Source organism: Triturus cristatus, chromosome 10 (assembly GCF_964204655.1).
Source record: "Triturus cristatus chromosome 10, aTriCri1.1, whole genome shotgun sequence".
Taxonomy (NCBI): Eukaryota; Metazoa; Chordata; class Amphibia; order Caudata; family Salamandridae; genus Triturus; species Triturus cristatus.
In genome coordinates, this window is record NC_140593.1 from 426,052,028 (window position 1) to 426,340,385 (window position 288,358).

General features: G+C 44.3%; 1 protein-coding gene across 3 annotated transcripts; it reads left to right on the forward strand.

Moving 5' to 3' along the window:
• Positions 1-114,698: 114,698 nt before the first annotated feature.
• On the forward strand, positions 114,699-242,534 carry LOC146789562 (uncharacterized). 3 transcript variants are annotated; one of them, XM_085631762.1, is made up of 7 exons: positions 114,699-114,895; positions 143,409-143,480; positions 145,790-145,943; positions 161,435-161,595; positions 200,474-200,677; positions 213,594-213,775; positions 235,964-242,534. In XM_085631762.1, exons 2-7 carry the CDS (start codon positions 143,423-143,425, stop codon positions 241,544-241,546), a joined length of 6,342 nt encoding a protein of 2,113 aa, XP_085487888.1. In that variant the 5' UTR covers positions 114,699-114,895; positions 143,409-143,422; the 3' UTR covers positions 241,547-242,534. The 3 variants fall into 3 exon arrangements, with proteins under 3 accessions (XP_085487888.1, XP_085487889.1, XP_085487890.1); XM_085631763.1 differs by lacking the exon at positions 114,699-114,895 and adding an exon at positions 125,727-125,865; XM_085631764.1 differs by lacking the exons at positions 114,699-114,895; positions 143,409-143,480; positions 145,790-145,943; ... (1 more) ...; positions 200,474-200,677; positions 213,594-213,775 and adding an exon at positions 234,610-234,650.
• The last annotated feature ends 45,824 nt before the right edge of the window (positions 242,535-288,358 follow it).

The window sequence follows — 288,358 nt, forward strand, 5'->3', positions numbered from 1 at the left end:
GAAACGCTGAGCCACCCGTGTGGCAGTAACCTTAGAGACTGGAATGCAGCTGACAGGTTTAGAGTGACGCTGTCAGAAATTCAAAGGTAAGAGCGCCACATTCGATAAGGGAGATAAGGTGGTAGCGCACTTGCGCAAAGAATGCGGAGGCGCACGTCTTGTAACAAAGCTAACTGTCAAAGCGCGTGTCGCTCCGTGTTACACAAAACGCTGAGGAGGGTGCGAACTGATGTGAGAGATCGGCTCTAACAGCGCGGATGGTGAAAGCTGCACTATGTTCGCCGGGAAATAAATGGCGAGTGAAATATGAGGCTGCAGGAAGTAGTACATCAGCAGGGGGTGTATGTGCCGGTGTACAGAAGCCGTGCAGAGCAGATGCAAAAAAAGGTGTATCATAACAATAGATTGGTATAGAGGCTAGATCGAAGATGCCCATGAAAACGGTGTGAGGCATGGGATAGATGGTGAGGAGGTACGAACAAGCCATGTGTGTTATAAAGATAGCCAAGGAATATCATCGTTCAGACCCTGAACGTGTGTCTGCAATTTGTACACCCACCTCTGCTCACGTTTGAATAGGAAAGAAGAGCTATCTGTAAGATGTGGTGGTATGTAGGGTTTATCAAGGACTGTCCAGTGTAGGTCATTGGGAGCATGATTGATCTCTAGAAAGTGGTTGGTGAGTTTGGTAGAGGAGCGACCACACCGTATCGTGCTCTTATGTTCCAAAATGCGAGTTTTAATACGGCGAGTGGTCATTCCAATATATCTCAGCCCGCAGGGGCAGGTTATCAGATAGATCAAGTGAGAGCTGTTGCAATTACTGTGGCTTCTAAGAGTCCACGGTCTGCCAGTGCCAATGTCAATTTCCTTGGTCACGGAGGTGTGGCTGCATGCCGCGCAAGAACCACATGGGTAATGGCCCACAACTGGAGGGAGACCCCACAGAGTTTGTTGGGTGCATCTTTGGTTGGTGCGTGGGCGGGTGTGTACCAACTGGTCTCTGATATTGCTGCTGCGTTTGAACGCAAAAAGGGGTCTAGGCAGCCCTACCTCTCCTATGTTCAGAATTTTCCAATTGGATAGAATGATTTTCTTGAGTTGGTTGGAAAATTGACAATAGGTGTGCACACAAGTGAGTCTGTTCTCAGATGTCTTGGGGATCTTAGGTGCCAAAAGAGCCTCCCGATTGTTATTCGCGGCTCGTTTGGACGCTCTGCGGATCAAATGTTTCGGATAGTCTCTGGCCAGTAATTGTCTAGATAGATTGCTGGCATGTTCCTTGTACTTGTCAGTTGAGGAACAGTTCCGTTTGAGGCGCAGAAACTGGCCGAAGGGCAGGTTATCACGCAGAGCTCGTGGGTGAAAGCTATCATATTTCAAAAGGGCATTCACCGCCATGGGTTTTTTGTATAGCTCAGTACTCAAGCGGCCATCCGACGGGGTTATCAAAATGTCAAGGAATGGTAGATGAGTCTTGGAGTACTCGCAGGTGAAGTTCAAGAAGGGGTCGCAGTTGTTGAGCCAGTTCTTGAAAGCCAAAAGAGAGGAAAGAGGTCCCTGCCAAAGTGCGAACACGTCGTCTATATACCTCTCCCATATTTTGATGTGATTTCTATATGGATTGTTGGTATTAAGCACATGTTGTTCCTCAAAAACATGAACGTACAAATTTGCCAGGCTGGGAGCAAAAATGCTCCCCATTGAAGTGCCTGACACTTGCAAAAACAACTGTTCCTCAAATTGAAAGAAGTTCTCTTTCATGGCGAGCTTTGCACACGACATGATAAATGAAACAGGAGTGATGGAGTCAGGTGGATCAGCCAGCAGGAGAGATTCGATGACAGCTAAAGTCTCATCCTGCGGGATGCATGAGTACAATGACTCAACATCAAATGAAACTAGGAATTCTGTTGCACAGTCAAAGGACAAGTCTTCAAGTAGGATCAGAATATCCTTGGTATCCTTAAGGTACGTGGGCATTTTGGCCACAAAAGGACGAAGGAAGTGGTCAGCAAATGCCGACAGTGGTTCCAATAGGGACCCTAGTCCTGAAATTATGGGGCGGCCAGGGGGAGGATTCACATTCTTATGTACCTTGGGAAGGATATAGAAATAGGGTACAATGGAAGTGGAGTTGACCAAATATTGTGCTTCATTAGAAGTGATCCAACCATTGGTGCTGGCTTCATTCACTAACATCCGAATGGTCTGAAGTAAGCGTGTGGTAGGATCTTCAGCAAGGGGTTGATAGAAATTGGTGTTGCCCAACTGTCTCAAGCATTCAGAGCGATAAGCAGTGGTGTCCATGATGACAGTGGCTCCACCCTTGTCAGCTGGATTGATCATTATGGAATCATCAGAGGTAAGGGAGCGCAAAGCTAGGCGCTCTAATTTGGTAAGGTTCTGGTATTGGCGGTTTACTGAGACACAGGAGGAAGATATCTGTGAGGTCACTGCTTTTTCAAACGTGAGTACCTGTGGAGGGACTTGACTGGGCAAGGGATTAAAGGTGGATTTAACACGTAGGCCCGTGTTCAAGTCATGGTCACTCAAAGAGGTGCTGGGTTCTGCACGAAAGAAGAAATTCAAGCGAATCTTTCTGAAGAAATGAGCAAGTTCATGATTTATGGAGAACATATCTCCTTTGAAGGAAGGAACAAATCCTAGTCCTTTATTCAGGAGGGACTTTTCATCCTGTGTGAGAACTCTGTTGGATAAGTTGATGACTAGGTTGTGCTCGTGCTCGGGACGGCTGGAGTGTCCCTCGAGCTCGATGATGGAGTTCCTTGTTGTTGGTCTAACCAATGGACTTGGTTCCGTCTCCTTCCCCTTGACCTTCCTCGGCCAAACCCTAAAAAAGGCTGGTTGGTATACATCTGTGGAGGAGGGGGATAGGGACAGGGTTGTCCGAAGGGAGGGGGTTGTCCAAATGGAGGAAAGGGGGGGTAGTTGTAGGCAGCAGGGGGCCACCATTGAGAAGGATACATAGGATTGGGTGCACCTCTCAGGTTTCTCCTATTGCGTCCACCTCTCCTTTTATTTCCTCTCAGTGAAGAATCTTCGCCTGAAGCAGTGTCTGACCCACTGGACCAGTCATCACTGCCTGATGTGGAGTAGTTGGACCCATACCTACGGCCCTGTCGGTTGAGTTGAGGAGGCACGTAGTCAGCACTCGTGTATGGGTACACTTTCTCTAGTGAAAAACGTGCCAAATCTTTTTTGAATTTGGTAATCTTGGTCATCAATACCGAATCCTTGAATTCTTTATTGTGTTTATTGGATTCCTCTTGCTGTTTCTTGAATAGTGCACCAGTGAGTGTCACTTTAATTTGTGATTCCAAGGCCTGGATCTCAATTAACACAGCGTCGGCAACTCGTTTGGCAGTATTTATGATAAGGATTAGCCAATCTCTGGTGCACTTCCACGCTATTAGGGACCAATCATTGAGAAAAGTTTTATCGTCCAGAAACAGTCTGGGAGCGTTTGTCACAATGAGTCCCGTGGGGGCACAATTGGCTCTCAAATATTCGGTCATAATAGCCCCGTGGATATATACTCGGGAGTGTGATTTTTTTAAGGATAGAACCTTAGTCCAATCAACCTCAGCGCTGATTGGGGGACCTTGAAAGGTATCCATGATACTTGGTGTATCAAGAATGGCTTGAGCTATTGTGTCGTCAAAAGTTAAACCAAGGCGTTCTGCCATGGTTGTAAGAGTAACTGATTAAGTGCAAACAAAGTAAAGTCAGTCTCAACCAAGGAGTCAGAAGGGAAAAACTCACAGAAAGATAAGTGTAAAGTGTGTGCAAACTGTGCACACCCGGAGAAGAAATCAACCAGCAAAAAAACTGATTTTGCAAAGCAGTTTGAGGCACTACCTATGTGCCGTGTTACAGACCCACAGCCATAAAGCTGTACATGAAATCTAGTTACAAAACGGTTGGATACCGGAGGGTCGGAGGGAGCAAGTTTAGAGACCGCACAGGATTGGAACCCCCAACAAAGTACTTATAACACAAAAAAATCCTGAGGTCTAGAAAGGCAAAGAGAAAAGGTGGTATGTAAAGTGAGGACAAGAAGCCTAATGTACGTGGTAGAAGGGCAAACCCTCGAAGACGTGGTCATTCACTCACCCTGGGTAACAAACCCCATCACATGGGATTTTCATCCCAAAGAAAGTCTCAAACTCTCAAAGGGGCAACAGGCCCCTCAACGAGAGGTAAGAGCTTAATGCTGTTAGTATTATGCACTGAGAAGTGGAATGAATCCACATATGAACTGGATGTGAGTGGGGGTTGCAGTGCTGGTGAAATAGTAGTGCAAAAAGGAGTGTATTAAAACTAGTGACGGGACGGCCAGGAGAACTCTGTTAGACAACGCTGTACCGATGCTAGATTAAAAGGAGTGAAGGCCCCACTAATCCGATGTAATCAGTGGAACAATGTATAAGATAGTGGTCAACATGTTTCAGCCGTTGCGCCTAACTAGGCTCGGCTTTCATCAGGACCTAGTAAGCTACTGCAAAAAAGAAAGTGACAAAGGATATAGAGGACACCCTCAAGTTGCTTGTAGGGTGCGCGTCTCCTCAATGATACATACATCACCTAGACAAAAAAAGAGACTTAGTGTAAGAATGTAGGACATAGTTGCTCAGTAATGACAAGTGTGAAAGTGTAAACTTAAAGCAAACTCCACTCACCCGTATAAACTGGGTGGAAAAAAGGACCTCCACCTGGCAACCGCTCAGGAAGGAACACCGCTCTGAAAAAAAGATGTAAGACTGCTGAAGGGAAAGTAGCTTACATGTCATGAGCGAGTGTGAAAAATGTGAGTGGGTCATCTAAAAACGAGGGAGACTGACAAAAGCAGTATTTACACAAATAGCTAATCAAAGCAAAGATCATCGTTTGTCAATAAAATGAGGCGGAGTTGGAAACGTGACCTGTGCTGAGTAATGGGTCAGAGCAGTGTGAAATTGCACATGTCTGTACAAAAGTAAATCAAAGTCAAGAAGTATACTTTAAAAACGTCGCTCGAAGGTGGAGGAATAGTCACCTTCATAGAAATGTGAAAGAAAATGAAAAAGGGGCAGTTGAGCCCAGCGAGCAAGAATCCTACCTCTCCGTCGGGGAACCGGGCTGGAATGAGCCTGCAGCCGAAGGTCCCACGGGGTTGGACGGAGGCGGATAAAGAAACGATGTGTCAGCAAAAAATGGACCAATCACGGGACAGGTAGTACATGCTCTCATGAGGGGGAACCAATGCGAAACGCTGAGCCACCCGTGTGGCAGTAACCTTAGAGACTGGAATGCAGCTGACAGGTTTAGAGTGACGCTGTCAGAAATTCAAAGGTAAGAGCGCCACATTCGATAAGGGAGATAAGGTGGTAGCGCACTTGCGCAAAGAATGCGGAGGCGCACGTCTTGTAACAAAGCTAACTGTCAAAGCGCGTTTCGCTCCGTGTTACACAAAACGCTGAGGAGGGTGCGAACTGATGTGAGAGATCGGCTCTAACAGCGCGGATGGTGAAAGCTGCACTATGTTCGCCGGGAAATAAATGGCGAGTGAAATATGAGGCTGCAGGAAGTAGTACATCAGCAGGGGGTGTATGTGCCGGTGTACAGAAGCCGTGCAGAGCAGATGCAAAAAAAGGTGTATCATAACGATAGATTGGTATAGAGGCTAGATCGAAGATGCCCATGAAAACGGTGTGAGGCATGGGATAGATGGTGAGGAGGTACGAACAAGCCATGTGTGTTATAAAGATAGCCAAGGAATATCATCGTTCAGACCCTGAACGTGTGTCTGCAATTTGTACACCCACCTCTGCTCACGTTTGAATAGGAAAGAAGAGCTATCTGTAAGATGTGGTGGTATGTAGGGTTTATCAAGGACTGTCCAGTGTAGGTCATTGGGAGCATGATTGACCTCTAGAAAGTGGTTGGTGAGTTTGGTAGAGGAGCGACCACACCGTATCGTGCTCTTATGTTCCAAAATGCGAGTTTTAATACGGCGAGTGGTCATTCCAATATATCTCAGCCCGCAGGGGCAGGTTATCAGATAGATCAAGTGAGAGCTGTTGCAATTACTGTGGCTTCTAAGAGTCCACGGTCTGCCAGTGCCAATGTCAATTTCCTTGGTCACGGAGGTGTGGCTGCATGCCGCGCAAGAACCACATGGGTAATGGCCCACAACTGGAGGGAGACCCCACAGAGTTTGTTGGGTGCATCTTTGGTTGGTGCGTGGGCGGGTGTGTACCAACTGGTCTCTGATATTGCTGCTGCGTTTGAACGCAAAAAGGGGTCTAGGCAGCCCTACCTCTCCTATGTTCAGAATTTTCCAATTGGATAGAATGATTTTCTTGAGTTGGTTGGAAAATTGACAATAGGTGTGCACACAAGTGAGTCTGTTCTCAGATGTCTTGGGGATCTTAGGTGCCAAAAGAGCCTCCCGATTGTTATTCGCGGCTCGTTTGGACGCTCTGCGGATCAAATGTTTCGGATAGTCTCTGGCCAGTAATTGTCTAGATAGATTGCTGGCATGTTCCTTGTACTTGTCAGTTGAGGAACAGTTCCGTTTGAGGCGCAGAAACTGGCCGAAGGGCAGGTTATCACGCAGAGCTCGTGGGTGAAAGCTATCATATTTCAAAAGGGCATTCACCGCCATGGGTTTTTTGTATAGCTCAGTACTCAAGCGGCCATCCGACGGGGTTATCAAAATGTCAAGGAATGGTAGATGAGTCTTGGAGTACTCGCAGGTGAAGTTCAAGAAGGGGTCGCAGTTGTTGAGCCAGTTCTTGAAAGCCAAAAGAGAGGAAAGAGGTCCCTGCCAAAGTGCGAACACGTCGTCTATATACCTCTTCCATATTTTGATGTGATTTCTATATGGATTGTTGGTATTAAGCACATGTTGTTCCTCAAAAACATGAACGTACAAATTTGCCAGGCTGGGAGCAAAAATGCTCCCCATTGAAGTGCCTGACACTTGCAAAAACAACTGTTCCTCAAATTGAAAGAAGTTCTCTTTCATGGCGAGCTTTGCACACGACATGATAAATGAAACAGGAGTGATGGAGTCAGGTGGATCAGCCAGCAGGAGAGATTCGATGACAGCTAAAGTCTCATCCTGCGGGATGCATGTGTACAATGACTCAACATCAAATGAAACTAGGAATTCTGTTGCACAGTCAAAGGACAAGTCTTCAAGTAGGATCAGAATATCCTTGGTATCCTTAAGGTACGTGGGCATTTTGGCCACAAAAGGACGAAGGAAGTGGTCAGCAAATGCCGACAGTGGTTCCAATAGGGACCCTAGTCCTGAAATTATGGGGCGGCCAGGGGGAGGATTCACATTCTTATGTACCTTGGGAAGGATATAGAAATAGGGTGCAATGGAAGTGGAGTTGACCAAATATTGTGCTTCATTAGAAGTGATCCAACCATTGGTGCTGGCTTCATTCACTAAGATCCGAATGGTCTGAAGTAAGCGTGTGGTAGGATCTTCAGCAAGGGGTTGATAGAAATTGGTGTTGCCCAACTGTCTCAAGCATTCAGAGCGATAAGCAGTGGTGTCCATGATGACAGTGGCTCCACCCTTGTCAGCTGGCTTGATCATTATGGAATCATCAGAGGTAAGGGAGCGCAAAGCTAGGTGCTCTAATTTGGTAAGGTTCTGGTATTGGCGGTTTACTGAGACACAGGAGGAAGATATCTGTGAGGTCACTGCTTTTTCAAACGTGAGTACCTGTGGAGGGACTTGACTGGGCAAGGGATTAAAGGTGGATTTAACACGTAGGCCCGTGTTCAAGTCATGGTCACTCAAAGAGGTGCTGGGTTCTGCACGAAAGAAGAAATTCAAGCGAATCTTTCTGAAGAAATGAGCAAGTTCATGATTTATGGAGAACATATCTCCTTTGAAGGAGGGACTTTTCATCCTGTGTGAGAACTCTGTTGGATAAGTTGATGACTAGGTTGTGCTCGTGCTCGGGACGGCTGGAGTGTCCCTCGAGCTCGATGATGGAGTTCCTTGTTGTTGGTCTAACCAATGGACTTGGTTCCGTCTCCTTCCCCTTGACCTTCCTCGGCCAAACCCTAAAAAAGGCTGGTTGGTATACATCTGTGGAGGAGGGGGATAGGGACAGGGTTGTCCGAAGGGAGGGGGTTGTCCAAATGGAGGAAAGGGGGGGTAGTTGTAGGCAGCAGGGGGCCACCATTGAGAAGGATACATAGGGTTGGGTGCACCTCTCAGGTTTCTCCTATTGCCTCCACCTCTCCTTTTATTTCCTCTCAGTGAAGAATCTTCGCCTGAAGCAGTGTCTGACCCACTGGACCAGTCATCACTGCCTGATGTGGAGTAGTTGGACCCATACCTACGGCCCAGTCGGTTGAGTTGAGGAGGCACGTAGTCAGCACTCGTGTATGGGTACACTTTCTCTAGTGAAAAACTTGCCAAATCTTTTTTGAATTTGGTAATCTTGGTCATCAATACCGAATCCTTGAATTCTTTATTGTGTTTATTGGATTCCTCTTGCTGTTTCTTGAATAGTGCACCAGTGAGTGTCACTTTAATTTGTGATTCCAAGGCCTGGATCTCAATTAACACAGCGTCGGCAACTCGTTTGGCAGTATTTATGATAAGGATTAGCCAATCTCTGGTGCACTTCCACGCTATTAGGGACCAATCATTGAGAAAAGTTTTATCGTCCAGAAACAGTCTGGGAGCGTTTGTCACAATGAGTCCCGTGGGGGCACAATTGGCTCTCAAATATTCGGTCATAATAGCCCCGTGGATATATACTCGGGAGTGTGATTTTTTTAAGGATAGAACCTTAGTCCAATCAACCTCAGCGCTGATTGGGGGACCTTGAAAGGTATCCATGATACTTGGTGTATCAAGAATGGCTTGAGCTATTGTGTCGTCAAAAGTTAAACCAAGGCGTTCTGCCATGGTTGTAAGAGTAACTGATTAAGTGCAAACAAAGTAAAGTCAGTCTCAACCAAGGAGTCAGAAGGGAAAAACTCACAGAAAGATAAGTGTAAAGTGTGTGCAAACTGTGCACACCCGGAGAAGAAATCAACCAGCAAAAAAACTGATTTTGCAAAGCAGTTTGAGGCACTACCTATGTGCCGTGTTACAGACCCACAGCCATAAAGCTGTACATGAAATCTAGTTACAAAACGGTTGGATACCGGAGGGTCGGAGGGAGCAAGTTTAGAGACCGCACAGGATTGGAACCCCCAACAAAGTACTTATAACACAAAAAAATCCTGAGGTCTAGAAAGGCAAAGAGAAAAGGTGGTATGTAAAGTGAGGACAAGAAGCCTAATGTACGTGGTAGAAGGGCAAACCCTCGAAGACGTGGTCATTCACTCACCCTGGGTAACAAACCCCATCACATGGGATTTTCATCCCAAAGAAAGTCTCAAACTCTCAAAGGGGCAACAGGCCCCTCAACGAGAGGTAAGAGCTTAATGCTGTTAGTATTATGCACTGAGAAGTGGAATGAATCCACATATGAACTGGATGTGAGTGGGGGTTGCAGTGCTGGTGAAATAGTAGTGCAAAAAGGAGTGTATTAAAACTAGTGACGGGACGGCCAGGAGAACTCTGTTAGACAACGCCGTACCGATGCTAGATTAAAAGGAGTGAAGGCCCCACTAATCCGATGTAATCAGTGGAACAATGTATAAGATAGTGGTCAACATGTTTCAGCCGTTGCGCCTAACTAGGCTCGGCTTTCATCAGGACCTAGTAAGCTACTGCAAAAAAGAAAGTGACAAAGGATATAGAGGACACCCTCAAGTTGCTTGTAGGGTGCGCGTCTCCTCAATGATACATACATCACCTAGACAAAAAAAGAGACTTAGTGTAAGAATGTAGGACATAGTTGCTCAGTAATGACAAGTGTGAAAGTGTAAACTTAAAGCAAACTCCACTCACCCGTATAAACTGGGTGGAAAAAAGGACCTCCACCTGGCAACCGCTCAGGAAGGAACACCGCTCTGAAAAAAAGATGTAAGACTGCTGAAGGGAAAGTAGCTTACATGTCATGAGCGAGTGTGAAAAATGTGAGTGGGTCATCTAAAAACGAGGGAGACTGACAAAAGCAGTATTTACACAAATAGCTAATCAAAGCAAAGATCATCGTTTGTCAATAAAATGAGGCGGAGTTGGAAACGTGACCTGTGCTGAGTAATGGGTCAGAGCAGTGTGAAATTGCACATGTCTGTACAAAAGTAAATCAAAGTCAAGAAGTATACTTTAAAAACATCGCTCGAAGGTGGAGGAATAGTCACCTTCATAGAAATGTGAAAGAAAATGAAAAAGGGGCAGTTGAGCCCAGCGAGCAAGAATCCTACCTCTCCGTCGGGGAACCGGGCTGGAATGAGCCTGCAGCCGAAGGTTCCATATAGAAATCACATCAAAATATGGAAGAGGTATATAGACGACGTGTTCGCACTTTGGCAGGGACCTCTTTCCTCTCTTTTGGCTTTCAAGAACTGGCTCAACAACTGCGACCCCTTCTTGAACTTCACCTGCGAGTACTCCAAGACTTATCTACCATTCCTTGACATTTTGATAACCCCGTCGGATGGCCGCTTGAGTACTGAGCTATACAAAAAACCCATGGCGGTGAATGCCCTTTTGAAATATGATAGCTTTCACCCAAGAGCTCTGCGTGATAACCTGCCCTTCGGCCAGTTTCTGCGCCTCAAACGGAACTGTTCCTCAACTGACAAGTACAAGGAACATGTCAGCAATCTATCTAGACAATTACTGGCCAGAGACTATCCGAAACATTTGATCCGCAGAGCGTCCAAACGAGCCGCGAATAACAATCGGGAGGCTCTTTTGGCACCTAAGATCCCCAAGACATCTGAGAACAGACTCACTTGTGTGCACACCTATTGTCAATTTTCCACCCAACTCAAGAAAATCATTCTATCCAATTGGAAAATTCTGAACATAGGAGAGGTAGGGCTGCCTAGACCCCTTTTTGCGTTCAAACGCAGCAGCGATATCAGAGACCAGTTGGTACACACCCGCCCACGCACCAACCAAAGATGCACCCAACAAACTCTGTGGGGTCTCCCTCCAGTTGTGGGCCATTACCCATGTGGTTCTTGCGCGGCATGCAGCCACACCTCCGTGACCAAGGAAATTGACATTGGCACTGGCAGACCGTGGACTCTTAGAAGCCACAGTAATTGCAACAGCTCTCACTTGATCTATCTGATAACCTGCCCCTGCGGGCTGAGATATATTGGAATGACCACTCGCCGTATTAAAACTCGCATTTTGGAACATAAGAGCACGATACGGTGTGGTCGCTCCTCTACCAAACTCACCAACCACTTTCTAGAGGTCAATCATGCTCCCAATGACCTACACTGGACAGTCCTTGATAAACCCTACATACCACCACATCTTACAGATAGCTCTTCTTTCCTATTCAAACGTGAGCAGAGGTGGGTGTACAAATTGCAGACACACGTTCAGGGTCTGAACGATGATATTCCTTGGCTATCTTTATAACACACATGGCTTGTTCGTACCTCCTCACCATCTATCCCATGCCTCACACCGTTTTCATGGGCATCTTCGATCTAGCCTCTATACCAATCTATCGTTATGATACACCTTTTTTTGCATCTGCTCTGCACGGCTTCTGTACACCGGCACATACACCCCCTGCTGATGTACTACTTCCTGCAGCCTCATATTTCACTCGCCATTTATTTCCCGGCGAACATAGTGCAGCTTTCACCATCCGCGCTGTTAGAGCCGATCTCTCACATCAGTTCGCACCCTCCTCAGCGTTTTGTGTAACACGGAGCGACACGCGCTTTGACAGTTAGCTTTGTTACAAGACGTGCGCCTCCGCATTCTTTGCGCAAGTGCGCTACCACCTTATCTCCCTTATCGAATGTGGCGCTCTTACCTTTGAATTTCTGACAGCGTCACTCTAAACCTGTCAGCTGCATTCCAGTCTCTAAGGTTACTGCCACACGGGTGGCTCAGCGTTTTGCATTGGTTCCCCCTCATGAGAGCATGTACTACCTGTCCCGTGATTGGTCCATTTTTTGCTGACACATCCTTTCTTTATCCGCCTCCGTCCAACCCCGCGGGACCTTCGGCTGCAGGCTCATTCCAGCCCGGTTCCCCGACGGAGAGGTAGGATTCTTGCTCGCTGGGCTCAACTGCCCCTTTTTCATTTTCTTTCACATTTCTATGAAGGTGACTATTCCTCCACCTTCGAGCGATGTTTTTAAAGTATACTTCTTGACTTTGATTTACTTTTGTACAGACATGTGCAATTTCACACTGCTCTGACCCATTACTCAGCACAGGTCACGTTTCCAACTCCGCCTCATTTTATTGACAAACGATGATCTTTGCTTTGATTAGCCGTTTGTGTAAATACTGCTTTTGTCAGTCTCCCTCGTTTTTAGATGACCCACTCACATTTTTCACACTCGCTCATGACATGTAAGCTACTTTCCCTTCAGCAGTCTTACATCTTTTTTTCAGAGCGGTGTTCCTTCCTGAGCGGTTGCCAGGTGGAGGTCCTTTTTTCCACCCAGTTTATACGGGTGAGTGGAGTTTGCTTTAAGTTTACACTTTCACACTTGTCATTACTGAGCAACTATGTCCTACATTCTTACACTAAGTCTCTTTTTTTGTCTAGGTGATGTATGTATCATTGAGGAGACGCGCACCCTACAAGCAACTTGAGGGTGTCCTCTATATCCTTTGTCACTTTCTTTTTTGCAGTAGCTTACTAGGTCCTGATGAAAGCCGAGCCTAGTTAGGCGCAACGGCTGAAACATGTTGACCACTATCTTATACATTGTTCCACTGATTACATCGGATTAGTGGGGCCTTCACTCCTTTTAATCTAGCATCGGTACGGCGTTGTCTAACAGAGTTCTCCTGGCCGTCCCGTCACTAGTTTTAATACACTCCTTTTTGCACTACTATTTCACCAGCACTGCAACCCCCACTCACATCCAGTTCATATGTGGATTCATTCCACTTCTCAGTGCATAATACTAACAGCATTAAGCTCTTACCTCTCGTTGAGGGGCCTGTTGCCCCTTTGAGAGTTTGAGACTTTCTTTGGGATGAAAATCCCATGTGATGGGGTTTGTTACCCAGGGTGAGTGAATGACCACGTCTTCGAGGGTTTGCCCTTCTACCACGTACATTAGGCTTCTTGTCCTCACTTTACATACCACCTTTTCTCTTTGCTCTCCATAGCTACCACTAGGATAGCTTTCAATAAAGGTTGTCTTTTACCTATAATCAATAAGGAGTTGTTTGGACTGGTACAGGGTGCCCACTATAACTAGTGGACAGCATATACCAGGGCAACTTCTCACAGCTTGCGGTTGCTGTTAAGACCCCTGACATTCCAGGACATTAAGGACAAGCTAGAGGGACCTTCAATTGTACCTAACTGTGCCATAGGAAGTACATATCAAACATAACATGGTGAAGTAGCAGACGAGAAAGAAAAATTGTGACAGTGACCATCGCCGTACATAACTGGAAACATTTAAGCAATGCGAAGCTTCCCCCCACCCAGCCTCACCCTAACCCAAGCGAAGCAGTACCATAACAAAACGCATAACTTGAAGTACCTATTGACTATACGTTAAAATGAAGAACCCCAAAAAGGGCACTTCAGAAAATACATGAACAAACCCAAGGTGTACACCTTGAGGGGTGGTGACGCCACGTCAGTCGGCCAACTAAGTGAAACAGTACAGAAGTATAATGTACATTACCCCTGGACCATTGAGCGATCAGGATAGAGAGACATTGCCACTATGCTAACCAGTACCCGAACTGGAGAATAGTTCAACACTGGCATCAGAGCCGCTGTGCGGCGAGGAGGGCCCCCTACTCCTCGACCCTGTCCTGTTATTGTTTTGTTTGTAGGTATGGCATAATTACTGTACCTCCGTAGGAGTGTCAAAGATATTAGTATGACCTCCTACATCAACCTTGAGTCTGACGGGATACAAAATACCATATTTTAAACCCAAGTTTCTGAGGGTGCGCTTTACTCCATTAAATTTCCGGGGGGGCATCTTGCACCATTACAGTAAAGTCTGGGTAGAAGGATAGTTTGGAGCCCTACCATGTGGTGTCTCCCCGTTCCCTGGCAAGGCGCAACGTCGAATCCCTGTCTCGGAAGTTCATGACTCGTGCAATGATGGGTCTTGGGGGCAGCCAGGATTAGGCCGAGGCCCTAGGGACCGATGTGCTCGTTCTATCACAAACCCAGGGGTGAAGGACTCTCTCCCAAACATGTCAGACAACATGGTCTCAACAAATAAGACACCCAACATGCGAATGTTATTGCGCCTGCTGCGCACCTCGAGGTCTTCGTTCTTTATAGCCACCTCCTTGAGGATGCGTTCAACACGCTCCAGGCGCTTCAGAGATTGCGCTGTGCCATCCTCGATGTCCGAAATGCAGGCTTCAGCAACATCCTAGCGACGGTCATGTGCTTGGATTTTGGCCCCCATGTCTGCTAGGCTCTTGTCTAATGTGTCAAACCTCCTGTCTAGGGTTTTGAAACCTGCCCTCATTTCCTGAAGCATTGACACTGATAATGCAGGGAGGTTGTCGACGTGTTCTGTGCCTTGTGCACTCTCCACCATAGTAGGGGCCTCCTCAGTAGCTCCGTCCGCAAGCTTTTCAAAGGCCAGGGTCCTCTGTTTGGGGTCTATGCGGCCCATGCCGCGGTGTGGTGGGGCAATGGAGCCACAAATTAGCCAAGTGATACTATGCGCTTTCTGCAGTCCAAGGTAGTTCCCGGAAATTGAGCCAGCTGCATGTAGCGTATCTTAAGGAGCGCAGATGCTTACGGCGCAGTCCACGGCTGGTCCATTGCAATGCAAAGGGAATGACACCAGGTGCGATGGCAAGCTTAGTGCAGCTAGGTGTCTTTGGCAGGTCCCGCAGGCAGGTCTCACCGTCTCCCCAATGTCTCTGTTACCCTGTCCCAGGCCTGGGGGTAACCTGCTGTTGATGGGGCCTCAATCCGAGGATCTCACAGCCGAGGAGCAAACAGATGTTCCCTGTGTCGTAGCGTACACCAGAGAGCCAGACCAGGCCCCACACCGTGGCGGTGATAATCGGTTGCCAAAGGAGCGCAGGTGACCAGCTGCAGTAGGAGTGGCAGGCGTGTCCGTTGTGGCGGGTGCTTGTAGTAGGGATGTAGTGCCGTTCAGGGATCCATAGGGAGAAGCAGGTTCGCCGTTAGGTGGGTAGCTGGGGAGAGGGGGAGAAGGGACCACGTCACCGGGCGGACGGTCGCAGCGCACCTGTGGTTAGCACAGGGGCGTCCCCCCCACCGTCTCTTACACCCTTGCACCCTCAGATGGAAGCCAGTTAGACACATAGCGGGCCCTATCCCCTGCGCGGCCTTAAGCAAATGGCGGGTGCGTGCGCTTCGTAATGGGCGCGGCCAGTCATCCCCGCATCTTAGCCAATTTTCGGCATATCAGGGATGAAGTCACCGCCACCACCCCGCAACTGGCACCATTACCGCAGCAACTGGCCCCCGCTCACCTCCAGCTTCGCTGGGCGCCTCCTTGCCTCTCCGTCTGTTTGTAGCAGCAGGGCCCAGGGGGCCGCGCCCCGCCTCTCCGCGCCTCAAGCTTCCAAGCGCCGCAACTCGATGACAGAGGTGCCCTCAGAACCCGGAGTCGGTTTGCCAAGACCAGGAGCTCGCCAGTAATGCAGCACCGTTCCGTTCAGGGCAAATGCTGTGGGGAATGATGGGGATACTGCAGGATATGTTGGACTGGCCGATGGAGCGTCAACTGCAAACGGCCATCTTAGACGCTTGCATGGCCACGCCCCCTATCATGCACTTTTAAACCGAGCTGCATCATGTCTGTTAGAGCATAGCTGTTGGACTACTACTTTTCCTCAAAAGGAAGGATGCACATCCATTGACAGGCATAGATGGGCAGAGAGCTCCTGCCGCCAGCAGGGGGGAAGCAGGCAGCTGGAGGACTCCTGAATGGGCAATATTTTATTCACACATGGTACGTGATAGAGCGTGTCTTTGCCCACCATCATGTCCGCACCCTCAAGGGTGTCCAGCAGAAGAGGCAATTGAAGTGAATCATCGTCAGCTGTAATTGAATGACCCACACCTGCCCTCTCAACCTTAATAAGACGATAATGTTAAGAATGTACTGTTAGTGCAATCTGCTCACTTTTGTGATTCAATTGCCTCTAGCCTCCGTGATGGTCAGTCATGATCGACAGGCGGTAGAAGGCTGTCCTGTCCTAGCGGATGGAGTCCCAGAAAAGCTTATGTTAGTGTTGACACTACCAGCCTCTGGGTTGACCTGGGGGAATTTCCGACGGCTGCAGCCTGTGATACGCTAACAGGACTTCCATGGTTTTGCTCAGGTATAAATTTACCTTAAAAATTCAAAGACAAGAGGCATTTCAATTTGAGTTAATTAAATGCAGCAGCAGGGAGATTATCGACAGAGTAGTGTCTGAAGAAAGTCTCTCATTGTACAGAAGTTTTGGGTGCCCATTTATACTGTTCATGCAGTACAATAAATCGATCTGGTATTCTTGGCCTAGTCATAAACAACAAGTACAACCATATGATAAGGGGGACACAGGTGGCTCTGGACTTCGTGGAGAGCTAGTGTGGGTCAGTGTGGATGTATCCAGATGTCTGGTGTGGGGATTGCCTGATCACTACGTGTGGTGTGTATGTCATATACTGATTTGGTGAGTGTTCCTAACTGCATATGGCATCTATCTTTGCGGTATTTTGGTAATGCAAACCTTTGGCAAACATGTTTTATTTGGGGCCAATTTCCTCATACCTGTTTGTGGTGCAGCTTTCTATCTGTGGGATCGATCAGGGATTTCCCTGGGTGTGTGTCTGTCTTTGGGCTAAGTATAACCCTACCTGTGACCTGTCAATCAGTAGCCTCAGGTTTGGGTCACCGGGCCTGTCTGACCACGTATCTCTAAATCGGGGTTGATAGGGAGGTCACCTTGGGAAAATTTGACAGAAATTATATGAGTTCCCTAAATTGTGCAATTAACATGGCAGTCATTGATATCATTTTACCGTCATCCTCAGTATTGTGCATACAGTTGTCATAGAGTACATGCATGTTGTCTTTACTGATATTAACATTGTTATGCATGTGTGGATTATGGCATACATTGACATTGTATCTACTGGTATCAACATTGTTGTGCGTGATAGATTATGGTATACACTGTCATTGTTTCTACTGGTATTGACATCTTTTTGCAAGCACATTCTATGACATGCATCGACATTAAAATTATTGATATTGCCATGGTCGAGCCTGCATATATCATGGCGTGTAATTACATCATAGTAACTGATATTAACATTCCCCCCTCTAGTTGAATTTTTAACTTCTTCATCCCCTACGTATGTCATGATAGTTACATTATTGGAGACGGTGTGTGTTCCTGTAGTGTCTGTTATCCTTTCCCTAGCGTTTTGCGCATAGTACCTAATTTGAGGACTGCATTTCTTCAGCAGGAAACCCTCATTTGTAGGAAACCATACAACAGTAGTACACCAACAAAAACCGGAAGTAGCAACAAGAACAGTTTGGGCACCCATAGGGGGATCCAAAAAAACTCTCATGCAACCAGTCCTGCTCAGGGGCACCTCCCTCCTTCTTACCCTCATCTTGTAGACGATGCAGTGCTTGGATGGTTAGAGCGAGAGTCCCATTCCTGAGATCGTTTCCTGGGATAAAAGTACAACAGGAAGCACCAATCTTGGCACACACCTCACCCTGCACCATGGACTTCTAGTCCAACAAGTACTGATGTTGCATCACCATAAGGCGGATGGCTCTCAGTTCTTCTTTGATAGCTTTTAGGCCAAGCTCACTGTCATTAATCATTTTTAACATCTCCCACCTGGTTATTGGCAACCAGCGGGCTTTAGTCTTCTTTTGCATGGTAAATAAGGGTATGGACCCTCCTGCATTTACTGGAGTCTCTGAAAACAGTCTAAATTCTTCCAGAATGTCCTTGTACTGAGCCTAGCCAAAATAATGTAAATGTAAATGTGCAGGAATTTATATAGCGCAAATCACCAAGCGGTCTCTAAGCACTTGCTTAGGGAACCCGTCCTGGTATTCCCCTGTGAGATAACCCGGCAGGGCATCCACAAGGTGAAAGCCAGGCATCCCGCCGCGAGGGGCCCATGTGGAGATTAAGCAAGCTATTGCCCAGAGTCGCAGAGTGTGAACCCATGAATCGAGTATGCGCTGGAGTGAGAATTATCGAGTCCATGGACATTTATGGACTCAAGACCCAGCCGAACCGGGAATTGAACCCTGGTCCCAGGCTGACCTCTGCTTCCAGGTCTGCCTCCTCTAACCAATGAGCCACACTTCTCCACATAATCAGCAGTTCTTCTTCTTCAACCCAGATGCAATAGAGTTGTTTTCTTCTGTAGCGGATGTTGAGACAACTCAGACAAATCTTTACCACGGATGACCAGCACTGGGATGTATGTGGTCATGAGGGTGCAGAGGCATCGTCATTCGGGGACGAGCTGGGTGTAGGCAAGCTCACCTCATTGCCAGTAGAAATCCACAACGTGGAGGTGCCACATTGCAGGTCCGGAATATGCAGCACTACTGCACAGTTCTTGTTATAACCATGCAGTATGGTTCCATTGCCTCTGAAACACAATATAGTGTAGATTTCCATACCTTTCAGGGTTGCCCCATCCCTTCTAGCAATGAATACCTATTAATCTTGGTATCCCAGATTTCATGGCACGGGTGTCTATACTGGCAATTGACCCCCTCCCATGAGACTCATTTCTCCTAGCATGTTTGAGGTCAGCGACCCTGCACTGGAATTCCAGGTCTGGGGTCCACTTGTCATTAAAAAAGGCGACCCCAAATATGTTAAGGGACACCCTGGGACCATAGACGTAGGCAGGTCAGACACGTTTGTGCACTGGTGTGATGGTCTTGCTACCTCCAAGAACCTATTTTCTACAAAGTCCGGGAGCCAAACAGTGTCCTCCCTATAGTGCCCCTTCTGGGCATCCTGTCTACCTTAATTAGGATGTCGCTAGGTTCTGTTAAAAGGTACAGTGCTGTGTGTTGGTCTTGTACCGGGTGATGTTATCTATTGCTCTATGGGGTTCTACTCTATTGGGCTAAATCTTGCCCCAGATCCTGCATAGGTACAGGTGGTATCCCCATCATTCCCCACATTTTGCTTTTTCGGGGGCTATCTCTTGGGGTAATTAAAGCCTGTATGCGCCTATGGCGTAGGGCATAAGTGAACTTATGTAACAGGACCTGTTCATGGTTTGAGTGCCCACGGCGGTCATGTATTGATATCCGGTGTTCTGTAGGAGTGCATTGTGCAGTGTGTGGGAAATGCTAGTGTTTGGTTCAGCATAGGTGTAAGTGAGGTGAGAGAGGTCCCTGTGCATGTGTTGCAAGAATGTTGAAGTAGATTTTATGAGACTAGGCACATGTCTGGCTCCTGAGGGGTGCAAGAGCACACAGGCTAAACGGAGCGTGGACAAGAATACATAAATACATAACTTAAAACACATTTGTAGGCTGTGATATGGTTGTCAGGAGATATGTCTGTTGTCTGGGCTGGTGGATGGTCTCCAAGGGAGAGGCCTGTCTTCTGGGCACCCAGGGGTGTCTTGTCTTCAAGCGGTGCAAAAAACAAGAGTCTTTTTATAAAAAAAGATTGTTTTAATGTCAATTTACAGTCTGTGTTCATGAGCGGTTGGCCTTGTTCATGTCCCTTTGGAAGCTTTGATCGAAAGGGTGGCAGACCACGCCAATGTTGGTGCACGTGTGGCTTGATCGTAGACCTGTAGGATAAGAGATGTGGGTTGTAGGTTAGCTTGGAAAGGGTGTTCCCTGGGGAAGCGTCTTTCTTTGGGCTAAGTGTAACCCCACCTATGACCTGTCAATCAGTAGGCTCGGGTTTAAGTCGAAGGGCCTGTCTGACCATATATCTCTGACTCAAGGTTGATGGGGAGGTCACCTTGGGTGAATCTGACAGAAATTATATGAGTTCACTAAATAGTGTACAATTAACATGGTGGTCATTGATATCATTTTTATCAACATTGTGCATACCGTATTGATATTGTTATGCAAGCATATTTTATGACATGCCTCGACATTGCATCTATTGTTATTGCTGTGGTTGGGCCCGCATATATCATGGTGTGTAATGAAATATTATTCATGTACATCAACAATGAATTTGGGTCCCACGCAGGATGTTGCTGCTGTCACCCGCAGTATAAATGGCCACGAGCACTGCTACACCAGCACAAGTTGAACCAAAGATAGATATAGCTAGAGAGAGAAGAAGAGGACGAGAGCTAGGGAAGAAAGGTGAGAGATATCAGGAGAGTGGAGAAGACAATCAGATTGAGTTAAAAGGAAAGAGTGAGGATGAGACAGAAAAAGCTGGGAGGAGCCGGAGATAGCAATAAAGAAAACCCCCTCCAGGCGTCTAGTCGTCCCGCTTCCTCCACTGTTACCATCGCTGCGCACCTTTACCTTAGAATCACCACTGACAACTTTCTTTGGTGCCTGAAAAGGTCGCAGTTTATTTATCACGTCAATATTTAATTTCTTACATACAATACATTTTGTTCTCCATTTCAAAGGTTAGTGGTCAGTGCGTCATTTGATGTCCATGTTGTACATGTCGTTTCTTTTCATCTATAGTCCTTTGAAATTCTTTCTCTTGCATTATGGACCCAGCTTCCTCTATTTCCTGGGAGGGGAGGGGCCCCTTTTTTCTCTGGGTTTCCGATTCGCGGGTCTAGGCTTCAGCTTGCTACCGATTTGGAGGGGGTCCGTCTGGACCTACCCGGGCTGCAAGTGCCGTCCCACTCGCCCTGTAAACCTTTTGTGGGGCCCTCCCTTTACCCAGGGATCCCTGCCGTCTAAGGCATCCCAGGGACCTTACTTGGGCATCTACTCTACCTTTCCTGAGGCTGAGTCCTTGCCATCTTCTCCCTAGGTACCCCTGCCGTGAGGCATCCCAAGGGTCCTGCGGGAGCATCACCTTTCTTCTTTTTATGGCGGCACGCCGCCCCTTGGTTTCCTGGGTGCCCCTGCCGTGAGGCATCTCAAGGACACTGGGAGAGTCTTCTATCTATCTTTTAGTACATTTCTCTTTCTACTGGCTTCCTCGTGCTTGTCCCGCTACCCATGTTCCCCTTACGGCTGCGACGCCCGTGCTCCAGGTGTGGGTGGGTGGGATTCCTTTCGTTCTTCCTGCGAGGGAGGGAAATGTGTTTTCTTCGGGCCGTTGCCCCTTCTTATCCTCCTCCTCGCATTTCCTCCCTCGCCCCCTCATTGGGGGGGGAAGGAGCTTGCCTTGTTTAAATTAGGGCCAATCCGATCCTGGCCCCCCGTCGTGTTGGCCGGTCGTGTTGGCTGGCATGTTGATGTGGGCAGAGGGCGGGGCTCCCGCCTCCGGAGGGCGTTCTACCCAGGCCCTTATTGGTCCAGCTTCGCCTTCCCGGCCTGGGTCCAAACCCCCTCCAGGTGTCTAGTCGTCCCACTTCCTCCACTGTTACCATCGCTGCGCACCTTTACCTTAGAATCACCACTGACAACTTTCTTTGGTGCCTGAAAAGGTCGCAGTTTATTTATCACGTCAATATTTAATTTCTTACATACAATACATTTTGTTCTCCATTTCAAAGGTTCGTGGTCATTGCGTCATTTGATGTCCATGTTGTACATGTCGTTTCTTTTCATCTATAGTCCTTTGAAATTCTTTCTCTTGCATTATGGACCCAGCTTCCTCTATTTCCTGGGAGGGGAGGGGCCCCTTTTTTCTCTGGGTTTCCGATTCGCGGGTCAAGGCTTCAGCTTGCTACCGATTTGGAGGGGGTCCGTCTGGACCTACCCGGGCTGCAAGTGCCGTCCCACTCGCCCTGTAAACCTTTTGTGGGGCCCTCCCTTTTCCCAGGGATCCCTGCCGTCTAAGGCATCCCAAGGACCTTACTTGGGCATCTACTCTACCTTTCCTGAGGCTGAGTCCTTGCCATCTTCTCCCTAGGTACCCCTGCCGTGAGGCGTCCCAAGGGTCCTGCGGGAGCATCACCTTTCTTCTTTTTATGGCGGCACGCCGCCCCTTGGTTCCCTCGGTGCCCCTGCCGTGAGGCATCTCAAGGACACTGGGAGAGTCTTCTATCTATCTTCTAGTACATTTCTCTTTCTACTGGCTTCCTCGTGCTTGTCCCGCCACGCTACCTACGGTTCTTCGATCGGAGGGAGCTCCCCCCCTTCGCCCTCTTCCTCGAGAGAAAACCCCCTCCTCTAGGCCTCCCACGTGTTGCGGTAGCCCATGTAGCCACGCGCTTGCTCCAGTTCGTGCCCTTGCGCCCTGCTGTGGCACTGGTCTGTCTAAGCTCAATTTCAATCTCCCCGGGGTGTGAAATAGCTACCGCCCGGTGCCCCGCATTCCTTTTCCGTGGTCAGAGCCACCGCTTTGCGTGTATTTTAACCTAGGGACATGTAGCCCTCCCCCTCATGCTTCACCATCCTTTCGGTTGTCGGGTGCCCTATTCCGGCTAGGGGGATGGGCTCTGTCTGTGTTTAAGGTCGATCATTTGTCCAAGTTTCTAAGCCCCGATCCCCCTTCCCCATTCCCTATTATTTTTTGGGGCAGTAGTGGAACTTCCCCCTTTACTCCTTCTTTTCCTTAATGAACAGCAACTGTGCAGTATATTGTTGTTATTCAAATTACCCTCAGCACTCGTCAACCTATAAGATGTCCTTTCCCTGGTCCTCCCAAATACGGGGGGGGGGGGGGGGTTCCTGGCCATCATTACTGAGTCACGATAACCTGTTGACCTTGGCGCTGCCTACTATAACTACGAAGCGCCGCCCTGAATCGTGACTCCTACTAACCAAATCCCGATCTGGGCATGGCTGAAGCTAGTCCCCGGAGTGTCCCTGATAATTTAAGTGTCTCCTGAAGTTTGCAGGCGGACGGGAAGCTTTAATGCGCCACCTAGCCTAGGGAAACCTGCGCCCCCATGCCCGGTCGGCGCTCGGTGGGGGTGCCCTGCCCTAGCGCCGGCCTGGAGCTGAAGATCGTGCAGCCAGTATATACGCTCTTAACTCGGTAACTCTTACGTATTTCTCGGTCCGGGGTGCCGCATGAGTGCGTGTCGATGTTACCGGCAACTAAAGCCCCGGACCACTTTTACCATTAAATTCAACCCTGAAAATTCTGCCTTTGCTACACCACTTAGTTGTCTGAGTGTTGCAACCTGTCTTTGTCCCTGAAAATTGGGCCTGCCCCTATGCCTATCCCTTCGAAACATGGTGTATTTCTTTTATTTGCTCTAGTCCGCGCGAACTCGATTTAAGGGTATCTGATCCGGGGTGCCTCGTGAGTGCGTGTTGATGTTACCGGCAACTAAAGCCCCGGACCCCTTTTTCCATTAGATTCGACCCTGAAAATTCTGCCTTTGTTACACACCCTAGCTGTCTGAGTATTGCAACCTGTCTTTGTCCCTGAAAATTGGGCTTGCCCCTTTGATCGCTTTGCAGAGGGACCCCAAAAAGTATATATCCATCTATACCCGCATACGTATGTATACACCTGCACACATACGCCCCCCTATCCCTACATGGGAGGCAGCGGTGCCGTAGCTACGTGCTCTAACATAAGCGACAGTGACTTGCCTTGAATGAGATAATGCAACCTTTTACCTGGTGATTCTAGTGTCGCCATGCAAAACCTTACGACAATTGCAAGCCTCAGAATCGGGCGACGTCCTCTGACCTGAAAATTAATTATACACCCCTCAATATGCCGCGAGTTTTACATTTAAGAGGGAAGCGTTCGCAGGTGTGCAGTCGAAGCACAAATCGGCCGCCCTGAACTCTATCGTCTTACAGGGCCGGCTTTCAGTGCGGTGCGGCCGGTGCCACCGCACCGGGTGCTGGCTTCCTGAGGGCACCGTGTTTTAAAGTTTATTAAGCTTTTGAAGCCCCTGCTGCAGCGTTTCTTCCCGCCGACAATTACCCGGCCTCACCTAAATGTCAAGAAAAAACTCGTGCGATTCACTATCTTCCAGGAGAGAGCTCAGTGTTTTGTAAGGTTGAGGTTTTGACTTAGTGAGGTAGTGCAGATGTTTATTGTGCCCGCTGCAAAGAACGTGTCCCAAGTAGATTACCGACTGCCTATGATGTAGCCAGATCAGCAGAACTGCATCCAAAAGAGACATCTTTTTTTTACTTGCAATTTATACGTAAAGTCCTACTATCGAATAGTGAGCTATTAACTTTCATCCCAGAAATGCATGTACACCGCAAAATATACAAGTCCCATTCCTATTTACCCGGCCTCACATGAATGTCAAGAAAAAACTTGTGTGATTAATTATCTTCCTGGAGAGAGATCATTGTTTTGTAAGGTTAAGGTTTTGCCTCAGTGAAGTTAGTGCCGGGGTTTAATGCCAATAACGCGTACAAGTAGATTACCGACTGCCTCTGATGTAAACCGCTCAGCAGATTACTGCTTTCCAAAGAGCCAACTTTTTGTTACTTGCAATTTAAAACTTAAAGTCCCAATATAGAATAGTGAGCTATTAACTTTCATCCCAGAACTGTATACACACCGCAAAATATACCAGTCCCATTCCCATTTACCCGGCCTCACATGAAAGTCAAGAAAAACTCGTGTGAGTAATTATCCTCCTGGAGAGAGATCAGTGTCTTGTAAGGTTGAGGTTTTGCCTTAGTGAAGTTAGTGCAGAGGTTTAATGTGCCCGCTGCAACGAACGCGTACCCAGTAGATTACCGCCTGCATATGATGTAAAACAGCTCAGCAGATTACTGCTTTTAAAGAGACATCTTTTGTTACTTGCAATTTATAACTTAAAGGTCCCAATATAGAATAGTGAGCTATTGACTATCGTCCCAGAACTGCCTATAAACCGCAAAATATACATTAGCACAATCATTAATGCCGCAAAAAAGGGTTACTTTGGCTAGAAATCGATCCCTATTATTAAAGAAAACTTCCAACTATGCTGTTTCTTTTCCGACTCTGCGTTCGTGCTTCTCCACGCCACTCACTCTTAAACTATACTGCCTACCACTATGGGTGACATGTGGCTTCTACACTCTCAGACCTGTGTCTCATGTATCATTTCCTATATACGGATTTACACACCTATTGTTACAGGGTGCTAGTGAGAGAATCCGTGTTGGGGGCGCCAACAAACATTGTTGCACAGGGCGCCGCCAGCACTAAAACTGGCCCTGTCTTCTTCCCAGAGCAGTTAACAGAGATTGGACCCAGGCCGCGAAGGCTCTGGACTGTTTCCCGGGCTCGAACCCTGTTCCGCCCTTTCTCGGTCGACCCCCCACCGTAAGGTTACATTCTTTCTGCGATTGAGTCGGCCGTACCCCTGTTTCGCGCAGCCCCGCTCCTTAACTTTTTCTTTTAATTTTGCTTCCGGGCTCGCTATGGGGGCACTGACGCCCGCACCAGTCTTCCTCCGTTCGGGGGCACCGCCGCCCGCACCGACCCCCGCGTGGTTCGTGTACTGACGTGATCCTACACCAGCTGCTTGCTCAATCAAAATCTGCATTTCTTCTTTCCGACCAAAGGCGCGAAATACCACATAGCGTCCTTGCGTCGTCCTCCTCTCCGGTCAGGTCGGTCAGCTTCCCCGGCATTCCTTTCTTTCTCTGCCCTCTGTGCGATGGCGTGGCCTTCCTTTTCGTCTTCTCTGCGCGAAACCCCGATGCCGTTGTTCCCTTCATACTTCCTGCCTCCGGCATGTGCGGGTAACAGGGTACTTCTCTGGAAAGCAGGCAGTGTCTGTCGCCACTTGTAGACCCCCGCTTACACCTCTCGGTTTGTGCTGCTTACGGCGGAGGCGGCTCCACACCTCCCGTACTTTTCCGGCACCCAGTCATCCGGCAGTACTTGGCGGCCGTTGGGGAGGGAAAGCCGATGCCCGGGCCCCTTTTAGTCTGCACGCTCCCCCGGTCTTCCGCCGCTCACGATCTCCCCCGTCGCTCCTGACAAGCGTGGGATGGAACGTCGCTGGAGCCTCCCGAGTCTTTGAAGCGCTGGGTTCTTGGCGCCAAAAAGGGGGGGGGGGGCGATGGTCGCCTCCAGGTATGCCCACGTCTTCATTCCTTCATTCATTCCTTTCGTTCTTCCTGCGAGGGAGGGAAATGTGTTTTCTTCGGGGCGTTGCCCCTTCTTATCCTCCTCCTCGCATTTCCTCCCTCGCCCCCTCATTGGGGGGGGAAGGAGCTTGCCTTGTTTAAATTAGGGCCAATCCGATCCTGGCCCCCCGTCGTGTTGGCCGGTCGTGTTGGCCGGCATGTTGATGTGGGCAGAGGACGGGGCTCCCGCCTCCGGAGGGCGTTCTACCCAGGCCCTTATTGGTCCAGCTTCGCCTTCCCGGCCTGGGTCCAAAAGTGAGGGAGAGCTAGACGTAAAAATGAAGACTGAGGGAGAGACACAGATAAAAAGATGGAGGGAGACAAGGGGATAGAGAGAGGAGGAAGGGAACAGATAGAGAGGAGAGAGGTAGACTGATGATAAATATAGAGGGAGAAGTTTTTGAGGCATAAAAAGGAGAGTGAGCGAGAGAGAAACTTCCAGGAAAACTGCCTGCTGCAGTCAAGAAGTGAGATATCAGCTTGACAGGATGACTAGGATAGCACCAATCACAAGACATACAGCTACTGGGTGCACACAATGTGTGACGTCACTAAATTACATATTTCACGTCAGCTTGTGCCATGAGGTGACCTGTCCATAGACACCACGAGGCCTTAGGATAATAGGAAAATTGCAAAAAAATACTGAAGCACGGTCAATTTATCCCACACTTTACAATGACAATCACACTCCTCTCTTGAATTCTCTATTCACACTCCACCAATCACCAAAATCATAATTTCATGTAGAAACCGGTGCACTCTAAAATGAATCTAATACCAGCAGCCGACGGTAGTGTGACAGGCTTTCCAGCAGATCCTGCCAGCAGAGCTATAAAATGGTCTGCAGTGCAGCCTGACCGTCAAGGGCAGCACACAAACGCTATGTATCCCGGTGGCCGCCCATCATGCACAACCCCACTGCCAAGACTCAGCCTGACTTGACTGTCACTAAACTGCATGAAATGGGTGCAGTGTCAGACGGGCTGAAAAAGGGCAAAATATGTCTGCCTCTTTGTCTTTCACCTCCAGGTAACTTATAACATAGCGCACACACCTCAAACGAAAGATAAATGCTAGTGCAAGTAATCAATGGGAAATGTACTCTATTTACATTGTGAAATATCGATTTTTCAATACAGTCTCTCTGCAGATGTTTGTCTTTGTAACCAAAAAGAAATTGAATTGGAACCTGGTGGCACAAGAGGGAAAAGTGACTTGTCTGTTAATTAGTGCTATAAGGTCTTGTCCTGCAACTGACAAAGCACTTTCGCTGTGCAAGTCAATAATTGTACTACACGCAGTAAAAGATGCATGTTGTTCAAAGTGTCACACATTTCACTGTAGAATGTCACTCTTATGCCCCCCCCTACTCTGTACACAGGATGTGCGTGATGGATTCTGCTATACACCGCACACGTGATATCCGCTTTCCAAGCTGACGAGGCTTCGTTGTGCTTGTAATGCATGGTGGATACTTGTTTGTATTCTGTGCTGATGCCATGTGCAGCAGACACTGCTGTAAGCTTGGTGCCTTAAAAAGGCTTGTTAACTAATACTAGAGACCCTGTGCCAGGTGTAGGCACATCAAACGTTGCTAGTTGCTCTCTAACCATGATACACATGTTAGACACCTATATAATATAGGCTTTGTACACGAGGTGCATACACTGGACGCTAAAAGAGTCTCTGGCCTGGCCCTTCATACCACATTGAATTGAACACCTCCATGTGCACACTGGACACAGCTAAAGACTCTGGGGCAGATTTATGAGCCCCAGTGGCGCAAGGGGCTCATAAATCTGCCCCTCTATACCCATGGGGCGCACCGTGCACAACGCAGAAGGCTCGGTGCACGTGACTCATGCATTGTGTGATGCTACAGAGTCTTCTTCCGTGGCATGTACACGGAACACTGCTATAGAGTGTGCCTCAATCATGGCCTCGTGGACGTATAGGGCCTCAGGGAGCCACTTCTGTGTTTAGTATAGCGCCACATGCTCCTACACAACTTCATGGTGCTGATATCTCCATAGTTCACTGCCACCCCCCACCTGCCTATAATGACCCGCAGCCCTGAAGGCCAAGCAGGGCAGGAGCACAATCATATCTGTGTCAGCTTTGAGTGGGGGTCCAGTCACCTCTCTCAATGCCGTTCAACAATTACAGATACTTTGACCTGCAGCTAACAGGCCTTAAAATTAGAACAACTGGATGAGTGACTGCTACAAGTGTCAATAATTTGCCCGACCAGAGAATACAATTATGTACCATATGGGCCTAGTTTAAGACACAGAGATCCCGCCAACCCTATAACAAAATGCAATAAAAACAAGCCTCCAGTGTTTTGTGATTTGGTGTGTTCTAGTTTGCATGGAATTTAAAAGTCAATTCTCATTCGTCCACGGTTTTCGGTTGCGTCACACAATGATGAATCCTTCAGCAGTCATGCATGTTACCTCTCACTATGGGGCATATCAACAAGCAGGCGATACAAAATTATCGCCGCTTTTGCGGCCGTTATCGGCCGAAAAGCGGCGATAATTTTATCGCCTAATCAGCAATGTCACGCTAACGCGTGAAACCTTGCTTTAGCGTCAGGATTCCTAACGCCCAGCTTTGCTTCTCAAATGAGATGCAAAGTGGGCGTTCCTGACCTGGCATGACAGGAGAAATGTCGCTAAGCGACATTTCTCCTATCAGCAAGCCTAACGCTATGAAGCATAGCGTCAGGAAAAGTAGCGATAACTCCTGTTATAGCTACTTTCCTTACGCCTGCTTCAGGACTGACTTAGCCATGATATCCTATGGAAGGTGGATATCATGGCTAAGTTTGTGAGGCACAGGGTCAGACTGATTTGCATATGACCATGTCTGAACTGGGGTGGCAGAGTGGGCTAAAGAACGGTGATGGATCAATCTCAGATCTGTTGACTGGGTGTGAGTGTTTGATTGGTTCTGATGCACCGTCCATCACCACCCCCTTTTGTACCGCTTTGTTCGCCATAAGTTGGCAGGGTATGCCCAGACGTGAGTCCCTTGCTCACTTTGCCACTGGATTCAAGCAAGCCTGGCTGAAGACGGCTGAAATGCCAGAAACCGGTCCTAGGAAGCTTGTTTCCGGTCCAGGGAAGGCATGGCTTGGTAGTTCGGGCTGGACTGTTCCCATGAGGCACAGGGTCAGACTGATTTGCATATGGCCATGTCTGAACTGGGGTGGCAGAGTGGGCTAAAGAACGGTGATGGATCAAACCCAGATCTGTTGACTGGGTGTGAGTGTTTGATTGGTTCTGATGCACCGTCCATCACCACCCCCTTTTGTACCGCTTTGTTCGCCATAAGTTGGCAGGGTATGCTCAGACGTGAGTCCCTTGCTCACTTTGCCACTGGATTCAAGCAAGCCTGGCTGAAGACTGTTGACTGGGTGTGAGTGTTTGATTGGTTCTGATGCTCCGTCCATCACCACCCCCTTTTGTACCGCTAAGTTTGTGAGTCCCCATCAACTAGCTAACGTGAGATTATCGCTGGAAACCCAGCGATAATCTCACGTTAGTCAGTTAGCGCTAGGATTTTTATCGCTGATGAGATAAGCGTTGCTAATAGCACGCTATCTCAGCGATAAAAATCGGCGCTAGCCGGCGATAATTATCCGAGCGCTAAGTGCGCTCAGCGATAATTATCGCCGGTTGTTGTTGATATGCCCCTAGGATCTGTGATAAACTGGGCAGACTGGATTCACAACCGATAAGTCATACACACACACTTTCCACTGACTTGTAACACAGCACTAGGGGTTTAAATGTTTTAAAGCAGAGCTACACAACTCCTGGTACGTCCAAAGGAGAAGGGTGCCTCTTGGTGTGTGGCTAGTTCACACAAGGATATCCTCGCATGTGTCCCTGGAAGTTTGCACTGGTAGTGTTTGGGGCAGTGCACTCGGGGACATCAGGAACATGGTTAAACATCTGTCTCCAGTAAGTGCAGCACATGGAGCACCCTACACCCCTGATAGGCGCAGGCGCCCCTCCCACTGGTAAATTTGGAGGCCACAGCCCACATCAGAGCCTGTCACCCATGTGGAAACAGCAGACTGACTCTGGGACCCTGGTAATCATTTGCCATCTACCAGAAGATATTGAACATACCCCTGATGCAGGGCCCCCTGAGCCCGAAATGCATTGGGATTGACAAATTGGGACCCAAATAATTTTGTCACCAAATGAATACATTTGTTCTCTTTGGGATCAATATGGAGTTTGCTTACAATAAACCAAGAAAGAATTTATGAAAGAAAAATAAATTCAATGAATGCAACCCACATATGTTAAAGCGTTTACTCCACTTCTATATGGCTGTGCTCTGAGGGGACGTCTCCCCTGGGGGGATGCTTTCACGTCATATTCACAGAGATGCTCGTGGACCGATGACGATACCCGATCTGCATGCAGAGCTGTATGAATCTGATGAACTTAGATCTTTACAAAAAGGAGTGCATGTACCACCATTTATAGTAACAGCAGAGGAAAAACACTCCATACATGGTAACCATTAACCTGCTCTACAGCAGCATCCTGAGGTGGTGCATGTGTGATGTGTGTATCGGACATTAACTTTGTAACTCAGGCCACACAGTGACATGCCAGGACCTAAGCGCTGTATACGAGATGAGGATACAATCGGGTACATTATTGACTTGAGAGGACACTGAATAACGTTAACGTTTGTGCACTGTGTATGGGATGTTTGATCACCTGTACAACTGAAAAGCGGTCACACCCAACAACAGGCACACAGACATACACATATCAGTAGCCCACAATGTCAGCTATGTTATAAGCGCGTACATGCACACACTCTGTCTATAAAATATGTACCCAGTAATAATACTGCACAATGGATGTAATCGCAGACAGGCAAGCAAACCTAAGAATATGAGGTATGTGCCCAGTCCATTGCACATTGTATGTGTTACATATGAGCTGTGTGTGCAGTAGGAGACTCCTACACACAGAAAACCTAATACTGGATGGTGTCTGCTCAAAGTCCAATGGGCCTAGCTCCAATTTTTGATGGCAATATACATTTGCATAGCACATTCTACAATCAGAAAGGTCTATAAGTGCTGAAAGCAAGTCAACCAAGTCATTGTTACTCACTTTATAATCACCAAATGAAAGAATAATGCGTCTGTGTTTGAATTTGTGAACTCCAGATCACTGCAGCAGGTGCTCTGATCCATTAAGTTACTAAGCTACTTAAAGCGAGGGAGTTGGCTGCAGGGCACTGAAGGCCATGCATGGCAACGGTTGGATTAACATATGGTAATTACATATCACTTTACTTAAAAAAAAAAAAAAAAACTAGAAATTCACTGAAAAAACAAACCAAAGGTTACAGGGACATTATAGTTAGGAAAGAGAATTGACAAAACCTTAGTAATTCACAAAAAAGACAAAGGATACAGGGAACATTATAGTTAAGTTCAGATTTTAGACACACAAAACCATAATAATTCAGCAGTTATAGTAATACTTATCTCAAGAAACTACAACTCGGGCTCTAAACAAACTAGAACTCATGCCCTTTCCATGCACTGCTAATTATCCCACATCATATCATTGTTGTAGGAGAGTAGGATTTGCTTCACATGGGTACCCCCACTTTTTGCTGGTGTTTCACTGTTTTTCGACCTTAGTCTGGCTGTGGCCCTGCTAATCAGGACACCAGCCTAGCTGCTTCCTCTCTAAAATGGTTTCCATGTACATTAGGTACATTTCTAATTGGATTCTGGAGTGCCTTATAAGCCCCTAGTATATGGTATACTATGTACCCAGGGCATAGGTACCTCAGAGGCCTACCAGGGGCTGAAGCATGTATTATGCCACCCCTGTGAAGCACTCCAAAATGACACCACAGATCTGCTACTGCAGCCTGGGTAAGGTGGTGCTTGCACCCCTTACAGTGGTATAGGCTACCTATATCCACTATATATACAGACACATATAAACCTATAAGTCACTCCTATGGCAGGCCTCACCAATCCTGAAGGCAGAGTGCTTGGTTTTGTGTGAGAGGGTGCCCAAGCATGAGCTGAGCCCCTCTGCAGCTTTCGGAAATACTTCCTTATGGCTTTTCTGTGATACAGCCACACCATATACTCTTAAGTGCATTATAACCTCGCGGTAAATGCTAACTTTGGAATGGCTGCATCAAAACATGTCATGTTTGGTGTCAAACATCTTGGAATACTACCCCCCCCCCCCCCCCCCACCAGTTCTGGTGGAGGGGGTAGCATTCCACCCTTCTAGAGGGAGAGACATGTTCACACTGGTCTACCCGGTTAAAACTTTCCAAAGCCCTGGCATCACAAAATGGATGCCACAGACACGGGTCTGGCCTCCTGCAGCTGAGGGAAACTCCGACATGGGAGGCCTGGACAATAGGTTTCCTGTCAGAGGGAGGTGTAACCACCTCCCCCAGACAGGCAGATGTGTATGGAGGCAGGGTGGGTGCATTCAGAGAATGCTTTTGAGACACTGCCTGGGGCACACAAGGTGTCCCTGTGCATAGCCCAGTTCAAATCGGTTGCAGGGGCACTCAGTCCCTGCTCTGGCGCGAAACTGGACAAAGGGGAAGGGGTGTAACCACCCCCTCCCCAGGTCCACCCATAGGTGGGGCCTTAGAGTTAGTCCATCTCCTAAACTTGGTATAAGTGTAGGAACCCAGTCCCTAGGACTTCAGATTACCCTGGACGAAACTCTGCAGCATAAATCCTGGACCTCCAATATTCTATCACGACTAGAAGACTGAAGAAATCTTCCTTGGGGTCAAGGAGTGACTCCCCTGCTTGGCAGGCACCAAAGAAGCAACTGACTGGTCTGCATCGCTGAAGATCCCGCCAGACGCCAAAGTCTTTGCATCACCAGAGGTAGATTTCCAGACTTCCTCGAGGCTACCCTGAGTCCACAGCAAAGCTGAGGCCTGCGGCTATCGTGGGTGACGTGGAACCATGACCCCTGTACAATGTGAACTTTTGCAGCAACAGCATCTTCCTGGTCTTCCTCAAAGTTGTGCTTTGGGCTCCGAGTAGCCCCAGCCTTGAGCACCTCCTGTACTGAAGATTACTGGCCTCCACCCCACGAGTGACCCGTGGGCCAGTTTCAAGTGCGACCGCTTGAGGCTCCTGTGCGATCGCTACCCTGTTGGCTAGTTGGTCCCCACAAAGGCAACTCCTCTTCTGATTGGGCTTCCCTGATTGCCCCAGATGTACCCTGACTCACCCTTGCTGGGTGAGTCCCTTAGACCTTGCTGGTCTGATCCGCAGTCTCTTCTCTATTTCCAAGAGACTTGCCGTTGCCAAGGCTTGTTGAATCCAATCTGGTCGCCGATACTGCAACACTCAACAGACTTTGTGGAACAGCTCTAATCCAGCTCCTGGTCATCATCGGCACCTCCTGGACCTCGTGGCTGAAGAGTCAAGACACCCATCAACTCACCTGAAGCACCCGACATCTGTGGGCATTGGTCCATCGTGCCCCTGGTCACTGGCAAGTGACCCAGACTCTGTCCCCTCTGCTTTCAGGTTCCTTCCATCTTCGATCCAGGCTTGGATCCATCCGGACACTTCTCCTCTTCACGACAGCAGCACTTCTTGAGCAGCTTCCATTGAAATCGACGACGCGACCCGACACCAAAAGGTACCTATGCACCCGGCTTCCCTGAGTGAGGTAACTCGAGAACTCCAGTGCTCCCGTGGGTGCTAGTCCTAGAACTGTCTAAGTCCAAAAGCGTTTGGTCCTGAGTCCATTAATCTTTAAGTTTTCAACCACGACATTGCTCATAGAAGATAACGGGAACCCGCGGCTGTGTTCTCACACTGCACATGGCCCCCATGGGTCCCCTGTGTCACTACCTTGGGTTGGTCTCAACGATTCTACAGACTCTAGGCCTTGTGTCTAGATCAGTTGTGGTTCTTATACCACTTTTTTGGTATATGGTTTGGTACGCCCCTAGGGCCCAACCGTGTATTTGTGCTATTACTGTTGATTACTGACTTGTAACTTAAGTACTTCGAACTCTAGCCTCATAAAGAGACTAGAGGGGTGTGTTTAATCTTAAATACATATATTTTAAATATATACCTGGTGTGGTTGTCCTTTCATTTGATCATTCAAGAGATTATAGACTGGTAAAACAAGCTGCTTTACATTCCTTCAAGACTTAGCCTGAAGCCTGCTATCCATAGCTACCATTAGGATAGCTTTAAATAAGTCTTTAACCTATAACAATAAGGGGTTGTTTGGACTGATATAGGGTGCCCACTAGAACTAGTGGACAGCATATATCTGGCCAACTTCTCACAATTGTAACATTTCTAATAAAATTATCGATGAGAAAACCGTGCATGGAGTGGGCGCGAGTTATAATTACCTTAGGGCACGTGTTATAGTTTCTTGAGATAAGTATAACTTTAACTACTGGATTTCTATGGTTTTGTGTGTAAAATATGAATATAACTATAAAGTCCCTGTAACTTTTTGTCATTTTTCGTGAATTACCTACTGGCGCTCGCCAGTAGGTAGTTATAGTTAGGACCTTTTTTCTATTCAAAAAGCATTTTTTCTTTTGCCAATATCTTTGACGCCATTTGACAAATCTTCGCGAAATGTTCAAAATGAATGGTTCACTCAGGTCAGCTCCTGTGCTGAAAGTTTTGTGGTGATTCGTCAAGCGGGGCCGAGAGAAAAGGGGTCCTAAAACGCATTTTCCTCATGTTAATTTCAATAGGACATTTTGGAATAGGCTACAGCCTGAACTGCTGTACGGAACTACACCAAATTTGGCAAAATGGTAGATCTTGGTTCAGAAAGCACCCTTTTTTTCAAATGGTGTAAATCTGTTCAGTAATTGCTAAGAAACATAAAAAATAAAATTAAAATAAACATTTATATATCTCAGCACCGAGGAGGAATCGCAACTCCCCCCCGAGCACGAACTTTATTCTAATTGGATGCCAACACTCCAAACCAGGAAGTGTTGGCAGCCATCTTGTGACTCGGTAACCGAGTCACAAGAAAACAGTTAAAAAAAATGTAAAAATTAAGAAAAGGGGGCAGGGTAAAAACACCCTGAACCCGTAGGCCTGCTCAGGGGGTACCACAAAAAAAGAATGATTTTTAAAAATAATTTCAGCCGAATTCGCGCTGGGTTCACGAATCCGGCCGAACTTATTAAAAAAAACGAAGCCCGGTCTCCAGCGCTTTATTTGGTTGAAGCCCCCAGAGACCCTCAGGAATTAAAGGGATTTAATACCCTAACTTAGAACGCACCAGGAGGCGCGTTTGCAGAGTGGTGGGGAAAGGGAGCGTAGCCTTTGTCCACCTCTCAGCAATCCCAATGTGTGGGGATTATTGGAGGTAAGAGGTAGGCTAGTTGGCCCCTAAAGGACCCCCAGCAGCAAAGGTGACTTCAATTCCCATCCAAGAGCACGCTAGGGAGCGCGTTTGCAGAGTGGTGGGCAAATGGGGCGTGACCTATGAGAACTTAGCAATCCTGCTGTGTGGGACTTTCTGGAGGCAATAGGAGGGGTAGTTGGCCCCCAACGATATCCTTGGGGGCAAACTACCCCTCTTGTTACCTCCAGTGGGTCCCACACTGGGATTGCTAAGACGTCTTCAGAGGCCATGCCCCCCTTTGTCCACCACTTTGCAAACACACCTCCTGGCAGACTACAGGATGGGGGATGAAGTCCAATTTACTTCTGAGGTACTTTGGTGGACAAGAAGCCCTCCTGGTGCCTCCTGTAAGTTCTACACAGCAGAATTCCTGAGCGCTAGTTGGAGGCCCAGCACCCTTTCTCCACCACTCTGCAAACGTGACTACAAGTTAAAGAAGTGTTTGCAATGTAATAGGTTTTGCATTTGCGAGAATTAGAGCTATTGGCGTTGTAAATGTGAAGGTTTTTTGCTAATGTTTTTTGAGTGGAGTGGATGTAAGTTGTGTGTAGTGGAATTATGTGGTATGTTGTGCAGTGGAATTATGTGGAAAGAAAGTATGTGGTATTTATTGTATAGGAATTATGTAGAGTGGGATTATGTGTTATGGAGAGTAATTATGTGGTATGGTAGTCTGTGTTGTGGAGTGGTAGCGTCAGGTTTAGTCTTTCTTGTTTCCATAGAAGCTCAACTATGAACTCAGTGAGACGAAAAGAGAAGGAATCACTGAGGAGCACTTGTGGACCTAGTCAGAGGTATGAACTGGGCTACTGGAATTATGCCACTGTTTGGCTGCACCGACTTTCGCACAATTGTACATTTTCTGCATTAGCCACATAATTCATCATGTGCTCCCTAAACTGCATATTTCAACACACAAAACCTTGTTTCTAGCTCAAAAGGCCCAAATGTTACCAAAAATGCAGCGAGAAGTGTCACAGCGTGGTGGAAGGCCTTTTGCAAACATAGAATGGTCACCTGTTACTTATTGCTAAATGTGGGTGTTAAATTGGTACTAATGGTGTTCAAGCCACTCTTGTTTCCTTCCGCACCACTCTTGCCTCTTTCTGCATATCTGTTGCTTCTTTTTGCACATTTCGTTCTTTTTCTTCTTTTTTGCACTTCTCTTGCCTCTTTCTGCAAATCGCTTTTACTTTCTGCACCTCTCTTCCCTCTTTCTGTATGTATGTTGCCTCTTTCTGCACCTCATTTACTTCTTTCTGTACCCCTCTTGCCTCTTTTTGCACCCTTCATCCCCCTTTCTGCACCTCTCTTGCCTTTTTCTGTACCCCCTTATGTCTTTCTGCACCCTTTTTGCCTCTTTCTGCACCATTGTTCCTTCTTTCTGCACCTGTTTGCTTCTTTCTGCACCCCTCTTGCCTCTCTCGCCACCCCTCTTTCTCCACTTCTGTTGCTTCTTTCTGTACTTATCTTATTTCTTTCGGTACCTCACTTGCCTCTTTCTGTATGTCTATTGCCTCTTTCTGCAGTTATCTTGTCTCCTTCTGCCCTTCACCTGCCTCTTTCTGTAACTCTCTTGCTTCTTTCTGCACCCCCTTGCCTCTTTCTGCACCTCACTTGCTTCTTTCTGCACCCTGCTGCCTGTTTCTGTACCCCTCTTCCCTCTTTGTGCAACTCTCTTGCCTCTTTCTACACCACTCTTTCCTCTTTCTGCACCACTCTTGCATCTTTCTGTACCTCTTTTCCTTCTTCCTTCACCTGTCTTGTCTCTTTCTGCACCCTTCGTGCCTCTTTCAGCATCTCTGTTGATTCTTTCTACAGTTCTCTTCCTCTTTCTGCACCCCTCTTGCCTCTTTGGGAACCTCTCCAACCCCTTTCTGTACCCCTCTTGCATCGTTCTGCACCTCTGTTGGTTCTTTCTGCACTGCTCTGGCTTCTTCCTGCACCTCTGTTCCATTTTTCTGCATCCCTCTTACCTTTTTCTGCACCCCTCTTCCCTCTTTCTGTACCTTTCTTGCCTCAGTCTGCCTACCTGTTCCCTCTTTCTGCACCCCTTTTGCCTATTTCTGCAACTCTCTTGCCTCTTTCTGTAGTTCTCTTACCTCCTTCTGCACCCCACTTGCCTCTTTTGCACCTCTGTTGCTTCTTTTGCACTACTCTTGCTTCTTTTTGCACCTCTCTTGAACATTTCTGCACCCCTCTTGCCTCTTTCTACACCCCTTTTAGCTGTTTCTGGACCTCTCATGCCCCTATCTGCACCTCTGTTACCACTTCTGTACCTGCTTTGCCTGTTTCTGCAACTCTCTTGCCTCTTTCTGTAGTTCTTTTGCCTCCTTCTGCACCTCACATTCCTCTTTTTGCACATCTGTTGGTTCTTTTGCACTGCTCTTGCTTCTTTTCGTACCTCTCTTGCAAATTTTTGCACCCCTCTTGCCTCTTTCTGCACCCCTTTTACCTGTTTCTGGACCTCTTTTGCCTCTGTCTGCACCTCTATTCCCTCTTTCTGTACCTCCTTTGCCTTTTTCTGCAACTCTCTAGCCTCTTTCTGCAGTTCCCTTGCCTCCTTCTGCACCTCTGTTGCTTTTTTCTGAACTTCTCTTGCTTCTTTCTGCACCCCTCCTGCCTCTTTCTGTACCTCTCTTGCCTCTCTGTGCACCTCTGTTGGTTCTTTTGGCACCTCTTTGGATTCGTTCTGCACTTCACTTCCCTCTTTCTGTATCCCTCCCCTCTTCCACTTTCTGCACCTCTGATGGTTCTTTCTGCACTGCACTGGCTTCCTCCTGCATGTTTGTTTCAAATTTCTGCATCCCTCTTGCATTTTTCTGCACCCCCTTGCCTCTTTTTCCACCTCTGTTAGTTCTTTTGGCACCTCTTTGGCTTCGTTCTGCACTTCACTTCCCTCTTTCTGTACCCCTCTTCCCTCTTTCTGCACCTCTCTTGCCTCAGTCTACCTACCTGCTCCCTCTTTCTGCACTCCTTTTGCCTGTTTCTGCAACTCTCTTGCCTCTTTCTGTAGTTCTCTTGCCTCCTTTTGCACCTCACTTGCCTCTTGTTGCACCTCTGTTGGTTCTTTTGCACTGCTCTTGCTTCTTTTTGCACCTCTCTTGCACATTTCAGCACCCCCTTGCCTCTTTCTGTACCCCTTTTATCTATTTCTGCACCTCTCTTGCCTCTGTCTGCACCTATGCTCCCTCTTTCTGTACCTCCTTTGCCTGTTTCTGCAACTCTCTTGCCTCTTTTTGCAGTTCTCTTGTGTAGGAGAGTAGGATCTGCACTTATGTTGACCCCACTTTTTTTCTGATGTGTACAGTGGTTTCTGGCTATAGTCTGGCTGGGACCCTGCTAATCAGGGCCCCAGCCTCTCTGTTCTCTCTAAACAACTTGGAGTGCATATTAGATGCACTAGTGATTGGATACTGTGGTACCTTATGAGCCCCTAGTATATGGTACCTTAGGTACCAAGGGCATAGGTACTTCACAGGTCTACCAGGGGCTGAAGCATGTATTATGCCACCCCTGGGAAGCAGACTAAATCTGACACCGCAGGCCTGCTACTGCAGCCTGGGTGGGGTGGTGTTAGCACTCCTCACTGAGGTATAGGCTCCCTATGTCTCACCTTACACACACATATAAACCTATCAGTCACCCCTAAGGCAGGCCCTATCAATCCTGAGGGCAGGGTGCTTGGTTTCCATGTGAGGGGGTGCCTCTGCCTGAGCAGGGTCCCTCTGCAGCCCTCAGAGTCTATTCTCTGTAGCTGTTTGTGGATGCGGTTAAACCATATACTCTTAAGTGCATTATAACCTAGCGGTAAATGCTAACTTTGGGATGGCTGCATCAAAACATGTCGTGTTTGGTGTCAAACGCCTTGGAATCATACCCCCACACCAGTTACTGGCGTGGGAGTATGATCCCACCCTTCTAGAGGGATAGACATGTACCCACTGTGGAAACACGGTAGAATCCTGAAGAGCCCTGGCATCACAAAATGGATGCCACCAGCACAGACACTGGGCTGCCCTCCTGCTGCTGACTGAAACTCGCAGTGGAGGAGGCCCAACAATAGGCATCCTGTCACAGGGAGGTGTAACCACCTTCCAGACAGGATTTAGTGTATTGGGACTGGAACGGTGCACTCCTACAGTGCTTTGAAGTCCTGCACTGGGGGAGCAGTAGGCTCCTCTGTGCATATGCCAGCTCAAACCGGTTCAGGGGCTACCAGCCCCTGCTCTGGCACGAAACTGGACAAAGGGAAGTGGGTGTAACCACCCACTCCGCCAGACCCTCCCAGAGGAATGGTTATAGAGCTAGTTCCTCCCTTTCATTTAGTATAAGATAGGGAACCCTTGCCATTGCAAACCAGATACCCCTGGACAACGCTCTTGAAGAAGAATCCTGGATCTTCGATGTTCCACTACCTTTGGAAGACTGAAGTATCTCCCTTGGAGTCAAGGAGTGACTCCCCTGCTTGGCAGGCACCAAAAACTTGAATCAACGGTCGCAAACATTCCCGCTCCCACCGGAGTCCAAAGTCCCTGCAGCCCTGGAAGTGGATTTCCTGACTTCTCGATGGCCATTGTGAGTTCCGAGCAATCCTGAGGCGAGTGGAACCCACGAGTGATGAGGAACAGCAATACCCGGGTACCATGCACTATTGTCAAGTGCAAACCCTTTACGACATTCTACGAACTTGTGCATTGGAACACATGTGTTCCAAGCCTCCAGCAGGATTACCCTTGAAAATCAGAGGCCTACCTCATCCCGAGTGACCGTGGGCTCCCGTGAAGCGAATCCTCACAAGGTGTCTTTGCGATCCCTTGCCGGCTGGCTTGTGGGTCCCCTGAAGACTTTTTCATCAAACCAAAGAGCTCCCCTGGTTTCTCCAGGCCTGCCCTGACTTCACCTTGCTGGGTGAGTCCCTCAGACCTTGCTGGTCTGCACCGCTGACTTTCTTCACATTCCACGAGACTTGCTGTTGCCAAGGCTTGTTGGCTCTAATCCAGTTGCAGACACATCAGTGAGCTGCAGACTTTGTGGGAAATTCCGAATCCATCTCCTGGTTGTCATCGACACCTCCTGGACCTCGTGGCTGAAGAGTCAAGACACCTGTGAATCACCTGAAATCCCCCGACTACCGTGGGCATCCATCTTCCTGGCCCCGGGTCACTGGCAAGTGACTGTGAACACTGTCCCTTCTGCTTTCAGGTCTTCCTTCTTCAGAATCCAGCCTTGGATTCCACCGGACACTTCTCCAGTCTTCACAAGCAGCAAATCTTCTTCGGCTTTCATTGAAAACGACGCCGCGACCCGACACCAAAAGACACCTATGCACTCGGCTTCCCTGGGTGAGGTAACTCGTGCACTCCAGTGCTCCTCTGTGTGTTTTCCCTCGAAGTACTTACCTTGTAAGTGGCTTGCTTGTAGACTCTTCCGAAGTACCCTAAAACTTTAAAAATCCAACCGCGACTTGCTCCATTGAAATCAATAGGGAACCCACGGCTGTGTTCTCACACTGCACGCGTCTCCCGTAGGTCCTTTACTTACCTGCCTTGGGTGGATTAGTGAGGTCCCAGCGATTCTAAAGGCCCTAGGCCTTGTCCCCTTGCAAGTCGACATTCCTAAACCTCTTTTTTAGTATATGGTCTGGTACGCCCCTAGGGCCCCAGCCATATAAGTGCTTAATTTGTTGTGAAACATTGATTTGTGCATATGTCCTTGACTTCTAATCTCATAAAGAGATTAGTGGAGTGTATCTAGTAATAAATACATATATATTTTATATATATACCTGTGTGGTGTCCTTTCATTTAGTGATTCAAGAGATTATAAGGTGAAACAAGCTGCTTTACATTCCTCTGAGACTTAGCCTGAAGGCTGCTCTCCACAGCTACCACTAGGATAGCTTTCTTTAAAAGGTTGTCTTAAACCTATCTACCATAAGAGTTGAATTGGACCGGTGCAATGTGGACACTTTAACTAGTGACCAGCATATGCCAGGTCAACATCTCACATCTTGCCTCTTTCTGCACCTCTTCTGCTTCTTTTTGCACTTCTCTTGCATATTTTTGCATCCAGGTTGCTTCATTCTGCACTTTCCATTCTTCTTTCTGCACCTGTCCTGCTTCTTTCTGCACCCCTGTTGTGTCTTTCTGCACTCAACTTCCCTCTTTTTGTACCTTTCTTGCCTGTTTCTGCATCTCATGTGCCTCTGTCTGCACTTTTCTTGCTTCTTTCTACACCTCTGTTGCTTCTTTCAGCAATTCGCTTGCCTCTTTCTGCACTTCTCTTGCCTGTTTCTGCACCTCTCTTGCCTCTTTCTTCACCTCACTTGCTTCTTTCTGCACCCTTCATGCCTCTTTCAGCACCTCTGTTGCTTCTTTCTGCAGTTCTCTTACTCTTTCTGCACCCCTCCTGCCTCTTTGTGCACCTCTCCTATCCCTTTCTGTAACCCTCTTGCCTCTTTCTGCACCTCTGTTGGTTCTTTCTGCACTGCTCTGGCTTCTTCCTGCACCGCTGTTCCAAATTTCTGCATCCCTCTTGCCTTTTTCTGCACCCCCTTCCCTCTTCCTGCTGCTCTCTTACCTCAGTCTGCCTACCTGTTCCTTCTTTCTGCACCTCTTTTGCCTGTTTCTGTAACTCTCTTGCCACTGACTGCACCTCTGTTCCCTCTTTCTGTATCTCCTTTGCCTGTTTCTGCAACTCACCTGCCTCTTTCTGCAGTTCTCTTGCATCCTTCCGCACCTCTGTTGCTTCTTTCTGCACTTCTCTTGCCTCTTTCTGCGCCCCTGTTGCTTCATTGTGCACTTTCCATGCTTCTTTCTACACCTGTCTTGCTTCTTTCTGCACCTCTGTTGTCTCTTTTTGCACTCATCTTCCCTCTTTCTGTAACTTCCTTGCCTGGTTCTGCATCTCATGTGCCTCTTTCTGCAGTTTTCTTGCTTCTTTCTACACCTCTGTTGCTTCTTTCAGCAATACTCTTGCCTCTTTCTGCACTTCTCTTGCCTGTTTCTGCAACTCTCTTGCCTCTTTCTGCACCTCACTTGCTTCTTTCTGCACCCCTTCTGCCTCTTTCTGTGCCTATCTTACTTCTTTGTGCTCCTCTCCTGCCTCTTTCTGCACCCCTCTTGCCTTTTTTGCATCTCTGTTGGTTCTTTCTGCACTGCTCTTGCTTCTTTCTGCACCTCAGTTGCCTCTTTTTGCACTTCTCTTGCTTCTTTCTAAACCTCTTTTGCTTCTTTGAGCAATTTTCTTGCCTCTTTCTTCACTTCTCGTGCATGTTTCTGCACCTCTCTTGCGCCTTTCTGCACCTCTGTTGCCTCTTTCTGCACTTCCCTTGCTTCTTTCTGCACTTCCCTTGCTTCTTTCTGCACCTCTCTTGCCTCTTTTGGCACCTTTGTTGCTTGTTTCTCAACCCCTCCTGCATCTTTCTGCACCCCTCTTCCCTGTTTGTGCAACTCTCTTACTTCTTTCTATACCTCTCTTCCCTCTTTCTGCACAACTCTTGCATCTCTTTGTACCTCTGTTGCTTCTTTTTCCACTTCTCTTGCTCTTTCTCAACCCTTCAGGCCTCTTTCAGCACCTCTGTTGCTTTTTTCTGCAGATCACTTGCCTCTTTCTGCACCTCACTTGCCTTTTTCAGCACTTCTGTTGCTTTTTTCTGCAGATCTATTGCCTCTTTCTGCACCTCTCTTTTCTCTTTCTGCACCTCTCTTGTTTTTTCTGTACCCCTGTTCCCTCTTTCGGCACCTTTCCTGCCTGTTTCTGTACCTCTGTTGCCTCTTTCTGTACCTCTGTTGCCTCTTTCTGCACTTTTCTTATACCCCTTATGCCTTTTTCTACACCTCGTTTGCTTCTTTCTGCACCTCACGTGCCTCTTCCAGCACCCTTTTTGCTTTTTTCTGCAGATCTCTTGCCCCTTTCTGCACCTCACTTGCCTCTTTCAGCACCTCTATTGCTTTTTTCTGATGATCTCTTGCCTCTTTCTGTACCTCTGTTGCCTCTTTCTGCACTTTTCTTGCTTCTTTCTGTACCCCTTTTGCCTCTTTCTGCACCTTTGTTGCTGCTTTCTGCACTTCTATTGCCTCTTTCTGCACCTCTCTTGCTTCTTTCTACACCTTACTTGTCTCTTCCAGCATCTGTTGCTTTTTTCTGCAGATCTTTTGCCCCTATCTGTACCTCACTTGCCTCTTTCAGCACCTCTGTTGCTTTTTTTGCAGATCTCTTGTCTCTTTATGCAGCCCTCTTTCCCCTTTCTGCACCTCTCTTGCCTCTTTCTGCATCCCTGTTCCCTCTTTCTGCACCTTTCCTGCCTGTTTCTGCACGTCTCTTGCCTCTTTCTGTACTTATCCTTGCTCTTTCTGCACCCTTCGCGCCTCTTTCAGCATCTCTGTTACTTCTTTCTGCACTTCTCTTCCTTCTTTCTGCACTCCTCCTGCCTCCTTCTGTACCTCTCTTGCATTTTTGTGCACCTCTCCTACCTCTTTCTGCACCCATCTTGACCCTTTTTGCACCTCTTTTGGTTCTCTCTGCACTGCTCTTGCTTCTTTCTGCACCTCACTTGCCTCTTTTTGCACTTCTTTTGGTTGTTTCTAAACCTCTGTTGGTTCTTTCAGCAATTCTCTTGCCTCTTTCTGCACTTCTCTTGCTTGTTTTTGCACCTCTTTTGCGTCTTTCTGCACCTCTGTTGTCTCTTTCTGCACTTCACTTGTTTCTTTCTGCACCTCTCTTGCCTCTTTCGGCACCTCTGTTGCTTCTTTCTGCACCCCTCCTTCCTTTTTCTGCATCCCTCTTCCCTCTTTGTGCAACTCTTTCTACACCTCTCTTTCCTCTTTCTGTACTTCTCTTGCCTCTTTCTGCACCTCTGAGTTAGAGGCAGTTGTAATCCACCTGCCCTATTATGTACTAGGGCCTTACAGGGGAGGTCATGCCAATCACTGGGGTGCCCCAACCCATAGTGTACCCTAGTGTATGTAGGTGTTTTCACTGTATTCTAAGTGTCTTTCAGCATAGCACTGGCTCCGGGCCTGGTTAGTCAGAGTCAGTTTACCACCAGTACCAGTCAGCAAAAAGTTGGGGTGTTGGACCTGGCCCTTTTTGAAGGGTCATCCCTAAACTTTTTGCCTTCCTCCTGTATTTTTTCTGACCTGGTGTTGGCTGATTTATGACTCTGGGCACCTTACCACTGCTGACCAGTGCTAAGGTGCATATGCTCTCCCTATGGTAAAATGTATACATTGATTGGTGTCCATGATTGGTTCATTTGGTTTACTGTCAGCCCCTAGTAGAGTGCACCAGGAGTGCCAGGGCTTGTAAATACAAATGCCGCTAGTGGGCTTGCAGCACTGGTTGTGCCACCCACAGAAGCGGCCTAGTAAAATGTGTCTAGGATCTGCCACTGCAGAACCTGCGTGCGGTCTGGTACCGTCGCGCTGACTGCGCAAGTGCACCCACTTGCCAGTCCCTAAACCTTCCCTTAACTACATATTAGTAACCCCTCTGGTAGGCCCAAGGGCAGGGTGCATTGTAGGCATAAGGTAGGACATGCCCTGATGTGTGTGGCATGTCTTAATAGTGAATTACAGCCATTTTCGTTTTTCACTATTGAAGGCTACCTGCTCTCCATAGGCCAGAATGGGCTGCTGGAGTCACTACACGCTGTGACCCCAGTGGACTCATAGAGCATGGTAGAAAGTCATGTTTAGTATGCCTGGACTCAGAATAATAAAATACTTCTTTTAGTAAAGTTTATTTTAATATCCTGTGTTTGTAAATACTACTTTTAGAAAGTTAGTATTTACTGATCTGGCCATTCAGTCCGCCTCTGCGCTGTGTGTGTGTGTGTTCTGCCTAGCAACAGTAAGGAGCAGGGCTGGGGAATTCCAGGAGACAGGCTGGCTGCCAGGTGGTGGGTAGAGAGATTACACCAGGATGGGTGGGAGGAGTACACCTTGACTCTTGAATAGACCTGTGCTCTGCCAGCACAAAGCCGGCGCCGCCCCCTGTGGAGCGGCTGATGTCTCTGCCCTGCTGCTGAAAGGGAAGCGCAGAGTCACCACAACAAAGTGCTCCAAAAACTGGACTGAGCCAGGCCCAGGCCCCCTGGCGCTAAAGAACAAAAGAATTGGTGTATAAAAGTAGGAGCCTGGCTCCTAAGAAATCAGATCCTGTTTGCGCCAAGAAGAAACTCTGCCTGAAGGAGAAGGACCTGGAGAAGCTGAAGGAGGAATACTATCTCTCTGCCTGAGAGACTGGCCTGCAGTGGGTGCCTGTCTGCTGGAAGGAGAGGGAAAGCCTGAAGAAAAGGACTTTGATTCAACTTGTGCCTTTAAAACAATCTCCAAGGGCTTGCGTGTGAACTTGCCCCCTGACCTGCGCCCCAGGAACAGTGGGCGCTACCATCCTGAAAGAAGAGGAGAAGTGCCTTGAAGTGATTCAGCAAGCTGACCCCGGAGAACCTGTGCATCCCCTGATCTCGCTGAGCAACGCGACTTCTGCTGCTGGCGTGGCTGCAAACAACGTAAAGGCCTGACAGCCCGAGCACCGTGAACAGTTGCCCCCTCGAGCCGTAGCTCGCAAAGTAAGGTGGAGATCTCCGCGCCTGAGCGCCGAGTCCCTGTGACCCCTGCCGGGTTGTAGAGGCTTCTGCAAAGGACTAAAGTGCCCTGGTTCGCGTCTCCGGCCGAAGCTAACAGCGCGCGGCGCTGTGATCTCACCCCGAGGCTGCCCTCCTGCTTCTGACCCCCTTCGTGGCAACCTGCATCCTGCCCGAGCGCCCCACGAAGCTCCGCCGTCCCCTGGACACTGGGGACACCAGCGCGACGTGGGACACCCCTGGACTGGACCGCGAGGCCGCCACGAACCTTCCCCGTGAAATCTGCAAGGTATTGTGCCAGCGCGTGAAAAGTACGGCCCGTACTTGCCTTTGTACGAACCGTACCTGCCCTGTAACTACGGGTGCCTGGTTCGCACCGTACTGCCTGTGAAGTGCCTTGGTTCGTACCCGCCTTGTAAATACTTGTGCCTGGTTCGCACCGTACTGCCTGTGAAGTGCCTTGGTTCGTACCCGCCTTGTAAATACTTGTGCCTGGTTCGCACCGTACTGCCAGCTGAAATAATGGCGCTTTGAAAAGTGCTCCTTTTGGCTGAGTTCGAGCCGTAACAGCCTTGGTTCGACCCGTACTTACCCTGGGAACAGCAAGGTTCGAACCGTACCTACGTTTTAACCGTACTGCATTGAAAAGCATTACCGGTGCTCACTCGAGAAGAGTGAGACTCGGCAAGCGTACTCCGGCTCACGCGAGAAGCGTGGGAAACGGCAAGGCACTGTAAAAACCTTGCCAAAGGCACCCCAAAGGCGCTACGAAGTGCCCAGAAGACCTAAGAAACCTATTTTAAAGAGAACTGTGCCATTTTTACAACTGTGGACTGCCCGTAAAGCATTTTGAGAGTAACTGGATTATTTTACCAAGAGAACTGTATTTATGCAACCTGCCTGAAAGAAAACCTTTTATATAAAGAATTATATTTTGGACATAAATACAGCCTTGTGTCTTTGTGTGGTGGGGTGGTGATTATTGTGTGGGACAACTTGAACGCTTAACCTATATGCCCTCTGGAAATTTAGCCTGACTGCTCGCGCCACGTTACCTAGAGGGTGAGCAGGGGTTATTTTTAAAGAGGTGATCCTTTGCCCTGACTTAGATGAAAAGGGTCCCTGCTTGTCGCAAGTGCATACCTGCGCCAACCAGAGACCCCGGATTCTAACATTGGTGGCAGCGGTGCGGATTTACGGATTTGCGTTCTTGGTGTCTGCGCAGTGATTACTAACCATTGCACAGTAGACGGTCCAGTAGCTTAAGCCACAGAACTTTTTATGATTTAATTTCGCTTGCCAAGTAAAGAAGATCCCTTGCGTTTGAAGCCATGCCGGGCTCAAACAGCATAGAGAAAACCGCGTCTGAAGCCTCTGAGGCTGGAGAGGTTGAATGGGATGAGTCAAAACTGAACAGCTACAAGAGAACTGAACTCAAGTACTTCTGCAGGAAGCTCAAGGTTCCACATGCAGGATGCAAGAACAGATCAGATCTCTACAAGATGCTGAAAGCCTGGATTGAATCAAGGGGTGCAACTAAGGAAGTTACACCATTGAAACCAGCGGAAAGCGTTCGCAGTTTTGGCAGAGGCCTGTTGCCAGAGGAGCTGGCAGACAGACAGGCCGCCAGGGATCACGAAGTGTTATTGGCAAAGCTGGAATTAAAAATCCAATTGGAGCTAGAAAGCAGAAAGCTGGCTCTGGAAGAAAAGAAAATGGCTCTTGAAGAAAGAAAGATTCAGATGGAGCATGACTTCCTAATGAAGAAATATGATATGGAGCTCGAGAGGCTTGAGGCCATGAGTGTCTCAGCCCAGCAGCAAGAAAGGTGCGTAGCTCAGAGATTGAGCTTTTCTGAGTGGGAGGAGGAATCCAGCTCAGATGGTGGCAGCAGTATAGAATTCTCTAGTGCTGAAAGAGTAGTACGCACACCCAGAGATGTGGCGCCTGACTTGAAGGAGGTGGTTAACACACACCAGGAGGTTCAAGGGCATGAGGTAGCTCCAGTAGTGCGCAGTATCCCTGAAGGGAATAGGGTAACTGGCGCAGGGGTTCATGGTCCTAGTGGCGGGAGGGACACTCTACTGACTCTAGATGAGAGGCGCAGGGAGAGGGGTTCCCCCAAAATCGAAGTCCTGGTAGGTGAGTGTGAAGACCGCCCAGAAGAGTGTGGGTTGTGTGACAGAGACAGTCAGATACTGTCTTGCCAGTCTCAGGAGAGTGGTGTGGAGTATGTGTCTGAGGCACTGGATGGTAAGGTGAAGGCTAGTTTGGTTAACCCTGCTAGGGGGCTGTGTGATCCAATTGTGGGAGAGCATATTTTAAGTCCCTGTTTTCCAGAGCTATGTCAACACCTGTTGGAGACCGAGTTCTCTGACCGCAGAGAGCTCACATTGGAGGTAGACCTTTTGGTGGATTCCAGAGGGTCTGGAGAGGCATTGGGGAGTGACCCTGTGGGGAGTGGCTCAGGTATCTTCCAACCCAGAGTGGTGGAAGTGGTGCAGAGTAGCCCAGCTAGGTCCCATGGTAGTGGGAGGGGTGTAGGGGCTCACGTCCTGTCTCAGTGGAGAAGGAGTGAGTGTGGGGCTGCGTGCCCCCAGGTGCCCGAAACCCAGTCTCAGAGCCTGGATGGTTCTTTAAGGGAACACCAGGCGGGGAGCCTAGGCTGTCCTGATGGGCCACCCGTTGAGGGGGATCCCCTAGTGTCTGGTGAGCTGGGAGTGTCTGTAAGCAGGCCTCCATCAGTTCTGGTGTCTGGCAGTACCGCTCCAGTTGGGAGGGTGCAGAGGTCCAGATTGAGGGGTGAGAGGGGGAAAGAGTCCCCAGTGGAAGAACCAGTGGGTCAGGGGCCAGCCAGAAGGGCTGCGTCCCCCGTGAGTGACCATGGTGACACCACTTCTGTCCTGGGGGATCTTCAGGCACTGTCAGATGGACAGGGGTCTGGAGATCAGCGCCAGGCAGACTGTCACACGACACATGAGTTATGTGTCACCCTCAGGGGGGGCATGCGTGCTCCCCGGGAAGTCCTGGTGCGCCAGGCGAGCGTTCAACCGCATGGGTTGGACCCAGGGTTGGGAAGCCAGGTTCAGGTGTTGTCTGACCTGGAGGGTGGGACTACTGTAATCAGTGTCCTGACCCATGTTGCTTCTGGGGGTACCACGCCAGTTGGGAGTGGGCAGTACTCTGGAAGGGGGTGCAGAGGGAGGGAGTCCTCGCCTCTGACCCCGGCTCAACTGAAGGGTTTAGACCCTAGGTTGAAGGGCCAGGTTCAGGGTGTCCCCCCTGACCTGGGCACCCAGTTGCAGGATAGAACCCCTGAACTGGTGGGCGAATTGCGCAGGACACCTGCCACAGGTGCCGTGGCAATTCTGGAAGGGGGTGCCACTCCAGGTGGGAGGGTACAGAGCCCCAAGGAGGAGGACCGGGTGTGGGAGAGGCCACCCCAGTCTTTGGTCCAGCCGCTGGGTACAGTCCTGGGGCTGGTGGGTCAGTGCCAGGATGTCATACCTGACCTGACAAGGGGGAGAATGGAAAAAGGGTGCCAAGCACCTGGGGCTACTGGCCCCTGCTCCCTGGCACCACAGAGGATTGAGAGCCCTGAGAGGCATACGGCCTGGGTCTCATCCCTGACTACTGTCAGTGGCCACTGTAGCATTTTGCTGTCTCTCTGGTGGGACACACCTGTGGGCCAGTTAAGGTTAGGTGCTGCACAGGTGGTGTCCACAGGTGAGGAGAAGGGTTCCCCATGGATTGGCTTGGTGGGCCCTGAGAGTATGGACAGAGGGAGTCCAATAGGTTCAGATTGGCGTAGAACTGGAGTCTGCCCCTGCAGCTGCGGGCCAGGTCCTTGTTCTATCGCCCCAAGCAGGGAAGACCATCACGGTGGTGATTGGTCTACCCTGCGTTTTGGCTGGAAGGGGGTTGTGTTGGACCTGGCCCTTTTTGAAGGGTCATCCCTAAACTTTTTGCCTTCCTCCTGTATTTTTTCTGACCTGGTGTTGGCTGATTTATGACTCTGGGCACCTTACCACTGCTGACCAGTGCTAAGGTGCATATGCTCTCCCTATGGTAAAATGTATACATTGATTGGTGTCCATGATTGGTTCATTTGGTTTACTGTCAGCCCCTAGTAGAGTGCACCAGGAGTGCCAGGGCTTGTAAATACAAATGCCGCTAGTGGGCTTGCAGCACTGGTTGTGCCACCCACAGAAGCGGCCTAGTAAAATGTGTCTAGGATCTGCCACTGCAGAACCTGCGTGCGGTCTGGTACCGTCGCGCTGACTGCGCAAGTGCACCCACTTGCCAGTCCCTAAACCTTCCCTTAACTACATATTAGTCACCCCTCTGGTAGGCCCAAGGGCAGGGTGCATTGTAGGCATAAGGTAGGACATGCCCTGATGTGTGTGGCATGTCTTAATAGTGAATTACAGCCATTTTCGTTTTTCACTATTGAAGGCTACCTGCTCTCCATAGGCCAGAATGGGCTGCTGGAGTCACTACACGCTGTGACCCCAGTGGACTCATAGAGCATGGTAGAAAGTCATGTTTAGTATGCCTGGACTCAGAATAATAAAATACTTCTTTTAGTAAAGTTTATTTTAATATCCTGTGTTTGTAAATACTACTTTTAGAAAGTTAGTATTTACTGATCTGGCCATTCAGTCCGCCTCTGCGCTGTGTGTGTGTGTGTTCTGCCTAGCAACAGTAAGGAGCAGGGCTGGGGAATTCCAGGAGACAGGCTGGCTGCCAGGTGGTGGGTAGAGAGATTACACCAGGATGGGTGGGAGGAGTACACCTTGACTCTTGAATAGACCTGTGCTCTGCCAGCACAAAGCCGGCGCCGCCCCCTGTGGAGCGGCTGATGTCTCTGCCCTGCTGCTGAAAGGGAAGCGCAGAGTCACCACAACAAAGTGCTCCAAAAACTGGACTGAGCCAGGCCCAGGCCCCCTGGCGCTAAAGAACAAAAGAATTGGTGTATAAAAGTAGGAGCCTGGCTCCTAAGAAATCAGATCCTGTTTGCGCCAAGAAGAAACTCTGCCTGAAGGAGAAGGACCTGGAGAAGCTGAAGGAGGAATACTATCTCTCTGCCTGAGAGACTGGCCTGCAGTGGGTGCCTGTCTGCTGGAAGGAGAGGGAAAGCCTGAAGAAAAGGACTTTGATTCAACTTGTGCCTTTAAAACAATCTCCAAGGGCTTGCGTGTGAACTTGCCCCCTGACCTGCGCCCCAGGAACAGTGGGCGCTACCATCCTGAAAGAAGAGGAGAAGTGCCTTGAAGTGATTCAGCAAGCTGACCCCGGAGAACCTGTGCATCCCCTGATCTCGCTGAGCAACGCGACTTCTGCTGCTGGCGTGGCTGCAAACAACGTAAAGGCCTGACAGCCCGAGCACCGTGAACAGTTGCCCCCTCGAGCCGTAGCTCGCAAAGTAAGGTGGAGATCTCCGCGCCTGAGCGCCGAGTCCCTGTGACCCCTGCCGGGTTGTAGAGGCTTCTGCAAAGGACTAAAGTGCCCTGGTTCGCGTCTCCGGCCGAAGCTAACAGCGCGCGGCGCTGTGATCTCACCCCGAGGCTGCCCTCCTGCTTCTGACCCCCTTCGTGGCAACCTGCATCCTGCCCGAGCGCCCCACGAAGCTCCGCCGTCCCCTGGACACTGGGGACACCAGCGCGACGTGGGACACCCCTGGACTGGACCGCGAGGCCGCCACGAACCTTCCCCGTGAAATCTGCAAGGTATTGTGCCAGCGCGTGAAAAGTACGGCCCGTACTTGCCTTTGTACGAACCGTACCTGCCCTGTAACTACGGGTGCCTGGTTCGCACCGTACTGCCTGTGAAGTGCCTTGGTTCGTACCCGCCTTGTAAATACTTGTGCCTGGTTCGCACCGTACTGCCTGTGAAGTGCCTTGGTTCGTACCCGCCTTGTAAATACTTGTGCCTGGTTCGCACCGTACTGCCAGCTGAAATAATGGCGCTTTGAAAAGTGCTCCTTTTGGCTGAGTTCGAGCCGTAACAGCCTTGGTTCGACCCGTACTTACCCTGGGAACAGCAAGGTTCGAACCGTACCTACGTTTTAACCGTACTGCATTGAAAAGCATTACCGGTGCTCACTCGAGAAGAGTGAGACTCGGCAAGCGTACTCCGGCTCACGCGAGAAGCGTGGGAAACGGCAAGGCACTGTAAAAACCTTGCCAAAGGCACCCCAAAGGCGCTACGAAGTGCCCAGAAGACCTAAGAAACCTATTTTAAAGAGAACTGTGCCATTTTTACAACTGTGGACTGCCCGTAAAGCATTTTGAGAGTAACTGGATTATTTTACCAAGAGAACTGTATTTATGCAACCTGCCTGAAAGAAAACCTTTTATATAAAGAATTATATTTTGGACATAAATACAGCCTTGTGTCTTTGTGTGGTGGGGTGGTGATTATTGTGTGGGACAACTTGAACGCTTAACCTATATGCCCTCTGGAAATTTAGCCTGACTGCTCGCGCCACGTTACCTAGAGGGTGAGCAGGGGTTATTTTTAAAGAGGTGATCCTTTGCCCTGACTTAGATGAAAAGGGTCCCTGCTTGTCGCAAGTGCATACCTGCGCCAACCAGAGACCCCGGATTCTAACATGGGGGCACAGGATGACTTTGCAACAAGGCCTCTTTCTGCACCTTTGTTGGTTCTTTCTGCATATCTTTTGCTTCTTTCTGCACTTTTCTTCGTCTTTCTGAACTTCTGTTGCATCCTTCTGCATTTCTCTTGCTTCTTTATGTGCCTTTCTTCCTCTTTCTGCACATGCCCTACCTCTGTAGGCATAGTTAGAAATTAGCATTTAAAAAAACCTTTGAAATTCAATGAAAAAACCATAGGTTTCAGGGACGTTATAGTTAGAAGTTAGCATTTAAAAAAAACTTTGAAATTCACTGAAAAAACCATAGGTTTCAGGGATGTTATAGTTAGAAATTAGCATTTAAAAAACCTTAGAAATTCACTGAAAAAACCATAGGTTTCAGGAACGTTATAGGTAGAAATTATCGTTTAAAAAACCTTAGAAATTCACTGGAAAAAACACAGGCTTTCTGCATCTATATACATACATACATACATATATATATATATATATATATATAGATATATATATATATATATTCCAAACAAATTGCCACAAATCCGCCGAACTCCTTGTGTGACGGGTGCTCCTTCGTGCAAGTGGCATGCACGTAACAATGAACCAACAACAAAGTCCCCCTCTTTCTTGGGAACAATTAAGGAGCACTCATGGGTTTTGTAATGCTTTCTTTAATTCACCCAGCATGACGCGTTTCGTCTGGCACGACTTTCTCAAATGCTGCTCAGTGATCAAGAAAGTCTCTGGCATTGCGATGTTTAAAAGCCTCATTAACCCCTTCGCTACCAGGCCTTTTCCCCCTCCTGTGCCAGGCCTTTTTTTGGCTATTTGGGGTAGTGCGCGCTTAGGCCCCTGTAACTTTTTGACCACATTAGGTATCCACGCCAAATTTGCGTCCTTTTCTTCCAACATCATGGGGATTCTAAAGGTACTCAGGGTTTGTGGATTCCCCTGGAGGGGTCACAGAAAAGAGCCAAAATACAGCAAAATTTTGGTTTTTTTTGGAAAAATTGGAAAAACGGGCTGCAAATGAAAGCATCTGGGTGTTTCCCTGCAAATGTTATCAAAAAAGGGTTTGTGGGGTTGAAATCACCATTTTCCCAGCTTTTTGGGGATACTTGACTTTTGTCAGAAACCCAAAATTTTTTACACAGTTTTGGCATTTTTCTGGGACATAGCCTATTTTTGCTATTTTTTGTGCTTTTGACCTCCTTTCAGTTAGTGGCAGAAATGGGTACAAAAGCAATAGTGGATCCTGGAAAGCTATACATTTTCGAAAAGAAGACAACATTCTGAATTCAGCAAGGGGTCATTTGTGTAGATCCATCAAGGTTTTTTTATAGAAACAAACAGTTAAATGTAGGATAAATTTAGATTTAGTTGAAAAAAACAGCCTTTTGTGTCAACGTTTTCACCTGTAACTTCTTCTAATTATGACAGCTCTTTGAAAGCAATATACCGTTGCATCCGCTGGACATTACTGGTTGTGGGGATATATAGGACTTGTAGGTTCACCAAGAACCAGACGAACCCAGAGCCAAAAACTGAGTAGTAACTTGCAATGGTTTTTTATTATGTACCGGGTATATCGTAATTATTCTGTAAAAAAGTGTACATGGAAAAATCGGTATGAAAGACACCTATGTATTTCTGAAATGGGAACAAAATATAGAGTTTAGAAACAGTAGATATTTGCACATTTCTGAAATTGGGAATACTCATACTAGCATGAGAATTATCAGTCATTTTTTAGAATGACTTCTTTTTTACACAATATCTTTCATTTGGAAAGCAGAAATGCATGGAAAGTCAATAGATAATAACAGTTCCTTTACAAATCTGAATTACCCTAAGTCTCCCGATAAAAATGGTACCTCACTTGTGTGGGTAGGCATAGTGCCCACGACAGGAAACGGCGCAAAACGCAACATGGTCACACCACATTTTCACAATGCAAAATTACCCTTTTTTTGCAAAGTGCCTAGCTCTAGTTTTTGAACCCTAGCTCTGCGGGCACCTTGGGAAACCTAGCAAACCTATACATTTTTTAAAACTAGACACCCAGGGGAATCCAGGATGGGGTGACTTGACTGCCTCCCACCAGGGTCTGTTACCCAGAATCCCTTGCAAACCTTAAAAATTGTCCAAAAAAACACATTTTCCACACATTTCTGTCGTGGAAAGTTCCGGACTCTGCGTGGATCCACAAATTTCCACCCACCCCGCGTTCCCCAAAGTCTTACGAGAAAAATGGTACCTCACTTGTGTGGGTCGGCCTAGTGCCCGCGACAGGAAACGGTGCAAAACGCAAGGTGGTCACACCTCAATTTTGCAGTGAAAAATGACCCCTTTTTGGCAAAGTGACTAGCTGTAGTTTTTGAACCCTAGCCCTGCCAGAACCTAGGGAAACCTAGCAAACCTATACATTTTTGAAAACTAGACACCCAGGGGAATCCAGGATGGGGTGACTTGACTGCCTCCCACCATGGTCTGTTACCCAGAATCCCTTGCAAACGTAAAAAAATGTCAAAAAAAACACATTTTCCCCACATTTCTGGGATGGAAAGTTCTGGAATCTGCGTGGATCCACAAATTTCCACACACCCCGCATTCCCCAAAGTCCTACGAGAAAAATGGTACCTCACTTGTGTGGGTCGGCCTAGTGTCCGCGACAGGAAACGGTGCAAAACGCAAGGTGGTCACACCTCAATTTTGCAGTGAAAAATGACCCTTTTTGGCAAAGTGACTAGCTGTAGTTTTTGAACCCTAGCCCTGCCGGCACCTAGGGAAACCTAGCAAACCTATACATTTTTGAAAACTAGACACCCAGGGGAATCCAGGATGGGGTGACTTGACTGCCTCTCACCATGGTCTGTTACCCAGAATCCCTTGCAAACGTAAAAAAATGACAAAAAAAACACATTTTCCCCACATTTCTGGGATGGAAAGTTCTGGAATCTGCGTGGATCCACAAATTTCCACCCACCCCGCGTTCCCCAAAGTCCTACGAGAAAAATGGTACCTCATTTGTGCGGGTCGGCCTAGTGCCCGCGACAGGAAACGGCGCAAAACGCAACGTGGTCACACCTCCATTTTGCAGTGAAAAATGACCCTTTTTTGGCAAAGTGACTAGCTGTAGTTTTTGAACCCTAGCCCTGCCGGCACCTAGGGAAACCTAGCAAACCTATACATTTTTGAAAACTAGACACCCAGGGGAATCCAGGATGGGGTGACTTGACTGCCTCCCACCATGGTCTGTTACCCAGAATCCCTTGCAAACGTAAAAAAATGACAAAAAAAACACATTTTCCCCACATTTCTGGGATGGAAACTTCTGGAATCTGCATGGATCCACAAATTTCCACCCACCCCGCGTTCCCCAAAGTCCTAAGAGAAAAATGGTACCTCACTTATGCGGGTCGGCCTAGTGCCCGCGACAGGAAACGGCGCAAAACACAACGTGGTCACATCTCCATTTTGCAGTGAAAAATGACTAGGCCTGGGCAAAAATTTCGTTCCGTTCGCGGAAATTGCGATAATTTGACATTTTTGCGTTCCGCGGAGAGCGCGAAAATGTCAAAAATTCCGGTTTCCGCAGCTTGGCGATAATTTGTTTTTTGCTCGCGCTGTAAAATGATACATTCTTGCGCGCGCGCGATCGCCTTACCTGAATCCCTGCGTTCGCCGACAAGTTTTCTTGATCCGGTCGCGTTCTCCATGAGATGTTGTATTGTTTTTAGCCATTTGCGCTGTCTCGCGACAGTTCGCGCCCGCAGTGACGTCATGCGTCGCGCGATCACGTCTTTCTTCTCGCGATCATGCACCGCGAGAACAACTCAAAACAAGATGGCCGCGCCCGCAAGCAACCACATGGGTAAGTTGGCGACCCGCAACCATGCAGAAAATCTCGCGAACATGCCGGAAAAAAACTTCCGCATCTTCGCGATATTTCTGCTTGTTTGCGATAATTTTAAACATTCTCGCGATAATTTGCGAAGGTTAATTCCGCAAATTCCGCCCACCCCTAAAAATGACCCTTTTTTGGCAAAGTGACTAGCTGTAGTTTTTGAACCCTAGCCCTGCCGGCACCTAGGGAAACCTAGCAAACCTATACATTTTTGAAAACTAGACACCCAGGGGAATCCAGGATGGGGTGACTTGACTGCCTCCCACCATGGTCTGTTACCCAGAATCCCTTGCAAACGTAAAAAAATGACAAAAAAAACACATTTTCCCCACATTTCTGGGATGGAAAGTTCTGGAATCTGCGTGGATCCACAAATTTCCACCCACCCCGCGTTCCCCAAAGTCCTACGAGAAAAATGGTACCTCACTTGTGCGGGTCGGCCAAGTACCCGCGACAGGAAACGGCGCAAAACGCAACGTGATCACACCTCCATTTTGCAGTGAAAAATGACCCTTTTTTGGCAAAGTGACTAGCTGTAGTTTTTGAACCCTAGCCCTGCCGGCACCTAGGGAAACCTAGCAAACCTATACATTTTTGAAAACTAGACACCCAGGGGAATCCAGGATGGGGTGACTTGACTGCCTCCGACCATGGTCTGTTACCCAGAATCCCTTGCAAACGTAAAAAAATGACAAAAAAAACACATTTTCCCCACATTTCTGGGATGGAAAGTTCTGGAATCTGCGTGGATCCACAAATTTCCACCCACCCGCGTTCCCCAAAGTCCTACGAGAAAAATGGTACCTCACTTGTGCGGGTCGGCCTAGTGCCCGCGACAGGAAACGGCGCAAAGCGCAACGTGGTCACACCTCCATTTTGCAGTGAAAAATGACCCTTTTTTGGCAAAGTGACTAGCTGTAGTTTTGGAACCCTAGCCCTGCCGGCACCTAGGGAAACCTAGCAAACCTATACATTTTTAAAAACTAGACACCCAGGGGAATCCAGGATGGGGTGACTTGACTGCCTCCCACCATTGTCTGTTACCCAGAATCCCTTGCAAACGTAAAAAAATGACAAAAAAACACATTTTCCCCACATTTCTGGGATGGAAAGTTCTGGAATCTGCGTGGATCCACAAATTTCCACCCACCCCGCGTTCCCCAAAGTCCTACGAGAAAAATGGTACCTCACTTGTGCGGGTCGGCCTAGTGCCTGCGACAGGAAACGGCGCAAAACGCAACGTGGTCACACCTCCATTTTGCAGTGAAAAATGACCCTTTTTTGGCAAAGTGACTAGCTGTAGTTTTTTAACCCTAGCCCTGCCGGCACCTAGGGAAACCTAGCAAACCTATACATTTTTGAAAACTAGACACCCAGGGGAATCCAGGATGGGGTGACTTGACTGCCTCCCACCATGGTCTGTTACCCAGAATCCCTTGCAAACGTAAAAAAATGACAAAAAAAACACATTTTCCCCACATTTCTGGGATGGAAAGTTCTGGAATCTGCGTGGATCCACAAATTTCCACCCACCCCGCGTTCCCCAAAGTCCTACGAGAAAAATGGTACCTCACTTGTGCGGGTCGGCCAAGTACCCGCGACAGGAAACGGCGCAAAACGCAACGTGATCACACCTCCATTTTGCAGTGAAAAATGACCCTTTTTTGGCAAAGTGACTAGCTGTAGTTTTTGAACCCTAGCCCTGCCGGCACCTAGGGAAACCTAGCAAACCTATACATTTTTGAAAACTAGACACCCAGGGGAATCCAGGATGGGGTGACTTGACTGCCTCCGACCATGGTCTGTTACCCAGAATCCCTTGCAAACGTAAAAAAATGACAAAAAAAACACATTTTCCCCACATTTCTGGGATGGAAAGTTCTGGAATCTGCGTGGATCCACAAATTTCCACCCACCCGCGTTCCCCAAAGTCCTACGAGAAAAATGGTACCTCACTTGTGCGGGTCGGCCTAGTGCCCGCGACAGGAAACGGCGCAAAGCGCAACGTGGTCACACCTCCATTTTGCAGTGAAAAATGACCCTTTTTTGGCAAAGTGACTAGCTGTAGTTTTGGAACCCTAGCCCTGCCGGCACCTAGGGAAACCTAGCAAACCTATACATTTTTAAAAACTAGACACCCAGGGGAATCCAGGATGGGGTGACTTGACTGCCTCCCACCATTGTCTGTTACCCAGAATCCCTTGCAAACGTAAAAAAATGACAAAAAAACACATTTTCCCCACATTTCTGGGATGGAAAGTTCTGGAATCTGCGTGGATCCACAAATTTCCACCCACCCCGCGTTCCCCAAAGTCCTACGAGAAAAATGGTACCTCACTTGTGCGGGTCGGCCTAGTGCCTGCGACAGGAAACGGCGCAAAACGCAACGTGGTCACACCTCCATTTTGCAGTGAAAAATGACCCTTTTTTGGCAAAGTGACTAGCTGTAGTTTTTTAACCCTAGCCCTGCCGGCACCTAGGGAAACCTAGCAAACCTATACATTTTTGAAAACTAGACACCCAGGGGAATCCAGGATGGGGTGACTTGACTGCCTCCCACCATGGTCTGTTACCCAGAATCCCCTGCAAACGTAAAAAAATGACAAAAAAAATACATTTTCCCCACATTTCTGGGATGGAAAGTTCTGGAATCTGCGTGGATCCACAAATTTCCACCCACCCCGCGTTCCCCAAAGTCCTACGAGAAAAATGGTACCTCACTTGTGCGGGTCGGCCTAGTGCCCGCGACAGGAAACGGCGCAAAACGCAACGTGGTCACACCTCCATTTTGCAGTGAAAAATGACCCTTTTTTGGCAAAGTGACTAGCTGTAGTTTTTGAACCCTAGCCCTGCCGGCACCTAGGGAAACCTAGCAAACCTATACATTTTTAAAAACTAGACACCCAGGGGAATCCAGAATGGGGTGACTTGACTGCCTCCCACCATGGTCTGTTACCCAGAATCCCTTGCAAACGTAAAAAAATGAGAAAAAAAACACATTTTCCCCACATTTCTGGGATGGAAAGTTCTGGAATCTGCGTGGATCCACAAATTTCCACCCACCCCGCATTCCCCAAAGTCCTACGAGAAAAATGGTACCTCACTTGTGTGGGTCGGCCTAGTGCCCGCGACAGGAAACGGCGCAAAACGCAACGTGGTCACACCTCCATTTTGCAGTGAAAAATGACCCTTTTTTGGCAAAGTGACTAGCTGTAGTTTTTGAACCCTAGCCCTGCCGGCACCTAGGGAAACCTAGCCAACCTATACATTTTTAAAAACTAGACACCCAGGGGAATCCAGGATGGGGTGACTTGACTGCCTCCCACCATGGTCTGTTACCCAGAATCCCTTGCAAACGTAAAAAAAGGACAAAAAAAACACATTTTCCCCACATTTCTGGGATGGAAAGTTCTGGAATCTGCGTGGATCCACAAATTTCCACCCACCCCGCGTTCCCCAAAGTCCTACGAGAAATATGGTACCGCACTTGTGCGGGTCGGCCTAGTGCCCGCGACAGGAAACGGCGCAAAACGCAACGTGGTCACACCTCCATTTTGCAGTGAAAAATGACCCTTTTTTGGCAAAGTGACTAGCTGTAGTTTTTGAACCCTAGCCCTGCCGGCACTTAGGGAAACCTAGCAAACCTATACATTTTTGAAAACTAGACACCCAGGGGAATCCAGGATGGGGTGACTTGACTGCCTCCCACCATGGTCTGTTACCCAGAATCCCTTGCAAACGTAAAAAAATGACAAAAAAAACACATTTTCCCCACATTTCTGGAATGGAAAGTTCTGGAATCTGCGTGGATCCACAAATTTCCACCCACCCCGCGTTCCCCAAAGTCCTACGAGAAAAATGGTACCTCACTTGTGCGGGTCAGCCTAGTGCCCGCGACAGGAAACGGCGCAAAACGCAACGTGGTCACATCTCCATTTTGCAGTGAAAAATTACCCTTTTTTGGCAAAGTGACTAGCTGTAGTTTTTGAACCCTAGCCCTGCCGGCACCTAGGGAAACCTAGCAAACCTATACATTTTTGAAAACTAGACACCCAGGGGAATCCAGGATGGGGTGACTTGACTGCCTCCCACCATGGTCTGTTACCCAGAATCCCTTGCAAACGTAAAAAAATGACAAAAAAAACACATTTTGCCCACATTTCTGGAATGGAAAGTTCTGGAATCTGCGTGGATCCACAAATTTCCACCCACCCCGCGTTCCCCAAAGTCCTACGAGAAAAATGGTACCTCACTTGTGCGGGTCGGCCTAGTGCCCGCGACAGGAAACGGCGCAAAACGCAACGTGGTCACATCTCCATTTTGCAGTGAAAAATTACCCTTTTTTGGCAAAGTGACTAGCTGTAGTTTTTGAACCCTAGCCCTGCCGGCACCTAGGGAAACCTAGCAAACCTATACATTTTTGAAAGCTAGACACCCAGGGGAATCCAGGATGGGGTGACTTGACTGCCTCCCACCATGGTCTGTTACCCAGAATCCCTTGCAAATGTAAAAAAATGACAAAAAAAACACATTTTCCCCACATTTCTGGGATGGAAAGTTCTGGAATCTGCGTTGATCCACAAATTTCCACCCACCCCGCGTTCCCCAAAGTCCTACGAGAAAAATGGTACCTCACTTGTGCGGGTCTGCCTAGTGCCCGCGACAGGAAACGGTGCAAAACGCAACGTGGTCACACCTCCATTTTGCAGTGAAAAATGACCCTTTTTTGGCAAAGTGACTAGCTGTAGTTTTTGAACCCTAGCCCTGCCGGCACCTAGGGAAACCTACCAAACCCAGACATTTCTGAAAACTAGACACCCGGCGGCTTCCAGGGAGGTATGGCTTGCGTGGATCCCCCAACGTTTCCTTACCCAGAATTCTCTGCAAACCTCAATTTTAGCTGAAAAAATCACTTTTTTCACACATTTTGGGGTGGGAAAGTAGTGGCATCACCGGGCTCACACAAATTTACCACCACCCAGCGTTCCCCCAGGTCTCCCGGTAAAAATGGTGCCTCACTTGTGTGGGAGGCCCAAGTACCCGCGGCAAGCAAGGGCCCAAAACGCAGTGAGGCGACATCAAAATGGCCCATCGCAAAACCACCTGGTTTTGCAAGGGGTGTCACTTAGGTTTTTGGCCCGGTGCTCGGCGGCCATCTAGGGAAACCTACCAAACCCACGCATTTCTGAAAACTAGACACCCGGCGGCTTCTAGGGAGGTATGGCTTGCATGGATCCCCCAAAGTTTCCTTACCCAGAATCCCCTGCAAACCTCAATTTTTGCTGAAAAAATTACTTTTTTCACACATTTTGGGGTGGGAAAGTAGTGGCATCACCGGGCTCACACAAATTTACCACCACCCAGCGTTCCCCCAGGTCTCCCGGTAAAAATGGTGCCTCACTTGTGTGGGAGGCCCAAGTACCCGCGGCAGGCAAGGGCCCAAAACGCAGTGAGGCGACATCAAAATGGCCTGTCGCAAAACCACCTGGTTTTGCAAGGGGGGTCACTTAGGTTTTTGGCCCGGTGCTCGGCGGCCATCTAGGGAAACCTACCAAACCCACGCATTTCTGAAAACTAGACACCCGGCGGCTTCCAGGGAGGTATGGCTTGCGTGGATCCCCCAACGTTTCCTTACCCAGAATCCCCTGCAAACCTCAATTTTTGCTGAAAAAATCACTTTTTTCACACATTTTGGGGTGGGAAAGTAGTGGCATCACCGGGCTCACACAAATTTACCACCACCCAGCGTTCCCCCAGGTCTCCCGGTAAAAATGGTGCCTCACCGCCAGCCAAGCATCATTCCACGTACACCGCCAAAGAAGTGCCAGTCCACACACACTGCCAACACATTTAGGATTTTTTTAGACAAAAATAAAAACACAAACAAATCACAAATAGATACAAATCTACAAACCCAAAATCAGAAACTAAACACATTGCACTAATGCCAACCTTGAAACAGAATCAAAGTTTTCAAAGAATACAAACCAATCAGTTAACTTTACCACCAGTCCACGCACACCGCTAGCCAAGCGCCAGTCCACGCACACCGCCAGCCAAGCACCAGTCCACGCACACCGCCAGCCAAGCACCAGTCCACACACACCGCCAGCCAAGCACCAGTCCACACACACCGCCAGCCAATCACCAGTCCACACACACCGCCAGCCAAGCACCAGTCCACGCACACCGCCAGCCAAGCACCAGTCCACGCACACCGCCAGCCAAGCACCAGTCCACGCACACCGCCAGCCAAGCACCAGTCCACGCACACCGTCAGCCAAGCACCAGTCCACGCACACCGCCAGCCAAGCACCAGTCCACGCACACCGCCAGCCAAGCACCAGTCCACGCACACCACCAGCCAAGCACCAGTCCATGCACACCGCCAGCCAAGCACCATTCCACGTACACCGCCAAAGAAGTGCCAGTCCACACACACTGCCAACACATTTAGGATTTTTTTAGACAAAAATAAAAACACAAACAACTCACAAATAGATACAAATCTACAAACACAAAATCAGAAACTAAACACATTGCACTAATGCCAACCTTGAAACAGAATCAAATTTTTCAAAGAATACAAACCAATCAGTTAACTTTACCACTCATGATTGCTCCCAAAAATTCTTTTGTGTATGCTACGCTCTAAAACAAGCAGGGACACACAGCCCAGGTTTAGATGGACAGTCGGAGCAGTACATACGAGACTCCTTCCGCTTATCTCTTCGCCAACAGACTCTACAGCTCCTAGTGGGAAAATCTTTTGCCGGTGTGGGAGGGATGAAATCAGGAAAGTGGCGATCTTTCAATCGAACCACATCCTCCACCACTCCAAATCTAGGAACACTTGCCTGTTCCACAACAACAAGGCAAGCTATCACAGAGTGCTGAAACTGAAGAAATGTCAACTTTGACGCAGGAGAACACTCCTTGAACACAATAAAAGCATTGAACATTGCTAATTCGAAGAAATGGATGGCCAACTTCTTATACCAAACATAAGCCTTCCGAATAGCAGAGTAAAGTTCCAATCTCTGATCTACTCTGTCAACACCACCCATGTGCTTATTGTAGTCTAGAATGCACACAGGTTTGCGCACTTCAGCAACCTGACCCCAAACAGCCACAGGTGAAGTACTCTCATCATGGATGGTAGTCAGCATGTACACATCCCTCCTGTCCACAAATTTTACAGCTAGTAGTTCATCACTACGCAAGGAACTGCACTGCCCCCTCTGAAGTTTTTTGCAAACAAGCTCTTTCGGATAAGCTTTACGGTTAGAGCGGATTGTGCCACATGCAAAAGTGTCCACTTTATACAATTCCTTAAATAATTGCACAGCAGTATAGAAGTTATCAAGGTACAAATGGTGGCCTCTGTTAAACAGTCTCCTAGCAAGATCCCACACAATTTTCTCTGCAACTCCAAAAGTGGACGGACAACCTGGGGGGTCAATAGCAGAATCTCTACCAGTGTACACACGAAAATTAAAAACATATCCTGTCCTACTCTCAGACAACATATACAGCTTAATTCCATAGCGTGCCCTCTTGCTAGGGATGTACTGCCTAAAAACCAAATGGCCCTTGAACAAGACCAAAGACTCATCAATAGATATTTCTTTCCCTGGAGTATAGATCTCAGAAAATCGATCCACAAAGTGATCAAGAACGGGCCGAATCTTAAAAAGACGTCACAGTCAGGGTGATCTCGTGGCAACGCCATAGAATTATCAACAAAATGCAGCATACGTAGCAAAAGTAAATACCGATTACGAGTCATAACTGCAGGAAATATGGCAGTTGCCAACAAGGGGCTAGTAGACCAATATGAAGCCAAGGTTGGCTTCCTTACCACACCCATCAATAAAGTCAAACCCAAAAACTTCTTAATCTCTTCCAGATATGTGGGAGTCCACCGGGTAGCTCTAGACTGGGGCCTAAGTTTGTCGCTGTTTTTCCTCAAAAACTGTTCAGCATACAAATTCGTCTGCTCAACAATCTCACCCAAAAATACATCATCCATAAACAACTGAAAAAACTGTATAGGCAAAATGTTTTCACAATTCACTGTACACCCTGCATCTCCGCTAAAGGCAGGCAACACCGGCTGCACCATGTTTGGATCAACCCAAAGTCCAGCACTTCCAGTAGGAAGCCTAGCAGCCTCAGACTGCAATCCAGATGCCTCTTGCACCATCGGCACAGCAGTTTCCTCCTCTAAGACAGGCACTTCATCCGCACTGAGAGTTGCTTCATCCACACCAAGAGTACCTTCATCTGCACTGAGAGTACCTTCATCATCCGATGATTCCATGTTGAGTGAAAACTCACTGCCAGAATCTTCCCCTCCCTCCTCTCCCTCAGACGCACTGTCAGTCTCATAATCATGCTCAGAGGAAGATTCAAGAAGCATACCGACCACCTGTTGAGCAGTCATTCTACGGCTAGCCATATTGCTTACTAACCCCTTCCATGCTCATGACGGAACGGTTCCGTCATGAGCCACGGTTGAGCTGTGCTCATGACGGAACCGTTCCGTCATGAGCCCGCCCGCGCTCGAACCCTTCAGCACCGCGGCGGAATTCGCCCAGCGCTGAAGGGGTTAATAAAGGTAACTTGTCAACAACAACAAACTCTTTGTAAAATAAGTAATAAGCAAAAAGCACCTTTATCAAAAACTCAAATATACTCCAAAACAATACCACTCACTTGCCAGAGGCAGCTAAACTACTCACCACCACCAACTCTGTACAGACACAGTATGGATCAACAATATCCCACTAAAAAAGAAAGAGAAAAGCAATTACACATAAGACTATGCAAAACACATCGCAAAGAATTTCATGCTCAAACCACTAACTAAATATGCCGCCATTATGACATCACTTACAAAAAAATTCATTCAGACATTATATTATTACTCATTTGGTGTAAATACAACAACAAAAAGTTTCTTACCAACACAATGCAACTACACAAAACTGCAGAACAGCCACCGTCGAAAAGCTTTAGACTAGAATAAAAAGAAGAAAAAAAACTTTATTGTAACATATGCATATAATGCTCTAGACCATCACGTACTGCGTAAAATGTATTGCTTGACCCTCCCACTTTCAAAAAGGAAAGATCGATGGCCCAATCCTTTACAAGCAACGCGGCGAGAATCTGGAACTGAGCCTCAGCTCCGGACCACCCCCTCCCTCTTCCCAGTCCTTCAAAACTAGCCTCAAAGTTCTCCTCCTGCAAAGACACTTCCAAACTTAATTCACACCCTCTCTATTGTGTGAAGGAAGTCTTTACATTATAGGAAATTCTGTTCTCCATGCCCGTAGAAGTGCCTACCCAGTGTGTTCCTGTGTTTTGCGTGTCTGCCATTTATTGCACCTTTATACCTCTACTTGTACTTTGTACTCTTTTGTAAGTTGACACCACTACAGTACACCTGCTTGTGCTAAGACATCAAGCCTTCTAAGGTCTAGTGGGGCCTTCTACGGTGTAGCATGGGAATGTGCTCCCTCAGTACAGTGGTGTGGTGGACTGGTCATGAATGCAGAACCCGGTTCCCCATTTCCAAATGCAATAGCTCCGGCCATAGTGCCACATCCCCACTGAACGCCATACTTGCCCACTGAGAGAAACTCGCACTGCCTTCAGCTATAACCTAATTGTGCTCGCTATAAACACTTGGATGTGGCTCAATTCAAATTATGCACTTGATAAGAGTAATACACTGCCTAAAAAAAAAAAAAACACTCCTAGGGAATGCAAAGCATGTGCAATGTAAGCAGAAACAACATGGTTACCTAAACGATCTCTCACTAACTATTCAGAAATCAGCGAGTGGTTTCACCGGAAAAGTTATGGACATGACTAGAGGGCCCTGAAGGGAACCGTTTCACTGTCCATTGCTTACATCCTTACAAAACATAAGCAGTATGGTAGACCACATCCATAAAAACAGAACCATGGTGCACATTGTGTTTTCCAATTCACCCATCAACCAGGTATTGCCGTACCTCCAGAAATGGTACACTCTCCCACCCTGGAAACAACAATGCTGTTCAAAGGAAGACGAGAAAACGAAAGTAGCAATACACTGGCAAACTCTGATGCTGGTGTACTTGGATGCAAATGAAATCAATCTGGCCACTTTGCAACCCCTCTGTCTTACTTTATTTCACCCCCCCTGGGAACAACAATGCTGTTCAAAGTTAGATGAGAAAACGAAAGTAGCAATACACTGGCAAACTCTGATGCTGGTGTACTTGGATGCAAATAAAAACAATCTGGCCACTTGGCAACCCCTCTGTCTTACTTTATTTCGCCCCCCCTGGGAACAACAATACTGTTCAAAGTTAGACGAGAAAACGAAAGTCGCACTGCACTGGCAAACTCTGATGCTGGTGTACTTGGATGCAAATAAAATCAATCTGGCCACTTTGCAACCCCTCTGTCTTACTTTCTTTCGCCCCCCCCTTGGTACAACAATGCTGTTCAAAGTTAGACGAGAACACGAAAGTAGCACTTCACTGGCAAACTCTGATGCTGGTGTACTTGGATGCTAATAAAATCAATCTGGCCACTTTGCAACCCCTCTGTCTTACTTTATTTAGCCCCCCCTGGGAACAACAATACTGTTCAAAGGAAGACGAGAAAACGCATGTCGCACTGCACTGGCAAACTCTGATGCTGGTGTACTTGGATGCAAATAAAATCAATCTGGCCACTTTGCAACCCCTCTGTCTTACTTTATTTCGCCCCCCCTGGGAACAACAATGCTGCTCAAAGTTAGACGAGAAAATGAAAGTCGCACTGCACTGGCAAACTCTGATGCTGGTGTACTTGGATGCAAATAAAATCAATCTGGCCACTTTGCAACCCCTCTGTCTTACTTTATTTCGCCCCCCCTGGGAACAACAATGCTGCTCAAAGGAAGACGAGAAAACGAAAGTAGCACTTCACTGGCAAACTCTGATGCTGGTGTACTTGGAAGCAAATAAAATCAATCTGGCCACTTTGCAACCCCTCTGTCTCACTTTATTTCGCCCCCCTGGGAACAACAATGCTCTTCAACGTTACACGAGTAAACGAAAGTAGCACTTCACTGGCAAACTCTGTGATGCTGGTGTATTTGTATACTTAAAAAAAAACAGGGCACTTTGCAACCCCTCTGACTTATTTTGTTTCACCCCCCACCCCCTTACCAGCACCCACTGATCACAAGATGTAAAAGAAATCAATCTGGCCACTTTGCAATCCCTCTGTCTAACTTTATTTTGCCCCCGGGGAACAACAATGCTGTTCAAAGGAAGACCAGAAAACGAAAGTAGCACTTCACTGGAAAACTATGTGATGCTGGTGTACTTGGATGCACATAAAATCAATCTGGCCACTTTGCAACCCCTATGGCTTACTTTATTTCGCCCCCCCTGGGAACAACAATACTGTTCAAAGGAAGACAAAAAAACGAAAGAAGCACATCACTGGCAAACTCTGATGCTGGTGTACTTGGAAGCAAATAAAATCAATCTGGCCACTTTGCAACCCCTCTGTCTTACTTTCTTTCGCCCCCCCCTTGGTACAACAATGCTGTTCAAAGTTACAGGAGAAAACGAAAGTCGCACTGCACTGGCAAACTCTGATGCTGGTGTATTTGGATGCAAATAAAATCAATCTGGCCACTTTGCAACCCCTATGGCTGACTTTATTTTGCCCCCCCTGGGAACAACAATGCTGCTCAAAGGAAGACGAGAAAATGAAAGTAGCACTTCACTGGCAAACTCTGATGCTGGTGTACTTGGAAGCAAATAAAATCAATCTGGCCACTTTGCAACCCGCTTGTCTCACTTTATTTCGACCCCCCTGGGAACAACAATGCTCTTCAACGTTACACGAGTAAACGAAAGTAGCACTTCACTGGCAAACTCTGTGATGCTGGTGTATTTGTATACTAAAAAAAAAAAACAGGGCACTTTGCAACCCCTCTGACTTATTTTGTTTCACCCCCCACCCCCCACCAGCACCCACCGATCACAAGATGTAAAAGAAATCAATCTGGCCACTTTGCAATCCCTCTGTCTAACTTTATTTTGCCCCCGGGGAACAACAATGCTGTTCAAAGGAAGACCAGAAAACGAAAGTAGCACTTCACTGGAAAACTATGTGATGCTGGTGTACTTGGATGCACATAAAATCAATCTGGCCACTTTGCAACCCCTATGGCTTACTTTATTTCGCCCCCCCTGGGAACAACAATACTGTTCAAAGGAAGACAAAAAAACGAAAGAAGCACATCACTGGCAAACTCTGATGCTGGTGTACTTGGAAGCAAATAAAATCAATCTGGCCACTTTGCAACCCCTCTGTCTTACTTTCTTTCGTCCCCCCTTGGTACAACAATGCTGTTCAAAGTTACACGAGAAAACGAAAGTCGCACTGCACTGGCAAACTCTGATGCTGGTGTATTTGGATGCAAATAAAATCAATCTGGCCACTTTGCAACCCCTATGGCTGACTTTATTTCGCCCCCTACCCCCATCCCACGCTAGCAGCACCCATCACACAGAAAACGAGAGAAAAACGAAAACGAGCGTTTATTTTTTGGATCCATTTCACATAGAAGCACCTGCACTTTGACGATCCAAGCGCAGGAACAAAGCGGAGCCTACATAAATACATTTCTACCCCCCCCAACATTGTGCCCCCACCCTACCTAACCCACCGATGCAATAATACCCCCTCCCCAGCCCCAAAACTGACCTTTACTCTCCGACGTGCAGGAAGCAAATGGCTTCCTGTGCCTCGGAGAGCAAAGGGGAAGCCTCCGGTGACGTCAGCGCGGCTCGTGCGCTGATGTCATTGATGACGCGGGCGGGGGGGCGGGGGGAGGCAGGGGAAGGTCTTCCCCTGCCTCCCCAGCAAAAAAAAAAAAAATCGACGAATCACGGGGGGAGCGCCAGCGCTTCCCCCAAGGGTGGGTCCCATGACGAGCTGGACTCGTCATGGGCACAGCGCGACTGTGCTCCATGACGAGTCCAGCTCGTCATGGGCACAGAAGGGGTTAAGCCCCGCCTGCACAGTGTATGGGCAGTGTTTGTATAGCCGCAATCTTGGAGTGTGTGACCTTGTATTTGCGTTCTATAGTAGTATTCATAATCACAATCGGCATTCTTCCTCGTGAACTTCCATTAAGTAATGGGAAACCAGGTCCACGACTCCTTGATCGTACTCTCTCACTGTGCATTAGATCACGGAGCCTCAATGTTGTTTTGTACAAGCCCTTCGTCAGCTGCTTTTCCGATGGTTTTTCTTCTGTGCCTGAGAGCATGGATTCTCGTAATCCATGCTCTCAGGCACAGAAGAAAAACCTTTTTGTTGCTTTGGATATATATATATATAGATATATATAGATAGATATATATATATATATAACTCATACTCTTTCAATCCACATGAAAACACCGGAGCACGGACCATGATTAAGTGCAGATTTCTTAATTTATTCTGTTCTCACAAGCACTAGCAGCATTACGCGTTTCGGCTCCAGGGAGCCTTGATCACATGATGCGCCATGACGGTCTGTTTTTATACAACCTTTTGCATTTTTGTACTTTTTTTCTTTTTTTTGTTGCTTTTTTCTCTGTTCATTCTTAAAGTGACATGTGCCCAAAAGTGCAAAGTTTAGCATATATTGTATAAGGCGACTACAGAAGCCCACGCTCCAATTAGGAAACGTGAAGTGATCCCTATAAAGGATCGTCAATATTATTCCAGGGGCGATTTTACATACCATCTGGTTCTGGCAGACAAATTTTATGTCTTGATAAAGGTGATTATAAGAAGGAGTTATCACCGAAACGCGTCGACGCAACCTAAAGTGTATAATTCAAGTCTCCAACACCATAATAGATACGCTGATTTGGTAGTGATACTACTCTGGTGTCATTAGAGCGGAGAAAGAATATACAAACTTGTATCCAACAAATGTGTGTTGTAACTGTTCTGTCTGCTTGTAATTGTGCAGGTCGCAATTATATATATTGTCTTAATTTTATCTTGTTTTAGTTCAGGGATTTAGTTTAGTTATCCCTATTAACTGTTTTTTAATATATTCAAATAAATGAACTTTTAACTTTTCCATATTTTGTTGTATGTATTTGTTAAGTCATAAGGTACATTATTTTATACCTGTTTTTATTTGTGCCTTAAGGGAACCCTTTCTCTTATCAAAGTTTAGCATAAACATAGACAACATACTATTTGCTGTTGATTTAAAACGGTTACCATAATTTTTCTATTTAGGTTTAAATACCTTTAAAATCATGTAACATTATCGACATGTTGTTGGATTTCTTTGCTTTCACGTCCAGGTTTAAATACCCAGTCAACCTTGTTTCAACAAATTTGCAATTAAATACATAAAGTGCTAGTGCAGTCTACAGTATTTCTACAAATCAATATTCTTATGCTATAATATGACTTTGCTGTATCTAAATTTCATATCTAAAACCTGTGGAAAAATATATAGTAACAAGTGTATAAAAAGTGTATAAAAGATTTACTAAAACCCTTCTAAAACCGTGTAAAAATATGTAAAAAAGTTTTTATATACATAACAGGTGGGATTTTCAGCAGATTGGCATGTTAAATCATTTCCCTGAAGATCTTATGGTTTAGGTATAATTTACTGTAGCTAAGTTACCACATTTTATCAAATGTATCTGATGTATTTAATTAATCATTGAAATTGGGTAATTTGCTTTGATTTTCATTTTGGACAAATTGTATTAGAGGCAGGTGTATAACTCCTCCGTATTATTAAGGCCTCCTGGGTGTTTGCTATCAAGGTCTCGAATAAATCTGGTTTCTAACCTTCGGAGGGCCTTTTCCCTGTCTCCTCCCCGTTTGTATGGTGGGATAGCATCACTTAAAAGGTATTTGAGTTCCTTGGGGTCCGCATTTTGTTTTTCCCCAAAGCGTCTTGCTACGGGGTAGGCTGTGTCCTTGTTCTTAATGGCTCTGATATGTTGCAATATCCTTTTGTGTCCTTGTAATATTGTGCTCCCTACATATCTGAGGGCACATGGACACTCTAGAACATATATTACGAAGTCAGATTTGCATGTTAGAGCTTTCCCTATTGGTCTTTATGTGTCACTGAATGGAGTATTATTTGTTGTTTTGTTAACTTCAAATTGGCACGCTTTGCAAGTCTTGCAGCGGTAGAAACCCTTTCTTTGTGACAGCCAGGTATTTTTTGTTTGTGTGAAGGGGTCGTATTTAACCAGGACATTCTTCATTGAGGTGGCCCTGGTATATGTTATTGAGGCATTTTTTGGAAGAGTGTGACCAATAATCGGATCATCTAAAATCAGTGGCCAATTTTGCCTAATGAATTGTCTAATCTGTTTATCCTATTTGCTGTATTTTAGGATAAATCTGAATGTAGAGGATTCTTGGGTCTGTTTGGTATCCTCCCCCCTGGCATTTTTGGTTAGATTTTCCCTTGTCATCACTCTGTTTTTCTTTATGGCCTGTTTTATGCATTTGTTGGAATACCCCCTTGCCCGGAATCTGCTTGCACAGGCTTGTTGTGCTGCATTCAGATCCTCCTCTAGGCTGCATTTTCATTTTAGTTGCAGCATCTCCCAGTAGGGGATGCTTTGTATCAAATGTTGCGGGTGAAAGCTGACAGCGTGTAATATTGCATTGCCGGCAGTGGGCTTTCTATGTAATTTAGTTTCAAGCTTGCCCTCTTTGATATAGACTTCTACATCTAAAAAATTAATAGATGTTGAACTGATGACTGCTGTAAAGTGTAGGTTAAGATTGTTCATATTTAGCTCTGTGATAAATTGATCTGCATCTTCTGCATTACCTCGCCATATTAAAAACAAGTCATCTATAAAGCGCAACCAGCACTTCATCTTGGTCTTTAAAGTTTTGGTGTGTTCCTTCATGAGTACCAGCTCCTCCCACCATCCCATATGCAAACAGGCATAGCTGGGGAGAAGCTGGCACCCATGGCTACACCCCTTTGTTGTTTATACATCACATTCTGGAATAAAAAGATGTTATTTTGTAAGCAGAACTCAACCATATTTAAAAGCATCCTGTTGTGTTGTATCAATTCAGGAGTCCTTTTGCCTAAATAATATTGCAGAGCTCGAAGACCCTCCTGGTGATTGATGGATGCGTACAATGATGTCACATCCATCGCTATGAGCAGATAATCTTGTTGCCATTGTATGTCTTGTATCATTAAAAGAAAGTCGCTTGTGTCTCTAATATATGAAAGCAAGTGCTGCACAAAATCCTGTAATATTAGTCCACATATTGGGAAGTTTATTCCAGGAGGCTGTTCCGCGCTGATGTTATTGGCCTCCCCGGGGGTTTTGATGCATTCTTATGAATTTTTGGGATAAAGTACAGGAATGGTGTAACAGGTTTTTCATTTTTCAAAAATTTGTGCTCATCGGTGGTTATCAATCCTGCATTCCTCCATGTTGCCAATTTCATATTATATGCACTGTATGTAGATTTTAGTTCCAGATGGTCACTCTTGCGATAACATGCTGTGTCTGGCAATTGATTCAAGGCTTCTGTTAAGTAATCGTTCTTTTTCCACAAGACTAAATTCCCGCCCTTGTCTGCATTGCGCATAATGATGTCATTATTTTATATTAATTTTTTCATCCGTTAATGATATTGAAGTTCTGCCCTGTTTGTTCTATATTTTTTAGTTTTCTTTAATTTATGATTTAGTTGCTTTATGCCCCTTGCTAGTTGTTCTTGAAAGATGTCAATTGAATCCCTTACTGTTATGGGATTAAATTTGGAGACAGGTTTGAAGAGCGTGGTGATTTTGAACGTTGTTATGTGTCCTTCTGTTGTGTTGTCCATTCTGTTACCGTCATCTTGGGTGTTATTTTCATTTGCCAGCTCATATAGGTCATCCAACAGTGGCTGATCTAAGTCTGTCAGATTAAAGAGCGAGGGACTTGTCGTGAGAGGATTAGGTTGAAACGTTGTTTCCGTATTTTTGTTTTTATTTAGAAGATGATATTTCCTTAACTTTAGTTTTCTGATACTTTTGAAGACGTCTAATCTTGTAGTAGGGTAGTCAAACGAACTTACAGGGCAGTAGGACAATCCTAATGTTAACAATTGTTCCTCTGCTTTATTCAAATCTATATCAGTAAGGTTAATGACTGTTTCACTGCTGTTACATGTTTTTTCTATTGGCGTCTCCAGTTGCGTCTGGGTGGGCGTGTTTGTGGTTTCGTTGGATCTTCTTGATTTTGCTTGTCGCCTTTCGCGGCGCTTGGTGGATCTGCTTTTTGTTGCCTGTTTTGTAGAGTTCTTGGGCGCAATGTGTTGCGCCTTTCGTATACCGAAAAATCCACCTCCTCCACTAGGGAAATTTTTGCCGGTACTTGTTTATTCTGAATTCTTGGATCATTGACTTCCGTTTCACTTTCTATTGCAGAACTGAACTCTGAATTGGAGGATGTTCCTGGCCCTGCTTTACTGTTCCCTGCATTGCCAGCTCCCATGTCTCCATATTTTGATACCTTCAGAGCATCATATTTTTTAGCGAATGTAGATATATATATATTCACTGAAAAAACCATAGGTTTCACACATGTTATAGTTAGCGGAAATTTTACTGATAAAAAACCAATGAAATTCCCCCGTTATAGTTGGTGCAGGCAACTATAACTCACGCGACCGCAATCCTCTGCTGATGCTAATACTGTATTTAGACACTTATTTGCCCATGTCTTCTTCCATACATTTTTAGCTATACATATATTACAAATATTTTTTTTTCATAAAGACACATATGTCATCAGCAGAAGATTGCGGTCGCGTGAGTTATAGTTGCCTGCACCAACTATAACGGGGGAATTTCATTGGTTTTTTATCAGTAAAATTTCCGCTAACTATAACATGTGTGAAACCTATGGTTTTTTCAGTGAATTTGCAAGGTTTTTTAAATGCTAATTCCTAACTATAACGTGTGTGAAACCTATGGTTTTTTCAGTGAATTTGTACGGTTTTTTAAATGCTAAGTTACTTTACGCCATTCGTGGCGTGCGCGCCCACTTAACGCAGTTCGTTCCGTGCGCGCACGGTGCGCTTCGCACACCGTGCGCACACAGTGAGCACGCGGTGCGCTTCGCGCACCGCGCGCCCACTTTACGCAGTTAGTGCCGTGCACGCACGGTGGGCACGCGGTGCGCTACGCGCACCGCATGCCCACGTTACGCTAGATGGGCCATGTACGCACGATGCGCTTCGCGCACCGTGCGCACATGGAGGACATATGATGCACTTCGTTTTGAAAGGTAATATTTTAATTTTTCGTATATGTTATAAGTCATGCACAAATGGTGCCATTCGGGCACCATTTGCACATGGGGTGGAGAGAGTGTGGATAATTTTTTTTTTTTATTATTTTTTTTTTTTATATTTCAGTTTATGTCAGCTCTAATAAGCCATGCACAATTGGTGCCCTTCAGGCACCAATTGCACACGGGGTGGGGAGAGTGTGGATAATTTTTTATTTTTTATAATTTTTTTACCGTACGCGTACGGTAAGCGTAATCGGCGAAATTAGCGAAAAAATAAAAATTCCGTTTTTGGCCTTGAGGGACCTTTGGGGACTCCCACAACATGGCTATTTGTGTGGGAGCTGTCTAAACAGCCCCTTTACATGTTTTTATGCTTTATATTTTAAACATGACTCTCAGTGCGAGAGAGAAAATGGCGGCCGCCGCTTCCTGGTTTCGGCCGATTCGAATGTTTACTAAGATCTAAGAGCCAATCAGAATCGCGCTCGCGCACGCCACCGTACGCGTACGGTAAGCGTACCGTAAGCGCACCGTAAGCTGGCTCAGATATATATATTGATTTAAAGGCTATTTTCTCAGAATCTACTGAACAGATTTAAACCAAACCTACAAAAGGCACTTCCTTGACCTGAGGACTACCTCTCTGCCAAATTTCTAGTAATTCTGTTCAGCCGTTCGGGCTGTAGCCCTGTCTAAAGGTCCTATGGAAAAATGCATGGGAAAAACGCGTTTTGGGACCCCCCTTTTATCTCAGCCCCCGCTTGACGAATCCCCCCGAGACTTTCAGGGTAGGAGCGGAGCGTAGCGCCCCACCTATTTTGAAAAATTCGCGAGGATTCGTCGACCGGCGCCAAAGTTATTCAAAATAGAATGTTGCGGATTTCCTATGGAAACGTGGTCCTAACTATAACTACCTACTGGCGACCGCCAGTAGGTAATATATATATATATATATATATATATATATATAAATATTAAAGTAAAGTTGTTTGAGATATATATATGTATATATCCTACTGGCTATCATCAATAGGTAGTTATAGTTAGGTCTGCTTTTACATCCATCCATAGATGGACCGTTTTTTCGTTTGCCAATAACATTAGCTCCGTTTGACAAATCTTAACAAAACTTAAGCAAATAAAAACATTCATCCACCTCAGCTCCTTCCTGAAAAGTTTCAGGAAGATCCATTTAGCAGGGGCCAACAAAAAAAGGGAATCTCAAAACGCAAAATTCCCATGCAATTTTCATAGACTTATTTAAACAAGTCTACAGCAAAAACTGCTGATCGGAATTACACCAAATTCGGCAAGCAGCTAGATCTTGGTCTGTGGATTGTGCAATTCAGTGCAAATCCATTCAGTAGTTCTTGAGATATTAAGAGTCAAATATAATTGTATATTTTGGCAGTTTGGCTCATGGGAGTCCATCAGGCATCCCACAAGAGCACGAAATCAGAAATGGAGGCCTGTGATTGGTCAAGAGGCCCATTTTCACCATGAGCCTTCACGCTCTTGCGGGAACTAGAAGCTCCCGCAAGTCCAGAGAGAGTGAGCGCTCTGATTGTCTGGCTGTTGGAAGGTTAGAAATGAAATGGCCACCATTACTGTTTACTGTGAAAAATTGGAGATATTGTGGAAATTAAGTAAAAAATCTATATCAGGGGGCAGCAGAAAGATATACTGGCCCCTAAATTTAGAGAGGAGGTGTCTAAGGGATACGTACTGTGAAGGAAATACATGTATATTGTTTTTAACTCCTTTTTAGGATCTCACAGGACTCTTGGCTGAACATGAATAGCAAAAATGAGTAGATGAGTTCTCAATACAGTCTATTAGTAAGAAAGGATATTGTGGTCCTTGTATTTGAGAGGTAGTGTGTAAGAGATAAGTAATGTGATGATTAGAATGTTATTCTTTTTTTTAAAGAATGTTACGATGGTGTGAGACTTTGGCGGGATGGGGGAAAAGTAGAAAGGGAATAGGTGATGTATGAATACACTGTTAACCACACTTGTTACTGTATGAAAGAGTCTTAATGGGGATGGCGTTTATCAGACTCTACTATTTATGGTAATTGTTTCGAGAAGAGTTGTGAGTAGAGTTAAGGCTCATCCACACACCCTACTATGCACACCCGTCACCAGAGAAAAAAGGTATGAGCGGCCAGGCAAGTTCCTCTATGCACCCTACTATGCACACCAATCATCTGGGAGAGAGGTCTGAAAGGAGAGCCAGCATCTCTCCACACCCTACTAAGCTCACCTATTGTTACAGCGAGAGGTCTCTTCAGAGAGGCCAGTCTCCCTCAATACACCCTACTATGCACATCGGATACCTGAGAGAGGTCTAAAAGGAGAGGGCAGTTCCTCCACACATCCTACTATCCACACCCGTCATCTGAGAGAGAGGTCTAAAAGGAGAGGGTAGCCCCTCCCCAAACCCTACTATGCACACCCATCACCTGAGAGAGAGGTCTAAAAGAAGAGGGGAGTCTTTCCCCACACCCTACTATGCACAACCATCATCTGAGAGAAAGGTCAGAAAGGAGAGACCAATCCCTCCCCACACCCAACTAAGCACACCTATCATTATGGCGAGAGGTCTCTGCAGAGAAGTCAGTCTCTCTCAACACCCCCTACTATGCACATCCGATACCTGAGAGAGGTCTAAAAGGAGAGGGCAGTTCCTCCACACATCCTATTCTGCATACCCATCATCTGAGAGAGAGGTCTAAAAGGAGAGGGTAGTCCCTTCTCAAACCCTACTACACACACCCATTATCTGAGACAGAGGTCTGAAAGGAGAGGTAGACGATCCCCAAACCCTACTACACACACCCATCATCTGAGAAAGAGGACTGAAAGGAGAGGAGGGCATCATCACACGCTACTATGCACAGTGTTGTCACAGAGAGAGATGCCTATCATTACAGAAAGGTCTCCACAGGGAGGACAGTACCTCTACACACCCTACTAAGCACACCCGTCATCTGAAAGAGAGGTGTTAAAGGAGAGCCCAGTCCCTCCCCACATCCTACTATGCACAACTATCATTACAGAGAGAGGTCTCAGCAGAGACAAGTCCCTCCATACATGCTACTAAGTACATCCATCATCAGAGAGATGTCATGATTTCTCTGCACATCGCAGAGTCATTAATAGGGGTGGGTGGAATTTGCGTAGTCGCGCTACGCAAAGCTTCGCTAAACGATAAAAAATCCCCGCGAACATGCAGAAATTCGGCAAACACGCAGAATTGCTTGTTTGCGATGCTTTTTTCCTGTTCGTGATCGCTATTTGCATGCTCGGGGGAAAATATCTTGCGAACATGCATTTTGAGAACGCGAACAAGCAAAAAGAGTCTGCGAAGCCGCGGAACGCAGAATTTTGGGCAATTCCGCATTCTCGGCGGAACACAAAATTACCCAAATTCCGCAAATTCCGCGAGCGGAATGGAATTTACTACCCAGGCCTAGTCATTAATATATTTAAAAAAACACCCCTATCCCGTGCAACCAGCACGACCTAATGGGTGATCTATGTGTAATGTTTTAAACACAATTATGACTGGGTTTGTAAACATACGTAATTTTTGCTTCAGTACTGTGTAAGTCATGTTTTATAATGGGCAATAGTGTTTATTTACTTAGGAGATTCTTGATAATGTAAATATTTGCAGATTTCAAAGTTTAAACATAACGCTACAAAAGAAAAAGAACTTCTGACTCGGACCACGAACCAAAGTCGGCCTCACGTCTGGATCACAGCCAGTTTAAGTCTAAGGAAAGGAAAGAGCTAAGCAATGCTGCTTGCCGCGTCACGCAGAGCGTAAGTCGGTGTAATGGCCATCTTGGGTGCGGCGTTACTATTTAAAGGCACACCCAACTTCTGGAAGGTGTTTAGCCTTCCGCCCATTGCCAAGGAGAGAGCTGTGTCCAGGGACGCTTACCTGGAAATCGGCGCAGCTTCTCTTTGGCTCCTGATTTCTCTTCCAGTGACATCGCGGCTTCACTGCGGCATCTCGGAAGCATTCCAGCTGCAAACCTGTGGAGAAAAAGACAAAGAGAAAGTTAAGTGATTTGCATTTATTTATGGCGCTCATCGCAAGACAGCAATGCCCGCTAAAGAGTTATAGTAAATATTAAAAAACTATTTTTGTAAACTTTTTTTACAACAGGAAAAACATGTTTGGAAAAATATCAGTGAGATAAAGAACTTTCAACAGAAGGACAACATTTATTGCGAAAAAACTTTTGCAAATAAGATTTTACATTATATTTGTGTCATATATGAAATTCTAGAAAGTTTTGTTTGTTTTTTGCCCTGTGTTTATTTTCTCGTAGTGATGGAACACATCAGGGGCAACTTAGAAAAGTAAGTGTTGTAAAGGAAAACATAAGAAAATACTGTTGAACAAAAACCTTGTAATAATCAGTTCACAGAAGTAATTGCTATTTATTTCTTCAGGAAAAAGAAGATTGAGGAACTACTCGCTTTCTTAACATGCCCCTCCAAAAACATCTACACAGTGAAACATCAAGCCATCACAAGTCAAAAAGGATGCAGTGCTCATCAGCTCGAGTTCACAAGTAGGAAAATTAACCAATGTAATCACACAAATTAGGTAGCGAAGAGGCAACTAATTGTGCATCAAAATACAACAAATACTCTTGTGTTGTGTTGCCTCACAGGTTGACAATAAGAGCTCATCAGCGTCCAGTATCCGGCCCTCCTCCCTGAATCCTAATACTTAGATCTAGAGGACATAGATACACTGGTTATAAGGTAGGGTACATTGGGTAAGTTGGTCCATAGCGGCTCTGCAAAATTCAACTGTGCACATTAAAGGTAAGAGTGCATTGTTGGTCTGACAAGAGAGAGGTCTGAAAGAAGAATACTGTCTGTCCACACATCCTACTATGCACATCTATCATCTGAGAAAGAGGCCTGAAAGGAGAAGCCAGTCCATCCACACACCCTACTATGCACATCTGTTATCTGAGAGAGTGGTCTGCAAGGAGAGGCAAGTCAATCCACACACCCTACTACGCAAACCCGTCATCTGAGAGAAAGGTCTGAAAGGAGAGGCAAGTCTATACCCACACTGTACTACACACAACTGTCATCTGACAGAGAGGTCAGAAAGGAGAGCCCAGTCCCTCCCTACACCCTCCTATACACACCTGTCATCTGAGAGAGAGGTCTGAAAGGAGAGGCCAGTCACTCACTACACCCTCCTACACACACCAATCATCTGAGGGAGAGATCTGAAAGGAGAGCCCAGTCCCTTCCTACACCCTACCATGAAAACCCGTTATCCAAGAGAGGGGTCTCAGCAGAGAGGCAAGTTTTTCCCCTCACCCTACTATGCACACCCATGATAGAGAGGTCTGAAAGGAGAGTCCACTTCCTCCCCATACACTACCACGCACACCCTTGATATGAGAGAGAGAGGTCTCGAACGAGAGGCCAGTCCATCTATACACCCTACTACATACAACCGTCATCTGAGAGAGGGGTCTGAAAGGAAAGCCAGCCCCTACTCACAACCAATTAAGCACACCAGTATGGCAATACATTTACTTATGGTAATTAATTATTACTTTACATTTAAAAACCCTAGAAATTTACTAAAAAAACACAACATTTAAAGTACGATTATAGTTAGGTACAATAAAAATATCTGTTTTTGTTTAAAGAAAACCTAAATAAATTCACTGAAAAAACAAAGGTTAAAGTAAAATTATAGTTAGGTGAATTTCTCAGTGACAACATTAATGTTTTAAAAGTAAAACACAGAACTGCAGCAGTTATAGTTAGTAACACCCCCCACCATGCACTGCTTATGACCTCATATATGACATCACTAATGACATGTTCTATTACATAATTTGTGATGTCACTGATGACATCTCAAATGATAAATGATGATGTTATAACAGAGACACCGACCCTTAAAATAGTTTCTTTTACTAACTGGCAGCCAATGAAGCCTTTGCAGATGGTGAGAGATAGATGCATTTCTGTTTAATCCCAGAATCAGTTTTGCAGATGTGTTTTGAAGCAGCTACAATTTTTGAATGAAATGTTTAAGTAGGCCAACTAGTAAAGCATTACAATAGTCCAAGCAAGACAGAATAAAACATTGCATCAAATTCATTGTAGAGGCCAGTGGTATGTAAGAGAGAATCTTCCTAATTATGATAAGAGACAGAAGGCGGTAGTCCAAATAGATTTAACGTGTTACTCAATCGATTATGAGCCTGGGGCGAGGTAGAGGGCAAGGCCCCTAAAGTCTCCTGCCACCAACTGGTGGTCCATGCTGGGCCTGGTCCAGAATTAATGATTTCAGTCTTTCCTCAGTTTAGGCAGAAAGAGAGTTTAGGTCTATCCATCCAGCAACTTCCTGGAGACAATTATTGGGTTAGGAGGATTCTCAATCTTGTCACCATCATATCTAATAATCATCTGTGTGTCATCGACATATGCATGAAAAGAATAAGGTGGGCCTCAAAACGGAGCCCTGGGAACTCCGGTAGCGATCACCTTAAGGGAGAATCTGTAATTAGCCAGGGCCACCATTTCAATTGAGACCTGCTAGAAAGATGAAAAACAGTCATGGAATTTGTCTGCAATACCAGCCTCAGTAAATTGTTTAGAAGGATGGAGTTGCAGATTTTACTGAAGACCGCTGCTAAATATAATAATATCAGGCAGGGGCGGCTCCTCTGTTAGAGCGGAGGAGCATCACCCCACAAGGAATGTCCCAGGCCAGAGCTGAAAAATAAAATAGTAATAATGTTTATTTATTACTATTTTATTTTTCAGCAAACAACTCTTCACGAATTGAGTGACAGGACGGGGCGGGCCAGTGCTGCAAAGTGGTAGAAGGGAGCTGTGCGCTATAGTTTAAAATGCGCATTTCTCTTTGGCGGCCATCTTTCGACGGCCAGCCAGACATGCGCATTTTAAACTTCTCTAACCTAGCTATGTTAGACAGCTGGGTTAGCAAAAGCACAGGCCTCAGTGTTCTTGAGAGAGCTGAGTGAGGCCACTCCCTCCAATCCTGGCACTGCTCTCAGAGCATGCTGGTGAGAGCAGCACCTGGATTGGTTAGTGGAGTTGGCTGGGTCCCACGTTGGAGTCTGCCTTGAGAAAAGACCGATAGAGGTGAGCATTGAGGACATAGGATGGTAAGTGCATTTTATTTTATTTGTTTTGTATCACCCACCCTACCACCCTCGGTAAGTGCCAGCTGCCACTGATATCATCTGTTACGTTAGCGAGAGCCGTTTCTGTGGACAAATGTTTGAGAAAATCTTGGGTAGAAGTTGATTATATATTTTCTAAGGTGATTAACTGTTTATTCACACATTTCTGAGTACATTTGGGGAACAGAGGGAGGACTGACATAGGATAGGGTAGTAGCTACACAGTGCAGAGGAGTCTAGCAAAGGTTTCTTTAGCATAGGGGAGACATTGACAATTGTTTGGCAGGGAAGAGTCGCAAACAGTTGTTGGGGATGTAACCATGGCCTTTGAAACTGTCTTCAGCTGTTTGACAGAGCACACATCCAAAGGAGAGGAGGAAGCCATAGAGATCGAAATAGTGTGTTGGACCTGGCCCTCTCTGCAGAGCCGCTTCTAAACATTGTGCAGTTTTGCCTTTTTCCCTCAATTTTTTAGGTGAGTTCGTTTTTCTTGGCCTTAGAACTCTGTGCACTTTACCACCACTGCTATCCATTGTTAAAGTGCTTGTGCTCACTCCCTTAAACATGGTAATATTGGTTTACACCTGATTGACATATTACAAGTCCCTTGTAGCGTGGAATATCATATACCCAGGGAATATAAATTAAATGCTTCTAGTGGGCCTCCAGCACTTAAGCTGCCTCAAGGTAACTATAACTCATGCCCCTGCCATGCACAGCTTTCTCATCAATAATTTAATTGCAAAATCTTGCAGTGATATTATCAATGATGTCATAGAAGATGCCATGAGTGATGTAATTTGTGGGGTATTTAGAAATGCATGGCTAGGGTGTGAGTTATAGTTACATTCGGGCACGAGTTATAGTTACTTGAGATAACTATAAGTTGGTGAGTTTCTGTGGTTTCAAATGATAATGTTGTAACTGAACTTTTCACCTAACTATAATGTCCCTTTAACCTTTGGTTTTTTTTTTATCTGAACTTCTAAGGTATTTTTTTTTTAAGCATATCTTTTTAGCACACCTAACTATAACATTACTTGAAGCTTTGTTTTTTTCTCTCTGAATTTCTACTTATTTTAATGTAAAGAAATATTTTATTAAAATACGTAAAGCCAACACCCCTGCCACGCACAACCGAACAACAAGCTGTGCACAGCCTTTGGTTGTGTGCCGTGTGGGTCACAGGGCTTGGCCTACTGCCAGGCCCTAAGGCCAAACCCCCAGCAGGCTGCCAACTCCAAGCCACACACAGCTTTAGAGCACTGGGAACAGCATTTTCCAAGACCAAAACATATATATTAAGGGCCAGGGAACAATGCATTTACTAAGGGTCTCCCTCGCCAAGCTTATTTTGGCCCTGGGGGACCTCATTCTTATGGGCCACCAATATTTATAGGTGGATGCACCAGTGCACACCCTCAACAAGCACAACATTGGAGCCCGCACAGTGTGCCCCAGGGACTCCCTGGACGGTGCAGGAGCTGTCATTGCTCCTGCCTGGAGAGGGCAGTTATTTCTGCAAGTCTGATTACAGCTGGCTGGAGCATTTTTAAGCACCTGCCGGCTGGGAGCACACTTAGATCCACCCCGTCGCCGCACTGCCAAAGTCGTGGCAGGGCCACCTGCCTAAGTAGGAGTTTCCTCCTGTCTTCTGTTTTTTTTTTTGGCATCCCCACAGCTGTGGCTTCAAAAACTGGCACCGCAATGGGAACGCCAAATACAGTTCCTGCAAAGCCTGTACTGAAAACTGGTGTGCATGCACACAGGGTACAAAGGCATTGTTTCTTCTCTGCCAGGGTTTTCATGGAGGAGGAACTGCCATGAAAACCCTGCACAGGGGAAACTCCTAATATGCTTGGCGGGACCATGGTGATCCTGCAAAGCATATGGATGCCCCGTGACCGCTGCAACACCACCAGGGAACAGTGGTTCCTTGGCGGCTGCAGCAGGGCTGAGGCAGTCCCACCACCCATCTCATAATAGGGCAGTGGAGAGACACCATGCCCCGTGAGTCTGGCGGTCCATGGACCGATAGACTTATAATCAGGCTTTAGTGTTTGCTCCAGTTTTGCGGGAGAATTGAAAATACTACCACCAGGTGGGAGCAAACACACGCTTCCCTGCCAGTGCGAGTCTGGGTAGGCCAAATAATGTGTCCCTGGGGTGGGCTTCCCGGGAAAGAGTAAGGGAGCTGGACCTGAGGGATGGGGTCCTCCAAACCATTTAAGGCCCCCTCCCTTGTAATAATACTGAAGGCTCTGGGAGATGGGGTCCCAAGTGCCTTTTTAAGGCTCGCGAAGGGTGACTTGTGGCTCACTACCAATAAAAATGCATTGGGCCCCAGGAGAAGGGATACCTAGAGCCAAAAATGGCTTGGGGAGGGGGGCCATGTGCCCCCTCCCTTTAATAAATAGATTGGGCCCTGGAGTTGGGGGTCCCCAGGGCCAAAAATGGCTAAGTGAGGCATCACATGCCCCTTCCCTTAAATATACCTGATCTCAGGGGTATAATTGAATTGTCGAGGTGGGCCCTACTGACGCACCCATCCCCATTTATTTATAAAATAAAATAGCAGCCAAATTTTATTTTTCTTTTGCCATGATCCAGCATGACTCCCGTGGGATTGTGACTAAATCGGCCATTTTCTTATATTTTGACTTTGGGAGGGTCTCTCTGGGTTCCCTCCCAATGGGGCCTAGAGGGGCAGCATATCCCTACCCTTACCCTGGCCAAGTCCCTGAGTCCTGTAATGGCAGCCAGCAACATTTTTTTTTATGTGATGGCAGCCAATAAAGGCACTTACGCACACTGAAATCTGTGAGAGCGAGATTGCCCAAGGGAAAAAAAGCTTCCTGGGCCAATCAGAATGCTCTATTTTTAAACTGGTGCTTCCACGAGATACTAGTGAGACTCTCATGGAGACAACCATCCGGATATACATATATTTTTTAACCTCAATTTCTCAAAAACTACTGTACAGATTTACACCTACACCAAATCACAAAAAGCACAATCTGCTAATCATGATCTAAATCTCGCGCTTCGTTTCTAATATGTGCCCAAATGGGCCAGGTACTGGATGCATGTCCAATATATGTAGGAGGGGGAGCACAGGGCCCCCGTCCTGGGAGCCCTAAAGCCCTGGGGACTGCCACTGCCCGAGGCATTCTTAATAATGTATGCAGGGTTTGGTCTGCTGCATCCCTTCTATCATTTTTTTAAATAAAAAAAAGAGGCTGGCCCTGAGGGATGGGGTCCCCTGGCGGGGGGCATCCGGACCCCCTCCCTTAAACTTTATAAAATAATTTTTTAAATGCCCGTGCCCTGGGATGTGGGGTCCCAGGGGCCCGAATCGGCCCTGGGAGGTGGGCCATGCAACCCCTTTCCCCCATTCAAAATACGCCTAGCCCTGAGGGTTGCGGTTCCAAGACCTAAATTGGCCCTAAGAAGACCTGTAATCTGGCAAAGGCCTCACTTCTTTTTATCATGACTCTTCAAACGTGCCCCTTGGTGCAAAACTGGTTGGGGGATGAAGTCCCCTTGGCTACAAAAGGTCCTTGGGGGCCAACAACCCCTCTTGTTACCTCCAGTAAGTCCCAAACAGTGGGATTGCTGAGAGGTCTTCGGAGGCCACACACGCTTTATTCACCACTCTGCAAACGTGCCTCCTGGCACACTGCTGGTTAGGAGATGAATTCGCCTTGGATGCTGAGGGTCCTTGAGGGCCAAAAAACACTCCTGTTACCTCCAGTAAGTCCCACACAACCTGATGATGAGAGGACTTGGGAGGCTGTGCCCCATTTCTCTACCCCTCGGCAGATGCACCTCCTGGTGTACTGCTAGTTGGGGGATGAAGTCCCCTTGGCTCCAATGGGTCCTTGAGGTGAACAAGCCCTCCTGTTACAGTGCAATTGCTGGTAGGACTTCGGAGGCCACTCCCCATTTAACCACCACTCTGCAAATGTGCCTCCTGGTGCACTGCTGGTTGAGGGATGAAGTCCTCTTGGATGCTGAGGGTTCTTGGGGGCCCAGAAGCCCTCCTGTTACTTCCAGTAAGTCAGACATAGCAGGATTCCTGCGAGCTGGACGGAGGAACCGCACCATTTCTCCACCACTCTGCAAACAAGACTGCTAGTTAAAAAACCATAACAATTAACGTAAAAAACCAAAGGCTACAGGGATGTTATAGTTAGGAAATACATTTTGAAAAACCTTAGAATTTCACTTAAAAAAACAAAGGTTACAGGGTCGCTATAGTTAAGCTCAGATTTCACTCACACAAAACCAGTGAAATTCAGCAGGTATATATATATTCACTGAAAAACCAAAGGTTACAAGATTGTTATAGTTAGGCTCACATTTCACTCATACAAAAGAGAAAAAATCAGCAGTTCTAGTTACCTGAGCTACACTCCCGCATTGTACTGCTAATGACCTCACATATTAATTTATTCATGACATAGTCAGTGACATCACTGATGACATCTCAAATGACATCACTGATTAGATGACTGATGACATCATCCACAGAACCACTCACACACCCACTCACCCCACACTACATCTCATACACCCACTCCCTCTCCCAGATAAAAAATCACATACTCATTCACAGACCCATACCAGTACTCACACACCTACTCACTCCTCTATAGAAGCACTCAGACAACCAGTCACTCACCTGTACAGCCACATACTACACACTCATCCATACTGCTACTCACACACCCACTTATTTGCCTACCCACTCACTCACCCATACAGCCTCTCAACACAGCCATTCACTCACCCATACAAGCACTCACACACTACCACACACACCCACACAACTACTTACATACCCATTCACATATCCATACGACTCATATATCCACTCACTCACCCATACAGCCATTCTGCTCAAGAGAAATCATTCTCTTTGCCTCAATGCATTATTAAATCAGTTTTGTACGTTTCACCATTCACATGAATGACTTTTCTCTACCGATAGTGTCTGTTGCGTGTTCTTTTACACCCATCCCAGGAGTTAATTCAAATAGGGCCATTCTTTGTACAGAATACCAGCTGTAAGTTAAACAGAGCATTTTTTAGGGAGACCCTGTCTACACTAGTACTATTATCGAAATGAGTATAGTTCATCCTCGACCTTAAGCCCATTTGGAAAAATTTTAATTGAGTTTAACTATGTATCTACATTCCGATTGTCTGAACTGTCTTTCATGGTCCCCACCTCTCACAGATCTTGGAACAGTGTCAATCACAAAAATTACAGATATCCTGCATCGTTATTGTGTACATCATGTACATGTCTGGCCACTGGGTATAACCAGTCTCTATTACTTACTGCTCTCAAATGCTGCAGGATCCTGCAATGAACGTGCAGGATAATACTGGCAACATATGACAAACCACACACACCAGCACATATACTGTAACTCTGTTTCGCAAATATAACATCCCTTGATTTTAATGGGTGTGGGACTGAATGACATCATGTACTCACTGATATTTACTCCCTGTGAGCAAGCTTTACATCAATGACATTTGTGTAACCCACTGTCTTGTTTTAACCATGTCCAATCTCAGGACTACTGCCCATAAGTGCATGCTTCATAGAAGATGCCCTCCTAAATGTTATCTGCGCTGACTTAAAAATTGTGGGCCCCACTGTTGCATCCCCCTGAGCAAATGCCAGTTTTGCTGCATGACTTTTCTCATAACCCCTTCCTGTTCACTGAAAGTTATTATCATTCTAATAGACTGGTTTTCTTCTCTCTTGTCTTCTTTGTGGAATAGAATTGATTCCCTGATTACGCCTTGTACTTTGTCTAGAGCTGTCTCTAAGGTATTGTTGGGGTAGCTATGCTGCCTAAATCATTCCATCATATCATCCTTGCCCACATTCCAGTCCTCTATCAAACTGTTGTTTCTTTTTGATCAATGATGGTATATAATGAGTTCATGTCCAGGGAGTACTCTTCCTCCCATATGATCCCTTCAACTTTGTTAAGGAAATCCTTTGTATCCCTAACATACGAATACGATGGTAACAAGATGACATATTCTCTTAAAAAATGGTCAACATATTTTGAAATATTTTCATACATATTGCCCACTGAGGATACTATATGACTCCCTGGCGGGATAGTTGGGTGTTTGTGAATCTTGGGGAAGAGGTACAGTATGGGCAGCTTTGGAGATGGCACTGACCATGTCATGAATGATGTAATATGTGATGTCATCAGCAGTGCATTGCGGGGGCGTGAGTTATTATTAGCTGAACTAACTATAACAGCAGAATTTCTCTGGTTTTGTACAAGTGAAATGTCCAACTAACTATAACGTCAATAAAACCTATGGTTTTTTCAGTGAATTTCTAAGGTTTTTTTTAAATGCTAATTTCTCATTATAACGTGCCTGAAACCTGTTTTTTTCTGTGAATTTCAAAGGTTTTTGAAATGCTAATTTCTAACTATAATGTCCCTGAAACCTCTGTTTTTTTCAGAGAATTTCAAAGGTTTTTTAAATGCTAATTTTTAACTATAGCATACCAGTTGCATTTCCAGAGTGGGGGAGAAAGGTGAGCGTGGCCTCCGAAACACCTCTTAGCAATCCCACTCTGTGTGAGTTTTACTGGAGGTAACAGGCGGAGTAGTTAGCCCCCAACGTCAACCTTGGGGGCCAACTATCTCTTTTATTACCACCAGTAAGTCCCTCACAGCAGAATTGCTAACTTCTTATATCAGGCCTCGCCCCCTCCCCGCACCACTTTGCAAACATGACCCCTAGCAGGTTGTAAATTGGGGGATTAAGTCCCCTTGAATCCTCAGGGTCCCTGGGGCCCAACTAGCCCACCAGGTACCTGCAGGAAGAGGCACAGAGCTGCTTTGCAGAGAGGTGGTCCAAAGCCATGCCCCTTTTTACACCTCTCTGCAACACAGCTCTGTGGCGCTTACTGGAGATATCTGGTGGCCTAGTAGGACCCCATGGACCCTCAGGATTCACCAACTGGTGCTCCTGTTGTAGGTGGTGTTATTTGTACATCAGGTAGTGGTGCTACAATCGCCGCTGTGACGAAGAGGTATGATGAGTGCTTCTCCGCGGGCACACCAGGTGAATTAGACACTTTGTGCTCCCAGCATCGCACTCGGAGCTGGTGCCGCTGCACCGCTCAGTCCCCTGCAAATGGACTGTCTTTTACACCCTACCTTTCCTAATCCATTCACCCTGTCCAATAAGGTAGTGTAGGACCCGCTTGCAAATGTGCGGGCCGAGAGAGGTGGGCTGGCGCTTGGCTGCTCCCAGGCTGAGGAAGACTTCAGTCTGCGCGCCGGAGGTGGCACGAGCTGCTGCCGGCCGGGCTTAGAATGGGCATCTAAGGAGGAGCGGAGGCGAGGATCTCATGGAGATGTGACTGTGACCCTCAGGGAGCCCCTCGGGTGCGCACAGGCGGGGATGCTCCAGAGCTGGAGGCGGAGCCCTGCGGGGGCACTGTGACTATTGCTGGGACTAGGAGTGCTGGCCTGAGCTCAGCTGCCGCCAAAATATACAAAATGCATTTTTGGGCCCTGGGGGTCCTTGTGGGACCCACTGAGCAGGCCTAGGGGGTCAGGGTGTTTCTACCCTGCCCCCTTTTATTGTTTTTTAAACATTTTTTTCACTGTTTCCGAGTCACATGATGGCTGCCAACACTTCCTGGTTTGAAGTGTTGCCAGCCAATCACAGTGAAGCTCGTGCTCAGGAGGGTTCGCGAACCCAACGCTGCCCCAGATATTGATATTTTTCTTTTTCAAATTTCTCAGGAACTACTGAACGGATTCACACCATTTAACAAAAAGGGCTCTTTCTGATCCAGGGGCTAACTTTTTGCCAAATTTGGTGTAATTCCGTTCAGCAGTTCGGGCTGTAGCTTTGTCCAAAGTTTCCTATGGAAAATAACATGGGGAAAACGTGTTTTGGGACCCCCTTTTTTCTCGGCCCCCGCTTGGCAAATCACCCCGAAAATTTCAAGACAGGAGCTGACTAAGTGATCACTAGTTTTGAAACTTTTGTGAAGATTCGTCAACGGGCATCAAAGTTATTGCGAAAACAAAAAATGCTTTTTCTATGCAAACTAGGTCCTAACTATAACTACCTACGGCGACTGCAAGAAACTCCCAAGGTTCTGCCACACTGGTAAAACACACGGGCACAGACTTCAATTGATAAGCATATTTTAATCCATCAAAACAAGGTCCAAATTACGGGTTTCGGGAGCCGGACTGCGGCCTTGATCACATAACACGCTATATATAGTAAGGACCAATAACGTCGGCACCACTTGACAAATCTTCTCAAAATTTTCAAAAGCTTCCCATTTTTGGTTCAGCTGCTGTGTCGAAAGTTTAGGGGTGATCCATTAACCGGAGGTCGAGAAAAAAGGGGGTCCCAATACATGTTTTCCTCATGTACTGTCTATGCAGATTTAAAAACAATTTAACATGACTACAGCCTGAACCGCTGAACGAAATTACACCAAATTTGGCAGAAAGCTAGATGTTGGTCCAGTAAGCGTGTTTTTTATGATTTTGTGTAAATAGGTTCAGTAGTTTCAGAGGTATTCAAGTTTTAAAATTATAGATATCTGGGTTCACGGGCCCTTGCAGTGGAGTCTCAGATCCTACTAAAATTCAATTGACTGTCAACACTTCAAACAGGAAGTGTTGGCAGCCATATTGAGACTTGGCTAGAAGCAAAGTTCCAGGGAAAAAGTAGAAAATAATGAAAAGGGGGCAGGGTAGGAATACCCTGACCCCCCAGATATGGAAGGGGTTCTCACAGGGACCCCTGCCGGGTGTAAAAAGATGTTTTTAAATTAAATTTTGCCATGAATTCGCGGGTGGACCCGCATATACGTGGCAGTTTTATTTAAAAAAGACACGCAGTCTCCCCTCGCTTTTTTTTTATTAACCCCTTGGGTGGGTGAAATCCCGGAGGCATCTTACAATCAAGGTGAGGGTTCATGGTGCCCCCCTCCTAGGCTTTTAAAAAGCCCTGGGACCACCACCTCCCTGGGGAACTAAATTATACAAATGCGGGGGACCCACCAGGTCCCCTGCAGCCCTGAGGACCATCCACCTCCTCCTGGCACTGAAGTGTAGGCTCGCCTGCCCCCCGCAACCCCAGGGACTGCTACCTCCCTGGGGCACTCAAATATACAAATGCAGGGGCCCACCCATTCCCCCAGCACCCGGGGACTGTCATATCCCTGGGGCACATACATAATTTTAAAAATAATGCAGGGAGGACCTACAGGCTCCCCCTCATTCCCAGGGACTGTCACCTCCCCGGGGCAGAAATAATATATTTATGGGAAAGCCACATGCCTCCCCCACTGCCCCAAGGACTGCCACCTCCCCGAGCCACAAACAGTAAAAAACAAACGGGTCTGTTGCGGCCCCGGGGACCACCACATCCCTTGGGCTAAATGTGGAGCCATAGATTGCCATGGGGACCTCCACCCCCAAGGGCCGGCTCCAGCAATGTCACGGGGTGCCCCCCTCTGGGACATTGATGAGTGCTATGGCTTGGCAGGAGGACCATTCCTGCCAAGCCAAAGCAAACACTGCTCCTCTTTCAGCAAGCAAGAGCATTACAAAATGCTCTTGCTTGCTGAAAGCAGAGCAGAATTGCTTTTAGACAGTGGGAGCTAAATGTTCAGCAGCTCCCTCTGTCCAAAAGCAATACTTGCTCCCACAAGATGCGTGGTGGCGCCAGGGACTTTCAGGCTCTCACCATGGTCCCTAACGAAAATAACTGGGTTCCCTGGGTAGGACCAGGGCATCCAGTATGGAGGTCAGGCCCCGGGGGATGGGGACCCCAGGCCAAAGTTGGTCCAGGAGGGCAGGGTTGTGGCCCCACCTCACTTTTTTTAAATTAAAAAAAAAATTCCAAAAGGGGCAGGTCCCGGGATGAAAACTGCCCGGGAGGGGGGCTGCGTGGCCCCCTCCATTTAATTATTGTAATATATAAAAAAAAAGAAAGAAAAGCTCGGGGATGGGATCTCTGGGGCTGAAATCGGCCCAGGGAACTTGGCCACGTAAACCGTAACCCCATTTTAAAAAGGCCGGGACCCGGGGGATTGGGGTCCCGGAGGCCGAAATCAGCCCAGGGAAGGGATGCTCCACAGCCCTCTTTCTCTAAAAATAGAAACAAATAGATAAAAAAAGTCTTGCCCCCCCTCACTCCACCACTCTGCAAACATGCATCATGCCATGCTGCTGGTTGAGAGATGAAGTCCCCTTGCCTCCAGAGGGTCCTTGGGGTGAACAATCCCTCCTGTTACTACCAGTAAGTCCCACACAGTGGGATTGCTAAAAGGTTGTTGGAGGCCATGCCTCCTTTCTCCACGACTCTCCTCCTGGCACACTACTGGTTGGGGCATAAAGCCCACTTTACTCCTGAGGGACCTTGGGGGCCAAGAAGCCCTACTAGTACCTCCTGTACGTACTGCACAGCGGGACTTCTGAGAGCTGGTCAGAGGCCCTGCCCCTTTCTCCACCACTCTGCAAACGCGACTACTACTTAAGAAACCTTAAAAATCCACTAAAAAATAGAGGTTACAGGGAAGTTATAGTTAGGCTCGGTTTCACTCGTACAAAACCAATGAAATTCAGCTGTTATAGTCACTCACCTATACATTCACTGAGATACCTAATCAATCACTTATATTATTATTATTATTATTAAATTGGATTTATATGGCGCACAGCTACCCGGAGGTTTCCCGGCGCCTGGGACACTGCAGGACAGAGGCAGGGTCAAAGAAGTCAACCCGGTAATTACTGGTTAAAGAGCCATGTCTTAAGATCCCTGCGAAATTTAAGATACAACTTTTCGTGACGTAGGTGAGTAGGAAGAGAATTCCAGAGAGAAGGAGCCAGGAAGGCAAAGGAACATCCCCCCATTTTGGCACGTTTGATTCTGGGCACCTGGAATTTTAATTGATTAGAGGATCGGAGTGATCGTGAGGGATGGTAGTGTTGGACCAAGGTTCTAAGGTAGTTAGGAGCTGAACCCATATTTATTCTGTGCATGTAGCATACGGCTTTGAATTTGGTACGGTTCTCACTTCTCAGCCAATGGAGTTCACGAAGTGCACCAGAGGTTGGGGCGGTTCTGGGAAGTTGGCAAAGTAGCCTAGCCGCAGAATTTTGGACTACTTGAAGTCTGTGGAGCACTTCTTTGTTCGCACCCAGATAGAGCACGTTTCGGTAGTCCAGTCTGGAAATAACCAGAGCCTGGACGACAGTTCTTTGGGTAGCCGCTGGAAGCATCCACAGGATTTTCCGAAGCCACATCAGGATAGCAAAACAAGTAGAAGCTACTCTGATCACCTGTTGTTTCATAGTCAGTTGGTCATCGATAATGATGCCAAGGTTGCGTGCTGAAAGAGATGGGATGGGGAGGTCACCCATCTCAGAGGGCCAATGTTGGGGGCCCCAGAGCGATTTTTTGTTACCAAAAATGAGGAGTTCGGTTTTACCTCCATTTAACTTGAGTTTGTTAGTGTGCATCCAGTCGGCTATCTTAGATAGTCCTGCTTGCAAGGAGGGTGGGTTGGAGGTTTCTTTGGGGGAAAGTGAAAAAATAAGTTGAGTATCATCAGCGTAGGAGTAAATAGTCAGACCTGCTTGTTCTGCTATACTAGCCAAAGGACTAACATATATGTTAAAAAGTAGTCGATTGAGAATGGAGCCCTGGGGGACTCCATAAGAGGATACGTGAGTCTGTGAAAGAGCAGTGGAGGAGAAGACCTGGAAAGTCCTATTGGATAGAAAGCTGGACAACCACATGAGGGCCTTGCCGCCGATGCCCTTAGTGTTAAGAATTTTTAGGAGAGAGGAGTGAGAAACGGTATCAAATGCTGCGCTTGAATCTAATAGGATAAGAGCTACCGTTTCTCCCTTGTCAATTAATTGGCGGATGTTTTCAGTCACACCCAGTAAGGTCGACTCTGTTGAAAAACCGGCACGAAAGCCTGATTGGGAGCAATGGAGAATGTTTCCGGTTTCAACAAACTGGGTCAGTTGAAGATTAACGTGTTTTTCCAAAATCTTGGAAAAAATGGGGAGCAGCAGAGAGATCGGGCGAAAGTTAGAGAGAGTTTCAGGGTCAGAGTTGGCTTTTTTCAACAAGGGGAGGACCATTGCATGCTTCCAGGTTGCAGGAACACAAGCTTCCATGAGTGACATATTTAGGAGCTGCATGATGGAGAGAAGTATGGGGGGATCTAGTTTTTGGAGTACAGTAGTGGGGATAGGATCCTGCAGGGAACCGGACTTAATGCTTGTGAGAATATTATGAAAAGAAGCAGTGTCCATGGGAAGCCATTCATTAAGCAGATTGGTACTATTTGCTTGGGTTATTTCCTGTGTGGTAAGGGGAGGTAAGGAGTGGGTGGATTGGGGATTTGTAATGGCATTGGAATGATTAGAGTGATTGTGGAATTCAGAATAGATTTTGTCGATTTTATCCACAAAAAAAGTTGCCAGATCGTTGCATTTTTTAGAGTTAAGGTCAGGAGGCTTATACAGTCAGTCACACACCCAGTGAATCATCCACACAGGCACTCATGCACCCACTGATTCACCAATAAACCTTGGTATATATATTTAACACTCATAAACTTAAAACACTCAGTCCCTAGATGGTATCATCAGTGATGTAATTTGAGATGTCATCAGTGCTGTCATGAGTGATGTCACAGACCATGTCATTAGTGATATAATATGTGATGTCATAAACAGTGCATTGCTGGGGTGTGACTATAACAGCTGAATGTCATTCATTTTGAAAAAGTGAAACCTAAGCCTAACTTTTGTTTTTTTCAATCAATCAATCAATTAATCAATCTATTGAGATATATATGGGAGGTTTTATCTGCGGCCACTTGTGGCCACCTAGAGAAGCTACTGTGCCAATGTATGTGATATGTAGCACAATGAAAAATGTTCAAGTTGGGCCCAAAGTGTATAGTTACTCTAATGTACTATCTATAGTAAATAGTTTATGTGTAGTATTTCAAAGCATTGTGATAAACATCTGTTATTATTACTCAGTTTATGGGATTAATTTTACAGACCTCAGAAGGATAGGAGGATGTGTCTGCCTTGCTGGAATGCAAACGCATGAAATCCACATCAAGGCACTTATGAGAAGGATCTATTAATAACTGGGCTAATGCAGCGTCTTCCCATGAAATCAACAAACAATGAAGCGAATAGAAGCGATTAGCAATCGGTTAAGCACATATGGATCATCCAAATGGCATGTTTCAAGAGAAACCAGGACGAAGCACACAGTTGTTTGATCATTTTGCAATATTTACACTCTAAAATCCCTGTCTAAACACAAACATAAGAAGGGAGGAAGTTGGCATGCGACTTTCCGAACATACTTCCTTGTGCCACCCAGCCTACTTTTCAACTTTGAAGTGTTTACTTCATCTAAACAAAAAATGTGTAGGAATGAGGAAAAGATATGATTGTAATAGGATGAGCACTCTATATAAAGTGCAAGTTGCGGCTTGTTTCACTAGCATATTTTGTTTACTTATTTTGAAGACGCCTATCACAAGGTAAGGAATCCAGCTATCTCCTAAACGCCAGTATACCTATTTATTTTAGAAATGTGAGTGCCATCTTTTTATTTCCCACAGAAAATATGACTAACTTTTTTTAATATTGCTCTTCATATTGCAGTGTCTAAGAATGTTATATGTTTGTTGCTCTACACATTTGAAGGGCACTCAATTTACCGACCTTGAAAAAAAGGAAAAATGAGCTGACCTTGTCGGGATTTTCACTTGTTGAATTCAGGGCATGACTCAGTAGCGAGGGTTTAATACGCAAAGTCATCCTGCTGCCTTCTAAAAATTCTTTGCGACCAAAATCGAGAGTCAATGTCAGTGATGAAGTTAAGGTTTGTTCATAATGACTTCAAACCTAACAGCCTGCATCACAAATCTTTCAAATGCTTGTTATAAAACCGTCCTCAACCCGTTATAGAAACAAGTAGCGACCATCTTTGTACAAGAAAAGTCACAGAAAAGAAACTGCGACTGTGAAGACGTAAGGTCAGAGAATCTTTCTTTCAGACATATCACTGCCTGCAATGTTGGAATACTGTTGCTGAATCAATGCCACCGTTTGAGTGAATATTGTGGAGGTGAAAATGTAACTATCAAAATCTGTTTGGTGATTCACTTGTGTTTATAGATGAATATATAGTGTAGTAGAAGAGTGATGCTCAAAGCATATCCCGGGGGCGCATGAGGGCCTCCAGACTTTTACACGGGGCCCCTGGTCAACAGCAGCTTGGCTCAGCAATAAGATAATGAACACGTTAAATTGACAGGCAACCCTGTAATATGATAAAGTTTCTTCAGACTTGGAACAGTGTATTTCATTACCATGCAGAACCGTTTCACCGTAGTACATTAGATTATATCAGTGTATTGAGAAGTATTTATTTTAAGGGATAGTTTTCGAACATGAATTTAGAAACATTAATTCACTCCCCGCCCTCCTAGACGACAATGTCAATAGTAAACTAAGGCAAGTCTGTTGTTATTGAACTTATTGGGTGGCCTGAGTTCCTACTACACATGAACAGCATTAGAGTTCATTAAATCAAACTGAACGTAAGAAGGTTTTGTGCAGCATTCAACCTGAAGTCATGCCTTTCAAGGCCCTCTTATATGTGATAACGTAGGAAAAGGAGGGGAAGTGAAATAAAACAATTGCCAAGGATCACACAATTTTTGTCTGGAATAGAGCAAGCTGCATTCCCAGCAGCTAAGGTGAGGGACTATCTTGCTACCCCATTTTTAATTTTCAAAGTAGGAAGACAGGCCCCTGTCTAAAGACCATTTACACAGTCTATTTGAGACATGGTAAAGGTGATACTGGCCTTTAGTTTTTGTACACAGCATAGATGATGGAATCTATGCCAAGGAGTTCTCATGATATAGAGGAAGATTCTTGACACCTGATTCGCTGGGAAAATGTGGTGCCCCTGAGCGCTGCTAGAGTTCTTATTCTCATTATGTCCATGGTGGGGGTAACGTCCTTGAGCCAGACAGTAAAAAGTGGTTGCAGGGGCTTAAAGCAAGCCCCCACAATGGGGGCTATAGGCTACCTGTCCTGGGGGAACATTTTGGCCCCCCTGTTGTATCCTAATTGGACACCAGGTGTGCATTCATAGTAGCTTTTTGCAATTGCTGTGCAAAAAAGTTGAATGCTACTATCACTTTTTTCGATTGGGATAGAAACAAAATTGTAAGGATACCTGCACACACACCCAAGTAAGGAAATAAATCACTAGGAGGCTTCTTAGTTCTAGTCAGTTCCCCAGGGGTGTAACTTAAGACCCTGCAGGTCTGAGAGGCCTCCAGGTCTCGAGGGTCTCTCATTTCCTCGGTTCGTATAGTCGCTCTTTGAAATACATTATAGATGTTGCAGTGCGCACCAAGCTGCTGTGATATCTGGACCAGGGCTGACAGTGACCTGCACATTTGTCCAGACATCTTGTGGGATTTGGTATATTATCGAGACAGGCCCATGTCACAAGGCAGCCTACTTCTTACATGGTCCTCACGTATATACATTTTCTAAGCTGTGACCTCTGACATACATTTGCACACATGACATTGTTGGATTAGTTTCTCTAAAACTAAACTTGCTTTACATTTCGCTTTGCGCAACATTATCAGAATGCACTGAATATCATGTACAAGGTCTCATTTCTTACTGTGTACAAATGTCAGCACTATCATTATCCATTATCCATGGGGCGACAGGCCTATCTAGATATACACAACTTCGCTAATCTATGCGTACATTGCAAGGTTGCTTTCTATTATAAAAGATGAGCATCCTGATAAATTGGCAGAGTAGGTGCTTCTGCTAAAACTGAGGGTCTGTGCATGCTGAGAGATCACCACGCAGTGGGCTGACATCTCATTAGGGGTGTCCAAATCCACTCTTTCCCAGGTAATGGGGTTGGATAGTCCCTTGGGGGATTCTTGGCTCTACACCTACATACACTCTAGGTACAATTAGAGAAGAGTTCACATTGTAGGAGTATGCTATATTGCTGCTTTATTTACATGCCTGCATATATACATTATTTTAACACCATGGTAAAACTCTACCTACTATTTACTCTCTTGGTGCTTGTAATCCCGTTTATCTGCTTCTGTCTCCTAATCATTGCAGCATACGTATTTTGAGCAAGAATAACGTTGGTTCAATAAATATTATTGAAAATGTCCCAGTGTGCATTCTCTGTATATTTATCTGAGAATCAGTGAGCATGAGTGACTGAGCGAAAGGTTCTGTACTGTTTCCATGATCCCTGAGGGATCATGGTTGTCATATTCAGCAGTTGCCAGAAACCATTCACTCCCTGGTAAGGTTAGGTGGGGCTTACGGAGACACTGTGAGATAGCTGATCAACAGGACAACACATCCTGCAGGGGTGTCCAGAATCAGTCTTGACACCAAACCGTTAGTTTATATAGTCCAAGTAATGCCCAGGTCCTACGGATTAGAAGGAACTCAATCATTGTGAAAATTGGAACCTATCGCTCCATTTAGGAAGATAAATGCGCCCATCTAACACGGTATAGTCTCTCCCACCACCAGCCTTCCTCACTTTTTCATGACAGTGGAGTGTGAGCCACACTCTATCTTGGAACCCACATTCTCAGAGTGGACGGGGGTGATATGAGCTGCCTTCAGTCTTGAATAAGCTCACCATTTTCTGTTGAGGTTTCAAGAACTTCAAAGCATGCAGTTGGTTTCTAGTATGCGCCTGCCTTTGCCCTTATTTTAAGTGGCAGTCGGTGCATCAGTGTGCTAGAGGACTCTTCTGTGCAGTGACTCTCCCCCTTTCACCTACTGCCCATGATCCGTTGTACTGTCTTCCAGTGGAGTTCCATGGGCGGCCCAATCCTAACCACATCTCTAATTGTCCTCATCTTGTGCCCCTGGCACTTGACTTTCAAGAACGACCAACAAGATCACGAGGGCCCAGATAAATTGGAAAAAAATGCTTGAGATTGGAGTGCTATGGCACAGAGCAGACAGCCTGTCTGCCCAACAAGCTGGTTCATTGATCTAAGGCAAAAACAAACATTGCCTGACCTGAGAGATGAAGGGGTCATCTACGAGTGCACACAAGCAAGAGTGACTGAAATGTGTTGGGCAGTAGACTCGAGCCTGGAGATTGCCTATCCATGCAAACTAAGCAGAGGTAGGACTACAGACGGATGGATGTGGGGTGAGGAAAGTTTCAAGTTTACCCTGGACAGTAGAAAGCACATTTCAATTTGCTGTTTTACTGATTGCTAGCTACTTCTACTCTGCAGGATTCAATGGGGAAGTTGTGCAGACAGGTGTATTTAATTCTGATTCTAGGAAAATTGAGAGCATTCCCACACACAATAATAAGGGGAAGGAGGACTTTCCTACTTTTAACCTCCTATATCATAGACTTTTCATACAAAGAGAAGTAGTAGTAATAAAATGTCACTTTTTAGAAAAGGTTAAGAGACAACACACACAGGTTAGAAAAACTGCCCTCACTGACAAAATTGTGTTGCATGCTTCATCATAGGGCTGCTAAACACACCTCCACCAAGCCAACAGCAGAGGTGGAGCAATAGGTTGGGGGAGACAATACAAACATAAAGAATAATGGGATCCAAAGCAACGTGCAGATAAACACTTTTGAAACTAACTCAGGGATCTCCAAATGCCCATTTATTAATGGACTCCCTGGTTAGGGTTAAAATGTTTTTTATGAACCAGTGGATGGTGGTATGTTGGTCTATAATGGACCTTCAACCCCTCCACTCTGCAAGACTGTCGACATGTTTCAGCTGGTGCTGCGTCTTTGGCAGCTTTCATCAGGACTGGATAGATCCCTAAATGACTCCCCCTATCTCCTACCTTAAGGAGTACATCGGAGTCACAGCCTGTGCCAGTACACAGGTCATGCAGCTCTTGTGACCACTCTACGAGAAATTACAGTTCCACTGGAAATCGTGTTCGACTTGGCGGTCCCACCGATCCGGCGCTGAGAGGAACACAGTTTCTGAGATAGATTCACCTTGATGAATGTGTGACTACAGGGAGCCGTTCTCACTCCCCCGGCAGTTAAAGATAGTTCTGCTGTCTAATGTCAAAGCCATATTTTTAGTGTCACACACAGTGTAGCACTTCTGCATAATTGAGCAGCCTGTTCGATCGACGTAGAAGGAAAATGCAGCTTCTTAAAATCCAGCTACAAATCCTTGGTGATGGTGGTACTTGGAGCAGCCTGAAACTTCAGTTCTTCCTCCAGGGGAATGAACCACTACATAACAAAAGGATATATGCCTAGGGTACGGAATGATAATCTTTCCTTGATATAAATCACTGTGATTAGGCCAGTTGTGAGGGGGATAAGGGACAACTTGAATATGTTAGTTTTATGTAACAAGAATGTAGGTTATGGTAAAGGTCCAAACAAGTGCCCACCACAGACCAGCTCCTGATAAAAGCCAATTCACCGACCCTAGATTCTGTCTCCCTCGAGAGGGTCATCGAGTTCGACTACCTTGGCATTCGCCTCTGTGATTCGATGAGTTGGAAATGCCACCTCCAAAAGATGTTGCTGACTCACAAGAGGGTGGTGGGCGTCCTTCTTAAGGAACAACGTGCATCATCCCTAAAACCTATTGCACCCTTACTAGATATCTACAGGGCAAGGGGTGTTAATGCAGCACTAAGTGGGGCCGAACTCTGGGAGGTACACAAGGCTGATCAGTTATCCCGCTCAGAGAGTAAATTCCTCAAAGATTTAATGGGGCTCCCCTATAGTACCCCAACCCTCCCACTGCTCTTAGACATGGGTACTCGATCAATTAGTGATCAGACTAGGCTTCGCCCCCTTCTTTTATGGGCGAGAATTTGGAGAGTTCCAGAAATGTCTAGCTACGCAGATGGCCTAACCGATGTGTTGGGGTCACCCGGCTGGTCCAAGATCCATTGGCTGAGGGAAGTCAAGCGTCTTCTCATCAACTTGGGCCTTGGCGATGCCTGGGACAATAGAACTGCCCCCCCAAAGTCCGTCCTGAAGAAAATATACTGGAGTTGGGTAGCTGACGGCAGGACTAGCAATGCCAACTTGTGCAGGACCACCTTGGATTTCCTTTTGGTAAAAGACATGCCCTTTGGTGAACCATATTTGGATATTATTACAAAGCGTAGTGACAGGGCTTTGTACTTCCAATTTAGGATAGGACTACTCCCCGTCGGGGATCTAACCTCTAGATGGAAGGCCCCGGCCCAAACAATTTCTTCTTGTCCGTTCTGTGAGAACAGGATAGAGTCAGTCCCGCATTTGTTCTTTGTATGTCCGGCCTACGTAGCTCCCTGTAACAGATGGCTTAAACCACTCTGTAGAGAACTTGGAACAAGATATCACAAGGAGGCCCTACGTATACTGAAAAACGACCCTCGGCCTCTCTTTGCTTGTGGTTTAGCCAAGTTCCTAGGATGGGCTTGGTGCATTGGATCAGTTAGGCTTTCGTATCTTGTTTAATTCGCTTTTTAAAACAATTTTATCTAATTTATTGGGGCCATGCGTAGTATGAGTTGTATGGTTATTTTCAATGTATTGGCTCCTTTTATTGTTTTATTGTTCTTATGTCTTGTACTGCTTTTTAAGATATTTGTCATATCGAAATAAAGCCTAATGATAATAGCACGATATATAAGGATCTCAGCTCAGTGATGTCTGTAGGCTTTTGAACAGCAGTTATAAGGCCCAACAAGCACTGGTTAATGAAACTGGTTTCGCCTATGTGATTAATATAATTGTTTTGTTGTAAGTTTTAGCTTGGTGAGCAGTTGCACAATATAGGTTACTGGAACTCTGTAAAAGTGTTATGACTTGATTACTGAGAAGATTATTATATTGTGCAGTAACAGGTAATAATTTAAAATGGGGTGATTTGGTAAAGGGCGGAAGACAAAGAAAAAAAACATGCAGCTGACAAGCACTCGGATTACCAGCTTGGATTACTCACACACCATATACTCACCTGGGCCCAAAAACATTCATACAGTAAGCTAGTAGTACCGCCGGAGTCAATTTTGTTTTTACCTGCAAGATTTTGTTATCTTTACCCAAATCTTACCAATCCAATCTCCTTGACAATAAATTTCCTCTGGTCAATGAATCTAGTAGCTAGTAGAATAGGTTGAAATAACATTTAAGTGTTTCTCCAAATAACCACAGACTCAAAGAGTTTTAAAAGTTTTATCTAATAAAAATTTTGTGAGTCAAAGATCAAATACATGTTAACATCGGGTTCATTCAAGAAAGAAGTATCACGTTTAGTTCAATATAAGTCTCATTAAAATATCGTGATGGCAGTACCTGAAGAGGGAGAAAACAGAGAGCAGGTACAAGGACAGATTTCACAGAAATATATTTACCTAAGGTGGTAGATGAACCCAACTCCTTGAAGATGGGTCAGATGGAGTCCACCAGGACATGTGGAAGTCAAAGAATCAGGACAGGTTCAGGACCGGGAAGGTGACCTCTTCTAAGTGCAACGCCAGCGTCGCACCCCTCTCTGGCACTACTCTCCTCGATTTTCCTTCTGCGATTCCCTTTCTAGATGATTGGATTATCAATCAGTCATTCGGTCTCTCAAGCAGGATCTCTGGCATCTGCAGGGTCTGAGACATCTAATTAACTAACCTACCTCAATTATGCTATTCTGTGTTCGTGTACTACCCCCAAATGTTTCAATATCGTGAATCCCCTTTTTCTGATTGGACAAGGCAAGGAGGTCAGTTCATCACACCATGCTAAATGTAAAATTTTACTTTAGGCAAGCGCATGGGTCAGATGGGGTAGGGATTTCAGTCACCCTCTGAGGCCCAAATATGAACTAATAATAAAGTCAGAGAAAGACATGTTAGAATAGGAAAATAAATGAAATCACTGTATACCACTTATCACTACTCTAATCCCATTTACTTATATATATCTCTTTCGTATTAGTAATTTAGTAGAACTTGCAAGGATTAGTTTAAACAAAGCATGCGCATTAACATGTGAGTTTCAAGCAGCCATTTTAGAAGCTATTGCGCAGCTGCAAAAGTTTCCCTTCAAGCATGGAAAATGTCATACTACGTAGATGCAGTAGACGCATGCGTAGTGAAATTCCCGCGTTTTGTCGGCCATTTTTAGTGACACTCGGGTTACTGGTTAGAAATACACATAGGCAAGCATCCCCTAGATACGATATATTGTGTATAATGCAATATTATTATTTACAAACAAATGGATTACGGTATTATATGTTATTTGAGAGGATTGCATCCAAGTAAGTTTCTTCTTTACGAAACCTCGCTCCATCAACAGGGACATTAGGTAAAGGGCAGAGGGCAAACCAAACAAGCACAGTGCAAGCGCTGCACAGGCACAACCTAAGCAAGCAAGGTTCATGGTAAATCCCTTCTAGGATATCCCATACCTCAGTGGTTTCCAAACTATGCGCCTTGGCTCCCTGGGGGGCCGTCAAGCCTAGCAAGGGGAGCCACGCACCAAGCACTTTAATGCATTTAACGTTGAAGGGTCTTTTGGCTTCAGTTAAACTAATTAGACTTAAACGCATGATGTCTGTGATTTGTAAGTGGCAAGCCTAAAGCTGTAAATGTAGTGTTTAATTGATAGCAAGTCGAGGGAGATGACCTCCATATTTCACTGGATCCCCACGTTTCAACACTCCCAAAGTAAGTTGAAGATGCCTGATTTATTTTGTTAGACTCGTTATTAGTTTCATTTTTTTCCAAATTCATTTTACACCAATGCAAGTTATCAGGAAAGTACAGATGTCCTGTTCATTAAACACACTAAGTATTATTAAGTATTGACATTTGTACTTAAATCATAGGTACTTCTAGTGCACATTCCTTTCAGTACACACACATTTCCAGACATGCCTGCTCTCTGCTTGAGTACAGGGAAGTAAAACACCATATATTTGCATAATGCCAACATTTGGAAGCAAGAAAGAGGGGCATTTAGAAAAGCTATTTTAGGGAGGAAACAGCAAAAATAAAGCTGTATGTGGTTTAAAAAATCGTGAGTCACCCTGCTGAGACATGTGTGTTTGAACATATGACATAAGTAGAAATGGAAGTGCATGCAATTATTCTTCAAGCGCATAAACACTTTGGTAATGGGGCCTACATGCATAGGGGTGCTATCTAGCACTGTAAGTGGGATAAAAAAGTTTGAGAGGGTACTCTAAAAAAAGGCATGGGCAGAGAAGTGTAACTAAGTATATTTTAATTAGTGCTGCTTCAGTAATACGAAACACCCTGCATATATGATTATAATACCTTCATCAGCTTCATCAGCTTCATCCCAATTATTTTAGGGGAGAAAAATGCAAATACTCCAGAGGCCGGGCTTACATCCACTCCACCCTCCAAAAAAGTAACAGTGGGGAGCCACGGGCAATGGCCAATGGGTCAAGGGAGCTGTGGGTCAAAAAAGTTTGGGAACCACTAACCTATCCGAAAAATAGTACAAGTAATAGGGAGCAGCATGTACAGAATAACACAATCAAAGGTAGCGCCCAAATGTACTGTTAGCAATCCAGAAGTGGTAGTTAAATATGAAGTAAACTTGCGTACAACAGCAGGAAGCAGCGTAAATAGATGCCATATAAAGAGTTCACATGTGACAGCACCCTGATGCAAAATGGAGCATTCCACAGATCGCATATGCAAAATCTATTGGCTTTGTTAATGTTTTTTACACATTGCATAGCAGCGTGAGCTTGTGCGCAACAAGGCTTAAAAAATAAAGCATTGACACGGCCAACACTGACCTATGATCGCTTTTTACTTTACGCCATGTTGTACAGCAGCCCCTGCTGCATTTCGTACCTTGAATTAATAAATCAATGTAACATTAAAAAAAGAGGGCTAAAAGATAGAGGAATAGAACTTTTGAAGAACACCAGAACTAATACAAAGAGGAACAGAGGACGAATACACAGAGCACATACCAAGAGCAGTTATTAACAATCTGAAAATGTTCAAATCAGAAAATTCCTTTTACTTTAAAATGTTTATTTTATCAAGGGGAGGTTAAATTACATAAACTATGAGTGCAGGGGCACGATTCAAGCGTTCCACGCTTATATAGCACAGGGTCTTCAACATGTGGCCTTCACGGCCAACTGCATAAGCGAGGCTAACCAAAAGAAGACATACTTTTTATTCAAGCCATGCTGTGTCATTCTTGTAGTATGAAGTCATGAACAAAATATAAATCTTGCAAATGTTCACAGTATAAGTGAACTATTATGAAGCTAATATACGTTTCCATGGTCCTGCTCCATTATCTCAAAGAAAGTACTAATGTATCATGACTGACCGCCGAGACAGTCCATAACGCTGGTTATTTGCCACCACCTAACTTAGGATACAAGCCACAGTACAAGGTAATTGGGAATTAAGCAACAGGTGACAATGCTTCATTTACAATCAATAATTATTGGAATAAATCTGCTGGTGTGTTATTCTTAAGCTGCCGCTTCTTTTTCCCTGTGACTTAGTGACAAATCTGATATTCATTAAACTATCCTGGTGTGCAGGTCCTTCTCTTGCGTCTGTAAAGCTCTGGGCTAAAGCCAACTTTTATGGTCTGCCAGGCATCTGCAATAAATAAAATCAAGGGTCAAATAATGTGATATTTTAATAAAGCCTCTGGTATTATGCAATAGCACACAGTACTTATGGCCTAAAAAAGGAATTATTATAGCTGTTCGGGTTGCCATAAAGACTCCTAAGTAGCTAGGACGGCGGCTGGAGAAATAATGACAAGGGTGAAGTGTTAACTGGCGGGTTTATGTGCAGGGGAAGAGCCGGTGCCGCGGGGACAAGAAAGAAAGAGTCAGAGTCATTGGTAGAAGAACAAGTAGTGGGAAGGGTAAAGCAGCACAAGAGAGCCTGGGGGCAGGGAGAATGAAAGCAACAAAAACAAGCATTGGCATAGCCAATAGGTCTCGCCTTTGGGACCTTATAAGTGTTTAGCTATGCAACAGTTGCATAACTAAATACTTATAAGGTCCCAAAAGCGAGACCTATTGGCTATGCAAAGCGGCCGTGCGGCCGCGAAAGTGAAAGTGATCGCCATCGCAATCACGATCAAACATCAAAGCGGCCCTGCGGCTGAAAAAGTGAAAGTAATCGTGGTAAAGTGCGGCGCGCGCGCCCGCGCACATGCACTGTAGCTCTATGCTGGCCTGGTAGCATTTTTTGGAGCCCTCTCAATAAGTCTCGCCAGACCAGCGCATGCGCTGGGTCAGGCGAGACCTAAAAACGAAGTGGCATGAAGACGACCGAACAGATGTACTCCTATAAACCCCCGCACTGTGGCCACTCCAAAATGGCATGCACGCTTTTTACATGTGTACGTCCCAAAAAATAGTCAAAACGTGTTGTAGTATTGTGGTCAATGTTGGCCGCAGTTTTGAATGACATGTATAATTATCTCTTCTCTTACAATGCCCTGGTCATAATTTTATGACCCTGGCCATAAATCACCATTGGAGACTGTCATACAATACTTATCATAAATCATTTGCACATCTAACAGGTTCATAAAATTACCCTGACAGTTCAATGTTCCGCTCTTTTACAGGCATAACTCATTTCTTGCCGGTTTTGGAGTCATAAAATTGTTCTGGTGGTTTCCACACCCCTTGTGTGTGGTGGTAGCCTTTCCCTGGAGTTAGGCCCCAACTTGCTACCTTGTTTGTCCCTTTTGTGCCCTGCAGTCCGGCGGGTCTAAGCTGCAAGTGCCGTCTCTGTTTGCTACCCCCTTTTCCGGCCTACTCACCCTGCCATAAGGCATCCCAAAGCAAGTGGCCCTCCTCCTACACATTGCCCTGCCAGTGTGCCTCCCTAACCAACTATTGTACCCCCCTTATTCGCCGCCTCATCTGTCATCCAGAACTGCAACACTGCTGTTCCTTAGGTCTGGGTCTCGTGATTCTCTTGGTGCACTGCTCCCCCAGCTCCACGACGTGTGATAAGTGAGCTGTACTTTTGGGAGCGGTGCCTTATAACCCCCAGTTGTAATATTGCCACGACGATGACTGCCCTCCATTGGGGCATTCAAAAGTCACCTGCCCCCCCCCCCCCAATGGCTAGGTGCTCTCTGCCTCTTTAGCATGCTTTCTTTCTGTGAGGGGGTAGCCCCCTCCTGCACCTAGGCACTCCATAGCAGTCCTTTGATTTTTCCAGGGCCCCGGCGGCTGTTATGGTGGTGGCCCTTGAGGCGCCTGCAAGAAGTGCAGGGAAGAAAGTGTAATAAAAACCAGTGACCTGCGCGCCAATCCTATGCTTCGGTGCCTTAATTCAACTGCATCAACATAGGCTGCTCCAGCACATATGCTGAAGGAAAGAGAAGTCAGTAGGCTTACTGCCATGGAGTAGCCTTCAGAAGTAGTGCCGGCACCCTGCAAGAGCTGGGAGAACAGAGGGGGTGCATTATGGGAAACAGTGCAGCGGGAACGTAATGCGTAAGTGAAACTGTTAGCAACTACGTTACATTCCAAATTCAACTATTTTACACAGTACCAATGTATCAACACAATACGCTATGCTGTGGTAGGCATCACTTTGTAAACATTACCCAATGACAGATAAACATCACACTGAGGAATGGGGGCAGTATTGGACAAAGAACCAAAGATCCTAGAACCCTAACTCACTTATAAGCACATTAATGTACTTGGAGGACATGAGAAACCACTGCACCTCTTGAAGATGGGTTTTCCCAGGCCAGGCTCAAGTAGATATTAAAGCAGGCCAGATAACATGATGGTCACTGAAGGCTATTCAGCACCAGTGCTTCCCCTCACTGTTTTAATATTTACCTGAGCACACCACGTGGTACCTGGGCTACTGAATGAATGAGTGGCAGGCCTGAACTTATGGGCCAATAATTAAGCAGCATGGGCCAAGAATAAAGCCGCTGGCCTGGACATAGCCACAGAGGAGCCGTAGAGGGGCACCTGCAGGCCCAGGAAGCATCAGTGACGACCGTCTGTGACCCAAGGAAGTTTTGGAAGGCAATCAGTGATCCTTCAAAAAGGTTTCAGGCAGAAGGAGCTCAATCCTCAAACTGATAAACAAATACTTCTCAAAGACCCCCTAAAAGGCCGCCCCACTCCCCACCCCCAAGGGGCGTAACGGCTTCCTGGGACCATAATATGCTATCATTGCCCTTGCACAGTTAAGGTCCAGAGGGACCATTAATAACCAGACAAAAACCCCGTAGATCAAATTCCTGTCCAGGGCTACCACTAGACCGCCAGGCTCCAGCACAATGATAAGTCGTTCCTTCTTACCCATCATTTAAGCTTTCAGGAAACTTGATCAACGGACACCCTAGGGAGCAGCGCCCAGGGGCAGTCACGGTAACTGCACAAGTTCACGTGCATGGCAGCGAGAAATCTCTCGTGCTTTCATTTCTGACAACACCATCAACAGCCAAGCCAATTTGAATCTCTGAGTTTAATTTGATCAATCATCTGCAAAGAAACCCAGGAGGGACAGTATATCTGATCAGGAGCTAGGCAACCTACCTGACCAATTCCTTGCCACACTGGAAGCCCAAATGGAAACATCACTGGCACAAACTCCAGAATTTAGGAATGAGCTCAAAACAAAGCCTGTCCCTCTGACCCAGCTAGGGGATCCAACTTCACCTTCCCCCACAAGCCCCATAATTCCATCTCTGGCCTCTCTTACCTTTAAGCAAGGTACAATAGCCAAGACTCTCCTTTGACAATCACAAAAGATGGAACTTCTGATAGACTTAATCCAATCCATTATCTCAAGCTTAATGGACTTAGGGCACAAGCTAAGGCCATTGGAAAATCTATTTGGGCAGACAGAAGAGGACCAATTTTGCTCATGCATCCCACTGATTGAGAAATTAAGCTCACTCCTGTAAATACTATGGTCCCTTGTGGAGAGTGTTAAAAGTTCAACACATACTCAGAGAAAACGTTTACACAACTCACCCTCGGACAGAATCCCTGCACCCATTTTAACCAGCACGGACTACAAGCCTCCTCTAGCCATGGAATCATTGTCTTCCCCAGGAATTGAACTGAGCACTGACCCTTCAACAAACCTGCACACATGCACCTCTAGCTCCATCACAGGCTCTGCTTCACAAACTCCGACTGGCAAGCGCGCGCTAATTCAACCTGCTGAATCACTAAACCCATCGGCTGCTGCATATTCTTCTAACCTCTCTAGACTGGCAAAAAAGAAATAAAAAAACTGTCAAAAAACAGTGCCTCATAAAACGAAGACGTATTATAGCTGGGTCTAACAGCTTACCCTGCACGAAACTAGAAGGTAGCGCCACTAAGCTGTTTTCCGATATTCAACTCAGCCCCTAAACCAAGCAGTGGGACCACAGAGTCGGCAAGCCTTCCAAACTGTCAACAAAACACGTGTGCTCCCGTCCGCCTAGAGTCAGAGCCAGGTAGCTCATCATAAACAGCTGCTGCCCTGATTTCAGTTAATGGCCCAAACCTTTTTTTTTTAAAGTGGCTGCTCAGGATGCCAACACTGCACAGGCACTAAGTGAAAGCTCCCACATACCTAGGGCCTCACTGGGACCTACAACCACCTCTAAGATAGAATCGGTATGCAAGGCATTAAAGGAAGGCACTAGAACAATTGGTGGCCCAGCACCCATAACAGAACCAGCCCTCCTCCACCGAAGGGTAGGTTGATCAGTTTGCTGAGGCCGCTTTTATAAGTTCCATCTCTGCTACAAAGGAATTTACCCCTGTAGGGGCTCATTACCTAATTGGACCGGGACCAGGAAACTACCAGCTGAACCTGCCTAAAGGGCACATACAGAGGAGTTACGTATGAACTTAGACCCCTACCAAACAGATGCAACTTCTAGGGTTATTCTTACCCACCGACTGACTGACCCCACTCTGGTTTGAAAACAGCTGCCAAAATTCCCATTGAGCGATTACGACCAACAACTTGGTCCAAGCAACCGCGTACAGCTGTCTGATCGTTAACTTGGAATGGGCCCATAGAAGCTCCAGGCCCACCACTCGTCCAGATAGTGACAGAGTCGGAGACAACTAACTATAACCAACATCAAGTTCAACAGCCTAATAGCTGGAATGATATTGGGGAGATTATTAGGCGCACACATCAACAAGATCAACCCCCCAGCAACTGGAGACAATCTGGCATAACCAGCAAGCATACATATGCTTAGTCAAGATACCCCCTAGGCAGAACCAGCACTACATTTTCCCAGCCACAACAGGGGTTGGAAACTCAGGTCACCATATCAGGTGTAGTGCCACCCATAGATCATAAGGACTACTCTGGTCTGCCTTTAATTCCACACTACACTACAAATGGGCCCCATTATATATTAAATAGAGGCAACTTATTCTGACTATTCCAACATATTCCAACGTTGAAGGATTTAACATTGACTGAACTAATCTCTGCGAAGTTCACTCAAATCCCGGGAAAAGGAATCTCAGATGCCACAATCAATACATGAGAAAGGGCTGACATCAGGGATGCCATCCTGAGTGAATCAAAAATCTTTGAGGAATGGGGCATTGAGTTTTAAAAGCTTCATCCACCAAAATATCCCCATGTACTACTGGTGAAGGAACTTATTGTGTGGCACAGAAGTGTATTGAGTGGTGCATGGGAGCTACCCATGACTGGCAACCAAGTGCTTAGAAAGCCACAAACTCTCTAGAAATGGTATATGCCAACAACCAAAGAAATGTAAGATGCTTATGAAGAACTCACAACACCAATGGATGGAACCAGCTGGATAAACACTAAGGCGGCACCCAACATACTTACTGCTAGCCTCTTTCAACCATTTTACCCCTAACTGCAGAAACAGTTAATGGAGAATAAGCTTACAATTATATCATAGAACGTGGCAGGATTGAAAACAACCCTGTCATCTGAATCCAGAGTGGCATTTTTGTATAACAGCAATATCATTTCCCTACATGAAATGTGGGCACTGAACCCGACAGTTTTACATGGCTTCCATGAGCTTTCCAAGCCTGCCAAATGCTTCTACCCTTTTTGAACAGCCATCGGGTGGTTTCTCAATCTTTATAAAGCAAACCGGCAATTACAAAGCCGTACCCTTTAATCAAAATAACCCAGTGCAGCACGTTGCAACAATATCAGGGTTAACACTCGGTCAGAAGAACTTTTCTCTGCTCTTGCTGAACTCCTATCATAATATACAGAAAAGTTCTAAACAATAAGCCATTGAAGTCCTTTGTATTAGTCTAGAAGGCGTCCATCTGGTCCATACCTCTCATGATGTTGTGCTAGCAGGGGATTTCAACATTAAGGCCTTAGAAAAAGCCCCTGCTACCACTCGAATAACCAAGGAACAGGAAAACATGAACTATCAACTGGCCTCTTTCAAATCAATCTCTGTTGAGAAAGTGTTAATGGGCTTAGGTTTCCCCCACAAGCCCCGACCACATTTAAAGGAATATCAACCATAGACTACATCTTCATGTCTGATTCACTGGTGAAACATTTATTTCATTTTGAAATCCCTAACCAGAGAGAAAGTGATCTAAATTCCCTTGACTCTAACCTTGGACATTGGGGTTGCAATGGCAGCCAAATATTATGCAGTGGGGTTTTCAACGAGCACAGAAGCAAGAAATCTAGCCAGGGGGATTACATGGAGGCCAACAGATACCTTTCGGGTCTCCAAATGGCGACTGAGGGTGATCACTAACCCCAATATTACACAGGGGGTGCTACAAAAGAATTGTGGTGCACTGACCATGAAGTTGATAGAGTCCATACTGGGAACTGGGTGCCGTCAACATCCCCCAAAGCTAACACGGATGGCTCAGCACAAGCAGTTGTACAATTAGGGTATCACTATGAAGCAGAAGAAGCTAAGGATCAGCCTCAGCATATGCAAGCCCAACCCCACTATCAATAATGCAAGGGTTGTGACAGAATCACATAAGATGTAAAACAGCTGTATGGGAAGTGAAAAAAGCCCTGGAAGAAGACGAGTGGTTAAAAATACATCAAATGCTTAAAGACAGAACTCTTGCTCGCTTCTAGATCTATGTGAACAAACTAAAATCCTCTCACTAAATTTGGGAAAATGGAGTCTCAGAAAGCAGATGAGTGAGACATGCATCAGTTCTATTCTCCAGCGCCCTGCAGTATTAGGCTGTATTGACAAACAGGGGTCTGTCAATCAGCTCCCATGGGGCCAATAGGAGCTAAACTAGGTAACCTCTAAACTGATCAAGGCCATGAATAACGACGGGGTGCCCGGCCCCAATGATCTTCCAGCTGTAATTTTTAAATGAGCTCCGGAGGGCTGGGCAGTGGTCTTAACCCCGTTACTCAGCTATACTTTTATTCCAGCTCAAATTCCTGAGGCTTGGAGAGGTTCTTCTTTAGGGAGAACCAACAAAGCTGACCAATTATCCTTTGATAGCTTTGCTTGACCTTAAGGCCAAAGCACATGCCCGATTACTACTGAAAAAAACTGGTGGGCAGGTTTCGGACAGTGAGATCCTGCCATTCTTTCAGACAGGCTTCGGCGGAGGAGCGTCCACCATTGATTACATCACTGCACTTACCGCCCTGAGCCGCCCAGCAGCACAGCAATCAGCTACCGCTCTTCTGCTGCTTTATTGATTACAGTGCGGCTTTTGACAAGGTGGACAGACTGAAAACGCGTAAATAGTGGTGTTATATACAGATGTTGTTTCTATGGGGCATATCAACAACAACCGGCGATAATTATCTCTAAGCGCACTTAGCGCTAGGATAATTATCGCCGGCTAGCGTGAATTTTTATCTCTGAGATAGCGTGCTATTAGCAACGCTTATCTCAATAGCGATAAAAATCCTCACGCTAACAGGCTAACGTGAGATTATCGCTGGAAACCCAGCGATAATCTCACATTTTCTTGTTGATAGGGACAGGCAAACTTAGCCATGATATCCTCCTTCCATAGGATATCATGGCTAAGTCAGAAAAATACCAGACGTAAAAAAGCAGCGTTAACCGCGGTTAGCGCTGCTTTTTTTGTCTCTAACAGGGTTAGCGACATTCTTGATAATAGGAGAAATTTCGCTTAGCGACATTTCTCCTATTATTTTACTCTGGAACGCCCCCTTTGCATCTCATTAGAGATGCAAGGGGAAGCGTAGAGTAAAAGGGTGCTAACATGCAAATTTGCATGTTAGCACCCTGTTGTTGATAGGGCGCTAGTTTTAGCTCTCCTTTTTTGGCTTTTAACCCCTTCCCCGCTCATGACGGAACCGTTCCGTCATGAGCCACGGTTGGCGTGTGCTCATGACGGAACGGTTCCGTCATGACAATCCTGTTGGCGGCCGCTCCGCCTGCGCGGCGCTGTTTCCCCGCCTGTGCGGGGCGACAACGCAAATGGGCGGAGTCATGACGGAACCGTTCCGTCATGAGCACAGCTCAACTGTGGCTCATGACGGAGCGGCTCTGTCATGAGCACAGGCCCACCGCGCTGCCCCCCTGCCCCCCCCAGCGCTGCAGCGGAATGTCCGCAGCAGCGAAGGGGTTAAAGCCAAAAAAGCAGAGATAAAGCCCTTGTTGATATGCCCCCAATACTTCAATTTCTGGTGCTAACCTTATGGATCCCGGTGGGTTAGAAGGCTGAGTCTGCCTTGCTGGGACTTAAACTGGTGAAATGAAGATCGCAGCATTACTGAGAGCAGAAGAATGTAACTCACTGAGATGATCTATTAATATACTTGCTAATCTCGTGCCTTCCCATGAAATCAACAAGCAATGGACCGAATACAAACCTGTTATGACGCACTGCTGCATCAGAATGGCATGCTTCGAGGGAGATCTAGTCTGCTTTGCAGGCGGAAGTAAAAACTTGAGTCATTTGTTGTTGGAATGATGCCTGCATTTATCAGACTGCCAATAAGAGTCCTGCTATCAGTACTTAGGAAGGGAGGAGGTCGGCTGCTTCGTGGCTTATCGTTATTCCTTCTTGGCATGTGTTTAGCAAATAATTGACCTTTACCATGCCTTGAACGTGACGCAGTTATACGGAATTAGGGCAAGCCCAGTCCCCGAGAAGAAGAAATGCATGGCCAAGGCAACAATAATTCCAAGGAACAAACTCCTTTGTGTCCCCTGCCTACTTTTCAACTTTGACCTTTTGCGTTATTATGATAAGAATTGATTATAAAGCGGAAGGACTCTTTATAGAGAGCATGTTGTGGCTTGCTTCTCTAGCACAATTTATCTCTTCTGAAGACGCCGGGCACAAGGTAAGGAATCAAGCTATTGTTTGGTATACGTCCCAGGTGACCTATATCGTTTTAGAGATGTGAATGGCATATTTTATTTACCACAGAAAATATTAGTAATTTTGTTTTATTATAGCGCTTCAAACTGCAGTTTTTAAGCTGTGTGAATAATGCATTTTGCACTGTATAATTCAATTGTACTCAATTTACCGACTTGAAAGAAATGAAGATTAAGGCGGTCTTGCTGGAACCTAAACTCGTAACTTCCAATTCACTGTATGTCTCAGCAGGGAGCGTTTAATTTGATTAATCATGCCGCTACCTGTTAAATATAATCTGCCCTCTAGATATCGAGATTCAATATCGACAATCAAATAAATCAAATAAAGGATTGGTCGTGTTGACGTCACACCTAAACTGCCTGCATCACAGTTATTTCAAAGACTTCTTTTTTAACAGCGTCCTCATCCCACATAGAAACAAGTAGGGGCACCTTTCTGTAGCAAAACACCTACAGAACAGTAACTGCGACTGTAAAGACTAGGGGCAAAACAAGTGTGCAAGCTTCGCATTTTGCTTATCTTGCAAAGGTTAAAAAAGTCGTGCTTGCAAGTGGGAAGACTTTTACCGTTTTGCACATCATTGGCAAATGGCATGATTTACGAGTTTAAATGCACAATCGGATTTCATAAAATGGGAATTTGCACACAATTTTTTGCAAATACATCTGCTCCTGTTGGTGGTGAGTAGGTGCTCCAGGGTGGTGGGGCCTTGGCAAGTTGATGGAAACTCACAAACGTACAGATTTGGGGAAATGTCTTCATGACCCATTGGCACTCCGGATAGAGAGCCTGTCAATGGCAGGAATACATTCTTTTCTAGGATGAGGAAGAAGCTAGTGGGGTGCAGTGGAAGGGCTTTCTCCAAGGAGAAGAATTGTTTTGCTTGGGGAAATACCTACATCCTGGAAAGTGGTGACTATTATAGTTTCTCAACATTTCACCCAGAAATTCCAAATGTTTAAAATATTAAAGCTTAAATATGTAAATCCACTCCAAACACAGGTTTTCCGGTTGTAGCAAATGGCATGATATACGAGTGAAAAATTCATAATTCGATTTGATAAAATGTACTTTTTTAAATGGATTTGCACAAATATATCTGCTCCCATGGATGTTGAGTAGGTGGGTTATGGGGTACCCAGGGCCTAATTGGACTTGGGGAAGGGGGGCACGCTGCCCCCCTTCCCTTTCATAAAAAAAGTCCTTGGGGATGGGGTCTCCTGCACCTAATAAGGCTTGGGGAGGGTGGCCACTTGCCCCCCCCCCTTAAAAAAAGGACTTGGGGAACAGGCCAAAGGAGGCTCAGGGAGAGGTGCACGTGGACCCCTCCCCTTTAAAAACCAAAAGGTCCTGTGGTCAACCCCCCCCCCCCACACACACAGCTTTGCACATGGTAATAAATTAGTACTCTACATTACAAAACCCTAGAAATTTAATGAAAAAACAAAGGTTCAAGTAACCTTAAAGTTAGGTGTGATAAATAGATTTTTTTTGTTTAAAACCTTAGAAATTCACTAAAAAAACAAAGGTTAAAGTAACGTTATATTTAGGTGAATATGTCAGTGACAACATTAATGTTTTGAGCTACAGAAAAACGAAAATTGACCAGTTATAGTTAGCAGAGCTAACTATAACTTGCGCCACCGCAATGCACTGCTTATGACCTCACATATTACATCACTCATGACATGTTCTAGGATACTATTTATTACATCACTGATGACGTCTCAAATGACACCACCGATGATATCACTGATGACATCATCCAAGCTTCTTTTGTACACATTGCACAATAAGCAAGTATAGCATTAGAGCTATGAAAGTAAGTGCAAAATAGCTCAAAATAATATGAAGCATCATTACTTCTATCATACAAAAAATCCCTATAGGTATAGCAAGCTGGTGTTATGTGCAACATTGAGCCTCTGCCATACGCTTCATCGGAAGCCAAATTCATGTTGACTACAAACCACGGATGAAAGGGTAACCTATCCTGCAAATGATGTTCAATCTTTATACAGCTGTTCAGGACAAAATAAGTTCCTTCTGATACAGACGCCCTGTTACATAACTTATGCCCTACTACGGACAGTCTTTATCTGTATCAAACCCTTGACAGTCACTGAACCTACACTGAGAAAAGAAGTGGATGTAAATAGAAAAGTGGGTATTGTTAACACTGTTTACGCTATGAAGAGAGTTTACTCTGTACCACACTGTTTGCAGACAGTGAAAATTTCATGAGTAATACACCAGAGATTATTAAAAAGTATCTACTAATAACAGTGTACAATCTATGCAAAACGTGTGTGAAGAGCGACAACAATTCACTTAAAATAACCAAGTTCTGAAGGTGCTAAAGATCACACTACCTGCAGCCTTCATGCTGTAGTGAAAACGTTACAGGTAGCCCGTCTTCTGTAGCAAAACAAGCACATGTACATAGGTTATTATCTGGTGCACACAGTCTTCTATGTTAAGTACAAATTGTTCTGCTGAGACAATTTTGTTTAACAACTCAAGGCTGCTCACAAAACTTAGCATTTAGATCTCAGCAGACAGGTTACTCTGTCACAACGGTGACGGATATCCCGTCATCTGAAATATAAATCCTAATAGATAGAATAGGATTTATATTTTAGAGGAGAGGCTTTCCGCCACCATTGTGACAGAGTAACCCATTCTCCGAGATCTAAATAAGGCCCTTAGTGTGTAATACATGGAATCTTTGCCCTGTTGGAAATGTTTTCTGCAGTACCAAAAAACGTGCGTGGAACAAAATGAACACACATTGTTAACTGACATCTGCACACAGAGTTAGTCTTCAATACAAAGATTTATAATGTGTTCAACACCTCCACACACCTTTGTTGCAATAGGAGCACATTTTTTTTTGTAAACACTTATACCGATTATCTGGACACAGATTGCGCAAACTTGGTTAGAAAAGTAATGTGGTAATTACCCGCCACTATGTAAACTATAAAACAAACTAACACATTTATTGGATGATTTCATCAGTGATATCATGAATGTTGTCATTTGAGATGTTATCAGTGATGTCATAAGTGATGTAATATGTGAGGTCAAAAGCAGTGCATGGCTGGGGTGCAAGTTATAGTTAGTTATGCTAACTATAACTGGTGAATTTCTGTGTTTTCTTTTAGTTCAAAACGTTAATGTTGTCACTTATCTATTCACCTAACTATAACGTCAGATTAGCCACAAGGTCTGTGAATAGACTGAAACGCGTAGGGTTATGAACCTGTCAGGAAATGCCACTGCCTGAATAAACATCGTATTGATAAAATCAATTACCAGTGAGTGCGTGTGGAAAGTTTTCTGCGAAAGAGACAATGGGAATATGTTTTAACGGCTGGCTCTGCCGTCTCCACTAACCACACCGTCGAGAGCGCTGTATGCTGACAAGAGAGCTACCGCTGTGGAATATATATATATATATATATATATATATATATATATATATATATATATATATATATATATATATATATATATCAAAGCTACCAAGTACCCAACGTACGAGGAGCACTCGGGCCTCAGCTGCACACAAGGAGCCAATCATAGGTCAGCACGACCCCACCACAGCGATTCCTTTCACTGTTCAAACTGCCCTGGATGCCTGACGCGTTTCGAAGTGTCCCCACTTCTCTTCAGAGGCTTTGGCAGTTCAAGAAGAGCGCGTAAGGCACCGCCCCTTAAATACATAGATGCACGCCCTGGATGGGCTTATGGGACTTGTAGTGCCTTACGTTGCGCAAATGTTCAGCTGGCAACTTCTTCGAGCCCACAGATGGGCCTCGCTGTGCATGGTTCGTGCAAGATCCGTAGGCTGCTGCCCCACGATATCGGCCCAATGATAAGGCCGCGTGGCCCCCACTTCTCTAGGGTGGTGCTCCTCCCGCGGCTGGGTCGCCGCGTACAAATCAAAGCTACCAAGTACCCAACGTACGAGGAGCACTCGGGCCTCAGCTGCACACAAGGAGCCAATCATAGGTCAGCACGACCCCACCACAGCGATTCCTTTCACTGTTCAAACTGCCCTGGATGCCTGACGCGTTTCGAAGTGTCCCCACTTCTCTTCAGAGGCTTTGGCAGTTCAAGAAGAGCGCGTAAGGCACCGCCCCTTAAATACATAGATGCACGCCCTGGATGGGCTTATGGGACTTGTAGTGCCTTACGTTGCGCAAATGTTCAGCTGGCAACTTCTTCGAGCCCACAGATGGGCCTCGCTGTGCATGGTTCGTGCAAGATCCGTAGGCTGCTGCCCCACGATATCGGCCCAATGATAAGGCCGCGTGGCCCCCACTTCTCTAGGGTGGTGCTCCTCCCGCGGCTGGGTCGCCGCGTACAAATCAAAGCTACCAAGTACCCAACGTACGAGGAGCACTCGGGCCTCAGCTGCACACAAGGAGCCAATCATAGGTCAGCACGACCCCACCACAGCGATTCCTTTCACTGTTCAAACTGCCCTGGATGCCTGACGCGTTTCGAAGTGTCCCCACTTCTCTTCAGAGGCTTTGGCAGTTCAAGAAGAGCGCGTAAGGCACCGCCCCTTAAATACATAGATGCACGCCCTGGATGGGCTTATGGGACTTGTAGTGCCTTACGTTGCGCAAATGTTCAGCTGGCAACTTCTTCGAGCCCACAGATGGGCCTCGCTGTGCATGGTTCGTGCAAGATCCGTAGGCTGCTGCCCCACGATATCGGCCCAATGATAAGGCCGCGTGGCCCCCACTTCTCTAGGGTGGTGCTCCTCCCGCGGCTGGGTCGCCGCGTACAAATCAAAGCTACCAAGTACCCAACGTACGAGGAGCACTCGGGCCTCAGCTGCACACAAGGAGCCAATCATAGGTCAGCACGACCCCACCACAGCGATTCCTTTCACTGTTCAAACTGCCCTGGATGCCTGACGCGTTTCGAAGTGTCCCCACTTCTCTTCAGAGGCTTTGGCAGTTCAAGAAGAGCGCGTAAGGCACCGCCCCTTAAATACATAGATGCACGCCCTGGATGGGCTTATGGGACTTGTAGTGCCTTACGTTGCGCAAATGTTCAGCTGGCAACTTCTTCGAGCCCACAGATGGGCCTCGCTGTGCATGGTTCGTGCAAGATCCGTAGGCTGCTGCCCCACGATATCGGCCCAATGATAAGGCCGCGTGGCCCCCACTTCTCTAGGGTGGTGCTCCTCCCGCGGCTGGGTCGCCGCGTACAAATCAAAGCTACCAAGTACCCAACGTACGAGGAGCACTCGGGCCTCAGCTGCACACAAGGAGCCAATCATAGGTCAGCACGACCCCACCACAGCGATTCCTTTCACTGTTCAAACTGCCCTGGATGCCTGACGCGTTTCGAAGTGTCCCCACTTCTCTTCAGAGGCTTTGGCAGTTCAAGAAGAGCGCGTAAGGCACCGCCCCTTAAATACATAGATGCACGCCCTGGATGGGCTTATGGGACTTGTAGTGCCTTACGTTGCGCAAATGTTCAGCTGGCAACTTCTTCGAGCCCACAGATGGGCCTCGCTGTGCATGGTTCGTGCAAGATCCGTAGGCTGCTGCCCCACGATATCGGCCCAATGATAAGGCCGCGTGGCCCCCACTTCTCTAGGGTGGTGCTCCTCCCGCGGCTGGGTCGCCGCGTACAAATCAAAGCTACCAAGTACCCAACGTACGAGGAGCACTCGGGCCTCAGCTGCACACAAGGAGCCAATCATAGGTCAGCACGACCCCACCACAGCGATTCCTTTCACTGTTCAAACTGCCCTGGATGCCTGACGCGTTTCGAAGTGTCCCCACTTCTCTTCAGAGGCTTTGGCAGTTCAAGAAGAGCGCGTAAGGCACCGCCCCTTAAATACATAGATGCACGCCCTGGATGGGCTTATGGGACTTGTAGTGCCTTACGTTGCGCAAATGTTCAGCTGGCAACTTCTTCGAGCCCACAGATGGGCCTCGCTGTGCATGGTTCGTGCAAGATCCGTAGGCTGCTGCCCCACGATATCGGCCCAATGATAAGGCCGCGTGGCCCCCACTTCTCTAGGGTGGTGCTCCTCCCGCGGCTGGGTCGCCGCGTACAAATCAAAGCTGAGGCCCGAGTGCTCCTCGTACGTTGGGTACTTGGTAGCTTTGATATATATATATATATATATATAGATATATATAGATATATTTATATATATTAATCAAATAGCTTCTAATTTCCAGAAGTATCCCGGACACATCAGTTAGTTGCAGCAACAAGTTTATTCAGGCTGCACAGCAACGCGTTTCAGCTTACGCCTTGATCACGATATATATATAAAGGTTAAAGTGACGTTATAGTTATATATATATTTATATATATACATATATATATGTATATATATATATATATATATATATATATACACATAGATCTGTTGTCTTTACTTTGTGGGCTCTGGAGTATTGCCTCAGGACTTGTTTGCTTCCACTTTTTACTTTCTGCTTAGGGACATTTTAATTTCTTACACAGCATTCCTCTTAGGCTCTTCCTAGGGTTACGATTGTTTTTCACAGCTCGTGAGAAATGGCTGTTTGGTTTCTCTCAATTTCTCTGTGCAGCGCTGCTGAGTGTCGTGAGCTCTGAGCACTGCTATTTTCACTGTGGAAGTCCTTCGATGTGCCTTTTGTTGTTTTCCCCGCTGTGGACAAAGCGAGCATGACCGAGTACCCCTGGGGCACAAGCAGGAACCTTCTTGATTGCTATTAGCCTAGTTTAAACCTTCTTTCAGGCTCTTGTATGTGTATCAGGCATGATAGAATTCTGGTAGCGCCACCCTTTAATGGCGATGAAGTTCCGGCAGGGACTTTATGTCTATAACATTTCCCCAGCAAAAAAACACCTGATGAATCAATATGTATACATGAGCCATATCCTTTCTAAAATCTGCTTACTTAAAAGGTTTCCCAGCATAAATCTTATGAAAAAAATGTTTCAATTACCAACAGTGAAAATATTCTTTGCACTTTCACATTGAAATGCATTGTGGGTTGGGCAGAGACGCTGGCGGCCATATCAACAAGGGCATGAGACACTTACAGTTTAAGAGCGAAATCTTATGCGTGCTTCTTACTGTCCTGACTCCTGATAGGGTTTGGTTTATGTGATTGACCAACGTGTTGCTTTGCTGTGTGCCTCCCGACTAATTTATGCTTCCTTGCTGAACTATCTGCTATTTGTGAATGTTGATGTCTGGGGATGGACGTTTTAGATGCTTTGTTCGGGGATCTGACTGCAGAGCATATCACAGCTCCTATAGAAAGACTCTGCTGTGCATCCTGTGCTAGGATTGGAGTTGGGAGGGATAACATTCTGAAATTAACAAATTTCTATTCACATACTGTCTCATTTGTGTCAATAAATAACTGAATGTACCCTTGCATGTTGAGCATTTGTGTTGCGCTTGTCATTTTTAAGTTAGCGTTAACAGAGACTCAAATTTAATGGAAAACTGTTGCATACAATATTCAGAAACAGACTATGGCAATTGGTCTGTAGCATTGTTTTACAATAGGTAGAATATGCAAGCTTCATGGCATGGTAACTGATTTTTATTTCTCAGATGCTAATCAGTTATTTTCCATTGGTTACCCACTAACAGTATCTTTAGGTTTAAATCGTTTTATTATTATTGTTGTTGAATATGCCAAACAAAGCCTCTGGTGATAGGCCATATGAATCATAGCATTTACAAATGGGTAGGAAAAACAATATAACCCCCAGCTCAACTCCCCATTCGTCCTCCCCTCCCTCCCGGGTTCCCCTGGCACCCTCCCCCGGGTAAGCCTTTTGTGAGTCTAAGAGGGAGAAGCCAAAGCCTGTAGAGGTGCTAATCTAAGCAGTGTTGTGAGGGGGTTCTATAAGTTGTAGGCGGCGTAAGTACCTGGGGCAGGTAAGCTCCCATTGTTCTGTGCCCAGTAAGGAAAGAAATGGGTGCCAGACATCTGGAAAGGCGGAGCCGTCTCCTTGTATTGAAAACGATATGTGTTCCATACCCAGTATATGCCGCATTCTATGTAACCACCCCTGGTAGGTAGGGGTCCGGTCAGTGCCCCAGTGGGCTAATATGTTTTGCAAGACCCCTCCCAGGGCTATGCCCAGTTGTCTACCCTTACCCGATATGAGTGGGAATGTAAGTGCGTTGGGTAGGCCCAGGGTGACCTATGCTGTAAAGTGAGGTAATTGTGTATCAAAGTGTTTGTCTATGTCATCGAGGACCTGACCCCGATAGGATGTAAGGGTGGGGCAATCCCACAGCAAGTGAGTTAATGTACTTAAGAACGTGCAGTGTCTCCAACAGTAAGGTTTGTGGACTGGATTGCTTCTGTGTAATCTGGGGGGAGTGAGATACCAATAGGTAGCGATCTTGGTTGCTGTTTCAATTCTAGAGACATTGCGGGCTGAATGATGTGCGTGTTAGAATATGTCACCCCATTCCTTCTGGGATAGTGTGCGCCCCAGCTCTGACACCCAGCACCTCGGCCCTGCAGATTTAGCTGCTGGTTCCGGAGGGTGTAAGAGATTGTAGGGCTTGGTGATGAGGCGTGCGTTAGAGGATTTGGTAAGCAGCTATTTTTATAGGGGTTCTCTGGGCGTTAAGTCGTATTGAGGGGTGCAGGACCCAATGTCGCATCTGCTGGAAGTGGTAGCGCTCCGTCTCTGGCAATGCGAAATTAGAGCGAAGGCTCTCGAAGGTTAATAGGCCTTCCACATCAAAAAGATGTCCGATTGATCTGCACCCTTCCTGATCCCATTAGTGAAAGGCTTTCATGTCAAGGCCCGGTGTGAAGTCCGGGTTATTGACAATAGGCATGAGGAAAGCCCACATCTTTAGACAGTTGAGTCCCAAGCTTTCAATGTGGCGCTTGTGACAGGTGAGCTATACAGTCCTTTGGGCCGCTGAGTCCTATAGAGGAAGAGGATCTTCCACAGTGATTGGCTGACAATGGCCCTATCCATAAAAAGCCATTGGTTTTCAGATTCACTGTAGGACCATTCCAGAAGTGTTCAAAGCTGTGTGGCTTGGTAGTAGAGGTGTGTGTTGGGTATTCTAAGGCCTCCCTCCTGTGGGGGTCTATAACTCAGTTCTCTGTGGATCCTCGGCTTTCTGTCTGCCCAGACGAAAGAGAGGAACTCCATCTGGAGTGACTGGAGACTGCTGGGGGGGGGGGCTCCACAGGAAGTGTCTGGAATAGGCATAAAATCTTTGGTAGCACATTAATTTTAAGCACCACCAGGCGGCCTAGCCAAAAAATGCCGAATGGTCTCCAGCGGCGTAAGTCTTGTTGGGTTTGGAGAAGTATGTGTTTGTAATGAAGGGAGGCAGTGTCCTGTGTGGAGGTTTTCAGTTTAAGACCTAGGTATGGAATCGATTCTGTTGCCCATTGTACTGGGCACGACTGCCTGAGGGCCTCTCTAGTGGAGGGGTGGAGGGAAACCCAGAGGGCTTGTGACTTGTGAACCTTAACCTTGACACCTGCTGTTTGAGCAAAGAATTCGGGCTCGATGAAAAAAGCCGACAAGGAGGTCAAACGGTCTTCCAGGGTTGCGATAACATAATCTGCGTAGAAGCTGATGGTGTGACTTTCCCAGCTAAATTGGACCCCTCTAATCGATTGGTTCTCCAGCACCCTTCAGGCCATGGGCTCCATATATGCAGCGAATAGCAGAGCGGAGAGTGCACACCCCTGTCTTGTGCCTCGGGCAATCAAGGAGGGAGCGGACGAGTGACTGTTCACACATACTCTGGCTGTAGGGTAGTTTAACATTATCTTTAAGAAAAAAAAGAACAACGTTAATGTAAACACTAATGGATATAGCTACGTGGTCCTTAGTAGTATATCTAGCTGATATTGTTAAAGCCCTTGTTTTGGAAATAGGGCTCTGTTTGTTACACCTTTTTGCCATTAGTGATTATTTCTATAGATCTAGTGATCGGCAAGTAGAAATACATATGAAGATAAACAGGATAAAAGAATGAGAGACCTTTTGTGATGGTTGCAGTTTTTTATTGCCACATAGCAAAAACTACTTCAGATGAAAGCAAGAACATGAAACGAAAACATCATCAACGTTAAGGTTAGCACAGTTAAAGAACTCAAATTACCTTGTCTTTTTCTTATTAACACCCAAAGAGACAGATCTGGAGTTTAGCTCTTACCTATTTATTTTTTTCATCAACAAAAAGGCAAATCTTTCCACACAGTTCCATGCCACACAATTCGACTCCACACATTTCCATCCACACCACATAATTCGACACCAAACCACATAATTCAACTCAACAACACAATTACACAACACACCACATACATCTAATCCACACCACAGAAGTCCACATCATGCCGCAAAATTCAACACCACAAAATTAACCTCCACCACATACCATTCAACAAAACAACATTCCATTCCAAATAATCACACTGCATAACACACAATCCCGCTCCACATAATACTACTACACTCAATACCACGTAATTACTATCCACATAATTCTACAGCACACCATGCCACATAATTACACTCAACAAATCCACTCCGCACCACACACTTCCACGTCACACAAATCCACAACTAACTAATCCAATCCAACCCACAGAACTCCATGACATATCCCATATATACACTCCATAACACATAATAATAGACATTGCCATTTACAATGCCAATAGCTCTCACTCAAAAACATGTGAAACCTATTGTATTTCCAATGCTTGTTTACATTTGCTAAAATTAATGGTTTCAACACCAAGTTTGTTTCAGAAGGCTTGTGGTTTTAGTGAACAGATGCCAAAGTCCAGCACCCCACTCTGATGAATGTTCCAGCTCCAATGCAGTTTGCCATCTGATGTTTTTGTGAACAGACCCCACAGTCTGATAAAGACATATTAAAGGGTATGGTCTAGGTTGTGATATTTATGAACAATTACTATTAGAGAGGAACACAAACAATTGTAAAGAGTATTTCTTTTTATAATTCACAGCATTTTGAAAGGATGTCTCGTATTACATTAAAAAATAACCCTAGCCTCATATCTGTTAAAGCTAGGTGGGCACAAAAGTTTATCATTCTAAAACATAGGTAGTAGTTGAAAAATGTTTGGGAAGCACTGCTTTATGCCATTGAGATAAAAATATGCTTTACTAATATCACACAAACAAAAGCAAATATAACCATTTGGAGTGGTGCAGAAATGGTGGAAATGTGTCCAGATCAGTGCACCACACAGTTCTTATATTTCATACAGATTTTTAGAACTGTCAGTATGCTGCATCACATCATGGAAAAATCATAAATATCACCAGCAAAAGGGTGAATCTAAAACATAGGGAATTACCACTTCTCCAGAATGTGAAATCGTTATTATCACAATGCAACATGACTTCAAGATTCAACTGCTTACTGTAAATGATTAACACCACTGTTGTCACCACCATAACTACTGCTATTACAAAAACTACTAACATTAACTTTGCTGTCACCACATTATCACCAATATTATCACTACATCCACAATGATTTGATCACCATAACCACAACTACCACCTTTACCACAATTAGCACCTGCAATGCCCTTACCACCATTATTACACCACTATTACCACAACCATTATCACAATTACCACCATGACGACCATTGCTACCACCACCATTAAAACTGCCACCACTATTTTTACTGCAGCCACCACTAATGCAAGCACTATTAACACCACCACCATGGATAACACCTTACCCTAACAGTTACCAACACATCACCACTTTTCCGCCACCACTACCACCACAAATTATTACCAATGCAACCATTTTCACAATCATTGCCAACACCATTATAACCACTAAATCCATTAACATCCCACCACAATTACCACCACAATTAATACAGTCACTACCATTACAACCTAAACCATTACCATCACCACCAGATCACCAAAGGAGTCATTACCAAGACACCCACTGTTACCATCACCATTGCCACCTCCATTATCACCACACCTGTTAGAAAAGGGATCTCTGGCTGGCTAGGGCTTGCGCCAAAGCCAGGCAGAGACCACCACTCTAAGTCAGGGCTGGGGAGTTACACGCCAAAGATAACCCCTGCTCACCCCCTTGGTAGCTTGGCACGAGCAGTAAGCTTATCCCGGAGGCAATGTGTAAAGCGTTTGCGCGCGCACCCAGTAACAACACCCAAGGCCCACCACAAAAGGAACTCCACACAAGGTTATATATAAAAATAGCCTTTGTATTATATCAAAACACATTAGATAATATTCACACAATTTACACTGTGCCAACTGGCACTAGGCAGAATTTACAGGGGACTATTTACACAAGACAGGGCCACATGGACCACTGTCAGAATTAGCACAAATCACTAATTGTAGATGTAAAACATATATCAACTGTAACACAAATTATAACTGTAGAGCACAACCAGTAACTACTGGTAAAAGGTAAGTGCACCCTACGCAATCCTAAACACCTTAGGCATATACCACGCAGGGAACCCTGACCTCACTAGCATAACCTATACTAGGGAAACAATCTCCTAAGCATAAACATATTTAGAAAGAGGAATGCGCATAAAGGCAATGCACATTACGCATAAGTACACATGTAGAAATAACCATATACCTTAGGTGAGGGCACAACACAGAAAAACGGTCCCCAGGCCACCTTGGCCTCTCAGGGGCTCAAACGCCCTTGGTCCAAAATGTCAGGGCTGGGCTACCAACGCAGCGTAAGTACCAGCGCACAGGGGCACAACCTAAACATTGCAGCTGCCCACTAAGTGCTGGGCAGCTGTGGATAGAAATAAACGTTACAACAAACAAATGATGGACGGAATGCTGACAATGCAGACATTCTCCCCCAGTCAAGAGATCTGGGTTAAATCCATCGTTCTTTTGCCCACTACGCCACCCCAGTTCAGACATGGCCATATGCAAATCAGTCTTGACCCTGTGCCTCATGGGAACAGTCCAGCCCGAACTGCCAAGCCATGTCTTCCCTGGACCGGAATCAAGCATCCTAGGACCGGTTTCTGGCAATCAGCCGTCATCAGCCAGGATAGCTTGACTCCAGTGGCGTAGTGAGCACGGGTCCCACGTCTGGGAATACCCATCCCACTTAGGGCGAAAAGCGTTACAACAAACAAATGATGGACGGAATGCTGACAATGCAGACATTCTCCCCCAGTCAAGAGATCTGGGTTAAATCCATCGTTCTTTTGCCCACTACGCCACCCCAGTTCAGACATGGCCATATGCAAATCAGTCTTGACCCTGTGCCTCATGGGAACAGTCCAGCCCGAACTGCCAAGCCATGTCTTCCCTGGACCGGAATCAAGCATCCTAGGACCGGTTTCTGGCAATCAGCCGTCATCAGCCAGGATAGCTTGACTCCAGTGGCGTAGTGAGCACGGGTCCCACGTCTGGGAATACCCATCCCACTTAGGGCGAAAAGCGTTACAACAAACAAATGATGGACGGAATGCTGACAATGCAGACATTCTCCCCCAGTCAAGAGATCTGGGTTAAATCCATCGTTCTTTTGCCCACTACGCCACCCCAGTTCAGACATGGCCATATGCAAATCAGTCTTGACCCTGTGCCTCATGGGAACAGTCCAGCCCGAACTGCCAAGCCATGTCTTCCCTGGACCGGAATCAAGCATCCTAGGACCGGTTTCTGGCAATCAGCCGTCATCAGCCAGGATAGCTTGACTCCAGTGGCGTAGTGAGCACGGGTCCCACGTCTGGGAATACCCATCCCACTTAGGGCGAAAAGCGTTACAACAAACAAATGATGGACGGAATGCTGACAATGCAGACATTCTCCCCCAGTCAAGAGATCTGGGTTAAATCCATCGTTCTTTTGCCCACTACGCCACCCCAGTTCAGACATGGCCATATGCAAATCAGTCTTGACCCTGTGCCTCATGGGAACAGTCCAGCCCGAACTGCCAAGCCATGTCTTCCCTGGACCGGAATCAAGCATCCTAGGACCGGTTTCTGGCAATCAGCCGTCATCAGCCAGGATAGCTTGACTCCAGTGGCGTAGTGAGCACGGGTCCCACGTCTGGGAATACCCATCCCACTTAGGGCGAAAAGCGTTACAACAAACAAATGATGGACGGAATGCTGACAATGCAGACATTCTCCCCCAGTCAAGAGATCTGGGTTGAATCCATCGTTCTTTTGCCCACTACGCCACCCCAGTTCAGACATGGCCATATGCAAATCAGTCTTGACCCTGTGCCTCATGGGAACAGTCCAGCCCGAACTGCCAAGCCATGTCTTCCCTGGACCGGAATCAAGCATCCTAGGACCGGTTTCTGGCAATCAGCCGTCATCAGCCAGGATAGCTTGACTCCAGTGGCGTAGTGAGCACGGGTCCCACGTCTGGGAATACCCATCCCACTTAGGGCGAAAAGCGTTACAACAAACAAATGATGGACGGAATGCTGACAATGCAGACATTCTCCCCCAGTCAAGAGATCTGGGTTAAATCCATCGTTCTTTTGCCCACTACGCCACCCCAGTTCAGACATGGCCATATGCAAATCAGTCTTGACCCTGTGCCTCATGGGAACAGTCCAGCCCGAACTGCCAAGCCATGTCTTCCCTGGACCGGAATCAAGCATCCTAGGACCGGTTTCTGGCAATCAGCCGTCATCAGCCAGGATAGCTTGACTCCAGTGGCGTAGTGAGCACGGGTCCCACGTCTGGGAATACCCATCCCACTTAGGGCGAAAAGCGTTACAACAAACAAATGATGGACGGAATGCTGACAATGCAGACATTCTCCCCCAGTCAAGAGATCTGGGTTAAATCCATCGTTCTTTTGCCCACTACGCCACCCCAGTTCAGACATGGCCATATGCAAATCAGTCTTGACCCTGTGCCTCATGGGAACAGTCCAGCCTGAACTGCCAAGCCATGTCTTCCCTGGACCGGAATCAAGCATCCTAGGACCGGTTTCTGGCAATCAGCCGTCATCAGCCAGGATAGCTTGACTCCAGTGGCGTAGTGAGCACGGGTCCCACGTCTGGGAATACCCATCCCACTTAGGGCGAAAAGCGTTACAACAAACAATTGATGGACGGAATGCTGACAATGCAGACATTCTCCCCCAGTCAAGAGATCTGGGTTGAATCCATCGTTCTTTTGCCCACTACGCCACCCCAGTTCAGACATGGCCATATGCAAATCAGTCTTGACCCTGTGCCTCATGGGAACAGTCCAGCCCGAACTGCCAAGCCATGTCTTCCCTGGACCGGAATCAAGCATCCTAGGACCGGTTTCTGGCAATCAGCCGTCATCAGCCAGGATAGCTTGACTCCAGTGGCGTAGTGAGCACGGGTCCCACGTCTGGGAATACCCATCCCACTTAGGGCGAAAAGCGTTACAACAAACAAATGATGGACGGAATGCTGACAATGCAGACATTCTCCCCCAGTCAAGAGATCTGGGTTAAATCCATCGTTCTTTTGCCCACTACGCCACCCCAGTTCAGACATGGCCATATGCAAATCAGTCTTGACCCTGTGCCTCATGGGAACAGTCCAGCCCGAACTGCCAAGCCATGTCTTCCCTGGACCGGAATCAAGCATCCTAGGACCGGTTTCTGGCAATCAGCCGTCATCAGCCAGGATAGCTTGACTCCAGTGGCGTAGTGAGCACGGGTCCCACGTCTGGGAATACCCATCCCACTTAGGGCGAAAAGCGTTACAACAAACAAATGATGGACGGAATGCTGACAATGCAGACATTCTCCCCCAGTCAAGAGATCTGGGTGACGGCTGATAGCCAGAAACCGGTCCTAGGATGCTTGATGCCGGTCCAGGGAAGACATGGCTTGGCAGTTCGGGCTGGACTGTTCCCATGAGGCACAGGGTCAAGACTGATTTGCATATGGCCATGTCTAAACTGGGGTGGTGTAGTGGGCAAAAGAACGATGGATTTAACCCAGATCTCTTGACTGGGGGAGAATGTCTGCATTGTCAGCATTCCGTCCATCAATTATTTGTTGTAACGCTTTTCGCCCTAAGTGGGATGGGTATTCCCAGACGTGGGACCCGTGCTCACTACGCCACTGGAGTCAAGATATCCTGGCTGATGACGGCTGATAGCCAGAAACCGGTCCTAGGATGCTTGATGCCGGTCCAGGGAAGACATGGCTTGGCAGTTCGGGCTGGACTGTTCCCATGAGGCACAGGGTCAAGACTGATTTGCATATGGCCATGTCTAAACTGGGGTGGTGTAGTGGGCAAAAGAACGATGGATTTAACCCAGATCTCTTGACTGGGGGAGAATGTCTGCATTGTCAGCATTCCGTCCATCAATTATTTGTTGTAACGCTTTTCGCCCTAAGTGGGATGGGTATTCCCAGACGTGGGACCCGTGCTCACTACGCCACTGGAGTCAAGATATCCTGGCTGATGACGGCTGATAGCCAGAAACCGGTCCTAGGATGCTTGATGCCGGTCCAGGGAAGACATGGCTTGGCAGTTCGGGCTGGACTGTTCCCATGAGGCACAGGGTCAAGACTGATTTGCATATGGCCATGTCTAAACTGGGGTGGTGTAGTGGGCAAAAGAACGATGGATTTAACCCAGATCTCTTGACTGGGGGAGAATGTCTGCATTGTCAGCATTCCGTCCATCAATTATTTGTTGTAACGCTTTTCGCCCTAAGTGGGATGGGTATTCCCAGACGTGGGACCCGTGCTCACTACGCCACTGGAGTCAAGATATCCTGGCTGATGACGGCTGATAGCCAGAAACCGGTCCTAGGATGCTTGATGCCGGTCCAGGGAAGACATGGCTTGGCAGTTCGGGCTGGACTGTTCCCATGAGGCACAGGGTCAAGACTGATTTGCATATGGCCATGTCTAAACTGGGGTGGTGTAGTGGGCAAAAGAACGATGGATTTAACCCAGATCTCTTGACTGGGGGAGAATGTCTGCATTGTCAGCATTCCGTCCATCAATTATTTGTTGTAACGCTTTTCGCCCTAAGTGGGATGGGTATTCCCAGACGTGGGACCCGTGCTCACTACGCCACTGGAGTCAAGATATCCTGGCTGATGACGGCTGATAGCCAGAAACCGGTCCTAGGATGCTTGATGCCGGTCCAGGGAAGACATGGCTGGGCAGTTCGGGCTGGACTGTTCCCATGAGGCACAGGGTCAAGACTGATTTGCATATGGCCATGTCTAAACTGGGGTGGTGTAGTGGGCAAAAGAACGATGGATTTAACCCAGATCTCTTGACTGGGGGAGAATGTCTGCATTGTCAGCATTCCGTCCATCAATTATTTGTTGTAACGTGGATAGAAATAAAGGCTGGGCACTCAGTGGCCCGTTAAACAAATGTGTCCCCTTCATGGGAGCCACGGGGCTCTGAAAAATAATTAGCCATACGTTGGAGCCATCTGGCGCTAAAACAAATATGCCGTAGGGAGCACACTGGCTCCTGAAATAACTATGCGCCAACTGGAAGGAAAAACCAAAGAAAGAACTTGTCCCCAACGTTGGAGCACGCAAGCTCTAAAACAAATATGCCCCAAGAACGCTGGCACAGGTAGGTGGGGGCTCCACTCGGGCTCTTTGACCAAAAATCACTCCCCACCGGTGGAGCGGCTCACCCGCCTGCGAGTCCGCTCAGCAGCTGTGCCCCCCAATGAAGTAGATACTGGTAGGAGGGGGGGCGGCCCCGGGACTGTGTCCCAGCACACTCCCCAACCCCTTCGCAAGTGAGTCCCACTCACCGGGACTCCTTACTCGGCAAAGCAGCAGCACGCACGGGGCTCTCTTTTCCACATGAGAGCCCCGCTGTCCACCGCTGCTACTTCCGCCCGCTGGGGCGCGAGGCCCTACTCACCGGGGATGCGCGGGCTTCCCTCACCGACGGAGGCGGGGTAGGCTTCCTTTCTTCGTCCGGACTCCTGGCTTCCTCTTCTTTTCGTCACAGGAGCGCGGGGAAGGCTCCCGTCCGCTTCCTGTTTTAATCCCCGCCCACGTCTCCAACGAGGCTGCCTGGCTTCCTGGCCAAGCACGGGTTGCGGCGGTGATTTTTCTTCGGTCCTGGCAGCATACGCGGGGTGGGCACCCAAAAAATAAATAATAAGGCAGTATGGGGCGAAAACGCGGGGTGGGCACCCGCTGTTAATTAAGTTAACGATGCGGCATAACGCGGGGTGGGCACCCGCTAGGCATTCAATTTCAGAAGCGGCAGTAACACGGGGTGGGCACCCGTTAAAGGTGATAAAAATGCGGGGTGGGCACCTGCTTTTACAAATCTGCTAGAAAGCGGCACAGATGCGGGGTGGGCTCCCGCTTTGAAGGACGCACCAATGCGGGGTGGGCACCCGCTTGTAAAATGAGCACACGGCGGGGTAGGCACCCGCTGTTGCAATTCCCAGACAGCAGCCCAGCACTGCAAATGAAGAACAGGAGCGCTTTCCACGTGCCAGGGCAGAATCCCCAGCCCTCTCCAGATGCAGGGAAAGCGCGCTTCAGGGCAAAGTTCCCAGCCCAGGGAAATGTCTTTCAGGAGGCAGGGGGGCAAGGGCTGGGCCCAGGGGCCAGCTCACAGGGCCCTCCAGGCAGGGAGTCAGTCCCCAGTGGTGGTCCTCCTGGCGCCCAGCAGCAGCAGCAGGCCCCCCCAGTTAGGATCAGCAGAACATTTTACATGGGGTCACAGCCCCTTTTTATATACACATTTCCTTTGTCTCAGGCTGCAGGGTTAAGGAAAAACCAGATGCAACTGGTTTTGGAGCACTCTGTTGTGCTCAGCCCCTCTCCCCATTCACTGGACAGGCTAGGGACATCAGTCGCACCACAGGGGGCGGAACCAGTATTGTGTAGGGAAGGCCCAGCCCTATTCAGGTCCCAGGTGCACTCCTCCCACCCATCTGGGTGTAAATCTCCCTATTCACCACTGGGGCAGACCCATCCTGACTCCTGGAGCCAGACACACCAGCCAATCATAAGCCAGACAGTCACTTCTCATTTATTACACAGACATGCCAGCTTCTAGAAGTGGCACTTCTACACGAGACACAGTAACGCCGCATGCATCATCGCGCAGCATTCAATCTCACGAGTTCGCACATACCAAACTCGACCCTGCACTCCCCACGCATCAGGAACTACCATGGACACACACATTCCCCATGCATTCCTATGGGAGGGCAGGTCAGTCTCACTCAATGTAACAGAGAGCGCACGCACTTTACACTGGGACACAGTGTTAAAGTGCCTAGGGGTCTAAAACCACTAACACTCCATAGGGAAAAAGCTAGGATAATTGCAAAAAGTTTAGGGGGTGAACCCGCCAGAAGGGCCAAGTCCAACAACACCATTATCATTACTTCCACCACTACAGCCACAAATTCCACCACCATTACCATCACCATAACCACTACCACCATTTCTGTCATATTTGGTGGAGGCGCGCTCCACCAGAGCCTCTTCAGTGTTACCGCACAAATAGAGATCCAAAGTGGTTGTTTTCAGTTTTTGAGTAGTGCAGAAAGTGGGTGGCAACAGTAGAGTTACAGAATTTTGCATGGTGTACACAATTTCAGACTTGGGATTATTTTTTGAGGCAGAGAGGACAACATGAGTTCTCAAATGAGAGGCAGGGCTAGAAATGCAGTTTCCAAGATGATGGTAGGGTTTCTTACTGTGAGGTCAGTTCCTGTTCAAACAACATAAAAAGCAGTACTTTTAAGAGACATGATGCATTGCAACGCATCTCATTCCCTGAATTTTCTTTTAGCTCAGCACTTACCTGATATCATTATTACCCCTGATATTTTTCTTGAAACTTTGGATTTTTCCAGCATTAATTATCCTTATTTGTTCTTACATTTTCTGTTTGGCATTTCTTCAACTTGCTAAAATGGGACCTACTAACAAAAACAGCTGCTATTCCACTTTGTAACGAATGACTTATTTTAGTCACACCATACAGCATTATGCATGAAAGCATCGACACCTGTCCCCAAAATGGATTTTATAAATACAGATATTTATTTTTAGCAGCACATCCAATGAAAAATCAGATGCAACATTAGCATGCTCACCTAACCTAATTTCCTCTTGCTTGTCACTGCATCACTCTCAATGTACCAACCCCTAGGTCCTACAATTTCGCATATCAGGCGCATGTCCCCTCTTCATTACTTATGCAAAAGATTGTCCCAAATGCCACTAAAGTTCCATTAATTAAGTGAGACTTAAAACATGTTTTTTTTAAATTGATAATCAGTAGTCATAAATCCATTACAAAAGACATTGCTGTTGACATCATAATTTATATTTGTCACAGTTCTAAAACAATTTTAAAAAAAATACAGAAACATATTCCTGTGGCGAGGTCAACCTTTGTAAGGGAGTAGAAAAAGAAAACTGTAAGCAGGAATGTAGTTCACCTCTTGCATTGTTCCAAATCCCCTTAAATTTCGTCAGTGCGCCCACCCTTAGCGCATAAAGCTCCTCTAATTTTCTAACCCGATCCATTTTTATTACGCATGTTTCAAATGAGGGAGATATCGGGGACTTCCACATTTGGAGGGTCAATGACTGCGGCCAGAGATGCAAAAAGGTAATAATGTTGCTGTCTCAGCATTGGATGGCAATCTGGGACCGAAATTCCAAAAAGCGCCCTCTATAGCTCTGGACCTGGTCTATATGAGTCTAATAAAAGCAAAGATTTGGGTCCAAGAGACGGATAGTGTAGGACAGAAAAACACATTATGCGTCCAATCACCACAGAGATGCTCACATCGAAAATATTTTGCAGATAAGGCTGGAAACAGTTGCTCCAAGCTATGTGGCTAGTAGTAAAGTGACCACTAGAGAGCCATTCGCTTCAATTTGCTCATCGGACGCCTTATGTGCTATACTATATCGACCCCAAGCAGTGAAGTCATTTTGCCCTTTGTGTTTTGTGAAATCAAGGTGAATGTAACAAGAGCAACTGACTCGTGCATGTACAAATACAGTGCCGGATGCCAATTTGCCAACACCAGTGATCTTACTTGTGAAATGGGCTTTTATTATTATGGTCTCATGGGTATGTAGGTAATTGCAAAGTTATAGATAAGAAAGTGTAAGGGCGGGCAAAATATTCATGTTATCGACAGCAACCTTATCCCACGGTTTTCCTGCCTAGGTAGCAAGAAATGTTAAAAACTGTAGTACGCAGCCTTCAATCATTTTTCAATAATGTTCCAATTCAGGGCAAAGCCTAAAAGTCCACACGCTCTCAGCGACATATGAAGATGTAACAAGGGGTACTGATATTCTTCATGTGGGCACGAAAACCTGTTTGCCTCTACTGGCAGTAACTTGTAATGGGTGCGTTTGGGAGATTTCAGAGTTTTTAAAAAGACTGGGAGCTGGACATCGGACTCACTGAGCATGCATTGCAAATAAAAGCAGCTCAATGGGCGATTTTCAGTTGCGGCGCAATTTAATTTAAAAAAGGGTGGTTGGATAATACATCATCATGCGGGGGAGTGCCAAGCCACCATCTTTGATAGAGAGCTGAATTGTAGTGAGCTTGGTGTGGGCCTTCCTCCCTTGCTGCAAGAAGTGGTGCATCATTTGGTCAACCTGGGTAAAAAGAAATTGCTGAACCGTGACCAAAACATTCAACAAAACAAAACAAGGGAAGGATTGACATCTAACAATCCTGCAATGGATAGTGGTAAATGTGGCAGTTTGTTCATACTGAGCATGCCTTATTAAGCTTAGGGATGTCATTTCACTTAAACAGGTCTGGAAGGTCATGAGAAACAAAAAAGTACATTGTAGGCGGAGTAGCCGAAACATGCTGTTGCATTTTAATAGGTAAAATAGAAGATGGACAATGGTACAGAAGAACTTCTGATTTGGACTTGTTGATCTCGTGCCACCTATGTCTGAAAAGGATAGAATTTTAGCAAATGTGTTTAAGCATTGCTAGCTGCGCCTGCTAAATAAAGAATAAAGTTTTAATTTCAGAACGCTGGAAATGAGGCCGAATTTCGGGATCTTGTCTATAGGCCGTTGCCAGAGGTTCAACCAAAAGAGCAAAGAGCACCGGTGACACTGGACAACCTTGCCTCGTTCCTCTGCGTATAGGGATAAATCCTGCAGCTTAGGAATTGATGCTAATTTTGACCTTGGACCTAATTTGTAGGTTACCCCACAACTTTACTAATTTAGAGGGAGTTCTAAATCCCAATAGGATCGTGAACAGACCCTCCCCCTGTATGCGATCAAAAGCCTTCTTAGTATCGAGCATAATTATTGCGGCCTCTATCTTATTGGTTGAATAATAATCGAATGCCTGAACAAGAATGTTAGTATTCAGTGACATTGATCTCCTGGACAGAAAGTCATTTTAGTTGCTGTGCACTACTGCTGCCGTGACCGGGGCTCGGCTTAGTGTCATGATTTCAGCAACCAGTTTATAATCGCAATTTAAGAGGCTGATAGGACGATGGGAACCTGGCTGTTCAGGCAGTTTGTCCTTTTTCAATAACTGCCTCTGTAAACTCTTTGGGAATTTCACAGCCATCTAAGTTTTCATTAAAAAATATAACTTGAAAATTTGGCAGCTGTGCTGTCAATATTTTATAAAACTTGGATGGAAGGCCGTCATTGCCACATGACTTGGTATTAGGCAGAAGCTGAATAGCCTCTTTAATCTCAGTGCTGCTAATGGGAGCTCCCAACTTTGTTGCAGTTCACTATTCAATGAGGGAAGCCTAATTCGGTGTACAAGACTTCAATCTTGCCCGGTAAGGGGCTGTTGGTAGAAGCATAGAGATCTGAGTGGTGATCTAGCAATATCCTGCCAATCTGATCGATGTCTGTTACAGTGCAGCTCTGTTTTGAATGAAAGATTGCTTTAATGGATCCCTGATTACTTTTCTCTTTAACCGATCACTCCAAAAAGCATCTTGCAAGCTCGCTCTCTTTGTAGAATTGCTGAACACAAGACTTCTGATTGACCAAATCCCTGGAAGTAAAATGGTATTTAAGTCTCTGGTTTGCCCATGCCAGGTTAGCATTGGGCTCAGCAGCATCCAACCTAAGGTCTTCCCTGTGAGCTTGCTCCAAGTTTTGTTGTAGAACGGCAATTTCTTACCATCTCGCTTTATTGACTTGGGCTGTATGGAAGATCACTTCCTCCTGAAATGAAGGACTTACATGTCCCCAACAGAAAAACTGCACCTGACCCCCACATTAGCAGACAGGTAGAATGCCTGAGATACAAATGTAGGTGTAGTTGGTTGCTTAGCAGAAGCCTTCAAATACATTTCTTGGAGCAGTATTATTTGGGGGCTGGCTGATTTCAGCCATGATAATAAAGATCTAAACTTGCTGTGATTGTTAATTCCATTTGTATTACAGGAGAAAACCCAAATATTTTCCATTATCATCCCAGGAGTAGTCATAGAAATTTCTTCACCTTAGCTGCCCAAATGCTCACGTCTGTCAATAAACTAATAGCTCTGAATTTCCAGCCAGCCTGTCACTGCCTAGCCTGTACAGGCCGCGGAGCCAGACTGTGTAGCCACAAGTGTCGCTTGTGGCTCCCACACGCATCTCCTAGAGGTGGCTTCCGAACAGGATGAAAAGGCCTTCAAGAGATTCAACTTCAAAACGTTGCACTGCTACGAATTCTGCTAAAAAATCTATTGATCCTATCGGGGTATTGTTAAGTTCTCTCATGTTTCTCCCAGGTTAAAAGCCATTTTAATCCTGATGTATCAGATGCCCGGCTACTTTATTCAAATTGGCTGCTAGGATACTGGTAACAATTTTATAGTCACAATTGAGTGCGAGATTGGGCGATTAAATTAACACTATAGGGGATTCTTACCGGGCTTTGGAATTACTTATATTACTACTTCATTGCATGTCTCTGGAACTGACATACCATATATCAATCTGGAGTTAAATAGCTTAACCCAAACTGGGATGATCTCCTCTGCAATTGTGGAATAAAGTTCACTAGGAATCCCATCTCACTACCTCCAGGGTTTCACTACTTCTAATTTCTTGACACAGATATTGTTGTTGATCACTAGACAGTTTAGGGAGATGTTTTTCTCAAAGTCAGTGTTCCAGGTCTTCTTTGTTTACAGTGAAATCTTCTGTATAAAGCTGCTGAATACATTTGTGAAACACAGCTTTAATCGTATTACAGTCTTCAACTGTCACACCTGTATCCCCGTGAATTATCTACCTAATAAAATTCAGATTTCTTTCCATCCTTGATTTCCAAGATAGCAGTTTCCTGCAACACTCTCCGTGTATAATATCTCTTGCTCTGCTGACTTTGCATTACTGCAACACCTTCTTCTCAACTTTGACTCTAAACTTCAATTGCAGATTCTCAAGTACTTATGGCATCCCTTCCTTTCCATCTCACCTAGTAAGTTTGCTTTTAGCACCCCCTCCTATTTCACCATCTCCTTTTCTAGTTGCGAAAGTAGCGCCTTTTCTTTCCTCACCAAGCTTATTGATACATTTGTGAGAGTTCCCCTTAACCAGGCTTTATATGCGTCCCACATTACATGCATGGGTGCTTATGTCATATTCCAGTAAAAAAACTCATCTGTGCCTTGCCATATCTTTGCCACTATCTCAGCCTGCAGGAAGATCCTTCTACTAACCAAACACCTTCCAAAGCTGTGAAGATCCTGTATCACGATTTTTAAGAGCATAGCTGCGTGATCTGACAGATGTATAGGGAGGTGTTCCATCCCCACTTCTTTCTCCACTTCCTTTCTATCCATGAAGAAATAGTCTAGTTGAGAATAATGACCATTCTTCTTGCTGTGGAAAGTATAATCCCTGCAAATCTCTTTCATTCTACGTAGGACATCACAGATATTAACATTTTCCACCATATCATCAAATATGCCCTCATCTTTGGGGAGCTAATCTGAATCCGTGCCGAGGATCTGTGGAGGTTAATATCCAATAAGACATTAAAATCCCCACCTAAAAAGATGAGAGCATCAAAATAGACCAGATTAGAAAAAAGTTGAGTTAGTGGAGTAACATTGTCAATATTTGTGCCATAATTGCTCACTAAAGAGTAGAGGATTCGGTGACTTTTATTTCAGCATTCATCCAACGCCTTCGAGCATCAGCTCTATGCTGGACTAATTCCTACCCTGACTTTGCTTTAAGTAATAGGGCTATATCTTTAGTGCAATGGGATTGATCTGTAGCAACCATTTTCTTCACCCAACTTTGTTTTAAGAAAAGATACCTACATTCCTGTCTCAGAAGGTGAGTTTCCTGAAGCATGATTGTTTGGGATTTCTGCTTATTTACATATTGTAGGATTACTCACTGCCTCTTTTTTACCCTTAGCCCATTTACATTTCAACAAAGAATAGCTGGAGACTCTTTCTTACTTATATTTTCTTTTCCTTCCCCATCCGCACTCGTCTTATGAAACAAACTTGTTCCTGTTTGATGCTTTGCTTGTGTATCTTTCTTCCTAAATTGAGGACATAAAACTTCTTTTGATTTTTTCTACAAGCTCCCCACCACATGTGCACCCTCCTGTGGAAACCCTTCCAGCTATATAACTAGGCATTCCTGCTGCCTATTTGAACTCATCTCTTAGAAGTGTCAGTAACATCTTCCTCCTCTAACAATCATTTATCTGGCCTCTCCCTCTTTGCCTGTGCTATGAAGGTGCCCACATCTTCTGGATCTAAAAAAATGTGCATCTTACTCCCCCACTAACCTTCAGAATAGCAGGAAACTTAAGTTGCACACTAGCCCCCAGCTTCTTTCCTCCTCCATTCTGTTTCCCAATCCCCATTGTCTATCCGCTGTTTCCTTGGAGATAGCTGATCGAATCCTAAAGGTGGCCCCTAATGCTTGCAGTGCTTTTCCCTCAGAACTAAACGCTGATTTTTTTCTGTAATGTTTTTTGGTCATTGTTGTATCATCTCTGCGATGGCCTCAGGTGCCATAGGCAGCCTCTAGGAGCTATGGCAAGGTGCCAGATAACAGGCTGGGGGAGGGGAAGAAGGGGGAGGGATTGCACAGTGGTGATGGTGGGGTTTTTCCCAGGTGATCCCCAAGCAGTGTGGGCTCCAGGTACGACGGGAACTCTAGAGGGGAGGGGGTCGGGGGCTGCTTCAAATTTTTGATCAGGAGGCAAAAATCCATGTGGGTGTAGCATTATGGATAGATGTGCCATTGCAAGAATGTAGGATTTTTTAATAAAGTATAGTACATCCGGTAAATTTAAAACTTGTTTGCTATTTAGCGCCATAGTGTCGCAACTTGGAGCTGTGGCATAAAAATATTATTACCCCCAGGTCCCTTATATCCTCGTCCCATTCATTACTATGTGGAGATAACCATCTCCCGACAGAAAAAAAGGATCAGAAGAATGCTGGGACACTAACCCCGCCCCTCCCACCGGGAGTACATAAGGGGTACTTACCCAGCATTCCTCCTGTTGCCTTCCCCAGTTTTTTGGTTGGGCCTTCAGGTCCTTTTGGTCGTGCGGGTTGCTTGGCTTTGGCTTTGGCTTCCCGACTGTGTCCTCAGTTGTTGTTTTTTTGCCCTGGCTGTTCCTCCCCTGCGCGTGCCCTGCCTTGGGTTGTGCCGGGCTGTTGGGTTTGGATGCTTGTGCATTCCGCCCTGGCTTCTTTTGCTTCTGTGGTCGGGTTGTTTTGTGTTTCCTCTCCCCTGGTGGGTTGGGGTTCCATGCTGTGGTGTTTGGGCCTGTCCCGCTCCTTCGGGACCTCTAGGGGTTGTTGGCCCTCGATCTTGCTGGCCTCTGTGTCTTTGCCCCTGCCTTCTGCTTGGGCTGTTTGGGTTCGTCTCTGCCTGGCCTGTCTCTGGTTGGGCTTGTCTGTTGGTGTTGGTTCCCTTGGGGTTCCCTTGCTTCGGTCTTGGCTTCTCTGGGTCGTTTGTACGTCCGGTTGAACTCCTTCTCTGGTGTTAGGGGTGTGCCTTCTTCGGGCTGTTGCTTCCTGCTCCGGTTTCTTCCGGTTTGTGGTTGGGGTGTTTGCTGGTGCTGTGTTCTGGGGTTCCTGTGGTTCCTCCTGTTCCCTTTTCCTCCTTGTTTTTACGGGTCTCTCTGTCCTGGTTGGTTGCCCTTGTCGGTTCTTGCTGCTCGGGCTCCTTGGAGGTGCTGGTTCCCTTGGTGCCTTGTTTCCTGGTCTCTCGGGCCTGGTGGGTTGGCTTCCGGGGTTTGTTCTTCCTTCCCCGGTGCCTTGGTTTTCCCTCTTTCCCTGTCCGTGTGTTTTTTTCGCCTTCCGGGCTGGGTGCTGGTGGTTTTTTGGCTGCTGCTGGCCTTTTTCTCATGGGGCCTGCTGCTCTTTTATGGGGTTCTGGGAGTTTGTCCTCTGGTCTCTCTAGGGTCGGGTCGTTTGCTTCCCTTCTCTTCTGGTTTGGTCCTGCCCTTGGTGGGCTTCTCTGCCTTTTTTCTCTGGAGACGACTTTGGTTGTTTTTGATTCGCGTTTCTCTGGCCCTCTTGTCCCCTGGGTGTTTCGGCTGGCATGGGTTCTCTGTGCCTGGGTTTGGCTTCTGTTGCCTGGTTCTGGCTTGCCGGCCTGGTGGATCTTGGCCTTTCTCTTTGGGTAGCCTCCTCGCTGTTATTTCCTTCTTGCCTCGGATGGCTTGTGTGTCCGTGCTCTCCCCTTCTCTGGTTGGCTGTGGGGTGTTCCTGCTGTGCGGTCTGGTCGTCTGGATGTTCTCCCGTTGTTTTGTTGGGTGCGTCCTGGATTTGTGGGGCTCCCTCTTGTCGGGGGCTCTGCCTAGGGTTTCGCCAGTTCTGCCTTTTGCTTCCTGCGGTTGCTACCTTGGTGTGGTTTCCAATGTTGGCTTGTGTTTTGTTGGGAAGGCCGGCTTTTCTGCTTTGGTATTCTCCACATAGTAAGGAATGGGACGAGGACATAAGGGACCTGGGGGTAATGCTCTATTACTTACCGGTACTCTTCATTACTCCGGGTCTCGTTGTCCTCGTCCCATTCATACGTCCCGCCGTCCCTCCCTCCCGGCCGTCCTTCCTGTTGTGGGCTTGGTTGTTCAGGCGGAATGCTGGGTAAGTACCCCTTATGTACTCGCGGTGGGAGGGGCGGGGTTAGTGTCCCAGCATTCTTCTGACCCTTTTTTTCTGTCGGGAGATGGTTATCTCCACATAGTAATGAATGGGACGAGGACAACGTGACCCGGAGTAATGAAGATTACCGGTAAGTAATAGAGCATTTGCACAAATACTATGAAGCACTTATGTGAACTGATAATAATCCAACATCCTTGCCCTGTAGGACATTTGTATTTCACGAGTCATACCAGTTCCAATTGAGCTTCACTTGTCAACTGTACTTCAGTGTTTCCCACTCAGGGATTAATGAATGTTTTTATGTGTTTATATGTTTCATTTATAGATCATGCTTGAAAAATGGACGAGAAAGGAGATGAAATAGCAATTATTGGCATTGGATGCAATTTCCCCGGAGGTAAATGTACACAAAATTGAATTCTTAGACAAGGCACATCTCAAACACTTTTTTGTTAGAATGCCAAAGAAATAATCACATTCATAAAGAGAGCAAGGGTGATAACTCTGCTGTGTAAAACGATAGGCTGCAGTTAGGTGACTGAGTAAAAACCAGATATTTATTTCATATTATAGTTTTTAGAAAGGTATTCGAAAACTAGCCCTGTAATGATTTATTGGAATGAAATTAGTATTGCGATCCAGACTCCTGTATCATTCTGTCATAAAAAACATATCTATCAGACCATTGGGTTCCAATAAACGTGCTGACAAATCCAAAATTGCTGCCATGTAATAAGTACGAATATTTGGTAGCGCTAAACACCCCTGCGCGGTTCCCAACTGTAGTATTGGCAGCTTGACCCTAGAGGCTTTCCTATTCCATACAAAAGGCCTAATCATTGAGTCAATCTCTTTAAAGTAAAGGGAGTTAATCTTAAGTGGTACATTTATAAAAAGAAAAACCAATAGGGGAAGAATAGACATTTTGATGAGTGCTACACGGCCAATCAGTGTTAACGGTAGAAGGGTCCACCTGTCGAGAAAAATTTTAATTTTATTGCGCATTGCTACATAGTTCAAAGTAAATAATTGTTCAAATTGATTGGAGACGTAAATACCCAAATATCTAATAGGTTCTGCCTTCAAGGCTTGGGATTTAAATTCTAAGGGTAAAAAATTACAGTCTACATTCAGTGTTAGAACCTCGGTTTTGTTTTGGTTTATTTTGTACCCACCAATCAATTCAAATCGACTGAATTTGGGAAAAGCCGGATCAAGATTTTGTTTGTCAGGACGCAGATATAAGACTATATCATCTGCAAAAAATTTTAATTTCACCATTCCTTCTATTGGGGGTTTAATTTCAGGATTTCCACGAATTCATATAGCTAGAGGCTCAATAAAAAAGGTGAACAGGATAGGGGACTTCATTCTGTTATTTAATGGCCTGAATGATCTCCCACATCAGGTGCTACTCCGCTGACCTCTCTTTGACTTTTTGCTCCAAACCATCCTCTCTATATCCCAGTGAGGATTGATCTCCCTTGAGGTCCTAAATGCATCCATTAAATCCAGCCTTAAACAGCATTTGAAGATGCTTATACCACAGCACTCCATGGGAGATTCACATGCCAAGCTACTCCAAGATGGGTCCAGGGCAGGGTCAATACAAGCCGGAGAGAGGGACTGAAGTGGAAAACCAACTCAGCATGATGTATTCGATATCTCAGCCTACCTGTATTGCTACAGTCTCCTGAAGGAGGACTGGGAAAACTGCATCTATTAACCCTCAGTCAAGGTGTGACGGCGTCTCAGGTTCCTCCAGCGGCTCATTCACATTTGGACTTCAGGTCGCCGCCCTCCACTTTGCATTGCAAAGCCTCTGGCATAGAAACCATTCCAAGACTCAATTTTATGGTATAGTATCTAGGTCTCCAGATTATCAGGAAATGACCACAGCGAAGGCCAGACTAATTCTTCAGGAAAGTCAAGCTCAAGAATTTACCAGAAGGAATTACTGGCAGTGCTCCTATGGGCTATTAAAACGGCATAGATGGGAGAGTCAGCTTTTTTCGTCTATTCCATTTCTGTGCCATCCACTCCCCCACAACAAAATGTTTTGAGAATTTCAATACTCTGAATCATCAGTAAGGCAGGGATGTGTCCCATGACCTATTGGAGTTAATTATTCAATGCAGGGAAAAGTGCAAATGCTGCAAATGGCACACAGTGAGAGTTAAGACAGTAATGGCCGTACACCTGGGATTTATGTTGAATACATAAGTGTAACGTGCTGGCTTTCATGGACCACCTCCTTACATTCTGAAGGGTGGTCGCATCGTTTTGCATTGTCGCTGTTTAATGTGGTGAATGATTCAGACTGTTTTCTTTTGGCCCGTGGTACACTGTGTAACCATAATATTTAGCTTTCTACATAGCGCGTTTCAGATTTTGCTGTTTTAAGAGACAGAAGTATTTTGTGACTGTACTTTGGTTTGAACGAATGCATTATGCTGTGTATTAAACAACCTATGCTAGTAAATTGTGGAACATTAAAAGTAAGAAAGGCTGAGGGGGAGTTGATCTCCTAAAATATAGATCACACCAGATATTAGCCGCAAGCGCTTAGTTCACTGAACCATGATGTCAGTGAGTTCATTTGGGGTTGTGTGTTAATTTACATGTGACTAGTTTCTAACGATGCGCGTGCTCAAGGTTGAGATTCATATTTTAAAAGTAATTGTATTTTTATACAATCCTCCTCAGGTGAAGGGATTGATAATTTCTGGAAAGTTCTTGTTGAAGGGAGAAACTGCACGGTCGAGATACCCCCAGAAAGGTTTAATACCAAAGATTGGTATGACCCAGATGACAGCAAGCCAGGAAAGATTCGTACAACACGAGCGGCCTTAATTGATGGGTAAGTGTATTGTTGTTGCTTCTTGTCAAGGTATTTTGTCGTCGTCGTTTGCGTTCTACTTTGCCATAGAGATGTGAAAAACAGGCTTTCCTTATTCTTACCTAGACATGGAGACCGTTGGGTAGTTTAAATGCTTTTCTTCCGCAGACACATGTTCTAGTTACCAACACCCCGCGGTATATTTAGGATAGCTCACAAGTTATGCTCATATTATTAATTATTCTTGACCAACAAACAATGTATATGATTTACATCAAAATGTGTAATAAGAAAATGTTTGCACTTTGTGGTTTTATTTTGCTGACATGTATTTATCAGTAAACGTAAAGAGAGTTAAAATGGCAACAAACGTTGTCAATAGGTACAAGAAAAAAATGATGGCATAATATGGGATAAATATATTTCAGTACTGTACATTTAATGCATATTTTATGTTCCGTGTCCTTATTGAGGCGAGGGGCTGAAGCCGAGTACCTTTATTGGTCATGGAACTCTTACTACTGAAAATGTTTAATCTCTATCATCTTTGGGCCTCGCACCTCCCCCCTCTCCTGTTGCCAAGAGACATTGGTGCACTGTGGGACACATTTAGGGGCATATCAACAACAACCGGCGATAATTATCGCTCAGCGCTCTTAGTGTGAGGATAATTATCGCCGGCTAGCGTGAATTTTTATCGCTGATATAGCGTGCTATTAGCAACGCTTATCTCAATAGCGATAAAAATCTACACGCTAACAGGCTAACGTGAGATTATCGCTGGAAACCCAGCGATAATCACACGTTACCTTGTTGATAGGGACAGGCAAACTTAGCCATGATATCCTCCTTCCATAGGATATTATGGCTAAGTCTGAAAATTACCAGACGTAAAAAAGCAGCGTTAACCGCGGTTAGCGCTGCTTTTTTTGTCTCTAACAGGGTTAGCGACATTCTTGATAATAGGAGAAATGTCGCTTAGCGACATTTCTCCTATTATTTTACTCTGGAACGCCCCCTTTGCATCTCATTAGAGATGCAAGGGGAAGCCTAGAGTAAAAGGGTGCTAACATGCAAATTTGCGTGTTAGCACCCTGTTGTTGATAGGGCGCTAGTTTTATCTCTGCTTTTTTGGCTTTTAAAGCCAAAAAAGCAGAGATAAAGCCGTTGTTGATATGCCCCTTAGTCCGTCTTGGCTTTTTTGCCAGCAGAACATCGTATGCTGGGTATTTTAGCTCATACTTTTTATGTTGGAAGCAAAACTACATTCCCCAGAATGCAACACATTGTACGATTTAAAAGGCAGGACTGGCTGAAGGTGCCACACAAGACATGGAGCCACTTGACAACTTCAATTGTTCTCTCTGTTGCTCGAATCGTTCAAACTTAGCAGTGCTCTGGGCTACCATGGACTTTTGCTCGTCTACCTTTCACCCATGAAAAATGTTTGTTTCTTTGATTGGCTGGCACTGCTCTGCTGCTTCCTGCCAGCTGAGTAACAGAGGCTGCATTTCAGCGATAATGAGGGAATTTGGTGTGCTGTCCTCAACTGCTGTATCTTGCACTGAAAGTAGTTACAGATTATTTTATTTAGGAAGTAAGTGTTCTTAGCTCAGTGACATTGCATAAGCGCCTCAAATTACCTATTTCTAGTTTCTAGGGACATGACTTAGAATTTGGCAGGTAAAATAGATGTCACAAACGTGATGGATATGCAGTCCTTTGTATAGGAAGTGCAATATGTTCCAAGGCCCTTGTAATTTATCGGAAGGAATATCCGTCGCGTTTGTGACAAAGTATCCCATCCACCAAACTCTAAATCAAGTCCCAAGAGTATTATTTTCGGATTACAAGTGTGCGTCAGAACTTCTTTTTCACAAATTACATCGGACATAAATATTGTTAACAAAAATATTGTCCAATTGGGTGTAGATTTTCTAATATTAACTCCAATGGGACAATATTTTTGTAAACGAAATTTAGGATGAGGGGTCAGATGTACGACCCTCAGTGTTTGTGACTCGCAATTTGCATTTTTTTGCGACTCACAAATTGTACAACAGTGTCTGAGACATGTTTGCGATTCCCAAATGGGTCACAAAGGACCTGCCTCATTAATATTCATGAGGCAGGTCGCATTTTGCGACCCATTGGAAATGGCCGGCACTCACAGGGATGGTGGTCAACAGACCACCATATCTGTGAGTGCTTTTTCAATAAAGCACATTTTTTGTTTGAAGTGGAGCCCATTTTCCTTAAAGGAAAATGGGATGCATTTAAATAAATGAAAATGAAGCGTTTCAATGCATTTTAAAGAGCAGGCAGTGTTCCGTAGGACCCTTATTACAAGTCAGGTCTGACCTCACAATGCACCAATATTAGGAATATAAGGATTGGGGTTTTGAACAACTTATCTCCTCCCACAAGTTGTATATACATTATATAAGTGGCAAAGACTGATAAGGTTGTGAAGCTAATTAATTTTGGAGTACTGTCCAAACTAAAAATGCAATCCAGTATGTAAAAGCTGGAGAACTGATGAAAACTGTTTGTAATAAGACCAGTCTCACCAAAAAGTTCATATGTATATTTTACAGAGATAAAAGTTGCACAGTTACAATAGACAAAATTACACTGACAATAAAATGGCCATATGGAAAAAGGTCTTGTAGTAAAATTGAAAAAGTGGAGGTGGCAGTGTGCATGTGCATTCCTTTTATAACAATATGTATTACGTTTTAATTTTTTTCTGGTGACAAAAATAATTGACAATCTCAGCAGCATAAGAGCTTAAAGGATAGTAACGAACATTATTTGCATGATTGATTAAAATCTTTGCAAAGAATAATACACACAAAAATATAAACGTATGTACGACTTATGCTGTCGTAAAATCACAATAAGTCATAAAGTGCATATAATAAAGTTCTATGAAAATATATACCATTAAACTTATTGTATAAATACATTTTGACCATTAGAAATAATTTCAATCAAAAGTGTGTTACATATGACTCACAGCTTTTCCATGAACTTGATTAGAAACTTTAGCCGTTTAATATTTAAATGGATACAGACAGGATTCCGCGCCGCCATAATGGCCTGTCTGCATATTTGCACTTTAAGAGGATTAAAAGATCTGCACAAGAACTCCCTACGTTCTCTTTAAAGTGCTGGGCACAAAAATTCTGCATGCATGAGGAGTTCTTTTCCAATATTACAGAGCCTACAGGTAATGTCTATAGTCCTTGTCATGTAGGCAGAAAGTTCAAAGATGGTGATTAAAGAATAGTCAAAAACTAGCCCCAGTGTGTGCAGCAAAGAAAGCGCACAAGGTAGCAGTTCAGTGGCGGAGCTCATAGGGGTGCAACGGGGGCCATGACCCCGGCTTGGTCTATGGAGGCACCCCTTGCCTGGTGCCCCCATGATCAGGATATTTGTTTACATTTTACTATTGAAATACAAAACTTCATTTACTTTACCAGCTAGCTGAGTTGCTAATTTTTCAAATGAATTGTTTGTATTTCAGAAATAAACCATGTCACTATCCCTGTGGCCACACTTGACTCAATCAATCAATCAGGGGTTTATAAAGCATGCTACTCACCCATGAGGGTCTCATGGTGCTGGGGGGGGTGGGGGGGGGAGAGCGGCTCCGGATCAGTCGAAAAGCTAGGTCTTGAGGTCCTTCCTGAACGAGTGCAGGGTCGGGGAGCATCTGATGTTCACAGGTAGTTCGTTCCAGGTCTTGGCTGCAATGTGGTAGAAAGCTCTCCCGCTAGTTCTGTTTCTGCGGATGTCGAGGACCTCTGCCAGGGCGAGGTCGGCAGAGCGGAGGTTCCTCTTGGGTATGTGATTGAAGGGGCCTCCGCATTGTGCGCTCTGAAACACATTTGGCGTTTCAGCGCGCGCAACGAAATTCGTTTTATTTATTTATTTGTTTACATTACACTGGTCAGTCATTACCGGAGTTTACTACCCCCCACACTGCCCCTCCCCCGCCCCACCGCCTCACGGCACTCCCTCCACGGGCGGCTACTGGTCATGTTCCCCACGCCTCATCCTACATACATTTCTAAATTACCTATATGACACAGAGCTGTCAGACAGCCGCTCTCCTCCTCCTCTAATCAAGTGGTTGTACCCATGTTTTGTAAGGCCAGATGTGGTGTACAAGCTTTTTCTGTTATTACAGCAAATCTTGGATTAAACTTTCATCTTGTATATGGGGAGGAACCAAACTGTAAATATTCCATAAGTCCTTGAAAGCTTTCTTGTTTCAATAACTCCCATAGTCATATGCTATTATCTAGGACTATCCCCTTCTGCTCGCACAATCTTTTACTTTCAGCGCCAGGACACCTGTGGAAAACAGCACGCTGAGTAGAACAGAATAGTATACAATAGAATGAAATAGAGACAAAGGGTCTGATTTACTAATAATTTACACAATGCAGCGTAGCAATCACAGTTGTTGTGTTGTGTTGCGTTGTGTGAGAGGGACATAGCAAAACAGCACCATAATAACTAAGGCATGGCGTTACAGCTCCCCTCCCGAGAACTGGCACACTTTTAACCCACCTAGTCACCCCAAAGACAGCTTCGCTCTAGACTAAGGAATAATGTGATTTAGTATTCCTTAGTCTAGAGCGCCCTCCAGTGCAAGTCTTGGTAACGACTTTCATTGTAAAAAGCAACGATGTAAATGTATTGCGGTGTTTTGACCGCGTTGTTGCGGTTGTCTCCCGCCAGCGGGGCACCCCACTGACAGGAATGTTGAAGTCTATTGCCCCACTTTCAACCATAGCCTTTCACAGGTCCTCTGCTTATCGGAATCAGGTACGACAAGCTTATTGCATAGAACTTTAAAGATTGTTTGGGTGCCGCCGGAAGTAGTGAGTTCGATTTGCCAAAATCTGTGCCAGCTTGCTCAAACGTTGGCTGTTCTGACGCAGTGCATACAGTAGATACAATGCTCACTTGAGTGAAACTACGTGCATTGAATCTCGGCGCTCTCATTTCTGTGATCCCAGACAAATCATTTGGCCTATACCTATGATGCCTAAGATGAGCAATAATACAAGGGATAAAGAGAACTATAAAAAGTCGCAATTTATGTCCCCCTGATTTTGTGCAGCGCTTGGATGAGCTAGAGCATTACAAATCTTATTTATATCCTATATGTTTGGTAGCCATCAGCAAGGGGTCATGGAGGTATATTAACCATTGCCAGCTCTCCTAATCAGAAGGGAACTTGTACATTTTAAATACATTTGGATATTTCTTCCATTTCTGTTTATTCTGTTTCACTCTTACCAGACAATAACAATGCTATGTTTAGTAGAAAACAATGGGAAATTTGTGCACACAATTTCCAGCAGTATAATCTACACGCCACTTCTGTTATCAGCCCTTTACCGCAATGGTTTTCTCCACAGAATCCAGCACAGGCAGAAAATGAGAGCACACAACTTCTCTGCAGAAAACGTTACTGCTATAATAATAATCCACATTTGTAAAGCGCGAACAATCACCCATAAGGGTCTCTAGGCGCTGGGGGCCGTCAGGAAGATTAAACAAGCTATTGCCCAGAGTCACATGGTGCTGGGCTAATCTGCCGCCGAGGATCGAACCGTGACCCCCAGATTCTGGAGTCAGTCACCCTGGCCTGCTAGGTTTACAAAGGCAGAGACACTCATTGTTATGTTGGTTGTCTCTTGTTAAATTGTGATATCTAGTCAGGCTGTTGCAACTGAAAGATTGTGGCTAGGTTACTATGCTTCAGCTCCTCCAACCTTTCACACACAGCTGTCTTACAGCGCAGTCTCCATATGTCACCACATAGACCTTCGCTCCATAGCAAACAAACTAAGTGACCCACTTTCTTAGGTTGAAATCTTTTTATTGATTTTAATACTGGAGAAGAACATTACAAAGACATCTCACCTACATCCTCTGGCCGGTGAGGAACAATAGATGATAAATGATAAGGAATCGGAGAATGATAGCCATGTTAAGAATAGAAAGAAGAGTAGGCTGCTTGTCTAGTTGTAGGACTGTCCTTCGATCTGTGGGCAGATTGAGTCGCCTAGTCTATAGACTGGAAGGGGAGGCAAGAGCAGCTCCGGATGGGTTCAGTCATTGATCTGGTCTGTAGGTGTTAGGTGAAGTATGCATAGGTAGACAGGGCAAGTTAATTCTAGGAATTCCTGTGATAGGTACTTCAGGCAGGGTTCCCATATCTTGTCAAATAGAGGCATTTTGTGCTCTATCGAAGCCGGCAGCTTTTTCATGCCTAGAAGATCCCATATTTTGTAAAGCTGGTCTAGATGAGTTCGTATTTTGGTGGTGGCCCAGCTTGTCAGCAAGGCCAGTTTAGCAGCACATAGGGCGCAAGTGATGGCTGGACACCGCGTGGATTTCAGGGGCTATGTCAGGGCATTCAGGAGACCCAGCAGTTTATGACTTGGGGAATTCTGGGAAGTTTGGTGTCGTATATTCGGTCAGTTCAGGCAAGGACATCAGACCCGTAATGCTGGAGCTTCGGGCAGTGCCAAAGAAGATGGATCAATGTCCCCACTTGTCCGCAACCCCTCCAGCAGTGCATGACCCATCCCTCTTTCACTGAGCTACTCGTGCAGGGGTATAGTGCCAATAATGAACTATCTTAAGGAGTATTTCCTTGCCTGAGGCGCTATGTACAGTGGAATGGGCTCACTTTTGAATATCCGACCATTCTTTAGTGCAATTGTGCTGTGGACTTGATTGGGACCTTTGATGCAGTGAGAAGGTATACATGTCAGAAAGAATATGCCTAGTCTAGTAAAAGCCACTTCTCAAATGGTAATAAGAGGTGGCTACCGTGGGGGAGGATAGAGGGTTGAGTGACCCAGTGGTGTAGCCAGGTACTGCCCGTAAGCGGCAAATGGGATATCATTGTAGCATTGTATCTGGTGAAAATTCAATGGCCCTGCTTGGTGAAAGAAGTATTTTGCAGTTCGCGTTATGCCATTGTATGTAGATGGAGCTCTGACAAGCTGTAGGAAAATCAGGATTTCCCTGATCAGTGTTTGTTGGGAAATGCAAGTGGATACCTTTTTCAGGAGCTGCACACTGTCCCAGGTATAGCTCTTAGAACAGGCGAGATGTACACCCCAGGTGGTCTGTGTTGTTTGGGTAGCCAAGGCACCTTCCAAATGGGGATACAGCAACCACTGTGTCAGTGAAGCTCCAGTGCTTCTCTGAGAGGGGCTCGGTTCATTCTTCTATGTCCAGAAGCTGTGCAGCTTGATAATAATCTGTAAGATGGGGAACCCCGAGGCCACCTTCCACCATGGTAGGTATGCACGCATTTTGGCTATACATGCTTTCTTGCCTGCTCAGTTGTAATCCGTTATAAGATATATCAATTTGGTCAAAACCTCTTGTGGGTGATGCAGAGGCAATGTCTGCATAACATACCACATTTTGGGCGGCAGGGTCATCTTGATAGCTGCAAGGCACCCTAACCATGAGAGCATGTGGCATTCCGAAGACAATTAGATCGGATCGTGCTCTCAAGAGAAGGTCGCCATAATTGCTCTCTTCAGTCTGTGCGGGAGTGGAGTGGATTTAGAGGTGTAGGTATACTACCCCCTGTTTGGCCCATGGGAAGGGGAAGGGGCCCTGAAGGGTAAGTTGATCAGCTGCCAGGACTGTTAAATTGACGATCTGAGATTTCCGAAGATTGACTTTGAACCAGGAGGCTTTCTCAAAAGCCTCCAGTTCCTTCATGACAGGGGGCAGGGAATTGAGCGGATGTGTCAGAGCTATTATAACATTGTCCATGTAAAAAGCAAGCTTATGATCCCTTCATCCCATGGTGATGCCCATTATTGTAGGGTTGCTACGAATGGACTCTGTAAGCGGCTCCATATACAGGGCAAAAAGTAGTGGAGAAAAGGGGCAACCTTACCAAGTGCCAAGGGCAATATCAAAGGGTGAGGATGTCCAGCCATTTTCCAGCACAGTTGCCCAGGGACCTGTATAGCTACCCCAAACCCTGCGTCTGAATCGCTCACGAAGGCCCACTTTTTGTAGCACTGGGAGCTGGTAAGAACAGTGTACCTGGTCAAACGCTTTCTCAGTATCCACGGACAATAAAAGTGCAGGGACCCAGAAGCACTGAGTTTTGTTCAAAAGCTGGCACAGACGTTTGGGGTTGTCACTACAACCCCTCTCAGGGATAAAAACTGCCTTATCAGGGTCAACAAGGCCCTGCATATATGGAGGAAGTCAGTTTTGTAGTACAAATCTTGGTATCAACATTTAGTAAAGAGATTGGCCTTTATGATGAGCAATGTACAGGGTTCTTGCCTGGCTTGGGAAGCACTGTGATAGTAGCTAGCTTCATAGTGTCCGTTAGAGAGCCTGTGGTGCTGAATGAGCTGTATAGATGGGTAAAAATGGGGGCAGGAAGGTTGCAAACAGCTTATAAAAGTCAGGGGTACAGCCGTATTGCCCTTGTGCTTTACCTCACAGCAGGTGAGACATTGCCGCCAATACCTTGTCCATCCAGATGTCACGAACCAAATGTGAGGCATCCCGAGCCATTAAGTGCTCCATGGTGTTCTGCGTTAAATATGAAAAGGCGTCTTCTTCCTCCAAGGCCTTAGCAGAGTAAAGCGTGGCATTAAAGTGCTGGAAAGATTGGGCGATTTGCTCATTTGGAATAACCAGGTGCCATGTGGCCCCGTGATTTCAGCCACCCGCTGTCTAACAACCTGACCCCATAGCCGATATACCAGAAGGTGCCCAGCTTTATTGTCCCCTGCATAATACATCTGCCTGGTACATAAAAGAGCATATTTCGCTCTATCCATGTTGAGGGCTTTGAGCTATTTGTGTGCTGTAGCGAGTAGGTGGCATATATTATGTGATCCTCATTGTTTATGGGGCTTTTCCAGTTCCTTCACATGCCTCACAGGTGTGGTCCTCTTATCCCTCCTCTCCCAGTTTAAATGTGCAGCCATAGCAATCACCTGACCGCGAAGCACTGCCTTCAAAGTATCCCATGAGAGTGCTATAGATGTGCCAGGGGTATCATTGGTGTCAAACAATTCGCTAATCACTTCCTTTGTCTTGCTGATGTGTGCCTCATATATGTTAAGAGCCTATGGCTAAGGTCCAAGTGTGGTGTTGGGAAGTGAGGCCTGGGAAGTGTACATATGAGCATGGTCAGAGAGTGCAGTTACACCAATATCAACTGTTGTGGTGGATGCCAAGATTCACGGGGTTGCAAAGAAAAGTCTATTTTAACGTAACTCTGGTGGGAAGATGAAAAAAATGTATAGTCTCTTTCCCTGGGATGCCCTTTTCACCATACATCTGTAAGTCCACATGTGGCCAATTGATCATGACCCTTTAGAGAAAATGTACAAATTTGTCCCACCCATTGTATGGACCTGTCCAGGCTAATGTCGAGGACTAAATTAAAATCCCCCCAATCCGGACATCAGTATCCACGGTGGCCATCACCTGTCCTAGTGCGTCAAGGATAAAGGGCTCTTGGTGATCGTTTAGAGCATATAAGGTGGCAAATGTGATTGTCTAAGTCTGTATGATGACCTCAGCCTGCATCTGGACTACCCTGCCAGGGAAGTGGGAGGACAATAGAATCGCTACCCCTGTCCTTTTTCCTGTGCTGGAGGAAAAATACTGACGATCAAACCACTGCATTTCCAATCTGCCTTAAGAAGATGTGTCCCCTGGAACAGTCAGATGTCACACTTGGATTCCCATAACATAGACATGAATAGTAGGTGTTTCGAAGGTGCATTTAGGCCCTGGATGTTATAGCTAATTATTCTAACCATCGGTCACACAGTGGGGGGTACAGGCGATGTTTCACACCATCTGCTTCTTTGCCTTTTGATCTCCTTGTTTCTTATGCATTAGCTTTTTTGATATTTTGTTCAGGGATCTTTGTCATCTTCCCTCTCGTTTACTCTATCTTTCATTTGCCTCTTTTGCAACTCCTCACTATCTCTTTGCCTCTTTTCTCACTCACTCTTTGCCATTCTTCCTAGCAATTTTCATTTGCTGTCACACTTGCTAAGCCCCGTCCCCGCCCTTAAGCACCTTCTGCTCCTACTTAATGGCGGACAGGCACTACAGGTGTGTTGCTGATGCGCCAAAGCCACATCAAAGGCAAGCCTTTCAATGTCCATCTCCACCCTGCTGGTGCCCAGTGCCAGAAACAGTGGTCCTTCTCCCAATTACCTATCCGATAGTACCCCACTATTACCCTCCTCGTCTTCAATCCCGGGTGCACCACTCAGCACAGTTGCCAAGCCTTGCCGGACAACACCGAAGGTGCATTATAGTCCACCTACCACTTTAACAGCATTCACCTGCACACACTTCACCCCCTCACCAAACCAACCTCAATGAAAATAGACAGGAGGTGCAGTTGCAAATCCATGGAACATGGTGGACAAAAAAGAGGCGGCTGGGGCATGAACACAGACATCGGAGAGCAGGGGAAGGAGGGTAGGGGTAGCAAGTTAAGCATTGAGGCTAAGCAGCAGGGCAATGAAGGGGACATAGCCTTAGGCAATAAAGTGCAGGAGGAGGGGGTGGGGCCATCAAGCTAACTGGTTTACAGTGGCAGCACATTGGACCATGCAGGGCAGGAAGGAGAGGGCAGGTGCATGGACTTGTACAACAGAGAACAGGGAAGAAGTGTGTTGGGGCAGCAAGCTAACTGTGCAGGGCAGGTGGAAGAACAAAGGCCACACAGGGCTGGATAATGGGGAAAAGGTATAGACTTGGACAATGGAGGGCAAGGAGAGGAGGTAGAGGCAACAAGTTTGGACAGGGCAGCACAACAGACAATGCCAGGCCAGACCCTACACCCAGCCCCCCACCATGCATTATGATAGACATCTTACTTTATGTTTTAAAAAAACTTGGAAATTGACTGAAAAAACGAAGGGTTAAAGTGACATTATACTTAGGGAGTGTAAGAATATCTAACTTTACATTTAAAAAAACTTAGGAATTCACTAAAAAGCAAAGGTTAAAGGGATGTTATAGTTAGCTGAAAGTGTCATGTAAAACATTCCATTTGAAACTAACAAAACAACTGAAATTCACAAGTTAAATTAGTTCTCTCACGTAACTATAACTAGTGCCCTAGCCATAAACTGCTTTTACCCCTGCATATTAAATCACTCATGACATATTCATTGACTGCATTTCTAATATTGCTAATCACATCTGAAATGCCATCATTGTTGATAATACTGTGCATGGTAGGGGAGCAAGTTATAGTTACTTTAGAGTACAAGTTCTATTTACTTGTGTATATATATATATTCACTGAAAAAACCATAGGTTTCACACATGTTATAGTTAGCTGTACATTTTACTGATAAAAAACCAATGAAATTCCCCCGTTATAGTTACTGTAGGCAACTATAACTCACGCGACCGCAATCCTCTGCTGATGCTAATACTGTATTTAGACACTTATTTGCCCATGTCTTCTTCCATTAAATTTTAGCTATACATATATTACAAATATTTTTTTTTCATAAAGACACATATGTCATCAGCAGAGGATTACGGTCGCGTGAGTTATAGTTGCCTACAGTAACTATAACGGGGGAATTTCATTGGTTTTTTATCAGTAAAATGTACAGCTAACTATAACATGTGTGAAACCTATGGTTTTTTCAGTGAATTTGCAAGGTTTTTTAAATGCTAATTCCTAACTATAACGTGTGTGAAACCTATGGTTTTTTCAGTGAATTTGTACGGTTTTTTAAATGCTAAGTTACTTTGCGCCATTCGTGGCGTGCGCGCCCACTTAACGCAGTTCGTTCCGTGCGCGCACGGTGCGCTTCGCGCGCCGTGCGCGCACAGTGAGCACCGCGCGCCCACTTTACGCAGTTAGTGCCGTGCAAGCACGGTGGGCACGCGGTGCGCTACGCGCACCGCGTGCCCACGTTATGCTAGATGGGCCATGTACGCACGATGCGCTTCGCGCACCGTGCGCACATGGAGGACATATTATGCGCTTCCTTGTGATAGGTAATCTGTTGAAATTTTTTTGGGAAATGCTGTGCTCTTATATGCCATGCACAAATGGTGGCCTTCGGACACCATTTGCACACGGGGTGGAGAGAGTGTGGATTTTTTTTTTTTTTTAGTTTTTTACCGTACGCGTACGGTAAGCGTACGGTAAGCGTAATCGGCGAAATTTTCGAAAAATAAAAAATTACCGTTTTTTGCCTTGGGGGATCTTTGAAGACTCAACTAACATGGTTATGTGCATGGGCGCTGTCTAAACAGCCCCTTTATATGTTTTTGGCATTTGTTTATCAGCTCCCCCCTCAGAGTGCGAGAGAGAAAATGGCGGCCGCCGCTTCCTGGTTTCGACCGATTCGAATGTTTACTAAGATCTAAGGGCCAATCAGAATCGCGCACGCCACCGTACGCGTACGGTAAGCGCACCGTAAGTGCACCATAAGCTGGCTCAGATATATATATTGATTTAAAGGCTATTTTCTCAGAATCTACTGAACAGATTTACACCAAACATACAAAAGGCACTTCCTTGACCTGAGGACTACCTCTCTGCCAAATTTCAAGTAATTCTGTTCAGCCGTTCGGGCTGTAGCTGTGTCTAAAGGTCCTATGGAAAAATGCATGGGAAAAACGCGTTTTGGGACCCCCCTTTTATCTCAGCCCCCGCTTGACGAATCCCCCCGAGACTTGCAGGGTAGGAGCGGAGCGTAGCGCCCCACCTATTTTGAAAAAGTCGCGAGGATTCGTTTACCGGCGCAAAAGTTATTCAAAATAGAATGTTGCGGATTTCCTATGGAAACGTGGTCCTAACTATAACTACCTACTGGCGACCGCCAGTAGGTAATATGTATGTTTATATATATATATTACCTACTGGCGGTCGCCAGTAGGTAGTTATAGTTAGGACCCTGTTTCCATAGGAAAACCGCAACATTCTATTTGGAATAACTTTGGCGCCGGTCGACGAATCCTCGCCAAATTTTCAAAACTAATGGGGCGCTGCACTCCGCTCCTACCCTGAAAGTCTCGGGGGGATTCGTCAAGCGGGGGCTGAGAAAAAAGGGGGGTCCCAAAACGCGTTTTTCCCATGCATTTTTCCATAGGACCTTTAGACACAGCTACAGCCCGAACGGCTGAACAGATTTACTTGAAATTTGGCAGAGAGGTAGTCTACAGGTCAAGGAAGTGCCTTTTGTAGGTCCGGTGTAAATCTGTTCAGTAGTTCCTGAGAAAATAGCATTTAAATCAATATATATATCTGTGGCAGCTTACGGTGCGCTTACGGTGCGCTTACGGTAAGCTTACCGTACGCGTACGGTGCCGTGCGCGAGCGCGATTCTGATTGGCTGTTAGATCTTAGTAAACATTCGAATCGGTCGAAACCAGGAAGCGGTGGCCGCCATTTTCTCTCTCGCACTCTGAGAGGGGGAGGAAAAACAAAGGTTGAAAACATGTAAAGGGGCAGGTTAGACAGCTCCTAACCACCTAGCCTTTATTAAGGTGTCCCAAAAGAACCCCCAAGGCCAAAAATTTATTTTTATATTTTTTCGAAAAAACGGCGATTACGCTTACCGTACGCGTACGGTAAAAATTAATTATAAAAAAAAAACATCCACATTTTCCACCCCCCATGTGCAAAAGGTGCCCGGAGGGCCCCTTTTGTGCATGGCATAATATGTAAAGAAACATTTAATAGTTAACCTTTCACAACGAAGCGCCTAATATGTCCTCCATGTGCAGACGGTGCGCGAAGCGCATCGTGCGTACATGGCCCATCCAGCGTAACGTGGGCACGCGGTGCGCGTAGCGCACCGCGTGCCCACCGTGCGTGCACGGCACTAACTGCGTAAAGTGGGCTCGCGGTGCGCGAAGCGCACCGTGCGCGCACGGAATGAACTGCGTTAAGTGGGCGCGCACGCCACGAACGGCGTAAAGTAACTTAGCATTTAAAAAAACGTACAAATTCACAGAAAAAACCATAGGTTTCACACACGTTATAGTTAGGAATTAGCATTTAAAAAACCTTGCAAATTCACTGAAAAAACCATAGGTTTCACACAAGTTATAGTTAGCTGTACATTTCACTCGTAAAAAACCAATGAAATTCCACGTTATAGTTAGTGCAGGCAACTATAACTCACGCGACCGCAATCCTCTGCTGATGCTAATACTGTATTTAGACACTTATTTGCCCATGTCTTCTTCCATTAAATTTTAGCTATACATATATTACAAATATTTTTTTTTCATAAAGACACATATGTCATCAGCAGAGGATTGCGGTCGCGTGAGTTATAGTTGCCTGCACTAACTATAACGTGGAATTTCATTGGTTTTTTACGAGTGAAATGTACAGCTAACTATAACTTGTGTGAAACCTATGGTTTTTTCAGTGAATATATATATATGTATATATATATATATATATATATATATATATATATATATACATACATAGATAGATAGATAGATAGATAGATAGATAGATAGATAGATAGATAGATAGATAGATAGATAGATAGATAGATAGATAGATAGATAGATAGATAGATAGATAGTTAGATATGTGTGTGCAAAAAGAAGCAGAGAACTCTGGGCAGTTCTCAAGTTTAGGTGGAAAGCTGCTCCAGTATAGGGCACTCTCAACACCAGCGACAAATTTGCTCACTTCAAATGTCTGCTTTTCATTCAAAGTCTTTAAGCATTGGATTAGAACAGTGCTATCCATGCAGAGCTATACAATGACCAAAGCATGTCACTACTCCAGGCACAGTATTACAGCTTTGGATTGGTAAAATACCATCCGAGCCAGCATGAAATGAATAAAAGCAACCCCTGACATGTCTTTGGCTCGCATTAGAGCGCTTCAAAGAGGTATAACTTTGTCCAGACATAAGAGAGCAACCAGTATAAGTCAAAACAAAACCCCTTCAGGCATAAAGTGATGCATAAATTATGCAAAAAAAGAAGCAGAGAACTCTGGGTAGTTTTCAAGTTTAAGTATATATTCATTTTGAAAGGGCAGCAGTTTCAGCTGTGCAGTCAGTGATCAAACCTTCTTGTACAACTGGAGGAAGCTGAAATGTTGTAGTGGAAACATATTTTTGTTCTTTGGTAAGTCCATCTGTTTGAGTCACTTCTTGGGAGTTCTGTGGTGATCAATGACTGGCGGTTTTGGAAAAACCATTTGCAATTTCGGTAGAATAGGGGACATTTTTTGCGTTATGTTTCTGAAGTTGGGAGCTGATGGATGATAGTAAACCACCAGTAAGATTACGAATCACAATGATTGTTTTTCCTGACTAACATTGAAAGCAATCAATGATTTTGCCTGTCCCATCAAGATTTAAATGACATTTCATAAAAAAAACCAAATATAATGAGGAGGTATTGATGTTTTAATGTCATGTCATGATTGGTTTGCAATTTATATTTCTCAGATTCAACGAATTTGATAACAGACTGTTCGGCATTAATGATATGGAAGCTGAGCGAATGGACCCTCAACAAAAGTTATTGCTGGAATGCACATTCAGAGCCCTGGAGAATGCTGGAATTCCAATGGAAAACATCAGTGGAAGTGAAACTGGGGTATTCATTGGTAGGTTGTCTACTTTTTACTTAGTATTAGGGGATCAAATCAGTCCTTAAACCAAAAAAATGGATATTAACATTTATGTGGTCAAGTTAATTTCTTCAAATGCTTATGTAATATATGGAATAAAGTATTCTTCCATATATATAAACACCATATTGGCAGTCACCAAAGATAGCCATTTCCAAGCAGAGGCATAAGGCCTCAGACCAACTGCATTAATAAGGTCTAGTGACTCAGAGATAACTTTATTATTACATACTTTTGGGGGTATTTTGGACCAAAAGCAGTCATAATTTGCAACACTACCTTTTGCAACCAGAAACTTTGGGGCAGATTTATTAGCCCCTTGCAACTCTTTTGCATGTTTTAAGGAATGTGCCCAATTTACAACGCAACACACCTAGGGAGATGCGTCACCTTGTAAAACCCTGCGTCACATATTACCTGCGTCAGGTATAATGTATTCAGGATGGGCATTCCCACTCAGGAAAGCCTCGTAGAAGTGATGCAGTGAAATCTTGTAGATTTCACTGCACCACTTTTAGGACACCACTTAGTCAAAACACTACGCCTGTTTGGAGAAGGCATAAGGAGTTACACAGTTTATTGGGAATAGGCCTCCCTGTGCTGGAGATGCGTCGTGCTTGTGACATGACTCCAGCAATGCATGACTTTTGCAAAAATGTATGCGTCAGAATTTCGGACTCATCTGTCAATCCATGCGCCATGGTGCGCCATATTGTAAATACAGCTTATCAATGGGGGCGCAAGGGAAACTGACGCATCCGTACAGATGCATCAGTTTCTTGTAAATCTGCCTCTTATTCTGCAACCAACCTACATGCTAATAGGTCAGTTTGCAAAATAAAGAATCTGACTGGGTCACTGTCTGTCCTTTTTAATTAGTGTTAATTAGATGGGTTGCAATTTGTGACGTACTTTAATTGGCAATAATCATACAGATGGTAGTCTGCAAGGGTCAGCACACCGCCATGCCAGTGATTGCTTTTAAATTAAGATTTCTTTTTTTGAAGCAGACTGATATCCTGAAAGAAAATGGAGCAGCTATAACAAAGAATGTTTTCTTATTTTTTAAGTTTCAGTGAAAGTTGACAGTGTTCCCCTTGGACAACCTCCTACTCTCCATTAAACTTTTACCCCAATTCACAAATGGGAAGGGGTCCCAAGGTCACCATAACTTGGGGATCAGTTACTTTTCAGTGGTTTTCGACTGCTATTATGGTTGAAAAACATTGATACAAATGGAGATGAATCACAATCAGGGAGGGATGCCTGCAATACATTCCTTCCAAATTGCAATTTGTAATCCATTTCTAAATTTGCTCAAGGACTTAGTAAATGTTTACTGACTCCTAACATAGGTTTGATACATAAAACTAAGCTTTATAGCAGTTGTAAATGCTCAAATTAGCAAATTGCAGGTTTTGCTACCGCTAAACCTTTTAATACATCTGGCCCTTAAATACTTATAATGCGTGGCCCTTAATGTAATTGATAAATAGAGGGAGAGTAGAACGCCAGAAATGAAATATGACATTTATGCATACAAACTACCCACATATATGCTTAGTTTGTGTGATTATATTAAATAGATTATTATGGAAATATATATGGGATAAAGTACCCTCCACAATGCACAATAAGAATATTGCAAGTCTCTGAGAATTTTGGTGACCATGTAGAAGAACAATGTAGAAGCCTGACTTCCTTCACAAAATCATGGAACTCTTTGGGGACTAAAAAATTCTTACGGTATGTAGTATAGAGTATTTTATTCTTTACAATTCATGGTCACATTATTCATTTTGCCTCAACCGCCATTTAAATTGCTAAATCTTGTGAAAGAGGCAATATGGTTGCAGATTCATAGAATAAATGTGAAACCTGCACTTTAAAAATAAATATGCTAATATCCAGTAAACAAATTAGTTGCAATATATATTTAAGCAGTTTATTAACTTTCACTTTTTGGAGTGGTTGTAGTTCAGAATATGTGTTAACATGCAGGTAGATTTTGACTTTCTTGAAATGAATTCTAACAGTGCAATAAGTAAACATTGTGACGTCACAACTCAACTTTAATAAGTCATTAGAGCAGAGTTGTGTCTTTTAGTAAAAGGCAAATACTAAAGTCATAACTAGGCTGTAGCAAGAACATCAAGGTCATATCTTAATACAAATATTGTAGAATTAGTTGTTTTGCAGTATCTTTCAACATTGGTATGGTGCCCTAATACGGACTCCAAAATATTGGTTGACCATAATATCTTGATCAAAATATTGGGACTGCAAAAACAACAAGGGAGAAAATATCAAAAGTCAGTATATTATTTTTCTATCTTTGAACAATTATGGGAGTGTTTTAGATATTGCTTACATAAATACCTTGGCATTTAATACTGTTTAAATTAATTGTACTTTTTTGATAATTATATGTATTGATTTATAATATTTCATTTTTATATAGTTTGTTAAGCTCTCGCTTTTATTGAGTTCTTGGGTAGGTAGTGTTTTATTTAAAAGAGGTATTAAATAATAATTACATAATTTGATTTATTCATGTTAACTGTTTAATTATTAAAATATTGCTCACTAATTTTAAGAATTTACTCAATGCTTTTGGGTCATGGGTTTTATTGGTGGTTTGGGAGGGTAGTATTTTATTTAAATATATTATAAATATTATGTATTTGCATTTCAAATATTAATACGTCTATATTTTTTATTCCAATATATTTTACTCATACAAAATTCTTTTAGTTTTGCTATAAATGTATCATTTACAGGTTGTGGGGTTTTAGGCGTGGAGTGCTTCGTATAAATGAAAATTTTATTTATAATATATATATATATATATATACTTTGTTCAAATCAATTAATCAGAAAAGGCTAAATTTAAATGTGCTTCATTAATTTATTAACTTGCAAATTATTATTTTTTGCAAATTAATAACAAATGTTTTTATGAATATTATCTTGTAAAATTTGTTGTTTTTAATTTCTTTTATTTTATTAAAATATTAAATTAAAGAAATTGAAATTACATATTTTTCGTTTTTACTTTTCGAAGGAAAGAAAGAAAGTAAATTGAGGTTCAGAATAATTGAACTATACTTGTTAGTTAATAATACCCACGCAATTAACTACACTTTCCAAATTGCTTTTTTTGCATTTCGTAATAAATAGTAATAGGAACTCAGCTAATAAGTAGGAATTCATGTTTCCAGGAACTCACATAATAGGTTCTTAGAATAATCTAATTATGCTTAAGTACACCATTGTCTTACATTGATTCTCAGTCCGTTCTGTATGTTGTGCACTGTACCAGTCCTGCAATAGTCCTTTCAATCTTGCATTAACTGTGCCTTCGCAATATAAAGATGCATAGGAAAAGAACATGAAAATAAAACTGAATCATCTGCCTTATTAACTGGCACTTAACCATTGTTTATCACTCTTTAAACACACATCTGTCACCACATTTTAAGCTGATGTCCATCCAATACTTTGGTCATGTCCATATTCAGCTGTCAGGCTACGTTTAGCTCCAGTTGCACATCCTTTATAATGTTGTAACAATGACAAATATTGAGTGTCCAAAACTAGGGTAAGAGTGTGGATACACTTGCCCCCATCTGCTTGTCGATGAATTTAGTCCTTCTTGGTTCAAAACAACCTCTTATTAGATTTGGATTACAACACCAGCACAAAGGTGTAATAAGCTGCACCTCCTGATGCTTCTTCCCCTTTTCTCCTCCACAAGACTGCAAGTGTGCTGGTCTCAACAGCGACCCACTTCTTCAAGTTCCCTGAGCAGAGACTCTCACCTCTGGGACACTGGTGATTTTCACATGTCTAAGCAGCGTTTAATCAGGACCAGTGCCAGGTGTATAAACCTGGTTAAATATTTAGGCACTGATTACAATGGCGGTCGGACCGCACACTGACAGACCGTGAGTGGCAGTTCGACCACCGATAGCCCTTTGGACTAACCGCCGTATTACAATCCTGGCGGTCGGACCCACAGCGGTCAGGGGGAAGACCGTCGCCTCCACCAGGATCAGTGATCCCAACAGGGCATCCGTAGGAAACGTATTCTTGAATGGTGGCGATGCTGAGGCAGGCAACGCGTCGGGATTACGATATCCCTTTCAGACTGCCTTTTCATGTCAGGAAGACCGCCATGAAAAGACTGTCAGAAAGTTATTTAGGGACCCCAAATAGGTCCTCTGTCTGTCGGGGGACACTTTAAAGGGGCACTGGAGGCACATGTAGTGCCCCCAGTCCCCTTCATGCACAGTGTGAACAGTGCATGGAGGTGCAGGAGGTGTTACATACCACAACGGCTTTTGCTGAAACCCTATTACTTGGCCGCAGCACAAGCTGCAATGGTATGGAGGACGTTTCACCTCAAGCACAGTGGTCATATCACAATGTGGCGGTCAGACAGCAGCTTGCTTGACGGGCCGTGATAGCAGTCCCACCGTCCGCTATTGTAATAAGGCCTTTAGTTTTTGTAGACTTTGACATAAGACCCAGTAGTCATATTAAGGAATCGGGTTCCACTGCCTCATTTGTTATTTTCGCCTGGGCCTCCACCTAAAACTGCATTATTATGGGGCAGCGCCACACCATATGGAAGAAATCTGCTGCCACCTGGAATCAGTGGGGATACCTAGCACTGGTATGCTTCCAAATTTAATGTAATATTTGTAAAATATTCTTATAGTCAAACATACACAATGTAAATATATATATATATTCACTGAAAAAACCATAGGTTTCACACACGTTATAGTTAGGAATTAGCATTTAAAAAACCTTGCAAATTCAGTGAAAAAACCATAGGTTTCACACATGTTATAGTTAGCTGGACATTTTACTGATAAAAAACAAATGAAATTCCCCCGTTATAGTTGGTGCAGGCAACTATAACTCACGCGACCGCAATCCTCTGCTGATGCTAATACTGTATTTAGACAATTATTTGCCCATGTCTTCTTCCATTAAATTTTAGCTATACATATAATGCTTAGGAAAGCATTAAAAACCTGGCTTTTCTCTCCTCATTAATGATCCACTCTCACCATTCTCTATGTTATCTCAGTGCCAAGACGCCTCGGCATTCTAGCGCTCTATAAATATTTCAGTATTCAGTATTCAGTACATATATTACAAATATTTTTTTTTCATAAAGACACATATGTCATCAGCAGAGGATTGCGGTCGCGTGAGTTATAGTTGCCTGCACTAACTATAACGGGGGAATTTCATTGGTTTTTTATCAGTAAAATGTCCAGCTAACTATAACATGTGTGAAACCTATGGTTTTTTCACTGAATTTGCAAGGTTTTTTAAATGCTAATTCCTAACTATAACGTGTGTGAAACCTATGGTTTTTTCAGTGAATTTGTACGTTTTTTTAAATGCTAAGTTACTTTACGCCATTCGTGGCGTGCGCGCCCACTTAACGCAGTTCGTTCCGTGCGCGCGGTGCGCTTCGCGCACCGCGCGCCCACTTTACGCAGTTAGTGCCGTGGATGGGCCATGTACGCACGATGCGCTTCGCGCACCGTGCGCACATGGAGGACATATTATGCGCTTCGTTGTGAAAGGTAAGCTTTTAAATTTTCTAAAACTAAACTCTGTTCAGCCGTTCGGGCTGTAGCTGTGTCTAAAGGTCCTATGGAAAAATGCATGGGAAAAACGCGTTTTAGGACCCCCCTTTTTTCTCAGCCCACGCTTCACGAATCCCCCCGAGACTTTCAGGGTAGGAGCGGAGCGTAGCGCCCCATTAGTTTTGAAAATTTCGCGAGGATTCGTCGACCGGCGCCAAAGTTATTCCAAATAGAATGTTGCAGATTTCCTATGGAAACAGGGTCCTAACTATAACTATCTACTGGCGACCGCCAGTAGATAATATAGATATATATATATATATATAAAAAAAATACATATATCAGACATAAAACCACATTGCAATATGGGAATTGTTACATGACATTTTATGCACTTCTTAAATTGTAATTTATTTATTGTATGTAATTCATTGGCAGTTTTATATATTTATATATTTATTGTTACAGTGATTTTATAACAATGGATATTAATCTATTTATTTAGGCATATGTCTAGCTATTAAGTAACTCCTCTATGTCCATTGCCATTTCAAATACGATACCACTAGAGATGTTGTAAGCACCTGCCACTTTAAAAGGAAAAAAATGCACCTTTGAAAAAATGGGAAAAAAATGGTCAAAAGCCCAGTTGAGACTGCTATTTGCGTCATGTGATCAAGGGTCTGTGGGCTCGAAACGCATAATGGCTGTGCTTGTGAGCAGACAATAAACAGACTTTAAGCACCAAATTGTGGTCCGAGCTCCTACCTGCAGCGGCAAAATGAGTGCGTGAACAGGAGTTGAAGTAATATATATATATATATATATATATATATATATATATGCCTTCCATTTTACTGCCGCTCGCTGCCTGTGATCAAGGACAAATGAGATGTCTGAAACGCGTAAGGCTAGTGATTTTACCGATGGATTGTTGCATGCGCTGCTGCCTTATGAAATGGAGTTGCCGATGGTGAGTGCGTCCTGAAGTGTGGACACTTGTGGAACTTTGTATAAAACACGGCAGTCCAGCCGTGGGGACTGCACCACGCATAAGAAGCGGCCTGATGGCTCTGTGAAATTCGAGCCGATCGGACCATTGGCAGGGCAATTATTTACTTGGCAACGCACTACACACTCCATTGGGAGCCCATTTATGGCTGAATTGTGTTGATTATTTCGAGTGGCAGTACGAATTCTAACACGAATTGAGGCTTAATAACAAAGACTACTGCTCCCATAAGACATCTGTGGACAATGTGGCTGCACCTGGGGCCAATAAAGTTATTGATGGTATTTAAGCAGCCGTTTTTGTGCCTTCCATTTTACTGCCGCTCGCTGCCTGTGATCAAGGACAAATGAGATGTCTGAAACGCGTAAGGCTAGTGATTTTACCGATGGATTGTTGCATGCGCTGCTGCCTTATGAAATGGAGTTGCCGATGGTGAGTGCGTCCTGAAGTGTGGACACTTGTGGAACTTTGTATAAAACACGGCAGTCCAGCCGTGGGGACTGCACCACGCATAAGAAGCGGCCTGATGGCTCTGTGAAATTCGAGCCGATCGGACCATTGGCAGGGCAATTATTTACTTGGCAATGCACTACACACTCCATTGGGAGCCCATTTATGGCTGAATTGTGTTGATTATTTCGAGTGGCAGTACGAATTCTAACACGAATTGAGGCTTAATAACAAAGACTACTGCTCCCATAAGACATCTGTGGACAATGTGGCTGCACCTGGGGCCAATAAAGTTATTGATGGTATTTAAGCAGCCGTTTTTGTGCCTTCCATTTTACTGCCGCTCGCTGCCTGTGATCAAGGACAAATGAGATGTCTGAAACGCGTAAGGCTAGTGATTTTACCGATGGATTGTTGCATGCGCTGCTGCCTTATGAAATGGAGTTGCCGATGGTGAGTGCGTCCTGAAGTGTGGACACTTGTGGAACTTTGTATAAAACACGGCAGTCCAGCCGTGGGGACTGCACCACGCATAAGAAGCGGCCTGATGGCTCTGTGAAATTCGAGCCGATCGGACCATTGGCAGGGCAATTATTTACTTGGCAACGCACTACACACTCCATTGGGAGCCCATTTATGGCTGAATTGTGTTGATTATTTCGAGTGGCAGTACGAATTCTAACACGAATTGAGGCTTAATAACAAAGACTACTGCTCCCATAAGACATCTGTGGACAATGTGGCTGCACCTGGGGCCAATAAAGTTATTGATGGTATTTAAGCAGCCGTTTTTGTGCCTTCCATTTTACTGCCGCTCGCTGCCTGTGATCAAGGACAAATGAGATGTCTGAAACGCGTAAGGCTAGTGATTTTACCGATGGATTGTTGCATGCGCTGCTGCCTTATGAAATGGAGTTGCCGATGGTGAGTGCGTCCTGAAGTGTGGACACTTGTGGAACTTTGTATAAAACACGGCAGTCCAGCCGTGGGGACTGCACCACGCATAAGAAGCGGCCTGATGGCTCTGTGAAATTCGAGCCGATCGGACCATTGGCAGGGCAATTATTTACTTGGCAACGCACTACACACTCCATTGGGAGCCCATTTATGGCTGAATTGTGTTGATTATTTCGAGTGGCAGTACGAATTCTAACACGAATTGAGGCTTAATAACAAAGACTACTGCTCCCATAAGACATCTGTGGACAATGTGGCTGCACCTGGGGCCAATAAAGTTATTGATGGTATTTAAGCAGCCGTTTTTGTGCCTTCCATTTTACTGCCGCTCGCTGCCTGTGATCAAGGACAAATGAGATGTCTGAAACGCGTAAGGCTAGTGATTTTACCGATGGATTGTTGCATGCGCTGCTGCCTTATGAAATGGAGTTGCCGATGGTGAGTGCGTCCTGAAGTGTGGACACTTGTGGAACTTTGTATAAAACACGGCAGTCCAGCCGTGGGGACTGCACCACGCATAAGAAGCGGCCTGATGGCTCTGTGAAATTCGAGCCGATCGGACCATTGGCAGGGCAATTATTTACTTGGCAATGCACTACACACTCCATTGGGAGCCCATTTATGGCTGAATTGTGTTGATTATTTCGAGTGGCAGTACGAATTCTAACACGAATTGAGGCTTAATAACAAAGACTACTGCTCCCATAAGACATCTGTGGACAATGTGGCTGCACCTGGGGCCAATAAAGTTATTGATGGTATTTAAGCAGCCGTTTTTGTGCCTTCCATTTTACTGCCGCTCGCTGCCTGTGATCAAGGACAAATGAGATGTCTGAAACGCGTAAGGCTAGTGATTTTACCGATGGATTGTTGCATGCGCTGCTGCCTTATGAAATGGAGTTGCCGATGGTGAGTGCGTCCTGAAGTGTGGACACTTGTGGAACTTTGTATAAAACACGGCAGTCCAGCCGTGGGGACTGCACCACGCATAAGAAGCGGCCTGATGGCTCTGTGAAATTCGAGCCGATCGGACCATTGGCAGGGCAATTATTTACTTGGCAACGCACTACACACTCCATTGGGAGCCCATTTATGGCTGAATTGTGTTGATTATTTCGAGTGGCAGTACGAATTCTAACACGAATTGAGGCTTAATAACAAAGACTACTGCTCCCATAAGACATCTGTGGACAATGTGGCTGCACCTGGGGCCAATAAAGTTATTGATGGTATTTAAGCAGCCGTTTTTGTGCCTTCCATTTTACTGCCGCTCGCTGCCTGTGATCAAGGACAAATGAGATGTCTGAAACGCGTAAGGCTAGTGATTTTACCGATGGATTGTTGCATGCGCTGCTGCCTTATGAAATGGAGTTGCCGATGGTGAGTGCGTCCTGAAGTGTGGACACTTGTGGAACTTTGTATAAAACACGGCAGTCCAGCCGTGGGGACTGCACCACGCATAAGAAGCGGCCTGATGGCTCTGTGAAATTCGAGCCGATCGGACCATTGGCAGGGCAATTATTTACTTGGCAACGCACTACACACTCCATTGGGAGCCCATTTATGGCTGAATTGTGTTGATTATTTCGAGTGGCAGTACGAATTCTAACACGAATTGAGGCTTAATAACAAAGACTACTGCTCCCATAAGACATCTGTGGACAATGTGGCTGCACCTGGGGCCAATAAAGTTATTGATGGTATTTAAGCAGCCGTTTTTGTGCCTTCCATTTTACTGCCGCTCGCTGCCTGTGATCAAGGACAAATGAGATGTCTGAAACGCGTAAGGCTAGTGATTTTACCGATGGATTGTTGCATGCGCTGCTGCCTTATGAAATGGAGTTGCCGATGGTGAGTGCGTCCTGAAGTGTGGACACTTGTGGAACTTTATATATATATATATATATATGTCCACAACTCCCAGAAAGGGAAAATCAGGATCGCACTCCGTAGTTCTGATACAATGCTTTTATTTCAAGTTCGCCCTAAGCAGAGAAATCCACAGAAATCAACGCGTTTCGGTCTTGCCACAAGACCTTGATCACGACACTGTTTATCACAATGGAACTCGCATAAGTACCGGCATTCATAGAACACACCCCACTTCCTGTCACGTGAGGATATGAGCATTGTGGGAGATGTAGTTCGCACAAAAACAAATAATTTAACAATTGCATATAAATCAACAATAATAACATGTGTGTGCTCACAAACATCCTTAATTTGCGAAATCCCCCACATCATTCCGATTAAAGTAAATTGAACCAATTTTGTTTTCTAAATTAATTTGCACGAATTGAAAGTGGTACCACAATGCGGATGATTTGCCCGCTAGCTTATTTTAGAGACTGTGTTATCAAGTTTAACCTGATCCCCATGCAATTATATTCATGCTCCAAGTTGATAAAGGAGTTAAACAATCACCTACACAGTCTACATCCATCTTCACAATATATATATTTTTATATGAAATGAGACCCCTCCAGTGGGGTGTGAGCACTTAGCATTAGGACCAGGCTTAAAAAAAAATGTTGTTGTGTAATACCACTATGGTTACCCTGTTGTATCGTGCGGGAAGGATTTTAAGAATACGAAGGAATACCAGATTTCCAAGAATAAGAATAAGAATAAACATGAGAATAAGAATAAGAATCAGAATCAGACCACTAATCCTATTGATCAGACAAGTACATTCATCAAAGAGATATGTCCCTCAAATCTTATGTCACTGAAACAGCAAAACAAGAATCACTCATGGTTCAAATCACAGGTGGCTGTACAGTTCCTCACTTTGATTCAGGCCATAAGGTGTTAATGTCCTCATTTTGATGATATAGCGAGATTCCTTTTGCCGTAAAATTCTCTCTCTGTTGCCTACTCTGATAGACAATGGAATTGATTCAATGCCGTAGAATTTCAAAAGCTTCCAATTGTTTGTGTGAACCTGTCCCATATGTTTAGCAACGGCATTCGTAGTGTCTTTGTTCATTACAGCCCGTGTGTGTTCCAAAATCCGTTTTTTTAATTCACAAGTAGTGCTGCCAACATATTTTAATTTGCACGGGCACTCAATAACGTAAATTGTGAATTGACTTTTACACGAAATGAGCTGTTTAATTCGCCAGGTTTTTCCATTCGCTAGACTAAACTCGGTAATAGGTTTGGCGATTTCACAGACTTTACACTTCCGGCATTTGATAAAACCATTGGTTTTCAACCAACTTGCATTCTTTTTGCCTTGAAAATGGCTGTTAATCAACCTGTCTTTAAGGTTCCGAGCTCTGCAATATGTAATTAAGGGATGATTACCAATGATTTTACTGACAGTTTCATCCATTTGTAACAATTTCCAATTTTTTCTGATAATTTTGCTTATTTTTTTAGCATCATTCGAAAAATCCATAATCATTCTTATGGGTTCAGCATCAGGTTTGATCTCTTGTTTGGGCTTCAAACATTCCTGTCTTGATTTCTCATTCGCCCGTTGCCAACACCTTTTGACCAATGCTTCATTGTATTTCCGCAGCTCAAATCTCCTTGCTGTCTGTAGACTCTGGTTTCTCCACTCCTCTTGTTCCGTGCAGATCCTCCGGATCCTCAAGAATTCACCATACGGTATACTAGCAATGAGTGATGGTTGGTGAAAGCTAGTTGCCAACAGTGTCGCATTTGTGGCTGTAGCTTTCCGATGTAAAGTTGTCTCAATTTGACCAATCTTAAGGTATATTTCCGTGTCCAGAAATATCACTTTCTCTTTGCTTATGTCACAAGTGAATTTCAATTTTGACATACTTGAGTTCAGAATAAGGAAATATTTATCAAATTCCGCTTTGGTCCCGTCCCAAATTAAAAGCAGGTCATCAATAAAGCGGTTCCACAGGACAATTTTATTGACATATTGATCATGCTGAGGGTGCTAGGCTACTTCTTTCTCCCACCAACCCATCACTAGGCAAGCATAGTTAGAGCTGAAGGAAAAACCCATAGCCGCACCCATGTTCTGGCGGTAGATCTCCTCCCCAAACACAAATATATTTTTCGTGAGACACAAGGATATCATTTGCAGCAACATATTGTTATGATCACTGTAGTGAATGTTTCTTTCTTTTAGAAAAAATTCTACTGCTTTCATTCCCATCTCATTCTCAATGTTAGTGTACAGGGAGATGACATCCATGGTAATGAGGAGATAGCTATCCTGCCAAGGGGTATCCTGTAAATTTCTCAAAAGGTTAGTGGTATCCTTTATATATGAACTCAAATTGTAAACAAAAGGTGCCAGGAAAAAGTCAATATAATTGGATATTGGTTCCAAAAGAGTTCCTTTGGTGGATAAGATAGGTCTCCCTGGTGGCCTCTTCGAATCCTTATGAAGTTTTGGAAGGAAATAAATAGTTGTAGTTACAGGAAATTGAACCGTCAAATATTTCACTTCATCCTCATCCAACAACTTCTTCTGAGCCCATATTGATAATTTTTGATCTACATGTCTTTTTATTTCATCTGTTGGGTTTAATTTCAATTTTTCGTAATACTCTTCGTTCCTCAACTGGCGATGCGCTTCTGTGGCATAAGCACTGCGGTCCCAAATGACAATATTGCCACCTTTATCCGCAATTTTTATTTCGATTTGATTATCCTCAGTTAAACTGGAAAGCGCTTTCCTTTCAGATTCAGATAAGTTGTCCTTATATTTAGAAAATTTCATTTTGTAAATATCTTGCACCACTGCTTCCTGAAATAAATCCACTTTGTTTCCCGGTGTTAATTGAGGATAGTATTTAGATTTAGGTTTTTTCATGCTCAAACCAGCACCCATCTGGGTGCAAGCCGCCGGCAGTGTAATGTTCTCATCTTCATTTTCCACATCCAAATTTAGCAGGGTCACATAGCTTTCTGAATCCTTTGCCAATAAGTCAGAAACTGTAACGGCCACACTTTGTTCCTTTTTATTCCATGTATCCTGATTCTCATGTAAGAGTTTTGCCAGTTTGATTTTTCTGACATATTTATAAAAGTCAATTCTCAGTTGAGCAATGTCTGTTGGTTGGATGGGGCAAAAATGTATACCTCGTTTTAGTAAAGACAACTCTGCATCACTCATTTGTCTTTGCGATAGGTTGACAGTTTGTAGTTCATCCATGGGGGTTACTAAATTTAGAAGTTCTTCCTCTGATGCATGCTTCTCGTCTGAGCTCCTGTTTTTTCTGGAATTTCGCTTGCTTCTCTTGGTTCTTCTCTTTGGTTTCTGGGCTTCCAGAAGCGTCCTCTGCCCCTGCCCCTGTAACTTTGTTGGCTTATCCGGTTTTGCTCCCATTGCCTCTGTTGGAGAACGAGGCGCATGTACCCTAAAAAAGACAATATAGAGGGATCTGTTACTTCCAACGATTCTCCATCACTTGCCTCTGTTGATGTAAGCGAGGATAAACTGCTTGTTGCCCCCATCGTTTCTGAATTTGTTTTTTGTTGTTTAAAAAAATCATATTTTCGGGCAAATGTAAAAATATGTCCATCTGTATAATCATTTTTATCCCTAATGAATTTGGTTTGTTTCCTTTTTCTGATAATTTCTTCATGTTTCTCAATTTGACTCTCCAGTTCCTCCTTGAATTGCATCATGTCGGGCGTAAGCTTCAATGTCTGTATTTCTTTTTCCATGTCATGTAGTTCTTCCTTAATTTTAGTTAGACTGATTTCAAGATGTTTTATTAGAATCTTCATTAAACCTAATGATGAATCAAGGATGAATTCGCCCCATTCATGCAATAATTCATTTGTTGCATCCTGATTACTTGGCATTAGTAGTATTCTTAGGCCACGCGGCACCCGCCGAACTTCCATGTATTTTCTTAATGAAATTAGTTCCCAAGATTTATTTATTTCCTTCCTGCTTGTCTTTTCCCACATTCGTAGTTTACTTTTAGTATCTGTTTTGCCCGTTGATTTTGTTTGGGCTTCAGGCATCGGTTCAATGTCTGTTTCAAACATCGTATTCATAAATTCATTTCTTTTAGCTTCCCGTATTTCCATGGTTCCAGGAGTGTCCCAGCCAATGAATAATGGACTTCTGTGTTATAGGCCTGAAATTTGTTTAGTTTCAAGAAACGTGCCGATCTGTTTGCTTGCACGTTTCAAACTGATGTTTCAAACGGAGACCTTCTCCATTCATGCATATGTAGAGCTACGGACAAGTATGCTGAAGAAACAAAGTATCCAATTAGCCGCTCGTTTGCATTGAAACATGTAGTGCGGTTCTTTAAAGATTGATACGTCTCAAACGGAACTTGTGGTAAAGCCAGCTTTTTCGCTTCGTGCGTACATATTCATTCAACTCATTGCACAATGACTCGCACTGTTACAGATATATCCACGCTTACCTCGACTCTCCGGTTGTAGGTAGACGCGTTTCACTGCGTCAGCTTCCAAAGAGTGTAACGTTGCAATCCGCCAGCGAGCACCTGCTCCGACTTAATTAGAAAAAATCACCACTTGGCTCCCTTCATCGGCGGGCAATGGCGCTGCACCCCAGTGCGGTATCCTGACGGTCGAGCCAGACCGTTACAATGTGTCCACAACTCCCAGAAAGGGAAAATCAGGATCGCACTCCATAGTTCTGATACAATGCTTTTATTTCAAGTTCGCCCTAAGCAGAGAAATCCACAGCAATCAACGCGTTTCGGTCTTGCCACAAGACCTTGATCACGACACTGTTTATCACAATGGAACTCGCATAAGTACCGGCATTCATAGAACACACCCCACTTCCTGTCACATGAGGACATGAGCATTGTGGGAGATGTAGTTCGCACAAAAACAAATAATTTAACAATTGCATATAAATCAACAATAATAACATGTGTGTGCTCACAAACATCCTTAATTTGCGAAATCCCCCACATCATTCCGATTAAAGTAAATTGAACCAATTTTGTTTTCTAAATTCATTTGCACAAATTGAAAGTGGTACCACAATGCGGATGATTTGCCCGCTAGCTCATTTTAGAGAGTGTGTTATCAAGTTTAACCTGATCCCCATGCAATTATATTCATGCTCCAAGTTGATAAAGGAGTTAAACAATCACCTACACAGTCTACATCCATCTTCACAATATATATATTTTTATATGAAATGAGACAATATATATATATATATATAAATTGTTTCCCAATTGCCTTAGCTTTCCAGAGTGCACTCGACAGCGCGCAACCTCAAGGGCATTACCATTCATCTCGCCCTCACCATCCGATTAATTAAATTCACCTGACGCGTTTCTGTGGCCCACTGCCACTTCACCAGAGGCTTTCTCCTGCATTTGCTGAATTGCGCTCTTTGTAGTGCATGCTGATTTGTTTCGTAACCATGCGTGGGCGTGACTTAGTTCTTAATTGGTCCACACAGCATGCTGGACTTTGTAGTTCCTTCGCGCTTCATTTGCCACCTTTAGTAGGTTTCAGTAAGTGCAGGTATTGGAGATTATATTTCAATCCTTTGTAGGAGTCAGATTCGTAAGAGCGAGTCATTTTACACATCACGACTACCACCTCCCCAGGGCAATTAGTTATAGGAATGCAGGGGGAACTTCTAGGCCCCAGTGAAGCTCCTGGGACCACCTCCTCAAATAATGTATATATGCAGGGGGTTCATTGCCCTTGGGTGCACCACCTCCTGGGGCAAATTAGAACAAAGGAGGAGGGCCGCATGGACCCCCTCCTGGAGCCCTAGATGGCTCTGAGGACTGCCACCCACCAGGGCCAGCTCCTGCAATGTCCCAGGGTGCCCACACCCCGGATATTGCTGTTTGCTATGGCTAGGCGGAAGCTTCGCTCTTACCTAGCCATAGCAAACACTGCTTTGCTTCTCGTATGCGAGGGAAGAAAATGCTCTTGCTTACTAGAAGAGGAGCGAAATTGCTTTTACACACATGTTAGCAGCTCCCTATGCATAAAAGCAATATCGGCTCCTGCAGGAGACAAGGAGCCTGCAGGGACTGCGGGGGCCTTCAGGGTCCCTCCATGGTCATCAAACTTTAACAAGTGGGTACCCTGGGTGGGACCAGGGCACCCACACTACAGGCCGGGCCCTGGGTGATGGGGTCGCGGATCCAAAATCTAACCGGGAAGGGGGCCATGCAGCCCCCTTCCTTGTTAAAATATAAATTTTTTAAAAGGGACAGGTCCCGGGGGATGGGGTCTCCGGGGGTTAAAAATGGGCTGGTGAGGGGGGGGCCCTCCCTTTAAATAAATAAATTAAATTAAAAGGAAAGGCCGTGCCCCAGGGGATGGGGTACCCAGGGCCGAAATTGGCCTGGGGAGGAGACCACTTGGCTCCCTTCCTTTTAAATAAAAGTGATTGCAGACTTGTGAGAAAGGCGGTGTGACTGCTGAAGACCTATAAGCAATCGCACTGTGTGAGACTTACTGGAGGTAACAAGAGGAGCTGTTGGCCCCCAAGGATGGCCATGTGGGTGAACTACCCCTACTTTTACATTCAGTAAGTCCCACACTGTGGGATTGCTTAGAGGTCTTTGTGGCCCGGCCCCTTTCTCTACCACTCTGCAAACGCCATTACGACCTATAGAAATTCAATTTAAAAAAAAGGTTTCAGGGAGGTTATAGTTAGAAATTAGCATTTAAAAAACCTTGGAAAATCACTGAAAAAAACAAAGGTTACAAGGACGTTATACTTAGGAAATGGAATCAAAAAAACTTAGAAATTCACTGGAAAAAAACTAAGGCTACAGGGATGTTATAGTCAGGCTCAGGTTTCACTCAAACAAAACCAATGAAATTCAGCAGTTACAGTTAGCTGAGCTATCTATGACTCGCACCCCTGCAATGTAATGCTTATGACCTCACATATTACATTACTCATGACATAGTTAGTGACATCACTAATGACATCACTGATGAAATCTCAAATCGGATCGCTGATGACATCACTGATGACATCATCTACAAAATCACTGACACACCCACTCACACCCCCATATAACCTTTCATACCCCCACTCCCACACAACCATTCCCAAACCCAATCACAGACCCACTGACATATCCACTCATACACCCATAGACACTCACACACTGAGTCATTTACCCATAGAGCTGCTCACATTCCCACTCACTCACCCATTTAGTCAATCACACAGCCACTTACTCACCCATACAAATACACACATCCATTAACGTACTCATACAGATACTAACACATACTCACTCACCGATACAGTCACTGACATAAGCACACACTCACCAATACAGCCTTTCTCACATTAACTCAATAAACCATACAGTCACTCATATACCCCATTACTCACCTATACTGCCTTTCACATACTGAGTTACTCTCTCATTTACCACTGGCACATCAACTCACTCACCCACACTCACTAACCCATACAGCCCCTCACTCACTAACCCATACAGCCACTGACTCACCCACTGACTCATCCATACAGGCAGTCACACAACCCTCACCCAACCACACAGACCAATTAAATACCCATACAGCCACTTACGTACCCATTCACACACCCATATAGCCACTTAGATACCAACTGACAGACTGATACAAACATTCATGCAACCAATCACTCACCCATACATTCACTGAGACACCTGTTGCTCAGGCTTTCTGTGACACATTTGTCAGTTTATTTCTGGTCAAAGTGGCCCAGATCTATAATAAGTTTGATCACACTTCTATTCACAGATCAGACAGCCCCTCTCACCCCTTACAGCTGGGGATGGTCCTTTGTTTCTCAAGTTTTCTCCTAGTAGCTAGAATCCTCGCGGGTAGCAAGTCAGGATTGCCTCATTATCCTAGCCTTCTACGTGTAATCAATTTTGCCATTGACACCATTGCTAAGGTGCTGGTTTTGAGTTTTAATGTAATAATGGAAAAAGGCTGCTTTCCCTCCTCTTGGAAGAAAGCATCCATTCTTCCCCTTCTAAAAAGAGCAAACCTGGACCCAAAAATCCCTAATAATTGTAGGCCCATATCACGCCTACCTTTGCCGCCAAATATCATTGAAATGATCATGAACCAAAAACTGACTGAGTTTTTGCAGGAGTTTCAGGTCTTAGATGCAACCCAGTTTGGGTTTCGGAGTGGTCATAGCATTGAACCCACCCTTTTAAAAATAATGGGAGAAACCAGATCCATTGTGGATGGCGGGGGTAGTGCAGCTGTCATGCTCCTTGACTTGTCTGCAGCATTTGACATGGTCGACCATAAGATTTTGGTCGACCTTCTCAGGGCTGTCAGGGGTAGGGGGCTCAGCATTAAAACTGATAAGATCCTTTCTATTGGGCAGGAGTCACACGGTGGCCTTGGGCCCCCATATCTCTGAACCATTTTCCCTGCCCTGTGGAGTGCCACAGGGATCTACACTCAGTCCTACTTAATCTAATGTGTACATAAAACCACTGGCAGCACGGATAAGATCATTTGGATTGTACCTTACCTCTTATGCAGATGCTACGCAAATAGTGAAAGCAAAGTCATCACCCCATATTTAGGTGGGTTGAAAGTTTCATGATTGCATGAGAGAAACTGGAAAATGGATGGAACAAAACTGTTTACAACTTAACTTTGGGAAAACTGAAGTTATCTTATTTGGGAACAACTCTTTCCTATGATCCCCTTCCTGGTGGCCCAAGGAGGCGGGCACGCATCCTGCTTCTGTGAAGAAAGCCAAAAACCTATGAGTAGTCATGGATAATAAGCTAACCTTTGGCAGTTAATGCAGTTACATCCACTTACTTCTTCATTCTTAGGATGCTAAAAACAGATGTTTCCTTTCATACCTGTAAACTCTAAAAAAAACTGTAATGTAATTCCTAGTGTTCGCCACATTGGATTATTGTAATGCACTTTCCCTGAACATGCAGCATCAACATCTAAATAGGCTTCGTGTATTACAGAATGCAGCTGCCAGAACTCTGACCCGGACTCCTAAACATTAACCTATCTCGGAGACTATCATTAAACTCCACAGGTTACCAGTTAGGCGATGTGTGAAATTCCAGGCCCCATACCTAGCCCACAAGGCCCTTTATGGCACTGGTCCAGTTTTCTTGCAGTACTCTTTCAAATGGTACCGACCTAGGAGAACTCTCTGATCTGTGGGCTCCCAGAAACTAGAGGTCAACATATTTAGACTCATAAATTGGGGGAGAAGAAGCTTTGTTACATCAACAGTCCAAGAAGTGGACTCTACTTCCTACCCATATCAGAGTCACACAAATTTGTTGTAGTTCTGGAAGGCTTTACAGACTTTGCTACTTGTGAATTAAGGAATCTACCAGGTTCTATATCAGGTTTCACCATGAGCCAGCACCTAGACACCCAAGGTATTTGTTGCACTATATAAGAATGTATAACATAACGAAACCTAATCACTCACTTATACAGTCAGTCACGCACCCATTGAATCATCCATACAGGAACTCATATACCAACTGATTCACCAATGCGCCTCAGTATTTGTATTTAACACTCATAAACTTTTTTGAAACAGTCACTAGATGATGTCATCAGTGATGCCATCAGTGAGGTCATTTGAGATGTCATCAGTGATTCAATGAAAAACACAAAGGTTAAAACATAAAAGTTCGATTTAGATGAAAATGTCTGTTAAAAATATTTCAAATGAAAAAAAAACTGAAATTCACCAGTTATAGTTATCTAAAGTAAATATATTTTGTGCCCTAAAGTAAGTATAACTCACACTTTCGCCATGTACTTCTAAATGCCTCACATATTATATCACTTATGACATGTTTGATTACATCATTGAGAACATCACTGCAACATCTGAAATGATATCACTGATGATACTGTGCATTGTGGGGGCCTGAAACAAAGGGCCCAATTATGATGCGGGTCAGTCGGACTGGCAGCTGCTATTGCTGCGGTCAGGAGACTGCCGACAATGCATGTTGCAATGCGACTGCCTGGCTGTGGGTCGGCAACACTTCGGTACCACAGCTGGGGCATGCTGAGGCCATGGGAAAGGGCTGCAGCACATGCCTCTACCATTAGGCACCTCCTGCACGTCGGTGCACTGTGTGCCATGAATCATGTTGCGTATGGAATGCAGTGCATGGAGGTGAGTGGGGGCGCTACATGTACCCCCAGAGCCACGTTTCAGTGGCCCACGACTGATGGAGGCCCTGTTTGTAACCCCCAATCCCTTTCCGTCAACCTTTTCAAGGTGGGGTACCTGCCATGAAAAGACTGTCAGAACAGGATAGTGTAGTCCTGTTGGCAGTGCCTGCCTTGGCACCACCTCTATTATGGGATGCTCCTCTGAACGCCACTCTGTCAGGATCTATGATCCTGGCAGAGCCGGTGTCCAACAGCTGTGGGTCCGACCGACAGTATCATAATAGGGCGGTTGGATTGGAGGACTGTCGGTGGTTGGACCGCCAGTGACAGCCTGTCGGCAGACCAACTGGCACTATCTTAATGAAGCCCAAAGTTGAACTACAGAGAGGTTACATTTACTTTTGTCACTCCAGTTAAAGCAACAATAGGGAAAGTTTTTGACACAAGAAGGGTTAGATTTACTATTCTCACTCCAGTTTAAACAACAGTAGGGCAAGTGTTGAACTCCAAAGGGGTTAGATTTATAATTCCCACTCCAATCAGTGCAACAGTAAGGAAAGTGTTAGACTCCAAAGGGTTAGATTTACTGTTCCCACTCCAATCCACACAACAGTGGGGAATGTGTTGCATTCCAGATGGGTTAGACGTATTATTATACCCACTTCAGTTTAACCAACAGTACAGACAATTTAGACTTTAGCGGTACTACAAATAAGAATCCACTTCATAATCACTTTTTACAAAACATGTAAATACCTAGAAAAATAAAAAAAATAAAGAACACATATGAACAAAATAAAATACATTAAAATAAAGTGTACTTCTCAACTACCAAAAAACAGCAAACACCCCAAAACTATTAACTATAAAATAAATACACCACAATGTAATTTAAAATATTACTTTTTAAAAACAAAAATAATTTAAATTTTTTCAAAAGCACAATTATTAAAACACTTAACACTAAATGATTCAATAAAACAAATAATGTTTGTAATATTTCCAACATTAAAAAAGATGCATAAATAATTATCAGTTTACCAAATAAATATTATAACAATTTATTTTAAAAATGCTATAAATTCAATACCTTCCCATCCTAGTTCTCTACAAAAATAACAAACGCCTTTAAAAATATGCATTTTTAACAAGAATGTCAACATTTAAATACAATATAAAATTTTAAAAATACAATAGAAGAATTACGAAAGAAAGCCATTTACATCATTAACAATAAGTTATATAATTAATTAACAAATAAAAATTAATTAGCATTAAAAAATATTATTTGTATTTTAATTATCTTCCCAACCTATTTACCTACAAAAGCAAAACCTTCTACTAAAATATAAATTACCCAAAAAAAAACATCTAAATACACTGTAAAATATAAAACATAAAAAAAATTCTTTCAACAATTAATAAAATCAAACAATTAAAAGTTGTCATAATCAATTACACAATTAAGAAGCAATTTAAAATTAATTATCATTATCATAAACTTATTAGTAATTTAATACACTTCTCACCCTATTCCCCTGCAAAAAACGACAACTGCCAACCATAATAAAAATATTTTAAAATCTAAATGTAGATTAAAAAAACAAAGTAAACTTACATTCATAAAATTACTATTACACAATTAAACAATTTATAAATACGTTAATCAATTAAACATTTAATTTACAATGCAAAATTAATAATCAATCAATAAAGTAAATAATCATAATTTAAATTACTTCCCAGGTTCTACATTATAAGTTACTAATATTTTTTTTTTTAAATGTAACCCTTTAAATTGCAAACTATAGTACAGGAAGTTCATAATAATTATATTACTTATAATTAGATATATTACATAAACCAATATTATTTAAAACAATACCAAAAATGATATTCTTCCAAACCATACTCTGTGACATCATATTTCTGTACTAACTAAATTTGACACAATATTTACATATCAAAATATTAAAAACTCAATATTTTGTCCAAACACCCATTTAGGCAGTCTCACTGGCAACTCTGACAAAAGTACACCTTCCTGGGCTAAACAAGCATCTTTGCTATCTCTATTGTGCCCATCAGGAATAATGGTAGCAAAATCCAGAACTTAATAGACTGTCACATCATGGTCACCACTCTGCCCACATTGCCCTCAATCTGGTCCTCATCTTCGTGGTACACACTCACACCCAAATACCTAAAGGAGTCAAATTTCCAATTTAATCTCATGAGAAGCATTGAATTGCACTCTTTCTCTGACCATTAACGCAACGGAAAAAAGCAGGACTTGGTCCAGTTAATTTTCAGACATGAGTTGTCTCTGAAACCATCCAGAATTCCCATTACCTCCAACAGTGCCTTGAAACCCCTTGCCAAGTAAACAAGAGCATCATCCAGAGAGAGAGAGAAACAATCTGCCAACTGTTGCCCATTTTGATGCTACAGTCTTCTCCCTTACTCCACGGAGGAAAGCAGTGGCTCCATGGCGATAGAAAAAATGAAGGGCAACAGCGAGCAGCCATGCCTGGTGCCTCTGTTTATTGTCAGCCATTCTGATATAATTTGACCTGTAGGTACACATGCCACTTGCTGTGTTTACAGCAGTTAAATCCATTGCCAGACATTCAGGCCTATCCCGAACAACTTTAGGACTTGCATAAGGCATGGCCACCCTTAAGTGTCAAAGGAATACTTCAAATCAAGAGAAATTGCCAAATGACCTTATCCTGTACATTATCAACCAGGGTGAACAATCAGCGCAGATTTAAGAAGGTGTTTTTCACAGGCACAAATCCATTCTGATCTGGGTGCACTATAGAGCTCACCACTGCCAGTCACAAATCATGAGAGTTTTCCCTAAAGTCTTATAGTCTATGTTTAGTAGAGCCAGGTGGCTGTATGAATGTACTTCTAACAGATACCTGCCAAGCTTCGAGAGGACCACTATTAGTGTCTTCCTCACTTAAGCCACCAGATGTACTATTTAGTTGGCTCTTTTGTTTAGCTTGAGAAACGTTGGGGGGGGGAACAACCTTTACAACGCAACTTTTACAACGCACTACTTTTACAACGCATTTTTTACAACGCATAATCCATTACAACGCATGACATTACAACGCATGACACTACAACGCATTTTTAAAAACTACCTTTACAACGCATTCCATTACAACGCATACTACCATTACAACGCATACCATTACAACGCATAATATTACACTACACTATCCAACACTTACCCTACTGTTGCACCCCCTGGAGTTAGAATAGTAATTTTTACCCCTATACTATCCAACACTTACCCTACTGATGCACCCCCTGGAGTTAGAATAGTAATTTTTACCCCTATACTATCCAACACTTACCCTACTGTTGCACCCCCTGGAGTTAGAATAGTAATTTTTACCCCTATACTATCCAACACTTACCCTACTGATGCACCCCCTGGAGTTAGAATAGTAATTTTTACCCCTATACTATCCAACACTTACCTTACTGTTGCACCCCCTGGAGTTAGAATAGTAATTTTTACCCCTATACTATCCAACACTTACCCTACTGTTGCACCCCCTGGAGTTAGAATAGTAATTTTTACCCCTATACTATCCAACACTTACCCTACTGTTGCACCCCCTGGAGTTAGAATAGTAATTTTTACCCCTATACTATCCAACACTTACCCTACTGTTGCACCCCCTGGAGTTAGAATAGTAATTTTTACCCCTATACTATCCAACACTTACCCTACTGTTGCACCCCCTGGAGTTAGAATAGTAATTTTTACCCCTATACTATCCAACACTTACCCTACTGTTGCACCCCCTGGAGTTAGAATAGTAATTTTTACCCCTATACTATCCAACACTTACCCTACTGTTGCACCCCCTGGAGTTAGAATAGTAATTTTTACCCCTATACTATCCAACACTTACCCTACTGTTGCACCCCCTGGAGTTAGAATAGTAATTTTTACCCCTATACTATCCAACACTTACCCCACTGTTGCACCCCCTGGAGTTAGAATAGTAATTTTTACCCCTATACTATCCAACACTTACCCTACTGTTGCACCCCCTGGAGTTAGAAAAGTAACTTTTACCCCTATACTATCTAATACTTACCTTAAATGTAATTTAATATTATGCGTTGTAATGGTATGCGTTGTAAAGGTAGTATGCGTTGTAATGGAAATGCGTTGTAAAGGTATTTTTTAAAAATGCGTTGTAGTGTCATGCGTTGTAATGTCATGCGTTGTAATGGATTATGCGTTGTAAAAAATGCGTTGTAAGTGCATGCGTTGTAAAAGTGTGCGTTGTAACGTCATACATCCACGTTGGGGCCAACAGAGTCTTATATGTTCCATACCATTGTACTGGTAGGCCATCTGTGTCTTGTTACATGCTATTTGGTAAATCTGTGTTATAGAGAACAGTGGTCCCTATTCAGGAGGAATACAGTGTGATAGATAACCATACACTTAGAATAGAATGTATGTCTTTTGTCCAGCCGGACAAGAATTTATTTTCATAGTATTTTTCAAAAGTAGTATCAAATAAAACATTCAAATGACAAGTGGGCACAGCCGTGACCAACAGAACACAAGACAGAACAATGAACACAGAATTGGCCAAAAGGCAAGCCAAAATGGGTCTGTACAGTTGTTCTCAGTATAGACAGACACAAATTAATCATTTAACACCATTGCACAATGTGTTATAGCTTGCGTCTAGTGCATAGGGTGTTTGGGTGTCGACGACGTTTCGATGCCACATTAAATATAGGGCATCATCTTCAGGACAAACAAATAATGCACTGCTGTCTTGATAATATATCACACCTTTTTTACAATTCTAAGGTGGCAGAGAGTCGACGGTTCATTATAGGCGCAGGAGCGCTCAACATCTGGACTTTGGGGGTTGCTGACACCAGCGGGATCAATTCTGTTTGCTTTATGGCAGAAAGTCCTTTTGGGTGCTGTGTGCCAGCTGTTGGAGAATGCACAATCGCATTACTTCAGTGAGCGTGGGCAGTATCGCCGCATCTGCTTCGGAGTTTCAATGGTGTCTTCCTCACTTAAGCCACCAGATGTACTATTTAGTTGGCTCTTTTGTTTAGCTTGAGAAACGTTGGGGCCAACAGAGTCTTATATGTTCCATACCATTGTACTGGTAGGCCATTTGTGTCTTGTTACATGCTATTTGGTAAATCTTGCCTATGATAAGGGGCTCCTCCAGGATATGCCTCTGTGGAGGATCGTTTCGGGAGGTTTGTGGCAGCTCAGTAGTCTTCCAGCATGTACATATCCTGCTCTGATGGAGCCTCATACAACACCCTGTAATATTCTGAAAAAACTGAGTTAATCTCTGCCTGTGGTTTAACTATGATATCCTGTGAGTTACACACAGTGCCAATTTTCTGTCTATGTCTGCGTTCAACAGCCAGGCCAGCAAGTGACCGAACCTATCGCCCTCTGCATGCTGCAGCGCCACATACTCCGAATAACTCATCTTCCTCTTCCCAGTCATCAAAACCCTGTGTTTACTACTCAGTTCCTGAATAGATTGGGCATCACCTAGTTCTTGTATAAGGTGGATTTCCTCACTGCAAATTGCCTCTTCTGTGGACAGAATATCTATGTTCAAGCCCTTTCAGACATGACGTTGTCTTTATGCAAATCCTCCTCATAACCTTCTGAAAAGCATCCAATTCTATCATCCCATCTCTAGCCATCCTCTCATTATCTGCAAAGTAGTCTGTGATGACTTTGCCCAGAATCTTTCTAAATAGGGTATCCATCATTGCATGGACATTCAATCTTCAGGTTGGTACCTGGGCTTGTGCTCTGCCCATCCTATGAACATCTTGAGGGAGTTGTGGTCTCATAGTTTGTGGCCCAGGCACTCCATGGCTAGTCATGTGATGGTTGGTGCATAATCTACATAGGAATGGTAAGAATATGCGCTCTGTAGGGGATGCCTGGTCCCCCGGGTGTCACTGAGGAATCACCCCCACACCCATTGCTAAAAGTTAATGGTTACTCAGATACTGTGGGGCATATTCACAAGCCCCTATTGCCACCACAACGTCACTGAAAGTGACGTTGTGGTGGCGATAGGATCCTCGCCTTATTCACAAGGCAGCGTTAAGCCACTTAATGTGGCTTAACTGTGCCTTGTGAATAGGCCCCCTTTCACGCTGTGTTTATCGTGAAAGGGGTGTGCAGTGGGTGTTGTGGTGGGCATTCCACCACAACACCCATTGATATTTACGCTGCCCCCTATTCACAAAGCAGTGTAAATAGGAGCTAACGCCAAACTTAAGATGGTGATACAAGGAGAAATGCTTTATTGCTCCTTGTTTTTGCATTTTCCATGTGTGCTGCCTTGTGCAGCACACATGGAAAATGCAAAATGCCATGGTTTGTTTATGTACAGGAAGGTGTCCTTCCTGTACATAAGCAAACCTTTTTTTTAAAAATCCCGTTTTGTAACTTACATGTGTGCTGCATGAAGCAACACACATGTAAGTTACAAACTGGCATTTTAGGTTTGTTTATGTACAGGAAGGGACACCTTCCTGTACATAAACAAACCTCCCTGCTTGTATACACCCTTGCACTCTGGTGCAAGGGTGCCTGAGTTGGCGCGATGTTGTGAAACTTAGCGCCATCACAGGGGGAAAAGCAAGGCTGCACCATGTCCTTGTGAACATGGTGCAGCCTTGCTTTTCCGAAGTGGCGGAGAGAGGCGTTAAGCCAAGAAGGCTAATGCATCTCTCCGCCACTTCCTTGTGAATATCCCCCTGTGAGTCCCCAGAAGTGGTGAGGTGGATCTGTCCACTGCAATGTCCGGAACACAGCTAAAACCCTCTCTCAAAATACATGTGGCATATCATTTATCTCCTGGAGAATGAGTGAAGGAATCCAGAAATGTTGTTATGTTGCTATTTGGGACATATAGAGGATGCAAGAGTAGGGGGTCCATCTACTAATATATCTACCACTACATATCTGCAGTTTGTCAGAATTACAAATGGAGGGTTTGGTGCTATCCATACCAACATCGCTCTGGCATATGCCAAATACATTGTGCCTGTTACATGACCACTCCACATTCTTGTTAGCTTCTGCAGTTCAACATCATTCATGTGTGTTTCCTGGATATCCGCAACATTTATGCTCTTGTGTATCAGGTAAGTATGGATGTATATGCCTCTTTAGGAGTTGTTGCCATTTTATTTATGTTCCATGTAAGTACAATGTAAGTTGGTAATGAGTGTCTCTGTCTACTAGCCATGACATTTACTTATATAGAACCTATGCGCTGGGCTACAGACCAGTGATGAGCATCTCCCCTGGACAGAACAACGAGTATTTTCTGAATGGCGTGTCAAAGGATAACTTACATAAGGAAAACTAAATCTAACATCCCCAGCTCCCTCTCTCCAGGCTAAGCAGCAACCAGCTTTATGTAATTCACGGATTATAAGTGAGACACCAACGTTTGTCCCATACACTTGCACAGCCAGGTCCATTTGTAAAACTGGGATCATTCCATTCCTGTACATGACCATTATATTCGTGCTCCATATGGCTCAGAGAAATAGGGCTGCTCGTGGTACAAGCGGCTGCATCAGGCGGGTGCATGCTCACTCTCCGGAGTGGCATGGCTAGCTCTCCCCAGTGATCGGAGCAGCTTCCAGTGTCACAGAAATGTGATAAGTCAAGTTCTCACTAGTGGGTGGGGGGGGGTAATTAAATCCTTTGGCTCCCAACTGGAGACACGCAAGTCATACTCCTCGGCGTCCTCCTGGTCCTTAGGGACCAGTTAAGGCAGATCTCTCAGTACGGCTAGACCTGCTAGGGGCAGACTGGACCCAGGTGATGGCCCTAAGTCTTTGATAATTTGGTCCTGGCAGCCTCTCCTGGCACATGGGCTTGCTGTGGTACTGTCTGGATGCAACATATACAGGTTCAGTCACCAACACCACAGCAGCCTCTCTCTGGCATACGGGCTCAACCCAACAAAGCACTGTGGGGTTTGGCGTCCCTTTCGCACATCACTTGATACTTTGCTCAGTCTATGGTGGCCATATCCTGGGATCGCCGAAAACTGTCCTGCACACGGGCTACGGCCCGATCGGTTCACACGTTGCACAGGGAGTTGTCACGGTAGAGCGCCCACTGGACCTTACTCCCTTCAACGATCTCCTGTTCCTCACATGTCATTCTGGTCTTGGCAAGTAGACAGGCACGAGTGCTCCAGGCCCAGGGCAGGTAGTCTTGTTTTTCCTAGGTGATGTCCCTTCACCAAGCAGAGAGAATAGCACGCCTTGGCTCCTAGCAGGCCTTGGCTTCCAGTCCAGGTCACCGGCAAAAGTCTTGTAGAGCTTTCCCTTCTCACACAGCCTGTCTGGTTGCTTGCCAGATGACACATTTTTAGGGCCTGAACCTCCTAGACACCAAATGTGATTTACGGTCTGGGTCTTTGAGGTTTTATTTTGGGGTTCTGCTTCATTTGAAGTGGACACTTCTCTCTTTCCTCTTTGCTCATAGAAGATGTCTGTCATAGCAGGCATGACTTCGAAGTTCATTATCCCGCAACACCACCATAGTTCACACCTGGATGTCAGCCACAGTGATAGGTGGATCAAATGGTTAAACCCAATCCCAGCCCTACTCTTTATGATTCCCTTATAAGCCAATTTGTCTTTCTGAGATGTGTCAAGGTCCCTTCCTTGTGCTTTATCACTGAATCAAAGAGCAGTATTTTAAAGTGTAAAGGGAGTCTTTTCCTTTCCCCTTCAGTGTGTATCCCACCCAACTCACATGAATGCAGCTATACACAAATATGTCCAAGGAGATTCCTCTCCTCCTCATGTATTGACCAGGCAGGACTGGGCTTCCCAAAATGGAACCCAGGGTTCTCCATATGGTGTACCATTGAAATGGTGAGTCACAACTCTCAGAGGCAAAGGTAAGGTTCCTCTGGCTGTGTAGTTCCCTATAGGAACAATTAGGGATTTCTCCAAAGTTATTCCAAGTAATTCCCGTGTTTAGTAAAAAATATCTGAGCCTCACTAGGGATGTTTCTAGTTCTGTTATTTATAGGAGAATATAATCACTGTACAATGACATCTGGTCTTCCAGGTGTCACCCTAATATCAGCACCATAATTAGGCATTTACACAGATCCACTCAGCTAGGGCCTTTATTTCGAGGGCAAAGAGCATCAGTGACAAGGGGCACCCTTGTCTCATGATCTTCTGAATGGGTAATTCTCTGAATAGGATTCAATTCACTTTCAGCCTAGTTGTGTGGTCTGTGTAAAGGAGTCCATCCATTTTAGAAATGTTGATACAAGTCCTATTGTCTTCATAATGGTGAACAGGAAGGGCCTTTCTATGGAATAGAACACTTTATTCTCGTTCAGGGGCTCATTTGCCAGGGGTAAGTCTAGTGTGTCGGCTACTGTAATGTTGTTACAGACGTGTTATAAATTGAATTTGGGGGATCTCTGGGATATAAACCCATTCTGGTCCTCAAGTACCAGATTAGAAATAATGCACTGTAGTCTGTTTATTAGTACCCTCGCTAGGATTTTGTTGTCCTTGTTGAGAAGAGAAATTGTCTGTAGGAATTCCACCTAGCTGGGGCTTTACCTGCTTTAAGGGTGGCTGTGATTCTTACAGTACATACATCTCTAGAGAGTTCTCCCCATCGGTATGCGTCCCTGTACATTTCATATAGTGGGGTCCAAACTTTTTTTGCCATTCCCATTAAAAAATCTGCCGGTAGCCCATTTGGGTCTGAAGTTTCCCCACAATGGAATTGTATAAGTGCTTGGAGTATTTCCTCTTGTGTTAGTTTACTTTCTACTTCTAGTGCTCTAGACTTCACCAACTGTTTGCAGGGGCAGTCTCGAATTAAGTCCTGCAACTCCCACTCTGGTGTTGTTGGTTCATCTGCAAAGACTTTTGCATGCAGTCAGCCATTACATTTACTATTTTCTCGCTGCCTGATGTAGTCTTTCTCAATTTCAATGAGTTCCCTTTCTAATTCTAGGCCGCTGTGGGATCTTTCTCTTTTGTCCCTTACTTAATTCGCTATTATCACCTCCCTTATTGTGGCCTCTCATCTCGGCACTGCGTCAGTTGTCTCCGCGGTATTCTCTTTACAATAGTGGTCCATCATGTTGCCTAGATGTTCAACTACTTTTTCATTTATTAGACACCAGATCCGTTAATTTGTTTCCCTGCAAGGGGCGTTCTGATTGGCTAATTCTGACCTTTGTGCTCTTTCTTCTCATCACTGTGAGAGCTCAACACTTCTCAGTCACTCCTCTCTGGTCAGATTGATCCCCTTGACCTCCTTGACTACTCTCTGCAGTTGGGATGTTGTGGCTGCATTGCTGGGGTAGGGACTTTCCCTCATTCCTTCCTACAGCCTGGTCTGGCGGATTGGTTGGCTTGGCGAACACTTTGACAGATAACCATGGAAAAGCCCAAAGATGGTGGTAATGTTACATGCCCTTCTGTCTCGATCAATAGTATGCTGGAGCAGGTTGTCAGGATTGTCAGCAACGAGATCGAATTGAATGAACATAGACTTTCCCTTAACTGTAGAGCGCTTGGTCCTTTCCTCATCTTAGATACCCCAATCGCCAGTAACTTTGAAATGAGGGCCTCCCTCGTGCCAGTCCCCACTGGGCCGGACATTAGATGTAAAGCAGCAGCCCATCCAGAGCCATCTCTGGGCATCCCCCCATTGCAGCAACAGGCCCCTATTTTAGTGGTCAAGAGTAAATTTCAACTTAGAAAGAATGAGGACAGCAAGAGGAAACAGCCCCCTGCTACCAAAGCATCTGTGAACCCTACGAACCAACTGCTCACATGGATCCATCCAATGCCTGTTTTGTTGTACCAAAAATCAGAATGCCAGATCGACACCATACAGTTCATAGACTCTCTGGATTCCCTGACCCATGTGGCACAGTGCGACAAATTTGGGGAAATACTGGAGGATAAACTGAAACCAGTGATGGACCGTCTGGATAATCTTGAAAACTCTGTGCTTCCTGCCTTTTACAAATCCTTGTATGAACACATAAAGTGCACAAGGGTTTGTCCCGTTACTTGTTCCCCACCAACTCTCAGGATCACAGCTCATAGCAACCCCCTTACTGATACCACTATCCATATCCCTGTCCATCTAGCTGAGAAGACCCCTAGACCATCCACAGTTGATGCCAACCATGGCAGTGGAGTAATTCAATCTAGAGCGCGCCCACAGATCAATATAATCCCCCTGGCCCGCCCACTATGGCATCGCCCACACTGGCCCCTGTTAGGTATTTGTATGCCTCAAGTCCCGACAACCTGAGACTTCCCACACCTTGTCCCTATGTTCTGATTTTGGCTAGGGTTCCTCCATTGAAGGTTGGGCAGCATGAGTCTTGGGACAAACAACACAATAAGTCTGCTGATTGGCTCTCCAAGCATAAGCATTTTAATGCCTGGGGACTGAATGAAATTATAATGGCCAGAAGGGTGAGATCGGTGGTGCAGTCTAAGAAAGACTTTGAAGGGGACTGCGTTGTTTCAAATTTCCGTAGATCTGTATGTGTACATATTATCCCGAGCAATAAAGCACTTCACAACCTTGCTGAAACAAAGGTAGTTGCTCTCCCTCTTGGATTATTTTAAAAGCCACCTCTCCTCCCTCCAGCAAAACGCCAATGCCCTATGGCCGCACCAGGTCATGTTGCCTGTTTTATTAAGTTCTCTGTCCTGACTGACCTGGAGGCCGTGGAATGATTCCGGCCAATGAGGTAATGGATAACTGAGTGTCTCCCATCATAGTTCACAATAGGTTGCTCCATGCCCCCAATTGCCCTGAAGGTCAGCCAGAGAATCTTCCAACATATCCAATCAGTGTTGTTCCAGGTGTCCCTGGGAAGTTCCAATTTATCTCCTGGAATGTGGCTGGCCTGGGACCCAAATTAGTACATCCAGACTGGTGTGAGTTTATTGAACAGTATGATGTGTGCCTCTTTCAATAGACATGGTCCCTACAACCCAATTCCATGTTGGCTAATCGAACTATACCAAGGTCGCCAGCATAGCAGGCAAGGGCCAGCCTTCTAGGGGCCTCACGACTTGGGTTAAGATTACAGTGAGGGGCACGATAAAATAAATCATGGTTGACTACCCTGATGTACTGTGTATATGCTTTAAGGCCCCACAGGGTGCAACCTACCTAACATACAATGCGTACTGTAGATTGTCTGGAAGAGAAAGCTTCTGTAGACTAATTAGCTGTGCCTTTAGCTTGCCTGCAATAGCCACAACCCTGTCCGTGCTTTCCCTTGATGAACTGTGAAAAATGCTTACAGACCAGAGACAATAGCTTAGGCCTTTTGGCAAGAAGACCTAGGTATGAGGAATGTGACTCATCTCAGCTCAGGAAGGGCAATTAGGAAGGGCTCAGGAATATAATTAACTTGAAAGATACAAGGGTGAGGCCTGCCCATTCATAGTTAAATTTAAATTGAGTCCTGGGAAAAAGGGTTTCTATTGAAGTGGAATGGGGCTGTGGTCCCAGAACCAGTTTGGTGTGGTCGAGGAGGAGGGACTGCTAACTTCCTTAGACATACCTATAGCTGGTCCACCAGCCTCCTCTAGAGGCATAAGGGTTCAGTCATGTGGGAATTCTGACACTAGTGCACTCAAGAATGGTTTGCAGTAAGTAAAACATGATGTGCTGCTAATGTGAGAATGTATGCTCTTGGGAACCTTTTTCTTATTAGTTAGGGAGCAGCCAGTAGTCACCACCACTCACTGGCAAGTGAGTTGTACAATAGTAGCACTCCACAGAACACATCTGGACCTGTGCATGAACAGAAGAGGACTGGACCCACTGTCTTTGACCTGTGTGGAGACCTGAAGTGTAGGACCTGCGTCCACTTCTACCTAGGGCTGAGAAGTGGACCCCATGTGTCATTTGGCTGAACTCCTGTGTTGCTAGAGGGACACAGAAAGCTACAGCAGTACCTTTCCTGGAGTGATCAGTTACTACTGAATCTGGACTGATTTTTGCTAGTGGCCTTTGCTTATGAGCAGACTTTGGCGGGCTTGAAATGTAAATTTTCCAACTCAAAGTTGTTCTCGCCAAAACCAATAGCTTCAGCGGTACCTCTTCCAACAGCTATCCTATTACAAGAGGACTTTGGTGAATGCAACCTTCATCCTCGTACTGCTAGATGATTTCTACTTCCATAAAAAATACTTTTTCAAAAGGTCAAAACTTTGACTGGAATGGCCAGCTTGATGTATCTGACCTCCGCTCCATTGCGATGGGCCTGAAATTGCACCTAGGTCCCTGTCAGCCATAAACAGTGACATCTGATTGCTGCTTTAATTTTTCTTGGCAATTTTTGCTTGAAAACTTAAAAAGTCATATCTCTGGTTCCCCTCACTAAATTTAAAAAGTGTATGTCTCTGTTTTTCGAAAGTGGCTGTGGTATTTATATTCTGTTGTGTTTGGACTTTCTAATTGTTTTGTTACTGCTAAATAATTTGCACCCTTTTCCTTAAGGTAAGCCTATTTGCTCTGTGCCATAGTTATCAGGGGTTGAGTCCAAGTTTATTTATTGAACCTTTGTGTTGAACCTGGCAAGACTGTCTACTTATTAGTTTGAAAGGACTCACATTCTTCCTAACTAATAATCAATTTTCTTACAAGGGATTTCTTGGAATAGATGGTAGATTAGAATAGAATAGAATAGAATAGAATAGAATAGAATAGAATAGAAAAGAATGGAATAGAAGGGTTTTTAATATAGCACATGGCTACCCGGAAGCATCCCAGCGCTGAGTGAACACTAGAGTAGGGCCTACCTTCTATTGAAGGAGCCAGGTTTTAAGTTGTCTACGAAAGGCTAGGGGGTTGGATTGTTTACGCAACTGCAGTGGCAGACTGTTCCACAGTTTGGAGGCATTGTATGAGAAACGCCGGCCTTCACCTCTGGCCTTCTTGACCCTTGGTACCACTGCAAGGTACAACTCGTCCGAGCGAAGGCTTCTTTTGGCCTTGTAAGGGCAGATCATAGATTTAATAATAGGTGGCCCATTTCCACCTAGGGACTTGTGGGCAACACACAGGGCCTTAAAATGTATTCTTTCCTGCACCGGTCGCCAATGGAGTATGCAAAGTGCCGGTTTTGCTCAACATCGGTTCTGGGTTCCTGTGAGCAGTCTTGGAGCTGACTTCTGCACAATCTACCGTTTTGAGATGACATGGTTGGGGGCGCCCAAATAGAGGGCGTTACCATGATCTATCCTGGATAGGATGAGCCTGGACCAGAGTTTTTCTAGCTTGGTCCGGTAGTAGTGGCAGAACTTTGCGGATAATTCTTAGCAAGCCAAAACAAAGAGCAGCGGTTTTCCTGGCTTGAACTTTGAATGAAAGGTCTTAGTCCAACCAGACACCCAGACTTTTTATATCTGTTTTTGGGATGAGTGTTAAACCCATACAAGCTGGCCACATAATGTTGGCTTTGAAATTCAGCCGGTTGCCAAGTAACATGAGCTCAGTTTTGTCGCCATTGAGTTTTAAGTGGGATAGGTTCATCCACTTAGTGACTTCCTCAAGACAGTTGTGGAGGTTCGGGGGCAAGTGGTCGGCCTGGGTCAGAGCCACCACTAGCTGAGTGTCATTGACGTAAGAGGATGCATATAGACATTAAAAAGGGTTGGGCTCAAGGATTAGCCCTGTGGAACTCCACACTTGAGGGGGACGGGTTTAGACAATGTGTCACCAGCAAACACCTGTCCACCAAGAAGGAGAGGAGCCACGATAACACCTTGCTGGACACTCCTAAATTCCAGAGACGGTGAGCCAGGGTATGGTTATTCACCGTATCGAAGACCGCACTTAGGTCGAGGAGTATTATGGCGGCTGTGCCTCCTAAGTCAAGAATCTTCCTTGCTTCCTCCACAACCGCTAATAAGGCGGTCTCGGTGCCTTGGCGTGGGTGAAAGCCCGTTTGTGAGGGGTGGAGCAGGTTATTGGATTCCAGGAACGTAGAAAGTGTATGGTTAACAATTTTCTCTGCGATTTTGCCCATTGCTGGGAGGAACGAGATAGGACGATAATTGCCCAACTCTGCCGGGTCCAAGTTCTGCTTTTTCAGCAGGGCTTTTACCATAGCTCTCTTCCATTCGGGGGGAACAATCCCCAATGAGAGGGAGGAATTGATCAGACTGGTCATAATGGGAGCCGCCAGAGATGCTGCCAGCTTTAAGATGTTAAGAGGTGCAGGGTCCAATGGAGATCCCGATTTGACCGTGGTTAGATAGGGAAGCACTATACATGTTATCACAATGTCACACGCTTGACATATGTTAACCCTGGGATCGCATAAACATACATCACAATCTAGGTTCTACCCTATTCCCCTAGGACTGCCTCACTAACAGAATGCCACACAACACTCCCAAACCCCAATATGCAGCTTGCCCCAGTCCAACAGAAGAGGAGCTTCACTAAGTGGGAGGCAGGCCTTATAGTTACCTCTGTAGCTGATCGCTGCAAGGTACTAATTGATATGTCTCCATGCACCTTCAGGGAAGTGGGGACGGAAGCCATGTGGCAGACTTGATAGACTATGTCAGTGCATTGGTGGTGGAGGACTGCACTGTGGGAGACCTCAAGAAAATGTGGCAAGATGAGAGGAAATGGGTGAATAAGTTCTCCAGGTTAAAGGTGGCAAATGCTGTTCATTGAGGCGGACCTGTATCCCATCTTCGTCCCATTTCCTTTGAGGTGCATATCCTCACCACTATGCGCCTTGACCTCCTTTATGGCCAGCTTGTTCTACAGAACTGCAATCTAATGCCAGGTAATAACTCAACACAACTTTTTCACAACGTGTTCTTGTACCACGATTCATGCCATCTTTCCTTCAGTCACTCTTCACATATAGGCAGAATTCACACACTTCTTCGTCATACACAGCCTCTAACACCCACTGATTCCAGAAAAAGTGATCTGTCAGCAATAGCCATAGAACGAATATTTCCAACTGTGAGGGTGATAAACTGATGCACTTCGGTAGTGATGAATTTCAGTACCTGTCACAAACATCGTCATTAGCTAATCAGGCAGAATTGCCAATAAATTCTGCGAGATTTCACTGAAATACGGTAAAAAAATTATTATGCATTTAGTATTATTTTCTTAGCAGGAAAATGCCCACTTTTGTCGAAAACTAATGCAAGGATGCCTATTGAGCTAAGAAACCTAAGAAATGCAACAGAACAGGAATAGCAAATGTGAGCAGCTGCTTGTGCTTGCTAAATATGTGCGGTCGAATTTTCCTCTAGCTTACAACCAGCATTCAGTACTAGTTGGACACGAGGATGCATTTTGGGTTAAGAAACTAGCACTAAATGCAACAGAAGATAAACATTAGTGCATGCAGGCGATTTGTAAATGTCCTCTCGCAGTATGATTTTCTCCCCCCAAATTAATTTCAATCATGCGAGTTGGTTTTATTTCATCATCAGTAATTCTGAATGAAAGAGTACTGCAGAATTACCATTTCACTCCAATTAGTGAGGCGTAATTGAGATTTTGCCCCGGCTTATATGTAAATCCTCTCTTTCCTCCATAAAAAATGTATTCTCAAAATGAGGGAAAGGGTGACAGTGATATACACCAACATGGGCAGCCTGTGAGTGATTGGCTGATGCTATAATGAATTGCACCTGTTGATAAGTGTAGGGGAGCCAAGATTTTAACTTCTCCCCTCCCCAACCAGTAGCAGGTGTGCATACACATGAAGCCTTGTTGGAATATGTGTTTTATAGAATTTGAGGCTAAAATAATGTTGAGTTTATTTTCAGACTTCAATTAAATACATGCAAAAGTTGTGCAATATAAAGTGATTAGGTTTTATAGGATTTGAAAGTGTTCCTGTTTTTTGGAATAATGCATATTTTAATTTCTTGTCATTTTGTATCGCTTATTGGAATGCATGTATTTGTTTCTGTTGTTGATGTTTTATCTTATTATGGCTTTTAGCAGAATTAAAGTATTTGACTGACTGACAGAATGACTGACATGCAAAAGTTTAGATTGAATAAAAATGTATTCAATTATTTAAAAAATGCATTTGGGTTCTCCTAGTTTTTCCTGTGTGGCATTACTATTATTCCTTGCATCCATTGATTTCTATGGGAGTGTGTTGCTGTACCAATGACCGACTATATATGGTGCTTGATTTACTTCAAGGACTGTCTGAAGACTATTCAAGCCTTTTTTGTCAGTAGAATTACAATAGCAGATTTAAGTGTGACTTTTGTGCATAGCAATTGTCTTACTCTTGTGTGGGTGTGTTTTGATATCTGCTTTACCTCTATTAAGCCCTCCCCATATTTCCCTCAATCAAACCAATTTGATAGTAAATATTCTCCATTGTCTCCAACAGTGTCTCCCACATTCACTGCAAAAACGTATCCCTATGTGTGCCGACATCTCTGCAATAATGCAATAAGAGGCAGGACAGTGGTAAATGAAGATGTCCAGCTGGAGACATGTGATAAAATTGAGGATATGTAGAGTAGTAATGCTGTAGCACTATTTCCCATACTCAAAATTGCTTTTGTTCATTGGCCTCTATGCAATTTCAGTGGATCTATGTGATAACCTAGCTGCCATTACCTCCTCTTCATCATACCCAACCATGACCATTAACATAATCTTTATGATATGAGCAGGGCGACCCTGGGTATAATGTAACCAATTAAAGAGGGCCCCCATGGGAGATATTTATATCTTCTAAATGGTTTTGCAACCCATGGTAAGTTACTTCCCTGACACATCAGTAGGCAATAGTACATGTAAAAAGTTAATTTAATTAGTTTCCTCTTACAAAGAGATAAAACCATAAGTGTTTTAACAAAAATTAATTTCTTATGTGAAAGCAGTTACCATAAGAGCATTGTTGGTTAGCTTCTCTTTGCAGGCATAACATGAGTGGGCCTGCACAGATGCCATGTACCATTTCATGAGACCACGTAATTATAGAAATCATAAGCGTTCACTACTCGCTGTGATTGATAGCTCATTGCTACACCAGGCTTAATGCTAAATTGTGATACAAATGACAACCCACTGTTACTTGTATCCCAAGGAAGACCCCAAACAGTATGCAGCTGTAGGCCTTTAAACATGGTCATCTTAAAACCAGAAGATTGTTTGGAAAATAATGCTCAGACAGCAACCACTGTGCTTCTTTGCAGCATTTAATTTTCTCAATTCTTGTTCACAGTTCATAGCACCTCAACACCTAAACAATGTGCCACCTACACTGTTTGCACAATACTTTCAAATGTTGCCTATGTTAAATTCTTATGAATAGATTTTGTGTTGAAATTAGTTCTTAGTAAAAGCCAACCATGCAGATTGTAAAATATCATACCATTCCACTTCTGATGACTCTGCCTCTACAATTTGTAGATAATACTATTTCTAGGAGCCACAATTTGCATAATTATGAGCTTGAGCTATAAAATGTTATGCCATTTAAAAATGTGGTCCTTCACAAAATCTAAGTTTCTTAGCTCCATCCTATTCACAGCTCTTTGTGCTCTTCATAATTTCTGAATTAAATCTAGAAAATCACATGGTATCTCTTCTCTACAGGACTCATGAACCGAGATTTTGAATTGTTGTTAAATGAAAATCCATCCGGTGCAGACCATTACAATGGAACTGGAACTGCAATGAGCATCGCTGCAAACCGGATTTCTTACTGCTTTGACCTCAGTGGACCATCACTTACGCTTGACACTGCATGTTCATCCTCCTTGGTTGCTTTGCATTATGCTTGTCAAGCAATCAGACAAGGTACAGTAGTGATTTTTAAATGAAACATTAAAAAACACTAACAATAGATTGCATTTAAGTCTAGTCTTGAATTTTTAGATTTTCTTTTGTTTTTCTTGAATTTGTTGCAAATGGTGAATTTCCAAATCAATGAATTATAATGAAAGTAATATTGCTGAATCTGTTTGTTACGATTGGTATTTTCAAATATTTCAGGCCCTAATTATGATGTCGAGTGGAAAGCCATCTGACAGCTCATTGGAGGCCTTCTGCCTGACATCATGGATTTCCGTCCTACCGCCAGATAACAATACTGGCGGTTGGTGGGAAACACGCAGGGGAATTCAGCTCTGCTTCCGACAGGCTCACAGAGCCCGTCATGGCAGCAGGCGGAATAGTAAACCAAAAATTACAGCGGTGCCCGCCTCGGCTCCGCTGTCGGGATTACGATGTTGCTTTCTACCTGCCCATGACAAATGAAAGTGGAAAGTGACTTTGGGGGCACCTAGCAGGGCCCCCTTTCCCCCGGCCCTCCTCAGTGGGGCTTGGGGGACAACTATGGTTCCTCCAAACATCTCGGCACCAAGTGCCAGGTACCCCATGGTTCCTGCCACACGATGCAGGGATGTTTGAAACCATACATTTTTCTGTTGCAGCTTGTGCTGCGGCCCTTTTACGGCTGCCGCACACCCTGCAATGGGAAAATGGATGTATCTGAATGCTCACAGGGCTGTCGCATCCTAATGCTGCGGTGGACTGCCGACTAATAGTCGGGCAGTGCCATTCCGCGACGTGACGGTCGGATGCTCTTCCGACCGACATTGCAATCAGGCCCTTAGTAACTGCATTTGACTTTGTTTCAAATTCAGGCCACATATCACTTGACATATTGTATAATTGTAACCAAATATGTTCATCTCCATGTGTCTGCTTACCTTATCATTCAAATATTAAAAGTGTGTTGGTAATTAAGTTCACTGTGTGCACTACTCAGGAAAAGTCATTCATATATTCATTCATTTTTTCAGACAATGCCACCCTCTGCACTAACAAAGTATTAGGAAGGGTGGGGAAATGATCATACTTTCCAATTAGCTGCCATGGACTCATCAGTAACTCTCTGAGCCGTAATTCCTTGCGTCCATCTTTCCTCAACAACTCATCAATTTTACAATAATCCCTTCTTCAACAGAATAATGCAAATGTGCAAAAAATACATTACCCTGACTGGTATCCCCACATTTTGCTCTGTGTAATGTGGCTAATAAGCAAAAGAACACCTCCCCCAGGAAAGGCTTTGTTTCTGGGCCCAGGGAGTGAAGGCTCCCACCTCAGGGGTCCAGAAACTTGTCTCGTGGTGGTAGGCTGGTGTCTACCAGTCAGGTAATCCACCAGAGGCTGGATGTTTTTCAGGGGGCATTTCTGGGATGCCCTCTGAGTGCATTGTATAATAAATCCCACACTGGCATCAGTGTTGGTTTATTATGCTGAGATGTTTACTACCAAATGTCCCAGAATTTAGTAAAGCCATTATGGTGCTGTGGAGTTTGTAATGACAATCTCACAAACCATATACTCTTTATGGCTTTACTGCACTTACAATGTCTAAGAATGGACTTAGACACTGTAGGGGTACAGTGCTCATGCAACTGAGCCCTCATCAGTGGTATAGTGCACCCAGATAGGGGGGTGTCTTACCTATACCATAGACAGTGGGTTGCAGGCATGGCACACAGGTATGTGTGCCATGTCGACTCTTCACTTTTCTCTGCACTAAAACACGCAGCCTACAATGGCAGTCTGTGTGTGCTAGGGCACAGGACCTTTAAGGGTTGCACAATATGGGCTGTAGTCCTTAGAGGGCTACACTGGTCACAGTGCCCTTGGTACTCATGGTACCTTTTACAAGGTACTTACATGTGGCCAGTGAGGTGCCAATTGGGGGTATAAATGTATAGTTTTGGGAAAGTACACAGGCCCTGGGAACTTGATTTGGAAGGGACCCAAGTCAAAGTGCATCAGAAATCTGGCAAAAAGTGGGTGGGTTACTGCAAGAGAAACCCACTTTCCTACAGGGAGTACTTTAAGGAAAGCCCTATCATTTTATGTATGGAAACTTTGCAGTTGTAAAGATACTACCATTAAAATGCTTTAGTGCATAACAAACTTTGCTAAACCTACAGAAACGAATACGTTTACCATTATGCATCAGGCCCAGGAAGCACAAAACCTAAGTGATATACTGGGCTGCACTATACCACAGGAACTTTGCGGTATGCTGTGGTACATGCCAATGACAAAACAGTATATGATTGGCTGATGACAGTATATGATTGGCCCTTACCAAAGTAAAAGGCAGCTATATTGTTTAGACCACACTTTGGCTGTGTTATAGCTTTTAAGTGTAAGTATAGCCTTCTACTGTTTTATAAGTGTGTAGGCCCACCCGTCCTCCCCTCCTACCTCACATTCTTTCTTTCTATTGCACCATTCAATGTTGTGGTTTACTGTTGCACTTTGTATGCATTTGAAACCATGTTATGCACCTCTTCTACAATTAAAAATAAAATCAATAAAAAAAATTTAATAAAAAGGGTGTAGGAAGGGATGAGCAAGTTTATGAGTAAAGGAAAGTAAGAGTTGCTTTATTACTTTATATGTTTTCAAATAAGTACCACAGCCCTACCATATTGTTCAAATAGGCACTTAGCCCGTATCCTGGGTTTTAAAGAGAACTAGAGAGTGGTTAAGTGTTGTTTTGCAATTTAAATATATATAAATATATTTATATAGTCTCCTCTTTCATCCCCACTTTTACTCCTCCTTCTGTCCCCGTCTCCCTCACCCGCCCCTCTCCCCTCCATCTTCTTCTCCCCTATACCTCCTTCATTCCCTCCACTTTGCGTTCCAACTTGCTAATACAACTCTGCTGCCCCCTTCCCCTTCTGTTCCCATCCTACCCTCCTTATTGATTTATCTTTTTGTATTCAGCCCTCGTCCATCCTAGTCACTATCTACTTGTTTGTTTAGTTGCGTTCTTCTATTTTGAGCCCTTGTGTTACCACTGACAGTCGTAACCGTTCATTGTATTTCAGTCTTTATGGATTGCTGAACCCTTCTGGGAGCTATTGGCATTGTTTTTTCTTGAAATCTCAATATTGAATTACCACACAAAAAAGCAAATTAAATAAGTACAAAATTGAAAATACACCATAGTACCCTATATTTGCTGAATATAGTGTAGTACAGTATATTTTTTATTTTTTAACATATTTTTTATTTTTTTTAAGTACCACAGTATTTCCTTGCTAGTATTGCAGTAGGGAAAAAAAATAAACCCTGCTACTTATCTATATATATATATCTAAGGCACTAACCCAGAACACAGTCTAAATGGGTACAAAGGGGTGCACAGAAAAAAGGGGGATTCCAAAATGCGTTTGGCCCCAATGCAATTTCCATAGACTTTGTACATGTAGCAGCCAAATGCCCAGTTGGGTGTACATGAAATTTGGCAGGATTATACATTATGGTGTGCAGATAATATCTTTGGGATGTTATAGGTAAGTAGGGTAAGTATTTTTTAAGTAATAAGGTATTTTAGCTTTGTGATATCTGTTGTTGCTGCAGTTTTGTGAAATACCATTTTACACGCCAATGTGAGTAGGTAATGACTGCCATTACAAAGTTAAAGGCAGCCAATTTGTTTTAAGCACACCTTGTCTGTCGGAAAGTATTAGGTTTTCTATTTTTCCCTACCTATTACCACTTTTTTAAAAATAGTAATAGGTAGGGGAAATTATTTAACAGTGTCTATATGTTTAACAAATAAAATCATAGAGTACCACAGTACTTGCTGGGATGTAATTAACATTTTTTTAAAACATAAAAAAAAATTAAATACACTCTGCTAGGCAATATTTCACAAAAATAGTGCACTACAGTGTATTTTCAATTTTTTATAAACGTTATTCCTTACTTACATTTTTTTTTTAAGTTTAGTTTTCAAAAAACACACTACTTCCTAAGTACTAATGTGGTACTTCATAAACGTTTTCAAAAATATATCAAAAACTATGAATACATTTACATACATATTACCACTTTAATAAAGTGTTAATAGATAGGGAACAACAATACAACCTACTACTTACTCATATCTAAGCCCCAACCCAGAAAACTGGCAAAGTGTAGTAAAAATAATATGCTTGCCTTTTAATTTTGTAAACATAGCCTTTAGCCACTCACATACTGCCTTGTTATTGCCATGTACCACAGTATACCACGAAGTTGCGGTGGTATGCCATGACCAAATATGTGACAAAGGCCCAGATGAACTATTGTATTGCATTGCTCTTGCGCCACGCATAGTCTTGTATGCCAATGCAGTACTTAAGTCACATTTACTGAGAAATACATGGCCACCATGCTTGGCCCTGGGTTGCTGGTAAATCTGTAGAAATGCTAGGAAGATCGCTATACTGCATTACTCTGCACACCTTATTGTGCATTCCTGCTAGATTTCATGAACATCCATATGCCACGCCACTCTACACTGCACCACTGTACGCCACTCCACCATACACTACTCCACTGTATGTTATTCCACTCTATGCTACTTCACTATATGATATTCCACTTCATGCCATTCCACTCTACACTATTCCAAAGTACGCTACACCCCTCTATGATACTCCCCTGTACATTATTTGACTATATTGGCACTCCACTTTACAGCAATCCACTCTACACCACTCCACTCCATTCTGCGCCAGTCCACTCTATGCTATTCCAATATACGCCACTCCACTCTATGCTACTCCAATCTATGACATTCCACTGTACACCAATGAACTCTACGCCACTCCACTCTACACTCCACTCTACACCCTTTGCTCCACTCCACACCACTCCATTTTACTCTATTCCGCTGTATGCAACTACACTCTATGCCACTCCACTGTATACTATTTCATTCTACACCACTCCACTTTAGCCATTACACTCTACCCTATTCCACTGTTTGCCAGTCGACTCTCCACCATTTCTCTCTGTGTTAATCCACTGCATGGCACTCCACTGTAGGCTACTCCACTGCACACCACTCCACTGTATGCTATTCCATTCTTTCCCACCCCACTGTACACCACTCTAGTCTAGGTCACTCCGCTATATGCCACTACAAGGCCACTTCACTGTTTGCTACTCCACTCTACTCTATTCCACTCCATGCCACTCAACTGTCTGCCACTCCACTCTACACTATTCCACTGTATGCAACTCCACTGAATTCTACTCCACTCTACGCCACTTCAGCCTTCATCACTCCAGTCTACCCTGCACCCCTCTACACTACTCCACTCTACAGTACTCCACTCTATGTCACTCCACTGTACGCCGCTCCATTCTATGGTATCCCATTATATGCCAATCCACTCTACGGTATTCCACTGTATTTGACTCCAATCTAGTCTACTCCACTTTATGCTACTCCACTGTACACCACTCCACTCTATAACACTCAACTGTACGCCATTTCTCCATACGCCACTCCACTGTACACATCTCCACTCTATGCCACTCCTTGGTACACTAATACACTCCATGCTTTTCCGCTCTATGCAACTGCACTCTATGCCTCTCGACTCTACACGGTTCCAGTGTATGTCACTTCACTGTACGCTACTCCACTCTATGCAACACTAATGTATGCCACTTCGGTCTACACCACTCCACATCATGCTATTCCACTGTATACCACTTCACTGTATGTCACTGCACTATATGTTGCTCCACTGTACACCACTACATTCTATAGAATTACTCTATATGCCACTCCAGTGTATGTCACTCCACTGTATGCAACTCCACTGTCAGCAACTCAACTCTAAGCTACTCCAATCTAAGCTATTCCACTCTAAGCTATTCCATTACATGGCACTCCACTGTATGCTACTCCACTCTATGCCCCTCCACTGTATGCTATCCTAATTCCACTGTGCGCTACTTCACTCAACACCACTCTACTCTATGCTATTCCACTGTACGCCACTCCATTGTACGCCACTCTTCTCTAAACCACTCTACGCCACTCCGCTCTATGCTTTTCCACTTTACCCCACTACAGTGTATGCCACTCCAGTGTATGTCACTCCACTGTGTGCTATTCCACTCTACGTTACCAAACTGTATGCTCTTTCAATATATATCCACTCCACTGGACGCTACTCCACTCTACCCCACTTCACTCTATGCAATTCAACTCTACCTAACTGCAATTTATGCTACTCCATTCTAGTCCAGTACAATATATCCACTCCAATATATGCTACTCTACTCTATGCTATTCTACTCTATGCTACTCCACTGTACGCCACTCTGCTCTGCTCTATTTCCACTATGTATACCACTTCACTATGCTATTCCACTATATGCAATTCAAATGTATGGCACTCCATTCTACTCCACTCCAATGTACGCCACCCCACTCTATGCCACTCAACTCTACGTTATTCCATTGGATGCCACTCCACATCACTCCACTCATTGTCATTTCACTCTATGCCACTCCAATCTACACTACACCACTCTACACCACAAGAGACTACGTCACAAGATTCTACACCTTGACACTGTACCCACAATACTTTGCGATGCGACATTCTACGATGCAACACTGTATGGCACTGCACTCTTTACCACTCCAGTCTATGCCACTTGAGTCTACTCCACTGTATGACACCCTACTCCACTCAGTGAAACTCTACTTGCCTCCAGTCTTCCAAACTCTACTCCGCCTTATGCTACTCCACTGTACAACACTGTATTTTGGTCTTTGTCACTGTACAACACTGTAATCCCCTCTACACCACTTTACCAGACTCTGCTCCACTCTATGACATTCTACACAACTCCCTCAATGCAACTCCACTACAATTTACTCCTCTCTACTCTATAACTCACTGCTCCACTCTACTTGAGTCTACTCCACTCTGCCCCAGTCAACTCAATGGTACTGTATACCCCTCGACTATGCCTCACTCTCTTCAACTCCACTGAACCACACTCTACTACACTCTACTCCACTGTACCTCACTCCACTCTAAAACACTGAACTCCACTCTACTCAACTCTGACAGTTTCCTACACTCTGTGACACAGCTTACATCTCCACACCTCCACTGTATGACACGACACATCACTCCACTCTATGATACTTTACTCCAGTCTATGCTACGCCACTACACTTTACTCTATTCAATGGCACTGCACTGGACAGGACGTCACTATCCTGTGTGATACTTTACTCTTCTCTGTGTTACACCACTCCCTTTAACTCTACTGAACAACACTTTACCCCACACTCTAGTCTATACAAGTCCACTTTACAACACTCTACTATTTTCTAAGCCACTGTACAACACTCTACTATACTCCATGCCCCTACACTCCACTGTACACACTCTACTCCACTGTATGCCACATTACGACACTCTACTCCACTCTAAGACACACTACCCAACTACTTCTATGCCAGTCCACCCCACAGGCTGCTACCACACTGAGGCATCCAACATCTGAGAATAACACCAGAATTAGAAGCACAGAAGTTACATTGACAAGCCCCAAACTGGGTAAATTCCTGATCCAAGATTCTACGATGCTGGATAAATTCCCCAATAAGTGTGCCCTAAATAGTCAACTTTGGTGCCAATGTCCTAATTTGCTTCCAGCACTCTTGGCGAAGAACAAAGTTGTACCAAAGTGGATTCAGAAACCCTTAAAACAGTATGAGAGGGCGGTAATAGCTGCCTTGTTTCCACAGCAACGCACAGAGCAATACTTTCATCCACTATCCTTTATAACAATATAATGCAACCTTAGACATGCAGATATTTTCCATCTTGCCAGTATTAATTTAGTATACATTCACTCACAATTTCTCAGAATTCCAAGTTTTTTTTTCAAAATGCTTTCACAACATAAATAAGTTGCTCATAGCATTTAGTGACCAAAATTCCTCTCACATTACAACACATCAATCCTAAATCCAAACCTTGCCTAATCAATAAAAACATTGAGAAAGAAAATGAGCCTAATCAATAACAAACAAACAAAACAGTACCAAATACTTACCACAAACAGAGATGATTTCCACAGCAAGTATATTATGAAATAGTCCTCCTCTGTGTCAGGAATGGAATTAGTGACAGGGCATAATTATGATGTCAGTGGGTCGACACCAACGGCACAGACAGCAGAGGCATCGGGTGGAGGTACCGTCTGCGGCGTCAGAATGAGAGCATAATCCCATAATGACGGCGGTTCCGCCATCAGAATTTTGATGTCGGTTTCTGACACTCATTCCATGTCAGCCTTTCCAACATGGAAAGGCTGTCAAAAAGCAACATTTTGGGCCCCTAGAAGGGCCCCCTTTCCCCCTCACCCTCTGTCATGTGGCCTGGGGGTAACTATGGTGCCTCCCTCAACATCCCTGCACCGTGTGGCAGGCTCCACATGGTGCCTGCCATACGGTGCAAGGATGTTTGCAAACCTCCCTTCTACAATAGAAGCTTGTGCTGCGGGCCTAATTCGGTCGAAGCACAAGCTTCCACTCTAGAATGGATGTTTCCGATGCTTATGAGCGTTCGCATCAAATTTGGGATGTCAGACCATGGCCAGGCGGGTCCTTTCCTGTGACGGTGTTGGGCGGACGCAAGGCCACCCAACATCGTAATAAGCTCCATAGCCTTTGCAAAGGGATTTGTGTTGCGCCTGTCAAGGAAAAAGCTGACAGAAACTATTTTTGAAGGGGCATGCTTTAGGGATATTCAGGTTTACAGGATGTCTAACATTGTATTTGTTTCGATAAATCTTCAGTGCTTTTGCAAGTCACTGTCTAACAAAAAATTTGTCTTTCTGAGCACTGAACTCCCACTTAGATTATGAGATTCACCTGTTGCCATCTGTTGGAAAGAAATACTGAAGCAAGGAATAAATCACTTAGCCTGGTGCTATACAGCCGGGTATTGAGCCCATCAAAGAGAACCCAATTGGGGGGAATGGCTCTCAAAATGGCCAAGTGCATATAGATCTGTGTAACTATGATCCCCTAGCACATTTCCTTTAGAAATCGTGCACATCTAACTTCAATCCGGTACTGGAATTAGTACACCACAAAAGAATAAGTGATCCTGCATTTAACAAGTACCATTTTGAGAAGTAACAGTCCTCCGGTGATGACTGACAGGTGGCAGTGGAGCCAATTTTCTCCAAGGCAGCTGGTTTGTGTCCTCAACATATGTTGATTTGTGGGCAGCAATGTGCTAAACCATTCTCTATTCTCAATCATAAGATAACAAATTATATTCATTTATTGTTTTTACTTGCAAACATGAAAGCAATATTTTAATAAACTTTTTGAAGTCACATATCAACATCTGAGTTCTTTCATTCGGGGATTATGACGAAGATGATCCAAATCATAGAACTAGCATGCTTTACAATAAATCCATCATGAATAATGACAAAATTTATGTGATCAACCTCATAGATTTGTGATGAATAATCTCCTGTACTTTTTAACTCTAAAAAACCACCTTAATAAATACAGCCAACACTTGTTTTGCGGTAATAAGCCGCTGCTTCAGGGCCGGGAGAAGATACAGGTAAGTTCTGTCAATCACTTTATACACTCACAATCTCTTTCTCACTACTGCTCTTCAGAGGTCTCGGTTTAACCAGTTTGAATTAGTGACATAGACCTCACAATTTAAAGAGGTAGGATATCCTCAAGTGTCCAGGTTTTATTCCTCCTCATGATAAGGTATTATTCAAATCTTCCTTCCATCCAATGCTCGTCTTTCTATTGTGACAAGGCTTCACATAAGACTGGGTAATAGTGATCACTGATACAATGTTGATGTCGCATTTTGATCGTTGCTACAGAAAATGACAGCCTTCCCCAGGATGTCTTTGGATTCCTTTTTACAATTCTTGTTTATGATTGTAAATCCCTAAGAGCCATCTGCTCCTTTTTCTTATTAAGGAGTGTTTAATTTGTTATATTTCCCATTTAATGCTAGTAATTTCCTGTCATAATGTCTGCACCACTTATCTTGTCCCATAAAGAATGCTGCACCTACAATGGTGATGTAGCTGAAATATAAAGAACTATATGGGAAGGTAAAGTCACAAAAAAGATAATATTTACAGATTTTACAAATTGGACACTGTTCACTCATTAGAAGAATCTGAGAATTCAAATGGGAAATTCTGCTCTGGTGACCTATGTAATTCTTGCATATGTGTACCCGTCAGGACCTAATGATAAGATACACTGACACTGGCACCACAAGTGGCTTATTATAGCTTAAAAACGTATGCTGACCGCAGTATTGATATTGACTGTTCTATTAATTAAGAATTGTAAGGTGTTTCCAAAACTGAGACGAGTTTCAATTCAGCAAAGGTCTTCTTCCAGAGTTTTGCTTAAATTTGGGAAAAGGCTGCCCGAAAGACCCCTTTAAAACATGCTTTTTCTCCAGAGAGCTAGGGGAGAGTAATTTCCAGTGGGTACATTTCTAGTTCTAGAGGGTTAATTTTCGATTGATTGAGAAATGAGGGTCCTTTTTCAAAATATGTTTTCTGGGTTATTGAGAGAACCTTATATAGCACTATCGAAGCCACTGGAAGCCACCCCAAGTTCCATCATTAAGGGTGTGATTGTATCCCTAAGCTAAGTGCCTGATCTGAGCTCGGATAAGGCAAAAAAGTAATGGGTGGAATGCTTGGCTTAATCTCAGCCACTCTCTAGACATGAACACAAGCAATCCCAGATCCAGTTAGGCCTTGTTGGTCCTTAGATAGCATATTCTCAATTTGGTGTAAGTGAACCAGTTGGATTTTGGGATTCCTGCATAGGGATCGTGACAATAATCATGTCTGGATCAGATAACAAGAGAGATAACAAAAGGGCAGTTGGATGCTGTTAACAAGGACATGGTTGTTGAAAGCTTGGGAGAATTCCTTTCATATCTTCTGTATTGCTTTCATACTATTGAAGTCCAGTGGTGGATCAAGCGCATACTAATTGGTAAACCCTGCTTCTGCTCCGGAGATTCGGTTGAATTATTTAAGCTCCCTAGGAGGGTTCTTTTTCATGCAAAGTATTGTTATACAGAGTGTTCTGATTTCTATTGTCCATAGATCTTGGAGATGTTCGGTGAGCCTGACCAGCCTCAGTTGTCAAGTCCATTGAGATAGACCTTATCTGAAAAAATCCATGAATACCTCTGACAGTTGCCTCACTCCTGCATTTATAGCAAGGGTCATGGGAAATGTGGAGTAAGCTAGTTCTTCTTTTCATGTCTAGGATACCTACATGGGTAATGCATGATGCATGTTTATTTTCATTTGATTCATTCTTATAATTAAGGACTGCATCTAGGGAGACGAACCATGAAGTAATGTCCCAATTAGCTAATGGAAATGTTTATTAGTCTGAATCAAGTCTTCATCATTATAATCCTGCATTCTCTCCTTACATGATCCATGCCACATGCCCCTTTCCACACAGCTGGATCTTTGAATGCACAGGAGAATTGCTGGAGAAAAATCATTTTATTGGTCAAAATGCAGTCTGGGGGCTAGGCTAAAAACTGGCAAATATAAGAGTGATGAAAATTATGATGATGAGTATTATTATTAATTGAGACATTACAAGCACTCTTTTCTCATTGGCATAACAGTAAGGGCCCAATTATGACTTTGGTGGTGCGATGCCGGGCCCGCCCTGCCACCACACCGCCAAAATCGTGTTCAGATCGCCCACAAGATTAGGAGTTTCCTCCTGTCTGGTGGGCTAGTTTTTGGAGTTTCCACAGCAGTGCCTCTAAAAAAGGGCACCTCAATGGGAACACCAAAAACAGTTCCTGCACGGCATGCACTGAAAAGTCCATGTCGTACAGAAATTGGGGTGCATGCACACGAGGGAGCTCATGTTGTGCCCCCTGTATGCATCCCCACGCAGAGGAGGCACAGGGGGCCTGCAGGGCCCCCTTTTGTTTCCTCTCCACCATGGTGTTTATGGAGGAGGCACCTCCATAACACTGCCGGAGGAGAGGAAACTCGTAAAAGTATTGGGGGTACTGCTGGGGTCCTGCCAAGCATATTGCGACTTCCTCACCGCCACAGCACCACCAGGGAATGGGGGTTCCCTGGAGGTTGTGGCAGGGCTGTGGTGGTCTCACCACCCAAACTGTAATAGGGCGGTCGGGAGACCACCAATGCCGCGCCCCCACGAGCCTGACAGTCCGTGTATGACATTAGTAATTGGGGCCTATGTGTCTGCCTTGAGGGTTTCCATTAGCACAGTTTGGAGACAGGGGTCTAATAAATGTAATTTTAGGAGCCTCTAATTAATGTCCATCTTACACCACTGTTTCAGTTTAATCAAAAGTTCTTTTCAAAACTGCCCTTCTGAATAAACTATTCTTCCAACTTACCAATTGTCATAGACTGGGAAGAAGAAGTAAAATATACAGCACTCCTTGATACTGGCTGGGAAAAGAAGCCTCCTTGTTACTCTGGGCAACATGCTTTGAATTTTACAACAGTAGAGGTAACAGAGATATTTTAACACTGCCATGATTAGTTCCTACTTATTATAGATCTCATGGGATTGCCCCAAAAGGGCATTCTGCAAATGTAGTGATCCAGAAAAACGTTTGGTCAAATATTAAAGGAACAGGGTCAGAATCTCATGAGTGTCTGAGGGTCATACAAGGACCAAGAAAAAAATATTCTTCCATGCATCGATTCAAGCCCTAGACCTGAGGCTAATGGTACAGATCTATTTGTTAATTTAGCTACAAAAAGATAATTTATAATTCATTAATTTCAAATGTGAAACCTCTCTCCTTTTTTTTTATTTTAGGAGATTGTGAAATGGCTTTGTGTGGAGGAGTAAGCTGTATTATCGACCCACGCATTTATGTCATTCTCAGCAAGGCAAAAATGATTTCACCGGAAGGTACCAGTAAACCATTTTCTAAAAACGCTGATGGATATGGAAGAGGAGAAGGCTGTGGCATTCTTTTATTAAAGCCTCTCAGAAAGGTACTTTTCAGTATTGTACTTTCAAATAGTTTTTGGGATGCATTCACATTTTGCACCAGTATGTCTCTTACCCTAAAATTGTAGATCTGTAAGTAAGTGCAAAAGAAAAGAAACATTGGGTGGCTGGGGGTCAACCTAATTGAAAGAAAGTTAATTGTCGATTGGGGTGGATGGTTGCCCATTAATAACATCAATAACCTGTTAAGTCCAGTCGAAGGCTTCAATAATTTCAACCTGAACTGAACCCTGGTAACTATGGCACAGAGCAGACAGGCATGACTTAACGAAAATGTAGATGTAACAAAACAGTTAGAAAGTCAAAGACACAACACAATAATAATCCAACTCGAATTTATAAACTGAGAGAAAAATTTAAGTGAAATGACACTAAAACAATAAAAATCCTATAGGGGAACTGGAGAAATCAATCTTTAAAAATGTAAGTGGAAAAAGTGGCAAGAAAAATAAAGTGCCCAATGTAAGTCAATGAACAGAGGGAGAGGAGTTGGCCCAATGGCTAGGGCGGTTGACCTCGAATCTGGGGAACTGGGTTCGAGTCTCAGCAATGATGCTGAACATCCAGTGATTCTGGGCAAATCACTCAATCTCCCCGTGCCTTGAAAAAAGGAATGTGTCCTCATGTAACACAACTGGTGCATTATAAACCGCGCTGATACTTGATACCGTCGGGTCAAGTTTGTGCTATATAAAACTCTGTAAAAAAGAAACCAAAAAAAACATGGTAGACCAGAACCAAGGTGCAATGGAGCCCGGGTCAGATACACCAAGCGGATTGGTCTCCTTGAAGCCCAGGGGTCCGAGTCCCAGCACTAATCTGAGATAAAATCCTAAACTTACTATTTTTGGTATTTACTGAAGGCATTTAGCAGTAGTAAAGTTAGGACTCCTAACTTTACTACTGCTAAACTGAGACAAAATCCTAAATTTACGACTTTCGGTATTCACAAAAGGCATTTAGTAGTAGTAAAGTGAATCTGCCCATAGGTGTCAAAAAGTCAAAAAAGTTTCCAAGTCTCACTTCAGAAAAGATCCCAACAAACATCAACCTTTCTCCTAAGTTTCAATGGGACAAGGATGAAATTCAATCTAAAGCTGTGGAACTGTTGGTCTAATACTTTTCCCAGCAGTGGGCTGAGCAGCTCTAGAAGGAAAAATGTCAAAACTTTATTCTGGTGCCAAAACAACCACAGGAGTACATTTCAAATGCCCCAGGACCTTAGGGGAAGAACTTAAAGGCTCTCTGAGAGTCATGCCTCATGTAGCTTATCGCCTCAGCCAACTGTCCCTTGTACTCCACTTCTTTGCCCTGGGTAAAAGTGTTAGCAGGCCAGGTAGACCCCTCCAGAATCCCTCATAAGTCTCAAATAGCAGGTGCAGTCCTTCTATTTTCCACAAGTGCAGAGAGTGTTCTGGGATGGTTCCTTTGGGTGCCACCTTTATGCCTGACACCAGTCAGTGGGTGGGTAGGGCTCCTGACTCTGTAATTCCTGTTTGCCTTTCTGCAAACAGCCATTAACTGCCATGTGCCAGGGCAATCCCAGGTTGCCCAAAGTCTTCATACACACTCAACTTGGGCTTCGAGAGATGGGGTTTGTATGGGAGGGTACTATGAAAATCACCAAAGTTCCCGCACATCTAACCCTAAAATCCAGTTTGAAACAGGGCCTGGAACCACATCAAGACAAGAGACAAACATCAGCTAAGACTAAAGCAGAGTCCCTCAGCAACCAGACAGGTGATACACAAGAATTCTTATGTGGTCCTGTATGATTCCTTTCAAGGGCACAAAAGTTTTACGTGTGTATCGACAGACCTGTCAGACAGTTTAAAGGTGCCTAACATGAATAACGTATGTTTATGTAGAATTTCATACCAGATTTGTACTGCTTCCAAACACTGTAAATAAGAGATGCTGCCATTACCCAAATTTATATTACTCATTCTATTGACCTCAGGTGAACCTGCAGGTGACCACATGTTTCAATAATGAGGGTTCAACGCACTGGTCCCTCCTGTGTTGTTACATAGGCACCCCATACAATTTTTTTATTTATTCAATTTTTTTGTATAGCACTGAATCCAACTGACAGCTTCCTCTATGTCATTTACATTTGGGGAGATTTTACAATGGAAGTCAGCAGGCTTCAAATTGGTAGGTGTAGCCATCAGTATGTATTTTCATCTTTTGACCAACAATTTGGGCACCAAGAAGAGGTATAAAGGCATTGAGTCTGGTATGTTCACCTGAAGACAGGTGGTCTGACACCGCTTGGATAATAATGTGATGTTGATCACGAGTAAACAAAGTGAGGTTCACATAAAATTGTGCAGTCAAGTGATGGGAAAATGTCTTTGGAATCTGACCACTCTGCACAGTCTTGTGTTGAAAGAGGTTAGGGTGGATTATGAATTTAATATCTTACTTTGGATGTCTAAAAAATCATATCAACATTACTTCTTAAGACTGAAATGCAGATAACGGAACATCGTTAAATCATTCCAAAACCTACATACTGGTATAAAAGCATTGTTGTTTGTCAGCTACTTCAAACCATTTTACCCATTCGATAAAATCATACAAGTATTCATATTACAGATTTCAATATGCTGGTCCTTAAAGTGATTGCATTATCACATAATGTGCACTAAGGTCTCAATCTGCATCACAAAATCAACATAGTCGAGAATTTCTTAAAATAATAGTACAGCTATCTGATCGGGCAAAGGGTTTTACTAATCCTATGGGTAGCTTCATAAAATTGGCAAGTTTGCAAGCAATTGGTGTCTATCTGTTATAGTAATATATTGTGTGAACAATATTCCACTACACAATTCTTCATAGTCTATTGTTTTATAACAATAACGATCTCATGTTTGACATCACTGTTAAATGCATTATCAGAAATTGTCTAGTCCAAGATCAGAGAGATAAAATCTAAGGCTGTTATCCATTTATTACAGAATAATGTGAAAATATCATGTCCTGATTTGTTATGCATAAAACTACCCTGCTTGAGTTCATCCGCTCCTGACGCCTTGAAAAATCACATTGTTAATTATTAATAATAGAGTACATGGAGAAAAAAGACAAAGCGCCCGATCACGATATCAGGTGGTTGGACCGCCATCTTCTGATGCGTCGAACCACCTTGAAAAGGCTGTCGGAAAGGGATATCGTAATCCCGATGGCGGTGCCTGCCTCTGCACCACCTCCAATCAGGAGTATGATTCTGACTGCAACCTTTTTGGGATCAGATGATCCTGTCAGAGGCGATGGCCTTTGCCCCCGACTGCTGCAGTCTGACCACCTGCATTGTAATGCAGTGGTTGGACTGATGGCCTGTCAGTCGGGCGGACCACCAACGACGGCCTGTCGGTGGTTGTCTGCCTGACATGGTAATCAGGCCCTCTGTTCCAGTCCTAGGACCATGTTTCGGCCATTTCCAGGCACACAGAAAAGTCTTCTTTATACACCAGTCTTCAAAGCATCAATGGAGGATATACTTAATGCAAGTCATAATGGAGCTCCAAGAGTAATTAGATGCACCACCTTTGCCTTACACACTTTCATCATGATAGCAGGTGAGAACTCACCAGAGGTTTAACTGAATTAATCTGACACATTCCTTTTCTCCATTACCGTCCGCTTTGTTTAGGATGTAGTCTAATTGCAATTTCCCATAGGTACCTAGATATATATATAACAGTTTACTCTTTGCAAATGTACCCCCTAAATATATCAGCAATGCTTTTGGGTAGTATCAGCATGAGTGGTCTGAGTGGCTTTTATGTTTCCCCGTCATGGGCCTGTCAGATTAAACTTAAACTTAAAGCCCCGTTGGGATGGTATGGGGTCCCATTCAAGCCTGTAGTAAGCATGAAGGGCAGGCAAGAGTTTCAAGCCCTTAATGTTGAAAGACCTGTCTGCAAATCTTGTGAACCACTCTTAGCAGACACCAAGTTGGATTTAGTTCTGGATTTCTTATCTCAATGTATCTGGGTGGCTGGAAGCGCCCCAAGAACCTAAACGATATCTGGGTTTGCACAAGATTTACAACTGCAATCTTTCCTTGATGAGCAGCAAAAGCAATGCAGGTATTGTGTGACTGTGGTGCCATACACTGAATGTTTACAGCAACATAGTTTTGAATTTTCAGGAAATTAGGGAGCTCCTTTCAAGGTTTGTTAAGCGCAGCTACTCACCCGAAAGGGTCTCAAGGTGCCGGGGTGGGGGGGGTGCAACTCCCGGAAGTTCATGGTGATTCATTGAAGAGCCACATCTTGAGTTCCCTCTTGAACTTGGTGAGGGTTGGTGTCTGTAGGAGGTGGAGAGGGAGGGTGTTCCATGCCTTGGCCGCGAGAAAGGAGAAGGAACAACCTACTGTTCTGGTCTTCTTGATGCACATCACCGTAGCCAGGGAGAGTTGGGCTGAGTGGAGGGATCTTTGGGGTGTGTGGAACAAGAGGCAGTGGTTCAGGTAGGCAGGTCCGGTGTTGTGGAGGGCTTTGTGAACGTGGGCTAGGAGCTTAAAGGTGATTCTTTTATCAATGGGGAGCCAACGTAGTTTCCGCAGGTGTTGGTTGATGTGGCAGTGCTGCGATAGGTTGAGGACTAGTCTGGCGGAGGCTTTCTGTATGTTATGAAGTTTGCAGGTGAGGTTCTTGTTGATCGCGGCGTAGAGTGTGTTGTCGTAGTCCAGTCTGCTACTGATAAGGGCGTGGGTGATGGTTTTCCTGTGTTCGAGGGGAATCCAGTTGAAGGTCTTTCGTTGGAGACAGAGGGTGTGTAAGCAGGAGGAAGAGACAGCATTGATTTGGCAGTCCATTTTGAGCTCAGAGTCCAGGATGATTCCAAGGTTACATGCGTGGTCAGTGGGGAAGGGTGGGTTCCCCAGGGTGGGGGGCCAACAGGTGTTGTTCCAGGCGTCGGGGTGTGGGCCTATGATGAGTACTTCGGTTTTGTCTGTGTTAAGTTGTAGGCAGCTGTTATTAATCCACCTGGTGACTGTTGAAAGTTGTGTTTGGAGATGTTGAGTTCGTTGGATAGGGAGAGGATGAGTTGGGTGTCGTCTGCGTAAGAAACATTGTTGAGTCCATGAGATCTGATGATGGGTGGGAGCGGGGCCATGGAGACGTTGAACAGGGTGGGGCTGATGGAGGATCCTTGAGGAACTCCGCAGGTGGTCGTGTGGACTCCGAGAGAAAGTGTTGGAGTCTGACCCATTACGTTCTGCCAGATGTGAGTGAGTGGAGCCAGTCGAGGGCCTTGTTCCAGATTTCTGCATCGTGAAATCTGTGGGCTAGGGTGCGGCAAGAGACTGTATTGAAGGCTGTGGAGAGGTCCAGGAGGATAAGGGCCACAGTGTCTCTCCTGTCAAGGAGAAAGCGGATGTCGTCTGTCGCAACGAGAAGGGCGGGTTCAGTGCTGTGGTTTTTCCTGAAGCCGAATTAGATTAGAAGGAGTCGTGGATGTTGTTTTCTTCTATGAAGGAGGCAAGGTGGCTGTTGGCAGCTTTGTTAATGAGTTTATTTGGGTATGGGAGTAAGGAGATCGGTCTGAGGTTTTTGAGGTCAGTGGAGTCCGCCAAGGGTTTTTTCAGGACAGGGTTGTTCTCGGCATGTTTCCAGTCATCAGGAGAGGAGGCGGTCTTGAAGGAGCGGTTGATAATTCGTCGAAGCTCAGAACAAAGATGTCAGTGGCTCTGTGGTAGATGTGGTGGGGCAGAGGTACAAGGGGGCCCCAGAGTGGATAGACTTCATAGTCTTCAGGGTGTCTTCAATGATGAGGGCGGTCGAGCTGTCAAGTGTGGGCTACGTGGTGTAGGGAATGGTGAGTGTAGGTTCCACGTGTAGGTCGCCATCATCAAAGTTGTCATAGATGTTTTTGATTTTGTGATGGAAGAAGGCACTGAGTTTGTTGCAGAGGGGGGATTTTGGATGCCTCACAGTTGGGTTGGGTAAAGTCGTGGACGGAGATTATGTCCTAGAGTGCTTTCTTCCTTGTGTATCTGATGAGTTTGTGGTGGTCGGCGTCTGCAGGCTCATCTAGAGTTTCAGGGTTCGGTGGAGAACCAGCTGGCTCTCTAGGCGTGTGGGTTGGCCATTTTCTTGATGGGGGCAATGGTGTTGGCACAGTCTGTGATCCAATTGTGCAGGGTTCGGACAGCGGTTGGGTCGTCAGACGTGGTGGTGGGAGTGGAGCTGCTTAGAGAGGTGGTGAGCTGGTCGTCAGAGATCTTGTTCTAGTTCCTGCGCTGGAACTGGTGTGGATGTTTGCTGGAGGTGTTAGTTTTGAAGGTGAAGTGAACTCAATGATGATCCATCCATGGGAGTTCGGAGATGTGGCTGAAGGTGGTGGAGTTTCCTGCACTGAAGATGGGGCCAAGGGTGTCTCCTGCTGAGTGTGTCGCTTCTGGTATGATCTGTTTGAGTCCGATGTTAAGGAGGTTGTCCAGGAGGGACGTGGAGTTGGGGTCTTAAAGATTGTTGAGGTGGAAGTTGAGGTCTGCCAGCAAGGTGCAGTTGGTAGAGGCGATAGCTTGTGGAGTGATGATGTCGGTGATGGAGTCAGAAAAAGGTGCACGGGGTACGGGGGTCTATAGATGAGGGTGCCTCAGATGGTGGTGGTCAGGTTGGTCTGTATCTTGAAGTGAAGGTGTTCCACCAGGTATGTCAGTGGGGGTGCTCAGTCAGAGGTTAGATTTGTGGGCGATGGCAATGCCTCTACTGGGGCAGTTGGGGCGGTCCTTCTGGATGATCTTGTAGCCTTCAGGGATGGCGCTCTCTATGTCAGGTCCCTATGTGACGATCGTCCAGGTTTCTGTGAGAAGGCAACGTTGGAGTGGTGCTGTTTAGTAGGTCCCAGATTTCCAGATTGTCTGTGGAAGGATTGGATGTTGAGGAGGATGCATTGCAGGGTTTGGGGGGCAGTGAGGTTGTGGCGGGAGGGTTGAGGAGGGTCCTGGGTCTCGGTATAACTGAAGGAGTGGTGACAGTGGCGGCAGGTGAAGGGTCCGTCGGTGTTGATAGGTGAAGAACACTTGCAGTTGTCCTGGCCAGAGTTGAGGACGAAGAGGGCCGAGGAGCTGTAGCATTGGCGGGTCGGAGGACCAGGGTCCCTAGTGCTGTTCACTGACGTGTGCAGACGGGCGCAGACGGGCGCAGACAGGCTTGCCTTTGGCTGCCATTAAGTAGGGGTCGGGGGAGGGCAGGACAGCTGGGAGGCAGGAGAATGTGGGAGGGGCATGAGCCACGGGGGCAGCAGCGACAGGAAAGAAGGAGGGAAGGCTAAAGAAAAGGAAGAAAAAAGAGGAACAAGGAAAAAGGCAAAGAGAATGCAAAAAAGCAAAAAGGAAGAAAGAGAAGCAGAGACAGAAGACAACAGAGGCAGCAGAAGAACCACGGGCAAGGTGAGGCACAGGGGTCTCAAAAACGGTCAAGGCAGAGCTAGAGGCAGGGAACTTACAGCAGAGCTGTGCGAGGGGAGAGCAGTTCCTGACCAAGAGGTCAGAGGTCTTGCTCACCCTATCGTTCAGCAGCCGCCATTAAGCAGGTGTTGGGGGAGGGTGGGACAGCTGGGAGGCGGGAGCAGGAGAAAGCGGGAGGGGAAGGGGCCATGGGGGCTTCAGCGGCAGGAAAGGAGGAGAGAAGGCTAAAGAAAAGGGAAGAAAAAGAAAAAAAAGAGGAACAAGGAAAAAGACAAACAGTAAAAAGGCAATGAGAATGCTAAAAAGCAAAAAGGAAGAAAGACAGGCAGGACAGAAGGCAGCAGAAGGGCCACAAGCGAGGAGAGGCACTGGGGTCTCGAACACCGTCCAGGCAGCACTTGAGGCAGGGCAATTACAGCAGATCTGTGCGAGGGGAGAGCAATCCCTGACCGAGAGGTCAGAGGTCTTGCAGCCTCCGGAATTCAAGGCTGCTCTACAGGTCAGCCTTGTATTTTCTGTTAAAATGGCATGCTGTTCTACCGGTAGAGCCCTTTCTACTGCAGGTTTCATCTGAATTTTGAGAATAAGAAAGATAATGCCTCCTCACCATGGGAGTCATCTCCCATGATGAGGGAGGCATTTTTGTTTTTAATGTCCCTTACCAACAGGGTTTACCCAAGCTAATTGTAGGGATGGAAATGTAACCAATTCTCCAACAACATTTAATCTGCTGGACAGTCAGAGAAGTTTGGCTATGGCGGTGATGGAGTAGTTACCGCCCTACCCAATCCTATTGTCTGCCCACATTTAAATCAGGTAGGCGCAACACTGTGTTGGTAAGGAGGGAACTCCATCTCTGTTGCGACAGAGTTCCCTCTCCACCAACATCTAAATTTGCCCCTTAATCTGCATTCCGGAGTTAGATGGCGCTTCTTAATTTTGGGATTTATTGCATATGGCATATGGAATATTGTGTCTCTGTGCTGTCTTGTGATTCAATGAGGTTTTCACAACTGTGAGTGTAGAGTTTCAGTCAATTTTCTAAGTTATAATTACCATATGAACACTATTTGGAAATACACATCTTCAAAAGAAAAACAAACAGCCAGGAGTTCCTGAAATTCCTGCCTAGATATTTGTCAGTGACTAACTCTTCCAACTCCTAGTTCCTTTCAATGAAAGGTCTTCTCTGCCAGTATCATGGTGAACTGCCAGCAGAAGGTGCTGACATGCCTTTGAAGTATTGAGCAGTAGGGCCGAATTGACTAGTAGTTGGTGGAGATCAGGAGGTACCTCCAAAATTATAAGGCTGCCATCATCTATGCTGAATTTTGTCCCACAAAAAGTCTTGCACAGTGTCTCCAAGACAGTTTTCCAAGACAGAAACTACTTTACACTTGAATAAAGAGTGAGCGATTGCCATGATTAACATTATGCCACCTATCAGTTCCATACCAGCTGTTTCAAAACCCATGTTTGATGCACTGGCCCTTCGGAACCTCCAGGACAGAAGAATAAATTGCAAAAAAGAATCTTTCCTGTCTGTTAGAGGGACACTGGAAGAGCTATTGTGGAAAGACTGTGAGGCCAATCAAAAAGAAATCAGCTTGAAAAGGTTTTCTGAAAATCAATGTTTTTTGAAAAACATTGTTTGTCAGGAGATTTGCCTTATTTGTGGTATAAAGGCTCTTTACCTTGCATACCAGAAGGGGTGCAGGTTTGCAGGCCCGGGTTCACTTCTTTGGCATTATGTGGTGATGACTTGTTTAAGGAGTCCAGAATTGTTTTCACTTTCAACTAAGATGCTGGTGCAAACTCATTTGTGGTTACATTGTTGGAGGGTTTTTGTGGGTCTTGCAGTGAAATAAGTGCTTTGAGCCCTACGGGATTTGTTATTATTGGTGGACAATGTCATGTATATATAGTAGTTCATAGATATTGAAATTGTGACGCGAAGGATCCACAAACCCTCCCGATTTCGAGCTTGCGATCTCATTGGCTATAAACAGTTCCAACCAGGAAGTGTTGGAAGCCGTCACAAGGAAAAAGGTTAAAAAACATCAAAATAAAGAAAAGGGGGCAGGGTAGAAACACCCTGACCACCTAGGACTGCTCAGGGGGTCTCACAGGCACCCCAAGGGCCAAAAAAAGCATAAAAAAAAAAAAAATTGGTGAGATTCATGCTGGGTGCGCGAATCCGGCTGAACATTTTAATAAAAAATGCAAGCTGTAGTGGTTTGGTTTTTTTAAGCCCCAGGGTGGGTCAGGTCCCGGGGCAATCATTAAAATAGATGCAGGGGCCGTGCAGGCCCCTGTAGCCCTGGGGACCGTCACCTCCCCGGGGCTATGTTTATTAAATGTGGGTGCCACTTTGGCCCCCGCAGCCCCAGGGACTGCCACCTACCTGGGACTTTAAAAAAAAATACATGCATGGGGGGCTCCTGCCCCCACAGCCCCAGGGACCACCACTTCCCTGGGGCTATTCTCAAAATATTGTGTGGGGGCCAAGCCCCCACACAGCCACAGGGATCACCACCTACCCGGGGCTACTTTGCAAATTGGAGAGGGCCAGGTGCCCCCTCTCCTGGAGCCAAAAATGGCCCTGGGGACAGCCACCCCCGGGGAGGGCTCTAGCAATGTCCCGGGGTGCCCACCCAGGGCAATTGCAGTTTGTGCTCCGGCCATGCCATAGCAAACACTGCTTAACTTTAGGCCTGGCCCTGGGGGATGGGGTCCCCGGGGCAACACTGGCTCAGGGAAGGTAGGCCCATGTGGACCCCTTCCTTAAAAATAACAAAAAGAAAGAAAGAAAATGGCTTGGCCCCAAGGGATGGGGTCCCGGGGCCGAAATCATCCTGGGGAGGGGGGCCGCACTGCCCCACTCCCCTTTGAAAAATAAATAAATAAAACAAAGGCCCAGCCCCAGGGAATGGTGTCCCTGGGGCAGAAATCGGCCTAGGGAGGGGGACTGCGCTGTCTCACTACCGCTTTAAGGGTAAAGAAAAGGGGGGCACACAGACCCCCTTCCTGAATTTAAAACAGAAAAAAGGATGCCGGCAACTTGCCAGAGGCCTCGCCCCTTTCACAACTAATTTGCAAACGCGCCTCCTGGGGCGCACTTGGTTGGGGTATGAAGTCCCCATAGCAGCTGAGGGTCTTTAGGGGTCAACTAGTCCACCTGTTACCTCCAGTAAGCCCCACACAGTGGGATTACTGAGAGGTGGTCGGATGCCATGCCCCTTTTTCCGCCAATCTGCAAACACACTGATGGTGGGGTGATGAGGTCCCCTTGCCTTCTGAGGGCCTCAGGAGTAAAGTAAACTTCATCTCCCAAGCAGCAGTGTGCCAGAAGGTGCGTTTGCAGAGTGGTGGAGAAAGAGGGTGTGGCCTCTGACCACCTCTCAGCAATCCAGCTGTGTGGGGCTCACTAGAGGTAACATTCAGGCTAGTTGGTCCCCAGGGACCCTCAAGAGGCAAGGGGACTTTATCACTCAACCAAGAGCGCACCAGGGGGCACGTTTGCAGAGTGGTGGAGAAAGGGGGCATGGCATGTGACCATCTCTCAGAAATCCCACTGTGTGGGGCTTACTGGAGGTAAAAAGTAGGCCATTTGGCCCCTAAGTACCCACAGCAGTGAAGGGGACTTCTTCCCCCAACCAAAACTGCACCAGGAGACACATTTGCAGAGTAGTTGTGAAATAGGACTTGGCCTGGCATCAGAACTCAGCAATTCTGCTGTGTGGGACTTACTGAAGGTAACAGGAGGGGTATATGGCCCACAAGGACGTCCTTGGGACCAGCTACCTCTCTTGCTTCCTCCAGTAAGTCCCACACAGTGGGATTGCTAAGAGGTCTTCAGAGGCAACACCCCCTTTCTCCACCACTCTACAAATGCACCTTCTGGCGCACTACTGGTTGGGGTATGAAGTCCACTTTACTCCAGAGGGACCTTGGAGGCCAAGAAGTCCTCCTGGTACATCCTGTATGCCCTATGCAGCGGAATTCCTGAGAGCTGGTCGGAGGCCGAGCCCCCTTTCTCCACCACTCTGCAAACGCGACTGCTAGTTAAAAAATTTCAAAATTCACTGAAAAAACCACAGGTTTGAGGGATGTTATAGTTAGGATTTCACATTTAAAAAACCTTAGAAATTCCCTGAAAAAAACACAGGTGCATATATCAGTGGCTGTATTGCTGAGCGGCTGCGTGTATGAGTGGCTGTATGGGTGAGTGAGTGGATGTATGTGTAGACCTATGAATCAGTGAGTAGGTATGTGCCAACTGATGTTGGTGTGTCTATGGTTTCGAGAATGGTAATCTGTATTTTAGAGTGGCTGCATGAAAGGTTATATTAGGGTGTGAGTAGATGCATCAGAGATTATGTGGATGATGTCATCAGTGATGTCATTTAAGATGAATATGACTCATGCAACATGGACCAATACCACGCCTGCCATTACTGTGCATTATAAATTACAACAACATGCCATTACATCACATACTTTTACCACGCATATACCTTTACCACGCATGCCATTACAATGCAAAGGCATGTATGGTAAAGGAATATACATGGTAAAAGTATGAAATATAAGTGACACTACCCTGCCCTACCCTAATCCCTAATGTTGTACCCCTGCATGAGCCTCCCCCTACCCCAGTCCCTTCACTACATTAACACTACCCAGCATGATCCCCCTAAAACACCCAGCACTACATACCCACACCCATACCCCGACACTACCCAAACCCTAAAACACTACCCTGCACTACACAAACACACCAACACTACCCTAAACCCTTGAACACTACCTGCACTACACACCACAACACTACCCTAAACCCTAACAAATTAACCCCCACCCCAGGCCCAATCCCCCTTACCTCTTTCTCCTTGTGGTTCCTCACTCCTCGTCTCACGTCAGCTGAGGGGCGCTGCACGGTGCACATCGTTGTAAATAAACGAGAGAGCCTCAGTTTCCTCACAATGAGGTGGATTTCCATTACATCGCATGAGTTATAAAAGCGTATGCGATGTAACAAATGCGTAGTAATGGCTACGCGTTGTTACATCGCATGCGTTGTAACGCTTGTGATGAAATGGCATGCGGGGAAACAGCTGCGTTGTAATGGCTGTTTCCCTTTGACACGTCATCAGTGATGTCATCAGTGATGTCACTGACCATGTCATGAGTGATGTAATATGTGACATCATCATCAGTACATTTTGGGGGCGTGAGTTATAGTTAGCTCAGCAAACTATAAGGGCTGAATTTTTCCGTTTTTGTACAAGTGAAAGGTCAGCCTAACTATAACGTCTCTGTAACCTTTGGTTTTTTCTCTATGAATTTCTAAGGTAATTTAAATGCTAATTCCTAACTGTAACATCTCTGAAACCTGTGTTTTTTTCAGTGAGTATATATATATATATATATATATATATATATATATGTATATATCACCACAGAAATCCTCTGAGTACAGGAGCCCCCGACCCTTCAGGGCGGCCTCTTAAAACAATGGGCACGGAGCAGCCCATCTATTTCACAAACATGAAGCAGCAGACAGAGGCCCAATACTGGAGAATTTTGCATTTATTCACGGCACAGCAGCACAAGAAAGCCTCCGTCTCCTTACGCGTTTCGGTGGTCAATGCCACCTTGCTCACAGGTGGAAGCAATATCAAATGCAAAGTGCAAGCGTGCATGCTTAAAAACCATTGAGTCACATGACCAGTTTGTTAAAAATACATTTCCCATAATGCAGGTTAAGTTTTGTTGTAAAAAACAGGTAGGGAAATCCTTTTCACATTTTACCTGCACGATGTTTGTGTGGAAAATATAGTTGCAACTGGGCCTGTGTATTCATAGTTGTTGCTTAGTGCTCAATTGTTCAGAAGTGCCATGAAAATGCCCGTCTCCAGCACGATCAAAAAGGATGTTTTCCTTCCCGAATCCCTTCCATGGACTCTCACAATTCGCTCGGTTTAGCATTTCCTTTGATAGGTCATGAGAGGGCAAGTGGGTCATGCTCCCAATTTAACATCACCACAGAAATCCTCCGAGTACAGGAGCCCCCAACCCTTCAGGGCGGCCTCTTAAAACAATGGGCACGGAGCAGCCCATCTATTTCACAAACATGAAGCAGCAGACAGAAGCCCAATACTGGAGAATTTTGCATTTATTCACGGCACAGCAGCACAAGAAAGCCTCCGTCTCCTTACGCGTTTCGGGGGTCAATGCCACCTTGCTCACAGGTGGAAACAATATCAAATGCAAAGTGCAAGCATGCATGCTTAAAAACCATTGAGTCACATGACCAGTTTGTTAAAAATACATTTCCCATAAGGCAGGTTAAGTTTTGTTGTAAATACAGGTAGGGAAATCCTTTTCACATTTTACCTGCACGATGTTTGTGTGGAAAATATAGTTGCAACTGGTCCTGTGTATTCATAGCTGTTGCTTAGTGCTCAATTGTTCAGAAGTGCCATGAAAATGCCCGTCTCCAGCACGATCAAAAAGGATGATTTCCTTCCCGAATCCCTTCCATGCACTCTCACAATTCGCTCGGTTTAGCATTTACTTTGATAGGTCATGAGAGGGCAAGTGGGTCATGCTCCCAATTTAACATCACCACAGAAATCCTCCGAGTACAGGAGCCCCCAACCCTTCAGGGCGGCCTCTTAAAACAATGGGCACGGAGCAGCCCATCTATTTCACAAACATGAAGCAGCAGACAGAGGCCCAATACTGGAGAATTTTGCATTTATTCACGGCACAGCAGCACAAGAAAGCCTCCGTCTCCTTACGCGTTTCGGTGGTCAATGCCACCTTGCTCACAGGTGGAAGCAATATCAAATACAAAGTGCAAGCGAGCATGCTTAAAAACCATTGAGTCACATGACCAGTTTGTTAAAAATACATTTCCCATAATGCAGGTTAAGTTTTGTTGTAAATACAGGTAGGGAAATCCTTTTCACATTTTACCTGCACGATGTTTGTGTGGAAAATATAGTTGCAACTGGTCCTGTGTATTCATAGTTGTTGCTTAGTGCTCAATTGTTCAGAAGTGCCATGAAAATGCCCGTCTCCAGCACGATCAAAAAGGATGTTTTCCTTCCCGAATCCCTTCCATGCACTCTCACAATTCGCTCGGTTTAGCATTTTCCTTTGATAGGTCATGAGAGGGCAAGTAAGTCATGCTCCCAATTTAACATCACCACAGAAATCCTCCGAGTACAGGAGCCCCCAACCCTTCAGGGCGGCCTCTTAAAACAATGGGCACGGAGCAGCCCATCTATTTCACAAACATGAAGCAGCAGACAGAGGCCCAATACTGGAGAATTTTGCATTTATTCACGGCACAGCAGCACAATATATATATATATTACACACACAAGATGCTCCTGCCAGGATCGTTGGCCCGCGGTAGGTGGAGCGCAATGTCGGCAGAGACAGCCGACGGAACTATGCCACACAAAGAGCAACGATGAACGCGCTCTCAGGAAGTGCCAAGTGCCAAGATGTTTTGCAATACATGTGTGAAACCAAAACCAAAGTCCCAGCTTCCACGAAGACCTGGTGCGGTGGTCTGAGTTGGGCTCTGGACACCCCTAACATCAGGAAACAGTCCTACACTACATAATACAGGTGAAAGCCAAAACGTGCTGTAGGATGCCATTAAATTCAGTTTTTGGCCTACAAGAGTCATCTGAGTATTCTTTGTTTATTGGAGAAATGTTTGCTGATGTTAGGGGTGAATGTTTGCTGACTGTGGAGCAATTTGCCTAATCTGCAAAAAACTATTCCCAAAAAAAGTACATCTAATTTCTGTTCAGTGTGGCAAGTTTAATTCAGATCCATCAGTGGGGAAAGGGAGTTCAAAGAGTGATTTTTCTGATTTTAGTTACCATAGAAATCTTTTCTCTTTGATAAATTAAAAAACTCTTAATTGAATTTCATGAGAAAAATCAGAGTATTTAAAATGTTTGTAAAGATTACAGAGAGAAAAGTATATTGTTCTCGGGCCTTCTGCTGACCCAAATTTAAATTCTCAACAAATCTGTTTATTTGAGAGAACCTTTTCTCCCAACATTTATTTTGTGTTTGTGGACCCAAAGCTCTCTGATAAGGAACAGGCATTAGCAAAGCCAATTGGGTAGTCTTTCACATATGTGAAGAACCTCAAGTCATTATTAGATGTCCCTCTAAAGTTAGAAGCAGCAGCTTGAAGTCTTTAACCATGCTATAGTCTTTCAAGACTTTATTAGATGTCCCTCTCGAGTCTGAAGCAACTCCCTAACAAAGCGGCATTAACACAACTCATTATTCGATGTCCCTCTCCAGTCAGGACCACTCAAAACTGCTTGTTGCTACTAAATGTCCAGCTCAAGCCAGATGCTATTGCTTTGAATGCCCTTCACAAAGCTGAGGAGCTGTAGCTTGAACATTAAAGTTTGTAATTTAGTTGGATGTATAAATGTGTAAAATAAGAATGCTATCGCTCACAGTAAATATATCCAGAGGTTGCAGTGGACTGAACAATTACCTAATCTATATGTTGTGGCGAGAGGGCGCTTAATTTGAGCTGCAATTGAGCAGCCCAATGGAGAAAGATGCTTTAGTAAAAGCCCATTATATGTTTATATTTTATTAGAAATGTTTCGAAAAACATGAGGCTGGCAACTTTCAATAAATAAAATGACTTGATTACTACTTATACTATTGTGATGACATGCTAGTATACATAGGTACCAGCAGTCCTGGTAAACTCAAGTGCCTTCAAACTTATGCTCAGCAAGCTGGTCACCACAGTGCAGTTATAGTTAGGTCAGCGATTTCATAGAAAGGACCTTTTTTACTGATAACTTTGGTGCCATTTGACGAACCTGCACAAAAATTCCCAAAATAAAAGATGAACCAGATCAGCTCCTTCATGGAAAATTTTGTATACATAGGTACCAGCAGTCCTGGTAAACTCAAGTGCCTTCAAACTTATGCTCAGCAAGCTGGTCACCACAGTGCAGTTATAGTTAGGTCAGCGATTCCATAGAAAGGACCTTTTTTACTGATAACTTTGGTGCCATTTGACGAACCTGCACAAAAATTCCCAAAATAAAAGATGAACCAGATCAGCTCCTTCATGGAAAATTTTGTCCTGATCCATTAATTGGGGGTCAGAAAAGGAGGGTCCCAACATGGTTATTCCCCGTGTTAATTCCCACAGAAAAAATTGCTGTCAGTGGAACGGAATTATAACAAATTTGTCAAATGTTTAGAACTTTACTGAGAAAGTGTGCATTTGTGATTTGGTATAAATCCATTCAGTGATTCTTTAGAAATGATCATTAGCAGAGGGGCTCAGCATGAGCATAGATGGGTTAAGAAGTAAGGTATATCTCGACAGTTGGTCCGACAGAGGTCCTGATGGAGCACCCCAGAAGCAAAAATCAAAAAAATGGGGCCACCTGAATACCCAAGTGAGCTTCTTCTCTTGTGGCCATTTTGGTACAAGTGCCATAGAACAGAGTGATCTGGTTGGCTGGCCAAAACTCAATAAATGTGGCGGCCAGTACAGGACTCTGGGATTCCTACCTGTATGCAGAAGAGGCTTGCAAAATAAGGCATAAAAGGCAGGGTAGGGGCGCTCTGACACCTCAACACTTGTGGAGGGGAGGCAAAAGACACCTAAAAGGTAAAACATTTTTTTTTTATTCAGGTCAAGGGTACTGTGATGCTCTCGAAGTACCTAGCACAGGACACTTGAGGTTCTGTGGCACTCCTGTGAGAGTCACTGAATAAGCTTTGCCTCATGGTACCATGGTACTGGGCAAGCTTCATCAGGGAAGCTTGCATGGTACCAAGGTACCATGTCAGTAAAGCCTGTCTGGTGGTACCCAAAAACAGTTCCAAAAAAGAAAAGAAAATGTGGGTTTGGCACCGGTGGGGAGGTTGGTCTTCAATTAGCAGATTGGCATCCATTGGGAATGGGTGCCCACAAAGGGTTGGGCACAGGACCTGGCTGGAGGCCAGGCTTTGTGGCCAACCTCTCGCTGCACAAGGGGGAAGAAAGCTGTGGTAAAGTTGGGTGCAGGCCAAGCCAAAGAGGCCAGGCCTTGCGACCAACCCCTCACTGTGCACGGCCAAAGACCATGCACAGGCATTGGGTTGACTGGCATTGTGGGGTTCGGAGTAAGGCCTGCAGCCAATCTTTTGGCCAGAGGCCATGCACAGCGTGGGGGCTCAGGCTCCCTTGATAGAACTGCATGCCAGAGGCCAGGCCCTGCTACCAACCCTCCATTGTGCATGTCCAAAAGATAAAAGTAAAGTAAAAACCCAAAAAATGCATGTCAACAGGCAAAACTGCATAAAACTACTTCCTCATAAAGCTAGTGGTGCTGAGCAGAAGGAGTTGGGATGATTTCTTGAAATTAATTAGATACAGTTAGAGGCTGAGGGCAAGACCCTCTTTGCATAGCTCAGTTCATACAAACATAGATTTTGAACATGGTAGTTGTCCATACTCCAATGCGTATAAACATCTGATAGTTTAACTATGGTAGAAAACGCTGAAATTCACTGGAAAAAAACAACGGCTAAACTGATATTATAGTTAGACTTGAAAATAAGACCTTAGCTTATGTAAAAAAAATGATCTTCACTAAAACAAACAAGGGTTAAAGTGATGTTATAGTTAGGTTATGAAGTCACACAAGAGTTAACATTTAAAAATGGAAAAAATGCTGAAATGAGCCAGTTATACTTCAATCAGCTAACTTCACTGCTTATGACCTCATGTATTTACATCTTGCATGACGTGATAAATTACATCATTGATGGCATCACTACTGACATGTCAAATGACGTGCTTGATGACATCTATGGTGAACTCATCCTGTCATTGTGACACTGTAATGTACTGTTGGTGTACTCAAAGTAATTTGACAAACTAATCTGTGAACAATATACCATCCTCAGTCACTTGATAAGGGATATAATCTTTGAGCACATGGTGGATGCATAGTCTATCTGTCAAGTCACCCAAATTTGGTGGATGTCGGCCTCTTTATATTGGTATTCACCCACCTAACAAACAAAATTCCTCCACAGATGTTAAAAACTTGAACTCCCTCCAAGAAAAGAGTTTGTATTCTAGTCACTTATGTCCTACCGAATGGCAGTTGGATGCAGGGTCTGGCCAATGTTCAAACTTATACATGTATTTAAATGTTTTTGATACCACAATGCTGTACCAAGGTACTAAAGGGGATGTTCTCACTGAGTACCACAGTACTGGATGCTGGCGCCACAGTACTTGCATCTTGAAATAGTATTATGTTTTAATGTAACGGAAGGAAAGAGATCCTTTGGCACCCCTCCCCCCACACACTTGGCTCTGGGGTTCAGTCAACTACATTTGGTGGATGATACTCTAATTTTACTGGTATTCACCATCCTAAAAAGCAAACTGTCTTCATGGACTTTAATGGGTCACCCCTTTTTTTAAACCTTGAAGATCTCCAAAAATGAGTTTGTAAGCTATTCAGCTTAACAGAATCACCCTATTAAAGACTTCATATGACCTGCACTTTTAAGTTAAAATGTTGACAGGTATGCAATTACCACTGTTGAGTCACATTCTACCAGGATCTATGGCCAACTCTTTGTAGTTTGATAAAATACACTACACACTTTTCTGATATAACACAATAGCATACAATCTTAGAGCCATTCTTACAATTCTAGTATGATTTAACACAACTTGAATAATACCAGTTGTTTAATGTACACAACACCTCATTAATAATTCCTATATGCATGGATTTGTATTTGATTTTTTTGTCTTCAAAAAAGAGCTCGCAAGACAACTAAAGCTGTCTTTAGGTCAGTCTTAAAAAGTTGCCACTACCACTAGTCTCAAGTATTCAGGTCTCATGTCCTGAAAAACAAAATGAAACCATAAGGATTCAGGGGTAGCATCCCCAGACAATCTGGCTCTTGTTTCCCCCCCTCAAATCCATCATTTGCCAACATTTACCAGGGAAAATTGCAGTGAAGTAGTAATTGCTGCTAAACTCCTGATTTCAATCACTGGGAGAACATAAGTATTTGCAGGGATCTGAAAAAATGGTCCACTCGTAATCAGAGCCTTAGACATCATAGTGGCCATTGTCAAGGTAGAAATGGGGCAGGTTATTTATCTTGCATAAGCCATTCAAGGGCACTACAGATATTGTAATACTGCGTCCTGATCATTACATTCCACAAAATGGGAAATAGCTAATATTTGTACCATTATGTGGATGTAACTGTACATCTCGTTATAAAGTATCAATAAAATTGTCACACATTTTTAGCGGTGGCAAATGTAGGATCGGGCAGTTTGCGACCACTAAAAAAGATTGTAGCCGGTATCAATCCTATTTTGAGAGTCAGTAACCTGTTACTGACTGTTACTTGGGTTTGCGAGTCGCTAATAGGAAGGGACATGCCAAGGGTGGAATGTGGTCGCAAAACAATCGTAATTTACTGCCTACCCTTTATAATTGTCGGCGAAAAACTTTTTTAAGAGCAGGCAGTGGTCCCACGGACCACTGCCTAATCTTAAAAAATGAAACTGAAACATTACATTTTGGTTTTGAAATGCATCCCATTTTCTTTTAAGAAAAACTGGTTTCATTTTTTTTTTTAAGTTGCCTTATTTAAAAAGCAAACAAAGACATGAGGGTTCACCATTCCTGTGTTATTGCCCATTCCCAATGGGTCGCAAATTGCAACCTGTCTCATGAAAATTGACGAGGCAGGTCATTTGGGAATCACGAAATGTGTCTGATACACATTAGTATATTTCCTTTTGTGACTTGCAAATTGTCGAAAAAGGAAATGGTCGTACATGTGGCCCCAGATGCTCTGCAGTGCAGTGAAGAGTGGCAGAATGCATTTATTTCTTTTCTTTTCAAACTAGCACTGGGGGAGTATGTGTCCAGCAATAGATGACTTTTATGGGAGGCAAAATATAATTTTTAAATTATAATAAAAGTAAGCCTGAGTGGAGGAAGGAATGAACAGGGTTAGTTGAGGAAAGTGCAACACAGAACTTGTGGGATGAGAGCTGGCATTTACTAGGAAAAGCAGTACACAAGGGATAAGCAAGTGGGGAAGAAGGAATCAGTATGGCGCATGCAGTTGGGGTATTCAAGGGTGGAGGAAATGATAGATGGAGACCAAGAAAATATAAGCAGTGTCATGGAGTGCTAGAATAAAAAGCAAAAGTAATAGGTCCATAAGTGTGAGTAGTGGAAGTAATCAAGTAATCCAATCAAAAGGATGATACAGAACCCATGCTCCTGGGAGAGACGAACACAAGAAGAGGAAGGAAAGCCATCAAAAAAGAAGCAAATACATCAGAGTGAAAAGAAAATTAACCAATGGTAAGCAATTGGCAGAGTCTAAGCCCACTGTAAGATGTTGGCCTAGTACATAAGAGGTCTTTTGCAACCAGACAGCTAAAACCTATCTGCAGGTGGGACCAAATGAAAAGACAACAATGCCCTGGTACACATTTGGGAGGCAGCTCCAGCATTTTGGTGACACATAGCAGCAGCTGACATTGCTTGTCTCGCCATGAATGAGACAGGCCTTGACAGCTTTTATGATATGTAAGTACATTTAGAAGTGACAGTGCAGAGTCTGAAAAGAGCAGAACCCTGGGTCATATAGCACTTGTTCCTCCTGCCTTGTAATGACTTGCATTCTCTTTCAAGGTGTTGCCGCTTTTGCTCCTGAATCATCCTTGGTTTCCACAAAATGTTTTCAGAAATGTTTCGTCCCAAGTTTCTGAGTGATTTAACATGTGATTTGTGTATCTTGTATATCAGTCAGCTCTACTGTGCTCAGTGAGTCTGATGATATACAATATATACAAATCACATATTCAATCATTATTAATTAAGTTCTAGGAAGGCAATTATGTACAAAGCTGAGCAAGTAGGTGGAATCTCTCACTGACATTCTGTCATGAAGCTGCATCTCTTCCATCCTTCACAGGGACAATTTGAGTGAGCTTGCTGTCAATCCACTCATCAATCTCTGACGCAGCACCATATTCACCTTCATGTATGCATCGTAATTGAGTTAATGAAGACTGATTTAGTTTTAAAAATCAAAATGGTCTCATCAAAAAGCAACACTGATTGTAATGACCTGTTTTGCTTATTTAGGAGGGCTCAACCGAGTATTTGGCCACTGCCTCCACTTCTTTGGCAACTCCAGTCACATGGGTAGGGAGAGATGCATCACTGCCTCAGCTCTGGCCTGATGGTGCCCAACCCTGGTATAATGCTTGCAATGTCATAACATTAGTGATTGTTGCCATTTCTGTAGCATTGTTCTGACTGCTGTTGTTGGACTTGGCCTGTAAGATTGACATAACTTATCGGCATCTATTCATATATTCACTCACCCACCTAATTATCCATCCACACAGTCTGCACTTCTTTATCTATTTAGCCATTGGCTCATTCTCATATTCATCCATACAATCACACATAAACAAACTGATCAAAGTAGAAACCAATGTAATTCTTAAATTAGCCAGACCTATTGGTTTGCAAATGCTTGTTTTGTGTTCAATCCCATACTGTACACTTAGTTAACGTGGGCCTATAATGAACCCTGTAACACAGTGTATACTTTATAGCTTTTATCAACTATGTTAATATTAATCAACCTTATTTAATTCTAGGCAATTGAAGACCACGATAGAATATGGGGTGTTATAAGCAAAAGTGCTGTGAACCAAGATGGAAGATCAGTCACCCCTATTACCAGACCTTCTAAGAAGCAACAGGAAAGGCTGTTAAAGAAGATTTACACAACTCAGATTGATCCTTCAGTTGTGCAGTATGTTGAGGCCCACGGCACAGGGACTCCTGTAGGAGATCCAGTCGAAGCAGCAAGCATAGGCAACATGATTGGCAAAGCCAGACCTCCAGGTTTGCCACCTCTCCCGATTGGTTCAGTGAAAGGTAACATTGGCCACACAGAGTCGGCAGCCGGGATGGCAGGGCTGATTAAGGTTCTTCTAATGATGCACCACAAGACAATAGTTCCATCTCTACACTACTCTGAAGAAATCAGCAGCATCAATGCAAAAGAACTCAATCTTTGCATTCCAACTTCTGTCCAGACATGGGAAGAACTGGAAGGTGTAGGCAGGATAGCAGGGGTGAACAGCTTTGGCTTTGGTGGCACCAACTCTCATATTGTTGTAAAAGAATTTACACAATCCTATTTTTCTCATCCTTTGAAAAGACCTATTGAAATATTTGTGCTCTCGGCTGCGTCAATTGAATCACTAAAGCTTATCGTTGAAGATACTGCAGTTCACTTAAACAAAATGGATACTATGTCTCTACAAAATTTGGCCTATACATCTGCCTGCAGGAGAAGCCATATGAACAATAAGTACAGAAATGCTTTTGTCACATCCTCCATAAAACATTTGCAACAACAACTTACAACAGTGAACATAACGAGAGAGGTTCAAATGAAGGCAAATCTAAGCATTGTGTTTGTGTTCTGTGGTAATGGTGTCAATTATAAAGGCATGTGTAAAACACTACTCAAGTTTGAGCCAGTTTTCAGAGACAAATTCAAAGAAATTGAAAACATTTTGTTTTCTTACACAAGCATCAGCCTTATTGATTTAATTGAAAGTGATTTTGAGGATTTTTCAATAATAGAAATTGCTCAACCACTGCTTTTTGCTACTCAGGTTGCTCTTGCATGTCTTCTCAAACACTGGGGCATCAAACCCATTGCACTTGTTGGTCACTCAGTGGGAGAGGTAGCAGCTGCACATTGCTCTGGCCTGCTCTCCCTCACAGATGCTGTTAAAGTGATTTATCACAGGAGTCTATTGCAATCTAAGGTTACGGGTGGGAAAATGTTGGTAGTTGGCAATGTCCCTGTGGTGGAAATATCTAAAGCTATAGAGTCACAGTCTGGAAAAGTATGCATTGCTGCTTTCAATAGTCCAAAGTCCTGCACGCTTTCTGGAGAAGCAGAAAGCTTAGCGAGTCTTCAAAAGCAACTAGCTCTTCAGTTCAGGGGAAAAAACATATTTCTTCTATCTTTAGATGTTCCAGCAGCATACCACAGCCCTATGATGGATCCAATCCTCCATAAAGTTGAGGAGAGTCTGCGAGATATAGAAAGGCAAGGTTCAGAAATTATTGAGATTATTTCAACAGTAACCGGGGAGATAGCTTCTGGAGATGACTTCACAACAGGAAAATACTGGGCTAGGAATGTCAGAGAACCTGTGACCTTTGTTGAAGCAATAGAAACTGCATGTAAGGGGAAAGAAAATCTGGTGTTTGTTGAAATAGGACCCAAAAGAGCACTGGAAAGAAATATTAAAGAAATTCTTAAGGAGGAAACATTAGTTTACCCCACTGTCCAGCCCAGTAAAGAATATGAAACCTTGTTTACACTCCTAGAAAAACTGTTTGTCCTGGGATATAATCCAGAGTGGAAAAATGTGTTTGAGGGATATGAGGCTGTTCCAGCGCTCTTTCCTAGGTATCACTTTACCCATAGAAAAACTACAAAAACAGTGGTTGAAATGGGTGTCCAAGGAAATCAAACAGTAAATTTGGCCCACCCTCTTCTCCACAGTGTTAGTAATAACAGCATGGAATTTGGGTGTACCTTATCAATGACATCTACACCCTACGTTTACGAACACAAAAACAATGGCATTGTCATAGTTCCAGGATCCTTTTATGTTGAGCTTGGGATAGCATCTCTAATGAATAGTTCACTTCCTAAAATACCTTTAGGTGCACAACAAATTGGCATAAAGTTTTCCAGTCCATGTATCATAAATCAAGGTTCACATAACATTAAAATCCAAATGAAATCTAAAGACATGGTGGCACATTTTAAAGTAATGTCACCACATGCCGTGTATGCAACTGGAAAAATAACCCAAAAAGTAGGGAATGCAGCAAAGGAAGAGTCTATCTCCCTACGACACATCATTCGAAGGTGTCGATCAGTATTAAAAATCGATAAAATGTATGAAACGCTAAATGTTCTAGGATTTGAGTATGGACAAGTCTATAAGCAGCTAAGTGATATATTATATGGAGACGACTTGAGAGAAGCAGTAACCAACGTAACAGTGAATAATCAAATCACAGAGGAGCTGCATAAATATTACATCCATCCAGTAGTGCTAGATGCTTTTCTTCAGATGACAGTTGTTATGGCTACTTCGGGTACAGGAAATATAAAGGCTAAAGCAGGCTTTCCTTCATCTATCGGCAGCATACTACTTTGCAGACCACTTCAGAGTGAAATGGTTATATATATGAAAATAAGCAAAGCCACTCATGACTACATAGAAGTCTGTGGGTGTTTTTCTGATAAAAATGGGACTATTTTGGTAGAACTTAAAAATGTTAGGATTACCTTTTTAGGAACAAATTCAAGCCCCCAGAGCAATTTTTTGTATGAGAATAAATGGAAAGATCAGTCAAAGAGTTTGGCCCTTCATACACAAGTGGGAGCACCAAAGGCACTTGTTTTTGCGGACAACTTTGGAATTGCTTGGCATCTTAGAGAACATTTACACCAAGAAGCAAGATACATTATGTACAGTGATTGGAAGACAGCACTTGAATCTGGGAACACTTTGATGTTTGCCTTGAATAAGATGGAAGTTGTTCTCAGTGACTACAATGATTTTTTATTTATGTGGGGAATTCATAGGTTTAAGGAAGAATTCCCAGTCAATATTACTCGGTACATAGCAGAATGTAGTGAAGCTTACCGTCAAATTATTCTAGCATTAAGAGAACAAAAACCTGGGGCTTTAATTAGAAGCATAACTTACAGAACAGTGGAACTGGCTATAGATCACATTAACCCTGGTTTTGGGTTGCAAGGCATGATAAGAGCTTGTATTACTGAAATTCCCGAAATCTCATTTCAGCAAATTGATGTAAGTTCAGTGAGTGTTCAAGATATAACAGCCTTAGCAAACGTCATTGCTAGCTCTACTGCAGAGAACTATCCTGAGGTATTAATAAAGGATGGCAGCATTTACACATCAGAAATTGACCGAACAATATTTCAGGAGGATGGCATCATCATTCAAGGAAGACCCATTGACAACTCTAAAATGTTCACTTTGTATTCAACAGATCCTTACATAATACAAGACATTTCTGCTGAATTGACAAGTCAAAGGATAAATGATCTTCCTAACCAGAACATTGAAGTTCAAGTTGCTAAAATATGTGCCCATTCAGAAGATTACTTTCCTGTTACTGAATCTAGCTACATGTTTGGAGGCACACTGTACTGGAAAGCAGAAGCAAGTGATAAGCATCAACTCTTAGCTCTTGACCTGACTGGCACAGTAACTGCAGTGGGCAAAGATGTCAAAAAGATCAAAGTTGGCGATCATATTATGACATGCTACCCAGTAACTGCATCTTCAAAAGTTACTCTTCCAGGAGGAGTTTGCTATAACACCAAGAAAGTCCCATTCCTTAAAAATGTGCCTTGTGTTTCATATTTTTGGATAGCATGGATGATTCTACATAAGACGCTTCCAAAGGTGAGATGTCCAACATGTTTAGCAATTATTTCTTCTGAACCCAAGTCAGTTTTGTGTGAAGTTCTGACATTAACAGCAAATGAAGCTGGTTGGAAAACAATAATTGAAACCCCTACTTCTGCTACCAGCCAACGTGTTAACCACTGTTCTGCACTTGTATTGCTTCCATCCCTTGAAGACATATTAGAGGAAGGACTTTCACATTCAGCACTAATCAGGGACATTGTGATTGTAGGTGATAGTCAGGAGATCAGAAATTTGCAAACACAAATTGGAAAGTCTCATGACTGCGTAACAATTCATTCAGTAGATCTTGAAAATATTTTCCAGAAGACATGCATAAAACAATCCTCAAAGCCATTCTATGCATGGATCAAATCATTGCCGACCGAAAAATTCCTAAATCTACAATATACAGTTTTCCAACAGCATAGTAAAGTTGATGGAACAAGTGCTCTGCCTCTATCCTATTTCAGCTGCACCTCTATTCCACTTATTGTACTGAAAGATGATGTTTTGAAGACAAGGATTTCAGACATACATGTATATGATGTAAGAAGGACTATTTTTAAATGTTATGCAGTTTACATAGTGACAGGAGGGCTCACAGGTCTTGGCTTTGAAACTGTAAAGTTTATTGCCAAGCATGGGGGAGGGTACATTGTGATACTGTCAAGGAGAACACCAACTATAGAAATGGAAACACAAATAAAGGAATTGCAGAAGCATTATGCCTCTACCACAATAATCAGCCTACAGTGCAATATTGTTTTTCGATCTGATGTTGAAAAAGCTGTTGCTTACATTCAAAGGCGCTATCCCAAAAATCCAATTAAAGGTATTTTCCACAGTGCTGTGGTTTTCCATGATAGACTGCTTGAGCATTTGAATATTTCAAATTTTGAGGAAGTTCTAAGTCCAAAAGTAGAAGGTGCGATTAACCTTCATTGCGCCACAAGAAGGGAAGAGCTGGATTATTTTGTATGTTATTCGTCTATCACTGCCTTCATTGGGAATTCCGGACAAGCAAATTATGCTGCTGCCAATTCATTTCTGGATAACTTCTGTCACTACAGAAGGAACATGGGACTTTCAGGGCAGTCTATCAATTGGGGTGCCTTGGATCTTGGGGTACTGAAGAACCAAAATATAATCAAAAAGATCTTAGAATCAAAGGGAATACTCACTCTGGATATACAAGAAATTCATGAACATCTTAAAAAGGTACTGATCATGAATGCCCCTCAACAGGCTGTTATGAAACTTAATTTCAATTATTTGAATAGTAATGTCATTTCATTAACCCCTTCACTGAGAACTAGATTCTACCAAGTTGTAACTGAAGAACTCAGCAAAGTGGAACAGGTACCTAAAGCACATGCCCCCTCAAATCTGCAGTCTGTCAACCCTGAAGATTACATTGTGTCACTGGTGAGTGAACTCAGCCATGCCAGTCCAAGTGAAATTACCAAGGACACATCTCTCGTATTTCTGGGGATCGACTCAATGGTTGGTATGACCATTCAAAATCGCATCTATAGTGAAAGGAATGTGAAATTTCCCCTTGTCACACTCCTTGATCCTGAAACAACAGTTCAGTCCCTGGTAACACTTTTGGAAGAAAATGTGAACAAAGCAGAGCCTGAAAACAAAGCCCTTGTGGAAAATGTCAGTTCTGATAACACCAAGCTTTGAGAAGAAGTACTGGCAACAAGAGATGCATACAATGCTGAGATAAAAGGGGCATACATTTGTTTTTTATTTTTAAAATATTCTGTTCCTTAGTATCAATGCTTTGTCTTTTGCTGCCTTTCTCTTTCTAAAAATATGTTCACCTGTCTTATTTTTAATGTTTGCTTGAACATTTTTTCCTAGGCAATGATCCATTTGTTGACCTGACTTCATCACATGCAACAGGAAGTGACATCGAAGGATGGCAATTAATGTTGTCTATGGACCCCTTATAACATAAAATTGTATTTTCAACTATTTCAGTATTATGTTCCTCGTTATACATTTGGTGTGCCTAACACTGCCTCAAAGACACACATATTCCTTTGATCCTACCCCACAGCTATAGCATACATACCTGGAAATGTAACCAACTACCTAATTATACTTCTATTACAATTTTGTGCACTCCTACTACATCTACTATTACTAGCGCTGCTTCTAATATATGTGCCAGTACCACCAGTACTACTTTTAATACTGTTAGTAATACTAATCTTATTGTGCTAATAGTAACACTAGGGGCAGCACCAGATGTGTCACGTTCAACGTTGATAGCAGTAGTACTGGTATCTTCAGTAAGTGGAACAGAAATAGTGGTAGCACTTGGTTTACTGATATTAATAGTATTGGCAGTACAATGGGTTCTGGTCTAGTAGTAATTGTAATATGAAAGACATGCTTATGACAGTAGTCATATAATTAATGCGCATAGTTGTTGTATAGGGAGTATTATTGGTAGTAAGCCCGTATTTAGGACGTAGATTTAGTGCAATTTTTAGTGTTAGTAAAAGTTTATTAGGAGAGAAAGAGGCACCCAGTAGAAGGCGCAAGCCGAAACGCATAGGTCAGTTTTTTGTATGCACTCTTGCACTTTGCTTGTGATGGCTCCGTGGGTAATGGAGGCCATTTGAAAACTTCAAAAAATAAAAACGAGTTACCTCATTGCAAAGGATTTGGTGGTGCTGTTCTTCTGCTTGCCCTCGATACGCGCTGAACATTTGGAGGGCAGTGTGCATGGAGACAATAATGGTAATATATATATATATATATATATATATATATATATACATATACATATATATATATATATTTATATATATATGTATATATATAATAATCAACAGTGACCCTGGTTGCTGAAATCCATGTCCCGTTGGCAGGTGGCGAGCACAAACCGGGCGGGTCTCCCGGTTAATAATATAACACACAGCGTTTTTCCTCACAGAAAAGCTCGCACTCGGAAGAAGGAAACCAAGGATGTATTCTTTACTTGTTACGCGTTTCGTCAGCGAACTGACTTGTTCACAAGTCAGTTCGCTGACGAAACGCGTAACAAGTAAAGAATACATCCTTGGTTTCCTTCTTCCGAGTGCGAGCTTTTCTGTGAGGAAAAATGCTGTATGTTATATATATATATATATATATATATATATATATATATATATATATATATATATATATATATATATATATATATATATATATATATATATAGTTATTGGAAGAGATGTTGACATTCAAAGTAGTGGTAGGGCATTAATATCACTAATTGGGAGGCATGCAGTAATAGTACTAGCAGTATAAATGGTAATGCTAGTAGTAGGTATAGCAGCAATAGTACTAACAGTATTACCAATACCAGTCATTGTAGTAATAGTGCAGCCCAGTAGCAGTGCTACAAATAACAATGGAAAGAGGATCACCCAGAACAGAGATCTTTGGACTGTGGGTTCTAGGGGATTTCCAGGTTTGAATGTTCTGATGTAAAGTGAAAGAAGAGGGAAACTTTTCAAATACCTCTCTGGTGCTATTAATCGTTTGCAGACTTCGCTTCCGGGCCTCCTGTGATGCCACTTCCTTGTTCATTGGTTAAAACGGTTTACAAAAATAAGAACGAAATAGTTAGAAATAAGAATGCTGGAAAGAATTTGTAAATCCGATATCTTGCAGGAGATAAGACATTAATAACAAATAAATATCAGTTTATGTTACAATACGTAATTCTCTATTTAAACTTTTACTGCCAAACGAACAGATACAAATTGTGTACTGGCTTGCACTTTCATAAATATATGCCTTCATGATAAGATCAGGAAAGAATATATGCTATCATAGGGCTTAGATGCACAAAGAGCGATGGAAAACACCCCAAAAAAAGACCTTTCAATGTGTTTTAGTTTCTTGACATTATAAAAAGGATGGTAAATGCATGTGTCCAGAATGACCTATCATTAATGAGATTAAATTTTTAAAAAATTGAACACGACACAGAGGAGAGTCACGACTGGGGATCATGTCTTTCCTTCCAAAGGCATAGAAATACAAATGGTGTAATTATCTCTCTCCCTGGGCCTGAAAATATCCATCAATGGTAGTTGACTAGCTATCCTGACACCAGCCAATTTAGAACAAAGAAAATCTCTAGTGCTCATCCATGTAACCCAACCGTACAGAGGTTTAAGAGCAAAGTAGAGGCAAGTTCATTAATATAAAAAATATGTTCTAGAGAAAAAGCCAAAGCTGAAACCAATGGAAGGATAAGCTTAAATGGGTTCCGTCAGCTGCTCTTAGGGCCCTTTACCAACCGCACAAACAGCTGCCCCTGTCGATACCTGCGTTGGAAGCAGCTTTCATCTGGCCCTATTGCTTATGCCATCGCTGGAAGGAGAACCTACTAGATGAAATGCCAACTTTCCAAATGAAGGGCCTCCAAAGGGAGGCAGCAGACAGCTCTGGATGAAAATTTCCAAATGGTAAAAAAGCACCGCTAGATAGAGTCCCTTTACTGGATACACTTAAATAAGCATGGAGGTAATTCAGAACACAAAAACAGCAGAAACACTGGACAACCATAATTTTTTGCTTAGAAATGCCACATACGATAATATATCCAAAATGTGTCCGGACAGGAAGATAAGTGAATCTTCCTGGGGACTTGGGATAATATCCGACAACCAGCCATAAGAAATGTGAATCATTGCTGAGGATGTGTCCATGCTTCATGAAACGGCTAACTTGAAACTGGAGCATGCTTAACTGTGAACTTCTGCAACGGGAATATTAGATCAAACCTGGGGAGGAACAAAAGACAAAAACATGTTAAAGATAAATTGGCAGGTACAAAGGGTATTGCCAGCATATTCTTATATACTTTTATCATTTTATTGATTGCAAAGGCATTTTGAACATTAGTATAGGGTCCTACTGAGAGGTCCCAAACAGTTTCTAGCTTTATTGCTTAGGTTATAGAATTAATCTAAAGGAGGCGCAAGATTTGCTAATGCCACTGTACCCTCCAAGCCTCCTAGCACTGATGTGCACAAAATGTAAGGAATTGTCAGAATGAAATGACAGAGTTTAAATTCTGACCAATCAATCATAACATATCTCAGCTGAAAAGTAGCCCTTAAAGCAGCGCGTGTTACATAGTTTGGTTTGAAGTGTTTAGTTCACCATCATCTATTGACTATCTACCATATTCAATCTATGAGCAATACTTTTCTCCCAAGCACTCAAACTCACACTATGGGCCTTAAAAGTACAGCGTACAGGACTATTTCGCTTTTTGGCAGATGACCAGCATACACCCAACTGTTAATGAGTGCCTTCAAAAAAGCACTTTTGCAACTCTTTAATTCTTTTTCCCACTTGACCTGTAGCTTATCATTTAACATTTCATCAATATAACTCTTTTCAATAATACAATACCATAATACCATAATATTAATTTCACGATTGCACCCCAAGTTTTTGGGTTGGCAGGTCTTTTAAAATATTTTCTCTATTAGCAACTTTCAAAGCCTTATGTAAGAAGTATTTGCTTTTTCCAAAGAAGGGATCTTATCCCTTAACAACATAAACATTCCTCTACTACCTCATACTAATTGTTCTATGTTTCAATCACAATTCATGGAGTTGGAGTGCTTGGATTGATGTAACTGACCCATAATCCTTCAAGGATCAGACAAATTCAGTATGTAAGTGTTATACTAAAACAATGGCCTATTTTCCATAAAGATCTGAGGTAAACCTATGTGCCACACTAAAATTCACAGATTTTCACAAGCAAGTCAATACTTCATCTCAAACTGTCATGCTGTACTAGGGTTTCACAACTCTTGCTCCTTTAGAGGCGAAGCCAAATATGACAGACAAATGTGATTCTATTTTATTAAGCATGTTTCCATATTCTGCTTATTAGCTGTGTTGCTTTCACATTAAGGTACATTTTACAGTGCAATACCAAATGAAACATGCAAAAGGGGATAAGCAGTTCCACAGTTGCCACTACTTGGGCCACTAACCTCTGAGCATAAACTTCACCCACATGAGAATGTCCTCCAAACTGTAGGTAACAGTATTTTCCAAACCTCAAAAATCGCCACCCAACCTCAGAAAATGTGCATTGTTTGAAGATGCTTAGATGCTGCACGGTGATTTTACATTTATGACTGCATTATATTTTATTATGTAGTTTTTGGAATACAATTGTCATAGTTACATCCCAAATTGTTGTGGTTTGTATCTTTAAATATGTTTGTTCATCCCGAATAATGGTTTGTGAAATCAACTAAACAAAGGATGAAGCTGCTTTTTAAAAAAGTTTGCATTTCAGAAGTTTACAACTCATTTGAATTAGAGACTGCCAGTGTGAACTGAAATGTCAAAAGCATTTTTCGTTGTCTGTGGATGTCTCAATGTCAGAGGGCTGTTTTTCACAGCCCTCATATAGATATATCATACTGTCTAATATTTGCATTCGTAGTGTCATTATTACATTCCAAATGATGGCGATCTGCCTTGAAAGACTTAATAAATTGCGGTTGTATTTTTATTAAAAATATTAATGAATGTAATTTATTTTTTTAACATGGGAATTCAGTTCATTAGCATCTTATGTAAGTGTCTATGTAAGTGCCGAATACATTGTTTGTCTGCATCTTAACCACAATTTCCAGAGTGTCTTGTTCATGAAGATATGTTCCTCCATTTTCCTTTTTCTATAGGATAAAAGTCATGTACCTGATGGTTAATTGTGTTAGGAAGTTTATTTTAGGTATTAATAAAATAGGTATTCATAAAATACAAAGGGGCAGATTTACGAGCCCCTTTCGCCACTTTTGCGTCACTTTTAACATGGGAAAAGTGACGCAAAGGTGGCGCAAGGGGCTTATAAATTTGCCCCATTGTTTATACTCTGGTTTCGAGATTAGCTGGGTCATACCCTGTTTTTTTAGAACCAGTGCATAAGTTATTTTTATTGCATTGCTATTAGTTTCACTGTTTCATCATATTTGCACCATTACGCTTATATTGGTACAGTATAATATCACTAATTTTGCATAGATTATGTTTACAATAATGGCACTAATTTTGCATAGAGCTTGTTTACAATTGTTGCATATTATATATATTTTTGAGTGAGTCTATGTGATGATTTCTTAAGATTCAACGCAAGACATGAATTTTTCACAGATGTAATATTGTTGTCAGTGTTCATCCAAAATGAGCTTCCGAATGGTTCTTTGTCTTCTGTTTTTTAATATAACGAATGCATTGTCTACTATTGATAAACCATGTTTGCTTCAATTATTTGAATTTGAATTTGAATTTAAAAACATTTCTATAGCGCACTTTTACCAAGCGGTTTCTTGGCGCTGTTGGATTGCGAGAAGCAAGCAGGAGCAGAGGGGAATTTAAGCATTGTAAGCACGGGAAAAGAGAAAAGTTTTAAGACCCTTCCGGAACTCAATGTAGGAAGATGACATACGGAGTTCCGGGGGGAGGGAGTTCCAAAATGCAGGAGCAAGCACTGCGAATTTCGTACCGCCAGTCTTTTTCTTGCTGAAGCGGGGGATGGTTAACAAAGCCTGATGAGTAGACCTAAGCTCTCGTCCAGGTATGTAGGGGGTAATGGCAGAACAGATAAATTCCGGGGCAGTGCCTGTTTTGGCCTGGAAAGTAGTACAGCCAAGCTTGAACAGAGCACGCTCTTTCACCGGCAGCCAGTGCAAGGCCTGCAGTAGGGGAGTAGCTCTATGGTATTTGGGCAGGCCGTGGATCAGGCGGGCAGCCTGATTCTGCACTAGCTGCAAACGGCGAGTGGCGTAGGCTGGAGCGCCATTATAGATGATGTTCCCATAATCGAGGCGCGAAAGCACCATGGCCATCACTATAATTTTTAGGGCAGGTAAAGAAAAAAAACGAGAAATCTTCCTAATGATTCGAAGGGAAAAAAAACAGGAGGAAACAACTAAATTAACCTGAGAGTGAACAGAAAGTGAGGGATCCAGGAGGATGCCAAGGGTCTTGACCTTAGGAACTGGGAGCGGGGGAACACCAAGTGAGGTTGGCCAATGGGAGGGGGACCAGGGACTGCAACCACCTCTGGTCAGGACTAATTATTGTAAAGTTTCATGTTTTACTCCATAATAAAAGACAATTGCACTGGATTTCGGATTGTGCATGTGCTTCTGTGATGGATTTATAATGTTGGACCAACGAATGCAGCGTACACTGATTACATATTACTGGACATTGGCCTGTTTGCTAGGCCCCATGCAAGAAAGGTCTACTTATATTGCTTCAATACGTGCCACTGAGAACACTTGCATATACACACTAGGAGATCCTAGATACATATTTAAACTACTGCATCTCGCTATACACTTCAAAGGGTCCCTCACCTCTTATTTGGACATCACAACAGCATGGATTGATGACTATATTAGACTCCCTCTAACTGGAGAGACAACGGTTGCTCGAATCTAAGCACCCATCAGTGTTGGCTGGTGAACTTTAACAGTGGAGAGATGTAAACCTTTGCTTGAATTTCAGTTAGTGAGCCTGACTTCTCGGAGAATTCGGGGGGTTTTCTCACACTTGCTTGAACTCAGTCTTACTCTCTCACCCATTCGCTCTCAGTCTCATATACTCATATTCACTTACTCTCATTTGCACTTCCACTTTTACTCACAATGACTCACTAAGTCTCACTCGGTGTTCCTTATTTACACAGTCTCGCTCATACTCACTCTGACCTACTCTGTTTCACTTGTTCCCACTCAATTCCACTCATTCTCACTTATTCTGAGTCACACAGTTTCACTCTGACTCACTTGGTCTCACTCTGACTCCCTCACTCTGATTTCTTCAGTTAAACCTAGTCTCACTCATTGCCATTCATTCAGATTCAAACATCGTCACTCTGATTCACTCAGTCTAACTTGCTTTCACTGGGTCCACTAATTCCCACTCATTCTGACTTGCTCATTCTCACTCTGGCTCACTCAGTCTCACTCACTCTTATTCTGGCTACCTGTCACTCAATCTCACTCAGTCTAATTCATTTAGTCTCACTCAAAGTCAGACTGTCTCATTCTCACCCAGCTTCATCAACTCTCAGTCACTACCACTCATTCTCACTCAATCATCCTGACTCACCTAGTCTCACTCATTCTCAGTCAGTTCCACTTATTCTCACTCAATCTTGCTCTAAATCACATAGTCTCTGTCATTCTCACTCAGTGTCACTCATTTTCATTTAGTCACACCGATTTTCACTCACCCTCACCCACTCAGTCTCACTCTGACCTACTTTGACTTAATCAGTATCACTGATTCCCATCCTCACTCATTCTGACTCACTCACGCTGTGACTCACTCAGTCTCACCCTGACTCACTTTGTCTCACACACAGTAAGGCTCAGTTATACTCCCTGTAATTTCTGCTTCGCTCACTTAGATTCATTCTCATTCATACTTCCTCGTCCTATCATTCATTCTCACTCACTCTGACTCACTCCTCCACTAGCTCACTCATACATTCACACACAGACATGCCCACCCATGCACACGCTCTCCCTCACAGACTCATGCACACACCACAATAAAATCATTTTAATTTACTTATCTACGTGCGCAGGTCCCATCTGGACTGCTGCCTCTTCCTGCTGTGACCAGCACTGGAGCATGGATCTGAAATCTCAAACCTGCACAGTCCCTGTTACCAGGTTTCAGTACCTACTCTTTCACCCCACCCTTTCCCAACTCTGTGACAAGTTGGGCAAGACTGGGGTGATAGACTGATTGGCATCTTGTCAGGGTCACTAAAGGGCTTAAGCCTGCTGCACCAATGGCTACCTCAACTAGTATGTTTTACAACATCACCGTTGGGGGAGACATTGAGGCATGCCAGGGCCCCAAGACCAGGGCTGGGATTCACCAATCCTGGAAACCTCTCAGGGCTGGTACAGGGGTCTTTGTGTGCCTGCGGCAGCCAATCAGGCAGTTTCACTGGGTGCCTCAGGATGTCGCTGGGCATTTTTATGATCATACTAAGAGTGAATAACAGATTATTATTCACACATAGCATAATAAAAATAGGCCGAAAAAAAGGGGCATAGCCCTGGAACGCGTGAGGGAGAACCACTGCTGGCAGACATAAATGGCCTCTCTTGATGTAAAGCCCCTGGCAGCGACAGTCTAACAGGTGAATTTTAAGAAGCTTATAAAGACTTACTCACCCTTCACCTACTTGAAATGTGAAACGAGACCCTTGAGAAGGCCTTGCTATCAGCGACAACGAGAGAAACGCTCTTTACTGTACTCCTAAATACCGGCAAGAGAGGAACTTTTCAAGTCTACTGCCCACTCCCACTTCTTAACTTGGTGTGAAGAGGAACACCTACCAGTATTAGGATTAGGCAAGGATTTCTGGGCTACGCTTTTGTACAATTGTAAACGATCCAATACCGGAGCTTTCTGGATAACAATCAATGGTATTGGCAGGGAAGGTAAAGTAATAAACACCTGGAATGTCACCGAAAAAGATTGGGTGGCCTACTTGATGAATCAGAGGCCCTCTTTAGCACACGAAAAATAATAAAGCAGGCGAGTCAGACAGTGTAAAAAACGTTTGCAACATCATTTTTAAAATGGTAGTCCAACTACTCCAGCACACTCACAATGTACATCGGCAAGAGTGGAAGGCGTTATCAAGGCTGGTAGAATGGCATTCCGCAAGCTATATATCAGCAAGATCCAAAATATTGGCCCATCCCGATAACGGCACTGTTTAAAGAGGTGACGTCCATGGGAATAATCCCAAACAATTGAGGGGGTCCATATTAAACCCAATTTTTAAGGGAGGGTTCAAGTGAATCCTGCAAATTACAGGCTGATAGCACTTACAGACTACGAATCTAAATATTATGCCTCACTAGTACTGGAAGATTTAATTGATTAGTCTAACAACAATAATCTGATTCCACTACAACAAACAGGATTCCGGAAAGGTCATGGAACCACCATCAACATGCTAGCAGTAACAGCAATCGCTGAGGAATGCAAACGCTTGAAGAAAAACTGCTTCTCTGCTGCTTTATAGATCTAAAAGCAGGTTTTGATTGAGTCAACAGAGCCTTCTTGTGGGGAAAATTAAGATGGTGGGGCCTCCAAGAAACAACCTTAAGAGCCATTGAGCTATTGTACACTGATACATGGATTCAAATCAAGGTTGTCCAAGAAAATACCTACAACCATCGGCCTTAAACAAGGGTGTGTTCTTGCTCTGCAGCTGTTTAACCTTTTTATGGCTGAATTATCGCCACAGCTCGACCAGGTAAATTCTCACCCTCCGGGATTGGAACCATTGACCTTGTCACACCTTTTATATGTAGATAGTATTATATTGTTGTGCCATACGAGGGTGTGACTACAAAGATCAATCAAAGAAATTGCAGTATTTGCTAAGATCAATAAATTAGAAATTAATGCAACTAAGACAAAAACAATGTCAATATGGAAAAGACCCAGCCCCCTATGAAAATCAAACTAGGAAATGTAAGCATAGAAGAGGTCAACAATTACAAGTACTTAGGCATATACTTTGATAAGAACTTCAACTTCCAGATAGATAAGCAGTATATGGTGAGTAGAAACAATGCCTTAACACACACGTGTGATGCTTTTGCCAACAAATTGGATGGACCCTCGTTTCAGCCACTATTAGCAATCATTGATTCAAAGTTGTTACCAATGCTGGCCTACGCAGTATGGTGATACATGGTATAGACGCACAAATCTTATTTAAACTCCCAAAAAATACTTATAAACGTGTTTTTGGGCTTCCCTGTAGTGCCTAACCTGCGCAAGCTCGTCTGGAATTTGGGCTAATACAACAAGGCACACTAATAAAACTTGCCACAAAATTCAAATTACTTATCCTAGCCCTTTGGTTGATGCTTAATGGCAGTCCCTGATGAATGATGCAAATTCTAACTACAATAAATATTTATGATCGTCCCTTGAAAAAAACATTACGATGGATTTATGGGACTTAAATCTGGCAGACGCAACCTTTTGTCGGACAATCAACAAAGTATTGAAAATGTATTCCCTCATGGATGACAAGAATAAATTATCGGCTTGTTCACATGCCTGGATTGTAATACAAACATAAGTCACCCTGCAAGAGGCAACATATCTCATCATAACTTATCCAGCATATTTAAAGAAAAAGCTATTGGCCATTCGCTTAGGAGTACTGTCGTCCTTAGCATATAAACCGGTTTGGACATATAAAGGCACAAAAGCATGCAGGCTATGTGGCGCTTTAAAGGAAGATATTATACACTTGATCTGCATATGTCCTGCACTAAAGGGAGCTCGTCCTGTATTGCCTAAGCGTATCTTCAATGAGCAGGGGATCTGAACTTGCCGAATGACCATAATGAAGAGCTTAGATCCCACTGAACCCCAGATGAACTGTAAATTCTTGAAATTCCTGACATTGCATGACAAATTATTTAAATAGACCACTATAGACATAGCACAAACAATGAACTAGTACAGTGACAACGAACTAGATGACTATGAAATACAGTCTTAAAATCTTTTAAAATCCGGGTTTGCAGTACTTTGCACAAACTGAATTAATATATTAAATTGATATGTGTATGCAAAATGACACTTTAATTACTCTTCCTCAGTTGAGAGACGATAAACATTGCAAATCATTTATATAAAGAATAATGATAATTCATAGTATTTTAAGAGGGTCTAAGTGGTTCTAGTTATCCAAGTTGATGCCTATTATGTAGTATTCATGTACAATCAGAAATAATGTAATGAGGATATATATTTGCACAACAACACTTTAAATGGTTAAAGCAATGATTTAGTACAACACAAATATAATTAACCGTCTATTGCAGTATAATTTTAGATTTTAATCTGATGATTATAAACTATTTTCCTATGAAATCAGGAATTGAAGTGGTAAAAAATTCCCTTGGAAATTGGCAAAACACATTTTTTTCTGTTTTAATATTTTCCTTTAGCAGGTATCATTTGGAAATAATGTGCCAGTTTTTATTAACCTATAACAATATATTGAAAATTGAATAGGGATTGAATTGGATTAGGCAAGGGTTCTCTTCACATGGGTGCAAATACTGTATCTGTAAAAGAAAACAAAAATTGGTTAGAAAAAGGGAAAATAGAAAGTGACAAAAACGTCATGGACAAAGAGCAAGTGAAGAAATAGAAAAGATGAGCAAGAGCCGAAGGAGGTAAAATAGACAGGGACAATATGACTGTTGTGTTGTCCTGTATAGCAGTTTGTGGTTAACACAGAGGAAGGAAGGAGAGAAGAACAGACAAATAGGTGGATTTCAAGGAGACACCACTAAGAAAGTTCTGTGGCAGAGAGCAGTGGAACGAGGGACAGGGTCAAGGGAAGATCTGGAGATAGTGCTGCGACCTGAATGAAGGAACACGCCAGAGAGATTCAGCAGTTATACACCTAGCAGGGACGTCTTGACCTGTCCTGAGATGCGGACTGTCCCACTCATGAGTCAGGAGGGCTTGTAGCACACCAGGTATGTGAATGAGGGCTGAAGAAGCCTAGGTATCAACTGGGGCTAGAAGCCAGGCGGCTGACTATTGATTGGAAGAGGATTGTTTTGGTTGTAAAGATTAAAGAAGTCGGGATTCATTATATATTATATGACAGCACACCCTGAAATGGGCATCTGCCAGAGGGAGAACAAATCCCAGACTACTCCCCCATGGAGGAAGAGCTGATTCTAGACCCTATGCCCACCAAGGCAGTCTCTCTAGCATACAGAAATATAATAAACAGCATGCCAGTTACACTCAGAGAGGCCTGGATAGGTGACGTGGCCTCCTGGATGATGAGGAGTAGATTGAGGCTACAGAGCCCCAGGGAGATTGCCATATGAGCACAGTTCCGCCTGGTGCAGCTTCGGATACTGCATAGGCCCTACCTATCTAGGTCCAGGGTGTATAAGATGGGCCACAGTGATTCAGCTGAGTGTTCCAAGAGCTGTGACAGTGTGGGCACGTTCTATCACACACTCTGGACCAGTCCATTGATCCAACATTGGGCATTTTTGGGCAGAAATAACAGAGGTAATGAGGGAGGTGACAGGCCTATCAGTCCCGCTCGAGGCCAGGTGGCTGCTGCTGGGCATATCGAGGGAGGAAAGGTGGCCCCGACACTTACATAGCTGGCTCAGCATGGCAGCAGGAGTGGCAAAGCACAACTTGGTTAGTCTATGGGGCGCAAACAGGCCTCCGACAGCCTGGGATTGGAAGGAGGACCTTCACTGGTGTCAGCTAGCGGAATGCACAACATACCGCTCCCAGGGTTGCCCCCGCAAATTTAAAAAGATCTGGAGACCGTGGATGCAACACAGGAGCTCCGACGGACTAGCAGGTAAGGGGCATGGGGAGGGTACTAGGTCACTAAGGGGCTCAGGTAGCGCACCCTTAACCCACCCTAATACATAGGAAGTCACCCTAGGAGACTAAGCCTGGGTCACACATTGATATTTGTCACTGTACAGTCCCCCTGGGAGCGGCCCACAAAGAGTATAGTTCATTATTTATGATTGATCTGTGGTTCTCAACTAACTGCCTAATAAAAAGGGTTTATAAATAAAAAGATTAAACAAGTCTGACACTCACACAGGAAGGTGTTGTGGTAGAGGAGACAGAGGTGTTATATTCCCAAGTTATTGTATATTTATATACATGGTCTCTTTAAGGCATGCAACATATATCTGTATTCATGTAAGCTTTGGGGTTCCATTTGGAGCTTCTGGAGCAAGATGTTCTAATGTGTCAGTTTCCATCTGGTGCCTGACTGACTAGGATGGTTTGCCGTGCTGACAATAAATATTCTTCCACAACTACTCATATCTGGATTATTTTTAACATTTTGGCAACGAGCGGAACTACTCCTGCCTACATTCAGCACGGGAGCGGAGTATATTTACCCACGCTAATGGCGTATTGTCATCAATTCAACTACATGGTGTGATTTGAAGCTGCAGTAACGGCGATCGAGCGAACAGTTACAGTTTTGCCAGAGCCACGTGAGTTCATTAAAGCAAGCGGACTCTGCTTCTAAGGAGGATCGGAGTCTTCCTGGGTATCGTGAGTACTATTTGACTGAGCGCATCAGACTAACGTTTTATTTAAAACGGTTATTGCTGGCGGAATATTTTTTTCCCGGTCCTTGTGAGGCCGCGAAGTCACTAGCACTGTGCAACATTTTGCATAAAGAATATCTCATCGAAGAGCTGTAGCTCTACTTACAGTTTAAACCGGGCATCTTTTAAAAGAGCGCGCACCTCGGCAACGCGTCGCGGCTCGCTCCAACGTTGTTCCTTTCTCTTTCTGCTCCAGCATTAAATCATCTACGCGTGCGTCATCACGCACGCGTTGCAAACACGTACGGGGAGCCATTGTGGATGTTACCTAGCAACGGTAACAACAACAAGGAAGGCGAAGAGAGGAGTTATGTTCGTGTTCAGCAAATACACAGTATAAAGGCTCAAAAATAAGACAACAGGCCAGTTATACATGATAAATCATTTTGACTTTCTCCTTTCAAGTTTAGGTGCCTCATTTAGACAATTAAATGTATGTGTGTGTTTGTTTATTGCCATTTACACCAACCATGAAGAATTTCTCATGTGTGTTACAGAGACTCTAGCCATTGTACTATTGAAATTTGTTTGAATTGCTTGTTCATGGTAACTCTGCACATTAGTTCTCATATCCATATTGTTTACATATAACAACTAGTTCATTTCAGTGGAAGTATTTTTTTTTCTGGGACAAAATGCAATTCGAAGCTCCTGCAAAATTTCTCCAAAGCAAAGGTGACCCACCCATACCCTGGCCAAGATGGAAGGAAGAGTTTTTTAATTATATGAAGGCTATTGATGGGGAACGCATGGGTGCTGAGAGAAAAAAAAGCATTTTACTTCGCTGCCTAGGTTCTGAGGGACAAGAAGTTTTTAGATCATTACCCCAAATAATTACTCAAGCTGGACAAGGAGACAATGTCAATGTATATACAGAAGCCTTATCTAGGTTAGAGAAAAGGTTCAAAGCAACATCCAACATTGCTTTAAACAGATTTAAATTTTATACCAGAGCACAGAAAGATGATGAATCTTTTGATGACTTTTTGACTGCTTTAAGATCTTTAAGCCTACATTGTAATTTTGGTAACATCACCAATAAAATGATCCGGGATCAAATCATAGTGCATGTTAAAAATAAGAAAATACAAGAAAAACTATGGGTTATGGGAGATTCCAAACTGGAGGAAGCTATAGCCATAGCAAAATCAACTGAAAAATGGATGGATGTAGTCAGTCAAAAGTCAAACAAATCTTCCACCGAGGATGAAATTTGTGTTGTTAAATCGAAAGGAGATATAAAAAACCCTAATAATACACAAGTAAAGTTCAAATCCAACTACAATAATTACTCAGGCAGAAAACAAGAACACACTGGGAGTTCATTTGTTTGTTATAGATGTGAGAGCAGATCACACATCGCCTCATTTCAAGGATGTCCTGCAATGAATTAAGAGTGTAGAGTATGTGGTAGGACAGGACATTTCAATAATGTCTGCAGAGATAGACGCTTCAACAATCAAACACGTAGTACTACAAATGTGACTTCTGATACCAACAAAATTACTACGGTTAAAGAAATCCAAGACACCGACAAAGGTTTTGTTGTATCTATCATTCACACTGGTTCTGAGAAGGAGAGATGTATGAAATCTCCCAAATGTTTATTTGATGTTTTAGGTTCAGAGTTGGAACTAATGGTGGATTCAGGTTCACCTTGGACAATCATTAGCAAGGACTATTTTAAGGAAAAACTGCAGGATCGGTGCAATATTAAGGATATACAGCAATCTTACATCCATGCAGAAAGTTTTGATAGGTCAAAAATTGATATGGAAGGTTTTTTTACAGTGTCTTTAAGTTTTAGAGGAAGGTCTGCTCATATTAAATTGTACATTGCTACCAAAGGTGTAAACATGTTAGGTTGGCGAGACCAGTGGGAATTAGGTATTATTCTCAATCCACGTTCTAATGACCCAATTTCATTATGCAGTGAACAGGACATGTGCATGGCCACCACAGTAAGTCAAGTAGTGGAATCCACAAGGAGTATGTCACTTATTATACACAAATATAATAAAGTTTTCTGTGACGACTTAGGAAAACTAAAACATTTCTCACATAAGATTGTACTAAAAGAAAATGCCATCACAGTCAAACAAAGGTTAAGAGGTGTACCAATCAATGTCAGGGATGAATTAAAAGACATGTTACACGGATTGTTGAGGGATAATATCATTGAACCCATTGAATCTGCTGAATGGGTTTCTCCCATTGTTCTAGTACGTAAACCTGATCAAAAATTACGCGTGTGTGTTGACTTAAGAGCTCTCAACTCAAATATAATCATAGATTGCCACCCGCTTCCTAACATAAATGAATTGGTTTCATTGTTTGATGGTGCTCAAATTTTTTCAACTCTAGACTTAAGGTCTGCGTACCATCAAATTGAGCTCACGGAAGAGTCAAAAAAATATACAGCGTTTATAACACCTTTTGGTCTTTTCCAATACACCAGAATGCCATTTGGGCTTGCATCGGCAGCCTCTGTATTTCAAAGAGTTATGTTTCAAATTTTTAGAGACATAGAGAGTTATGTAAAATGTTTCCAGGATGATATTTTAGTTTTCTCCAAAAATGAAGCTGAACATGAATTACATTTAAATGAAGTTTGTAAAAGGCTAGAAATGTCTGGTCTTACTCTCAAAGCACATAAGTGTAAATTGTTTAAGACTTCTGTAGAATACTTAGGCCATACTCTGTCTGGAGATGGTCTAGTCCCTAAGAAGTCCAATGTTGAGGCCATACTAAATGCACCAGCCCCGTCGAACAAGGAACTGTTGTTATCCTTTTCTGGTATGTGCGAATATTACAGCAAATTTGTTGAAAAATTTGCAACCAATATGGAACCGTTAAGAAGGTTGTTGAGGCAAAAAGCTGCATTTGAGTGGGGTGATGAACAAAACAAAGCTTTCTTGGTTATCAAAAGTGATATTGTTAATGCCCCCACACTTAAACCGTTTAAAATGAGAAAAACATGCATCATTACTGTAGATGCCAGTTTATATGGTTTGGGCAGCGTGTTATCACAAAAAGATGAAGGGAAAGAATGGAATGTAGCTTTTTCCTCCAGAACTCTTAATGATACGGAACGCAAATATGCTGTTATTGAAAAGGAATTACTGGCATGTGTTTGGGCGGTGGAACATTATAGAATGTATGTGTGGGGAAGCAGATTTGTCCTCAGGACAGACCACAAGCCATTAGTTCACATTTTGTCAGCAGGCGGTGGCTGGAATTCTACAGCTAGAATAGCTCGTTTAACATCTAGGCTACAAGAATACAATTTTACAGTTGAATACTTACCAGGAAAAAAAAATGTCACAGCAGATTGTTTATCACGACTTCCATGTGAGAATAGCAACAGTAATGTCAATGTGGTTAATGAGACAGATTTTGTTTTAAGCATTGCTGATATTGTTCCTGCACAATACAAAGAGATCACAGAAGAAATTTGGAAGGAAAGCCAAGATAAGGATAATAAATGGTTCTCTCTTAAAAAGTGTGTAATGGAAGGTTGGCCTAGAAAGGATCATGTAGGGTCAGAACTATTGCCGTTCTTCATGGTAGCTGATGAATTGTTTTGTGATGGAGAGTTTATTTTCAGAGCAGGAAAATGTATTCCTCCACAATATATTCAAGGGTTAATACTCAAATTAGCACACAAGACACACCCGGGCATTTCTGCTAAGAAACGTCTTTTACGATCGTATTTTTGGTGGCCGGGTATGGACAGGTTCATTGACCGTACTGTGAGGGAGTGCAATGATTGTTTTTCCAATGATAGGATGTTGAAAGTCAATATTCCTCCCTTAAAGACAGTTAAATGGCCAAAGGAACCATGGAAGAAGGTTGCTTTTGATATTTCTGGTCCATTTTACATGTTACCTGAAAATTCACGTTTTGCTTTGGTCATGATTGACTACCATTCTAAATGACCTGAGGTCAAGTTTGTTTCAAAGGCAACCACTAGTGCAGTTATTAACTTCTTTAAGGAAGTCTTTTCACGCGAAGGGTGTCCCTCTACTCTGGTCTCAGATAATGGAGTGCAGCTGGTTTCTGGTGAGATGGAGAGTTTCCTCAAAAGTTGCTCTATTTAACACTTTTGCACCTCTCTATATGAACCCCACGAGAATAGTCAAGTTGAACGGTTCAACCGAGTTTTAAATTTTTTTGCTATGGAATCATTAAAACTAAAGGGAAATTGGCTGAGTGCCCTCAGAGAAAGACTTTGGGTATATCGTATTACTCCACATTCAACCACTGAAATCAGTCCGTTCACGTTATTGAAAGGTAGAGGCCCGGCTTCGGAAGTTTGTCCTTGGTGGTTTAAAGTGAAATGTAAGGAAGTGTTGGAACACAAAGATGATATACACAAGATTGCTAACAGAATTGAATACAAACAAGAAAAGACCAAACTGTGGTATGACAACAAGTGGAAAACAAAAGCACATAATTGGAGGGTGGGTGATTGGGTTAGGATTTTAAAACCCACATTGATCAATAAAGGTGTTAGTAAATTTGGTAGACCCATACAAATAAAGAAGGTGTTTAAAAACAGTGTAATCACCCAAGATGGTAAAGTGTGGAACTCCAGGAGGGTAGCGAAGTGTCCAATGCAATATGACAGGAATGTAAATAGGTGCACCAATGGGGTTTTTGATGACAATAATTTACATAGAGAGCAAATGGATGGATCTGTTGCTTCCAGACTTAAAAGTGATGTGCGTATTAGAAATGCACCTAGATCGCTCAGTGATTATGTTTAATTTTAGTTTCTTATTGATATCTGATTTATTAATAAGGGGGATGTGTTATATTCCCAAGTTATTGTATATTTATATACATGGTCTCTTTAAGGCATGCAACATATATTTGTATTCATGTAAGCTTTGGGGTTCCATTTGGAGCTTCTGGAGCAAGATGTTCTAATATGTCAGTTTCCATCTGGTGCCTGACTGACTAGGATGGTTTGCCGTGCTGACAATAAATATTCTTCCACAACTACTCATATCTGGATTATTTTTAACAAGAGGTCTTTTGAGCTAGACAAGAAAAACCTAGAACAGAGTTTAAAGTACTGGAAAAATATTGAGACCAGAGGGCTGGCACTTGCGGGACTTCATCATAAAGATGTGTAAGTTGGAAAATACTTTTGTAACACCCAGCTCTATGAGAATTGAAGAGGGTTTGTAGAAACAGTTACAATCCCAGCTGAAATTCCAGAGTTACAGGATGTTCTCATTTCGAAAAAAGGGGAAGAAATTCAAGGAATTTAAGAAAAAGATAAGCGAGAACCAGCCAGACGAAGGTTAAAGAAGAGATTGAATGAAGATCAGGAAAGGGAAAGAAGCCAGAACTAAGGAGATAAACGTACTGAATATTACATTTCTGTGGAGAAAAGATGTGGAAAAATCTGAACTGGAAGGACTCATAGACTTCAGACTGAATAAAGCTTATAAACCACTAGTCAGCCATACAACTGGTGCCATCTAATTGCACGAAATGCAACACTTGGATAGTAGGATCCTTGTCAGGATTATAGCCAACAGACCTCAAATTCAATAAATTGGTCTTACATATTCAGTCAGGTTTCATACCAGGCAGTCTACTTCCCACAGTCTTAGAACCCTATTCTTTCTTATGACACAGCTTTACCCAAACCTCCAACCTATTGCAGTACTGTTCAATACCAAAAAGATCTTTGAATTGCTTGAGTTGGCCTTTCTCATTACAGTCCTAGCGAGATTGGGAAAAGGTCACTGCCAAAACTCCAGTATGAGAATTTTACATACCAACCCAAGTGGCAGAGTGTGCATCAAGAGCTGCCTCTGTGGCAAATTCCCGAACAGTAGAGGTAAAGGCAGAGCTGTCCCCTGTGTATTGGGAACTTATTCCTCCTAGCTCGAGACCCAAGGACATATGGTAGCTGCTGATTGCATACCTGGCCCCTCAGAGACCCTCCATATCTGGCCCTCAAGAGACCCTGGATCTCCCCAAATCCCAGGCTGTGGCTGCCAAGGACTCTGTGCTGTAGTGCCATGGAGCATGGGAGGTTATCGACTGCCAAGGACTCAGTAAATGTTAATTGGCGGGCGACAAGAAAGACATCTGAACTTCAATCTTGCTGCTCTTTAATCCTATGTGAGGCATTGTACCACAAGAGACGAGGACCTAAGGGCTCCTAAAGGACTTTACTGGTATGATCATGCTGATTACGATAGGACTATTATCCTTTGTGTATCACAACAGAATGCGTTGCCTTGTTTTGTCACCATGATACTTCTAAATGGAGGGGATGTTTGTAAGTTTGTACCTTTTATGTTTTGTTAACTTCATAAATAATAAATAAATAAGAATTTTGAAAAAAGTACCCCCTGTGATCGGAGAGATCATTAAATATGGGCCTATTGCAGTCAAAATAAATTGGAACAGATCAAAAATGCTTACCCCAGCAACCTCACCAGTACAATCTAAATACCCTATGAGATGATGCGAGTCATCAATCAGATATTTAGACATTCTAATACAATGTGACACAGAGACCATCAGTAGAGATAACTGTGGTCTGGCCTTTAAAAAAAATAGAAAAAGCAAGAGGTAGATCAAGTTGCTGTTATCACCATCATTAAAATGGTGGTACATCTGAAATCTAGATATCTATTCATCAATAACCTTATTACACTTATTAGGGCATCTGTGGGGAGCTTACCACTATACCATCCTAACTAGTCTGGGCAAGCAAGGAACCCAGAATCAACTGGGACATAATCACACTTGCATATGAGAGGGGTGGCTTTTCCATCTCATATATAGAACATGATTGCTACGCAGCCAGTCCCACTTTGTTGTAGGCTACTTTCATTCTGAAAGTCAATCCATGTACTGGTGGTTGAGAAGGATCAGACCGACAACAGTACTCTGCAGACTATCCTTTCTACCCTGCTTCATAGATCTACCCAATAGATTCATATTGTGAGTAGCACCCCATGGGCAATGTGGGAAACCAGGGGAAAGGCCGGCATAGCCAAGCTTCTGCAGCAAATGTTGAACTTTTAATAATAAACTATTATCCTTGATGCATGAAACGTGTGTTATGTTGACCCTCTCCATAAAGAATTTGACATTCTTCTGATGTCTCGTCATCAACAGCTCATTCATTTCTCTTGATCAGCTCAATGATTGGAATACTACCTTCCTATCCAATAAGCTACTCTATTAAAAATTCAGATGAGCTGCCATCTCTTCCTACATGACTTTTCTTACTGAGCCCCCGAACTTCACACCCCTATTGCAGTTGATAGCCTTTTCTAACAGGAGAGGTGGGGACGTAAACGTACCATTTGTATACAGAACCTACAGTGACTACATTTGACCCCACTAAGATTGATGGGAAGCGGATGTTGGCAACAACTTTGAGGACGAAACTTGGACTTAAAGCTGTACAAAAATTAGACTGATTTTTATTTATTACAGACATAAACTCATCAATGCCAATACATAGGCTACCACAAGGAAATAACCCCTCTCCCCTTTGTCAACCTATTGGGATGTGTTCAAAAGATCACAAAATCCCCACCTGCATGAGGAAGCTCACTGCCATGTTACTAGTCCTTGCCAAATGTCGAATTCCCATCATTCAGTAATGGCAGGTTGAAGAACTGATTCCTCAAAAATTACCCCTCCCAAAAGCAGTGCAGAGTTATTTATCCACCATCCATTCTTGAACCCTTACAAGAAAAATCATTGTCTCTACCTCTTGATAAATGGTTTCAGGTCTAATTAGCAGTAGACGTAAGACTCATTCTGGGCTTCATTCTTGTCAATTGCCACAATCTTAGTAAGTAACCATGATGCTAGATGTCAAGCATTTTCCCAGCCTGTGCAGCTGCATAAATAACAAGCAACTGTCAAAGGTGAAAGTACTGCTGTTCCTCCCTAACTAGTACTCAAGGGAATCATTCTGGAAATAACTTTAAGCCTCCTTGACTCTTGTGGTAAACATGGATGTGAGGGTGTTAAGTTGACACTTACACGTTGTGTCTTTTAAGCCTTTATTAGCATCCACCCCAGGTTACAGTACAACAGCACATTCTCCCCAGGCTGAGTCCTCCATCAAACTGTCCCTATTGTCCCAGGACAACCCAACATTCCAGCATCATGACATGATGCTTTAAAGGAACAGTATACATAAGTTACAACACAAGTTTCACTCAATAATGAACAAAAAGAAAGGAAAAGACACAGGTAAATGGCATCACCCAACAACATGGGCAAAACATAAAGTAAAGAGACATTGGAAAAAAACTCATAATAATACACAAATTGCACATTACATAAGAAAGTAAAGAATGACACTTGAGGGCCGATATGACTCTGGTTTTTCCAATGGGGGCGCAGTGCTGACGGTCCAGCCACCGCAGCACCAGCGGTCCGACTGCCCCATTATGAGTTTGGCGGTCAGACTGCCCTTGGCCCACTGCCACCAAGACACTGGTGATAGCTGGAAGTGTTGCTGCAATCAAAGGCCAGAATATGCTTGACAGGACTGCAGCGGCCCCTCCAAGCAAATTGCGAGTTTCCTCTCCGTCTGCGGTGTCGTGGAGGTTCCTCCTCCATGTACACCGTGGCAGAGAGGAAAGAAGTGGCCCCTGCAGGGCCTCCTGTGCTTCCATGACATGTTGATGCATTCAGGAGAGCAGAACGTGTCCAATTGTGTGCATGCACACCATGGACATTCGAGTCCATGCCGTGCAGGAACCTTTTTGTGCGGTCCCATTGCGATGCCTTTTTCAAAGGGACCGCTGCCTTTGAAAGAAGCACCCTCATAGGACTGCAGTGCTGTCCACCCGCCAGACCACTTTAAAGTCAGAATCTGGCGGACGGCCAGCGGTGAGTCTCGACAGTGCTGGGGGCTGCAGTGGTGTACCACCCGCTCCAGTACCGCTGAAACTCGTAATTGGCTCCTTTGTGCGTAAAGGAACATGAGCAATGAATGAATCAGTAATATATCTTTCTTTAGTTGAAGAACTCACAATAATAAGTTCCCAACATAATAACCTAACTACCAACATAAACAACTGTAGTATCTACTGTTGCCATGGTTATGATATTGCCTTGGTGATGGAATGTGCATGCTTCGAGGGCTAAACGTTATTCCTGTTATTCTCTGGAAGCTGTACTGGTGAGCAGCAATAAATGCTTCTTGTCTGACCTTCAACTGCGTATGTGGCTACTTCAATTGGCGACGCGATCGGATCTGGCTGCTCACCCACGATCCCATGTGTGCGGAATCTCTCTCTACTTGAAACTCTTCATTGGCAAAATAAGTTTTTCCTATTAATGCATAATTGTTTTTGGATTGGTACCGAATTAGTATTACTCTTAAGGACATTTTGGGTAATATTGCTGCCAATGGGACATTCGGTCTCGGCTTTCACAGCAGTCATCAAGTTTACGTGAAAAATAAGTGAACTGCACGTGTGATACGAAAATATTTACGGCGCAGTGTCAAGCGGGGTCAAGCAGTCTCATCTTACCTTCTGGTAGGCGATTGGTCTCCCGGGTGCAGTTTTGTTGATCCCAGGATTGGTGCATTACGTGGAAAGGAGTCCTAATCCTATCAGCCAGTTGGTCTTCACTCGTCGTTGCCGGAGGAGGTAATGATGACGTGGGATGCGCGAGGGTGATGACGTGTTCACGTTCCTCGCGTCGTTCCAGAAGGGTCAGCTGTGAAGCGCTCTGATGTGTTTCACTTCGCATCACATTCATCACGTGTTCCTGAACAGGCAGCTGCGAAGGTGTTCCACTTTGCATCGTCTTTTGACAGTCAATTAGGCACGCATTAAACAGCCTAATTTCTTTATTCAATCTACGATTCATCTGTACACTTTCAACGAAGAGGTCTACCGATCAAGGTACTTTTGTTTTGCTCTGCAGTTCGTTATTCAGACAAGCATTTGCAATGCAATAGGTCTCGCATTTATAAGAGTTTGAGCTATTGGCATTGTAAAATTACAATGCCTTTTATTTATGTTTTGGTTTTAAAACAAATAAAAGGCATTGTCATTTACAATGTCAGTAGCATAAACTCGCATAAAAGCAGTGTGTGGAGTGCAGCAGTGTGCGGCGTGCAGCAGTGTGCGGCATGCAGCAGTGTGCGGCATGCAGCAGTGTGCGGCATGCAGCAGTGTGAGGCGTGCAGCAGTGTGCGGCGTGCAGCAGTGTGCAGCGTGCAGCAGTGTGCGGCGTGCAGCAGTGTGCGGCGTGTAGCAGTGTGCGGCGTGCAGCAGTGTGTGGCGTGCAGCAGTGTTTCGTGTAGCAGTGTGAGGCATGCAGCAGTGTGTGGCGTGCAGCAGCGTGCAGCAGTGTGCTGCGTGCAGCAGTGTCGTGCAGCATGCAGCAGTGAGTAATGCAGCAGTGTGCAGCAGTGTGTGGCGTGCAGCAGTGTGCGGCGTGCAGCAGTGTGTGACGTGCAGCAGTGTGTGGCATGCAGCAGTGTGCGGCGTGCAGCAGTGTGCGGCGTGCAGCAGTGTGAGGCTTGCAGCAGTGTGAGGCGTGCAGCAGTGTGAGGCGTGCAGCAGTGTGAGGCGTGCAGCAGTGTGAGGCGTGCAGCAGTGTGAGGTGTGCAGCAGTGTGAGGCGTGCAGCAGTGTTTCGTGTAGCATTGTGCGGCGTGTAGCAATGTGTGGCAAGCAACTTACACCGTTTTCCTTCTTGTATAGCAGGGACTGGAGAAAAGCAGGTTTGACTCCAAATGTTATTTCATTAAATCTTTTTGCTTAAGACAAAAAAGAGTTTATGCAATCTGAGATAATGCAAACTGTTTTTCCCTCAAACATCGTCTCATCTTTTACAGTTCAAAATGGGAGCAAAATGCATTTATCTTCTTCTTTATTTAAAATCAAAAAAATGAGAACATTCTATTTATTTCATTTGCTTTTTGTCCTGGTGGAAATATGCAGATAATAACAAGCAAAATATATGGCGTAAAACCTAGGTCGAATTACAGTGATGTTGGTTTAATGGTTCTGGTTCAATTTTTCACCGATATTTACAGATTATACAGTTAGCGTGTGTCCAGGTGCAAGTGTAAATGGCTACATTTCACCCCTGCAGTCTATGTTATCTGGAAATGACTGGGTCAAAATTGTGTCTGCACCAGTGATGGCTAGCCTCCTGTTTGCACATTTCCATCTTGCAAGTAACAAAAATAGAGCAAAACACTTTACTCCATTTTTGGCCCAATGCAAACATCTTTCCAAAAACATGATTGCAGGAAAACCTCTTTGTTTAATTTCGAGTGAAGCAAGGAACAAATATCGTGTAAAATCAATGTGCAATTCTTTTGCACTGGTGCAAAGTTTACGTAATGTGCCACATGACAATCAAGCACACGAACAAAGAAATAGGAGATTTGTGTCCTGCAAGCTGTCTGGGGACACTCCCGCGGGCTGGTTGTTTATGTGCCGGGCGTAAAGACACGGACAAGGAGAGGCAGTGAAAAGCTGGGGCAGTGTAGGAATGCAGCGCCCCTTTTTTTTATAATGCAAGGTGTGCCGGCTTTTATTGCTGTGACCTGGTCACGCAACGGAGCTCTGCTTACTTGTAAACACAAGTCCAGGCAGACAGAGCTCTAGATTCGGAGACGCTAACAAACATTACCATATCAAAGCCTCGAGAAAGCTCATCTGGTTGGCAAATGCTTAGGCGGCCCTGGAGATGTGTACTCGGATTCTTTGCACCAAATTTAAAAGGAACTTTGTAGTACTCAGAAAAGACCCACGATGCCCTCTTCAGCATCTACTTGGAAATTCCTGCTCGAATCCTCACAGCAGCATCGACTGGGCGCAGAGGACATGAGAGAGAACACAAAGTGAGCATTGAGCAAAATAGCAGTAACAAAGAAATGAGTCCAAGTGTGTTTAGCAGCAGGGGAAATAAGGACACGTTTTACTGATATTAGGAAGGTGCTAATGGCAGATGGGAGATATAAACGGAATGAGAAGAGAAAAGGTGAATTAGAAGAAGAAAGAAAACTCAGGGGCTTTAAAGAAGCAGAGAGAAGAGAGGTGTTAGCTGGGGTGGGGGATGCACCTAGGGAAAAATGGATTTAGAATGAGAAAAAAGGAAACACGCACCTAAATATTGTCTGGTAGGCAAGACGTATAAAATCACAGCTGACCAGAGTAATCCTTTTATCTCGTTATGGAGCGTGGCGCGCGCGCGCTTGGGGGCGGGGGAGCTGTTACAGGAGCGCATTCCAGGCGGGGGAGTGGAGAGCAGGGCTGCGCACTGAAGTTGACGAGGAGGGAGTGGGAGGGGGGAGTGGGGGCGGGCACAGTGCAAATGGTGTGCACTTTGATGTCCTCAGTGGCCGCGCGGCTCACTGAGGACATCAAAGGGGCCGCGAAGTGATCAGGCAGTGCTTTTCAGGCTGCCAAATGGTGCGCGCCGCCGGCGCACATGCACTGTATTTGGAGGCCTGAAAAGCACTGTTTGCACTTCCAAAACTCGCTTACTATAAGTCTCGCCAGAGCAGCGCTAAAGCGCTGTCTCAGGCGAGACCTAAAAAATCAACCCACCGGTGCAGTGTCCATCTTTATAAAAAGATATTAACAGCGGTTGAGCGCCATCTGGTGGATATTTGTAGAAATATAAAAGACTCGGTTAAATTGCTGGGTAAATGGTATATTTCACATTGCAAGATTAATTCAATAGCAGAGTAAAATGTATCAGGATGGAGAGATTTAACTAAAAAAAAAACAATAATAATAATAAGTAAAGTATATACAATAAGAAATTAGTAGTTGGGAAAGGAGGATTAGTTGCTGGTTATTGTAAAATTGTAGAGTGTGCTCAAATTGCATTTTTGTTTAAACATGCAGAATGTACAAGCACCGTCTCCTTTCCTACAGCTTCCAGGAGACCCACCAGTAGAGTGGAAAGTGTGGTATAGGGCATTTACTAAGTATTTAGGAGCCATTGGTGGTCTTAGATTTAGTGCTGAACGGAAAAGGTTTATTCTGGAACACAACCTTGGTTTTGAGGGCCAGGCTGTGTTAGAACACTTACCGTTACCTGTAGTAGCAGAGGGCGATTGTGAGAAGTTGGCCTGGTATATGATGTTCACTAGTTAAAGTGACCACCTTGTACCATGCCAAGCAACCCTTATGGTGTGGTTGTAAGTCAACCTTTTCGGACTAGCTGCCCTAGTGGTAGCGTAGGCTAAGCAGTCTTTGAGGCTAAACTCGTTAAAGCGTGTTAAGCAGGCTGTTTTACCAAATGTAACCCCCCTTTATACCAATGAAAGGACACCACACAGATATATATTGAAAATATATATGTATTTATTTCTCAAAGTATCCCCTAGACTCTTTATGAGCACAGGAGCACAAATCGTTAAACAAGAATACGTTAGAATACACAGAAGTTGCACTTTATATGGATGGGCCCTGGTGGCCACTCAAACCATATACTAAAATAGTGGTATAAGTACCACGAACAGAAAAGGGAAAAGGCCTAGGGCCTCTAGAATCGCTGGGCCTACAAGGAGCTAACTTTAGTTAGTGACCAGGAGGTCCACGGGTTGCGTGTGCAGAGCAAACAGTCACACGCGGGCTCCCATAGGTTTTCAATGGGTGCGTAAAAGTTACAAAGTTACTGCAAAAAGGATCTTCCGGAGGAACTATGAACTCAAGATTGGAAACACAGACACTAGAGATGTTACTCTACACTTGGGCACCGGAGTGCCAGCTTTACCTCACCCACGGGAAGCGGTGCATAGGTCTCGAAGTGCGTCGGGTTTCTTCTACATGTTCAATGGAGCCTGAAGACAAAGATGCTGCAGGCGGTCGGTCCGGAAGAGATGCGGCGGATCCAAGAGTGGATCGGAGTTGTAGAAGACCTGTAAGCAGAGGGGACAGTGTTCACAGTCACTAGCCAGTGACCAGCGTGGCACCAGGTGGGTACCAGGCGATGTCGGATGCAAACAGGAGGAAAGGTGTGGCTTGTCTCTGCAGCCACGTGGTCCCTGAAGGTCAACGACATCCAGGAGTCGGTTCACGAGCTGTCCCATGCAGGCTCTCGCTGTCAGCGGTGTCGGCGACTTGGTCGAAGCCAACAAGCCTTGGCAAAAGCAATTGTTGTGGAAAATGAAATAAGCTGATGGTTCTGACCAGCAAGGTCAGAGGGACTGCTCCTTTGGAGGGGAGCAAGGGCCAGTCTGGAGCAACCAGACCAGCGGTGTAGTTCTTGAAGTTCGTCGCCAAGATGGCCACTAGCCAACGGGCCAGCAACCGGTTAGGCGCGTCAAGTGGCAAAATGCAGAGGGGCCCCACGCAGATCGTGGAGATGCTGGAGGGCTCACCTTTGGTGCAGATGCTGCTCGGGTGTTGGGCTTCTCAGGACCCAAAGCACAACTCAGAGGGAGCCTTGGTTGTTGCGCTTGCAGCTTGTCGTGGTCTTTTCAAGATGGCTGGCTCCACGTGTCTCGGTGCCTCCACAGGTTCCTTCTTTTCAGGGACTGTGGATCGGGCGGTGAGAGGTCTGGAGGTCCAGGTCTTGTCAGTCTCTGGGCTCGGGCTCCGGCGGGAGGCGGCGGCAAAGCAGACGTTGATTCGCTGGATGGTGCTTGCGTTAGCAAGGTGGTCACTCCCTGACCACAGGGGAGATTTCCTTCAGTCCTCTGTGCAGCAGAGCGTCGAAGTTCCCGTCTTCTTCTTGTAGTTAAGTTGATTCCAGGATGTCTGAAGTCTTAGGACACAGCTCCTACCTTTAAGCGGATTCTAGGGGCCGGACTACCTGCTAGGTCCCTCCCTAAGGGTGGGACCAGGAAGGGGGGTGGTTAAACCCCCAATCCTTTGTCCAGCTCGCCCCAGGTCCGGGGCTGGTGTGCCCCAGGACCGGTTTGAACTGGCATATGCACCGAGGCTCCTTGTGAGCCTCAGGCATGTCTGGTTTCTTTCAAGCCCTACCTGACCAATACACAAAATCCTGTCTGGGGTGGTGCATGCACCTCCCCTGGCAGGAAACCCTTTGTCCACACCTCCCAAGCTGGAAGAACTCCCAGCAGCAGGAGGGCAGACTTGTGTCTGTGGTGGCAGCATCCATTTTGTGGAGCTGAGGCTATGTCTGATTTTACCCGGGTTTCAGGTACTGTACATGTCGTGTCCCTCTAGAAGGGTGGAATGCTAACCCCGTCACCAGAATTGGCGAGGGGTTAGTATTCCAATTCGTAGGACACCTTACTCGACATGTTTTGATAAAGCCAAACCAAAGATAGCATTTAACCGCGAGGTTCATAATGCACTTAAGAGTATATGGTATGACGATATCCGGAAACAGTATAAGGAAGTTGTTCCGACCACTGCAGACAGGCTCAGCTCATGCCAGAGCATCATCTCACATGGAACCAAGCACTCTGCCTTCAGGATTGTCAAGGCCTGCCATAGGAGTGACTTATAGGTTAACATGTGTCCCATTTAAGGTTAGGTATAGGTATACTACACCTAAGTAAGAGGTGGTTACACCAACTTACCCCAGCTGAGTGATCAGCCAGTTGTGTCAAATTTGTTAGGCCAGGCCAGGGGTGGCACAATACATGCTTCAGCCCCTGGTGGCCTTAGATACACCAATGCCCTGGGTACCTAGTGTACACTGGTACAGGGGCTCACAGGGTGATCTAGTTCCAATGGGTTATGCACCTAGGGTACATGGAGTCCATTTTAAAGAGAGAGCAGATGGGCTGAGATCCTGAATGGCAGGATCTCAGGCCAACTAAGTCGAAAAACCAGCTAGACACTAGGCAAAAAAATTGGGGGTAACCATAGTCAGATATCCACCTTCCTACACAGATGAACCACTGAATGATTTTGACCAAGCAATATCAATGTTAGAAAAACAATTTGATGTTGAAAAGAGTTTGGTAGTAGCTAGGCACAAGTTTTTTACGAGGGAACAACAAGCATCTGAAAGTATTGTGTCCTATGTTGCTTCTCTACGTATATTGGCGTCTGAATGTGAGTTTGAGAATTTTATCTCTCAACTTATCAGAGACCAAATAGTTGTAAGATGTAGAGATAAAAAAGTCCAACAGAAGCTACTTACGTTGAAAAAACCCTTGCTAGAGGAGACTATTTCCATAGTCAAGAGTATAGAACTATCTCAAACCTCCTCAAATGAGCTTAGATCAGAAAAAGCAATGGTGGGTGTAGTTAATGAAGAGAAGAATGTTGTGGAGAAGAATAGCGGGTCTGATAAAAACATAAATGATACAAAAGGGAAATCATCTATGTTCAGACAAGAAAAAAAACAAGTTTATTCTCAAAAGAAAAATGTGTGCTCCAAATGCGGTTTTCCCTTGCATTTCCCTAATTCACGCATTTCCCTAATTCACGCTTCTTGTAGAAACTGTGCTAAGCAAGGTCATTTCGCTAAAGTATGTACTGCTAGGAGGAACATTAATGTTGTGTGGGAGGAGAATGACAAAGTGGAGAATGACACTGAAGTGGTAAGCTCCATGAGTGATTTAATGTTAGTGGTCACAGATGATGGTGAGGAGTGTGTAGATCCCATTGTAGATATTATAGTCGATGGAAAAAGTTTGAAGTTGCTTGCTGATTCAGGAGCACGTATGACGATGATTACTGAAGAATTGTTTGAATCTGTGTGGGGGGATAAGCACCTTGAACCTCCTGATAGAAGTCCTGTATCATACGAAGGAAGGAAGATCCAACTAAAGGGTTTTTTTTAAAGCACTTAAGAGAGATCTATAACTGGTAAGATTTATGTGGCTATAAAAGGATTGAACATTTTAGGGTGGTATCACCAAGGTTTATTTGGAATGACCCTCAGACCTGGCACAATGGAACCAGTGTCTATTGTAAGTGAATTTACTGGCAATGAAGATCCTTCCAGTTGGGGAAGAAAATTTCCTAATGTTTTTCGTGACACACTAGGTCTCATCAGTGGTTTTAAACATCTCATCAAAGTGAAAGAAGGGGCTACTCCAGTTAAACACAAATTGCGAAATGTACCCCTGAGTATTAGAGATGACTTAGCGAAGGAGTTGGAAAAAATGTGTGAATCAGGTGTGGTTAAGTCCATTGGTGGTCACGAGAAAAAAAAATGGGAATATCAGAGTCTGTATTGACTTGCGCTGTCTTAACAAAAATATATGGGTGGACTCACACCCTCTACCCCGTATTGATGATATAGTAGCTAAGTTCCAAGGGTTCAAATGGCTTTCGAAGATAGATTTATCTTCGGCTTATCATCAAGTTGAACTGGATGCTACATCCAAACATCTAACTGCGTTTGTGTCTCCATCTGGGACTTTCCAGTTCAGAAGGATGCCGTTTGGTTTAGCCTCGGCGGCTTCCGTGTTCCAGCACATAATGGAAAAAGTCTTGATGGGTGTTAACAACACGGTTGTATTCCAAGATGATATTCTAGTGGCAGGAGTCTGTAGATCTTCACACGACAAAAGTTTGCATGAAGTTCTAAATAGATTACAAGAAAAGGGGATAGTAGGAAATTGGAGCAAGTGTGCTTTTTGTGTGGAGTCCATTGAGTATCTTGGACATTGCATATCTGGAAAGGGGATTCTGCCTAGGTCTGGTCTGATAGAATCTATTGTCAAGGTCCCTTCTCCCAAAACCAAAGAGCAAGTTTTTTCGTTTTTAGGGATGTGTGAGTTTTATGCAAAGTTTATTTCCAACTTTTCAGCCAGAACTGCTCATTTACGGGAACTCTTGAAGAGAGGGACTGTTTTTGTATGGGACCAAAAGTGTCAAACTGACTTTTATGACATCAAGAGTGAACTTGGTTCTTGTAAAATTTTGACTCCATTTGATCCTTCTTTGGATTCTATAGTATCTGTGGATGCAAGCCTGGATGGACTTGGTGGCATGTTGACTCAAATGCAAGGAAGTGTGGAACATACGGTTGGTTTCATCTCTCGATCATTACGTCCCAGTGAAAAAAATTACTCTGTCATCGAGAGAGAACTCGTGGCTTGCTGTTGGGCAATTGAGAGGTTTAAAAGTTTTCTATGTGGTAGATCTTTTAGGCTATTAACGGATCAGAAACCTCTCATCCCTATTCTCAACGGTGTTGTAGTAAAAGATCATACTCCTAGAATCACGAGATTGAGTTCCAAACTTCTTCAATATAACTTTGTTATTGAACATATTCCTGGAGGGAAAAATATAAGACCTGATCTACTCTCCAGACTGCCTTTGCCTGAAGCAAGGAGTGAATCTGATGGAGATGAAGATGAGGAATGTTAAATAGCAAGTATTGATGTGTGTAAAGAGGGGTGTTTTAAAGAGGGAGAGTGGTTTGAGGCAATGCAGTCCGATTCTGTTCTCAAAGAAGTGAGAAGATGCATCATTAAAGGCTGGCCAAAGGAAAAACTTCTAGATAGTGATTTGCAACCTTTTTCGAAGGTGGCTGATGAATTGTCTCTAGAAGGGGGTGAAATGATTCTACATGGTGATAAATTTGTACCCCCAGCAAGCTTGAGAGAGCGCATAATTATGGCCGGACATGAGGGTCATCTTGGGCAAACATGCACCAAACGTAGAATTCGGTCAATTTATTGGTGGCCCTCAATGGATCGCCATATTGAGGGTGTTGTTGAGAGGTGTTTTACTTGTTGCGCTAGTGACAAAGTAATTAAGACGGTTGTTCCACCCAAAGTGAAAGTTGATTTACCGTCTGGTCCTTGGATGAAATTGGCATTAGATTTCATTGGGCCATTCAATGTATTGTCCAAAAAATACAAGTTTGCTTTGATTATTGCAGATTACCACAGCAAATGGTGGGAGGTTTGTTTTATGTCTGATCCTAACACAAATGAAGTTATTAAGTTTTTAGAAAGCCTGTTTGCGAGAGAAGGTTTTCCAAAGGAAATAGTGTCAGACAATGGAGTACAGTTTGTCTCCAAAGAGATGTCTAGTTTTTTAAATCAATCTGGTATTAACCATTGGCGAGTGGCTCTTTACCACCCACAAGGGAATGGTGTTATTGAGCGCATGAATCGTATTTTGGTGGACTGTGTGCAATGGGCAATTTCCGGAAATATTGACATTAAATGAGCAGTACAGCGTATGTTGTGGGCTCATCGGACCACGCCAGGCACTGAGTTTGTAAAAAAGTCCTTTTGAATTGCTGAGAGGGAGAGTAGCTACGTTCAGTATGTGTCCAGCTTGGACGAGGCAGTGGGGACTATCGTCCAGGTTGTCTGTGTTGTCTTCTCAAGGAGAAATTGAGAGAGACACGCAGATACCTCTATGTAAAAAAACTAATGTGGAAGAAAACATGTCAAACCACTCAGCACAAATGGATAACAGAGAAGGATGGTCCCACAAAATCAAGGAGGGAGATTGGGTTAAAATTAAAAGTCCTCACAATGTTCCTAAAGGTCTTTCAAAATTCAGTCAACCAATGTGTGTTGATTCAGTGTCGCGTTTAGCTGTGAGAGTAAATGGGAAAAATTGGTGGAATGTATCCAGAATTTATAGAATACCTGATAAAGTTGTACATCAAATGGGCTTAAAACCCAATCCTCATTGCTCTACTGATAAATCATCAATTGATATGATGGAGATAGATCTGAGTAGTAACAGATCTACTGGCAATGGTTCATGTAAAAATATGTCTACGACTCCATTTGTCAAGAAAAGCAGTCGTATGAGATTTGTTCCCAAACGTATGGATTTATGAAATGTATTAGTTATTAGGAATGCTAAACTTTTTTCTTATGTTTTCACCTATTCTGATTTGTCTATTTATTTTATTTATGTTTGGTTGTTCATTTTTATTTTAGTTTGTTTATCTTAAGTTCATTGGTGAGAAAGGGAGATATTGTAGTATCTACTGTTGCCATGGTTATGATATTGCCTTGGTGATGGAATGTGCATGCTTCGAGGGCCAAACATTATTCCTGTTATTCTCTGGAAGCTGTACTGCTGAGCAGCAATAAATATGTCTTGTCTGACCTTCAACTGCGTATGTGGCTACTTCAAACAACTCAAAACGTTATGTAATAATCCTTTAAGCGAGTTAGTATTGCTGGAGCGGGTTTTATTTGAAAACATTTGTATACCCTCTCCATTTTGCATGTTTCTATTAATAAGAATAATTAACTAATCGTAATTCTATTAATTGGATTGCTGTGGAAATTAATCAACCTTACTAATAAGAATACACGTGGGAATTGCATTTGCATGGCCTAATTAATATGAAAACTAATTTCTGTAGGCATACTAATGATAGACAATTAGAATTTGCATGTTTATATGTTGCTTTCGTGATGTAATTGTGATTTGTGCTTTATAAAATAAGTTTAATCTGCATTAAGTGTTGCTTTCTGCTAGATAAATACACACACATAAAGGGTTTAGTGAGGGAATAACATTTTATTAGTCATTTTTATGTATTAATTATGTTTTTGTGTTTCTTTGCTTAAGTTGACCATTTGAAGTGGCCACAAAATGGCTGACATCCCTATCAGACGAATTGACTCCATTTGTGAACGTCTCTGGGTGAAGTGAGCATGCGTCACCATCAGCAGCAGCGGCCTTTGTGTGACCCTAACTCGACTGTACCCACCAAGGACGGTCCGGGCTAGAAGCCAACTGCCCTGAAAAAAACAATAAAAAGATACTTCACCATGAAATTATGAACTATATCTAAATAAACATTTTCCGCATGGGAAACTGGTGGAACTGATCTTATCAACCAATCACGGACATTCAAAAATATTACTCGTTACTTTTGGAATGTAATTTTACTATAAAAGATGGTAGAATAGAGAGGTTGGAAGCGAGACCCCTCAGAAGATTTTCGATTTCCTGACGTTATGCTTACGGAGAGGACGGTGACACTGCAGGACAGCTGTTTCCTAAGACTCTGATAGTATGAACTGATGACCAAGATTTTGACTTAGAGGACGACTTTTAGCCAGAATAGGTAAATATGATGGTCTACTGCTTGATTAAACAAAAGACTCGATTTTCAATTATTTAGATAAAAATGTAAGATTTATTACAAGAACTGTGTTGGGTTGTTATTATGAAAAATGTATTTATGTAAATAAGTTATAGATTTAGTTATCACTTCAACCAGCAGCTAGCTGATTCATGGCCTATTCATGGGAGGAGTACTAAAAGGTGAAGTTTAGGCCTTAATAAATAGAGATAGGTAGGGAAATCTATTGTTCATTAAATGAGTACTTCCTTCCATTACAGCGAGTGGAACAATCGCCTCCTTGGAAACAGGTTAATAGAGGATGAATGTTGGTGTTATGGACCCCACCAGCGAATGTAGGGATTGAGTGTGATCTATGATCTGTGACGAAGGGAGAGATTTTGCATTCTGGATGTAGGAAGTCCGAAGTTTGTAACAGTTCCGTAGCAGAGCAGAGGTAAGCGCTGCTCTCGGGAAAGACGGAATTGTTGTTGCCCTGTAGGTACACAGGGGAAACGTGTGATAAGTGAAGTTGCACGGCGCATTGTCTGGGTTCGATTCGGCAGCAACGTCGTGTGTTGCCATTAGAAATATTCTCTGTGTGAGAGAAGTGTGTATGATAGCGAAGGTTACCTGTGAAATTTTGGTCTTTAAGTACCAGGAAACCAAATGGCATACTGATAACGCTTATCACTGAAAAGGTAGCAGGTGTTCTCTGAGCTTGTTAGAAGGACAAAGTAGAGGGAAGCGCTGCTTTGTTAACGAATGTCATAATTCTGTAGTAGGGCAGAGGTAAGCGCTGCTCTCTGAAAAAACAGAAGTCTGTGTGAATGGTCTACATTTTTCCCTGTATGACAGTGTGTGTATGAAAAAGGCATTCCGATTAATGGCGAAACTCTAGAGACCGGATGCTAACTCTAATTAGGTGTCTTAATTCTAGAGAAGCGATTAGTTGATGCTTGTTAGAAGGGTAAGGTAGAGGGATGTGCTACTTTATCAACGGAAGTAATGATTCCGTAGTAGGGCAGAGGTAAGCGCTGCTCTCGGGAAAGACGGAATTCTCGTGAGAAAGGTCTATTGCTATTCTTTGGTTAGCGAAGCGGACAATGGAGATGTTTTAGTGTTGTTACTAATAGAATTGTAAAAGTTGCAATAAAAGTTCACGGAGCGGACTTGTAAAGGAGGGGTGGACAGGAGCAGAGCTGCCGCAGCGGCTGCTGAATGTCAAAACGACCGCGCTGGGATTGGACAGTCGGTCAGAAGTGTAAAACGCCCCGGATTGGTGCGCTAGGATTGGAGAAGTACAGGGTGACGTAAACGCTTCCCATTGGTGCGTTAGTGTAAGTCGCGCTGGGATTGGAGGACTGTGATAGTGACGTAGACGCTCTTGATTGGTGCGTTAGCGTGAAGTCACGCTGTGAGTGGACAGAATAGCGATACAGTTGTAAAAAGACTAGCGATACACAGAAACCAGGAAAATGTATTACCAACCACCAGATAGGGAAAAGAAGTCCTGGTTTGGTAAAGTTAAGAAGGGGTTTAAGAAAGATAAACAGGTCAAAACTAGGGAAGGACAGTTACTTCCTCCACCGAAAACTCCCGCATCTTTAATGATTGCGAAATATGGATATCATACTTGTATTTGGTTAGATAATTGGGTAAAATATACCAAGGACGATGGAGTTCTGGCATTTCCAGAACATGGTTCCTTTAATATGGCAGTTTTAAGGGATTTACGAGAAAAGATGATGTATTTAGAACCAAAACATAGACCAACGCAGTTTGAGGCATTGACGGAGTGGGAACACGAAATGCATGAGCGTGAAAAACAAAGAAATGGTAGAAGTTACAGATATCTATTTGGCAGGTCATATGGACATGAAACACATGATGATCGAATGAAAAGATGGCGGAATGCAAGTATGACTGAGGGTGTGTTTCCTGTAAGAGCGGTAGGAGAGAATGAAGGAAGAAAATGTGTGGAAAAACGGAATAATGTGGAATCAAGAGGTTACAGAGCGAATGAATCAGATGATGATGTGCTGGATGATGTGTTTTATAAAAATCCACCACTGTACCGACCAGAACCAGAAATGTTGGCACCAAACGCCCCAATGAGAGAAACATTACGAATTATCAAGACTGAGACTATGTCACCAGATTTAGAAAAGAGAAACTCCATTAGAGAAGTGGAAAAGAAGTCGGAGAATAGAATAAATAGTGAAAATTCAGCGGAATTGGCCAAAACAACTCTAGAATTAACAGAGAAAATAAGAGAATTAACTAAGAATCTAGAAGCTGTAACAGTTCCAGTGACCATAGGTCCAGTAATGCCCATCTTTGAGAAGCAAAAGGATAGCGAACATTGCTTGACGGTACCATACCGGAACCATAATTTGGTTGAGAGTTCAGAACGGAGTCAAATTGAGAATCCATGGGGACCGACCATAAATATGTTTGAACCAAATGTTTCAAATAATCCCTTTATAAATCAGAATTATGCTGAAAGGAGTAGAACGACAGTAGAAACTTTGTTGGAACCCCAGAGAAATCCAGAACAGGGTAGCATAGAAAACCCGGTAGGACCTTCTGTGGAAGAACTAAGTGAATGGTTAAGAGGGTTACAGAGACAAGATGAAGAATCCCAGTCAATAGATGTGGCTAAATTACGGATGGTATTGGAAGAATTAATTGTAGGGACTATTCCCGTGGAGAAATTGAAAATTTATCAGGATGAGGAGTTGTTATTCCTATGCAAAAGTGTGACATGGAGAGCGAAAAATCTGCATGAAAGACTAGGAGAAGTTGCAAATGAAACGGGTATAGATATTGATAAGGTAAAAGCCTTACAGAAACCCTATTGAGTTGATTTTACTGAAAAAGACATTGAAAATCTGAACACCACAGCACAGATAGGTCAGATTAAGGACATTATCATTTTATTGAGAAAATGGGGAGACGTGGATAAATGGAGAAGTAAATGGTATAGAAAATGTAATGATGCCTCAGAAAAGACAGTTTCGGCATTCCCTATTAGAGAGAAAGAAAAGGCAGTAACTGAATACCCCATGAGGGAGATTCCAGGAGGAGGATATGTAGACGTCCCATGGACAAGACAGGACATTTTGCCATTTACGAATGATTTCCCTCGACTACGCGAAAAGCCCGTCGAGTGGTACCGGCAGGTAGACAGATTTTTAAAATTGTCGAAAATTGTCGAAAGTACTATGGATAGAGTGCAAGTTGATGATCAACTGGCCAACTCAAGAGTACCCTAGGGATCCTAAGACAGGAGCTCCCGACCCTGAGGTAATGAAGAAGTATGAACAGGTTATGGTATTTTTGAAAAACAAAGTGCCCCCTAAAGAGACAGATTGGGTAAAAATTGATCGAACACATCAGGAAGGAAAAGAGTCAGTACATGCATACTATGAGAGGCTAATTCAAGCCTTTAAGCAGTTCAGTGGAGATGAGAACCTGAGTGATAAGGATTTGAGTCATTTCGTATACAGATTTGTATATGGTTTACGCCCAGAAATTGGTGACATGATAAAACAGCATACGGTTGATTGGCAGAATAAGAAAATAGATGAAGTATTGAGACATGCTAAATATTTCAGTGACAAAATTGAGGCCAAACAGCGAAAATTAAAAGAAAAGGCAATGTGGGCACAAGTAAAGGTAGCTGAAAGGCAGGAAGCTCAGTTAGTTGAACAAGCAAATAACCCAGGAACTAGACCGAGATTTGGCCCCGGAAAAGGGAAAGGTAATATAGAAGAAGCTAAAAAGAAGTTCCCTTGCCATAATTGCGGTAGGTTAGGGCATTGGAAATCCGAGTGTAAATTTCCTCCAAGTACTAATAATGAAAATGCATCATTGAATCCGCAGGTGCAGAATGAGGTGAGTGGTCAACTGCAGCAACAGCAGCAGGTGGTTACCACACAGAATCAGGTGCCAAAACCACCTTTCCCACAGAGCAGAAACACTCAGAAGTATAGTAATGAATCGGGATTCTACAATGAAGAACAGGTAAATAAACCGCCACGCGCTTGCACTCTTTCACAGTATTGGCTGCAACGCGATGAGAGTGACACAGAAGAAAGTTATTGACGGTGCCGAAAGGAGGAAGAAGAGTGCGTACTTGGCGCAACTCTAGAAGTAGACCAGACAGGACCATTTGTAGATGGGAAGGTCAATGATGAAAATATTACTTTCCTAGTGGACACTGCTGCTACTCGATCAACTGTAAGAATCTTCCTCTTTCGGATGAAACAAACCAAGTGGTTGGTGTGTCCAACAGACAGATAAAGACATTTCTGACAGAACCAGTGAAAGTTAGTATAGGGAAATTTTCAGAGATGCACCGCTTTGTTGTGTGCGACACCAGTCCAGTGAATTTATTAGGTAGGGACCTGTTGTGCAAAATGAATTGCACTATATTCTGTACTCCAGATGGAATAACATTTGAAACACCAGATGAGGATGTGCTGTATAAAATGACCATAGCTAACAGAGAAAATGAGGTTACTGAGACTTATGCAATATTCAACCCTGATGAACTACCTAAAGAACTAAAGCAGTCTGTGAAGGCAGAAGTGTGGGATTTTACTGGAGAAGATGTAGGGTTAATGAGAAACGTAGATCCAGTCAAAATAACTGTAAAAGAAGGAGTAACGTATCCAAATGTTCCACAGTATAGATTGACACCTGAGATAATTGAAGGAGTAACACCAATAATTGAGAAAATGATCAAGCAAGGAATTCTAAGAGAAATAATGAGTAGTCCATGTCATTCACCGATAATGGGACTGAAAAAGCCTAATGGGAAATTCAGGATAGTGCAAGATTTGAGAAAGGTAAATAAAATTGTGGTATCATGCTGTCCCATTGTGCCAAACCCATCAGTAATTCTGTACCAGATTCCTCATGATGCGGAGTGGTATACAGTGATTGATTTATGCCATTCTTTCTTTTCTATCCCATTGCATCATGACAGTCAGCAAATTTTTGCATTTCATTTTGGAGAGCGGATTTTGGCATGGTGCCGAATCCCACAGGGGTATACAGAGAGCCCCTCAATATTCAATCAATTGTTGAAGAAATCTTTGGAAAGTCTGCAAATGCCTGAAAGTTCAGTACTAGTGCAATATATCGATGACCTTTTGGTGGCGTCGTAAACACGTGAAGCTTGCAGGTAGACACAATAGCACTACTGAATCATTTGGCAGACGGAGGATTGAAAGTGTCACCAGCAAAATTGCAGTATTGTAAGAAGGAAGTACAGTATTTGGGACATAAAATCGAGAAAGGACTGAGAAAAATAACAATAGACAGAATTAGAATTATAAAAGCAATGAGAGACCCCATGACCCAAAGAGAGATGAGAATGTTTCTGGGAATGGTGGGGTATTGCCATCAGTGGATAAGTAATTTTTCCCTGATCGCAAAACCTTTGGTATGTTTGACCAGAAGTGATGTAAAAGATCCCCTTGAATTGAACAAGGAAGAATTGGCAGCATTCAAGCGATTGAAAGAGGGTTTGTGTGAAGCACCAGCACTAGGCATGCCTGATTATGAGAAAGAGTTTGAGTTGTATTGCAGTGAGAGAAATGGATGTGCACTCTCTGTGTTGATCCAGAAGCATGGAAGGTTGAGGAGACCAATTGCATATTTTTCATCAATGCTTGACCCAGTGGCTGCAGCTTTACCTGGGTGTTTGAAAGCAGTGGCTGCAACATGTCGAAGTTTGGAGCAGAGTGAAGGTATTGTGATGGGATATCCATTGAAAGTGTTTGTACCTCATGACGTGGCGATTCTCTTGACAAGGAGTCGTACTCAGTATATGACACATAGTCGGCTGACTAAGTATGAAAAGGTCATATTAGGTGCAACAAATGTGAGCCTTGCGAGATGTTTGAATGTGAATCCTGCAACTTTGTTACCTGATGCTGAGAATGTGGAAGTGAGAGATGAAGTAGATCATGATTGTTTGGACGTGCTTGAGTACTGCACAAAGCCACGACCAGATATAAAAGATGTAACTTTGCCAGAAAGTGATTTTGTGTTGTTCGTTGATGGGTCATGTTTGAGAACAGATGAAGGAGTGCTAAGCGCAGCATATGCAGTATGCACGGTTGCAGCAGTGATGGAAGCATCTTATTTGAAAGGAGTGAGGTCAGCCCAAGTAGCTGAACTTGTTGCTTTGACCAGAGCTTGCAAAATCGGGAAAAGTGTGAGAGTGACTGTGATAACTGACAGCCAGTATGGCTTCGGGGTTGTCCATGATTTTGGCCAGCTTTGGCTACAAAGAGGTTTCCTGACCTCAAGTGGAACCCCTATTAAGAATGCTGAAGTGGTTGGAAAATTGATAGAGGCGATACAGCTGCCTAGACAATTGGCTGTGGTGAAATGTGCTGCCCATAGTCAAGGTAGTGATTACACATCACTACCGGAAACAGGTATGCGAACGATATGGCACAGTATTGTGCACAAAATCAGAATTCGGTCAATCGGGCCAAGGAAAGAGAAATGTCTTCTTGCTCAGTAATGTTTACTAACGTTGTGGGAACTTGGGAAGAAGTGAGACAATTGCAGGAAGAGTCAGGAGATGAGGAAATGAAACAGTGAATAAAAGCAGGGTGTGCACCAAGAGAAAAGGACCGTGTGTGGGTCTATCGAGATGGAAGACCAGTGATGCCTGATAGCATGATGTCTACCATGGCACGGATGTATCATGGCCAGGGACACATAGGGAGAGACGCCATGATTAGGTCCTTTAAGCAGACCTGGTACAATCCAAAATTCAGACTTGTAGCAGAAAGTCTATGTCAGAGATGCCTAATATGTCAGCAATACAATCCCGGGAGAAAGACAGTGGTGAGTCTAGGAACCATAGGCCGAGAAGGAGGGCCTTTTACCAGAATGCAGGTTGACTTCATTGAAATGCCTCAATGTAACAGACTGAGGTATGTTCTGCTTATAGTCTGCCTATTTTCCAGGTGGGTGGAAGCATTCCCAACAAGAAGAAATGATGGGATGACAGTGGCTAAACTACTATTTTTAAGAGAATTCATCCCCAGGTTTGGGTTTCCAGTGACTCTTGAATCAGACAGAGGAGGACATTTTCATAACGAGATTGTAAAATTGATTAGTGAAGCATTGAATGTACACCAGAAACTACATTGTGCCTACCGACCAGAGGCTTCTGGTGTGGTTGAACAGATGAATGGTACAATCAAAAACAGAATTGGCAAAATGTGTTTAGCCACTGGTATGAAATGGCCTGATGTCTTGCCTCTCGTATTATTGACAATTCGAGCAATACCAGACAGAACCACAGGGTTAAGTCCTCATGAAATAGTCATGGGACGAGCAATGAGGCATGTGTACATTCCAGTCAACAAGCTGATGACAATAACTGATGACATGGTGTTGGAATACTGTAAAGGCCTGGCTGACGCAGTTCATTCTGTGTTTCATCAGGTTGGAGCGGATGCCACCACTCTTGAAAGGAAGCCAGCCCATGATCTGAGCCCAGGAGACTGGGTAAGGATAAAAGTCCACAGAAGAAGGAATTGTTTGGTTCCAAGGTGGGGAAAACCAAGACAAGTCATTCTGACCACAACAACAGCTGTGAAGTGTGCTGGAGTGAAAAACTGGATCCATGCCAGCCATACTTTGAGGATACCAAATCCAGTTGATAGCAAAGGAAAAGAGTACTATGACGAATCAGAGTCAAGTACTGAATCAGATAACGAAGAGCCAAAAACACAAGAAAATCCTGAAAGGGGGGGAAAAGAATCTGATCAAATATTAGTCCCCAGAAGTATCTCTCTGAGAAGACGATTGCAGATTTCTGATACCAGTTCAGATTCTGAAGACGAACAAAGGAGACAAGGTCTCAGAAAAGAACACAGAAAGAAAAAAGGAAAAGACAACAAAGAAACAGTAAAAGAAATTCGAGAGAAGGAAGTTTCAGATGAAAGACCAAGAGAAATTCCACCTGAAATAATAGATCAAAGTGGAGAAGGGACAGCTACAGAGAGAGAGGGACAGATTGCGGAAGACCCCCGAGGAGGTGTAGGGAACTGCAACATCCAGCTAGGTGAAGGGACAAGTAGCCAGCAGGAAGATTGCGTGTCGGAGACCTGAGGAGGGACAGAAGTAGGGAAAGCAAAACAAGTGGTGGAAAAAGAATTTGTTGAAAAGAAAAAGCAAGTTGAAACAGAATATGAAGAGAGTGAAAATGAAATACCAGAAGGTCGAGTTCTAAGAAAAAGGGCTTGGAGAGAAGAAAAGAATAATAAAGAAGGTAAACAGAAAAGAGTTAAAAAGGACGAAGTGTGGCCAAACAAAATAAAGAGATTGAGATATCGGCTGACACGAGTGAAATCACCAAGGGCAGATCAGGTGAATGAAGTGACAAGCCAAGAAAAATCGAAAGAAGAAGAGACATATCAAAATAAGGAAGAGGGAAAAAGAACAAGGAAACCTAACCAGAAGTATAAGTCACCGAAATGGACGTACGTGGCTCTGCCTGAAAAGGAAGAAGAGGCAGATAGTCAAGGAAATCCAGAGGAGGCTGTACTGAAAGTGGTTGAAGAAGAGGAAGAAGCAGGAATCCTGAGAGTTATTTTATCCGACATCGGAGAAAAAGAAACGGAAGATCAGGAAATTCTGTACTTGGATGAACAGAAAGAAGTGAAAAACGATGAAATGCCAAACTGAGAAAATCTAGAAAACTACTGATGAAGGTATAACAATTGAGTCAAACGATAGATATTGGTAGAACCAAGTAGGGCCTTAGAGCCTTACGGTTAGAAAACTAGTTGTGAAGTAAAAGAGGCTAAGTCAAAAGACACAGTCCAAATTAACAAAGATGGCTAACATAGATAGTAACAAAAATATATGTACATTCATGAAGAGATGGTGTAAAATGTGTTGTTGTTGTACAGGATTATTAATGCTTCTATGGAGCATACTAGCTCTTTTGATTTCTTTTAAGGTTACTATAGATACACTAGAAGGACACACTGAAAACATTACTAACATAAAGAAGATTCAAAAGGTAGTTCTGACTAGAATAGATAACAATTATTTACATACAGATAGGTCTATGAATGATTTTTCAAATAATGTGTTTTCAAAGTTATTGTATGAATATGTAAAGACTATGGACGTAAGGGACTGCTACGTATGCATGCAGTTACCTGCATCTGTGTCAGAGGGAGTGACATATCATCACCTTCCAGAAACGTATGGAATAGCATGTAGTGTGATAGCTAGCTTATTTTATGAGACAGGTAAATTAGAATATTATTTTTCAGATGTAGATAACATTTTTTGTGCCGGCTAATAACAAACTAAACAAAGTAAGACCTGCTAAGGTATTAGGTGAATTTTTCTTAGAAACTAAGGAGCTGACATTAGAATATATATTTAAAAAGAATTTGACTTGCAGGATGAAGAAAGAAGAAAAGACATTCCTAGACATGGTCGAGGAAAGGAGATTGAAAATGCGAAGAAAGGCATCTGAAGGAAAAGGGGAGAAAACAGTCTGGGATGTAGAAATGGAAAAACATATGAAGGGAGAGCCTAATCCAACTTTGGCTTTAGATTGGCCTCAGAAAGGGAAACTGTGTATAAGAAGGAATCAAATGGCGTATGACAATCATTTTCTAGGGAATAGTGAGTGCCATGATACATTCCGAATCATGGGTGGATGGGGATTTAAAGGTGGAAGAGATCCAGTTTTCCCTGGACTTTATTTTATCTGTGGGAACAGGGCATATTATCGTTTGCCAGACCATTGGTATGGCACATGAAATGAAATGAAATGAAAAATTATATTTGTATAGCGCGTAACTACCCGGAGGCCTCGCAGCGCTTTGACTGATTACTGTGGCGGGCTACAGGGTGGGTTAACACGCTTTTGCGAACAGATGAGTTTTCAAAGCTTTTCTGAATGCCATCCGGTTATTATTCTCTCTAAGAGCTAGGGGGAGGGAATTCCCAAGCCTCACGGCGGTGTGGGAGAAAGAACGGCCGCCCCATCGGGCTTTGTTGATTTTAGTTGTGGTTGCTAGATGCAGTGAACCGGAGCGGAGGGCTCTGGATGGGGCGTAGGGCACAACTAAGGGGAACAGGATGGAAGGGCCTGTTCGGTGGAAGGATTTGTGCACAATGCACATGGCCTTAAACTGTGCTCTAGCAGCCACTGGGAGTCAATGTAGTTCTTTTGAGGCTTTCTTGGCTGACTGCCAACGGGGGATGTGAACAGTAATCGGGCGGCACAGTTTTGCGTGACTTGGAGCCTGTTGGTCACTGCTGCCAGGGCTCCTAGGTATAAAGCATTTCCATAATCCAGGCGGGAGAGTATCAGGGCCTGAACCATGATTCTCCTCGCCTGGAAAGGAAGCACTTTGCGGAGCATTTTCATTAGCCCGACACACGTGGAGGCCGTTTTGGTGGCCTGGACCGAAAAGTCTAGTGCTTTATCGAGCCAAATTCCAAGGCTCTTTATCTGAGGTTTGGGGGGGGAGGAGCGCCGAGATATGTGAGCCAGATGGAGGCCAGAGTGGTCGGTGGAGAGTTGCCCAGTAGCATAATCTCCGTCTTCTCTCCATTGAGTTTGAGACAGGAGGATTGCATCCACTTAGCGACAGCCTCTAGACAGGGGCCCAAGGTGTTGGACGACCCCTCAGTGTGGTCCAGGGAGACCACCAGTTGGGTGTCGTCCGTGTAGGTGACAATACGCACACCGAAGGGCTGGACTATCTCTGCTAGAGGTCGCATGTAGGCATTAAAAAGTGTGGGGCTTATGGAGGAGCCCTGGGGAACCCCACAGCTAAGTGGTTGCTTGGGGGAGACTACCTCGCCCTCGAACACCTGGAAGAATCGCTCATCCAGGAAGGAGGTCAGCCATTCCAGGGCCGCGCCCGACACGCCCATGCCTTTCAGACGATGTAATAGTGTGGCATGGTTAACCGTGTCGAACGCGGCACTGAGGTCGAGTAGTATGATGGCTGCTTTTCCTCCCCGGTCCAGCACAGCTCTAGTTTCTTCTGTCACTGCTAAGAGGGCAGTTTCGGTTCTGTGCTGAGGGCGGAACCCCGTCTGAGAGGCACATAGCAGATTATTAGATTCTAAATAATCTACTAGGATGTTATTGATGTGCCTCTCAAGCAGTTTGCTCATCCAGGGAAGTAGGGAATTAGGGCGAAAGTTGGCCAAGTTGTTCTGGTCTAAGGTGGACTTTTTCAGGAGGGCTTTAACCATCGCACACTTCCATGGAGCTGGGATGGCGTTAGAGGTGATGGAGCCGTTAAGGACATCCAGGATGACCGGGCGAATGGCATCAATGACCTTAGTAAGAGTCTGCGGAGGTGCTGGGTCATTGGGAGATCCCGAGGTGACTTTAGGGATCATTCAGCCTAATTTGATGGAATCTAGGAGGGGGAATTTGTCCAGCAAGCAGGAAACAGGGAGGTCAGAATCTGTTGTGGTGGTAGACTCCGTGTCACCACTACCAGTGGTGAATGAGGAATAAATGGCCTGGATCTTCTGGGAGAAGAAAGTGGCTAGGTTGTTACAACGGGTTTGCCCACTGTCAGATGACAGACGCTCGGGGGGGGGGGGGGGAATTAGAGATTTGGCTATTTTAAAAATTTCTTTAGGGGAATTTACAGCTAGGTTAATTTTGGATTCATAGAATTGGGATTGTACAGATTTTATTTCATTTTTGTAGAGCTTTATTGTGGCTCTGTACTCAGCTTTCTTCGGTTGTGAGTGTTCTTGTCTCCAGGCTCTCTCTAGTTTGCGGCAGGATTGTTTCATAGTTCTAAGGGCGGGGGAGTACCAGGGGGCGACTTTGGATCTCTTTATCGAGTGCAGGGATTCCTTCGGGAGGACTTGGTCAAGGGTACTAGAAATCCAGTTGTCAAAATTGGCAGTGGCTGTGTTGGGGTTAGTCACCTACGGGGGTGGGTGTTCGGTGAGAGCCAGTTTCCACTTGGGGAGCGGGAGCGAGACCAATTTTCTTCCCCAGTGTTTATTGTGATTTTGTAGAGTGGGGGGGTGCATGTGGACCATGTAAAGGGTACTAAGAAGTGATCGGTCCAGGGCAGTGGTATGGGTACCTCGACAGTTAGGCTATCTATATTACTATAGATGTGATCTAGGAGATGCCCCTTGGTGTGCGTCGATTGAAAACCTTTCTGGAGCAGGTCGATGGTCTGGAGGTTCGATCGAAAACTGTTGGCTGCTGAATCAAGCGGATCGTC

Bases quoted from the DNA above. Each gene is read 5' to 3' on its own strand.
- LOC146789562 (XM_085631762.1), top strand. From the start codon at position 143,423: ATGGACGAGAAAGGAGATGAAATAGCAATTATTGGCATTGGATGCAAT. The intron at 200,678-213,593 runs GTACAGTAGTGA...TTTTTATTTTAG, and splicing joins TTGTCAAGCAATCAGACAAG to GAGATTGTGAAATGGCTTTG. The intron at 213,776-235,963 runs GTACTTTTCAGT...ATTTAATTCTAG, and splicing joins TATTAAAGCCTCTCAGAAAG to GCAATTGAAGACCACGATAG.